General features: G+C 40.9%; 2 protein-coding genes across 3 annotated transcripts; one reads left to right on the top strand and one right to left on the bottom strand.

Moving 5' to 3' along the window:
* Positions 1 to 41,569: 41,569 nt before the first annotated feature.
* On the bottom strand, positions 41,570 to 143,684 carry LOC126187658 (peptidyl-prolyl cis-trans isomerase-like 1). Its single transcript, XM_049928874.1, has 5 exons — positions 143,529 to 143,684; positions 103,801 to 103,934; positions 81,898 to 81,987; positions 81,690 to 81,797; positions 41,570 to 41,747 (listed from the first exon to the last, which is right to left on the bottom strand). Exons 1-5 carry the CDS (start codon positions 143,591 to 143,593, stop codon positions 41,632 to 41,634), a joined length of 513 nt encoding a protein of 170 aa, XP_049784831.1. The 5' UTR covers positions 143,594 to 143,684; the 3' UTR covers positions 41,570 to 41,631.
* A 441-nt stretch (positions 143,685 to 144,125) lies between these two features.
* On the top strand, positions 144,126 to 268,562 carry LOC126187497 (endoplasmic reticulum mannosyl-oligosaccharide 1,2-alpha-mannosidase). Of its 2 annotated transcripts, XM_049928612.1 has the most exons (12): positions 147,434 to 147,619; positions 147,815 to 148,077; positions 149,112 to 149,288; positions 167,673 to 167,829; positions 179,568 to 179,753; positions 197,269 to 197,417; positions 223,420 to 223,608; positions 247,915 to 248,102; positions 257,937 to 258,063; positions 262,815 to 262,979; positions 264,620 to 264,760; positions 265,389 to 268,562. In XM_049928612.1, exons 3-12 carry the CDS (start codon positions 149,193 to 149,195, stop codon positions 265,623 to 265,625), a joined length of 1,635 nt encoding a protein of 544 aa, XP_049784569.1. In that variant the 5' UTR covers positions 147,434 to 147,619; positions 147,815 to 148,077; positions 149,112 to 149,192; the 3' UTR covers positions 265,626 to 268,562. The 2 variants fall into 2 exon arrangements, with proteins under 2 accessions (XP_049784568.1, XP_049784569.1); XM_049928611.1 differs by lacking the exons at positions 147,434 to 147,619; positions 147,815 to 148,077 and adding an exon at positions 144,126 to 144,467.
* The last annotated feature ends 1,347 nt before the right edge of the window (positions 268,563 to 269,909 follow it).

Raw genomic sequence — 269,909 nt, 5'->3', positions numbered from 1 at the left:
CGTACTGGCAAACGTAAGAAACCAGCTTTAACATGCTCTGGGAGTCTCGGGCAATTGAACGTGAGAATAAACGAGTCGGATTTGACTAGGTGACCATCGACTCGTTTCATAATATGCTGCACGTCGACAATACCTTCGTCAGCCCACTCAGATTTCAACTCGTCCCTGGGGATATCCACCAAGTCCCTTCATGTCACAACACCCTTACTATAGTTCAAAGTGGAGTGGAGCTCGGTCTCGATAGCGTACTCTCCAAGACAGGTTGCTTTCCTAAGAGAAGTGACTTGACGGAAACTAGAAGTTTCAACTAACAGAGTCCCATTGCGCAGACGCTTCACAGATTTCAGTGTTCCTGTAATTCCCTCAAGACCCTTGTGGATGTAAAAGGGAGAAACTCTCTCAAAGCTACCTTCCTCCCGTTTGACAATCAAAAACACATTCTGATTATCAGCATGTGCTCTCTTACGACAGTCTGATAAATCTCTAGTAACACCAGGCGCTGGAGGACTCCCAGCACGAAGTCGCTTTTTTGATTGGGTGTGTTTTCCTACCAGTGGCCCACCCAATCCACTGGTAGGGGGAAACGTAGAGGTCAAAGGGTCCATTGTGGTCCCATGAGCAGCTAGGGAACTAAAGGTCCGCTCAGACAGAGCCCCGCGTGCCTGAGTAAGCCTTATACAACTGGGGTGCAGCAGGTGCCCCAGAGGTTGCCCGCTTGCGACTGTTCCACCCCAACAGCCATGCATCTTATAGGCGTGCAGCACACTGTAAGAATGAGGGGTTTTTATAGAGGTTTACCTTCCTCGCAATCCAGGCGGTCAAGCCAAGATTACCATTCCCCGCAGCACACAACATTCCACCGCCGCGCCATGCGGTGGTCGCTGAAGTATGTCCGGGTTTTACGGTGACAGGAGACTGGCGGCGCTGACCAATCCCCAGCTCAGGACGCCGGGGTCGCCAAGCCCATACTCAGCAAATGAATGCTGAGCCCCTAGCAGATCAGTGACTAACACAACTTCTTTACCAAGAGAGACGTGGTAACAGCTTTTCTTCCAACTTTTGGGGACACTTATGCACTATGATCGGTTCCAGCATTCTTTCAGACATACTGCTGTTATAGTTTGGCAACAACAGATAACTCCAGAGGTGCATTTAACTTTAATTGCACATGTGAGTTGCTGCAAGTGGTCCATATAGCGCACAGACTGCTCTTTTAAAAAGCTGGCATGCCTATTGTCACAACCACTGTTGCTGATGAAGGGTACAAAGCATTTCCGAACCCAGCCGATGCAGCGCCATCAAGCTGTGGGGCCATGACCGACTGAGGACCATAGAGAGTCACTGAGAACCTCCAATCTATTCACGACGACTTCTAGAAGTTGGCTAAACAACTGCAGAGGATCTAATTCCAGAACACACAGGCAGACGGTTCAGTTGCACAAACTAAATACACGCCATAACTTGGATGTCATGAACATAAATGGATAGAATTTTGCTCATTCCACTGGCATTTCGGTTTTCAAACTACAAAGTTGAAATCACCGTGCTGTCACCCTCATAATCTGTTTTAGGTGCAACAGATTGTGGCCTACCTCCACAGGCCAGTGTTGAGAGGCATGAGCCACATATAACTGTGGCTCAAGTTACAACATATAAGTCGACTTCCCCAGCAGTGGTCAGCTATGCAGCTTCACAAAGACTATTAATTTCTGATTGCCCTGCAAGGTTGATGATTTTAGTCAATACTGGGTCGAATGTCAGCACACTGCCAGTTAGTGCCTTCCCTGTTGTCAAATGCACCTATGCAGCTCCCTTGAAAGCAGTCAACGACTCTGCCATAAGAACATTTGGATTAAAAACAATTATGCTGGACATTGTCTCTCTACCAAGTGCCATGGATCTTTGTCCTTGAGGACACCGACCAGGTGCCAATTTCCATACAAAGTACATGTCGATCGTGGTGTTGCAAAACGCACACCTCGTTCATACATCCTATTACCACTTTGCTCCAGGAGTCAAAGGACAACTGTCATTTTGCATCTATCACAAGATGGACAACCTCAACACACTTAACCTGGAGGATGACAGTAACTGGCGGAACCACTATCACAGCAACCTGGGATCAATTACTCAAAACTCGGAGGAGAAGATTGGGAGGAGAAGATTGGAGCAAATAAATGTATCTCAAACAAATTATGCAGAGAGAACAAAGTCCTTGAGGCTGCTGGTATGGAGGCAAGGCCCAATCTTCAAGCTGCTTGAAAAATGACAGAATGGCTCACAGCACAACAACAAGGAATCATACAATGTAAGCTTTCACAGCTGGTATTGTCTTCACTTAAAACGTCCAGGCTGATAGGCCGTGGTCGAAGTATAAAACTGTCTCCTGACGTTTCGTCTCCGTTCGTCGGAGACGAAACGTCAGGAGACAGTTTTATACTTCGACCATGGCCTATCAGCCCGGAAGTTTTAAGTGAAAACAAGGAATCGTTTCTTCTTCTCTGCTACAACCTCCAAATCACTGCAACCCACAACCAACAGAGATGTGGTCAAACACAAAAAGTTGTATCACGTCTGGACAACACTTTCGTCATACATTTGCCAAATAGAGCCTCATCATCTACACAAGATCATCATCATCTTAAATGAAATGTTATAAGAAGGAGACACACGTTCATCCGACAGCCCATGGTCCTCTTTTGTGTATTGCGTGCATAAGAAAAATGGGTCATGGGATCCATGTAGTACTATCAGACACTTGATGCCAGAACCATTCCAGACAGATACCCTCTGCCATGCATCCAGAATGTGAGAACTGCACTGTCTAGGACCGAAGTTTTCAGTGTGTTAGATTTTTGTAAAGCTTACAATCAAATACCTGTGGTAATGGCCAGACATACCAAAGACTACAGTGACTAACCTATTCAGGTATTTGTATGTTTGTTTATACTCTTTGGCCTTGAAAATGCTGCCGAGCAAGAGAAACATTTGAATAAAATGTGAAGCAGGCTAAGTACCCATGGAGTCGTGGTGAAAACAGATAAGTGCATGTATGGAGAATCAGTGATAGCTTATCTCGGCTAGAGAGTGTCAGCCCAAGGCACATTATCTCTACCGGAAAAGTTGGAGATGTTGTGTTCTCTTCCTCAACCAAAGAACTACAAATGCTCAGGAGGTTTCTCAGAATGGTATATTTTCATCGCCATCACCTTCCCAGAAATGCTGCTATTCAGACACCTCTAACCAACATTTTAGATGGACACAACGAAAGTCGCAAATGCCCTATTCCATAGAAGCCAGAGATGAATTCTGCCTTTAAGAACCCACAAAATAGTCTAGACTATACAGTGGTCCTCGCACACCTCATCTCTGCACAATGTCCGGCCTTAGTAGTGGATGCCAGCCAATTCGCAATTGCTGTAGCACTCCATGAAAAAGTGAGCAGGCACTGGCACCATTGATTTTATTCTCGGAGAAATTACAGCCTGCCAAAACTCGTTGGAGTGCTTGTAATAGGGAACTTCGACAATGTATGAGAGCATCAAACACTTCTGTCCCTTCAGAGAGACTAGACCTATCACTATTTTCATCAACTGTAAACCCATCATGGTGGCTTTCCAGAAAGTCAATGACTAGTGGTACCCTCGTCCGTTTCGCCATATTGAGTGCATATTCCACTTTACTATGGATGTGCACGCATCATGTAGCTGACAGTATCATGTCAGACTACTTTTCAGGCATTAGCGGACTAACCCCAGTGTTGAACTTTACAGAACTTGCCAGTGGCCAGGTTTCTGATCCGCAGCTGCAGAGGCTGTTAACTGACTCATCCACCAGTCTGTGTTTATGGCTATTGGAAACCCTGCATGACACAGCTAAAATATGGTCTGATGTCTCTACTACTAGACCTCAACCTTACATTAACTGTTGTTTCGGCAAGTGGTTTTTGACTGCACCCACAACCTGTCACACCCATGAACCAACACCACAGTGAAACTACTGGCAGATCATTTTGAGTGGGTTTTGATCAAGAAAGATACATGGGTTTCTGACCGCACTTAGACCCAGTGCCAACATAGCAAATTGGGACACCTTGTACGTGCTCAAGGAGGTCTACTTCGACATCTACAGCGCGACTTCACCATGTCAACATTGATTTTACGGGCCCCTTTCCCCCTCCTAAAGCTATAGGTACTTATTTCCGATGGTGGTCAGTTTCAGTCCATGAGCAGAAGCCATCCTGAACAAAGACATTTCCACAGAGATAACGGCAGGGGCGTTCATTCAAACTTCGGTTGCACAGTTTGGGTGCCTCATTTTCATTACAACCAACCAGGGATGCCAGTTTGAATCATGTCTTTTCCAGGAACTGTCGAGATTATGTGGCTTTCGGTGCAGTTGAACCACAAGCTACCACCTGTCAAACAACAGCGTAGTGGGAAGATGGCACTGCACCTTATAGGCCACGCTGATGTGCCAAGATGATTCCTGGATACATGTCTTGCCACTGGTGCTGTTAGTTCTACCTTACATGCTGCAGACTCACATTGGTTGCTCATTAGCAGAGTAGACATAAGGAGAACAACTATAGGACTCGAGGAATTTCTAGCACCTATTCCATTTCCTGACAAGGTGCAGTTACCCAACCTGGTGCGATAGCTCTGGAAACACTTTACAAAGTTTCGTGCTACTTGTTAATGGTACAATGTTAATGTTATCTTCATATTTTTCTTTGATTTGTGTTATATTCCATTCTTTGGATACTTTCGCGTTAGCTGTTTATTTTGTGTGTGTATCGAGTAAACCCCTCACAACCTAGTGCAACCATATTCACTCTGTCTCTGTAGACTGTCAGAAACCCGTGGGGGTTACTCAAATGCATATTTCGCGTGTTTCGTTGTCTGACCACCTGTAGCGCTAATTGACACTTCTACCCTCTTCGCGTTGCGCAAATGTTTATGGTTTAAATAATGGAACAGTGCACCGTGTGCATTTCTTTTTTCTTTTCTATTTTTTTTTTTTTTTACTTAGCACTATGCGTTTCGAGAAGTTATTCTCATTGTCAAGTGAAAATATTTACATAGGTATCATATATGCTGTTTGTATGTAAGTTGTGCCTCTCTCCCACTGTATTGTGTCATCCATTTGAGGTTTAAGGTACCATAATATACCTTCTACAATGTGCAGGTAAAAAAAACCCACTGGGAAGTCACACAGATAGTATGAGTGATGGTGTGCGTGTGTCTTATTTTCTGCATAATAGGGATAGCAAAGTATCTTATAACAACAAAAAGATGCCTACAATGTAAGACAAGCGGCAGAAAACGCAAACACTAATTTAAATATTTTCTAATGACGACGAGAAAATTTTCGAAATGCGTCCGCGAAGCATGAAAAAATACGTAAGCGGTGCAGTGTTTCATTAACGTATTTACAGAATGAATAACAGTTGACGGATTTCCAAAAACATCGATTATGAATTATGAAACTGAATTAAACGTTCCTTTTTCTCATTTGTAGTTGGCACTTCTTGGAGGACCAGTGATGCAAAACGCTAACACAAGACGTTCTTAATTATCCCTGAGACCATTTTCCTCGTCAACGTCCACTTTTTTTTACATATTTTGATTATGAAAATGTTTGATCAGCTTGTGCATCGATTCTGGACTGTAACACAAATTTTGTTGCTGATTGACAATACATTGCAGATGAGCAGTACCAGAGTTCATAAACAACAAGATAGTAAATGCCCAAACATTAAAAATGCCAGAAATTATCTAATTTGAAGAAAAATTTTCGCTACCACTGGTTAAGACTATGGTATGCAGCTTAATATCATTAATGTATGTATAACAGCGTAGCATGTTTGTTTCTACGTATGCCGCCTCACATCTAAAGTGAACCAACTTGGTGTGCCCTCATCATTTGTAGCAATGCTCTTGTGATTATCGGCTCTTGTGCTTGGATCCTTCTATGGAAGAGAATAATTTATTAATTTAAAAGTGAGGTTAAAAGGATAGTGAGATCATTTTGCTTTTGATACCCCAGGCTTTAAACGTGCAACACATTTCTAGAAAAAAAATCCTTTGAGGGAATAAAATTACACTAGGATATATTAGATGTTCACAAGTTTGAGATATACAATTACTTTACAAGACTAGCAGGAACCTAGAACTTCTTGTTTTCAACGAGAATGTTACGAAACTGAACACTGATCTCGTTGGGGCAGACTTATTAAACGCTTTGGAGCCAGTCAGAAGAATTTCCTTTAATCAGTCGAAAGTCGAAACTGGTTGCAATCGTCCATTGTTCGCAACTCGAACAGTTGGCACCCCGTCACAAACTACGGGAACCGAGAGAATGCCTGCGTCGAACGCATGTGTGTGGTTGCAACAGTATCTCGAACGAACCTGTTGTCTGCCAGTAGTTGTAAGCTGTCACACAGTGCAATAAACTCTGCACAAACAGGCTTATTTTCATGCTTTATTTACTTCGCCTGATCACATGTTATGGACGCAGGTGCATAAGTCTGTTTTCAGTGTATTGGCGGAGATTTATTTGGTGGTTTCGTGCATAACAGCAGAATTTGACGTTACGGGTTTAGTGTTGACGTGACGCAATGGAACAATCTAAGCAACAATTTCATTGTTTGAAGTTGTCTGGAGGGGACAATTGGGCGGTGTAGAAATTCCAAGTGGAAGTGATATTCAGAGTAAAAGGCCTTTTAGATATTATCGATGGCATTGTTATTAAGCCACCACGGGAGAAAGATTGTGACTGTGATTTTTTATTGGTCCTGTAAATTACCTTTTGTGCAGATATGTACTTGTAACATAGGACAGGTCATTAGGCTTACAATCTAAATGATATGAAATATAAAATAGCTTACACATTAAATATACATAGGAGCTTTTACAGTATATATATAATATTACATCGTATACAATGACTTATGATGTGGTATATTCATAATACAGGGTAATTCAAAAAGAATACCACAACTTTAAAAATGTGTATTTAATGAGAGAAACATAATATAACCTTCTGTTATGCATCATTACAAAGAGTATTTAAAAAGGTTTTTTTTCACTCAAAAACAAGTTCAGAGATGTTCAATATGGCCACCTCCAGACACTTGAGCAATATCAACCCGATACTCCAACTCGTTCCACACTCTCTGTAGCATATCAGGCGTAACAGTTTGGATAGCTGCTGTTATTTCTCGTTTCAAATCATCAATGGTGGCTGGGAGAGGTGGCCGAAACACCATATCCTTAACATACCCACATAAGAAAAAATCGCAGGGGGTAAGATCAGGGCTTCTTGGAGGCCAGTGATGAAGCGCTCTGTCACGGGCTGCCTGGCGGCTGATCCATCGCCTCGGGTAGTTGACGTTCAGGTAGTTACGGACAGATAAGTGCCAATGTGGTGGCGCTCCATCCTGCTGAAATATGAATTGTTGTGCTTCTTGTTCGAGCTGAGGGAACAGCCAATTCTCTAACATCTTCAGATACTGTAGTCCAGTTACAGTAGCACCTTCGAAAAAAAAGGGACCGAAAACTTTATTGGCCAAAATGGCACAGAAAACGTCCACCTTAGGCGAGTCACGTTCATACTGAGTTGTTTCCCGCGGATTCTCAGTGCCCCATATACAGACATTGTGACGGTTGACTGTCGTCGTTTCACTTCTGCCCTACTCAATAACACACAAAGCTTTCTGTTGAGTGGTCGCCATCTTAGCATCAACTGACACTGACGCCTAGTCAACAGCGCCTCAAGCGAACAAATGTACAACTAAATGAAACTTTATAGCTCTCTTAATTCGCTGACAGATAGTGCTTAGCTCTGCCTTTTGTCGTTGCAGAGTTTTAAATTCCTAAAGTTGTGGTATTCTTTTTGAATCACCCTGTATTATGCAGTACAAAATCACTTATGATACATACAAAAAATAATAATTAGTGAGATATAATTAGCTTATATTATACTTAAGTGGTTCCTAATTACAGTTAATTTTTTTACCACTGATTTCTGTTGCTAGGTCTTTTTATGATACGTGAGATTTATCACTCACAGGATGAACTTTTGATCACTGTTTGGTAATGTAGTCAGCTACACTATAAAATTCTCCTCGTATCAGAAACTTTTTTAGAGCTGTGGGGAACGTTTTCTCGTTTTTGAGGTCTTATAATTCCCTTGGCATTGCTTGTATTAACTTGATGGCAGAGTATATGGGTCATTTTTCAAAAATCTTAAGTCTTTGTGGAATGCACTGCAGTTGTTTTCTGTTCCTCTTGTTGTGTGTATGAACAGTCTTATTACTCTCCAGTTTTGTTTGATCATGTAATGCACTCACAATGGTCTTGAATATATACAATGATGTAAAGGTTAGAATGTTTAGTTCTTTGAAACAACTTTTACATGATTCTTTTTGCTTCTTTTTCAATATATTTCGAATGGACTGCTTCTGTAATGTGAAATTTCTCATCACTCTTGTGATAGTTGAGTTCCCCCATACTGTGATTCCATATCACAGGTATGTTTCAAAAAGTCCATGATACACAGTGCACAAGAGGTCTCAGTGAGTATACTGAGCCAGTTGTTTCACTATAAATATCACTTATCTTAGCTGACTGGAAACATTATTTATCTGCTGTTTCCAATTTAGCTCACTGTATATTGTAATGCCCAAAAACTTAACTGAAGCTACTTCTTCCAGTCCTTTTTCATCTAAGAAAACATCCATATGTTCTTCTTTTTGTTTATTTTTTAAGACCATGTATACAGCTTTTTTCAGATTAATAATTAATTCATTTTCAGAGAGCCATTGTGTTGTACTACTGACTGATATGAATGTATTTTGCTCAAGTACCTGCAAATTGTTGGAAACATTTAGCACAGTCATATCATCTGCAGAAAGTATTTTGATTTCATTTTCACATGTTTGTATATTATTCACAAATAAATTGAAGAGAACAGGTCCCATTACAAATCCTTAAGGTACACCATACTTCATGCTTATAACTTCTGATATGTATAAGTTATTAATGGCTACGTATTGCCTCCTGTTACTCAGATATGATGTTATCCAGTTTGCTGCATGTCCACGAATACCAGTATTCTCTAGTTTCTTTACAAAGACTGTATGATCAACTGTGTAAAACGCCTTGGATAGAACAAGAAAAACTCCAGACACTACCATCTTGTTGTCCTAGGCCTGTACAATTGATTCTGTTAATGATTCAATTGCTGTTTCTGTTGATTTCCCTTTCTGATATCCGTTCTGTGCTGGAGTTATTACATTATGTTTTTCCAAATAACCAGTTAGTCTGTTTAGCATGAGAATTTCTAATATTTTGGAAACGCCTGATACTAAAATACTGGCCTTTATTTGTTAGGGTCATTGTGCTTGTGGTGACTTTCTAGTACGCCCGAACTATAGAATAATACACAGTTGTTCAGAATAACTTTTATTACTTTTATACTCGAAAACACAACGATAAGCATAAACAACTCTTAAGTCACTATGCCAACAGCGGCAAAGATTATGCTCTAATACATCAGCGATACGATCACACTAACCTCATGTGGCAAAGAATGTCAAAGTATTGCCACATCAGCCCCCCCTTTTTTAAAAAACCTTGTGCACCCAGTATGTCAGGGGATTTACAGTTCACTTGTCTACCTGCTCTTGTGACCACTGTTGGAACCCGATTCTGTTCTTCCTGTTCCTCTGCGTGTGTTTCTGGGTTTTCGTCCATGTTCTCTGGCATCACCAACATGGATTCCTCGTTGGGTGAACTTGATACCATGGGTTGAGTGCTGGGATTGTCCGCGTGGATGTACGCGGGTTTGAGGCGCTCAATGGACACTGTTTCTTGATTGCAGTTCTTGTCGACTCTGGACCAGTGCTCACCTCTCTCTAATACTCGGTAGGGACCACAGTATGGAGAAACGAGTGGTGGGTCGTACTGCATCGTCTCTGAGCCACACATGAGATGCTTGTGTCAAGTCTTTATGCACAAACACCTTTCGTTCCCCATGCCTGACAGGGTTGATAGGCTGGAGTTTTCGCATTCTGCTGCTAAGTTGTTGTGCAAACTGCGTGTAAAGCTCTGAAGTGGCCAATCGAGAGGATTGTGGCGGGATTAATTCTCCTGGGACTCTCAACTCTTAGCCATAAACTCATTGCGTGGGCGAGCACTGTAAATCTTCTTTCACGATTGTTCGTAATCCGAGGAGGACCAGAGGCAGTGCTTCGGACCAGTCAGACGTACTAAACCTTAGAGCAGTTTTGAGAGTGCGGTGAAACCGCTCCACCATCTCGTTGCTAGCTGGATGATAACTAGTTGTACCAAAATGGTTGCATCTGCATAATCGCAAAAGTTCCTTCAAAAGTTGGTCCTCGAACTGTCTGCCCCGATCAGTGGTAATGTTGTGTGGTACACCGAATCGAGAGAATCAGGAGCATATCAATGCTTTTGCTACTGACTCGGCTGAGATGTCTCTTATGATGACCGTAAGTAAATACTGGTGGCCTCCAGAATCTGGAAGTGGTCCCACAACGTCGACATGAATGTGCATATAGCTTGCTGACGGTATTGGAAATTGAGCTACTGGTGCAAAAACATGCCTGCCGATTTTATTGCGCTGACACGTTAGGCATAAGCGTGCCCAGTCGCAGCAGTCTTTCTGTATCCCTGGCCACACTACTTTTGCGGATACTAGTCTTGCTGTTGCTCGGATTCCAGGGTGAGAAAGATCGTGTAAGGCCTTGAAGATCTCTCGGCGGTATTCTTCTGGTATGTAAGGTCTTTGTCTTCCTTTCTTCACATGACACCAAATTCCTTCTGGCGCATTCAGAATCGAAATGCGTTTAAGCTGTAATGCCGTTGACTGGCCCTGTAGGAGACGGCACAGGAAAGGATCATGTAGTTGTGTTGTTGCTATATCTGACCACTGTATGGCGGTCAAACTAGCACAGTTGCGTGATAAGCAGTCTGTTACCAAGTTGTTCTTCCCCGCTATGTGACGTATATACGATGTGAACTGCGTGATGTATTCTATCTGTCTACATTGCCATGGTGAAGCAGGGTCTGTGTCACGCTCGAAGATGGCCACTAGCGGCTTATAGTCTGTGAAAATTGTGAAATTTTGCCCCCCTATCGATGAATGGAAGAGCTTGACTGCAAGGTACATGGCTAACAGTTCGCGGTCGATAGCGCTCCACTTTTGCTGCCTTTGGTCCAAGGTTTTTTTTTTTTAAAAAAAAAAGGCGAGTGGCTGCCATTCACCAGTAAGTTCCTGATGCAGTACAGCTCCTACTGCTGTCTGGCTTGCATCGACCATAATTGCCAAGGACGAATGTACTCTTGGGTGAGCCAGCAAGGTCGATTGTCACAAATGTTCCTTTAAACTATGGAACTCTGATTCAGCCTCTGACGTCCATCGTATTGCACGGTTTCCTGTAGTATTTTTTCCTATGAGTGGAGCCGTGAGTGGTTCTTGGGCTGTCGCTAGGTGAGGTAAATGGCGGCGGTAGTAGTTGAGGATGCCGAGGAATCGGCGAAATCCTTTGTATGTTATTGGGAGGGGCATCCGTTGAACTGCTTCCACAAGTTCAGGCAGCGGTGACAGACCTGCTGCCGAGACCACATATCCGAGAAATTTGACTGCATGTTTGCCCAATGCACACTTTGCCTCGTTAACTAAGACACCATAGCGTCCAAAACGCTGTAAAAGCAGTTGCAGGTGTTCTTTGTGTTCTTTCGTCAATGAGGAGAAAACTAAAACATCGTCCATGTAGCAAAAAACGAATGGCAGCGCTCGTAGCACTTCATGCATAAACCGCTGCCAAGTTTGGACCGCGTTTCTAAGACCAAATGGTTTAAAGTTGTATTTAAACAGTATTTTTGAACATCTGCCAGTACCACTGGAATTTGTAAGTACGCTATCGCACAGTCCTTCGCACTGAAGATGGTAGCATTGCCGATATTATAATTGAAATCCATCACATTGGGAACAGGATACCGATCCGTAATTGTCCGAGAATTGAGTGCCCTATAATCACCACATATCCTCCAAGAATTGTCTTTTTTGCGAATCATGTTGATGGGTGAAGCCCACGCCCTGTCTGACCTAGTTACTATACCTGTCGCCAAAAGTCGATCAAACTCCGCTGGCGCCGCAAGTAATGTATCTGGAGACAGACGTCTTGGACGGAATGCAACTGGTTGGCTGGGCTTCTTGTGGATGTGATTGCTGTGTCTTGTGAAAGCACTTCCTGGTGGCGTTCGCCACGCGAGTGATTGCTGAAAAGCGTTGAAGTATGCTGCGAAAAGATGCGTCCTCCTTTGATGTCATATTGCCTACACCAAACGAATCGTTGCATTTGCGAAACTTCTTCTTGCGTGGCTCACACATGTGCGTCCCGCATTGTTGTAAGCACGAATTCGTAACGATGCGTTCTGGCATGGAAGAAGTGTTATAACGACCGGGCACTTCGCACTTCATTTGCCCTGATACAGAAGTCAGGGGAGGCAGTACCTTTTCCTTGCGTATCGGAACCAATCGTCGATTGACAAGGTTTGGCATGAGGTGATTTTTGCACAAGAAAACTGCACCAATAATAGGGTGCTATTATGAAAGTTCATACCAGTTTCAAGTCAGATTCGAGATGTAACGCCAATCGTTCCTCACCGTAAGTGGGGATTGCAGAGTTATTGGCGGCAGTGAGCACGTGATGTGACGTAGTTCTTTGGATGTCACTATTTCTTCTAGGATACACACTAGCCTCTGAACCTGTATCAATCAGAAACTTATCTCCGGATGTAAGGCATTGAATGAATAGTCTGTCCGATTTGCTAACCATAAATATCGTTTTCTTAGCACCCTTTCGTTTTCCCCCTGTCTCCGGGCACCTAAAAGATTGATGACGAACATTCGCACCCATTAATGTCCGTCTCTGAAGTTTGGGAACCTGCAGGGTTGAGTATATTGACGAGCAGAATCGCGGAAGCGTTTGTGATACCAGCACCAATGTTCTGACTGGCTCTGAGGAATGTATTTCTGCGTCTTTTCCAGCGTCGGCTGCCACTTGTGCTACCAACTGTTCCATGGCGGATTCTTGCGAAGTGTGCTGGTGATGAGAGGAAGTAATTACTGAAGCGGAATCCACAGTGTCTGACTCTATGTTGCTGTATACTACCGTGCTTCTATTGCGGTTTGTATTAACGGTTGCACAAGCAGAAGATTCTCGTAAATTATACTCTATGGTGTCTGCCCTCTTTGCTAATGTCGTTAACGGTACATCTGTTTGTACGGCGAAGATGGCTCGGGTGTTGGCTGGCAGTTTATGTAGCCACAGTACCCGTAAAGATTGTTCTGGCAGCAAATCTGGGCCCGCCAATGTGCGTAATGACCTGATGACTTGCGACGGAAGCTTGTGTTCCACATCCTGTTCAGTTAGGATTTTTTGAAGACGTAGTTCTGTCGGTAAAGTGTAGCGTTGTATTAGAGCCTCTTTTAACGGTGCGTAACTGCGTTGTGACAAGGTATCTTCCACTTCTTCTATCACTTCCAAGTCTAGGCATGAAACCAGAAAGTTGAACTTATCAGTATCACAGGCTACCTTGCGTTGTTGAAATATACATTCCGCCTGTGTGAACCACAGCTGTGGCCTCGTTGTCCAGAAAGCAGGGAATTTGACATTTCCTTGGCCTATAGGGGTACTTTTATGTTCTCCTGTGGAAGAGCTCGCAGCAGGCGACGTACTTTGTTCCTCTTCGAAACTGTTTTCCGCTACTGATGTCGGTGTAGTCATTATTCCGATTTGGTGTGTGTGCTGTTGCATTTTCTTCACAGGGTCACCACTGTGGCGACTTTCTAGTATGCCCGAACTATAGAATAATAAGCAGTTGTTCAGAATAACTTTTATTACTTTCACACTCGAAAACACAACTATAAACATAAACAACACTAAGTCACTATGCCGACAGCGGCAAAGATCATGCTCTAATACGTCAGCGATACGATCGCGATAAACTGTCGTGACAAAGAATGTCGAAGTGTTGCCACATGCTTTCCCTTTTTGTATACAGGTACTACTTTAACTAATTTGAGTTTATCTGGAAATACTTCTTCTTTGAAAGAGCAGTTGGCAATATCCAGTAGTGGCGTAATTATTTCTGCTTCCACCTGCTTGATTAGGTAGTTTGACACTTCATCATGTCCAGCAGACTTTTTTGCTTTTAGCTTTTTCATAAGATTTGTCAGTTCCAGTTTGGTGAGTTCCTTGGCTATTATATCCATGCTTTAGTTTTTCTGTTGCATCTGTGTAGTTATTATTCAGGATATTGGCAATTTTTGTTTTATCTGTGATGATTCTATTTAATTTGTTTTCCGTGAGTATTTTTTCTTGCCCTCTCAGAGCTAATTATATTCCAAGCTGCTCTCATTTAATTTTTTTGATTTTGAAATAGTCTCATTAATTGATTTTTCTTTTTCTTGTCTTATCAACTGCCTGTATTTCTTCTGGTGCTGCCTGTAGGTTTCAATATTTTCTCTCTGTTTCATTTCTCTTAAGGTATCTCTCTGTTCTATTATTTCTTTCGTGATCCACTTCTGGAAAAGGACGCAAAAGCACAGAAACTTATTGTGACCACTCACTCATCTTGTCGGGAATGACAGAAAATAGAGTTAAAACTCAAGTGAGATGTAGGAAGGAAATTCTTGTTACCAGCGAGGTGGACATGACCGGACGTAGCTTATGTGTAATGCTGACCTTGTGCAATGGCGTACGGCCTGTTCGTCACGTAGGCCTCACGTGCTACCATGTGACACACGCGCAATGTTCGAGAGTACTGGAAACTTCTAGAACAAGTGGTGCCGGGTGCATTATCGCTATAAAAAGGCTAGCCGCCATATTGTTGGGACAGTGATGGAAGTGACGGCAGTGATGGAGCAGCAGGTCGGGCGGTAAGATATGGTTTAGCTGGAGTTCTGATGATGTGAGATCGCAGTGCAGTGTTGCGTAACTACGAGGACACTTAGACTTATTTCCATGTAGTCAACACTTAGTCTGGCCCGCCAGCCTTTGCTATATTGGGACTTAAACTCGGGAACTATGAGAAGCTACACTACTAAGAAGGCATTGTACATAGAATTGTATATAAAACGGATGTTTTATATGTATATATGTAAAACGGATGTTTTATATGTATATATCATCATGCACTGATTTATGATTGCATCCAGTGTACCCTGATATCCCAGCCGAGTTCCGTATTCTAGCTCTTCCTACAGCCCTCTTTTCGGTGGAGCAGGTGCACAGAAGGCAGCCCACGACTACGAGACCTCCTGTCAAGTAAGTTCTTTGACGCGCATTCTTGCAGTCCTTCTACTCCCTCTCAGGACTCGTCAGTGGGACACAACAATCTACTTTCGTATACGTCAGCCGGCATGTGGACGAAACTGAAGACTATGTATGAAAAAGAGTCTGCAGTGAGTCTTCACGTACTTCAGCAAAAGTCTCTCTTGCTCCAGTTTGGTGACGACTTGGTAGTTACAGTATCTCGAAAATAGAAGAAATTAATACAAAACTGGAGCAACTGGGTGAACCACATTCAGATAAAATGATAATAACATTAGTGTTAATATCATTGCCAGAGCGATAGAAACATTTCCGTTCAGCGTGGGAGTTTGTCCCCTTTGAGAAGCAAACGCTTAATGAGTTAACTTCAAGGTTGTTCGTTGAGCAAGAGAGAAATAATCAGTCCGATCAGCTGGAGGTAGCTTTGACCATTGTAAGCACGCAGAAAAAAATTACCTGTCATGCTTGTGGTAGAAAGGGCCGTTATGCAAAGGACTGTAAAAGTAAAGCGAAGAGAGAAACGAGAAGCTGAAGTTATTGTAAGAAAACAGGCCATTTGAAGTCTGATTGCAGGCTGTTGAAATCGAAGGAAGGCAAAAAGGCCCAGGATGTATATGCCTCTATGTGTATGAACCAAGTAGTTGACCTGGAAGATTATTGGATCATGGATACAGGTTCGGGCAAGAATATGTGCAATAAGAGAGAACTGTTTACGAAACTGGACTGTGTGCAAAGCTCAATGAAAGTTACTGTTGGAGACGGTAAACGTCTTGATGTGAATGGGAGTGATAAGACTAACAGTGGAACTGTATGCATGACGGAGTTCAATTTATCAGAACAGTACATAGTGGAGTGCTTTTTGTGCCTCAACTGAAATTCAATCTGTTTTTTGTAGGAACTGTGTTAGACAAAGCAGCCCCTGATCTCCCGCACCAGAGCAAAAACTCGATAGTGGTGCCCTCCCCCCTGAGAGCTTGAAATACGACATCAAAAATTTAAAAATCGATTTATCAAAAATATGTTCATTTTGTAGCACCTGTATTTCTGAAGTGCTTGGTATATAAAACACATATGTTCGAGAAAATGTAAGACATGTTGTTTTGTCTTAAGTGTGCCAGAATGCACACAGGATTTCCCATCGCAGAGCACTGTATTTTGCTTTGTGGAATTGAAACGTGTATGTTTTGCAATGGAAGCCATCAAACCTATATTCAGAACAGTGGAAAATAAAATGGTCTAAGGTGCTTCTGCTGCTCCAGGTTTGAAATCCTGCCCCCATTTAAAAAACTTCGCATTTAGTACTGGGTGGGATTATTTGTGACTGGGAGAATAACAACTCTTCGAGTGGTTTGCACTCTTTATTGTCTATTAGCAAATAACTTTCTCTTTTGTGCAACATGAAATTAAATATAGGCAACATAAAACCAGTAAGGACAAGAGACAAGCAAGACAGTACACATTTCTTCAATTCTTAGGTCCCAGCATTTTTTCTCTCTAATCTCGCTACAGCTTTATACAGTGTGCTTTCATTTCTGTGAAGGATTCTGTTACCTCATCAAAGTTCGTCAAACGTTTTGCTACCTGAACAATCAAAATGTCATTATACAGGGTGATTCAAAAAGAATACCACAACTTTAAAAATGTGTATTTAATGAAAGAAACATAATATAACCTTCTTAAAAACAAAGATGATGTGACTTACCAAATGAAAGTGCTGGCAGGTCGACAGACACACAAACGAACACAAACATACACACAAAATTCAAGCTTTCGCAACAAACTGTTGCCTCATCAGGAAAGAGGGAAGGAGAGGGAAAGACGGAAGGATGTGGGTTTTAAGGGAGAGGGTAAGGAGTCATTCCAGTCCCGGGAGCGGAAAGACTTACCTTAGGGGGAAAAAAGGACGGGTATACACTCGCACACACACACACATATCCATCCACACATATTGTGGATGGATATGTGTGTGTGTGTGCGAGTGTATACCCGTCCTTTTTTCCCCCTAAGGTAAGTCTTTCCGCTCCCGGGACTGGAATGACTCCACACATATTGTGGATGGATATGTGTGTGTGTGTGCGAGTGTATACCCGTCCTTTTTTCCCCCTAAGGTAAGTCTTTCCGCTCCCGGGACTGGAATGACTCCTTACCCTCTCCCTTAAAACCCACATCCTTCCGTCTTTCCCTCTCCTTCCCTCTTTCCTGATGAGGCAACAGTTTGTTGCGAAAGCTTGAATTTTGTGTGTATGTTTGTGTTCGTTTGTGTGTCTGTCGACCTGCCAGCACTTTCATTTGGTAAGTCACATTATCTTTGTTTTTAGGTATATTTTTCCTTCGTGGAATGTTTCCTTCTATTATAACCATATCATTAATATAACCTTCTGTTATACATCATTACAAAGAGTATTTAAAAAAGTTTTTTTTCACTCAAAAACAAGTTAAGAGATGTTCAATATGGCCCCCTCCAGACACTCGAGCAATATCAACCCGATACTCCAACTCGTTCCACACTCTCTGTAGCATATCAGGCGTAACAGTTTGGATAGCTGCTGTTATTTCTCGTTTCAAATCATCAATGGTGGCTGGGAGAGGTGGCCAAAACACCATATCCTTAACATACCCCCATAAGAAAAAATCGCAGGGAGTAAGAACAGGGCTTCTTGGAGGCCAGTGATGAAGTGCTCTGTCACGGGCTGCCTGGCGGCCGATCCATTGCCTCGGGTAGTTGACGTTCAGGTAGTTACGGACAGATAAGTGCCAATGTGGTGGCGCTCCATCCTGCTGAAATATGAATTGTTGTGCTTCTTGTTCGAGCTGAAGGAACAGCCAATTCTCTAACATCTCCAGATACTGTAGTCCAGTTACAGTAGCACCTTCAAAGAAAAAGGGACCAAAAACTTTATTGGCTGAAATGGCACAGAAAACGCTCACCTTAGGCGAGTCACGTTCATACTGAGTTGTTTCCCGCGGATTCTCGTCGATTCACTTCTGCCGTACTCAATAACACAAAAAGCTTTCTGTTGAGTGGTCGCCATCTTAGCATCAACTGACGCTGACGCCTAGTCAACAGCGCCTCAAGCGAACAAATGTACAACTAAATGAAACTTTATAGCTCCCTTAATTCGCCGACAGATAGTGCTTAGCTCTGCCTTTTGTCGTTGCGGAGTTTTAAATTCCTAAAGTTGTGGTATTCTTTTTGAATCACCCTGTATAATGCTGAAAAAGCTGTTAATACGAATAGTACCGAAGACTGGTGTCATTTCTCGGTCTGATTACATCTATTTTGTCACTGTCTGCTAGATAAAACAAAATAATCCTTTCTAATATTTCAGCAATTGTAACACACGCCAAATAAGCAAGAGTATCTTGACACAAATCATCATTTTTATCTACCTCCACAAGTGCCAAGGGCCTGAGGGGATCTGAGCCCCCTCAAAAAATTCGTTTGGGGGGGGGGGGCATAATTTAAGACAATTATTTGTTATATTATGCTTTGTAAAATCACAAAATTATGTTGGAATTTTTTATTTTCCTTCTTTGACGATAGTCACCTTTTAAAATACATTCAGTATTCAGTAATGAGTTAAAACAAATAATTATTACGGTAGTAGGCAGGTTAACTCAAAACGTGTGGTGTGAATCATGATAGTGTTATGGTACTGCGGGCACACGTAGAACTTGTCCCGATGCGCGAACCTTCAGGTAAAGTCTGTCGGCGGCGGGACAGCGCTGCGGCCGCGACATCAAAAGGACTGGAGCAGAAGTGCATGGAACCCTCCGTCTCGCGTCGCTTTGACGCTTCGAGACATTACGACACTGCGGCTATATAAAGCCTACCCTGCTGTTGCAGTCATTCAGTGTGGATACTTTCGTTCAGTGCATGCTGCAGACGTGTTTAAGGTTCTGACTTTAGTGTCCAGTGGACTATTTTATGTATTTTAATCGTTTACTTTAGTCTCTTAGTGTATTGTGAATTAAGTTTGCAATGGATAAATTTGTTACCAAAAAGGCGCGCTTGGAAGTTGATACTGCAAGTCAACCTCCAACAATTATTGTGTTGTCAATTGCTTCGTTGTCTTAAGGCGAGAACCGTTCACACTCGAAACCTGGACAATCCGGTTAAGGAAGATCATTTCAGAAAGTCTTGGTTGATCGAATATACATGGCTAGAATATGAAGCATGTACAGAAAAAGTTTTTTGCAAAACTTGCAAAGAGGCAGACACTTTTCTTCTGGAAAACGACTTTGGACAAATTCCGTCTTCATGAAAATACGTATACGCATAAAGAAAGTGTTCTGGCACTAAATTCTATCACTAACTGAAGTGTGGCCTCCTAATTGAATGATTAGTTCAAAATGTTCAAATGTGTGTGAAATCCTATGGGACTTAACTGCTAAGGTCATCAGTCCCTAAGCTTAAACACTACTTAACCTAAATTATCCTAAGGACAAACACACACACCCATGCCCGAGGGAGGAATCGAACCTCCGCTGGGACCAGCCGCACAGTCCTTGACTGCAGTGCCTTAGACTGCTCGGCTAATCCCGCGCGGCAAATGAACAGTTAGATAGTGATATGAAGAAAGGCCATTTAGCTCTTGAGACAATTTTTACTACTATGCCAACAAGGACTAGCAATTAGAGGGCATGAAGATGTAAACTCAATTTTTTTTCAATTATTGGAACTCCGAAAGAATGACATACCTGAGTTTAAAGATTGGTTAAGGCATTCGGTGTTTAAGTGGATATCCCACCATATTCAAAACGAGATCATTGATCTACTAGGAAAGTCTGTGTTGAGAAAGGTATTGGCTTCAATCAAGAAGACTGAACATTTTTCTATTATGGTTGACGAAACAAGTGATTCTTCGATTCACAAACAATTGTCATTTTGTATTCGTACTGTCCATGATTCCTTAATCATCAACTATGACTTTACTGGCTTATACAAGAACCCCAACACTGATTCACAAACTCTGTCTAGTATTTTAAATGACGTTTTTGCTCGTCTTGTGTTGTCAATGGATAACTTAAGAGAACAGTGCTATGATGGTGCCTCGAATATGAGAGGTAAGTTCAAAGGACTAAAAAAGTTAGTTTTGGATATACAACCAAAGCACGTAATGTGCACTGCACTTCTCACAGTTTAGACTTGGCAGTTGCAGACAGTCTCCGCCATCTTACGTTTGTGAGGGATATTATGGCTTTAGCCAAGGACTTAATAAACAACGTAAGGGAATCCAACAAAAGGATGGGACTTTTCAGAAGCATACACTGTGAGACTGCCAACGACCAAGCTGGTCTAGGACTCCTTTGCCTGAATCCACGGACTATGTGAGCTTCTAATACCTTGAGAATATTGAAAAACTTTGAAGAATTTTTGGAGTTTTTTGAAACATTTTCTGCAGAGGACAAAACAGACGCAGGTCACATATGTGCAGGCTACCTTGAGTCAATGCTACAATTCAAGACTTATTTCTTTTTACGTCTTTATTGCCATGCAATGAACCCAGTAGAGGATTTCAAAGAAAAAATTCAACGTCCTCATCTAAGTGTTGCTGATGTGGGAAAAATAATGAATGGAAGGCGTGATAGTTTTGAATACTTTCGGGAATTGTGTTTAAAAGAAAAACCTTTATAAGTTGATGATCCTTCACGTCCTCTGAATCAAAGTATACTAAAGAAGTATGAAAACAACAACGCCAGCTCACCGCATACTTTCAAAATCACAAAGGAACACTGCAAAGCTATTTACATTGAAGTTTGTGAAATGGTGCAATCTTGCATTACTAGGCAGTTTTCTTCAACTGGACTCACTTGAATATGTTAGCCAATATCGCTAATAAAAAACAACTAATCTTAAAAAACATGCGTCATGTAAGAAAGTACATTACACAAGAGCCTGTAGTTGGAGAAATGTTATGTGAAGTATTGAAATGCATTAAGCTTCTCCAAGTGGTTCCAATCATGACAGCAAAAGCAGAACAGTCATTTAGCACCCTTAGACATCTGAAGTCATATCTCCGATTAACAATGGGACAGAAGTGATTGAACCACTTGGCTGTTCTTCATGCCCACCGAGATGTTTTGGATGAATTGGATATCCGACCAGTCATCAACAACTTCATATTCAATAATCCAGTCAGACGGTCGACATTTGCACTTTTCTAAAGAAACTCTAGCCATAATAATGGCATTTAGAGCAATATTAAAAATCTTTATAAAATACATACATAATGTTAAATTTTCAGTTTCGAAATATTAGTACTAGTTTAGTACTGTATTACTATATTACTATAGTAATGTATTAGTTATTTTCAAATACTTAAATATTGTTAGGGTGTAAGACCCAATTAAAACCTGCTATTTACATACTTTTTGACTGAAAGTATTAGGCATACTGTATTAACTTTATTAACTGTATTAAAGCATTAACTTTGAGATACTATTTTTATTTAATGAACCCTGAACCTTTTTCAAAGTAAACTTAAATTAGCTATTTCACTTATTAATCAAAGTGCTATAACTGTGTGACAGCTATATTTTATGTTTTGTTCTTTTAATGATAGTTTAGGGTTTATTTAAATATAATTTCAGTGTTTTCAGAGCTATATATTCACTGCTCTGTAATAATCTATAAGCATGATTATTACTGTAAATTAAATTAGCTTATTACAAAAATACCGTGCGTGTTTATGTTTTGTTTCTTTTTTCAAAGCCAAAAAATGTGTCAGGCTTGTTGAGTTTCCCAGAGTGTCGAGTTATCAAGAGTGCAGTTTTCAGGGTTCTAATGTGGATCATATGACTCTAAAATGCTTAAAAAACTTTGAGACTCACTATTTTTCATCTAAAATTTAGAAAATTTCCCGGGGAAAGACCCCCAGTATGCCTCCCTCCCTAAGATTTTTTATAAGTCAGTGCCCCTGTCTACATCATTTACATAAATAACACGACAGTATATGATTCACGAAATATCAATATCATGAGATCAAAAAGTAGTAGCAGTAGCAATAGTAGAAATGAAATTTTTATATAGATTTGGAAACTTCATATTGTTCCATACAATTTGTGTGATGTCCCTGTTTCTTCTACTTCCTCGTTCTAGCAAACAATCTCGCCATAATTAATTCTGTAACTATTCCTGCCATTGTCAAAATTTATTCTCCAGTTAGCTTCACTAATACTGCCAGAATCACCGGTTCAGTTATCTCACATATATATTCTCCAGTTACACGTTATTATGCGTTCATAAAAAGTGTTTTCCGCGATATCTGGAGAATAGAACTTGAGCACCAGCCAACCAGGCACTGTACAACTGTGGCAAAAATTTCTGGCAAAAATCTGGCAAAAATTTTCTGTCGAAATTTCGTTTTCTTGGATACATCAAGAAGATAACGTGTAATCTTTCTTACCTGTTATTTCTGTTAGTTGTTTATTTTCACAATGGTTATCTGAATCTAATGATTTTGCTAATGATTATAATAATGCTGATCAATTGCCCACCTAAACCATCACATAAACAAATACTGATTGACATTCACCAGTTTGGGTTTATTTGGTTCAGTTTGTATAGCTCTTCCCCTTTTTGTCTATGGGAAAGTTTTTTGTTTCTAGAGGTGACATAGATTCCCCCAGCCGAGACATAACGTACATTATGCATGCATTCAACAATCAGTTTATAATTTGTTCAGACATCAACTTAAAATGTGTTAAAAAATGATCAAATACTAATGGGGATGCGTTTCAAAATCATATGAATAATCGATAGATTAACATGCACTGGACGCTATGCACTTTGTGAAACAAAGTTTTTTCTTCGAGAATACGAATTTTGGCACCCTCCTGAAATTACCGTCCGGGGCAGATACCCCAGTTTTCCTCCCCCCTTCCCCTAGATCTGAGCCTGAGACAAAGATGTGTGTTTAGTGTGAAACAGGGCACAATGTGAATTCTTTAACAGTAAAATTGAAGTTCATGCATTATCCAAATGCGTCAATAAGAGGTATCATATGTTGTTTTCTCTAAATGTAACACAATCAGGACTGTCAATGATTGCTTTGACACGTGTGGACAAAACACACTCTGTGGTTGACAGTAATGACACTACTGAACTTTCGTCAGTCAATACATCACGGACTCTTCAATCTGTCTAAATGTGTTGAAATCATGAGTGTCTGGCATAAAAAATTGTGTGATCCAAGCGCTACACTTGTGAAAGAGTTTTTGTCATGTTAAGGAGTGAGCTTCAATGACAACTTTGTCACTTGCGAAGCACATTTGTCAGGTAAACAGCATCACTTGCCTTTCCCTGTCAGTTTGTAAAGAGCTAATGCCCCACTTGAAATGGTTCATGCAGACATCTGTGGACTTATGGATATGCATTCTCTTGGAGGAACAAGATAATTTTTGCATTTGAATGATGACTACTCTCATTATTGCAAAGTATTCTTTATAAAACAGAAGAATGAAATTAAAGGCTTTATTAGGAATTTCATTGCAAAAGCTTAGAGAGAAACCGATCTGAAAATTAAAATTCTAAGGAGTGAAAATGGACTGGAGTTTATGAATACTGACTTAGGTGCCTTTTTGAGTGATAATGGCATAATTCATCAAAGAAGTGTTGTGTACACACCACAGCAAAATGGGAGAGCTGAAAGGGAAATACACATCTTGGTTGAAGTTGCTTGTTCAGTGACTTCCGGAATGCCCAAACATTTCTGTGCTGATCAGTTAACACAGCAGCTTATGTACTAAATCAAACTGGTGCAAGTGCTGTAAAAGATAAAAACTCATTTCGAAGCTTTTTATGGCAGAGAATTATTCTTAGCAGATTTGAAAATACTTGGAACTCATGTGTCTGTCCTTGTACCCAAAGAAAAGAGATCGAAACTATACCCCAAAAACAAGATAGGTCTATTTATGGGTTATGATATAGATGTGAAGGAGAACAGAATATTTATATCTTCTAGCAAGAGAATTGATGTGCGTTGAGACGTAATTTTCTTGCCAACAGCAGAACCTGAAAGGGAGAAGAAAACTGATGTACATGTAAAAGCATCAGATACTATTTGTTGTGATGAAAAGAACAGAGATAAAGCTTCAGATTTAGAGGAACAGAAAGAAAAAAATGAGAACTGGCATTGTGGAAGAAAATAAAAGTTAGCCAAGAGAAGAACAACAAATCAGTGAAGACAGTGAAAACAGACATTTCTTTTCAGGATGCAGAGGAAGATGTAGTTTTTGATGACAAGAAGACATACAATCTTAGACCCAGGAGGAAAATTCAACACCCGCATTATTTGGAGAATTATGAGTAGGGCACCTATGCTGAAGCAATGTCATATGTATGGTTTAAAGAAATCATCCACAAATTGGAATGTTAAATTTCGCCCAGTAATAACTGGCTTAGGATTTGTAAGAAGTGATTTTGAATATTGCTTGTATGTAAAGACAGAAAATAGCCAAAAAGCATACATACTTGTTCACATTGATGATCTGCTGATAGCTTCAAGTTCCCAGAGTATTGACAATTTAAAGCTGTTACTGAGTGATAACTTTAAAATGAAAGATTTTGGTATGATTAGGAACTATTTGGGAATGAATATTGTTCAAAATTTAAAGGAGGGTAGTATTACTCTTTGCCAAAGTACCTATCTTGAAAAGGTGTTGGAAGTTTTTAATATGTTTGAATGTAATTCTGTTTCAACTACCAGGGAGGAAAAGTTTGATTATAGTATGTTAAAAAGAGAGAAATCTGAAAATAAAGACATTGAGAAAAGGTATAGAAAATTAATAGGGTTTCTGATGTATTCCATGTAAGGTTCCAGACCACATATTTGCACAGCTATAAGTATTCTAAGCAGGTATCAATCATGTACAAGCCTGGATGTATGGAAGGTTTTTGTGTTACATTAAGGGCTGAGCATGTTATATACTAGGGATGAAAAGTGTACTGATCCTGTAATTGATTATGTGGACTCTGATCGGTCTGGTGACAGAGTATACAGAAAGTCCGCAAGTGGCTATCTTTTCAAAGTTTTGAGTTGTTGTGTTTCATGGGCCTCTAAGAAGCAACCCATAGTGTCTCTGTCATGAACAGAATCTGAATTTGTAGCCTAAACCATGGCAACTAGTGAAGCTTGTTGGCCCAGTAATTTGGATCATAGTCTTTGTGGCAATCAAAGAGCTGTTGTACTTTATGAAGACAATGTGCCAGTAATAAGGCTTTGCAAGAACGCACAGTTCAATCATAAACTAAAGCACATAGATGTGAAAATTTTATTTGTGAGAGAGAAAATTTTTACCAAGTAAGTTATGTTAAAGCACATAACCAGAATGGCCAAGAAGCTGATGTTCCAGTAGGTAAAATAAAATTTGAAAAATTTAGAGTCTTGTTAGGACTTACTTAGAGCTTGTAATTTGTTTTTGTGAGACTAATAGTTAACTCTGAGGGAGGGTGTTAATGGTCCAATGTTAATGTTATCTTAAAGCAGCAACACAGATTTTCTTTGATTTGTGTTATCTTCCATTCTTTAGATGCTTTGGCTTTTGCTGTTTATTCTGTGTGTGTATTGTTCCCCGCCATTCGTTGTAAGCTGTTACACATTGCAATAAACTCTGCACAAACAGGCTTATTTTCATGCTTCATTTACTGAACCTGATCACACAACTCAAGTTTCACAACATGAAACTGTCCTAGTTTTCGTGCACAGGTCTGTGAGACACTGTTCCCATATCATGCTCTGCGCAGACCTTGTACCCTCTCCTTTACACCCTCCATAAGCCAGCCAGCCCATAACACACTTCATGATATGACACACCCACAAACACACACACACACACACACACACACACACACACACACACACACAAATGGAAACCAATCAAGGGGTCAAACCCACTTTGGTTCTTCTGGCATCTTTAAACACTTCCCTGATGCTCTCACATGCTCCTGTAATGGTAACAGCAACTCCCAAATCTCTGGTCAGCTGTGCCATGCCTGAACTTCGCATCACAGAACCACAGGCGTTATTGAAGATATTCACCAGCTCATCCCACCCAGCTGTTCACATTCACGCAGGCTGTGAGGTCAACTTTAAGTACCCTGCCATCCCTGGTGCTCCACGCTTTAGTGGGCGGAGATTACTATATGGGAGTGACATAACCAATAATCAATAGTGCACAAAGTGTAATGTATCTTGCAGTGTACCTGTGTATATTACATTTTTGATTCTTATTTCCATTGGTATTCATTGATGATTCACAAGTGCTTTTGTCTCAGTTGTGCCAGTAAAGTCAATTTTTTAATATACAGTATCTATGTAAGTGTTGTTTATGTAGTATGAGTGCTCCTACACAATCACATGCAAATTTATGCATTGTATCTTTGCCTCTGCAAACACTTAACAATTTCATCCAGTAGTTCACTAATTTGATGCAGCATAGGAACCATGCTCTGTAGGAGTTACTTATTACTTACCGTTTATGCACATTGTGCTGGACGACAGCAGGTAGCATAAATTATGTCAGAGTTTTGGCTGATACTCTGTTGATATCTGTCTGTCTGTCTGACATCTGGAGGTTTGTGTGTTAGCTAAACCTGCCTGATGGTAACGATTTACTTCTGTCATTTGACCATCATGATAAAAAAATCATTTATTATGGGTCTCACAGCTGCTTTAATGAAAGACTTTGAAATTAAGAAATAAATTATTTATTGTTGTCAAACTATGGCCCGCTACTCTTATTGGGAAGGTGACCAAGAGGAAAAAAGCTGGACATCAGTCACTCTGAGTGTCTTTGATCAGTACCATACAAGATGCAATCAATATTGAAATCATCAGATTCTATGTCTTCCCAACTATTTCTACAAAGCCTTACTAACAATACCTGTAATTGCCTACTAAAGTTTAAAACATTTCATCTTGGGGGCATGACACTGACTGGAACTGCTGTCTTGTATGTTTTCCAAGTCTGTTGCTGAAGAACAGCGCTGAAAACGTTGTTCCCAGCAATACTCATTAAGGATGTGGCCTGTAATTTTATTCCACTTGTTGTATGTGTACCCACTCCCCCTTTAGTTGTATTGTACCTACAATAATGTGGTACTAAATAGTATCTGCCTATGTGTATCATTTCAGTTTCTATGACTTCCTTATGATGTTTTGTTAAACGTAGCGCGTAAACAAGACCTAGCAGAAATCCTTGGGTAACACGGGAGATATAAATTTAGTTGAGAAGTATTAAAAATTAAGTTACTTCTTCGTATTGCAGCGCATTAATGTAATCTGATAGGTGGTGGAAAAATTAAAAATGATGTACCCTCAGATTTGTTACAACACCTCTCTTGTTGTAATGCTTCTGTTCTTGTCCCCCATGGTGTACAGACATATATTTGTCCTCTATGAGTCTAACAACTAAAAAGTGGATAGCTCACGAAAGAAAAGTATTTTATTTCTACAAGCTTCAAGTACACCTGTTCCCATGCAACAAAATCTTCAGATGCATGAGAATAATCTTCAAGAAGACAACTACCACAATGTCACCGATATTGTTGTACAAGAGAAGAAGTAATTATCATTAATGGGAAGAGAACTTCCAGGACTAATCATTTCGAGCTCATGTTGCAGAGACAATACCTATCATCATGTCCTGCATGCTATTTGTGTAAAAGAAAAGAAAAGAAAAAATAACTTTACCAATTGACAGGTGCTGCTGAGTATGACACTATCGTCATACTTTTCTCTCTCACCAAATTAACTGTATTTTTATACAATGATGACCACTCATTGGACAGAGCCAAAGAGAGAAAAGATCAGGTCTTTGTTTAAATGTTACATGATTGTATAGTTTGTAATCTTTCATTATATTAATTGCCATTCTATTTTTTTGTTTTGTGGTTGGAGTATTGTTGCCATCATAATGGGAGAGAGGCAAATACATGGCATGCATAAACATGAGAGGATTAACTGGCTGATTAATACTGAGAAGACCAAAAAAATGACATGCGGGTAGGAAAATTTAGCACACACTGCTTGCATGACTGCACTTAGTAGCGCCTCTTCCAGGAGTAGTCACAGCACCTTTTCCAACTTTATCCCAATTTGAAGCATTATTTTCAAAAAGATAGATATTAATGTTAACAAATTACTTTGATGTTGAGAAGTGTGTGCATCCAGTTATGTCACACTAACAATGAGTTGCAGTATATGCCAGTGATGCACTACACATTAGGTGGTGAAGTGGTATCATCACAATTACAAGGATTTTTTTCCCACAATTTTCAGTTGTTTAATTATTTTATTGAAAGTAGCAGAAATGAGTGCATCAGATACGCCCGCTGCTGGTTGTCCATCAGTGAATAAGGAGACACAAGATGTTGCTGATGCACACTTAACAACAAATGACAGTGAAGTTGAAAATGTCAGTTGCTGCAACGATGGCCAACTATACCCTTTTAATGTCGTGGACACAGACAACAGCAATGTTCTAATCTGGGATGCTACCATGATTACAGTAGATGAAACAGCTTCTCAATTTTCACCAGGAGGCATTTTCTCCCATAGTGAGAACAAAAGACACGATAGCACAAATTTGTTAAATTATACTTTTCCTGTGACACAGGCACCTAATGGGAATATAACTGAATGAAACAGGGTGAGTACAGCCAGTACCCCAAACATGACACAATTAATGCAAGAGATAATGAGATACGCTGATGTGAAATTCAGCACGCAAGCACAATTCAATGACTTAAAACATGATTTTACAAAGGAACAAAAGCAAACGTTTAGCAAATTTGCTGAAAAACAAACACAAAACTTTAACAATCTTAAATATGAACAAAACAGGCGTTTGGCAGTCTTAAAGTTAATTTAACACAACAGTTCAATGATCTTACTCAGAAATTATGCACTGACCTGTCCAATGAATTAACGGGTAAACTCATAAAAACTGGAAATGAATTAAAAGCAGTGTTTCTCACTGACTTACCCCAGGGTATGGACAACTTGAAACGAAGAGTGTCATTTGTATGTATGACAGAAGGACAATTGGCAGGTGAGTTAAAAGGTGTAAGTGATATACAAACTAAAATGAACAGGCACAATCACAAATATGTAAGAATTTGGACACCCTGATGGGTGCTGTAAACAAGTTGCAGTCAGTATGTAAAGCTTTACCAGAAGAGGTACAGGAAATATCATTTGAACTAGCTGTTCTAAATCTAAACACTCAGTTTGTGCAAAAGAAGCAGGTAAAAACTGACAAAGATGTAAAAGAATTAAAGAATGGGTCTGAAGCAGGTATGCTAGACCAAGGCAGTACCCCTGCACAAAAGGTAGTTCAGGAACATGGCAGAACAATGCTACACTTATGAACAGTTCGAGAGAGCATTTATGGATAAATTTTGGTCCGCATCGGTAGAGGAAAGGTTGCGCTGTGAAGTTTTTAATCCATTACCATTCAGCAGTGAACATGGGGAGGGGGGAATTTGTGCACTGGCAAAGTTAGCAGAAGTTAAAAAACCAAGAAGTAGTGTACATATACACAAGATGACACAGTTTGTTTGAACATGTTATCATAATTTTATGCTTAGTATCAAGGAAAGATTTTCATATATTTAATATTTGTTAATTGAATAGAATGTAAGTTTTAGTTATTTAAGATTTCAATTAAATGTCCATGAGCCATAAAAAGCTTTGAAAATACTTCCAATGCTGAGTGAAAGATTTATTTTAATAATCTGTGCACTCTCTAAATGCACTGTAGCAATACGTCTGAGACATAAAAGATATGCTGTACTGAAGAGAGAGGGAGACACTACGCAGGCACAGTGGGGCTAGCTTACAAGTCAACAGCCTTGTGCAAGCGCACAGCACAGTATAGTCTGACACACTGTGTAACTGGGAGACTGAAGCAGCTTAGCAAATGAATGCTAATCAAACTTTATTTTAGAAACTTTACAACATAAGTTAACTGCTACAGAAATGAAGAGTCTCCACTAAAAAGCAAAAACTAAAAGGAGAGAAGAATTCATCTCACAATTATTGAAAGTGTACAAAATTTAAAAAAACTATATTTGAAAAAATATCTACATTGACTATATAGTCTACCAGCTACACTAAACACCGTAACAGGATACCTATGTACAATGAAGGAATGAATAAATGTAAAGTTTTGAATATGCTACAAAAGGTAATGAGACTGTGCCTGCCTATGATAACACTTTTATTTTCAGGTGCAAAAGGTAAATCAAAACAACAGCTGCATTACATTTGCGATCTTATAACATGAGATGATTGATGAATACAGCTGCATACTAATGGGAAATGAATATGTGTATTTTGAAAAAGTTACGCACTGGTAGCCATCAAGCAACTACGCGCCTAGTTTTAAGTTTCCTGCCAGCAAATGTTGCATGGACACGTCCTGGGATACGTAAGGAAAACAATGATTAGGTGTTAGGCACCAAAGCAAAAGGGCCACACCATAATATAAATAATTATAAGCATAAAAATGTGTGTGTGAATGTGATAGTGTGAATGAGTGCATATGAAAAGGCTACAGTACATCAGACATTCTAAAAGTTAAATTGAGTTCTTGAGTTCTCATACTACCAAACCACAACGGGTCATACCAGATACTATGAGTTATTGACGAGAACATCAAGCACATGTGTTCTTGGTGCTTTTGCACATGATAATGAGCTACACAAGCATTGTCTTATAGCTATTCACTGACGCAATCTTCATAGTGATATATTTATACACATCATAATACTCAAGAGTGATATCTTGTAGAGAAAAAGGTATAAGTCACAAACAATGAAGGACAATCATTGCAGGTGAAGCAGTTGATGTTGATGGCTTGTATAACATGGTATTGTACTGTCAGAATTTGCCATTAGGTATGAAACATTAAATAAGTGTGTTAAAATAAAAATGAGTAAATGTTCATGAAGAATGTACTCAACAGTTCTCTCATAGATAAATGGAGGTCTGTAATAACAGAGTAAAATGAATGCTTCTTTATTTCCATATAACTATTCCTGTAGACTGGTAAACTACTTCTAGTAGACTTACAAGAGGTGTAGCGAAGTGTAACTATGTTGGCTTATCGCAATTTACATGCCATGGAGTTTTCTTCTCTTCAAAATCTGGAATGACAGACACTCACATCATATAGGATGTATCAACAGAGATTTATGCACATCATGTGAAACTTACGTGCACATGTTGGTCTGTTAATATTGAAAGATGAAATTTAAATTGGGTTAATTAATATCTTATGTAAAACAAAACTGCGTGAATACAAAACTTAAAAATATCAATTTCACATAATGAACATTTAAAATATAAGATATCAACCTTGAGCAAAAGATTTGAAACGTTATGAAACTTTAAAATAGTGCTGAAAATGTAAATGGGATGAAGAGGCTATAAAAGAATGTATGCGGCAGTAATAGTTTTACTGATGCTTCTATGGCAAGACATGTAACTGACACCTGAAGAAAAATATGTGAGTAAACCTGGCATGTCAGTGATTCTATGAACGTAAATCCATAGATACCTAGTTTAAGATAATAATGATGCATTGTAAAACTCATTTGTATGTATTCCATTACAGTCTATGTTGAAAGATCACTTTTCGAAACAGAACTGTGAAGTTATATGAACAATTAACAAATGCAGCAAACTAGTGTACTGATGTGCTGAAGTGAAAAACAACTGCAAGTGCTTACCATAAGCAAAACATTTCGACCCTTTGCAACAGGGAAGGTTTGGAATAAAGTAAACACTGCATTTTACCTTGACCTTGATCAAGTGCCAATGTGGAGCTGAACATACAAGTTGGGTTCAATCGCTGAAATATGTGAATTACTACGGTGAACAACTGCCCTGGGCCATAAATGATGAGGCTATTTGTCACAGCATCAATAATGTAAGTATGCACACGCCACAGTACGCCACTTTGAAGCAACGTGATGAACACTTTCCCTGTAAATCTCACGATAAAAAGAGAAATTGTATCACAGACTTGGAAAGTCTATCTGTAGCTGGGGTACCAACGAACTCACAAAGTTTATGCACAGCATACACCATTTTGCATGCGTGTCCTTCATGTGGTTAACCATGCTAATAGCTGGCAACGGTTATACTCCAATCAAGGGAGCAAAAACTTTGACTTTCAAATACACTTTTTGTAAATTATCTGAAAATATAAATGTAGATATTAAAATGCTGCCACATCCTGGGAAAAGAAAAAATTAAAATAAAGGTCTTTCGTACCCGTACAGGCCAAAAACAGTAATCTAAAATGTTTAAAGGTAGAAAATAGAAGATGTTGGATTGCACCACTACTGTAAACCGTCGTCCAGTGATAGTGGGCCATGTCAGTATACAGTAGGGCAGCAGTTGTGTAGGTACCTATAAGGTTTACCTGCATAGACAAATGAAATGTATTAATTCATACAGGTGGCAGTTGAATGAGCGAAAGATATATTAATTTGTATTATGCCACATTAATGCAATCTGAGGGGGCAGCAGAAAAATTAAAAATGACGTACTTTCAGATTTTTTACACCACCTCTCTTGTTTTAATGCTTGTAGCATAGCTCTTCTGTTCTCGTCTGCCATGGTGTACAATGTATATTTGTTCCCTATGTGCCTAACAACTAAAAAGTGGATAGCTCATAAAAAAACTATTTTATTTCTATGAGCTTCAAGTACCCCTGTTCTCCTCTATGTGATTCATCAACCACTGCAGCAAATCTTCGAATGCATGGGAATAATTCTCAAGAAGATGATCACTGCATCGTCATCAACATTATCATACTACGAGAGAAAAAAGGTAATTATCATTAATAGGAAGAGAACTTTCCAAACTAATCATTTCAAGTTCGTGTTGCAGAAGATTAAAGCAGTACCTGTTGTCATGTCCTGCATGGAGTTTGTGAGAAAGAAAAAAAAAAAAAGCTTTACAAATTGATAGGTGCTGCTGAGTACGTTACTATCATCATACCTTTCTCCCATGCCAAATTAACTGTATTTTTATACAACTCTTATCGCCAACAGGGGTGAACCTATAAGAACTGAGGAATCGGACAAGAGATACTTCTAGTGGCACATCCAAAATGTATTTTTTCATCTGATTCTTAAATGTTCATATTATAATTGTACTTCCCCCTTTGATTGAGGGTGCAAAGGAGGAGTCGTGACATGGTGAAAACCACTTTTTTTTTTATAATAATCTGCAAATTCTTGAGATATGAACTTGGGGGTGGGGGGTGCTTGTCTGTAACTAATGTACACAGAAGAGTCTTTGAGAAAGCAGAAATTGTTACCATCGCAGATGTAGGCAGAGAACACCACATATGGAAACTTAGAATAAGTATCAATCACAAGCTAGTAGAAATTTTTTAAAAAAAAAAAAGGTCCTACAAAATCTACACAAATTTGTTTCCAAGGCTGCTGTGCATCCCACCACAGAGATAAAAAAGAATGTGGATACCTGGCCACAGAACGCATCTGCATGCTAATGCTTTTGTATGTGACACACCCTGGTGATCCACATGTAATAAACACACAAACTCACACCAAAGAGCGGACAGGACTACAACCTGTGGAACAGTGCCCTCTGCAGCAGCATGCTATCCCATACAAAAAGCTGATTTTGTAATGCAAAATAATTTCTAAAAGGATCAGAAGCATGACCCGGAGTTTTGTCCAGCCAGCTATTTTGCACAAAAGAAACAACTTCTCTTAAAACAGGATCCATGGTCACTGCAGCTGCAGTTTTAGCACTGGTAATAGGACAACCATCAATAACATTTTGAGCCTGGATCTGGATGAATTGGCAAGTGCAATAAGGTGTCAGCATTTCCAGGTCACATGGTATGTCAAAAATGTATCTCATAATTGTATCATGACAGAGTCTACCGCTGTAAGTGATGTGTGGCTTTGACCAGCAAGGACGCCAAAGACTTAAAAACACACACCTGTGGTTTGTGGTCTATGATCAGGTGAAACTTAGATATATATAGAAAAATGTGCAATTTTTTAGAGTATATACGATCACTAAACCCTCTTTTTGTACCTGTGGATAACAGTGTTGCACTGAATTTAAGGATTTAGAAACATACGCAATAGGTTATTCAGAACCTTACACTTGCTTATGAGCAACGATGGCACTAAGGCCAAACTAGGACGCGTGTGTCACTAATGCAAAGTGCTGGCCCATCTGAAAAGTGACCAAACAAGGGGTCAACTGCAGCTTAGATTTCAACAACTTGAATGCCCAGTCACCAGCCAGGGACCAATGGAAAGGAATATCTTTATGTAATAATTCACGGAGTGATTGTGCCACAGTAGCAGCATCTGGTATGAATTTGTTGTAGTATGCAGTTTTGCCTAAAAATGCCTGTAATTCTTTCATGGACATGGGGTGTGTCAACATGGCAATAGCATCACTACGCTGGCACAATGGTTTAATGCAGCATGCGACACTTCAGAAATCAAATAAATAATGGATGGTTGGAAAAACGGTGTCTTGTCCAAATTGCACTTTAATCCTGCAGACAGCAAAACAGAAAATAGAGCACAAAGGTTCTGCAAATGTCCATCTGTAGGGGCACCAGACACTACTATGTCATCTAAATAGTTGATGCAGCTTGGAACTAATGCAGTAAGTTGCTCTAAAAAGCGTTGAAAAACAGCTGGTGCAGTGGCCACGCCAAAAGGCAAAAGCTGGTACTGATAAAGCCCAAATGGGGTGCTTATAACTAGAAAGTATTTAGATTCGTCATCAAGTGGCAGCTGTAAATGTGCCTCTGCCAAGTCAGTCTTTGAAAAATAATGGTCCCTCGGCAATTTTTCAAACAGATCACCAGAGCACGGTGATGGATAGGAATCAGTGACTGACTGTGTTGTGTGTTGACAGATTTTTTAAAATCTTCACAGATGTATAATTCACTTGTAGCTTTTTTGACTATCACCAGTGGTGCTGACCACTCAATGGAAGAAATAGGTCAAATAACATCAGAAGATTTAAGAAGGTCTAATTTGCTCTTACTTGATCCCATTAAGTTTCTGGTACCTGACGGGCCTGGAACGAATGGAGCTGTGCAAACTGTTCCATCATAATATCAGCCTGGATTTCTGTTGCACAACCCAGTCCTAAGTCATGGGTGCAGAAAACTGCTACAGAATGGGAATCTGTTGTTTGTTACAACTCACCAGCCTACATGACACTGGAGTCAGAGAGGAGAACCCAAATCCACATAAGTCTGAGTATTCACCAACACTGCCGCCGCACCAGTGTCAACCTGCACTTTCAATTATTTGCTAAACAACCATACTTCAATAACCTGCTTTGAGACACCATCACTGCTGACACACTGTTCACATCCATGTTCATTTCATCCTCGCTCAGGTTTGGGAAGGAGTTACGTACAGAAGCGACGTGTCCTTACTTATGGCACTTATTATACTTTGCCCAGTGCTTGGAACAGGTGGGTGGTCCGCTCACGTTGAATGAAGCAGTATGGGCACAAAGGCAGTGGAGCACAGGTGATCACTGTTGTAACGCAGACTATTGTTGTTGCAACTGCCGACTACCTATACTACACTGAGATGTCTGATGGATTGCTGCAAAAGCTTTTATGTCCTCTTGCGAACTGAGTGAAGGCAGGGAGCGGTTAGAGGAACTGATTTCTGAAACTTCAGATCAGGCTTCCATCTGACTACCTGCAGTCCGTGAAACTTCAAATGACTGAGCTACATTCAGTACTTCTCTAAGTGTAGGATTTCACACTATAGAGCTCGCTCTCAAACTTCTCTGCCAGGAGCAAAACATATGATTGCAACTGAACCATTTGATCAGCATAGCCTTCCTTATGGAAATTTGTCACAAAATTATGATGCCCATGCCCTTTATGACTGTCCTGGCCACTTTCTGCAGCAGTAAAACTCCATATGAGTGACAGTAATTTGAGTATGTTTACAGCGATACGTGGAAAGTAACTCACACGTCTAACTGAAAGAAGGATTTGAAGGCTCTTGTAAGGCAGTGAACTGACACAACTGATACCTGTGATGCGAAATCTACTACAAAAATGGGCCTTGCATAATTTTATATCTGTTACCCCAAATGCCCGGAAATGTTCTGCAGGCATTTTTCATAAGCATGCCATTCTTCCGATGCATTGTTGTCCACAGGGAATGGCAGTGGATGTGTTGTCGGCAGGGCACAGGTTGTGCCAATGTAGTCAATAGACTGGAAACTGCTGTTGCTCGAGAAGAGATTTAAGCAACACCTCCATGAAAATTAAACTCAAAGGACCAATGACTGAAGCGGAACACATGGAGTTGCATATCGTACTCATTGCGAAAATGTGTTCTAACCCAAGAACACTATAATTTATTGCTTGAACAGTATGCACAATTGGAAGACACGGTACAATACAATAAGGAAATTAGCAGTACACAAGTGGCCAATGGAGCCTTTTGCTCTGGCCTATATATTCATTAGTTCCAACAAGGGATGCAGCCAGTAAGCTGTGCACACAACTGCTGTCATATTAGCACACCGTGTGGCCTCTAATGGCCAAATCAGGAACAAACTTCAAGCATGAATTATAAAGTGGTGCACACACAAAATTGGTAGTTATAGCATCCAGTATCTTCAATAATCACTACATGACCTTTTTTCCCTAAAATATTTCTCCTGCAAATAACATTGCTAAGCTCTGAATTTGCCTTAAAAATAGCCATTACCCAATATCGATACTGGTTCCTCTCACTTAATTATAAATACGTCTGCAGCTCATGGTCTAGTGGCTATGTTGCTACCTTTGGATCACGGGGTCCCGGGTTCAATTCCTGGCCTAGTTGGGGATTTTCTCTGCCCATGGACTGGGTGTTTGTGTTATCCTCATCATTTCATCATCATCATCATCATCATTATCATCATCATCCATGGCAGTGGCTAGATTGGATTGTGTAAAAACTGGAACTTTGTATGGGTGCTGATGACTGTGCAGTTGAGTGCCCAACAAACCAAACATGATCATCATCCCTTGATTATTCCCTATCAGAAGGACCTTCTTGGCTTTTCTGTCTCTGTGACTATTATTAGCCTTTGTACTTTTTCCCTGTCTTGTTACACTGTTCCTAAAATGCAAAGAAGCTTTTGGAGAAATCTAGATTACTAACAGACTTATAGCAATGCCTACACATCTTTCTTGATCTGGAAGTTGTGACCACAGTCCAGATCTACACTGTTCATAATATCGTTTCTGCCAACTGCTAATCGCAGCTGTTCTAATTCTATCTGTGCTGCTGCCAGAGCAGCTTGGAGTTTTTGGACTAACTGCTTTTTCTCAAACACAAGTACTTCAGTGCCAAAGACCACCCACACCTCCTTCCAAGCACGTTGCTTTGCAGAAACCTACATGGAAAACTGGTGTAAGCAGTTTTCACACTGTCATCTATTTCACACTACTCTCTGGCACTCTGCATACTTGTACAATTGCAAAATATTTATTTAGCCTAGACAGATTATTTAATTTTAGCCCCTCAATGAAAAATAACAGTGCAAACTATTTCTTTTTTATTTAATTAAAAATGATTTTCTTATGATACTTACTTTACACTAGAAACATTTACATGTAAGTTATAAACAAGATTTACTCAATTACATGTTCGATTTTTAAAGACTTTTTCAATGAAAGATACTGTTCTCCACGTGTGATTTAACTGGTTCTACAGCAAAAATCGGGATTAGATTACACCGTATCCAATATGCATGAACAAAGAAGCTATTCTCATATGCTTAAAAATTCATTAAGACACTTTCTAAAATATTACTAAATAATACTAAAGTATTTAGCTTTGTTTGTTTGGCAATGACTAATGAAACACATTGTCATTATCTGATACTTCACTACTACATACATGTGTGCTATAACACATATACAGTTGCAAAAGCACTAGAATTAAACTTCTAATTAACTGTTACTCGACATCACCTTTTCATCACTAAAATAATCAAATTTAGTAATGCTTCAAAATCTCACCAACTTTACACAACCAATATTGGCAGATTGTCTACAGTGTGTCCCAGACCAATCATTTCTGTCAGTTTTCTTTATGCATTTTTGAAAAATCTTTAAGAAGACAGACATAGTCTTGAACCAGCTATAAACAGGAAGAAAATTCCCTCTGTTGTATATCAATGTGGTGTAAAAATAGTATGACTGACTATAACTCTAAAAACTGACTAGATTTTTAGTACAGTGCAATGTGCTATACTTATGAGAGCCCTAATATGGTAAAGTTTGGGAGCATTACCTAAATTTCTTTCCTGCTGGTGACATTTTTCAAGCCTAACCAGAGGCATTATAATAGTAAAGATACTGGAAAGGTTTTCAAAAATGTTCTCGTTATTTGTACAGTAATGCATATAATGCTGTCCAGTCACATTAATGTGACCGTCTGTCAAAAGCTCGAATAACCACCTTTTGAAGCAGGGACTGCTGCAAGACATGCACGAAGAGAGTCAGTGAGGTTCTGGAAGGTACCAACAGGGATGCAGAGCCACATTGACTCCAGTGTGGTAGACAGCTGTGCTAGGTTTCTCGGTTGAGGATCCGTGGTGCAGATGGCCTGATCAAGGTGATCCCATAGTTTCTCAATTGTGTTTGAACCCAAGAAGTTAGGTGGCCAGGGGAGTACAGTAAACTCACCCTGGCACTCTTTAAACCACACCCACACATTGTGAGCTGTGTGACACTTAGCACTATCCTGCTCATAGATGCCATTGTGCCGAGGAAAAACAAACTGCGTTAGGGATGGACTTGGTCCTTAAGGATAGATGCATACTTGTGCCAGGGAATACCATGAAAACATTCCCCAGACTGTAATGCTCCCTGCTCCAGCCTGGACCTTGGTGACAATTGTTACAGGGTGTTTGTTTTCAGTTCAAAGAAGCAGAAAACATGATTCATTTGAAAAGGCCACCTGTTGCCACTCAGTGAATGCCCAGTTGTGGTACTGGTGTGCAAATTCCAGCCTTCATTGATGATGAACAGCAAGTCAGCATGAGTGCATGGACCAGATGCGTGCTGCAAAGGCCCATACACAGCAACATTCACTAGACGCTTGTTGAGGAGACACTGTTAGTAGCCCCTTGGTTCATTGGGGTGGTTAGTCATTCAACAGTTTCATGTTTGCCTGTACACATCTCCACAGCAGTCATTCAGCCCTGTCATCTATGGCCCACGGTGCACCACAGATGTCTCGACACTGGTTTCAGATAGTGCCATTCTGCCATGCATGATATACTTTAACAACAGCAGCACATGAACAGTTTATAAATTTAGCCATTTTGTAAATGCTTCCACAGTTGGCCCGAAAGCTAATAATCATGCCCTTTTGGACATCAGTCGCTCCATGTCCACGTTAGAACAACAATTGCACCATTTTCTGTGTCTACCTTTATACATCCTCCACTGTTAGTGCTGCCACCTGCCATCTGTGAGTGGTTACTGCTGTTGATGTTAGACATAGATGGTGGTCACATTAATGTGACTGGACTGTGTATAACAAAGAGGCATTAATTATCCTTATGATGTTCACAGAATGTTGCCAGAATTATGCACTAGAAGAGAGGTCAATGCCAAAGTCTACCTAATGGTCCACATGTGTTACAAGTTTTCCTACAATTAAAAGGAAGGAATTCAGAAATCCCTTCAGTTATGAGAGTGACAGTATGAAGTAAAATTATTGTGTATCTGAAAGAATTTAGTATTGGAAAACTGCATTTTGTCACAACACTACAAGAACATCAGTCAAACGGTCACCAATGGAGATGCTGCAAAGAATATGTCAAACTAGACCTACCTAAAGATAATGGTTTAAACCTACAAACATGCAGTACAGTACTGAAAGATCAACTATGACTGATTAAAACTGCCAATCTGTTTTTCATTCTTTTTGTTTACACGGTCATGGTAAGACTTCCTGAAAAATGCCTGATTGTAACATACTGTAACTGAGGTTACTGTGTTGTACCTACTCATGCTACATACCTGTTCTTATTCATGATTTGAACTGAAAAAAGTAATACTGATTTCAACTTGAATGTTGGTTTCAACTTTGCAGTGCTTTACTATGTAAGGTCCTACTGGCCATGGTGTATTCTTGCCTTCGTCCGGCAACTGATCTGAATCAATCAACTAGTTATTAGGGGACTTTTGGTTCAACTTGCATTGCAACAAGGATTGAACCCCAGACCTCTGCAGTTTTAGTCTGACATACAGCCTCCAATAAGTTTTACACAACTTTATTTTTTGAGTGGGTGCAATAATATTATGACAATTGTTATAAATTGCTTTAGGACTGACAGTTTCGAAGAAGGTAGTGGAGTTTCAGTCACAAGAGAAACATGTCAAACTTTCAGGCAAAGTCTTAAGACTTCCAAGCCATAGGAACTACCCACCAACGACACCTTCAACTCCCAATACTATATTATTTATGACTTACACTATGCTTCAGTTCAAGCAGCTCTCTGTCCAGTGTAGTTGTTCACCACATCTTGTAATTTATGTTCTTCTGATTTAATATCACTATGGCAGATTACTATATTATTTACAGGTACTAATGATTGTCCTGCATTCTGTGAAATTAAATAATTTAAGAAGCAAGCTCATTCCAAGTAAATAAAATGATCTTTTATTAGATGTCTGCTGAATTCTGGTTTGGAATGATTGAAATTATTGTTTATTCTTATGATTTTGAACACACAATATATTTACCTAAATTTAGTAACACACACTACACACAGGTCAAAAATTTGGTACCACTTACAAAAATTATCCATCTGTGTTCATTTAATAATGCTCAAGTCTGACTGATTTAAATGAAGTGTAAGATTATGAATGTGTTCTATGATAAATGTGGCAAGCTTGCTCTGCAACTCTGGGTGCTCTTGAGCAGCAGTAATTTGCTTTGTATCACTTATGATGTTGCAGTATACTTGTTATCAAGTATGAAATATATTTCACTAGGTAATGAAATGGATCTCCATATGCACTGCACTTCCAGTGAAACCTATTTATCCTTTCTCCGCTAAAAGCACATAATTTCTTCATTATTCATGTAACTACTTGTATATTTATTATAACAGTAAATTATCATAGTTCAAAGATTGAGTTTCATAAAACATTTATTTTACAAAATAGGGTGATACAATCACTCAGTTAAGCAAGATCAATGTGATCTTACAACACCTCTGGTTATTTTTACATCATCCACTGGCCTGTCATTTTTATCTGTCTCTACAAGTCCTATCCTCTTCACTACACTCATTCCCGAATGTATACGACCTGCAAATAAAGAGAAGGAGGACGCTGTTAAAGCCACTTCATACACATTTACATGTATACTCTTGGCATATATACATATAACTACAAAGCAAAAATTTTTCCTTCCTCCAACAACTCACGTTTAATACAAGTTAGAAAACAGTAAAAGTGATAACTAGTAAGCAAGTATCATAGTTCAGGTATAGTAAGTACTCTTAATCACTGTCTTAAATTTTATTCATAAAATCTTTTCAAGAAAGAGTGACTGATTATAAAAAAAAGCTTTTATTAAAACAACCCAAATCACTACAATAACATAATACCCATATTTCACTTTCTTTTGCATTTACATATTTAAGAATAGTAAAAAAATAAATATTCTTGAATCGAGCCAAGAATTATTTCACACTTAATGTAAATTGGTTCACTTACAACCAAACTTCTAACAAATGGCATTTTTAAACTTGTCTATCAATAGAAGAAAATAAGGGGTATTTATAAATCTTGACAATCTTCTGAAACAATTTTTTACAGATCACGAATAATGATAATCATCATTCACTCATTTTTTCACACACTGTGTTCTATGAACTAAATAGAAAAGACTTAAGAAGCCATGCAAAAAAACGTGGGTTAGTGATGGGAAATGGAAAATGTAAATGCAAATGCTAACAAGAACAAGTGAAGATCCTGATTTATGTGCATACTACAAAAACTAAACCATCTTCTTAAAAAAAGTTATTAAAAAATCTAGAAGTATGCACATTACGCGCACATTTAATCATTCTGATAATGGAATTAAATCTGTATGAAATGGTAAAAAAGAACAGAAGAATAGCTCACAGCACAAGATAAAATCTCTGTTGATTTGAATGGAAAGCTTATTAATTAATGTTCACAGATAGTAGGTATTATTAATTGCTACTTCTTAAATTATATAGAGACAATAAGGCCAAGAAGCTCAGAAGAAAAATCATGGCAGTATGTTGAGAACGCACTCTCAGCCACATCTCCACGCGAAAAAAAAGTAAAAAACGTTCTCAAAAATACAAAACTGATACAGTGTTTGTGGCATTTCCAATAAAATTTCAAAGAGTTGTCATTTAATAACTACTAGCCTCTTTGAAATATGTCATGTGTCACCAAATCAAATCAATTTTTTCAGAAAGATTAAAATATGCAACTGTTATGCCCATTTATAAGAAAGATGACAGGAATGATGTTAATAATGACTGAGCCGTTTCACTGCTGACATCACTTTCAATTTTTTTGAAGGGGTGATGTACCCTAAAATAGTGTTCCATCTTCATAATAATAATAATAAACTTAGCATATCACAATTTGGAGGTCATAGGGGTTGCTCCACTCAGATCTTATCTTTACATTCACTCACAGGATTTTATAAGGATTAAATAAAAACACAGCACTAAGACTTCTTTCTGTGATTTATCCAAGGCATCTGACAATGTAAATTCCAACATTTTGTTGTAAAATTGGACTTTTATGGAATTAACAGTATAGGAAAGATGCCTCATTCTATACTCAATAAAAAGAATTCAGAAAGGTGTACTTCATACTTCATCAACGGTAGACATGAGTAAGTACCAGATTCCGTACTTTACCAGTCAATACACCCCGATAGTGAAGCATTTGATGTCCGAATGTGAGTGTGCTAATGTTTTACAATTATGGTTAATGTTTAGTCATTTGTTACTTAATGTTGTATGAACGTACAGTTGCTACCAAACTTAAGAGTATAATTATTTCATTGTTGCACCAGTTAATTCTGTTTTATAGTATATCTCATAATGAAATAAGAAACTTGTGAAACTAAACTTTAAAACTCTTCCATGAGATCTAGTGACAATAATGTAGTTGAAATTATTTTGTAATTAGTACAAAATTTAATGTTATTTGGACATAATTGTTTAAAAATGACATTGTTTACAATTTGTACAGAAAGCTAACTTTCTGCAAAATTTTGCTTGCATCAGATATTTGTTGTCCTTTTGCAAAACTTAATATTGTACTCAAAGTTTTGAAAATTCACAATTTTTATTATTTTAGGCTTAATTTTGTATACATTACAACAATAGTTTGTTGTTGTTGTCTTCAGTCCAGAGACTGGTTTGATGCAGCTCTCCACACTACTCTATCCTGTGCAAGCTTCTTCACCCCTGAGTTACTACTGCAAACTACATCCTTCTGAATCTGCTTAGTGTATTCAGCTCTTGGTCTCCCTCTAAGATTTTTACCCTCCATGCTTCCTTCCAATATTAAACTGGTGATCCCTTGATACCTCAGAACGTGTCATACCAACCGATCACTTCTTCTAGTCAAGTAGTGCCACAAATTTCTCTTCTCAATTCTATTCAGTACCTCCTCATTAGTTGTGTGATCTACCCACCTAATCTTCAGCATTCTTCTGTAGCACCACATTTCAAAAACTTCTATTCTCTTTTTTGTCTAAACTATTTATCGTCCATGTTCACTTCCACACATGGCTACAATCCATACAAATACTTTCAGAAACGACTTCCTGACACTTAAATCTTTACTCGATGTTAACAAATTCCTCTTCTTCTTCTTCAATGCTTTCCTTGCCATAGCCAGTCTACATTTTATATCCTCTCTACTTTGTCCACCATCAGTTATTTTGCTCCCTAAACAGCAAAACTCCTTTACTACTTTAAGTGTCTCATTTCCTAATCCAATTCGCTCAGCATCACCTGATTTAGTTTGACTACTTTCCATTAGCCTCATTTTGCTTTTGTTGATGTTCATCTTATATCCTCCTTTCAAGAAACTGTCCATTCCGTTCAAGTGCTCTTCCAGGCCCTTTGCTTTCTCTGACAGAACTAAAATGTCATTGGGAAACCTCAAAGTTTTTATTTCTTCTCCATGGATTTTAATTCCTACTCCAAATTTTTCTTTTGTTTCCTTTACTGCTTGCTCAATATTCAGATTGAATAGTATCACAGTTTGGCTACAACCGTGTCTCACTCCTTTCTCAATCACTGCCTCCCTTTCATGCCCCTCAGTTCTCGTAACTGCCATCCAGCTTCTGTACAAATTGTAAATAGCTTTTCACTCCCTGAGAATTTGAAAGAGAGTATTCCAGTCAACATTGTCAAAAGCTTTCTCTAAGTGAAATGTAGGTTCGCCTTCCCTTAACCTATCTTCTAAGGTAAGTCACAAGGTCAGTATTGCCTCCCATGTTCCTACATTTCTACAGAATCCAAACTGATGTTCCCTGAGGTCAGCTTCTATCTGTTTTTCCATTTGTCTGTAAAGATTTCGTGTTAGTATTTTGCAGCCGTGACCAATTAAACTGACAGTTTGGTAATTTTCACACCTGTCAACACCTGCTTTCTTTGGAACTGAAATTATTATATTCTTCTTAAAGTCTCATGGTATTTCGCCTGTCTCATACATTTTGCTCACCAGATGGTAGAAATTTGTCATGGATGACTCTCCCAAGGCTATCAGTAGTTCTAATCAAATGTTGTATATACCCAGGGCCTTGTTTTGACTTAGGTCTTTCAGTTCTCTGTCATATTCTTCATGCAGTATCATATCTCCCATTTCATCTTCATCTACAACCTCTTTCATTTCCATTATATTGTCCTCAAGTACATCGTCCATGTATAGACCCTCAATATACTCCTTCCATCTTTCTGCATTCCCTTCTTTGCTTAGAACACGTTTTCCATCTGAGCTCTTGATATTCTTTAATTTTCCTGCAGGCAGTATCTATGTCACCCCTGTGATATATACCTCTATACATCCTTACATTTGTCCTCTAGCCATACCTGATTAGCCATTTTCCACTTCCTGTCGACCTCATTTTTGAGACGTTTGTATTCCTTTTCACCTGCTTTACTTACTGTATTGTTATATTTTCTCCTTTCATCAATTAAATTCAATATATCTTCTGTTACCCAAGGATCTCTACTAGCTCTCATCTTTTTACCTACTTGATCCTCTGCTGCCTTTGCTATTTCATCTCTCAAAGCTATCCACTCTTCTTCTACTGCATTTCTTTCTCTCGTTCTTGTCAGTTGTTCCATCTCTCGTTCTTGTCAGTTGTTCCGTAATACTCTCTCTGAAACTCATGACAACCTCTGGTTCTTTCAGTATATCTAGGTCCCATCTCCTTAAATTCCTGCCTTTTTGCAGTTTCTTCAGTTTTAATCTACATTTCATAACCAATAAATTGTGGCCTTGAAATGTCTTCAGTTTAAAACCTGGTTCCTGAGTCTCTGTCTTACCATTATATAATCCATCTGAAACCTTCCAGTGTCTCCAAGCCTCTTACACATATACAACCTTCTTTCATGATTCTTAAACCAAGGGTTAGCTCTGATTAAATTATGCTCTGCGCAAAATTCAACCAGGCGGCTTCCTCTTTCACTTCTTTCCCCCAGTCCATATTCACCTACTAGTTTTCCTTCTCTTCCTTTTCCTACTATCAAATTCCAGTCCCCCACAACTATTAAATCTTCATCTCCCTTCCCTATCGGAATAATTTCTTTTATCGCATCATACATTTCTTCAATCTCTTCATCCTCTGCAGAGCTACTTGGCATACAATCTTGTAATACTGTGGTAGGCATGGGCTTTGTGTCTATCTTGGCTACAATAATGCTGTTCGTAGTAGCTTACCTGTGCTCCTATTTTTTTTTTATTCATTATTAAACCTACTCCAGCATTACCCCTATTTGATTTTGTGTTTATAACCCTGTCGTCACCTAGCCAGAAATCTTGTTCCTCCTGCCACCAAACTTCACTAATTTCCACTAAATCTAACTTTAACCTATCCATTCCCCTTTTTAAATTTTCTAACCTACCTGCTCAATTAAGGGACCTGATGTTCCATGCTCCAATCCATAGAATGCCAGTTTTCTTTCTCTGGATAATGACTTCCTCACGAGTGGTCCCTGCCTGGAGATTCAAATGGGGGACTATTTTATCTCCAGAATATTTCACTCAAGAGGATGCCATCATCATTTAATCATACAATAAAGCAGCATGCCCCTGGGAAAATTTATGGCTGTAGTTTCCCCTTGCTTTCAGCTGTTCTCAGTTCCAGCACAGCAAGGCCATTTTGGTTAATGTTACAAGGCCAGATCAGCCAATCATCCAGACTGTTGTCCCTGCAACTATTGAAAAGGCTGCTGTCCCTCCTTTGAGAGAGTGTGTGTGTGTATGTATGTGGGGGGGGGGGGGGCAATAGTTTATACAACTGTAATTGTTATGATTCCACTTATAGCATGGCAGAAGAGCTCGGCAAGTAAAGTCCTTTTTAACTGAAGTTTTGAATGACATGTACCACAATCAATCCCAATACAGAAAATTGTAAATAACGTGTATAAAATAACTATTAATTGCTCTTCTACAAATGACCCCCTCTCTCTCTTAATTTTAAGAAAACAGTATATTCAATTCTGCACATCAAGGGCACAACAGCTGTGACAAATTTGACATATGATTTGAGGTAGGTAAAGAAGGCAGGATTTAAAAAGATTTAGGTGTACATACTGATGAAATTTACGGTTCAAAAATCACCAAAGTAAAATACAAATTTACTGAATTTTAATTTATATTCTGCTACCATTTGCAGTGGACCGTTACGTAGCAGATATTTCTCTGATTGGGAGAAATCATCAATGTGGCCTTCTCGTACATATTATAGATCTTTCATTTAACACACATGAAATAATTTAGTTCTTTTTTGAATGACTTGTACCATAATCAATCCCAATACAGAAAATTGTAAATAATGTGTATAAAATAACTATTAATTGCTCTTCTACAAATGACCCCTCTCTCTCTCTTCTTTTAAGAAAACAGTATATTCAATTCTGCACATCAAGGGCACAACAGCTGTGACAAATTTGACATATGATTTGAGGTAGGTAAAGAAGGCAGGATTTAAAAAGATTTAGGTGTACATACTGATGAAATTATAAATCGAAAGGGGGGGGGGGGAGGGGGAAGAAAAAAAAGATTACTATCAGCTGCCAATATAATGACAAAGTAACACCTTTCAAACACAAACATTTATGTTAAATAGAAATTACAACCATGAGCCCAAATATTCTGGTGCATTATAAAAGTAGAGGCTATTTGGAAACATACAAGACGACAGTTCTGACAATCTACAGGTCCTCAACGTAGAGAGACTACTAAAAAGCTAGCAGAAACAACTGAGATGTGAGTGTATGAGGAGATTTCACTACTAATTTCATTTCTAATAATTCTGATCAAGGGCACCGAGGGACCCTCAACAGGGACAAAAATAGTGCAACAGTGATTGATAATTTGTTTATAAATTAATAGTTTATTTCTAAATTAATAGTTTATCTGATCATGATGGACAAATAGAAGCATTTACAATGAGTCAGAGACATTTACAGCTGTCCAACATCTACATACGTAATGTATCTAATAGATATTTGCCCATCCACTCATTACTCACACCAACTAAGGTGACGATTTCCGTATGAGTTCGGGCAACCTGTGCGCATTCACACAGATGAAGATCAATGGCCAGGTAGCCTTTAACTATATATGAAGATAGTAACTGTTCTTGAAAGAACAGATACCTTTGATGATGAGTGGATGGGCAAATATCTATTAGGTACATTATGTATGTAGATTGTGGACAGTTGGGACTGTGGTTCTCACGGGGAGTGTGCATGGGATAAGTCCCTGCAGTCACGCTATTCATCTGTGTCCTCAGTGGCGCAGATGGATAGAGCATCTGCCATGTAAGCAGGAGATCCTGGGTTTGCGTCCCGTTCAGGGCTCACATTTTCAGCTGTCCCCATCGAGGTACTTCAACAACACCAGTCGGCAGCTGAGGGTTTCAATTAATTATCATTTATTCTAGAGAAGCTGCACGGTCATCAATGGTATCTGTTCTTTCGAGAACAGTTACAATTTTTTTATATTTTCATAATATAATCATTATCCCGTTCCAGATTTTCCATTGTTTAAATATAAGACAAGGTTCTTTCCAAATTTGTCATTAAAAAATATACAGGGTCATCTTACATTTGAGAATTAAATTGCTGTTGCTGCACTCGATGTTTTTACATTGTGTAATAGCTTATTGTAGGGACTGACTTACATTTGCAGATAAAGCTTTGGCAAATGAGGTCACACACAGATTTAACTTTAAGAATTCAGAAGGGTGAGAGTGGGAAGTGTGTCACCTACTTGGCTGGACACTAGGACATATGTGTGGAGGGGAATCACAAGCAGGAAGCAAATTTCATCATGTTGGCACCAGTGGGAATGTATCCAGTGTACTTTGCTTTTTATGAGCATCTACCACACTTAAACTGTACTTTGCCGGCACCGAATTGTAATCGAAATTGAACTGATTCTGCAAATGATAGTATTCATTTCTACATGAGGCAAATTAATGATAACAGAAATATGTTCACACAGAACACTTGAATTAAGGCACAACAAATGAAAAACAAGCTTAAAAATGGTGCTAATGTTTCTACTCCTCTACAGCAATGTTGATTTTCAAGGTTACCAACAAAAAGTGAAGTTCACTGTTAACCCAACATGGTATGATTTCTGATGATTCTGTTGCAGGGAGGCAAGAGGACAAAGTGTTCTGCCACTGTTTGCTTTTATTATCAGAATTGTGCAAAATGTAAATTGTAGCAACTGATAAGGGATGCAAATTACAGCCATGACTCTCTTGAGAAATCTGTATATACAATTTCATGGTTCACAATCAGTTCACGCACACAATACAATGCTAATTTTAAGCAGAAGCCACAAGCAACTGTGGAGCAAGAAGAAAATGTCTTTTCATAGAAGCAAATATTTGTAGGGGCATCAAATGAAGAATAAATAAAAGAATGCTGCTTCTACACACTAAATTTTGAGAGAGCTTCTAACAACCCTACCACAACAAAGGTCAAAATTTTAATAACGATTGTGGTGTTGCTCACGCTGCTAAATACTGCATTTTCGGGCAACAACAGTCATATTATGTGGCAGGTGTCATTAGAGCACAGTTAATAGTCATTTCATATAATAATGAAGAAACTAGGCACTCATCTTTTTGTGTTTCCCACGCTGGTCTCGTATTATCATGGCTCAATCGTTGAAAATCTAGGTGATTATGATTCCAAGCTCGGATGCAAATAGGCCTAGGTTTTATTCTGCTATATTCATAAGTTACGTAGATGCGCTTCACAAACCATCCTTGGAGATTACACTTTTGCTGGACAATGGTGATGTAAAAAAATAATCAGCACTCCAAAATTAAGTTACACTTCGTTTTAATTGCTTTTATTGCAATATCACGCGACACACTAGACATCGCTTCACAATACAAAACATACTTGGTAACATCTTCCTCACAGTCACTGTTAAAGTTCACATTTTATAAGCTGACTACGTTGAGCGTCTTTCCAACATGACGTCCAAGACTTGAAGTTTTCAAGGTCCGAATCTCTAACAAGTTAACAACTAACTAACTATCGCTTACGCGCCCAAAAATCAGAGTTACAAGTACGTCAAAGATCATAGCGACAAAAGAAAGAATACACATAAGAATAATATCATTGCAATATAAACATATTGATGTATCACAAATGAAATCAAATCTGACTGTTGTCTCAGAAATACGTTAAGTAGTTAACAGAAAAACAGTAGAATATTACTGGTATCGAGAGGTTCAGGTGAGGTGCCGTAATGGTTACGTAATTCAGTACCATTACAAGCTCAAACAGGGAAGGTTTCACTAATTGAAGCAGCAGGTTGTTCAACACGGTGTGACAGAAATGCAATGGTTTCCTGATTACTTGAAAAGCACTGGGTATAAAGAGGAATTTTTCTACTGCATGTACTGCAGAGTTAAAAGAAAGTACTGGTTTGTGCATGAGGATGACAAAGAGGGCTTGACTTACATTACAACACAGCACAACGCAATATCACTGACTTACTGCAGCATTTGGCAAAATAATAATTGGATCAGCGTCATATAATCAAATTAAGAAGCAGAAATATTTACTAGACCATATGGGCCATACCCACAGGATGCCTGTTTATTTTGATATGCCGGTAAAGGTTGCTATCAACGTGAAAGGCATTAAAAGTGTCCCTACATGCAGTTGAGGGATTCTTACACTTATTCGTACCTATGCACATTCTCTGTAATGGTATTTGTGGTTAACAACAATAATTAATTTCGCATGAACTCTGCAATTCATAAGTGCAGTAACAGAAATAAAAATAACATCCATGCAGATTATAAATCATTCTCTCTGGTACAAAATTCTATAATAGGTTGCCACTGAACATCAGGCAGGAAACTGAATATTAAAAAACAAAAAGAAAGAATACTTCATTAGCCACTCCTCTAACATTTTATCAAAACATTCAGATTCAGGGAAGTAAATTCTGTTAATACATTAATACTAGTCATAACTTCTTGTTAGTATACTCTACAAAAGTACCAGCAGTAGCTCTTATCCTGTGAGAGCCATTTCATCCCTGTTTAAGTACTGCAACCTACATTCATTTGAACTTGCTAACAGTATTCAAGTCTTTGTCTTCCTCTACAATTTTTAACCCCGACACATTTCCCTCCATTACTGAATTGACTATTCCTTGATGCTTCAAGCTTCTTGTTTAACTTATCCAAGGACTACAGCCACCTTAATCATGATATATCCTGTCAACCAGTCCTTCCTTTTAGTAAAGTTGTGACACACCTCTCTTTTCTCTTTAAATTGATGCAGCACTTCTTCATTAGTTATCCAACTTATCAAACAAATCTTCAGAATTCTTGTGGAACATGACACTTCAAAACTTTCTATTCTAGTTTTGTCTATAGGCTTACTGCCTATCAAGCACATCTCACTTCCCTGCACAGCAAATCCACACAAATACGTTCAGAAAAAGACTTTCTAACACCTAAATAGATATTCAGTGTTAACATATTTCTCTTTTCTTGAAAGCTTTCCTTTTTACTGCCAATCTTCATTTTATATCCCTTCTAATTCTACAGCACTCAGTCTACTAATTTCAGTATCTTGTTTCCTGATCTACTGTACACACAATATAACCTGGCACTTTATGCAGGGGATGTTGGAAGCGTACGCATGCCATCACCCACTGCCACCTGGCTGCAGCAGAGAGAGGAAAGGTATGGGTGCGGAATATGCCCCGCAACCTCCTTGCAGGGAAAGTCAAGCCTCAAAGTTTGCATTTTTTTCTTCCTGAACTTTGATTCACTTTCCAAATTTCTCCTTGGTTTCCTTTACTGCTTGTTCAATAGACAACCTGAATAACTACTCCACTCTCTTCTGTGCATTTTGACTCTTATAACTGCACTTTGGTTTCTGTACAAGTTGTAAATATCAATTTGCTCTCAGTATTTTACATGCATGATTACAGAATTTCTAAGAGTGCATCTCAGTCAACACATTGAAATTCTAGTGTTGGTGTAGGCCCATGTTCTCATACATTTATTTGGGACCCAAACTGATCTTTCCTCATATCTGTATTCATGTCTGTATTTTGCAATGATGAATTATTAGAATTATTGTTTAGTAATATTCATGCCTACTGAGTTTTCTTCTAGAGAATTTGAATTATAACATTGTGCTTGAAGTCTGACGTTATTTCACCTGTCTCATACATCTTGCATACAAGGTGAAATAGTTTTTTTGTGCTTTGTTTTCCGAAGGCTCTTAGTAATTCTGAAGGAATGTTGTCTACACCAGGTGCACTCTTTCAAATTTTCTCCAAAGGTTGCTTATTTTTCCTATATGTGGAATATATCTTTCCCACAGTCATACATGGTTCTACAGTTTTTCATTTCTTCTGTTAGCCATTTCTGATTTGCCATTTTCCAATTCCTGCCAATCGCATTTTTACAAGTCTGCCTTCTCTTAGCCAGCTTAATTTTCTCCTGTCAGCAAAACTTCAATATCTCATGTATTACCCAATGCTTTATTGTCGATGCCGATCCTCTGCTGCCTTCATTATTTCATTTGCCAAGTTACCCCTCCATCTCCTTTTGTATTCCTTTCCCCTGTTTCAGTCAATAGGTGCTTACTGCTTCCTATGAAACTCTCAACAATCTCTTGTTCTTTCAGTTTATCTAGTTTCCATCTTCTTAATTTCTTTTTTTTCAGTTTTAATCTGCATATCATAACCAATAAATTATGATCAGAATCTACTTTTTTCAGTTTTAACCTGTGGTTCATTACCAATAAATTATGGTCAGAATCTATATCCGCTCTTGCAAATATTTTGCAGATTAAAATCTGATTTCAAAATCTCTGCCTTATCATTACATAATTAATTAGAAACCTTTCAGTGTCTCCAGCAACCAGAGCCAAATTTCCACACACTGAATGAAGTGATCTGCACTGACTGTCAAATACTTTTATTCATAGTCACAATCAGTTTCATGTCAATTGAAGATGCATCCTCCGGTGATCTGTACAAAAATTAATAAATAATTTTTTTTACACACAATGGTCTGAAGAATAAAGGGATACTGAAAAATAGTATTGTATAGCAATACCTGAAAAGTGCTCACAGAGATTCTATTTAACAACTCATAGCCAAAATGTAACTGACTTAGGGACAGTCCCCACCATTCATGTCAAGTTATAAAAAATAGTGTGCTAAAGGCAGTAGGCCATATTTAAAATGAAGGGGATAGCGTAGAACTTATGGAACAAACAAAGCTGTAGACTAGTAACTCACCTAGACAATTTCAAGGTATGAACCCAATAAAAAGGAACAGCCTTACCAGGCCACAAATAGGAAGGGGGTTGGGTGGCAGCAGGCAAGGCAGTATTGACAGCTCTGTAATGCAGAAGATGTTTACAGGTGGCATCAGAGGCGACAGAAACAAAAATGTCGTTATAGAAGGTGAGAAGGGTGGGGGGTGGCTGAACAAGTGCTACACTACTTAGAAAATACGTAACACAGTGTAGAAAAGAATGAGCCCCATTTATAAAAGAAATGAAAGTGGACGATTAAAATGTAAACTATTAATAAAGCCCACATGGTAATACAAATATTCTTCTTCACTAATACAATACAATATTAGTGGAAAAATGCAAAAGGCTAATTTGAGAAGCTATAAACCTTACTTAAAGTAATTTTTGTATTGCAGTCTCCCTACAGAAGAAAATGAGAGACAGCAATATGAGATAACTTTAAGTAATAATGGATATACAGGATCATTTGTGAGATTATAATGCTAAATATATAGATCAGACAGGAGGAGCACATAAATGATTCTAGTTCAAATGCAGCACTAAGCGCGCATTTGTGCAAAACTGGTCACATTTGAAAGAGTATGCACGTACTACATTTCAAAAGTAAAGGTAATACCCTTGATGTTTTAGAAGAGATTGAAATTTACCATGGTTTAAAAAGATTTCCTGATTCCATCCTAAATGTGTGCACAAATTTGCAACATGAGGGTCTTTTAGCTACTTTTAACTGTCTAAGCAGGTAGAAATTCCTCCTATAGTCCACTTTGTTAATATCACAGGTTTTTAGCTTCCCAGATTAGCCTTATGTGATTTTCCACTAATACTCTATTATATTTATTTGCAAAGCAGACACACACATGGAATTTTAATTGGACTCAATCTTATCTTTTCTAAACCATCTTACATACTTTTTAAGTAGTTTAACATATATTCAGCTGCCCCATGTCCCCACCCTTTACGCCTTCTACAGCGACGGTTTTATTTTTGTTGCCTCTGATGCCACCTGTCAACATTTTCCACATTCTAGAGTGGTCAATACTGTCTTGCCTGCTGTCACCCAACCATCTTCCTGCTTATGGCACGGTAAGACTCTTCTCATTTGTTGGGTTCATGACTGGAATTGTCTAGGTGCATTACTAGTTTACAACTCTGTTCCACATGGCCTTTATTCAGGTTTTATTTCTATGCGTTCTACGCTATCCCCTTCATCGTAAATACAGATTACCGCCTTTCACATGCTACATGTTTATAATAGGTACGAATGATGGGGAGTGGTTCTAAGGCAGTTACCTTCCTGCAATGAGTTGTTAAACTGAACCTCTGTGAGTGCTTTTCAAGTATTTCTGTATGATAATACTTTTCAGTATCTTTTTATATTGTCAGACCATTGTCATGAATTCTTTGTAAAAATTTCTTTTCTTTATTAATTTTTCTACAGATCACCAGCGGATGCATCTTCAGTTGACATGAAACCAGTTGTAAATTTGAATAAAAGTATTTTACACACAATGCATATCATTTCTTTACCATGTATACAACCTTCTTTCATGATCCTTAAACCAAAGGTCTGCAATGATTAAACTGAGTTCTGTACAAAATTCTATGAGCTGGCATCTCCTTTCATTCCTTTTCCCTAGTGCAGGTTCCCCTGTTATTTTTATTTCTCTTCCTTTCCAGCTATTGAATTTCAGTCCCCCATCATAATGAAATTTTCATCATGCTCTAGAAGATTAAGCCATAGGACAGTGTTGAGTGAATAAATGCTAGCAATTCCATTTGTAGGATAACAAAGTAAGGGATACTTCTAAATGCTAAACAGGCAGAACAGAACTTTGTGATTAATTTATCCAAGTGCTAGTGCTACACCTCATAGTTTCTGTGTAATTCATTATACTATGTTTAGTATCTGAGTTTGCATGACTATGCCACTACACAATACTTCTGGTACAAGGTAATGTGTTGGCTGGCAGTGGTTTGACAAGAAGCTGACAAACAAAACTCAGCAAGAGGAAATGAAAAACCACCATGTGGGTCAATGTATGGAGAAGCAGAGAGTTCACAACCACAGGTATAAACACAACACATGGCAGGCATAGGTGAGTGATGACTGAGCATAATGCTGTGGCGCATAGCAACCACTACAGTGGACAGCTGTTAATGGTCGTTTCTTTGGCACTTTCAATCAGTCCTAAAGCTGCAAATGCACTAAGTTCACTGTAGTGGGCACTCCCTACTGGTGTTATGTCCTGCATGCATTTTCAGCCTCTTGACTGATTGAAAATGCCACATAATTTGCCATTAAAAGTTGTCCACTGCAGTGAAATTCATGCAAGACAGGGATAAGGGAACAGCAATAGGCACAAGTCACAAGGCACAAGCTCAGATCTGCAGTGGTGCATTAGATCTGCGAACCACTGCTTACTGTCACCCAAAGGTAAACACTTCCATCAGCAGGTCTGCCCATACTATTCTGCCGCGAGAAACAGCTCATGACAACTCATCTCTCTCTACCGTGATATCCGATGATGAGGATACTACATCCCTTCTCCTTGAAAAGACCATACAGGACCAAAAATGGACAAGCTTAGGCCATGACCTCCAGTATGGAACCAGAGAGAGTGCCAGAGACCCTGGCAGCAGACTGGACAAGAAAGGAGACAATGCCAGCTCTGCTAAAGGGGTGGAAGGGTGCGGAGGCAAAGGCAATAGTCAGCCCATTGGCAGCGGCAGAGGCGAGACCATATCCACCTGAGAGGAGGAGGAGGAGGAGGAGTCAAAGTCCATAAGCTCCACATCAGGATGCACAGGAGTGAGCCTTGCTGGGGTCTGAGGCTGCAGGCAAAAGCAGAATGGCACAGAGAACAAAAGGGGTGGCAACAAAGAAGCACACCACTGCAAGGGGGAGCCCACACCTGGAACAGCGTCATGGCCAACCCTGCCACCTGGAAGACCACAGAGGTGATGATCCAACAGGGTGTAGGCACAACTGATTTACATGGCATCTCAGCTGCTTATGACCAACATCTGCCACAAATGCTGCCGACCTGTTCTGCCCACCACAACAAACAATAGCCAATCCTACTGCTGGCCGAAAGACCAGGACCAAACGGCTGCCCCATGGGGAAAATGTGGCAGGTTACAGTGGTCTGGGGCATGTGACTCAGAATGCAACAAATATAGGGGATCCTCCTAGGGGATCCTGTAGCTGGTGCCCACGCAAATGTTGTGCCAGACTGCACCAACTCATCAGCATCACCTGCTACGTACCCAGAAAGCACGACATAGTATTGTCATGAGAAGAAGCAGGCATGGACTTCTTCATTTGTGTCTTGAATGTATGCACAAAGTGCTCCATATCCAATTTAGAAGATGGGTGAAATATGGCAGTAGTCAGACGCTGAATCCAATACAAATGCAAAAGTCTTCAAACTCCAGTGACACAAATTGCTGACCGTTATTGGACACGAAGGTCCTGGAGAATCCTTCAGTGGCAAAACTGACTAGACAGTGCGGGAAGAGTGACAGCTGATGATGTGGAGAACAGCTTGACTATGTAAGGGGAAATAATTTGACAAAGCATCGACCACTAACAAACCCGAGCTGACCAGAAATGGACCAGTAACATCAATGTGTACCACGTCACAATGGTGCTTTAGGACCAGCCAACAGGAAAATTAGCACAACAGTGCATGCTCACATTAAATGTTTGATGTTGTGATTGAATGCCAACCAGTAGACACGATGTCACACTAAGGTCGTACACCGATGCAATGCATGCAGCAACTGGAGTATGGAAGGACGCAATGCTAAGGGGACAATCACTGCTCTTCTGTGGCCAGCATGAGGACACCCAATGGAAAATGTAGAATTGATCACATAGGAGACAAAACGTATCCCATGTTGGATCTGCACCCAAAGAGATGCAGTCCAGCCAACCCCCTTGGACAGCTAAACCAGTTTTCTGGAAAAGCGGGTCAGCGGCTGTGGCGGTTGGAACTTCTTGGACTGTCAAAGGAAAATCTGACAAGGCTTGCTGCAAGGTAGCATCCAATGTAACACAAGAGCCCCCTGTCGATTGAAATCTGGATCGGGCTCCACAATGAAAGCTCATCAGCAGTAACGAATATCACATCAGTGATTACTGGGAAAGAAGGCCTACATCAGCAGTTGGTGTAAAGGCCTACCTCTGCAGTTGGTTTACAGGCCTATCTGGAAGCTTGGTATGAGGGCCACATAAGGAAACCAACGGCTTGTGGTCAGTGATGAAGAGGAACCTTGCTCCACAAAAGAAAACATGAAACATTTTAATTCTGAAACAATAGCCAGTGCTTCCTTTGCGCCTGTGAATAATCATGATGCACCATGGAAAGTATCTTGGATGCATTAGTAATGGGCTGCTTAGTGGCATCCAGGTTCTGGTGGGACAGAACTGCACCAATGCCATACTGCGAAGTTTCACAGTCCATGGTTAAAGCATTACCAGGCTTAAAAGAAGAAAGACGGGGCCTGTTGACAATACACAGACCAAACAAACTCAATGCCTTTTCACCAAAGCTGCTTAGGAGGGTGGCCTGGGGAACGAACTTAGCATAACACAAAATCTTGCCCAAAAAGGACTGGAGCTCTTTCATGTTCTTGGACACTGGCAAGTTGACAATGCTTTGTTGTGATCATCCGCAGGGACAAGAACATCTCCACTCTGCACATGTCCCTAAAATGCACCTCTGGGAAGAAAAGACTGCACATTTCCAGCTTGCAATGAAGGCCATTCCCAAGAAGGTGTTGGAAAACCATCTGTAGGTTTCGTAAATGCTCCTCGCAGGTAGAGCCCATAACCCAGATGTCATCAATGTAAATTACGCAACAAGGAATGCCTTGAATCAACTGCTCCAAATATAATTTATAAATTCCCGGTGCAGATGCAATTCCAAAAGGCAAGCAATTAACTGATATAGCCCAAAGGGGAGTACCAAAAAAAACCTTAGAAGCTGTATCCAATGGCAACTGGAGATGTGCAAAAAATTCTGAAACCTGACAACTTCATCAACAACTCCTCCACCCATTGAATTGGGTACAAATCCACGACACTTGGTGCACTTTTTGTCTGCTTAAAATCACAGTATAGGTGTACCGTGCTGCAGGGCTTCTGAATCACCAAAATAGGAGAAACGAGAGTCTGATTCTGCCAACACTGCAACTCGACCTTTACCTTGTTGTGTATGGAGAAGGGAATGGGTGGAGGCAACAACATTTAGATACTACTGATGATGCGAGGGAAATGAGTGCCTTGAAATTTTCTGCCTGGCTCAAGGAATTTTAAATCAACCCTGAAAAGTGACAGACTGAGGCACTGAATGGTCTTCAAGAACTATCAAAAAGCCAACTGCAGAAAAAGCTTCTAACACAAAAATATTTTACACCAATGGGGAATTTATCACTAAGAATGTAAGTAGCCATTTTACATTCTTATTATGTGCAGGAATGGACAATTGCTCCTGCTAAGGAATAACACTGTTTACAATAAGACACAACTTGACGTAGCAGCCGTTGCAGCACTGGGCAGCCCCAGAGCTTGTACGTGTCAAGGAGAGGTCCACAGCACTGGAATGGGCTTTTTGAAACCATCTATACGGTAACGTAGGTTAGGGCCCCAGGTATCTCACACTGCAACCATTCACCCTGGTAGGCCCTCCTTTGCAAATAATCAATGAAAAAAATGTTGTTATATTGCATGATGTGCAAGAGCCTTAAATTTGACAATGATACAACTACTGATATTGTAGCACAGAGGTTAGTCTATGAGATCGACATGAGGAAGGCTGGGGGTTCAAATCAAATCAGATGCCCCAATTTATATTAATTTTAAATAGTTTTTTGAGATGACTTTGGTGATTATTTTTATTCATTTAATTGGTTTAAATGTAATTTTTTAAAATTTCTAATCCTATGTCATCACATTTTAATGATGACAAAAGTTTTTTTCATTTTCTCTTATTTTTTCTTCCTATCATTCTGTTTTGATTTGGAATCTTTGTGCATGTAATTTTAACAATTTTTTGTATTAATTTTGTCTTAATTTGTTCCATTTAATTACCTTATATTTTTGTGTATGTTATTGCATTCATTATTGCTATTCCTAATTTTGTGCATTTATTTATAGTATCTTCTTTCGTTTAGGCCTTCATCTCCTTCATCTGCTTCATTTGTCCATAGTGCAAAATGAATTTGTGTATCAAATGTTTCTGTGCTGATTGCCATCCAAACTATGTACATTTTGTATGTAATGAAAAGTACATTTTGGACACCATTTAACAGCCGATACATATAGATTATTTTGTCTTTTGTTTTTTAACCAACAGATAAGCATTTTCAAATGTCTAAATATTCCGATAGATAAATAAAACTAATTAAAATTGCAAGCACAAAGCTTGCAAATGAAAATAGAATGACAGGAAGAAAAAATAAGATTAAATGAAAAAGTTAATAAGATGATTAAAATGATGGAACAAAGGATTAGAATTTTTTAAAATTTATACTTAAAATAATCAACCAAATAAAAATAATGATCAAAGGCACTTCAGTAACTATTTAAAAATGAAAAAATTAAAGTAGCTGACAATACTTGAACCCTTAACCTTTTGCACATCAGTCTTGTATGCTAGCCACTACGCTAAGGTACCATTCAACATCAGTATTACTGTCAGTACTAAGAGTGTAGAACATAATGAAAAATTACAAATTTTTTTGTCAGTCACTTTGAAATGGGGCTCCCCAGGGTGCATGGCTGCAGGATGAGAATTGGATCCTAACCTACACCACAATATTGATAGTTTCAAAAAGTCTATCCCACCCCTGGGGACCTCTCCTTGTACATTAATGGGGCTGACTGTCACTGCTGTGTATTCAAAATTCAACCAGATGCCTACCCACATCCAACATCAGTAAAATGTGCTGGGGCGATCCATGTGGGGTGCTAGCAATAGCTCCAGAGTCCAGTGAAAACAAAGGGGCATCCAAGGACCAACCCACAGCTTGCTAACTGTTACAAACAGTTGCTAAATGACCCTCCTGATGGCATACCCCACACACGGCCTCCATATGCAGGCAATCATGTCAAATATGTATGAAGAGACAACAGGAGCAGGATTGCTGGTTCACCCTTTTAGTGGAAGGAGAGTAAGCTGAAGACCCAAAAGATGCCACAGGCGGGGATTACGATGCCAAGAGCTATGCAGATACGCAGAGCTCAACACAGGTGACGAATAGCATTGCAATGTCACTGTGCCAGAATCATCAATGGTGTCAAAACATGGTGACCTGAAGTATGGGAGGGTGCCTGAGTAGCCCCACGGTGCACCGGGGGCTGTTTACCACGTACATCTAATTGCACCATCTACCAATTGTCAGAAAGGATGTCCCTTGCCACCACTGTACACTCATGCAATTCTACGATTGAGCAACGTCGGCCACAGAAGGATCAGACTAGGTCAACACCCTAGTTTGGACCTATGAGGTAGCACATATGGGATACTCAAAACCACACTTGCATGAGAGAACCTGCATCAGCGTTCCAAGCCGCATACGACTGACAGGGTGCTTGGCTCCTCGTGAAACAGCAACCGTGCCATCATCACATGGGTTTGATGTCCAAACTACAACATAAGCATCTGACAAAGTTCATCGAAGGGAGTTACTCAGACTCAGTGGACTGCTTCAAATTTTGCGCAATTTCTTACAATCTCACACTGCTGGACATAAACAAGATACATTTGTCAACTGGATCAACAATACACCTTGCCTGGCAGTGCAGCAAGAATTGACGTAGGTAATTTTCCCACATTTCTGTAGACTCATTGAAACCAGCATATGGCATCCACTTTCTGGTTTAGCAACCCCTGCAGTCTTCTCATGATGATGATGCTGCTGAAGCTCTTTCTGTAGGTGCAACTGTTCCTGCCAGCACTGCAGAAATGCTGAGTCCATAGTGGCCCAGAATTAGCACTTTGAAAGGGGGCAAAAAATAGAAGCATCACTCATGTAATATGTTCTTTGTCGCCACTTTAGCATCTGCACAGACGTGACAACACTGCTAAAAACACTGTCAACACAAGGTACTCCATGGGCCAAAGGTTCCTTGATAACAAGCCAGAGGACAGAACTCCACAAGAAAAAATGCAAACTTGACATGTGGGTCCACTATGGGGAACCAGAAAGTCTGAAACGCATAGAGATGTGCATGGGGATAAACACAATACATGGCAGGCACAGGTGGTTTATGACTGAGCACACGGAAACAGCACATGGTCGCAGTGATCAATGACAGAACCCCCCTTTGACGGCTTACTGTCACCCACAGATAAACAATACAGTCAGTGGTTCTGTCACACCACACATTGTAAGCACCCCCTCATGGCTTTTTTTTGCACTATTCCACCACAATAACCACAACCAGCTCATCTACCTTCGTAGCCATGTCCACTGGTGGGGACACTAAACTATGTATTACATAAAATTGATAAATGGCGTGTTTGAATCCTGTTATAATCCCACAATATTTATTTTTTTTAATTTTTATTTTTCTACAGTTATTTGCTTCAAATGTAAGGGTTTTAAATTTTCTAATTCTTTTGCTAAGTCAGTTTAACTATTGTATTTACTTCCTTATTTGTTCTTATATTGTCTTCCTGCCATACTTTTTTGATATGGATTCTTTGTCCATGTGGTTTTAATTCTATTTATATATAATATATAACGCAATATGTAATCATTTAAAAGTACCGATCAAGCGACAAACAACAACCACAACAACAACAAAATAGTTACTAGTATTCATATTGATTGTGCAACAGCCACAAAAATCTATTTTTTATTGTGAGATGTACAGTTTTTTGGATGGAAATCATCATACAAACATCTGAAACACAAATTGTTCTTACCCAATGGATGAACCATAAAAGCTACCTTTCTATACTCACACAAATTCATCATCAAATTCCTCCATTCTTTTGTCATAACATTGCTGGTTGTTGAATTTGCATTGTCGTAAATTTTAAATGCCGCACACTCACAAAACTAATGCAATAGGAAAATGCAAAAAATAAACCAAAAACTGATCTAGGATTGGTAATTTCAAATCCACTAATGATTTTGCACCCAATGGGGAAATAAGATATGTTACGGTGGCAGTTGCAGATATTGTGCTAATTTAATGCTCTAGAGGGAGAGTGATACCTGGGTTCTTAACCTACACCACCACATACGTGGTTGCAAAAAGTCGATTGTATCACTGGGGCCTCTCCTTATGAAATACTGTAATAACTGGAAGAGTCATCACTTTTCAGTGAGCTAATATTTTTTTATGTTCTCTCCAACAACTGATTTCCAGCATAAAGACTAAAAATAATGACATCTTAAGTTTCAGAAACAGATTTTCTTTCATGGGGGGAAGGAAGAAAAAGAAAGAAATACAGGTGTCTGAAGATGCTACAGCAATACAAATCATCTGTAAAGTGGCAATGTAATATAAAACATGTCTCTTCTTGAGAAATCTGTCTTAACCTGTATATTAGTGTCTCACAGCTTAGCCAAGTTTCTTCTTTGCACTTTACTGCAACTTCTATACCCTCCTCTCCCCCTTTTGTCACCTGCTACAAAACAACTAACTTTTCATTCACAGCTGCTCCCTGAAAATTACTGTTATGTCTGTGATAAATTGTGATTATTATGCATGTCAAGTGAAGTTTCATTCACAGATGATTCGGAGAAGAATGACAGCTTATATATTTCTATGAACGTTGTTACCACTTTTATTTTATATAAGCTCACTATCCGGCGTTACCCAGGTATGCATTAATTTCAATTCTATTAGTCAATCTCCTCTTCTCCCTCTCTCTGTAATGTACAATGATATAATTTCGTAGGTACCTTGAGTGGCATATGTTGATATTGTGTGCTATATGCATTGCTAATGAGTTACTATCAAAGAAGTAATAAATTCAAATGCCATACCATGATGCAGCAGTTTTTCGCACATCTCAGTATTTATTACATCATATCTCGTGAACTATGTGCCGTCTGGTGATACAATTTTGCACATATATTCAGTCCTATATGTGAACACTGCCTGTAAAATGTGTCACGAATATAGCTAGTAGTAATGAATTAAAACATAATGCCTGATGTGACAGTTTTACTGCACACACAGTGAAACCGTAGTAAGCGATACACTTTTTTCCTTTCATCATTCTGCAGGGGTTTTAAGTGATAAAAAATTTTGTACAGGTTTGAAATTATGTGTTAAGTTTGGTGCAAGTCACTAAGTGCTCTTATTTTCAAGTACTGGATAGTGCACGTAGTAGCTATATATTATGCAACAAGTACATTATGCAACAAATAGTGTGGGAGTATAGATTAAACACAATGAAGATTGTAGATGCATTGTATTCCTTGCTTTGAATTGTATCACATAGCACACATCTAATCAGAAAAGCATTTTCACACTTATGATGAAATTCAAAACTCAAAGAGTTAATATCTTTTTCAAAGTAAATATTTTCCCTACTTCACATATTATTCTTCAAATCAGTATCTTGTACTACACAATTTTTAAAGTAGCCTATGTTCTTCCTCATGGTTCAAGCTATCCCCTTACCAAATTTCACCAAAAATGGTTCAGCAAGTTAGTAATAATAAACCTAAATGTCATGCATGATGTGGCAATTTTTCATGCCTCTCACTGTTTATGACATAATATATCCTGCCTATCACTGTTTATGACATAAGATATCCCGTGCTATGTGTCATAGAATATCATAATTTTGCACATACATTCAGTGGTATACGTGAACACTACCTTCAAAATGTGTTGCATATATAGTTAGTAGTAAAGAAGTAATAAATGAAAACATCATGCCTGATGCGAAAATGGCCAGCAATAATGTAGTACGTAATAAACTTTTTTTCTTTTTACCATAATGTGGGGGGATGCCAATAAAAGTTTCATACAGGTATAAAATTATGTGTAAAGTTTGATGCAAATCACTAAGAGGTCTTATTCTCAAATAATGGGTGAACGATATATGGGTATCACACATGATGGCCTGTTGTTGTTGTTGTTGTTGTTGTGGTCTTGAGTCCAGAGACTGGTTTCATGGCCTCTTGTTGTTGTTGTTGTTGTTGTTGTTGTTGTTGTCTTCAGTCCCGAGGCTGGTTTGACGCAGCTCTCTATGCTACTCTATCCTGTGCAAGCTTCTTCATCTCTGAGTAACTACTGCAACCTACATCCTTCTGAATGTGCTCAGTGTGTTCATCTCTTGGTCTCTTCATAAGTCATCATGCTCATTGCTGAGTGTCATGACCCCATGAACCAAGTGTCTCCATCCTGGATGGTTGCCAGCTTCTCTTCGTGCCTGCTGAAGAGGTAGACCGGAGATCTTGATTTGATCTATTCATCTGCTCACTGCTCTTCCTTGTGGTCTTGTGCCTTTGATTTTTCCTTGCAAGATTATTTTCTCCGTCTCTTCTCACAATATGGCCAAATAACTGGAGAATTTTTTCAGTGACTGGAGAAGAAAGGCATATGGAGATATCGAGATGTTCAATAATGGACAGATTTGTTCTCCTTTTGGTACATTTTATTCGTAGCATCCTATGTCAGCACCAAAGCTCAAATGCATCAATGCACTGTTTGTCTCTGGCCTTGGTTGTCCATGTTTTGCAACCATAAAAGCTGGATCTCTGTGCTATTTGTTATTGCTCTGCTCTGCAAGACCTTGGTGAGCCTCTTCATAGCCACATGCCCTAGCATGATCTGTCTTCTTATCTCATCTTCACAACTTCCTGTGCTGCAGATGGTTGACCCAAGGTAGATGAAAGAATGCATGACTTCCAGTTCCTTTAATCGATCTGTGAGCTGGATCTCTTCTTCTCAATCAATTATCACGAGTTTGGACTTGCTGAAGTTGATCTCTAATCCATATGCTAGACTAATGTCATTTATTCTTGTTAGCAGCTCAGCAAGCTCTTCTTCGCTGTTGGCTAAAAGCACAGTGTCATCAGCAAACCGGAGGTTGTTGATAGTTCTCCCATCAATTGAGATGCCTATGCTTCAACCATCAAGAGCTTTCCTAATGCAATGTTCTGCATAGATGTTGTACAGTTGTTGGGATAGGACACAACACTGTCTCACACCTTTGGATACTCTAAAGAATCAGACCTGCCAGCACTTGTCTTTATAACTGTGAAGTGATTATTGTATAGACTTTTGATTAATGCTATCAAGTGGGATCAGGCACCGAACTCTGCAAGCACCTGCCACAACTTTTCCCAGACAACACAGTCAAAGGCTTTCCTATAGTCAAGGAAGCACATGAAAAGAGGAACACAGAACTCTCATGATTTTTCTATAATTTGTCTTATTTTGAGGATCTGTTCACGAGTTCCTTTCCCTACAACAAAAACTGCTTGTTCTGTGGATATGTGAGGCTGAATGTATGGCTTCAAACGTTGGTTCAAGATGTAGAGCAAAATTTTACATCAGTGAGATATGAGGGCAATAGTACAGTAGTTGGAGCAGTTCCTGATAGACCCTTTCTTGTGTAAGGGGATGAAGAGAGACTCTGAACAGTCATCCAGTCACTTCCCAGTTTCCCATATTCTTTTATACAATGAATGCAGCACATTAATACTTTCCTGTACAATTTCTTTGATCATTTCTACAGATATACTATCTACACCAGGGGCTTCAGATGTTGAATCACATTTTCTATTTCACTGCAGAAAATTGTAGGTTCCAAAGTATGTTGCTCAACTGCTTGATTTTCCATACTTTTGTTAATTCCAGAGTACAACTTTTTACAGCACTGCTTCCACTTTGCAATAACATCTTTCTTATCTCTGATAGGGCTACCCTTCTCAACATCTACCACTCACGTACGACGATTAAATTCACCGGTGACGCTGCTGATTTTCTTGAAGAGATTACATACCTGATTGCTATTATGATGCTGTTCTATTTCATTACAGATACCATTAATGAAATGTGCTTTGTCCTTTCTTCAATTCCGCTGTATTACTCTGCACAGGTTCTTGTATATGTCTCGATCCTGGGTAGTGTAGATACCAGTTTTCTTCGGATGGCTTCTCTCTTCGTTTAACTGTAGTGTGGACTGCGATATCCACGGATGTTTTGCATTCTGCGAATGTTCTGAAGTCGGAAGTGACAAGGAAACAACATTCTTCATTCTGTCCCATATTTGTGATGCTGGTGCTTCCTTTTCAAAACTGATCTTGTAAAGTTTTGGTATTACAAGTTCATCAAAATTGCAAATAGATTCCTTGTTTCTGAGTCCCAGCTGTCTTTCTTCACTCTTCTTGGTAGATTTAAGCTTAATGTGCATTTTCATGGATAGAAGAATGTGATCACTACCACAGTCAGCTCTGGGAAAGGTTTTACAACCTAAGACTGAAGTCTTCCAATGTCTTCACACTAGGATGAAGTCAATCTGGTTTCTAAATTTATCACCAGGTGATATCCAATTGTACAGTCATCTTGGGTGGTGTTGGAACATTGAGTTATAGATGGACATGTCGTTAGTCACACAGGAATCCAGGAAGTTCCTGCCTCGTTCCTTTCTCTCACCAAGACCATAAAGTCCAACGATGGATTGTAAGTGCAAGTCTTGGGTAGTATCTCCAACTTTAGCATTGAAGTCACCTTGGATTATTGTCTGTTCTTTGGCAGGGATCTTACTAAGGACTTGCTCCAGTTGGTCATAGAACTTCTCCATCTCCTCATCTGATGCTGTAGCTGTAGGAGCATAGATCTGAATTATGTTGAGTCTGCACGGGGAAGCATTCAGTTTGATAGCGATGATCCTTTCATTAAAGGATTTGTAACCTACAACACAGTTGGTCAGATTTCTAAGAACAACTATCGTGACACCGTTCTTACTTTGGTCACTATTCCCTGACAAGTACACAGTGTTTTTTCCTTGAGTCACGGAAAGTCACTTCCTCTCCAGTGAGTTTCACTAAGCCCAAAAATATCCAGGCCATCCATTTCTCTTTCTACTACGGCAAGTTTTCCTGTCTGAATTAGCTCATGCACACTCCCAGTTGTAATCTTTCTTACAGTGCGCAGGGATAGTTTGGCCTTGTCAATTCTCTCAATCCTGCCCCCCCCCCCCCCCCCTCCTGGAGATCCAACTGGGGGATTTGAAGCTCCAGATAATTTAGAACTGAGCAAATCCAGGGGTTCTCATGGGAAAAGTAGTATCAGTGGTGGTTTCCTGTTGCCTTCCACTGATCTCCAATACCTGTCTGCTCACCGACTCAGTTTCCCACTGGGGTTGGTTACCCAACCTTACTCCAAATTGCTCGGCTTAACAGGGGCACCATGTGTAGGTAGAAAGTTGGAGAACTGAGGTGACAGAGGCTAAGGGAACTCTCTTGCTGAGTTCTTGGAATTGCGTATCATCCCCATTGTTCTGCCAGAGTCTCAAGGCGTTCGCAGAGACTCCCCCAGGTCATCTCCTGGCCCTCTCTAGGTCTACCTCTACTATTTTTACCCTCCACATTATCCTCCAATACTAAACTGGTGATCCCTTGATGCCTCAGAATGTGTCCTACCAACTGGTCCCTTATTTTAGTCAGGTTGTGCCATTATATCCTCTGCTCCCCAATTCTATTCCATACCTCCTCATTACTTATGTGATATACCCATCTAATCTTCAGCATTCTTCTGTAGCACTACACTTCGAAAGATTCTATTCTCTTCTTGTCTAAACTATTTATCATCCATGTTTCACTTCCACACATGGCTACACTCCATACAAATACTTTCAGAAAAGACTTCCCGACACTTAAATCTATTGTCAATGTTAACAAATTTCTTTTCTTCAGAAATGCTTTCCTTCCCATAGCCAGTGTAACATTTTATATCCTCTCTACTTCAAGCATCATCAGTTATTTTGCTCCCCAATTAGCAAAACTCATTTACACTTTAAGTGTCTCATTTCCTAATCTAATCCCCTCAGCATCAGCTGATTTCATTACCCTCATTCTGCTTTTGTTGATGTTCATCTCATATCCTCCTTTCAAGACTCTGTCCATTCCGTCCATCTGCTCTTCCAAGTCCTTTGCTGTCTATGACAGAATTACAATGTCATCATCAGCAAACCTCAAAGTTTTAATTTCTTCTCCATGGATTTTATTTCCTGCTCCAAATTTTTCTCGTTACCTTTACTGCTTGCTCAATATACAGATTGAATAACATCAGAGATAGGCTACAGCCCTGTCTCACTCCCTTTCATGCCCTTCTACTCTTATAACTGCCATCTGGTTCCTGTATAAATTGTAAATAGCCTTTCACTCCCTATATTTAACCCCTGCCACCTTCAGAATTTGATAGAGAGTATTCCAGTCAACATTGTCAAAAGCTTCTCCAAGTCTACACGTGCTAGAAATGTAGGTTTGCCTTTCCTTAATCTAACTTCTAAGATAAGTTGTAGGACCAGTATTGTCTCACGTGTTCCAACATTTCTACATAATCCAAACTCATCTTCCCTTCTACCAGTTTTTCCATTTGTCTGTAAAGAATTCGCGTTAGTATTTCGCAGCTATGACTTATTAAACTGATAATTTTGTCGACACCTGCTTTCTTTGGGATTGAAATAATTATATTCTCCTTAAAGTCTCAGGGTATTTCGCCTGTCTCATACATCTTGCTCACCAGATAGTAGAGTTTTGTCATGGCTGGCCCTCAGGCTATCAGTAGCTCTAATGTAATGCTGTCTATTCCTGGGGCCTTTTTTTGGCTTAGGTCTTTCAGTGCTCTGTCAAATTCTTCACGCAGTATCATATCTCCTATTTCATCTTCATCTACATCCTCTTCCATTTCCATAATATTGTCCTCAAGAACATTGCCCTTGTGTAGACCCTCTATATACTCCTTCCATCCATCTGCTTTCCCGTCTTTTCTTAGGATTGGTTTACCATCTGAGCTCTTGATATTCATATAGGTAGTTCTCTTTTCTCCAAAGGTCTCTTTAATTTTCCTATAGACAGTATCTATCTTACCCCTAGTGATATATGCCTGCACCTACTTACATTTGTCCTCTAGCCATCCTTGCTTAGCCACTTTGCACTTCCTGTCAATCTTATTTTTAAGATGTTTTTATTCCTTTTTGCCTGCTTCATTTACTGCATTTTTATATTTTCTCCTTTCATCTATTAAATTCAGTATCTCTTCTGTTACCCAAGGAGTCCTACAAGTCCTCGTCTTTATACCTACTTGATCCTCTGCGGCCTTCACTGTTTCATCTCTCAAAGCTACCCATTCTTCTTCTACTGTATTTCTTTCCCCTGTATTTGTCAGTCGTTCCCTAATACTCTCTCTGACACTCTCTACAACCTCTGGTTCTTTCAGTTTATCCAGATCCCATCGGCCTACACTCCTTTTTTACTCCTACCCTTATGCCTTTGATAGGTAAATGGTTCTTAATCACATAGCAATTCTTACATACTTAAATACATATATATATCTAAAAACAAAGATGATGTGACTTACCAAATGAAAGTGCTGGCAGATCGATAGACACACAAACAAACACAAACATACACACAAAATTCAAGCTTTCGCAACCAACCGTTGCTTCGTCAGGAAAGAGGGAAGGAGAGGGCAAGACGAAAGGATGTGGGTTTTAAGGGAGAGGGTAAGGAGTCATTCCAATCCTGGGAGCGGAAAGACTTACCTTAGGGGAAAAAAAGGACAGGTATACACTCGCGCACGAGTGCCCGCACACACACACACACACACACACACACACACACACACACACACACACACACACACACACACACACACACACATATTAATGTCTGCTTGTGTCTGTGCGGATGGATATGTGCGTGTGTGTGCGAGTGTATACCTGTCCTTTTTTCCCCCTAAGGTAAGTCTTTCCGCTCCCGGGATTGGAATGACTCCTTACCCTCTCCCTTAAAACCCACATCCTTTCGTCTTTCCCTCTCCTTCCCTCTTTCCTGACGAAGCAACGGTTGGTTGCGAAAGCTTGAATTTTGTGTGTATGTTTGTGTTTGTTTGTGTGTCTATCGACCTGCCAGCACTTTCGTTTGGTAAGTCACATCATCTTTGTTTTTAGATATATTTTTCCCACGTGGAATGTTTCCCTCTATTATATAAATACATATATACATTTTTATAATGTGTATGAATAACTTTTTTTGCATGATCCAATTTTGATGAAATACAGCATTACGATTTGCCTAGCTATGCTGAAGTTACCAGTGAAAACCCCATAAAAATCCATAATAAGTTTTTGAGATTAGGGTTTTCAGACATACACACATACAGACAAACAGACAGATAGACAAGAAAGTTTTAGTAAAACTGATTACAATATTTTTTTTCTTTTTTTCATGCTCCAGTTTTGATTAAGTAAGTGACCCAAACTATGCTCAAGTTACCTGCGAAAACCTCACGATAATTTGTCTAGTTGTTTTGGCGATTAGCGTATTCAAAGACGAACAGACAGACACAACAGTTTTACAGATTTATGTTTTGTATACATATATGGACATTGCCATTGGTGGGGAGGCTTGTGTGTGTCAGCAATACAGAGAGCTGTACTGTGGGCACAAGCACAACGGAGGGGTATCTGCTGAGAGGCCAGACAAATGTGTGGTTCCTGAAGAGTGGCAGCAGACTCCTCAGTAGTTGCAGGGGCAACAATCTGGATGATTGACTGATCTGGCCTTGTAACATTAACCAAATCAGCCTTGCTGCGCTGGTACAGCGAACAGCTGAAAGCAAGGGGAAGCTACAGCCATAATTTTTCCCGAGGGCATGCAGCTTTACTGCAGGGTAAATAAGGTCTGAATCAAAGGCTCAGACGGTTCTGCGACCGTGTAGGCTGCCGATTCCTTGACTTGTGCCAAAGGGTGGTTGAGTTTCAGGTTCCTCTGAATAGGTCAGGTGTCCACTATACGCAGGAGGCGGCTACACAGGGGCTGTGTGGCATGGACTGGGGGCTTTTTAGGTTACAGGGTCTCGGGAAAATACAAAAAGGACTGCGATCACAAAGAGTGCAGGCTGAACACAGGAAGAATGTAGATACAGGAGCCATTGGTATAACAGTTGTAAAATGTCGTAGCTGTGTTGGGAAAGTACCAGAGCTCCAAGTGCTAATAGAAAGCACTGATGCTCAAATCGTTATAGGCACTGAAAGCTGGCTAAAGCCAGATATACGCTCAGCCGAAATTTTTGCGAAGAACCTAACGGTGTTCCAAAATGATAGGCTAAACACCGTTGGCGGAGGCATGTTTGTTGCTGTTAGAAGTAATTTAACTTGTTGCAAAATTGAAGTAGATAGTTCCTGTGAGTTAGAATGGGCAGAGGTAATTGTTGGCAAACGGAATAAAATAATAACTGAACCCTTTTACCAACCTCCCAATTCAGATGATACAGTTGCTGAAAGGTTCAAAGAAAACTTGAGTTTCATTTCAAACACATACCCATCTCATACAATAATAATTGGTGGTGACTTTAATTTACCCTCGATATGTTGGCAAAAATACATGTTTAATTCTGGAGGTATGCATAAAATATCGTCCGAAATTCTGCTAAACGCATTCTCTGAAAATTGTTTCGAGCAGTTTGTTCATGAGCCCACGCAAATAGTAAACGGTTGTGAAAACACACTTGACCTCTTAGCAACATATAATCCTGAGTTAATAACGAGCATCAAAACCGATTCAGAGATTAGTGAACACAGGGTTGTTGTAGCGAGATTGAATACTGTAATCCCCAAATCCTTGAAAAATAAGCGAAAAATATACCTATTCAAAAAAGCAGATAAAAATTCACTTGATGCCTTCCTGAGAGACAATCTCCACTCATTCCAAATTAATAATATAAGTGTAGACCAGATGTGGTTTGAATTCAAAGAAATAGTATCAGCAGCAATTGAGAGATGTATACCAAATAAATTAACAAAGGACGGAGCTGATCCTCCTTGGTACACAAAATGGGTTAGAACACTGTTGCAGAAACAACAAAACAAACATGCCAAATTTAAACTGACACAAAATCTCCAAGATTGGCAATCTTTAACAGAAGCTCAAAATTTAGCGCAGGCTTCAATGCGAGATGCTTATAACAGTTTCTACAATGAAACCTTGTCCCAAAACCTGGCAGAAAATCCAAACAGATTCTGGTCGTATATGAAGTATGTTAGCGGCAAGAAACAATCAATGCCTTCTCTGTGCAATAGCAATGGAGGTACTATCAAAGACAGTGCTGCCAAAGCAGAGTTACTAAACACAGCCTTCCAAAATGCCTTCAGAAAAGAAGACGAAGTAAACATTCCAGAATTCGAATCGAGAACAGCTGCCAACATGAGTAATGTAGAAGCAAATATCCTCAGAGTAGTGAAGCAATTTAAATCACTTAATAAAAGCAAGTTTCTGGTCCAGACTGTATACAAATTAGGTTCCTTTCGGAGTATGCTGATGCATTAGCTCCATACTTAACAATCATATACTACCGTTCGCTCGATGGAAGATCGGTACCCAAAGACTGAAAGTTGCACAGGTCACACCAATATTCAAGAAAGATAGTAGGAGTAATCCACTACATTACAGACCCATATCGTTTACGTAGATTTGCAGCAGGATTTTGGAACATATATTGTGTTTGAACATAATGAATTACCTTGAAGGAAATGGCCTATTGACACACAGTCAACATGGGTTTAGAAAACATCGTTCCTGTGAAACACAACTAGCTCTTTATTCACATGAAGTGTTGAGTGCTATTGACAAGGGATTTCAGATCGATTCCGTATTTCTGGATTTCCGGAAGGCTTTTGACACTGTACCACACAAACAGCTCGTAATGAAATTGCATGCTTATGGAATATTGTCTTAGTTATGTGACTGGATTTGTGATTTCCTGTCAGAGAGGTCACAGTTTGTAGTAATTGACGGAAAGTCATCGAGTAAAACAGAAGTAATTTCTGTCATTTCCCAAGGTAGTGTTATAGGCCCTTTGCTGTTCCTTATCTACATAAACAATTTGGGAGACAATCTGAGCAGCCGTCTTCGGTTGTTTGCAAGTAACATTGCCATTTATTGACTAATAAAGTCATCAGAAGTTCAAGACAAACTGCAAAACGATTTAGAAAAAATATCTGAATGGTGTGAAAAGTGGCAGTTGACCCTAAATAACTAAAAGTGTGAGGTCATCCACACTCGTTAAACTTCAGTTCCACAATAAATCAGTCTAATCTAAAAGCCATAAATTCAACTAAATACCTAGGTATTACAATTACGAACAAATTAAATTGGAAGGAACACATAGAAAATTTTGTGGGGAAGGCTAACCAAAGACTGTGTTTTATTGGCAGGACACTTAGAAAATGTAACAGACCTACTAAGGAGACTGCCTACACTATGCTCTTTTAGAATACTGCTGCTTGGTGTGGGAACCTTACCAATTAGGACTGAAGGAGTACATTGAAAAAGTTCAAAGAAAGGCAGCATGTTTTGTATTATCATGAAATATGGGAGAGAGCGTCACAGAAATGATACAGGATTTGGGCTGGACATCATTAAAAGAAAGGCGTTTTTCGTTGCAACGGAATCTTCTCACGAAATTCCAACCACCAACTTTCTCCTCGGAATGCGAAAATATTTTGTTGACACTAAACTACACTGAGAGAAACGATCACCACGATAAAATAAGGGAAATCAGAGCTTGTACGGAAAGATATATGTGTTCATTCTTTCTGCACACTATACGAGATTGAAATAATAGAGAATTCTGAAGGTGGTTCGATGAAATCTCTGCCAGGCATTTAAATGTGATTCGCAGAGTATCCATGTAGATGTAGATGATGATGGAATCCTGTTGGGTAAAATATTCTGGATGTAAAATAGTTCCCTATTTGAATCTCCAGGCGGGGACTACTCATGAGGACATCGTTATCAGGAGTTGATGAAGTTGTTTCTGAAAGTATTTGTATGGAGTGTAGCCGCATATGGAAGTGAAACATGGACAATAAATAGTTTAGACAAGAAGAAAATAGAAGCTTTCAAAATGTAATTTGCGGCACAACTTGACTAGAAGAAGGGATTGGTTGGTAGCACGTTCTGAGGCATCAAGGGATCACCAATTTAGCATTGGAGGGCAGCGTGGAGAGTAAAAATCGTAGAGGGAGACCAAGAGATTGAGGATTTAGGGTGTAGTAGTTACATGGAGATGAAGAAGCTTGCACAGGATAGAGTAGCATGGAGAGCTGCATCAAACCAGTCTCTGGTCTGAAGACCACAACAACATGAGTAAACTGTCTTTAAGGAAATAAGATGTAGGGGTCAGAGAATGTTTGCAAATTTTGCCCTGGAACCAAGTTCTTAGAACTTTCTAAAGCAGAGTTCAGAGTTACATGAAGCAAATTTTTTCAACTGTGAGGCAGCTCAGATGTTGCAGTACTTCTGGTACTCTCTCTCATGAAGCAAGAAAGCTTGTGGACATATGTCATTTCCTTGTGTGCTTGATGTCATTTATTAGTTCAACTTAATATGGATTCCACACATCTGCAAAGTGTTTAAGTAAACATTGTGCAACTATTCTGTAAGTAATTGCTCAATAAACAATGTAGAGTTTCCCAATATCCAATCAATGAATTGAAGACTGTCATTTGTTTTCGTGCAGGTAACCCCACATGGTAAGTCCACTTTGCATTCTTTCGTGTTGTTGTTCCTAAGTGTTAATATGAAAAGACTGGTTCAAACTGTTGCTATAGTTTTGTGCAGTAAGCCTCTACAACATTTTTTTTTTTTTGTTAAGTACAGATTCACAATTTCTACATCAGAGAGCTAGTTGTCAATCTGTGCATTGTTGTCTTGTGAATTGCAGAAAAAAGTTTCCAGAAATCCACAGTGGAGAAGGCAACACATGTACTTAAGATGATTCCTGATTCAGTTAATGGTAAGCCTCATGCCACAGCTGTGATTAATTACTGGGAGCAATTGCCTCAACCTCATAATATCCCAGACATTATTGGCAATGATTTTCACATCGTTTTGTAGATCATAGGGAAGCAGTGGTTGAGAAGGGAGTATGGCAGAGTTGTAACCTATCCCCAATGTTATTCAATCTGCAAACAGTAAACAAAATTTTGGGAGGAAATTAAAGTTCAGCAGGAAGAATTAAAACCTTCTGGTTTGTCAATGACATTGTAACTCTGTCAGAGACAGCAACACACTTGGAAGAGTGGCTGAATGGAATAGATGGTATCTTGAAAAAGAGGTTATAAGATGAGCAACAATAGTAAAACAAAGGTAATGACACATAAACTAAAGCAGGTGATGCCAAGGGAACTAGATTACAAACAGATACACTAAAAGTACTAGATTAGTTTTGGTACATGGTCTGGAAAATAAATGATGATGGTCAAAATAGAGCGGACATAAAATGCTGACTGGCTATAACAAGAAATGCATTTTTGAAATAAGGACTCTGATACTAACAAATACAAATTTAAGTAAGGAAGTCTTTTCTGAAGATCTTTGTTTAGAATGTAGGCTTGTAAAGAAGTGAGATGTAAATGATTAGCATTTCAGATAGAAAAAGAACAGAAACTGTTGATATTTCATGTTGTAGAAGAATTCTGAAGATTAGATGGGTAGTTCGACTAACTAATGAGGAGGTACTGAACAGAACTGAGGAAAAAATAAAATTTATGACAGAATTTGACAATAAAAAGGGATCAGTTGATGAGTCACATTGTGAGGCTTGATGGAATCATCAGTTTGGCAATGGTTAAATGAGACGGATAAAAATTGTAGAGAGAGACCAAAGGATGAACACAGTGTGCAGATTCAAATGGATGTAGGTTGTAGAAGTTACTCAGAGATGAAAAGGCTCACACAAGATGGAGTAGCAAGTAGATCCGCATCCAGCCAGTCTTCAGGCTGAAGACTGCAGTATCTACACTCTTTGTTTGTCTACCACTACATCCACAGAAATTACACTGACTGATAACTGGAAGCCCAATAATGACTAGGTTAGAGAAACATTAACACAACTATTAACTGTCCAAGTACAGAGTCCTAGCACTGACAACTGTATGCACACTGGCACAGACTGAATGGTGGAGAAGATGCAAGTGGTTCAGGTGCTGCTGGCAGCAGCCCAATGAGCTCATATTTGCCGGCCAGGGCGCTGGCTGTGGGCGATGGTAGTGCTCTTGCTTCACCCGAGCTACGCTGGTGCCAAATACAAATGCTGTGGTGGTGGATTGCACTGGTGTGCTGCTACATCTCTCACCTCTTCCATGGGCCAGTGCCACAGGCACTGGTGAGTGAAAAAGGAGGATGGATCACTGCTGGTGGAAGGGGGAGGAAGCCACCAGATCTGCCCAGGTGACCTGATGATGATGATGATGATGATGATGATGATGATGATGACAGCCATGATGGCAATGGCACAACAGCAGCTGCACAGTGAAGGCATTGGCTTCCATCAGCTCTTCAGCATCTGAAGAGGTGTCTTCCTCACAGGGATTGATCATCACCTGTCTCTGGCCTAGTTAGAAGTGGCCTCGACTGTGGTGCACAGGTTGCAGTGGCAACCTCCCATGTGCGATCTCTGTAGACCATGTGGCAGCAATAGATGGAGGCAGTGACAATAGGGGAAAGTCTGCCAGGTGAAAGAGGTTGGTGTCTGGGCACTCATCACCAGACATCAGTGGAGCATCCAGGGTGGGCAACGGCTCCCCATATTGTCAACACCCAGTAGCACATCCAGGAAGGAGCCTCCATGATACCTGGCCCCTATGAGGGGGCGGCACCTGCAGGAAGGGCATCTGATGGCACCTTCTGCAGGTGTGGCGAGTTGCTGGCCCACCAAGGGTATAGTTGATTTAAATGGCAATTGTGTGGTGCCCCACAAGTGTCCACAGTGCTCATTCACCAGCCACGTGTCTCCCGAACTGTGGCCAGCGTCCATCCTGGCAGTTAACTGAAGATGTACACCCAGACTGGATAACCCAAACGATATTGTGGAGGGTGTGGCCATGTCACAGGCCATGGTGCAGGACAAAGCAGGTGTAACAGCATCTGGGGTTGTTGGCCATGTGGAACCTCTGCTGAGCTGGTAATGCTGTATTGGCATATAAGTCTGCCAAGAACTTTTCCAACTGTGTCTAAAAAATACGCATCATATGTTCCACCTCACTATTCAACAGGGTGTGAAATGGTGTGGACATGATGTGAGTAATAATGTCTTGGATGCAAAAATCGTGGAACACCACTGAGGCCAATTGTGGTCCATTACTGGAGATGATTATCAGTGGCAATCTTTGGATCACAAAAATCTACGTTAGAGCCTGCACAGTAGTTTCTGCTGAAATGGAACACATGCACATGACATATGGGTAATTTAATAGAGCATCCACAGCTACTAACCACAAGGAATGACAGAAAGTAGTGTCAACTTGACCCCACAGCTGATGAGAAGTGGGCCACAAAGAAAAAGTTCATTGGAGGGCTGTCTGATGCTCAGCACAATGTCTGGAGCCACAGGCAAGCTTCTCAATAACTGAATCTATGCTGGGCCAGTAGACAAAATGCGTCCCTAGTATTTTCATGTGGGTTATGCCACAATGATCATGGAGGAGAAGTGAAAGAATTCAGAACTGCAGGACTGGTGGAATGACAATGCTCACTTCATCCGAATCTGTATTAAGGAGGAATGTTCCATCAACCACCACCACCACCAATCATGTAGAAGGAAAAAACTGCAGAGTGGGCTGATTCCTTAGTGGGCAGTTATTCAAGCCAATCTTTCGACACAAAATGGGTCATCTGATGGAGCAATGGATCTTGCCAAGTGGCTTTCACTATACACCTTCCTGTGACTGAGAGCTTATCCAATGCCTGCTGCACATGATCATCAATTTGGAAACACACAACTTCCATTTTGTTAAATTCTGGGACAGGACCAATAGATAAGCGTGACAGCGCATCTACATTGACATGATGAGCAGAGGGATGATAATGAATCTCGCACTGGTGCACACTCAAAAATAAAACCCACCACTGAAGTCTTCATGCAGTCCTGTCAGGAAGCTGAAAAAGCGGGCCAAAACTTGCCATGTGTAGTTTATGGTTTGTGATAAGGTGGAATTTCTTTCCATGAAGGAAGACATGGAACTTGCAGGCCATGCAGATGATTGGCAAATGATTCCTTTAGTATTTAGGAATAATTGCATGGAGCTGCAGTCAATATCCTTGAGGCATATGCCAGCGGTTTTTCAGATCCATCATTAGCTTCCCTGTGAGACGAAACTGCCCGAAGTCCTTATTGGGAAGCATCCGAGGCAAAAAAAGCTGTTTATCCCGTCTAAAGGTACCGAGACATAGGGACAACATTAGCAGTGATTTGATGTGGTTGAACGCCTCATCGCAGTCCACCAAACAAACAAAAGGAACACCTTTGTTCTGCAAATTGTTCAAGGGTTGGGAGACATCTGCTTCATAGGGGAAAAATTTTGAATAGTAACTAACTTTTCCCAAAAATGCTTGGTGTTCCTTCAGGTTTCACAGCTTAGGAAGGTTGGCAATAGCTGCTAGATGATGCTGCAGAGCACAGATGCCATCCTTTGAAAGAAGATGGCCTACATATTCTACTTCTGCCTGAAAACTCTGACTTCCACAGACTGCACTTAAGGTCTGACTCATGCAGTTTAGTGAAAAAGAGTCTGAATGTTGTCGACATGTCCCTGCCGGGAGCACACTGTGATGATGATGTCATGTACATAGTTTGCACAATAGGGGATGTCGTGGATTCACTGTTCTAAGAAATACTGAAAAATAACAGGGCACTCGCAAAGCCAAAAGGAAAGTGTGTGTAACAGTGTGCTGACGATCGTAAGTGTTGGGGAATGACATCCAGATGAAGCTGTAGACAAAACTCTACCAATCAGTTTCTGAAAAACATTCATCATCTGCCAGTTTGGTGAGGAGTTCGTCGCTCCCTGGAATTGAACAAGAATCCACTACCGATTGAGCATTATTGTTGCATTTGAAATCTCCATAGAAATGAAGCACCCTTGGTCTGCAAATGACAACCAACAGCTAAAGGAACCAGTTCAATGATACCCAAGCTCTGCAACCTTTCAAGTTCTTCCTTGACTGCTGATCTCAGTGTGAAGGAGAGGGGCCGAGAATGACAAAATTTAGATATGGCCATCAGTTTGAGGGTGATGCATGCCTCAAAATCCTATGCTGCCATCAAACCTGGCAAAACAAGGGACCAAATTCATAGCAGACGTTGTCCACTTCCTGGAATAGAACAGCACCAGAAACAAGATAGACCTCACCTTGAATTTGGAACCCAAAACCATGAATGGATTAAGACCAATAATGTTCTCTGATGTTGCACTGTCTACTGTCATAAATGTGATCACCATCATGAGGAGTTGATACTCAATGTCGATCATGAACTGTCCTCAAACAGGAATGGGCTGGTTTCCATAACTGATTAAATGACAATTTGTGGAGGGCAGAGCAGGTTGATCCAGATGATGATATATTTCCAGGTTCAAGAGGGACATAGAGAGGACCCAGTGTTGACCTGGAAATGGAATGGTTTTTGCTGAGTCAACAGTGTAATGTAAATCTACCTGGGGCTATCAAGCTCATGGTCACAAACTAGTGTAACACTATGCACCTTTGTGAACACCACATCTGCATCCTAGGCTAGGCTGTGTGGAAAGCTATGAGAGACCACGACCACATGGCATTGTTTATGGTAAGCGGCATACACAGTGTGCCCATGTGAGCAGCAGCACCTGGAGTGTACATGGAAACAATCAGGAGACAATGGGAAACCACAACAGAAAAACAGTAACATCTGACTGCAATCCCACTGTATTACAGGAACCAATCAAGGGTGTCAGGAAATTTCATCAATGTTGTGCCAATGAGTGATACAACGTCTGTGCCACCCTTGAACTGTTCAGATGCAGCTTTTGATGCTTTGGAAGCCTTATCTATAACCAAAACCTCCTCAATTGTTGGATCTTCTAAACTCAACACCTCCTAATGGACCTATCTCTCCAGGGCAGAATGAACAATGAGGTCATGAATCTGAGATCAGCATAGGAGTGTTGGCCATGAGAGCACACAAACTTACACGTTCTTCTTAGCCCATGGAGGTCAGCCATTCAAGTTTGATAGGAGTGGCCTAGTTTATTTTGCTATTGGTGGAACTCTACATGGGGAACCATCACGTGGGTTTGCTTAAGATAATAATCACCAGGCAAGTCACACATTTCAGAAAATAACAACGCTGTTGTGTCTTTCAACGTGGCAAGTTTTCGAAGCAAATGAAACATTTCAGGCACAATCCAACAAGAAAAAGCTTTCTGCTGCTGTTGTTGCTGCTCAAGCTGTTGTTGCTGTTCTTGTAGCAATTGACCCAATGCCAGGAAAGAGATGTTTCCAAAACTGCTGTATCCACACTCTTTATTGACTAGCACTACAGGCAGATAACTGCATGCCAAATAATGACTAGGTTGGAGAAACAGTAACACAAATAATGACTCTCCAAGTACAGAGTCTTAGCACTAACAACTGAATCTACAGTGGCACAGAGCTCGTCCAGCATGAGAACACTTATGTATGCCAGAGAAGATGTAAGAAGATGAGGCCCTGCTGGCAGTACTCCGATGTTTTTGTATCTGTCCGGTGAGGCACTGGCTGCAGGCAACAGTGGCATGCTTGCTTCGCATACGTACAACTGGCACCGAATGCAAACGCGGCAGTGGTGGATTTCCTGGGCATGCTGCCACGAAGACCACAACGACAACATTATTCCTTGCTGGATGGTACTTCCACTATTATAACGAACTGTAAGAAAGTGAACAGTCGCCAGATGGTTATCACCACAGAAGGCAAATACTCATTAAAAGTGTTTATAAAAGGAGTCTGAATACATCTGTTGTCCTATTAATATACACACTCCATTTATAGAAAAGTAGACTACAGTCCGATGTCCTACAATCTTAACAATTTTACCACTATAATTACTAATTATAGGATGTAAAAGTTGGAAAGTAATTACATAATTGTTTGCAAGAACTACACAAACTAAAAATTTTACCAAATATGGTATGTTTCCCATCAAGCCACTGTGTTGGAGCCAAAGTTATGAAAAACTGGGATCCATTGGTATTTGGACCTGAGTTTGCCATTGATATAATTCCAGCACCTAAAATCAAAGAGAGAATCTCATATTGTTATTTTTAAACTAGTTAGCTTTCTTATTTTAGATGGAGAGAATAATTACAATATACTTTTCAGATCAGTACCTGTATGTTTCAACTCCTCGTGGATTTCATCTTCAAATGCTCTTCCATAAATAGAAATACCACCCTTTCCTGTTCCTGTAGGGTCACCACCTGTAAAACAATAGTGTGAACTAATGAGCTAGAGTTACAATACATTTGGCTCTGGGAACATGTTGAGGAATGGGCAATAAAAAGTTTGAGAGCAGCAGTTTCCATCCATTAAATGTCATCTGAGCTGATGAAAAAAGAAGACTGTAACATAATTAGTTCATAACAGTTAGTTTGTGGAGTAAATACAGAACAGGAACACAGAAGTGAGTGTATGAAAGAGAGGGAAGGGGAGAGAACAACAAGAGAAAATTATTTAATGTAATGGAAGAAAGGAATACAATTAAGGGTAAAAGAATGTTTCCAGCACAGAAAGGAGAAGATAAAACTAGAATTTGAGACAACATGAGACATTCAAAGAAATGGAAAACACATCTGTTTCACATTTTTATTTTTTCTTTGTTTATTTCTTCATTTTTTCTCATCAAATGCCACCATGTCCTCTGTCCAGCATATCATCATTTTCCCATAATTGAATGACACCATTTACATTCCTTTCCTCCTCAATAGCATCATCCCATCCCAAATGGACCTAAACTCCATCTACCTACATCAGTATCCCTATCCTTAACTAAAACCCAGATCTGTACGCAGTTATAAATGCCATGTAAGCAATAGAACCTTCCCCCGCCACCCAATGGCTTCACCATAAAAATTCTCCATTCTGGATGCCACTCCTCCTTTCACAATGATCTTCAAGTCGAAGTTCACACTTTGTGGTTCATGGTGCATGAACCCAGTTGCAGGTTGCTTATCAAAAGTTTCTTGGGAGAACAAAAATTTAATTTTCAATACTTCATATGAGTACTGACTTAATTTAAAAACACAAAATGCTGTCATAAACTACTCTTTATGCAGTGTAACCTTATGCTAAAGCTTTAACAGATACGAAGGAGCACCTTCCTCATTACCCATTACAAATACAGACTAGAGCAACTGAACATATCCTTCTCCAGGGCTTCAACCATTGTGCCCAAAAATGAGGAACAAGCTACCCACAATCCTTCTCACCCTCGTAAAGTGGTATTCCACCACACACTCAACCTATGTAACATCTTGGTCCATCCTTATGCCACGCTTACCACCAAACCCTTGAAACATGGATCTTATCCCTGTGGAAGTCCAGGTGCAAGACCTGTCCGTTACACAGAGCCAGTACATCGTAGTGCAGTCCCAGCACAGGCTTATCCTACTACATCAGTGGCAGGGCCACCTGTGAAAGCAGTCATGTCATATACCAGCTCTGCTGCAAGTTCTGCGCAGCATTTTATGTATCTCATTTGCTGGCATATAAGATGACTTTTTATCCTTGAAAAGTAGGTACAAGACTGGATGCGTCTTACACACTGGTAACAAGATAAGGTACATACCTGTAAGCTCCACTTCTTCAAAATTTGTGTGTTTCACCCTGAAGCAATTCACTGTTAGCGTCCTTTCGAATTTTGAGAATTCTTGTTGCATAGAGTTCAGTGGATGCACATATGCTGTCATTAACAGTTTTTATATTAATAATTCAAGCTTTGGTTACTTTTGTGTTTTGTGTGGAGATCTACTTGTGTCATACCTATACTATGGTTTTATTTGCAAACTATGGCCGAACATAATCTGAGAAGTAGAACTGTTAAATGGTCAAAATTAGAAGCAGAACTTAATACTTGGGTTTTAGAGAACAGACACGATGGAATTCCAATTTCTACAAAAAGTATCATTCGTCAAGCGAAAGCAATATCCTCTAACAAAGGCATCACCAACATTACTGAATCAACACTATGTTCAAGATTTATGAAGAAGTATTGGCTCTGAATGTGCACCAAGACAAAAATATCACAGAAGATGCCAGACGAGTATGAACAGAAAATTGTTGAATTTCATTAATCTGTCATTAATGCAAGGAAAAGTTTGAATTTTCACAAACTGGACACATGCGTGAGACTCCACTAACCTTCGATGTGCCTTCTAAGAAAACTGCGAATCCGGTACAAAAAACATTATTGTTAAAACTTTGGGGTGGGAAAAGGCTCATTACACAGTTGTTTTATCCTGCTCTACTGATGGGACAAAATTACCACCACTTTTGGTTTTTAAAAGAAAGGTGCTTCCTAAGGAACAATTGCTGAAAGGAGTATTTGTCTATGTACACAATAAAGGATGGATGGATGGATGGATGGAGGAGGAGCGAGGTTGTGGAAGATAAAGTTTTGTCTAGGCAACCTGGAAGTCTACTGAAGAAGCCTGCCCTATGTAACAGATGTTAAAAAAAGACTGAATGAATTGAAGACTTAGTTTGCCATCATTCCAGGAGTTTACTTGAACCAATACACATATATATCAATAGACCATCTAAGGAACTTACGAAGAAGGAGTGTAAAAGAGGGATGTAATTTACAGATTTTGAAACTACAGTGTCAGGAAGGAGGAAGAGACCTAGCATTTCTCAAGTTTGTGAATGGGTCAAAGCTTCACGGGACTCTATAAAAACTAAACCAGTGATAAAATAACTTAAGAGGTATGGAATCAGTAATGCACTGACTGCCAAAGAGGATAATTTATTGTATAAGGTTTCACATTCCGACAAAGCTTCAAGTATATCTTCCTTCAGCTCTGAGAATGAATTTTGCAGATTTGGTGACAAAAATTAAAAGGTGAGCCCTTTTTCCTACTTATATTACCTACATAGTTGATGTGTGTGAACACACAGGTTATAATTCCAGAATGAGATTTTCACTCTGCAGCGGAGTGTGTGCTGATATGAAACTTCCTGGCCGATTAAAACTGTGTGCCGGACCAAGACTCAAACTCGGGACCTTTGCCTTTCGCGGGCAAGTGCTCTACCAACTGAGCTACCCAAGCACGACTCATGACCCGTCTTCATAGCTTTACTTCTGCCAGTACCTTGTCTCCTACCTTCCAAACTTTACAGAAGCTCTCCTGCGAACCTTGCAGAACTAGCACTCCTGAAAGAAAGGATATTGCAGAGACATGGCTTAGTTTCATATCAGTGCACTCTCCACTGCAGAGTGAAAATCTCATTCTGGAAACATCCCCCACGCTGTGGCTAAGCCATGTCTCTGCAATATCCTTTCTTTCATGAGTGCTAGTTCTGCAAGGTTCGCAGGAGAGCTTCTGTAAAGTTTGGAAGGTAGGAGATGAGGTACTGGCAGAAGTAAAGCTGTGAGGACGGGGCGTGAGTTGTGCTTGGATAGCTCAGTTGGTAGAGCACTTGCCCGCGAAAGGCAAAGGTCCCGCGTTCGATTCTCGGTCCAGCACACAGTTTTAATCTGCCAAGAAGTTACAGGTTATAACTGTTTTGCAATAGATGTATTAAGTGAGCAACTTTTTACCTAAAAAAAGGTCTTAAAAAGTGGGGTGCATCTTTTATCTTGGTGCATCTTATATGACAGCAAACGCAATATATATGCCAACTTGTCAGCTGTCTAACCAAATGGATGGCGATAATCAAGATGTGGCCAAGAACAGAGCTAAGCACAATGTGCACTATTTCAACCTGTAGCATTTGGATTGTTTTTGTTGTGGTCTTCAGTCCTGAGACTGGTTTGATGCAGCCCTCCATGCTACTCTATCCTGTGCAAGCTTCTTCATCTCCCAGTACCTACTGCAACCTACAGCCTTCTGAACCTGCTTCATGGATTCATCTCTTGATCTCCCTCTATGATTTTTACCCTCCACGCTGCCCTCCAATACTAAATTGGTGATCCCTTGATGCCTCAGAACATGTCCTACCAACCGATCCCTTCTTCTAGTAAAGTTGTGCCACAAACTCCTCTTCTATCCAATTCTATTCAATACCTCCTCATTAGTTATGTGATCTATCCATCTAATCTTCACCATTCTTCTGTAGCACCGCATTTTGAAAGCTTCTATTTTCTTCTTGTCTAAACTATTTATCATCCATTTTTCACTTCCATACATGGCGACAATCGATACAAATACTTTCATAAATGACTTCCTGACACTTAAATCTATACTTTATGTTAACAAATTTCTCTTCTTCAGAAATGCTTTCCTTGCCATTGCCAGTCTACATTTTATATCCTCCCTACTTCGACCATCATTCAGTTATTTTGCTCCCCAAATAGCAAAACTCCTTTACTACTTTAAGTGTCTCATTTCCTAATCTAATTCCCTCAGCATCACCCAACTTAATTCGACTACATTCCATTATCCTCGTTTTGCTTTTGTTGATGTTCATCTTATGTCCTCCTTTCAAGACACTGTCCATTCCGTTCAACTGCTCTTCCAAGTCCTTTGTTGCTCTGACAGAATTACTATGTCATCGGCAAACCTCTAAGTTTTTATTTCTTCTCCATGGATTTTAATAGCTACTCTGAATTTTTCTTTTGATCCTTTACTGCTTGCTCATTTGATTAGGGATATTCAAAGCAACATCTCACCGAGATACTCATGTACTATAGTGTCTAGTGAATTACAGAATCAAATAAAAAAGGGTCTTCTTGAACATTTCGGTAAACAGAATTACATACATGGTATGAAAACTTGTTTTACAGCTCAAATTATATTATAGAAAAAGCTTAAGTTCTTCAGAAGTGTAAAACATAGAAATAAATAAAAAACAAATAGGGTAAAAGGGGGGAGGGTGGTGCAGATATTCAGTCCATGATGTCATTAAGATGTTATATATCATAGTTATTCCAAGAGTAATCCTTTAGTGTACCACAGAGTCAATTAAATATTATGCTTGCATTTTAATAGTGCTTCTCGGTGTATGAAACTGCAGAAAGTGCCTGAAAATTAAATTTATAAAAATAAGCATCTCAGTTTAAATTCAACAATAATAAGTAAATGATGATTGTTACTAACTGTAAAGGCGGCCTGTTAAGTTACAGCCACAACGAAAAGACTGGTATACATTACAGCTTTTGACCAAAGCCTTCTTCAGCAAAGAAAACACACACACATTCACAAAAGCAAGCACACCTCATGCACACATGACCGCTAACACTGCCAGCTCCGAACTGGAATACGGTCGTCAGAGCTGTCGGTGATAGTGATCATATATGTGTGACGTGTGCTTGTTTGTGTGAATGTTGTGGCTGAAAGCTATAATGTGTAACAATGTTTTCCTTGTGCTTGTCTGCACCTCTGTGGGACATCCTTGTGGTGAGTAGCAATCTATCCTTTTCCTAATATTGTTGATATCCCAACCTGGAGTTTTCATTCTTTAGTTTAAATTCAAAGCATTACAAAAAGCAAACCCAAGGGGTTGGATTCAACACCACAGAACTTTACTATACATGGTTCTATTGAACACGATATGATGCTTACCCGGTTAATTATAGGGAGGTGTACAGTTTAAAGTGAACTCCGAACAATGCAATTTTCACATTAACAAATCATTGCCAGATGTGAGACAAGAAGTAAGTGTCACAAAAAATCCTGGAACTGGCTGTGTGAACCTTTGGATTTGTGGTATGACAGTTACCCATTGAGTGACTGGTACCTGGTATTTAAATGTACCTGTGATTTGTAAGACAGTATTCTTTTAGAAGTCTAAAAGATGTTAATTAAAATAGCCTAATGGAAGGAATGTTGTAATTCAACATTGCTTCCATATCTTTTGAGGCAGATTAATTGTTAAGCGGGAAGTGATTTAAGAAAACCACAGTGTCTTAACCACTGTAGCCTTTCACTCGGTATAAAGACCAACAGGCATAGAGTGTAATGTAAAAGCTGTTAATATTACTTCGATATCTTTGCAAAAGTAGTGAAAAAAATCTAGTTTAATTAAAATAAGCTTACATTACAGGGGAATATGAAATTACTTGAAGGCTGAAATATTTTGTGGACGGACCTTCAGGTAGTCTTTCAAAATCAGTTAAGTAACATGTGGGACAGCCACCAATATAATTCTGAGAACTGCAACACTCTGGCACAGCTGTGTGCGACATAGCATTCTGCCATCAGTGGCTGATGGCATTGCCACATGGTGTAGGACAATAGTGCATTTCCACAGCCAAGTATGTGACAGGAACCTACCACACTTCATAACAACACAACACCATGCTGGAGGGAGAAAAAATGCTCCCAGATCAGCCAGTAGCCCCATTCCTTCTTCAGAGTGCATTAGACCACTGCAGTCTTGTACCAGTGATTGGTCGAATGTACCAGACAGGCAAAGTCACTCACCTGTGACCGGTCAGCCAGCACTGATGATTCTGGGCTTGAAACTTAAGATGCCAAGGCAACGCTGCCCAGTGTGGGCCATTGCCTGACACTCCAGCCAATCTCTGTGGGTCCTGGGTTTGATGTGTAGCCTGCATACTGTTGTCAGCATTTGTACATCACTGGCAGTACCCAACTAGTATGCAATAATGGAGAACCCAAACCACAGCTCCCCAACATGCAAACCTACTGCCAAAACTGGTCAGCACATAATGTTGGTGTTAGAAGAGCCAGTATATATGAGTGAGATCACAGAGTGACAGTCTGTGGCTTCATCTCAGTGCAGTATGTGGAAATGAGCTATTTTGCATATGGTAGTGTTGGGCACACAATGTCTAATCCAGATTGTAGGGCTGGATAGAAAGTTCAAGCACTGAAAGGGGGCTCAGTCAGTAATATAAATGGTTTCAGATACGAACATATAGTAGTTTGCAACTGGTTAGGTGTATGCAGTGTAACTTGTTGGGGCACAGTGCTCCTTGCACCTGGTCATCCTCTGTAATTTGTTTAAGTGCAGGAAGCCTGGACATTAAGCCAAAGAACGTAGTAAATGATTGTGATTGGCACTCGGGCGTAAGAATAAAATCTACTCAGTGACCAGGAAATACCACTCTGATGTTGGCCTCTTTCTTACAGAAATTTTCTTTTTTACTTTGAGCACAGGCTTTGCAATGAACGAAAGAGATGTTGAGAAGGTTACCACAGCAGAGCCTGTGCAAGCAACTGGATGCCCTCAGGGATGGTACTTCTTCTTTCAAAAGGCTAACAGTGTCCTGGGTTCAGGAGAAAAATGGAATTTTCAGTCTGGGAGATAAATGTAAAAGATGTGGATGAGTGGTCCACACACACAGCAAGAATGTCATGAATTGCTATGTACGAAATGCAGGTGTATGGGGCATCTGGAATGGGATTGCAGACAAAAGTCTACCAGTGGGTCTGATAGGTAGACAGAAGGTGGGAACACTAATCCACTATTAAATGACAATGTGGACTACAGAGCCATCATGGGGTCCTCCGAGTAAACACAAGCATAGCAAAAAGATATGCAGTGGTGGAGTTTTGCTTTTATAGCTTTTGGATGGAAGGAAGTATAAGACTTCATTGGACATCAGTTTGCACATGTCCGTGGAATGTTTAGACCTCTTTGGCAATAGGAGTTCCGATCCATCATGATGCAGGTTAAATGGAGTGGGTGGAAACAACATGCACTCTCTGGGTTCAGAAGTGTCCAGATTTCAGTAGCAGGCAAAAACTTTTTGGGCCTGTATTGAAGTTTTGCCACTTACGAGCAATGGTTAGTGTGAAATCTTAGGATTAGATTTCATGATTGAGCATCATGTTAGAATTGTCCCTGATCGATGGTAGTAGAACTTGACAGTGGACTAAACATTCCACGGACATTTGGAGGAAATTGTCAAGAGTGCACACTATCACAATTTTTGTTGATCCATTCTAAATACAGGACTGCAGCCAGTCAGATATTTACCAAAGAAAAATCACCAAACAGCTGTATGTTTTCAGAAGTTGTTATTAAAAGAGAGATAGATAGATAGAGAGAGAGAGAGAGAGAGAGAGAGAGAGAGAGAGAGAGAGAGACCAGTTTCAGCATCTCATTAATGCAATCTTCAGGCCCCTTTGCAATCCTGCTATCCACCCATCAGCATTTCTATGTGCCTTGCCATGTCAATGATTCACTTCAAAATAAAATTCACTGGGTGTTACCAACCAGTGCATTAAAATTCAAGGTCCTATTGCCAAAGAGGTCTAAACATTCCATGGACATGGGAAAACTCACATCCAATGAAGTCTTATAATTCCTTCTATACAAAAGCTATAAAAGCAAAATTCCACCACTGCGTACTTTTCGCTATGCTTGTGTTTACTAGGAGCACCCCATGATGACTCTGTAGTCCACACTGTCATTTAATAGCAGATTGCTGGTCATCACACTACAAACTCAGAGATCAGTACATTTCCTCACTTATGTCACTGAAAAGATTCAGCTGGATTTTATCTCATATACATGTAAATGGTAGTGCCCTTATGTCATAAAAAGGAAATAAATGTTACGACAAATTGTATAAAATCTGACCATTAATAAATCAATTACTGACAAGGTTCAAAGAATGTTATGCTCCAACTAAGGAGCAATCTGTTGACGAATGCATGGTGAAGTTCAAAGGGTGAATATCATTCAAACAGTATATGCCTCAAAAGCCCATTAAGAGGGGGTACAAAATATGGGTCAGAGCTGACAAAATGTGATATATCTGCAATTTTGAGGTATATACTAGGAAATCAGATGGTGCAGTGGAAAAATGTTTGAGAGAGAGGATTGTAAGAGATATGTGTAAAGGCTTAGAAGGCAAAGTATATCACATATATTTTGACAATTTTTTTTACTAGTGTTCCACTTTTGCAGACATTAAAACTTGACAGAAAAGGACTTCCTCCTCTGAAACCGGACAAAGAGTTGCAAAGAGGAGAAAGTGACTGGTCAGTTCGTTTTGATGGGATTGCATGCATGAAATGGAAAGATGAACGTGTTCTCACATTACTATAAACAACTGACTCACCTGCAACTTTGAAAGAAGTCTGTAGGAAAGAAAAGGCTGGCACAATTACAAAAATACCTTGCCCACAGTAGTGAAATCTCATAATATGAACATGGGATGTGTAGATAAAGCGGACATGATGAATGGTTTCTATGCAATTCACAGAAAATCTAGACGCTGGTGGCTCACACTGTTTTGGTATATGATAGATATTTCTATTGGAAATGCATTTATATTGTTCCAACTAAGCAAGCCGAATGAAAAGAAAAAGCTAAAGGAATTTTGGCGGTCCATTGTAGCTGGCCTTGTAGGATGCAGTGTTTTCAAAGACAGTCCTGGTCGCCCAAGCACATCATCTGAACCCTGCGCTAAAAAGTGTAAAGAGAGAGGGGGGAAAGAGAGAGGGGGGAAAGAGAGAGGGGGGAAAGAGAGAGGGGGGAAAGAGAGAGGGGGAAAGAGAGAGGGGGGAAAGAGAGAGGGGGGAGAGAGAGAGGGGGGAAAGAGAGAGGGGGGAAAGAGAGGGGGGGAAAGAGAGGGGGGAAAGAGAGACGGGATAAAAAGAGAGACGGGGGAAAGAGAGAGGGGGGAAGAGAGAGGGGGAGGGAGGTGAATGATTAAGTTGACCTAGAGATGTGAGCTCGGAGGGGGTAATAGGACAGAGGAAATGGCAATTGTTGGATGGAGGGAGTGGGAACAGTGGGTTAATGGAGACTGAAGCCTGGAGAGTGAGGGGAGTGAAAGATGTGTTGCAAGAATAACTTCCACCTGTGTAGTTCAGAAGAGCTGGTGGTGGAGGAAAGGATGTGGATAGTCCACATTGTGAAGCAACCACTGCGCTCAGGTGAATGTTGTGTCACTGGGTGATCAACTTTGTTTTTGGCCACAGTCTGGCAGTGGCTTTCCTTTCTGGTGGACAGCTGGTTGGTTTTTAAGTAATGGTGAGAAGGATCTTGGGTAGGATGTCCTACGTTTCTGGGCAAGGCGAAGGATATGGTTAAATTTTTCCACTCCAAGTTGATACTGAACATTGAGGACGACAGTTAGAGGATTAGGGGTTTGTTAGGGTCTGGCATGGGAAAAATGTTTGTGCACTAGTTTTGCAGGCAATGTCTCTTCTCATGAGACCTTCAGCGCACTGAGCAAGGTTGTTCTCATCACTACAGATATGCCTCTCACAAGTAGATGATGCTGTATGGGACAAGTTTTATGGTGTGGAAGGGACAGCAGTTGTCAAAATTCAGGTACTGTCGGTGGTTAGTGGGGTTAATATGGACATGGGTGTGGGTGGAGCCATCACAGAGGTGGAGGTCAACTTCTACGAAGGTGGCACATTGGATTGAAGAGGACTACGTGAAGCAGATGGGAGAGAAGGTATGGAGGACAAGGAGGAATGATGATTGGGTGTCTTGGCCCTGGCTCCAGATCTTGAAGATATCATAAATGATCCTAAACCATACATAGGGTTTGGGGTTTTGATAGGCTAGGAAGGTTTCCTCTAGATGGCATAGAAGGATGCCATATGGCTGCCCATGGCTGTGCTGCAGATTTTTTTATATATATCTTCCTCTCAAAGGAGAAGTAGCTGTATGTTAGGGTACAGTTGGTAATGTGTATGAGGAATTAGGTAGTGGATTTGAGTCTAAAGGACACTGGGAGAGAGAGATTTTGAGAGCGGCAATACCTTGCGTGTGAGGGACATTAGTGTACAGTGTGGTGACATTAGCAATGATGAGTAGTGATCAGGAGGTAAATGAAGTTTTGGAAGGTACTGTTACTATAAAATTCTTACTACATACACCATACCACCTAAATTACAACCCTTGCACTCAAGCACCTGCAAAAGCATTCCCTACACTGACTCCATAAATTGTCCAACCAGTTCACATTCTACTCCGATGTTGAGGCACCACTATCCATCAACACCTATCTTTCCGTCAGTAATCAACCTCATCAACCCCTCATTGCACCCAGGCCCTGCCTAGACGATTTTTTCAATTTACCATATCCTCCAAGACTCCCTCCCATTGCTCCAGAAAATCCACATCTGAAGATACAGTAGCTAATTTTTCCACCAAAAACTTTAGTCCGACAAGAATTTCAGTCCCATCCAAAGGCCTCACTTTCAGCCCCACTTCCAAGTTTAACCATGTTGGACTTGTCAAACATTTACTCTCATTCTCCCAATCCTTACAGTGGAAACACTTCTTTGCCACCAGTCTCTCCAACCACAGCCAACCTAATTCCAACATAGAACCCTGCCTCTTCCAGTTCATATCACTAGCCAACCATCACCCTTCTTCCATCCAACCTAATCACCCCCTAGTCACCTTCCTGGAATTCCTTATCTCCAAATTGGCCTCACCATCCTTCCCCAGGTTCCTTCCTAAGAACACCAACCTTTCAGGAAAATAAAGGACAAACATACACGACCTTCAAAAACAGATCCCAACTTAATCACTCTCCCTGCACATGAAGGCTCCACCATTGTCATGACGAGTCACAGTGACTACCTGGTAGAAAGACTGTCAACTGTCTCACTACTACACCTATGAGCTTTGCCTATTGATCCCATTCCAGATGTCCAAAATATCCTCCAGGGCACTGTAGGGACTGGCAAAAGGAGAGTAGGTTTTTGACAACATGATTAAACTTGGGTATGGGGCTGAAATTGTAGCATTTGGATAGGACTGAAATTTGTCTAGGATTGAGGTTTCTGGTGGAAAACACTTCTTTGCCACCAATCCCTCCAAAAAAAGTGAACCTAGTTCCAATCTCTGTCAACCCAATGTCCCCACACCAACCAGCCTAAAGTTTCCCTTCCTCTATCCAATTGCTCCCTCCTAATTCATTTCCGACATTACTTTTATCATGTGACATTCCCCACCAGCTTCAGCACCTATGCAGCACATGCCCAACTCATACACCTGCCACCCCTCCCCCTGCATTTCTAGCCTGCAAAGCAGCTGCCTCCCTCTGAGTCACTAACCACTACCCTCAACCCCTCTTTTATTGCCTGCCTCTCTGTCTCCTTCTTCCCACTCCACCCGACACAACCTCCACTCCACCCCCCCCCCCCCCCCCCATTTCATCTGGCATACACTGAGTACGGGCATAATAGATAGTGTGTGTTGGGGGTGGGGGGGAGGGGGAAGGACACCCCCCATTTGTGCCTTTCGATGACTCAATGCTTCTGTTATTTGGTGATGGTCTGCTTTACTCCTGAAAACCATTGTTAGGCATAACTAACATGTGTCGCATAAAAAAATAATATCCAGATAAAAAGGGGTCAAAGATGTAAAATGAAATACAAAACTAAGAAATGATGTCATAATGCAACAACATGCTACATTCATCATCTGCAGTTTCTCATCTCTGGTTCACGCCAATGGTCTGTTGCCCAGATTTGAGGAATATATGGCAGCCTTGAATGCCAATGCTCCATTTAATTTGGTTTTCGCGGCTGGAAAGGCAACAGGCTCATATAATCAAATTTATCATTATTTATAAAGATAAGATCAGTACCAAATCTAACTATAAGTCAATGCAGGGTGGCAACAGAGAGTTAAGTGTACACAACAGGCGATACAGTTAAATAACATTAGTGAAGAGATGGAATGGAGTGGGCTTCACAAGGCTTAGATAGGAAACTTGTCCAGAAACATAGGACAGAGGAAACAGATCAGTACAAGAGGAGAAGCCACAGGTCACAGGGAGTAGACCAAACATGTCTGCTTTCCGTTTCACAAGACATCTTGACAATGGCTGCACAGCTTATGGCTCAGCACAACCATCTGCTGTTCACCATGAGGGGATTCAGTTGATGACAGGATGAGTACAATCCCTAGCCTCTGTGTTGAGGCTGGGAACCACCACTTGCCATCCAGTGAAAGGTCCTCATGATGCATCATGTGTGCAGGCTACTCTCCATGCCACAGTCACTGGCACTTCAGACTGTTGCTCACCCTCAACTGGGCCAGCTTTTTAGAAATAGAGCACAAGCAATGAAACCACTCAAAATTCACATTCAGCAGGACTTAGTGGCTCTTGGTGAAGATGCTATTTCCATGCTTCATTGCGATTAGAGTTGTTTGCTGCCCTGGTCAATACATCGACCAAGATTTTTACTACGGCTTCTGTTTTTAAACTGATGTTTTACAGAACTTTAGCCGAGCACTGTAACTGTGTGGTCATTTACACTGATGGATCTGAGCAGGATAATTACATTGGCTGTGCTGCATTATTTCCAGGCTGTCATCAAGATTCACTTACCTGGTACATTCACAGTAGATTAAATTTGATCATATTTGATCTTGAGGGCACTGATTCTAAGTACCCTTCAGGCTATCGTTCACATGTAGCCATCTGAACACTACCTTCAGTTGATTCACAATGCCCTTTTCCACTTACAGAGGCAGGGAAAGGATGTATCATGCTGCTGCGTACCAGGGCACATGGGCATTCAAGGTAATGCAGCAGCTAAGGATGCCTGTTTAGAAGTTACAATTACTGAATTTGCTGCCCCTGTCTATTATTTATCATATTCGATCTTGAGGGCACTGGAGAAGATACGGCACCTTCCTGCCACCAATTCTAAGTACCCTTCAGGCTATTGTTCACATGCAGCCATCTGAACACTACCTTCAGTTGATTCACAATGCCCTTTTCCATTTACAGAGGCAGGGAAAGGATGTATCATGCTGCTGCGTACCAGGGCACATGGGCATTCAAGGTAATGCAGCAGCTAAGGATGCGTTTAGAAGTTACAATTACTGAATTTCCTGCCCCTGTCTATGCAGTTACCTCCATGTTGAGAGAAAACACCATGCATGTGTGGGAGGAGGAGTGGTTAGGGTTGGAGAACACGAGCTGAGGCCCATGAAACCAATGCTACAGTCACAGTGTTCCTCCTCCTGGCCACTGCAGTGGGAGCAAGCACATTTAACGCACCTCCAGATTGGATACTGTCCTTTGATGCATGGCTTCCTCTTTCAACAGGAAGACATACCGGTATGCAGTGCTTGTGGTGTACCGGTTCCTATACACAACATTTTAACTGAATGCATTTTATACCAAGTCATGAGGGCTGCAACACACTTACCAGTTGACTTACCCTCTATTTTAGGTAGTCATGAATCGAATGTGGTTCATGTTTTAAGATTCTGTGTGCTGTCTGGTCTTCTTAATAGTGTCTAAAGATAGAAGGCTTTAATGTGTTTCTGAGGTGATTGCTTCATCTTTTATTTTCCAATTGATCGTGTAGGCTTATTTTCTTGCTCCACTATTTTAGATGTTTTGTAGTTATAGTCTATGTTTTCTACACACACAGTGCCTTGAAGCATACCGTATTTCACGGACTATAAGACACACTTTTTTCTTCATAAATTTTCCTCCAAATTCAGGTGCATCTTATACTCAAAATTAATATAAATAATGTTCTGTGTTTGATTTAAAATTCCTGCCAGTCTTAAAAAGGCCATATATTTGGTGCCGCAGGAAATATGTCTATCTGGCAACAATGGAGATTCAACTACAGCAGTGCACTGATGCGACGAATACGAGTTGTGGAGATTCACAAGCTTGTTAACACTGTTTCCCTCCCATCCAAGTGTCATAAACCCAGAACACTGTCTAGCCTACGTTGCATCATTGCAGTCTAAGGTGCCAGTGAACTTGAACTGAAAACAATTTTCATAATCAGTAATATGCAATATGTTGTGCTGACAATACTAAACTTAATCAAATCATCAATTTCAAGAGCAAAACAACAGCAAAACCTTCTGAAATACCAACAGGTGTTGTCATTTGCGCACATACAAGGGTTGGATGGATGAGGCTGATATGAAATTATGGATTAACACAGTGTGGGAGAGAAGGAAAGTGTCTTTATTGAATTCTCTTCTTGTGCTAGATCAGTTTCGTAGTCATTTGAAAAATTCTGTGAAAGAGAAATTGAGAAAAAACAGAGCTCGCTGTTGATCCATGAGGACTTACTTCCACACCTCTCGACGTCTCGATAAATAAATCCAATGTGAATTCGCACCAAAGGGAGCTTTAAAACAACCTACAATCAAACAAGTGTGTCAGTGGACAAAAAGTCACGGTATAGAGAGAGGTAAGACATCATTGTTAAAACTTTCAAGGAGTGCGGCATAAGTAACGCTCTAGATGGCATTAAAGACCATCTTATATATGAAGAGGAAGAAGAAGAAGAAGAAGAAGAGGAAGAAGAAGAAGACGAAGAAAGTTCAAACAACGATTTTCAGGGATTTTAAAGGTCAGTTTGGTTTTTATAAACTATGCATTTTTTTTAGTCTGGATTTGCATTCTAATAATAAAAATAGTAAAAATGTTATTTTAAATAAATGCTTAAAAATTAAGGAGCTTCTTATAGTCCATAGCACCTTATAGTCTGTAAAATATCGTACATCTTTTGCCATTTTGTGTGACAGTGTGAGTGACTGAGCCGTAGGGTGGCTGCAGATTATATTTTCTAATTTACATTTTGTTGCATGCTTCTCATCACTCATAACCACACTTGTATTCTGTTTTTTTTTTTTTTTTTTTTTAACACGATAAAAGACAGACTGACAGGCACAGGATTAAAAAACAGCATCATCAAATGTCCTTAGCGAGGTTTGTCAAATTGATAAAACGAAGAACACGAGCAGCTGCTCGTGGGTCATCCGCTAAAATGGCATCGAAAGTATTTGGCAGGTTAAGATCTAAGCGCAGTGTGTTAAGATCTGGACAGGACATTAAAATGTATCTAACCGTCAGCAAGTGCCCACATGGGCAGAACGGCGCCGGTGCAGCCGTCAGCAGATGGCGATGGCTGAACCGGCAGTGTCCAATTCTTAACCAGGCTAAAACGACCTCCTCCCGCCGAGAAGGGCGTGAGGAGGACGTCCAAGCCACGGGAAGAGGTTTTAAGGCCCGAAGCTTGTTGTCGGCAAGTGCAGCCCAATCGGCATGCCACAGCGATAAAATGCGCCGACAAATGACCCTGCTAAAATCGGACGAAGGGACACAACAAGAAGCTGCCCGAGGCTGGAGGACCGCAGCCTTGGCTGCGGCATCTGCAGCTTCGTTCCCAGGGATACCGACATGGCCAGGAACCCACATAAAGCTAACCGGAGAACCGACGTCCACCAGCTGCTGAAGAGAGCGTTGGATCCGGTGTACGAAAGGGTGAACCGGGTACGGATCACTGAGGCTCTGGATGGCGCTCAGGGAATCTGAGCAGATGACATAAGCAGAATGTCGGTGGCGGCAGATGTAAAGAACAGCCTGGTAGAGGGCAAAGAGCTCAGCTGTGAAGACCGAACAATGGCCATGGAGCCGGTATTTGAAACTTTGCGCCCCGACAATAAAGGAACACCCGACCCCGTCATTGGTCTTAGAGCCATCTGTATAAATGAAAGTCATGTTGATGAACTTCAAACGAAGTTCCAAAAAACGGGAGTGGTAGACTGAACCGGGGGTGACCTCTTTTGGGAGCGAGCTGAGGTCAAGGTGAACGCGGACCTGAGCCTGGAGCCAAGGTGGCGTGTGGCTCTCGCCCACTCGAAAGGTTGCAGGGAGTGAAAAATTAAGGTGTTGAAGGAGGCGACGAAAGCGAACTCCAGGGGGTAGCAGGGCAGAGACATACAACCCGTATTGACGGTCAAGAGAGTCGTCAAAAAAGGAACGATAAGACGGATGGTCGGGCATTGACAGTAGCCGACAGGCATACCGACAAAGCAGTATATCGCGCCGGTAGGTGAGTGGCAATTCGCCAGCGTCAGCATGAAGACTCTCTACGGGACTAGTATAAAATGCTCCGATCGCAAGTCGTAAACCCCGATGTTGTATGGAGTTGAGGCGGCGTAAGATGGATGGCCATGCAGAGGAGTATACGAAGCTCCCATAATCCAGCTTGGAGCGGACGATCGACCGATAGAGACGAAGTAGGACAGTTCGATCCGCTCCCCACGACATACCACTGAGAACACGAAGGACATTTAAAGAACGGGTACAACGGGCGGCCAAATATGACGCATGTGGAGACCAGCTAAGTTTCCTGTCAAATGTAAGGCCTAAAAATTTGGTTGTCTCCACGATTGGGAGAGCAACGGGACCGAGTCGTAAGGACGGTGGGAGAAACTCTTTGTAGCGCCAGAAGTTAATACAGACCGTCTTCTCGGCAGAAAAACGGAAGCCATTGGCGACACTCCAGAAGTAAAGACGGTCAAGAGAACGCTGAAGACAGCGCTCCAGGACACGTGTACACTGTGCGCTGCAATAGATGGTAAAATCGTCCACGAAAAGGGAGCCTGATACATCAGCTGGGAGGCAATCCATTATTGGATTGATCGCGATGGCGAAGAGAGCGACGCTCAAAACTGAGCCCTGTGGCACCCCATTCTCCTGGCGAAAGGTGTCGGACAGGACAGAACCCACACGTACCCTGAACTGTCGATCCATTAAAAAGGAACGAATAAAAAGAGGGAGGCGACCGCGAAGGCCCCATGTATGCATGGTGCGGAGAATGCCCGCCCTCCAACAGGTGTCGTAAGCCTTCTCCAAATCAAAGAACACAGCCGCGGTCGGGCGCTTCCGCAAGAAGTTATTCATAATGAAGGTCGACAAGGTAACCAGATGGTCAACAGCAGAGCGGCGCCTACGAAATCCACATTGTACATTGGTAAGTAGGCGTCGAGACTCGAGCAGCCAAACCAATCGAGAGTTAACCATTCGCTCCATCACTTTACAGACACAGCTGGTAAGCGAGATAGGTCGATAACTGGAAGGCAAGTGCTTGTCCTTCCCCGGCTTAGAAATCGGGACAACAATAGACTCGCGCCAGCATGCGGGAACATGTCCCTCAATCCAGATGCGATTGTATGTACGAAGAAGAAAACCTTTACCCGCAGGAGAAAGGTTCTTCAGCATCTGAATATGAATAGAATCTGGCCCTGGAGCGGATGACCGTGATCGGCCAAGTGCGTTTTCGAGTTCCCGCATGGTGAATGGGGCATTATAACTTTCACAATTCGAGGAGCGGAAGTTAGATGGCCTAGCCTCCTCTGCCTGTTTGCGGGGGAGGAAGGCAGGGTGGTAATGAGCGGAGCTCGAAACCTCTGCGAAAAAACGGCCGAAGGCATTGGAGACAGCCTCAGGGGCCACAAGGACGTCATTCGCGACCTTCAAGCCAGAAACTGGTGAGTGGACCTTAGTGCCAGATAGCCGGCGCAGGCTACCCCAGACAACAGAAGAAGGAGTAAAACTGTTGAAGGTGCTTGTGAAAGCAGCCCAGCTGGCTTTCTTGCTTTCTTTGATAATACGACGACACTGAGCACGTAATCGTTTATAATTGATACAATTCGCCACTGTAGGGTGGCGTTTAAATGTGCGTAAAGCACGTCGACGAGCACGTAAAGCGTCTCTACATGCTGCGGTCCACCAGGGGACCGGTACGCGACGTGGAGAAGAAGTAGGGTGAGGGATGGAATATTCAGCAGCAGCGAGAAAGACGTCCGTGAGGTGTGCGACCTGACGATCGCAGCTTGTGAAGGTTTGATCCTGAAAGGTCGCCCTGGAAGAGAAGAGCCCCCAGTCTGCCTTGGAGATGGTCCAATTAGAGGAGCACGGAGAGGGGGTATGCTGCAGGAGATGGATAACACACGGGAAGTGGTCGCTCGAATATGTATCAGAAAGTGCATACCACTCAAACCGGCGTGCCAGTTGGGGAGTACAGACAGAGAGGTCTAAATGGGAATAGGTGTGAGATGTGTCCGAAAGAAAAGTAGGGGCGCCAGTATTGAGGCAGACAAGATTGAGCTGGTTGAAAAGGTCTGCTAACAAGGAGCCCCTCGGGCAGGATGCTGGAGAGCCCCAAAGGGGATGGTGGGCATTGAAGTCTCCAGTTAACAAAAATGGTGCAGGTAGCTGAGCAATAAGTTGCATCATGTCTGCCCTGGTAACGGCAGGTGACGATGGAGTGTAAACGGTACAAAAGGAAAACATAAAAGTGGGGAGAGTAATGTGGATGGCAACTGCCTGCAGGCCGGTGTGCAACGTGATGGGATCGTAGTAAATATCATCCCGGACCAGCAACATAACCCCTCCATGAGCTGGGATACCTACCACAGGGGGTAGGTCACCTCGAAGGCCGCTTAGGGCCTGGCTTCGAGCGAGCACTGCTGCCGCTATCAGTAGGCGGACAGTCATCGTCCATTGGGTCTATAGGTTCATCGGCCATCTCGGGAGGATGGCCGGGAGGGGGAGCGTCCTCCGCCGGTGAACGGCCAGATGTACGGCTACCAGCGGTGCGGCCAGGCGAAACGGATGACGGCCTGGGGCGGCAACCGCTGGGTGGCGCAGGAGAAGAAATGCGCCGTGGCGGAGAAGGAGAACTGTGCTTCCTATGAGCCTTTTTGGAAGGACGTTTGGTGGAAGTACCGGTCGAAGGCTGGGAGGTCGAGGTATGTAGGAAGTCTGCACGGGATGGTTCCTTCTTGAAGGCCCGTGCATCTGACTTCGGGGTCTTCGTCTTAGCAGAAGCTGATGAAGGGGCTGGTGTCTGTGGGGTGATGGGAGGAAGAGGAGACGTCGACCGTGCGATCTTAGCACTGGCCGAACGGACGACCGTGGTGCTGAAGGTCAGATCGCATGTCTGGGTTGCTACCTCCCTGGTAGTCCGAGGAGAGGCGAGGACAGTACTGTATTTCCCTGCTGGGAGCAGCGTGGGCTTCCTACTAGCCAATAGCTTGCGAGCAGCCGAGGTGGACACTTTCTCTTTAACCCGAATTTCTTGGATACAGCGTTCTTCCTTATAGACAGGACAGTCGCGGGAGGATGCGGCATGGTCACCTTGACAGTTCACACAACGAGGAGACGGAGGTGGACAGTCACCCTCATGGGCATCCCTGCCACAAGTGACACATTTAGCCGCATTGGAACAAGACTGTCGAGTGTGATTGAAACGCTGACACTGGTAGCAGCGCGTAGGTGTCGGGACATAGGGGCGAACAGAAATAACCTCGTAGCCCGCCTTGATGCGCGATGGCAGCTTAACACTATCGAAGGTCAAGAAATGTGTCCGGGTCGGTACAAGGTCATTGTTGACCTTTTTCATGACCCTATGGACAGCCGTCACGCCCTGCTCAGCGAGGAAAGATTGAAGCTCCTTGTCAGTCAATCCGTCGAGGGAGCTAGTATAGACTACACCACGAGACGAATTCAAAGTTCGGTGGGCCTCCACCCGGACAGGGAACGTGTACAGGAGTGTGGCCCGAAGCAGTTTTTGTGCCTGAAAGGCACTCTCAGTTTCTAGTAATAAGGTACCGTTACGCAACCTGGTACAAGATTTGACAGATCCGGCTATGGCATCTACGCCCTTCTGAATAACGAAAGGGTTGACAGAGGAAAAATCCTTTCCGTCCTCAGATCGAGAAACGACGAGGAACTGTGGGGCAGGCGGTAGTACTTTTGTCACTGTTGGCTGGTCACGTTTCCGTTTTTGGGCAGAAGTCGAGAGAGATGGAGTAGAATCCATTGCGGAGGAATCCCCCATGATTGCCAGCGTCTCCGATGGCGCGCTCCTTCCTTGTGGGGACCCTCTCAGAGGGCACTCCCGCCTTAGGTGAATGTTTACACCTCAGGTCACACCTCCCGAGAAACAGACGGAGGGACCAGTCGGCATGGTCAGAAGGTATCAGCTCAGGCAATCACCCCTCCCCAGGCCTGGCCTTCACCAGGGGGTACGCGCGTGCCTTACATGTCTCCCCAGGGCGGGGACTTACGCGTTACCCCGTCACCGGCTACGCGTGCGAACGCGTGGGTCGGCCTTCAGGCACGCACAGGGAGGAAGGAAGAAGAGGAAAAAGAAGAGAGAGGGAGAAAGAGGACAGACTGTCTCAAACGCCGAGGCGGAGACCAGAGAAGGCAAGGAGAAGAAGGCAATGAGAAGGCAAGGAGAAGAAGGCAATGAGAAGGCAAGGAGAAGAAGGCAATGAGAAGGCAAGGAGAAGAAGGCAATGAGAAGTCAAGGGAAAGAGTAAGGAAGACAGTGAGGTGGAGAAGAGCAAAGAGAGGAACCAACAAAAGGAAGGAAGAAACGAGAAGTGAAAAACCAAAAAGACCACAATAATAGGTCAAGGAACCGTCCGTCTCCGGACGCAGGCGCTAACTACCCCCGTGAGGGGGATGGACTCCTTTTAGTCGCCTCTTACGACAGGCAGGAATACCTCGGGCCTATTCTAATCCCCGGACCCGCAGGGGGGGTTGTATTCTGTTAGTTGAGTAAGAGCACTGTGGAACTCACTGTTGAGTGCCCTCTACATACCAGCACCACCACCACTGGCACCAGCACCACCACCACCACCACCACCACCACCACCACTACTGTGAGATGACACAGAGCAGTACAGGAGGAGAGGTCAGTTATCAATGATATGCCAACAAGAGGTAGTATCTGACAAATTGAAACATGGTAAATAGCACACTTGAAATGTCAGAGACAAACTAAAACACTGTGGTTATTTTCTTTTTTATTTACTTGTTATGACTGAGCAGATAAGTATCTGACTACAAATCTGATCTGTCTTGGGATTTTTCCCATCATTTATTACTAAATTCATCTCTAGTAATAATTTGCATATCCGAAAAATGCCATCTTTTATTGTGTTCTGGAACTCACCTAAAAATTCAATGTGCCACATTAACTGGCTGGGTAAGTTGATTCACAGGTTAGAAAATGTATAACTTGGCCAATAGACCCATGGTTGGTGACACACTGTGGTGTTCAAGTGGGAGATAACTTGTTCTTTGGTTGCAGCTGAAAATTTACTACCTCATTGTCGATATGAGAAATAAAAGATAAAGATTAATTGAAAGGAGGGGAAAGGGGAGGGGGGGGGGGGGGAGCGTGTGTAGAGTGTGTGTGTGTGTGTGTGTGTGTGTGTGTGTGTGTGTGTGAGAGAGAGAGAGAGAGAGAGAGAGAGAGTGTCTGAATAATGATTCTGGTATAATCTTCTATACAACATTATAATTAGAAAATGATGGGCTGCAACTCCCTTACCCTGTATCATAAAGTCCCTAATTATTCGATGAAATTTAGTGCCATTGTAATATCCTCTTCTAACAAGTTCTGCAAAATTTCTGCATGTGGCTGGTGCATGTTTCCAATACAGCTCTATTACTATTTCTCCCATTCTGAAAAACAAAAGAATATGTAACATTGCTCATAAAACATTATTCATCACACAGTGTAAACTGACAGTTTTTGGCGTGGTAAAACACAAAATCCAATGACTGCAGCCAGTCAATTTCAGTAATATAGATTTTCATCAGTGACAATGGTATTACCTTAAAAACTGTACATGAAAGTGAAATAAATTAAAAATTTAAATATTATTTATCACTCTAATGCAGCACACAGCTCTGTCACATTCCAACTAGTCTCTCACATGGTTGATAAAACACCTCAAAACCTAAAAAGTAATTACATTTACAAAAAACAACAGTCCATTGTCTGCAAAGGCACTACTGCAGGAACAGTGTATATTTTCATCAGTATATAACATCTTTCCAAACAATGTATCTTATTAGCTTATTGCTAAACTTATGTAAAAGGAGGGCTAGGTAATAATAGTGAAGAGAAAGACATTTAAAACACATAGTTGACGGCCAATATTGATCCACAGGTAGTGTGGTGCTTCACATTATCACATTGTGTGGTGACAGCCTTACATTATAATACATAACACACTGATTGCATTCCAGGCTACAGATGTGTATGAGAAGTAACACTAAGAGGCAGCATTTACTCTTCTATATTCAACATTTGGTAACAACAGTTTATAAACTTTGAGATTGAGCTACTATAACCAAAGTTGTCTGTACTGCCCATAAACTGACTATTTAATTTGGTAGAGTCTTATTTCTTATATCGATTTGGGTTGCTTCGGTGTGCATCACTTAATTGTTTTCAGGTACAACACAGCTGTAAAGATCAGTATTTAGATACCAGATACCTTTTTTTGTATATCCAAAATTAAACAGTGTAACATCATACAGTAAGTAGGTAAAAATTAAATACAGTGACCTATAAGTTCAGAACTTGGTCTACTCCTATTCTTAATGCACATAAGTGATCTACCAAAGACACTGATGCACTCTTCAAAAGCAATGACAAAAGTTCAGTTCTATTTGCTTTGCACTAACAAATCACTCATTGTTTTGGCCCACAGATATGATTGATAGTACGTTTCCCTCAATACTGTTTTATGGCCCAACCTCATAGGACAATGAAGTCAAGGAAACAAAAACTAAAAATTTACTCGAGCTTGCAGTAATAATATAAAGTAAATGTGATAACCAAACATCATCTCTCTTCACTGGCCTTGGTTTTAATACACTCAAATGCTCACACATTTACTCCCTAATGGCATTTGTAATTAATAAGAATAGACATTCAAGATTAATGATGAAATTCACAACCACAATATTAAAAGTAATTTTAATATAGATTATGTATCCATGTCTAGGGTTCAGATAGGAGTTTTGTATTCTGGTGCAATACTCTATAGTAGGTTGATGGCATATACCAGGCAGGAAATTGTAAATCATAACATATTCTAAATCAAATTAAAACACTAATGCTCATATCACACACATTTCAATTTTTCCAGAATAAAGAAACCAGAAGTCTGGTTCAAGTTCATTGATGATATCTTCACAATCGGACTCAGGGCCAAGTCATTCTGTCTACATTCCTTTACAACACAATCCCTCCCAACAGCTATACCTGTTCCTTCTCTAGCCAATGTGCCATCTTCCTGGGTATTGACCTAAACCTATCTGATGGCATCATCTACACCTGTGTCCACATTAAACCTATTAACCATCAGTAGTACCTGCATTTTGACAACTTTCATCCCTTCCACACCAAAAAATCCCTTCCATACACCCGAGCAGTCACCCATGGAAACCGTACTGGCAGTGGCGAGCCGTCCATCCCCCAGTATGCTGAAGGCCTCGCAAAGGCCCTTGCAGCACAGGCAATAACCCCAAAACTAAATCCACAAACAGATTTCCCATACCATATCCTTGCACATCCCCAATTCTCCCACCACTCCAAGAATCAGATGTAAAGGAGCACCCCTGTCATTGCCCAATATCTCCCTGGACTTGAACAACTGCCACAGGCTTATCCCATCCCATCAGAAGCTTGGCTATCTGTGAGTGCAGCCACGTTATACTCCAACCATACAGCAAACACGGCAGATATTTTTATGTTGGAATGACTACCAACCGGCTGCCAGCAGGATGAATGACCACTGCCAAGCTGTTATCCAGAACAATTGACCACCTGGTGGCACAACATGCAGCTGAGCACAACATGTTCATTTTCAATGGCTGCTTCACAACCTGAACGAACTGCATCTGTCCCTACACAACCAGCTTCACTAAATTACGCAGAAGGGAGTTACTCTTACAACACATCCTTTGCTTCTGTAACCATCCAGGCCCCAATCTCAGGTAACCCACAGTCCCTGCACCCTCCACCAACAGTTCCCTTTACTCTGTCCTGTCACCTCCTTCCAATCCACTTCCCCATATCGCCTTCAGCATGTGCCGCTTCCCACCGGGTGCTACAATCATGTCACCTCATACACCTGACACCCCTCTCTCCCACATTCCTAGCAGTCAAACTGGCCACCTCCCTCAGAGCTGCTAGCCACCCACTGTCTTTGGCAACTGTAACAAACATCCTATTTAGACCACAGTTGCACTTTATTTCGAAACATCTTCATGCAATGTTCTAAAAATTGAGCACCTACACGTGGAAGAACATCAGGAATGAAGTAGAACAAAAAAATCATGAGAAATAATTGTAATTTAATAATGTAAAACATGAGAACTTGATCTTGACAGAGATATTTGTAAGAAAACCAAACTGTTACAGTGAGCACTGGTGATGCTTTGAAATAAAGTGAAATGCATACGGTCTAAATAAGGCTTTTATTACAGTCTCAAAAGTCAATATATTAACTTATATTACTCATAGTTTTATTACTTTCCAAGTTGTTGAGAAAAGTATGATTTTCGATGATAAAACAATAGTAGTGTACCTGTAATATCTATAAACAGTGTAAGTGGCTATTATTCAACAAAAGTTTTACTTTATATTAGCAGTAGTGTTACAAGCAGAGGGATAGTATTTTACTGTAGATATATAATCCCTCTGCTTGTACCACTACTGCTAACATAAAGCAAAACTTTTGTTGAATAATAGTCACTTACATTGTTTATAGATGTTATAGGTACAGTCATAAAATTTGTTACAAATTTAGTAACTCTTTAGTTGAAAATGATTCTACAATTTCTAAATTGTATTTAAATTTTAATGGTTAGTTAATCTACTATGGTTTTATCATAGAAAATCATACTTTTCTCAACTTCTTGGAAAGTAATAAAAATATGAGTAATATAAGTTGTATACCGCCTTTTGAGACTGTAACAAAAGCCTCATTTAGACCGATATAGTCTAAATAAGGCTTTCATTAAAGTCTCAAAAGGCAGTATACAACTTGTATTACTCATGTTTTCATTACTTTCCAAGTTGTTGAGAAAAGTATGATTTTCTATGATAAAACCATAGTAGATTAACTATAATCATTAAATTTTGAATACAATTTAGAGATTGTAGAATCATTTTCAATTAAAGAGTTACTAAATTTGCACCAAATTTTATGACTGTACCTGTTGTTGTTGTGGTCTTCAGTCCAGAGACTGGTTTGATGCAGCTCTACATGCTATTCTATCCTGAACAAGCTTCTTCGTCTCCCAGTACCAACTGCAACCTACATCCTTCTGCATCTGTTTAGTGTATTCATCTCTTGGTCTCCCTCTATGATTTTTACCCTCCATGCTGCCCTCCAATACTAAATTGGTGATCCCTCGATGCCTCAGAATATGCCCTACCAATCGACCCCTTCTTCTAATCAAGTTGTGCCACAAGTTTCTCTTCTTCCCAAGTTTTGCTAAGAGTTGGGTTCGTTCTCCTTCAGAGAAGCGTACTGTGTGATGTCCACACACAGACACATCTACAGATTGCTGCGATGTCATGACTGTCTCCAGTTGCAGTCCTCATTACAAGTGCCGCTATACAGTCACAACAGTCAAGCTGTGAGAGAAGCCTATGTACTTTGGATAACCATAGTAGCTAAGTGTCATATCATTAAGGGACTTGTAAAAAAGAAAAAAGGGCCTAATACTATTACAGAAGTGTAGAACAATTTCAGTTAATTGTGTCACAGAGAAACTTAGTGTGTTTTATAGTGTGTTACCTATGTGATATACTGTGTGGCAGGTGGAATTTTACCAGGATCAATATCCATTTTATGACAAGTAAACTTACATGAAACATACCTGCCAATAGCTTTGATCTGTTGTGTTGAACCAAGGGAGTGTCACAGCCTTTCAGTTCCAGCAGGTACAAGATGTTGTTAGCTCAATTTTTAAAGGCCTTGTCTGCATGTGGAATGTTTTTAATTTAGCAACATTTATTAATCCATGATGGAGTTCTCGTAACACATTTCAACAGAAGAGTGTAAGCTACATAACACAGCTGTTACCTCTATTTCTCTTTAAGTTCCTGAAACTACCATAAAATACTTACATGTAACTATGCAGCAGTGAATTGGAATGACCAAATAAAACAAATTGCAAGAAAAGTAGGTGCTCAGCTAAGAGTCACTGGAAGAATCTTCTGGAAATGTAATTCACACACAAAAGAAGTGGTTTAAAAAACACCTGTTTAACTGAGTGTCGAGTACTGCTGGGTCATTACCAGGCTGAACTGGCAGACGAGAGAGTGAGAGAAGGAAGCTGCCAACTGGAAGACATTCTTTCGTCTATAACTGTCTTTGTCCTTCATAGGGTTGGTGGGGCTTGGATACAGGATGAGCCTTGAGAGACACCTCTTCTGCTCTGACCTACATACCACCCCGAACCATACACTTCTGTGTAAATTATTTTTCAGCACTGCCTTCAGTGCTTCAATTTACCAACAATCATTCTTCCCATGCACCATTCGTGAATGGAACAGGGAAGGGGGCAAAGACAATGGTACCAGAAATACCCTCCACCACAAACTGTAGTGTGGTTTGCAAATTACAGAAGTAGTGGTAGATACGGGCAGTAGATTGTAGGTAACCAGTTTTTTAATATTTTCCTGTTACCCACTTAAATGTTATTGATGGGCCTTATTGAATGAGTGGCAAAACACGCAAGTGTGTGTAACTCCTATGTCCCAAAGTACCATTAGGCTTTCTGTAAACCACTACATCCAAAAATTGAAGCTTCCCATTACTTTTAACCTCCATGGTATATTTGATGCTGGGATAAAGACAGCTGAAGTGATCCAAAAATCTGTCATGAGCATTCATGGGTCCAGACAAAAAAGGCGTCATTACGTATTTCCAGAAGCAGATTTGTTGCAAAGCTGAAGTCTTCAGTGACCTATCCTTGAAGTCATCCATGAATAAATTTGCAACCATTTTAAGTGATAAAGGGCTACATCTACATCTACATCTTCATCCATACTCCGCAAGCCACCTGACGGTGTGTGGTGGAGGGTACCTTGAGTACCTCTATCGGTTCTCCCTTCTATTCCAGTCTCGTATTGTTCGTGGAAAGAAGGATTGTCGGTATGCTTCTGTGTGGGCTCTAATCTCTCTGATTTTATCCTCATGGTCTCTTCGCGAGATATACGTAGGAGGGAGCAATATACTGCTTGACTCTTCGGTGAAGGTATGTTCTCGAAACTTTGACAAAAGCCCGTACCGAGCTACTGAGCGTCTCTCCTGCAGAGTCTTCCACTGGAGTTTATCTATCATCTCCGTAACGCTTTTGCGATTACTAAATGATCCTGTAACGAAGCGCACTGCTCTCTGTTGGATCTTCTCTATATCTTCTATCAACCCTATCTGGTACGGATCCCACACTGCTGTGCAGTACTCAAGCAGTGGGCGAACAAGCGTACTGTAACCTACTTCCTTTGTTTTCGGATTGCATTTCCTTAGGTTTCTTCCAATGAATCTCAGTCTGGCATCTGCTTTACCGACGATCAACATTATATGATCATTCCATTTTAAATCACTCCTAATGCGTACTCCCAGATAATTTATGGTATTAACTGCTTCCAGTTGCTGACCTTCTATTTTGTAGCTTAACGATAAAGGATCTATCTTTCTGTGTATTCGCAGCACATTACACTTGTCTACATTGAGATTCAATTGCCATTCCCTGCACCAAGCGTCAATTCGCTGCAGATCCTCCTGCATTTCAGTACAATTTTCCATTGTTACAACCTCTCGATACACCACAGCATCATCTGCAAAAAGCCTCAGTGAACTTCCGATGTCATCCACCAGGTCATTTATGTATATTGTGAATAGCAACAGTCCTATGACACTCCCCTGCGGCACACCTGAAATCACTCTTACTTCGGAAGACTTCTCTCCATTGAGAATGACATGCTGCGTCCTGTTATCTAGGAACTCGTCAATCCAATCACACAATTGGTCTGATAGTCCATATGCTCTTACTTTGTTCATTAAACGACTGTGGGGAACTGTATCGAACGCCTTGCGGAAGTCAAGAAACACGGCATCTACCTGGGAACCCGTGTCTATGGCCCTCTGAGTCTCGTGGACGAATAGCGCGAGCTGGGTTTCACATGATCGTCTTTTTCGAAACCCATGCTGATTCCTACAGAGTAGATTTCTAGTCTCCAGAAAAGTCATTATACTCGAACACAATACGTGTTCCAAAATTCTACAACTGATCGACGTTAGAGATATAGGTCTATAGTTCTGCACATCTGTTTGACGTCCCTTCTTGAAAACGGGGATGATCTGTGCCCTTTTCCAATTCTTTGAAACGCTACACTCTTCTAGAGACCTACGGTACACCGCTGCAAGAAGGGGGGCAAGTTCCTTCGCGTACTCTGTGTAAAATTGAACTGGTATCCCATCAGGTCCAGAGGCCTTTCCTCTTTTGAGCGATTTTAATTGTTTCTCTATCCCTCTGTCGTCTATTTCGATATCTACCATTTTGTCATCTGTGCGACAATCTAGAGAAGGAACTACAGTGCAAATCTTCCTCTGTGAAACAACTTTGGAAAAAGACATTTAGTATTTCGGCCTTTAGTCTGTCATCCTCTGTTTCAGTACCATTTTGGTCACAGAGTGTCTGGACATTTTGTTTTGATCCACCTACCGCTCTGACATAAGACCAAAATTTCTTAGGATTTTCTGCCAAGTCAGTACATAGAACTTTACTTTCGAATTCACTGAACGCCTCTCGCATAGCCCTCCTCACACTACATTTCGCTTTGCGTAATTTTTGTTTGTCTGCAAGGCTTTGGCTATGTTTATGTTTGCTGTGAAGTTCCCTTTGCTTCCGCAGCAGTTTTCTAACTCGGTTGTTGTACCACGGTGGCTCTTTTCCATCTCTTATGCTCTTGCTTGGCACATACTCATCTAACGCATTATGTACAACGGTTTTGAACTTTGTCCACTGATCCTCAACACTATCTGTACTTGAGACAAAACTTTTGTGTTGAGCCAACAGGTACTCTGAAATCTGCTTTTTGTCACTTTTTCTAAACAGAAAAATCTTCCTACCCTTTTTAATATTCCTATTTACGGCTGAAATCATCGATGCCGTAACCGCTTTATGATCGCTGATTCCCTGTTCTGCGTTAACTTTTTCAAATAGTTAGGGTCTGTTTGTCACCAGAAGGTCTAATATGTTATCGCCACGAGTCGGTTCTCTGTTAAACTGCTCAAGGTAGTTTTCAGATAAAGCACTTAAAAAAATTTCACTGGATTCTTTGTCCCTGCCACCCATTATGAACGTCTGAGTCTCCCAGTCTATATCCGGCAAATTAAAATCTCCACCCAGAACTATAACATGGTGGGGAAATCTACTCGAAATATTTTCCAAATTATCCTTCAGGTTCTCAGATACAACAGCTGCTGAGCCAGGGGGCCTATAGATACATCCAATTACCATGTCAGAGCCTGCTTTAACCGTGACCTTCACCCAAATTATTTCACATTTTGGATCTCCGTCAATTTCCTTAGATACTATTGCACTTCTTATTGCTATAAACACGCCTCCCCCTTCACTGTCCAGCCTGTCTCTGTGGTATACATTCCAATCTGAGTTTAGGATTTCATTACTGTTTACGTCTGGTTTCAGCCAACTTTCTGTCCCTAGTACTATATGGGCATTGTGACCGTTTATTAATGAGAGCAGTTCTGGGACCTTTCTGTAGACGCTCCTGCAGTTTACTATTAGCACATTAATATTGTTATTCCCTGTTGCATTTTGCCTACTCCTACCTTGCCACGTCTCAGGAGGCGTCTTGTCAGGCCTGGCTACCTGCTGGATGAAGCTTTGCTGTCACCTATTGACATCCATGTATTATTTGTTAATGGCAATATCTTTTTAAGAGAATAATGGAGTGGCTATGGGTATCTGTTTATGGCCCATAGTTGCCAATTTATTCATGGAGGACTTTAAGGATAGGGCACTGCAACCAACATGTTTCTTGACACACGCTGGTGATACCTTTTTTGTCTGGCTCCATGGACATGATATTCTTGACCTAATTTTTGACCCCTTCAACTGTCTCCAGCCCAGCATTAAATTTATTGTAGAGGTTGAAGGTGATGGAAGCTTTCATTTTTAGGCACAATGGTTTGCAGAAAAATGTGATGGTATTTGAGATATAATGTTCACTGAAAACTGACACATACCGATCAACACCTGCAGGCAAAGCGTTGCCACCCAGTGTAGCAATGCGACTGTATCCTAAGAACTCTGGTATGGAGAGATCATTCTATTTCTGATACAGATAGTCTGACACAAGAAATTGAGCACTGGGCAGCTGGTTTAACCCTAGTAGCACCAAGGTATTTTATGTTGCACTGAGCAACCAATGGCAAATTTTTCCCGTGTTACAATAATCTGTAACTCCTGTAGTATGTATTTATTTTAAGCAAGCATGTTTTCAATGTGAAATTAGTTTAACAGGATATATTGATAACATAACTATAAATGTCATTTTTTTATCACATAGGGTGAATATAACAAGCAACTGTGGTCAATTCTTCAACAATGAAAGTTTGTATAAACTAGAAACATAAAAGCTGTACTTAAGTACACAGGCTGTCCAAAGTTTCTATGCATTCTTTGCTCTAATAACTGAGTAATACAGTTTTCTCCTTGAGGGAAAGTTTCCAAACAGAAATAAAAACACTTGAACAAATATAGGTTATGGTACATTGAAAACTTTCAAAAATAATTCTTCACTTGGAGAAAATACTGTCATTCACAGATGACATTTACCTCCTGCACACACACACACACACACACACACACACACACACACACACACACACACACACACACACAATGTTACTCTTACACAGATGGAGACCACAGCTTCCACATGTTAAATTGATTTTCATGATGTTGTCCCAGGTTACTGGCATTCTTCAAGCATATGTGGCATCTCACTTTCCTAGTTAGTTCCTCATTTGCAGCAATTTTGGTTACCTCTATTCCTACAAAGGATCTCCTGCATTGCACAAACAATAGGCAACTGAAGTCCTTTCAAGTCCTTGGATCACTCTCTACATATGGTTTCAAAAGTTCAAGGCCTAATTTGTGAAGATACAGTCTTCTGGTGTTTGATTTCCCTTTGTTCCACTTAAGTAGATTCATCTTGAACAGTTTGTATGAGTTTACTGCAGCTTTATCAAGTAGGCTGTAGAACACTGACGGTGGCCAACTTCTCGTACCCCTTTTTTTCGAGTATGTCCTAGCCATTTGAACTATGGCACCCACTCCTCCCTTAGTGGAATTATAGTATAAGTTTCTACAGATTTTCTTTTTCGGTGTATCTACTTCTACTCCTGCACCGTGATGTTGTGTTGACAACATCAACAGAATTTTTTTTTTTTTTTTTTTGTTTTTCCTTTGTGGTGTAAGAGACAATTGTTACTGGAAGCTTCTTAGTAGATGGATCTGTGAATGCGAATTTGGAGGAATACAGCTCTCTGCCTCGAGTCATCTTCAGTTCTTTCTGTATATGTTTTCTGTTGGATTTGAGTGTCTCAACCAAGGTAATTTTGTAATCTTCATACAGAATGTCCGCCAATTCCGCAGACATGTAGAAATGGTCAGTTGTGATATTGCAGCCCGTATTCTTTATTGACTCCACCAGTCTCTTTAATTTCAAGAGGGCCTCATTCACAGGCAGGTCTATTGTCTTTTCCAGCATACACTTCCATCAACTACATCATGAGGGCCACTTCTGAAGTACCTCAGGAATATTCCACTCAATTCTTCAAATACTTCGTGCAGCGGCACAAATTTGTCACCGACTTGTCTTTCTGCGCTGGTGGCTTTATCATCAAAGTGAAGAATTTTCAATAGCTGACATGCTCTTGTCTTACTCATAGTTCCTCTACATACGGCTCTTCCCAGTAAACTTGACCATAAAAGAGGTAACGAAATAGTGGTGTCCTGGTAAATTCGCATAAGAATCAAAGCATATGTTTAAGAAATGCTAGCAGGAGATATGTTTTTTCTTTCAGCTTTTTCATTTGTACGATCAACAATTTTCTGTACTATTTCAGGAGTAAAAAATTTCTTGAATGATTCACATATACTTGTTACTTTCCCAGCGGTATTTATTCCCCAATGTTCATGGACTATGTTGGCAAAATCCCTTTCACAATACCTTGGAGCTTCTGCAAGATACACTCTACTAGAACTTTTAACGTATTTGTTTGGAGCATTACTTGCATGGTTTTGCACGGTAATTCGTCATCTCCTAAAAGTTTAGCAAGAATTTCTGCATCATTCAAGCCTCTACAACTCATTTTACTTTACAAAAAAGGCATTTGCTCTACTGTAACAAACTGCTAATAATAGTGGTTAGTAATCAACAATGAAAATGAAACTCAACAACTGGACTCTCCACAAGACCCTGTAAAACTCACAATCGAGGTTGCCAAATGAAATTTAATAACAGAAAAATGTATGGGCAATTTTTGTCTGTGCTTGACAGTTGTAGGGAAGACAACAAAATTATGGTCACATGTAGTACCACAAGACAGGGCATAAAATTTATATTTTTTATTTTCAATTTTTAAAATTTTAACAACAGAAACATACAGTATAGGACTTTATAAGGTGAAAGACGAATAGAAAAAGGCCCATAAACACAAATGGACATTTGTTATGATTTTTTTTAATATAAGAAAAATGTACAGACAATTTTTGCCCATGTTAGGTGATCGTAGGGCTAAGAAAAATGGATACTCCAAAAAGCACATTCATCAGGTTATGGAATTTGAACCATCCTCAGAGGTGCATAAAGATAAGCATAGATCTTTGGCATTTATTTCTTATGCTGTGGTTATATCAGTTAAGACTAGAAGAATTTTAAGGCGATCTGATATCAAGAGCGTGTTCAATTCACTTGCCAAAATTGGGGCACTACTTAGCTCTGTCAAAGATGATTTGGGACTTAAGAAACCTGGTATATAAAAAACTGCATATAAATGCTTACATCAGCCAGTTGATTTGCGTGGTTCAGGACAGGTGAGTGGTACATCGCTGTCACATGAGGTGACAACAGGCTGAAAAATTGGTGGTAGTGGAACGTTGTTTACAAGAGAGACATGGGAATTCCGTACATCCAGTTTTGGGAAAGTGTTTATAAGGAGGCAACTGAAATTAGGTTGGCAGACAATCTTATTAACAGAGACAATGGTTTTCTTATTACAATGCGCAACCCTGTACTGACAAACGAACGAAAATGCATGATGGAATAATGACAATATTATGAAAAGGATAGATTGCTACTCACCATATAGTGGAAATGCTGACCTGCAGACAGGTACAACAAAAAGACTGCTAAACAAGTAGCTTTCGGACAAATTAGAAAAAACACACACACACACACACACACACACGCACACACACACACACAAAATTGACAATTCACACACATGACTGCTGTCTCTTGTAGCCAAAGCTTAGGCAGCCAGAGACAGTAGTCATGTGAGAGTGAGATACATGAATTTGTGGCCGAAAGCTTACTTGTTTAGCAGTCTTTGTGTTCTACCTGTCTGCAACTCAGCATCTCCGCTATATGGTGAGTAGTAATCTATCCTTTTCACAATATTGTCATTATTCAACCATGTACTATCTCACATTCTTCAGTGTGGCTGGCCCAACTGTTTGAGATATTCTTTGAGTGTGATACATCATTGAGACTGTTGTCCTTATATGGGCAGTGTCACCAACCCAGTTTTTGGGACAGCAACTTTGGTGGGTGACGCATACACCATGTATGGTACAAGTGGCCTACATAGTGTAAAAGGACACTCTCCTCAAGCATTACTCTTCCTCAACAGAAGGAGGCGATACCAAAAAAAAACTTGCAAACTTTTACACAGGTTAATACTATCTCCACTGTTTTTCTAAAAGAATTTCATATGATTTTGCTCATGACTTATTATATTTCAGGCTAAAATGTATAAAAAGAAATTATTTTCGTTGTTACGATCAATATGTACTAACTCCGTATGTACAGTTAAAATTACTCTTTTTTTAAAAAAACATTTGAAATAACGAAATATCTGGCACACTTAAAATTCCTATTAATAATTGCGCAATCTGATGAAATTTATTAATTTTTTTCCTAGAGTCATTTATAAAATAATGAAATAATTGGTGGAAATTCATTTGTCAAGAAAATTTGTAAACTCTTTGGAATATCGTTACTACCACAGAAGGGATTAGTAGTGGACATGTCTCTGATGTGATCGGACATGTTTTTTAGGTTCAGCAATAAAAGTGTAATTTTCAATTTTGAAGTGGAAATTGTGAAGACCGTGATATAGAAAAATGTGAAAGAATAAAAATTACAGAAAAAGAAATTACTTCTCAGGCAATTCTTTCAGAAGTTATCACATCAATTGAAACCATGAGAACTTATAATATAAAAAAAAAATTCAGCTTCAAGAATCGACCCCAATATGTGAAGAACTGGAGCCAACTACGAAAAAGAAGATAAGTAAAAAGTTTATTGTAAACCTTACTCCTCTCAAAGCTTATTAAAAGATTTAATTATGATGTGAGTGACCATCAACAAATGATGTGAGGGAGTCAGCAACAGCATCTCTCCTAAAGATGAAGATGGTGCACAGGTGGATCATTAAAAACATCGAGTCGTGTTGATTTTACAACCCAGCAGAAAACATAAGGAGCTACCAAGTAATCTAAGTACTCTACATTCTCTCAGACCAACATCTGAGAGTATATCTGGTTCTACACTCCTGGAAATGGAAAAAAGAACACATTGACACCGGTGTGTCAGACCCACCATACTTGATCCGGACACTGCGAGAGGGCTGTACAAGCAATGATCACACGCACGGCACAGCGGACACACCAGGAACCGCGGTGTTGGCCGTCGAATGGCGCTAGCTGCGCAGCATTTGTGCACCGCCGCCGTCAGTGTCAGCCAGTTTGCCGTGGCATACGGAGCTCCATCGCAGTCTTTAACACTGGTAGCATGCCGCGACAGCGTGGACGTGAACCGTATGTGCAGTTGACGGACTTTGAGCGAGGGCGTATAGTGGGCATGCGGGAGGCCGGGTGGATGTACCGCCGAATTGCTCAACACGTGGGGCGTGAGGTCTCCACAGTACATCGATGTTGCCGCCAGTGGTCGGCGGAAGGTGCACGTGCCCGTCGACCTGGGACCGGACCGCAGCGACGCACGGATGCACGCCAAGACCGTAGGATCCTACGCAGTGTCGTAGGGGACCGCACCGCCACTTCCCAGCAAATTAGGGACACTGTTGCTCCTGGGATATCGGCGAGGACCATTCGCAACCGTCTCCATGAAGCTGGGCTACGGTCCCGCACACCGTTAGGCCGTCTTCCGCTCACGCCCCAACATCGTGCAGCCCGCCTCCAGTGGTGTCGCGACAGGCGTGAATGGAGGTACGAATGGAGACGTGTCTTCTTCAGCGATGAGAGTCGCTTCTGCCTTGGTGCCAATGATGGTCGTATGCGTGTTTAGTGCCGTGCAGGTGAGCGCCACAATCAGGACTGCATACGACCGAGGCACACAGGGCCAACACCCGGCATCATGGTGTTCGTCGAGGGGACACTGAATAGTGCACGGTACATCCAAACCATCATCGAACCCATCGTTCTACCATTCCTAGACCGGCAAGGGAACTTGCTGTTCCAACAGGACAATGCACGTCCGCATCTATCCCGTGCCACTCAACGTGCTCTAGAAGGTGTAAGTCAACTACCCTGGCCAGCAAGATCTCCGGATCTGTCCCCCATTGAGCATGTTTGGGATTGGATGAAGCGTCGTCTCACGCCGTCTGCACGTCCAGCACGAACGCTGGTCCAACTGAGGCGCCAGGTGGAAATGACATGGCAAGCCGTTCCACAGGACTACATCCAGCATCTCTACGATCGTCTCCATGGGAGAATAGTAGCCCGCATTGCTGCGAAAGGTGGATATACACTGTACTAGTGCCGACATTGTGCATGCTCAGTTGCCTGTGTCTATGTGCCTGTGGTTCTGTCAGTGTGATCATGTGATGTATCTGACCCCAGGAATGTGTCAATAAAGTTTCCCTTTCCTGGGACAATGAATTCACGGTGTTCTTATTTCAATTTCCAGGAGTGTATATTTAGACTTCACAACAACAAAATATCAAAAAGACCTCTCATGTTAACTTTCACTTACTATTATGGAGAAATTTAAAAGGGAAACATACATATTTAATCGAAGTGGAAGTTAGTTAATTATGAATTGTTCACCAACACAGTAATGCACCTTAAGGCTATACATAAAATAGAGCTTTCTTTCTCAAATGAAAATGAAATCAGTTTACTAAATGTATGTTAATAGAATAAAACAGAAAACAAAGCACAAGAAAGATTTGCTATCCTAAAATAATACTTCTAGTCAAAGGACCACAAAGTTTTACTCATTATTGCCACATGTTATGGCACATAATCAAAATTGAAATTATATACGAGGGTGAACAGTATGACGTAAGTATATTCATATGGAGTGATAAGTGTTCATGTTTATTATATAGTGCGACATAAAGAAAAAAATAAAAGCTTATTTTCATGAAGTGATGTAAAACAGACAGAAAAATATGGTATTTATAGTTGGTAAACATTTTGAAATAATTAGTATGAGCTGTGACCTGTCTGCTTAAGGAAAATGCTGCACTAACACATGCACAATTGGCATTTTTCTTTGTCACACAATGCTTTAAACCACATGCACACATGGTGACAGGTGTGTGTAATAACTAATTTTGACATTTGTTATTGGATGAGATTCCTTGGGCTAGTGAGGTGGTGTGGACACTCCACTGAGACATGGAAAGCAACCTCCCTACCTGGTGTTATTTTGGCATCAGCTGTACAGGTTATGTCAATGAGTTCCCAACTGCCTGAAAGAATGTGGAAAGTGAAACAAGGGTGACTGTGTAGCCTTTCTGTGCTCTGGCCCATTGACCTCCCACCAGATGAGTGTGTTACTGCCTAGTTTCAACTTCACAGTCTCAGCCATTTATGGCTGCAAACATGGCAAGGTGGAAGGGGAACCGTGTCATGACAACATCCCCTCTCTCCTGCTGCCACACCAACTCAGCAGACATGTAAACAACAGAGTGGCTCAGTTTATATCTGCACAATAAAAATAAGCACAGCATGGTACAATTCTTACACTCTTGATTGCTGCCCCTGGTAGCGTCACAATGCCAAATTCCAAAAGAAGGAAAAAACTGCCACTGTTCACAAAAATAACAGTCTACTTTGCTACTAGCACTACACATACAATACACTAACACTAATTGTAAAAATAATACATAAATAATAATATTTATTCATAAAATACATAGATCCTTTTTTTGTGGGCAGTGTTCAGTCTTCTTCCTGGCCTACATCATGCTCAACTGCATCCTTGTTTGCCACATGTTTTGTTCCATAAATTTCTCCAGTTCATATATTTTCCAATTCCAGGGGATTTTAATGCCTAATTTCAGACCTTTATAAACATGATGGAATTCTGCAATTGTGTGTTCAGTTTGCTTGGACTAACTGTGTGTCCCGATCAAAACAAGGTCTTCCTTCCCATACACAACAGGGTGCACTAGCTTTTCACGCTGCATGTTCCTTGCATCAACCTTCTTCACTAACATTTTTTTCCGTCTTACTCCCACTTCTCTTCTTCATCAGATAAGTTACTTAGGATTTCTCTGATCAGACTTCCTGTGAAACACTATCTCTAATTGTGTGTAAGCTGTGAAATCATGTGACACATTATTGTTTACATCCTCAAAATGGCCTATTAACAGGACTCGTTTTCTTTGCCTGCTACTGTCGTACGCCATAAAAACATGATTTAACTCTTCTGTAACATGCTATGGAGGGTTTGAAGCAGGTCTATAAGTATGAAATAAACACAGGGGCTACATCATATGTTCTTAAAGTCTCAGCCCATTTACTACATGCAAACTTCGGAATCTTCCATCCATGGTCACATGCTATTTTTCTAGGGTAGGCTGTGCAATGATACATTTTTTTTAGCATTTGATTGTCTGTGAAACAGCAACAGAAGCAGCAAAACGCCATAAAATTTTCTAAGTTACTTCCTGCAACTAGGTGACAGGAAACTACATTCAGCTCCCGTTTTTCCTTATATAATTTCTTAGCTACCAGCATAATTATGTGCCCTGTGATTTTTATGTCTTTCTTAAGTTCAGTTTAGATTATGTGGTTTCAAATTACTGAAAGATTTCCTCTAAACTTCCAAATCATCTCTCTACATACTGCTTGTGATAAAAAATGTCATCTACATCTACACCTACATTATACTCTGCAAACCATTGTGATGTGCGTGTCAGAGTGTATGTCCCATTGTATCTGTTACTAGTGCTTTTTTCCCCACTCCTTTCACATATGGAATGAGGGGAAGAGTGATTGTTTAAATGACTCTGTGGGCAGTGTAATTAGTCTACTTTTGTGTGCACAATCCCCCTGGGAGTCATATAAAGGAGTTGCAATATATTCCTAGATTCGTCACTTAAAGTTGGTTCTAGAAACTCCCTAAGTAGGTTTTCACAGGATAGTTCTTGTCTGTCTTCAAGTATGTGCATGTTCAGTTCTTTCAATATATTTGTGACTCTCCCATGGATAAAAAAAAACCTGTGATCATTCATGCTGCTCTTCACTCTATTCATTCAACATCCCCTATTAGTCCTACTTGGTATGGATCCCACACACTTGAGCAGTATTCTAGGATGGGTTGCACAAAGTTTTTTTATGCAGTCTCCTTTGTAGGCTGATTACATTTTACTAGTACTCTACCAATGAACCAGTCTGACACTTGCTTTATCTAGGACTGAACCCACAAGATTGTTCCATTTCACATCTCTACAAAGGGTATTCATATGAGTTGACCAATTCCAACTATGACTCACTGATATTATGATCATAGGATATTAAGGTTTTTTTTGTGAAGTGCACAGAGTTACATTTATGAACATTTAAACCAATTTACTAATCCTTACAACACTTTGAAATCTTATCAATATTTGATTAAATATTTGCGCAGCTTCTTTCTGACAATACTTCGTTATTGATAACTAGAAGCTGTGCCCAAATGAAAAGGAGACCACACTTATATGTAAATTTTAATAACAATATTATAATTACCGTTCATGTGGAACAGTATAAATTATACATAATGTTGCTTTGAAAGAATAATAGCACAGATATTTTACTTAGTTTGTTGAGCTTTTTGCAAGTAACACGCTTCCTAACAATGCCTAGACCCAACCATGCTTTTATTAACAGTTAAATGTGTTCCACTTTCACAATGAAGTTTATCACTGCTGTATTGCTTTTCTGAATCAATCACTCACATTATAATTGCCCATGATAGCCTGCTATGGCTGTTGACAGGCACTGTGTGAGATGCAGTCTGTTAAACTATAAATTAGCCATATGGCAAGCACAATGACAGCAATCAGCTTTCATTAAAGTGCAAACTACATCCATCATGGTGGCAGCACAAACGCTTCATTCTGGTGTATACTTTGGAGTTAGTTTTCACTTTTATGCAAGCTGATAGCTGTTATTGTGCTTGCCATATGATTCATGCTCACATGGTGTATGGAACAACGAGTATATTTTCACCCACCACCATGGTGGCTAAATGAGTGCTTCTTTTCAGTGTTTATTGTGATCGCAGTTTTTAATTTTATGCAAATTTATTGCTGTTATTGTGCTTGCCATATGACTCACAGTCACATGGTGTGTGGAATAGCAGGTATACTTATACCACTCTATGCATTTAGTTTCAGACTGCTGGGAACTATGCATCACATATCACAACGTAACACTGTAGAGTGGGCTCTAACATTCCACAATAGTTAACGAGGACAATATGTTGAGACTATAATCACAATAAATATTTCATTCAAGCATTACTCATTATCACCCTACAAACCAACATAATACTTCTAAACTCATAATTCATCACTGTAGCAAGCTGTTCAAACAATTTTAGAGCAATACACATGAATAATGACTCCCAACTCACATTATGGCAGAGACCTGTTTGGGCATTGTTAAACATAAGTGTAGTAGCTCGAACAGTCTACGGGTATACTGCCGGTTCATAGTGTCCAACGGGAACAATATTTCGGCGACCAGACATGTCGCCATCGTCAGATGTGCTGGCGAACTGAGCTCCTGAGGGCGGGCGGCTAATGTCAATCCCCCCCCCCGTGAGCCACTCTCTTTGCTATCCGCGCCGGCGGTCGCGAAGACGTGGGCGTCGGAATCTGTCGTAGCGTCAATGTGCTAGCTACGTCCGCTCTGGTTGCCAGTTTGTATTTCTTGATGAAAGTCTTCTTAATTACATTCAATGCCGGGTCCCAAGCCTTGTTGAGATTGTAGCCACAATCTAGGTTGATAAGATCTTCCCTGGTGCGAATTTCGAGAGCCTCCCTTATAACGCTGTCCCAATATTTAGAGGTCTGAGCGAGGATCTTGGTACGCTCATAGTCCATCTCGTGTTTCTCGGACAAACAGTGCTCTGCTACCGCCGACTTATTTGGATATTTCAGTCGAGTGTGTCTTTGATGTTCTCGGCAATGATCTTCGATGGTGCGTACAGTGTGTCCGGTATAAGTCTTCCCACACTCACAGAGAATTTGGTATATGCTGGCCTTCCTCAAACTGAGGTCATCTTTCACACTTACCAGTAATGCCTGAGTTATACTGGGCGGGCAAAAGATGGTTTTAACTCAGTGTTTCTTTAATATATGGCCGATTTTCCCCGATAGTGCGCCATTGTACGGAATAAAGGCAGTAGCTACCTCTTCTTCCGTGACTTCATCCGTATCCACAGGTTGTGCTGTGGTGGTGGGACGGAGAGTGCGTCTAATGCGCTATTCCAAGTACCCTTTTTTTTGGAACACTGTTTTGAGGTGTTCTAATTCCTGGGGCAGATTCTCTGTGTTTGAGATGCTGCACACCCTGTGTACTAGTATTTTTCGTACTCCATTCCTCTGACATGGGTGGTGGCAGCCGTCTGCATGCAGGTACAGGTCATTGTGTGTGTTCTTCCTGTACACACCGTGGCTCAGGGTACCATCAACTCTTCTCTTGACCACGACGTCCAGGAATGGTAATCTTCCTTCTGCTTCAGTCTCCACTGTGAATTTGATGTTTGGATGTATGGAGTTTAGGTGTGCAAGGAAATTCAGGAGCTCGTCCCTACCATGGGGCCAGATGACGAACGTGTCATTGACATAATGGAAGAAACAAGTAGGTTTCCAATTGGATGACACCAAGGCTTCCTCCTCGAAGTACTCCATGTACAAATTCACGACCACTGGCGAGAGTGGGCTGCCCATTGCAACTCTATCCGTTTGCTCATAGTATTCCCCACTAAACAGAAAATACGTTGAGGTCAAGACATGCTAAAGAGTTCGGTAGTCTTCTCGTCAAATTTCTGCCCAATGAGCTCGACTGACTCTAGTAGAGGCACGCTGGTGAATAGTGAAACCACGTCGAAGCTCACTAGGATATCAGTGTCTTTCAGTCTGAAGTTTTCGAGTTCGAGACGTTTCACGAAATCCACGGAATTACGGATGTGGTGAGGGCATTTACCTACATAGGGGCTAAGTAATTCAGCCAGATATTTTGCCAGCAAGTAAGTAAGTAGGTGCCCTAATGTTGCTGACAATCGGGTGCATAGGTACCCCCTCTTTGTGGACCTTAGGGAGTCCATAAAGTCTTGGTGGTATAGGTCCTTGAGGTGACAATTTCTTGGCATCCCCCTCTGGTAGATCCGCGTCCTTGAGTAGAGGCCTGGTCTTGTTCTCCACCTCCTTCGTGGGGTCAGCGTTGATCTTCATATAGGAATCATCATCTACAGGCGCTGCATCTTCTCAATGTAGTCCTTATGAGAAAGAACAACAGTGGCTTTGCCTTTGTCAGCAGGTAAGATAACAATCTCACAGCACTCTCTTAGGTCCCGAATGGCCACTCTCTCTCTACTGGTAATGTTAGTCTTCATAGGTCTAGTTCTGGTCAGAGCCCGGTAGGTTTCCCGAAGCGCTTCTTCTGCTGCTTCAGGTGGTAATCGCGCTGCAACCTGTTCTACTGCACTGACGATGTCCACGACCGGCATGAATCTAGAGGCGGGAGCAAAGTTGAGTCCCTTCTCCCGAACTGAAACTGCCTCACGAGACAGCTCCATGTCAGTGAGATTGATGATCGTCTTGCATGGTGCCTCCAGCGACGGTTTATACGAGAGACGTGAGAATTTTGAAATTTGACGTCCAGTGGTCTTTTTATGTGCAGAATTGGCTGTCATCCAGGTAACACCATCCACCCAGTCCCAGGCCCACGAATTACACTGATTAAGAAGACTCTCAGCAAGAAGTATGAACTGGCGACCAGGGTGGACGTAGCAAGCACATCGACGCTATGACAGATTCTGAAGCCCACGTCTTCGCGACTGCTGGCATGCAGGTGCGGACGGCGAAGAGAGCGGACTGTGGGGGGAGGCCATTTAAATCAGCCGCTCGCCCTCAGGGGCTCGTTCATCAGCGCACCTGATGATGTCGACATGTCTGATCGCCGAAATATTGTACTTGTTGGACACTATGAACCGGCAGTATACCCGGGGACTGTTCGAGCAACAAATACGCCGGGAGAACTGAAGAATCACATAAGTGTTGTACTTCCACACACATTAGAACAAGCATAAAATTCGAAATATTTTAATATGAACACAGGTCTGATAGTCTATACAAGTCCAGAATACAAAACCAGGCTGAGTCAAAGATACAAAAACAATTTGTCCCAAGAGCAGAGTTCAAATTACTATTAGCAAATACAATAGCAAAATGAGAGGTAGTCCGCTCTGCTTCAGAGTTATAAGAAGTTAGTTTGTTGCTCAGTGCCTCAAGGTGGCAATAGCTGTCAGTGGTGCTTGCTGACCCTGAGGTGGTGTTGTCTTCTGATGTGTGATCGTGCTACTGCCTGTTGCCAGCAGAATTGTGATGGCTCATGTGTGCACCTCGTGAAATGTTGTGGTAGCCATGGTGGTGAGACCAGTACAAATTGAGTGGTAACATGGTGGGTTACCACAGTAACAGCAAGACAATACCTCTGCTGAAAAAGGACACACTCAGCTCCAAAAGTTACAGAGAACCACCGGTGCATAAAAGGTACAACTTAGAATGTCATACTACCATTGACAGTAATAGTTCAACCCTTTTGGTATACAATTTACTATTTAGAAAGTCAGACAGGGATTTGACTTCTGTGTGTACATCCAGAGAGAATTGACTGATGTTCACAAACAGCTATAAAGTGTCAGATCACGGTCAACAGGTTTTATGCAGCTACTCTGAATGTGGAAGACACGGAATGCTTGGGTTGACAGCAGTGGCACCACCCTCATTTGCCACAGAGAGGTATGACCCATAACAGTGATCACAATCTTTTTTCAATTTTTTTTTTTGTTTTTTTTTTTTTGTTTTTTAAATTGGCCTACAATAGAAACGGATCTACTTTTCTTAGAAGAACCTTGTTAATGCTCTCAGTTTTGCTTCATTATATGATACTCTACAAACAAAGCAATATACGATCTTACACATGGAATCCTTATAGAAGCAAACAAGAAAATATATTTTGGTAGCTAATTTTGTGACCTTAGATTATGTGAGTGTTAAAACAAACGTCTCAAAAATGAGATCGACAGGAAGTGCAAAATGGCTAAGCAGGGATGGCTAGAGGACAAATGTAAGGATGTAGAGGCTTATCTCACTAGGGGTAAGATAGATACTGCCTACAGGAAAATTAAAGAGACCTTTGGAGATAAGAGAACCACTTGTATGAACATCAAGAGCTCAGATGGAAACCCAGTTCTAAGCAAAGAAGGGAAAGCAGAAAGGTGGAAGGAGTATATAGAGGGTCTATACAAGGGCGATGTACTTGAGGACAATATTATGGAAATGGAAGAGGATGTAGATGAAGATGAAATGGGAGATACGATACTGCGTGAAGAGTTTGACAGAGCACTGAAAGACCTGAGTCGAAACAAGGCCCCTGGAGTAGACAACATTCCATTGGAACTACTGACGGCCTTGGGAGAGCCAGTCCTGACAAAACTCTACCATCTGGTGAGCAAGATGTATGAAACAGGCGAAATACCCTCAGACTTCAAGAAGAATATAATAATTCCAATCCCAAAGAAAGCAGGTGTTGACAGATGTGAGAATTACCGAACAATCAGTTTAATAAGCCACAGCTGCAAAATACTAACACGAATTCTTTACAGACGAATAGAAAAACTGGTAGAAGCCGACCTCGGGGAAGATCAGTTTGGATTCCGTAGAAATACTGGAACATGTGAGGCAATACTGACCTTACGACTTATCTTAGAAGAAAGATTAAGGAAAGGCAAACCTACGTTTCTAGACTTAGACGTTTGTAGACTTAGAGAAAGCTTTTGACAATGTTGACTGGAATACTCTCTTTCAAATTCTAAAGGTGGCAGGGGTAAAATACAGGGAGCGAAAGGCTAATTACAATTTGTACAGAAAGCAGATGGCAGTTATAAGAGTCGAGGGACAAGAAAGGGAAGCAGTGGTTGGGAAGGGAGTAAGACAGGGTTGTAGCCTCTCCCCGATGTTATTCAATCTGTATATTGGGCAAGCAGTAAAGGAAACAAAAGAAAAATTTGGAGTAGGTATTAAAATCCATGGAGAAGAAATAAAAACTTTGAGGTTCGCCGATGACATTCTAATTCTGTCAGAGACAGCAAAGGACTTGGAAGAGCAGATGAACGGAATGGATGGTGTCTTGAAGGGAGGATATAAGATGAACATCAACAAAAGCAAAACGAGGATAATGGAATGTAGTCGAATTAAGTCGGGTGATGTTGAGGGTATTAGATTAGGAAATGAGACACTTAAAGTAGTAAAGGAGTTTTGCTATTTGGGGAGCAAAATAACTGATGATGGTCGAAGTAGAGAGGATATAAAATGTAGACTGGCAATGGCAAGGAAAGCGTTTCTGAAGAAGAGAAATTTGTTAACATCGAGTATAGATTTAAGTGTCAGGAAGTCGTTTCTGGAAGTATTTGTATGGAGTGTAGCCATGTATGGAAGTGAAACATGGACGATAAATAGTTTGGACAAGAAGAGAATAGAAGCTTTCAAAGTGTGGTGCTACAGAAGAATGCTGAAGATTAGATGGGTAGATCACGTAACTAATGAGGAGGTACTGAATAGGATTGGGGAGAAGAGGAGTTTGTGGCACAACTTGACCAGAAGAAGGGATCGTTTGGTAGGACATGTTCTGAGGCATCAAGGGATCACCAATTTAGTATTGGAGGGCAGCGTGGAGGGTAAAAATCGTAGGGGGAGACCAAGAGATGAATACACTAAGCAGATTCAGAAGGATGTAGGTTGCAGTAGGTACTAGGAGATGAAGAAGCTTGCACAGGATAGAGTAGCATGGAGAGCTGCATCAAACCAGTCTCAGGACTGAAGACCACAACAACAACAACAAAACAAATTTGATACAACAAAAAGTAATGATGTCAATAACATGCTTATAGCTCAGACACAGTAATTCTTTCGTAACAGAATGCTGAAAGCAGATGGTCATGTCATATACACCACAGTAGTAATACTAAATTTAGCTTTCGGGCACATAAAATGCACAGTTTGACAAGTACCAGACTGAATCTATTTCTTGCCCTATATAAATTCCTTTCAATGGCTAAAAGGCTGAAATGCTTGCTGATGACAGAATTATATTAACCAAGGACTGAAACTCAACATTACCAGACAAACCCAAGATGATTTATGAAGAGGCAAATAATCAGTTCACGGCAAATAATGAAGTTTCTAATCTCATGAAAACTCATATTATATAATTTCAAAAACATAAAAGTAACCCTCTCATGCCAAATAATAGACCCTAAAAGTCATGCACTAAATGAAACATTAGGCTACATATTACTTGGTGCCCATATGAATAACAAACAAAATTGATGATGACGATGAATGTGATATCTAAGAGACTTAGAAGCATGTTATTCTCATAATTAATGTGCCCACAGCATTTTGCAAGTGTCTGTGTAGCTGGCACAAAAACTGTCTTATGAAGAACAGTGAACGGTGTATTGTTAAAAGTTTATGTCAGGCATGCACAAGTGAAGGCTGAGCAGAAGAAGGAAATGTGTGAGTAATGGTTCTTTCATAACAAGAGCTGTGGCAGATGTACCTCCACAATTCCCACTCCCCATCCCGGAACTGCAGGAAAAGATACCAAAAAGAAGAAAAACTCAGAGTATTATATATGACAATGACAAACAGTGCACAGAAGAATTTCAGTCACTAGGTGGTAATATTCAGCATTTTTGTAGTGGCAGGGCTGGAGATACTCTTGGGGCAAAAGCAGCAACACGAGGCACCCCTTGCCTAAAATGGGTGTTTAAAATCATGTGTGTGAGAGAGAGAAAAGGGGGGGGGGACTACGTGTATGGCCAATAAGGACGCAATTAAGATTACAGCCTCTCTTCATGAAGGTCAAAGTGGTGTTTTCCTCTTGTTGGTAAGCACTTCTATCATTCAGAGTTGGTTGGCTCAGATGTTGATCATACAGCTTTTTTCTTGCTTTTGTAAGATATAGTGGAGATGCTGAGTTGCACATAGGCACAACAAAAAGACTGTTACAAATAAGCTTTTGGCCTTTTTGTCAAAAATAGCTGACACACACACACACACACACACACACACACACACACACACACGAGACTGCAGTCTCTGGCAGCTAAAGCAACAGCAGCAGTGCACGATAGGAGTGGCAACTGGGTGTGGGTAAGGAGGAGGCTGCAGCTAGGAGAGGGAGGGATCATAGGTTAGGTGGGGGGGGGGGGGGGCAGAGTACTGATGGGGAGCACACAGGGACGTGGTGGAGAGAGGGTAGGGCAGCTAGGTGTAGTCAGGAGATTAAACGGAGAGCAGGGGAGAGGTGAGGGGGTTTAGTGGAAAAGGAGAGAAGTAAACAGACTGGGTGCATTGGTGGAATGAGAGCTGCGTTGTGCTGGAATGGAAACAGGGAAGAGGCTGGATGGGTGATGACAATGACTAACGAAGATTATGGGAACATAGGATATTTTGCAGGGAGAGTTCCCACATGCACAATTCAGAAAAGCTGGGGTAGTGGGAAGGATCCATATGGTACACGTTGTGAAGCAGTCATTGAATTGAAGGATGTCATGTCGAGCAGCATGCTCTGCAACTAGGTGGTCCACTTGTTTCTTGGGCACGCTTTGTTGGTGGCCATTCATGTGGACAGACAGCTTGTTGATTGTCATGCCAACATAGAACGATGCACAGTGGTTGCAGCTTAGCTTGTAGATCACATGACTGGTTTCATAGGCAGCCCTGCCTTTGATGGGGTAGGTGATGTTTGTGACTGGAGTATGTAGATGGTGGTGGGAGGATGTATGGGACAGGTCTTCCATCTAGGTCTATTACAGGGATATGAGCCATGAGGTAAGGGGTTTGGAGCAAGGGGTTGTGTAGGGATGGACAAGTATATTGTGTAGGTTCGGTGGATGGTGGAGTACCACTGTGGGAGAGAAGGAAAGGATAGTGGGCAGGACATTTCTCATTTCAGGGCATGAAGACAGGTAGTTGACTCAGCACTTCCACTATATGGTGAGTAGCAACTTTCCTTTTCACAATATTGTTACATTCCATCCTGGTTTTCCATTGTTTAATTTTTGTAAGATACGGTATCTGAGATATGCTGGTAAGTCAGCTGCTGAGATCTGCATTGGCAGCTGGTCCATTGTGGTGGCTTCACTGCCTGTGATGCCTATGTGGTTCAGGGTCCAGAGGGGGGATCATTCCATGCCAAGTTGTCTAATTTCAAAAGAAGTTTCTGCATGACCATCAAGAATTTGGCTAATTTTTTTTGTGAATATTCACACATGTTCCCATTCAACACTGGTAAATTTTTACTTTTGGCAGTATAATGCTTGCAGAGATATAGTTATTTCTTCGACCCCACAGTGCAGCTATCAAAAGTGCACTCCTGAGTTTTCATCAATTTTGAGACATAACATCTTCTGTAATATTTTCTTGAAGGAAATAAAACTAGGTCAGCTTGTATAACTTTTTGCACTTTCTTAAGTGAAATAATAAAAAATGATTTCATGATCAATTTACATATGCATAATTTGAAGCAAAGGTGGCTGAAAAAATTTATGATTAAAAAAATGAGAAGTTTAGCTTTTTATATCTGCAGAAGTAATTGTGGGATAAACTTGAAACTATGCATGTAACAACTCACCAATACAAGGCCTTAGAATATGAAATTTCATTCTTCTATTGCTTTCCAGGACTTTACAAATTATGGGCAAACTTGACGATTTTTGTAAAAATGCCACAAATAGGTATTTTTAGCCCATTTTTGCACAGAGAGTTTCTTGCAGACTCTTTTAAATGATTTTCATCAGAAAGACCGTGGTCTAAACAACTTGAAAAACTACAATTGACTTTGCAAAGTGAGCCCTGAAAAATGATGACAATGGGGAGGTGAAATGAAAATATGACCACATTCCACTTGTACTCAAATTAAATCTGGCATCTTTTATTTTTTTTTAATGTTTTTTTGAGTTTTTCTGACTCAATCTCAGTTCCTAGACATCAGAACTTTTCACATTACTTTCCTCATAGATACTAACCCCTAATAAAAAAAAGTCAAGTAAGTGTGAAGGCCTCTCTGATATCAGATTCCAGCCCTAAAATAAATGCCACACTAGTCCAGTTTTCTCCAAGTACTTCATCAGATTGGAGTGTGGAAGCTAATACCTGAATCCATGTTAGTAATAGTAGAAGGGTTTTGTGGGCGCACGACAGCAAGGTCTTCAGCGCCCGTTCAGTATCATAGTGAGACGGGTGCCAAGGAAAAAAAAACTCAGAACATTTACATCAAACGGAACATAAAACACAGGGAACAATCATAAAAAATATGTGCTCACCCACACCGAAGCGTGGGATGAGGCAGGGCGTCAGCAGTAAAACATGGACAACACAGGAGGAAAAAGGTAGAGGGAGCTAAAACAATGGAGCAGATGGAAGTGGCTGGCTGACCGCAAGGAAAAAAGGGAGGAGTCAGCCACTCTGCAATACACTAAAACCGCCAGCCTAAAAGTTTAGGCCAGAGTCCAGGCACATCACAAAACTTAAAAACCCTAGACACACACGTCTCATCGTTAGCTAAAACACAGGGCAGATCCCCATCAACTTGTGCTTCTGCCCTTGCATCACGGTATAAAACACAGTCTGTTAAAATGTGCCGGACAGAGATGTGCACACCACAAGCATCACAAAACGGAGGATCCTCCCGCCGTAATAAATAGCTATGTGTCAGAGGACAGTGCCCGATCCGAAGACGTGTGAGCGCCACCTCTTCCTGCCTGAGCAGCCGGCAGGAGGAACGCCACGGCCGAGTGGTTGACTTTACCGACCGCAGTTTATTGGCCGTCACCGCCAGCCATTCGTCCTCCCACAACTCCATGCACTTCCTGTGGAGTGCAGCGATGACTGACTGCAAGGGGATAGGACACTGGACCACATCCTGCTCTCTGCAGGCCTCCATGGCAGTCCGATCAGCCTGTTCATTGCCCCATATGCCGACATGACCAGGCACCCAGCAGAAGGATACCTCTTTACCCCACCGTTGGAGCAAGTACAGTTGGTCATGTATCAGCTGGACCATCTCTTCAGTCGGGTATAGGTTCTGCAGTGAGTGTAAGGCACTAAGAGAATCGGAGCAGAGAAGAAATCGATCACCCCGAACACAATGCATCTGCTCCAGTGCCATCAGGATCACGTGGAGCTCCGCTGCGAAAACGGTATATTCAGCAGGGAGGCGAATCCGGGTAACATGATCAGGGAACACCACAGAACAGCCAAGAAAAGTCTCCTGTTTCAAGCCATCAGTATAAACGACAGTGAAACCGTGATGCACATCTAAAATGTTAGAAAACAGAGATTGGAACGTAAAATCTGGTGTGCCAGCTTTCGTAAAATTAGTCAAATCTAAAATAAGTTTGGGTCTCCGGAGGAGCCAAGGTGGAGATCTGCTCCAACCGCGACGTAAAAAACAAAGACCAGCCATAGACATCGCACCGAGGCAATCCTGTGTGCGAATCCCATAGGGCTGCGTCGCACGTTGCCGGTTATGAAACAATCGTGCCAGAGGAGGCTGAGCAACGGTAGGGTATGCAGGGGTGTAGGGTGTGGACAAAGTTTTATACGCCTGGCGCACTGTAAGTAGCCGTTGCCGCATATGAAGTGGGGCTAGTTCGGAATGCCCCAGTGGCCAACCGAAGCCCTTCATGGTGCACAACGTCCAACATTTTTAAGTAAGAAGGCCTCGCAGACCCATACACGTTGCACCCATAATCGAGCCGAGACCGCACAAACGCCCTGTAAAACTGGAGCAGACAAGTCCTGTCAGCTCCCCATGTGCTGTGGCTACGACATTTTAAAATACTTAAAGCCTGAAGCGACCGCCGTTTCAGGTCTTTAAGATGAGGTAACCACGTGAGCCTCGAGTAAAAAATGAGCCCCAGAAATCTCACCGTGTCTTTAAAAGTAAGAATAGTGTCCCTCAAGTGCAACTCAGGAAAGGTTAAAATCGAACGAGAACGGTTAAACAGAACACATACAGACTTCTCGGTGGAGAACTGAAAACCACTCTTCTTCGCCCAGTCTTCCAAACGCCTAATCGTAAGTTGCAACTGATGGGTTGTCGTTGCAAGGCTTGAAGAAGAGCAGAACAAAGAGAAATCATCCACAAACAAAGAACACTGGACAGGACTTTTCACTATGGACGTAATGCTATTAATAGCGATGGCAAACAGAGTCACACTTAAAACGCTACCCTGAGGGACACCATTCTCCTGCTCAAAGCGATCAGACAGGACGTCACCAATTCGGTATCTAAAATATCGTGGCGAGAGGAAAGACTGAATAAAAAGAGGAAGACAACCACGAAAACCCCATTTGTGAAGCTGCTCCAGGATGAGACGCCTCCAAGTAGTATCGTAGGCCTTCTTGATGTCGAAAAATACACCTAGAAGGTGATGACGGCGTAGGAAAGCCTGTTGGATAGCCGCCTCCAGGAGGGCAAGGTTATCGAAGGTGGAACGAAACCTCCTGAACCCACACTGAAAGCGACTAAGGAGTTGCCGGGATTCTAACATCCAGACAAGGCGGCGGTTGACCATCCGCTCCAAGGTCTTCCCTATGCAACTAGTGAGGGCAATACTACAGTAGCTACTTGGGCTCGTGCGGTCTTTCCCAGGTTTTAAAAAAGGGATTAAAACAGCCTCACGCCACGCTTCAGGAAAGGGACCCGACGCCCAAATGGCATTAAAAAGTGCGAGGAGGATTTCTCTGTTGCGCATTGTGAGGTGCCATAGCATACTGTAATGGATCCTGTCGTGGCCAGGGGATGTGTCACGAGCGCCAGACAATGCAGAATCCAGCTCCCACATATAAAAGAATCCATATTAAAGCTTTTGTGTGGGATAATAAGGAAGGGATATCAATGAGCTTGGTACGAGCTTGGAGTGCTTGAGACTATGTTTCAGTTTCTGGTTCAATTAATAGGGTCATTGGCATTTTTCAACAGAGGCTATTTTGTCAGATTTATTTTTTATATTCTCCACAAAAACATAGGTTTCATAGTAGTGATGGAAACACTGTTTGTCCTAGTACAAACTAGGGTAAATTGTTTGATTTCTTGTTTCCAAGTCTGTCCCTTGTCTCTTAGCATATAGCTATTTTCATTACACCCACAAACATGTCATAACCCTCCTAGGAGGATGGGATATCTGTGTCATAAATAGGAGTGCCACTCTTCACTGAAGAATGCAGTTAAGCTCCGTATGTACTTGATATGTGCTGAATAAGCCCATTTACAGTGCTATGTATTATTTCTTGCTGAAGACCCTGCCCCATAAGTTGTACTTGATTTTGGTTTATTCATGAAACTATAATGTGCAATAAAAGATACATTGCCACACAGAGTATAAATGTAGCTCTACTCAGCAAACCACTGTGATGCATATGGCATAGGTTACTCGCCACTGTATACTTGTTAGGGCTTCTACCTATTCTGTTTGTATCCGAAACAAAGGAAGAATGACTGTTTACATCCCTTTGTCTATAATTAGTCTAATCTTATCTTCACTGTCCCTACAGAATCTATCTTTAAAAACCTGATTTGCACAGGTAGATGAAAACAACAATGATCTTAGCCCACTGTTGCCTGGACCAAAACTGACTTTATTCTGCAGCTTTGCTCCCTGTTATTGTAGTAAAGCCAAACAGAATCCTCAAAGAGTAGTAGGAGATCCTTTACTAGTTTGTTACTGAACACAATTTCTTCACGACTTAATGACCTGAGTATTCTACATCTTTTGACCTTCAATGCCTCATACTGGAAGATTAGGTGTGGAGCAGTTTCCATCTTCCTTGCCACATAGTCGACATTTAGGAATTTTTTTCTCCATCATTTCTAGGTGTTTCTTAAAGCTCCCTTTATCCTACCATGAGTTTCATCTGTCTCCAGTTCAAGTCTAGGATTACAGAACTTCTCTTGAAACATGGCTCTGGCATCATTAGCTTGTCATGTTTTTGTTTTTGGATCACAGTCCAATATTCAACATGCTGCCTCCTGATCCAACTATGTAGTTTTGATTTTATCATCACCTTGCTGATGGTTAGGACACATTTTGGCCCAATAAATGGAATCATCACACCTCTCCTGGACAGCCTATCTGCTTGGTCATTGCCATTAATCTCTGAATGACCAGGGATACACAACAGGTTTACCCTGCTGTTTTTCAATAATAGCACAAGGGCTTTGTAGCATTCTGCTACAATCTTGCAGGGGCTGATTGAGTTTTCAGGGCTGCTTTTGTGTCTGAATAAATATAGATGTTAAGATTCTATACTTGTAGCATGTATGCAAATTATTCTGCATGCACACTCTGATAGCAGCTTTTGCACCTGAAATACCGTGACCAGCTTCCCCCAGATATCTCGGGCCTAGGCTGTAACCCATGTACCTTGGCCCCACCCCCTCCCTGTATCTTCTGGACCCATACATAAATAACCAAACTATGTCTCTCAAATGGTGTTGAGGTTCATTCTTACCCTGCTCTCTTCTTCCACTGTTACACTGAAAGGTATATTGAAGCAGCTGGAAGTTATTGTATGGTCAGCCAGCATTTCCCAACCACTTCTATATTTGTCAAACTCACTATACTGGTGAGAGATTTTGGGTATCCTAAAAGTATCCAGTCACTTCCAGTTTTTAACCTGTATGTCCCTGCTGCTTCCTCCATTGTAACCCAAAGGCATAATGTGGGGCATGCCCAGCATGGTCTCCATCCCAGAAAAGGGAGTGCTGCTAATTCTGCCTGTTGCAGCTAAACAAGCCAATCTCTCCACCTTGCCAAGCTCCTTAGCAGCCATCTTCTATTCTACTTTATCCCACCCCGCTGCAGCGATAGAAATTATCAAATGGTTCAAATGGCTCTGAGCACTATAGGACTCAACTGCTGTGGTCATAAGTCCCCTAGAACTTAGAACTACTTAAACCTAACTAACCTAAGGACAGCACACAACACCCAGCCATCACGAGGCAGAGAAAATCCCTGACCCCACCGGGAATCGAACCCGGGAACCCGGGCATGGGAAGCGAGAACGCTACCGCACAACCACGAGATGCGGGCTTAGAAATTATCACAAGTCTCATTACAGTGGTATCTATCCAGTACATACTCCTGGAGTTTGGACACCAGTTTTTACTACAGGTCCTTCTAGTGCTCATAAGAGTACCTTGTGCCTTCAAATATATATTCTTAATGTGAGGGGTCTGTGACAGTTTTGCATCCAGGGTTACCTCTAGAGACACCACCACCACCTCTAATAGGCATCATCCATATCACTTTGGGCATGGGGGTTACCGTCATAGTCTCGGATGTTATTGAACTTAGCATATGTTAAAATTCAGGAGTAAGTAAGAAGCACGTACTTTTTTGTTTTCTACGGAAAAATTTCTGCCCCAAAGATGACACTGCAAACACCATTTTGAAGATGCAAATTTCAGAAAAATCTTTAAAATGCTGTATCTCTGTAACAGTTCTAGATATTTTGTTAGAGTTTTTTATTTGAAAGATAATTGTTTTATGATCACGATGGTATCTTCTGTTAGGACATACCTGTCAAAGTTCTTTTACTGCCTCCTTTTGAATTTTTTTTTTTTAATTTACAGAAAATATAATTTTTTTTCAAAAACTGCCAGTCCAGAAAAGTTAGATTTTTTCTGTTATTCTCTGTAAAGGAGAGTTTCCAGTTTTAAGTTGGACAGGTATTATTAAAAAAAAAATCATTTTTTTAACTTTCAAGGGTAACTTCACTGAGGTTGTTTCTTACTAATTTCTTTGTAACAATGTTTATTTCTACTGTCTTTGTAGCAGTTATTTCTTCTCACTTTCTTTGTTGCATTTATTTCTTATCACTTTCTTTGTTGCAGTTATTTCTTTTCACTTTCATTGTGCAGATATTTGTTACACTTTGTTGTAGTTTCTTGTTAGTTTCTTTGTCGTTGTTGTTCATAGCAGGTTTCTGTATTGTCGTTGTTCAGTGTTAATTTGTTTACTGAAGAGGCTTCTAAGACTTCTGAGAACATCCCATGAGTTCCATGTTTTCGTGAGGAATTTGCCAGTTGACATAGTTGCAGTGTGTTTTATGTGAAAAGTACTGTTTGAAATGTCTTCTGACTGGGGCCAGACGAAAGTGAAGTGTGATGACTATTTGCATACCCATAAATGATATATATGATAAACAAACAAACAGATTTTGTTCAGTTTGGGAATAAGTGTTCTCAATTGAAGACTCTGTTTCAAATTGAAGATGTTTCCAGTGATGACTTTTTGTGTTGTAAATGTTTTCACAGAATAACAACAGTGATAGTATCTGAACAAGGTGAAGACTTCCATAGCGGAAATGATGCAAATTTTGTATCCATAGAGGAAGAATTAAATACCCTGAATGAGTCAACTACAGAGGTAGGTGTTAGTCCTGTTAAGAAACCGTGGTCAGTGAAGTTGAGTCATAAGGTCTATGTCCGCCCCTGGTAGCTGAGTGGTCAGCGTGACAGACTGTCAATCCTAAGGGCCCGGGTTCGATTCTTGGCTGGGTCGGAGATTTTCTCCACTCAGGGGCTGGGTGTTGTGTTGTCCTAATCATCATCATTTCATCCCCATCGACACACAGGTCGCCGAAGTGGCGTCAAATCGAAAGACCTGCACCAGGCGAACGGTCTACCCGACGGGAGGCCCTAGCCACACGACATTTCAAAAGCTCTATGCATCAAGAAAGCACATAGAAATTACTAAAGCTTTGGATGAATACACTAGAGCAAAACTGACCACACTCTTCAAAGTAGAAATTCCATCCTCAGAAGAAAATGAACCAAAGCACTCTTGCACCTCTTGCTAGGAATTTTTCACAAATATCAATTTGGCTGTTGAATATTATGCATCCTACAGTGAAAATGTGCAAGTTTTAACTATTATTCCAGAGATGTTTTCAAAGAAAATAATTTTGAACTATGTTCCATCAGTACCAAAGTACATGATAAACAAATCAATAAATGTGAAGTCTGTGTTGTGACTTGCCAATCTTTCAAAGTGCCGCCTCGCAGTTACGCGCGTCCTCTATATGTGGCGCTGCCTAGCAGCCGCAGCAGCCGTGCCACCTAAGCGGCCAAGCAGCCAGTGGCCACCAGACTTGGACTCAGTGCTGATTTGTATGTTACCGTGTTCACATGTCTTGCTTTGTCAACTTGCTCTGTAACTTAGATGTGTTGTGTCGTTTTGAAATATATGTGTTCAACTTGACGTTATAACAGTCTGTAAACGGAGTCTTTGGAAGACCAAATCCCTATTATGGTCATCCTGAAGAAGCAGTTCAACTTCAAATAGTGCAGTCATTTTATCTGGAAGATATATGGGACTGTTCTAGTCAGGGTGCCAACAAAAAGGACCATATATCTGTAACAGTTAAAGGTCAAAAAGTTGTGAAAGTGAAGAGGTACATGACTCGCAGTATTAATGAAACTTTTGCAGTTTATGAGAGCAACTATACAACTTTACATATTGGAACACCAAAATTTTATGCACTACAACCTACGTGGATAATTTCACACCCACACCTAGAGATGTCTGTTTATGTGTGTACTGCACCAATTTTGAGCTTTGTGTGGTAACTTTGAAGAACCTTCTGGAGCACACAATATACGACGCCTTGGTTGGGCGTGTGACGTCATTAGTAGTCCGTAATGTAGCGAGAGACTTGTTTGTTTCAAGAATGTGGTGACTGCCCTGGAAAGAGAGGACTGTCTTTACAGACACTTGGCCTGGAAGGCATAGCAGATAACTCTGCAGACATTACATATACAACACGGGAGGAAAATAAACTAATTAAGAAAACTGTTACTTTGACAGTTTCATTGAAGAAATTGGTAACTGGTCAGTGAAAGCAGTAACACACTAGCATCTGAAGAAATTGCAACAACAACAACAACATATTGCAGAAGTGAAAGGGTGTGTACAGGCTGAAGAACTATGTTTAGTGTTTCAATGTGATTTTGCTGAGGAATTGTTTGTAACTCCCCCATAAGAAGTACAAGGATATCAGTGGAGTAATGATCAGGTTTCAATTTTTACAGGGGTGACATTTTCAAAGCAAGACCACAAGTGTTGCAGCTATAAATGATGACACAGGACATGACTCAGCAAATGATTTGCTAGCATTGTGCAAAATTCTTCAAATGCAAACAGGGGCCAAGAAGATCATCATTATTTCTGATGGTGCTCCCAGTTATTTAAAATTTTTTTTACAAGCTGTTTGAATTGATTAAGTCGCTTGTGCCAACTGACTGGGTATACAGTGCTACTGGTCACAGGAAGGGCCTTGTGATGGTGTAGGAGGCTTGCTGAAGCACCATGCTACAAAACATAATTTTTCCAGACCAAAAATACAATTGAAATTCAGAGTGCTCAGGATTTTACAAGAGTCGTGAAATGTTACACATCCACAGCCCTCATTCTTTTGTCCAAAGAGGAAATCAAAGAATTCTGTGAGCAGAAAAAAGAAGAATGGTCCAAACAAACTACTCCTGTGAAAGGAATTCAGAAGACACATTCTTGGACAAAGCGATGGACGAACTCATAATGCACGCAAGTTGAAGAGCAAGAAAGAAGAAATTTCATTCGTTTGGCCAATACCTCAGAAACAGCAGGATAATATTCAGATTCCCAACCTGAGAAGGGGGATGTTTGTGGCATGTGTGTATGACTCTGACTAGTGGATTGCAGAGATTACTGACACCAGTTATGAGTTAAATGGAACTGTAGTGAACTTTATGTTACCACATGGACCAGCTGCTCAATATAGGTTTCCAGCTGAAGGACAGCAACAATGCCATCAGTGCTCACACTGTTTTGGAGACTGTAAGTGCTCCAGTCCCTATTGTTTCAACAGGAAGGCATCACTGTATATCAAAGGAAGATACTGAAGCAGTGGAACACATTTTTAGTTCATTGACTGGCAACCCCAGCAGAAATAATGTTCATCATAAAATCTTTAAAATCAAAAACATCTAGTGGGTATGATGAAACACCAACAAAGTTAATTAAAGAATGTGATTCTGAGTTAAGTAGCACATTAAGCTATTTGTGTAACCAGTCGTTTATCAGTGGAATATTTCCTGAATGGTTGAAATATGCTAAACTTAAGCCACTGTTTAAGAAGGGAGATAAAGAAATAGCATCAAATTACCATCCAATTTCACTTTTGCCAGCATTCTCAAAAATTTTAAAAATGGTAATGTACATTTGGCTTTATAACCATCTTATCACAAATAACATACTGCCGAAGTCACAATTTGGATTTCTAAAGGGTTCTGATATGGAGACGGCTATCTACACTTGCAGTGAAAATTTACTTAGGTCTAATTCATTAGACAAAAAATTGCAGGCAACTGGTATATTTTGTGATCTGTCAAAGGAATTTCGCTGTGTAAATCACAATATCCTTTTAATTAAATCAGAATATTATGGTGTAACAGGAAATGCTGCAAAATGGTTCAAATCTTATATCTCTGGCAGGAAACAAAGGGTGTTATTAGGAAAGAGACATGCATTAGGCTATCAGGCATCATCCAACTGGGAACTAATTACATGTGGGGTCCCACAAAATTCCATCTTAGGGCCCTTACTTTTTTTTGTGTATATCAATGACCTTTCATCAGTAACATTACCAGATGCCAAGCTTGTTTTGTTTGCCAATGATACATTGCAATAAATAGCAAATCAGTGTAGTATTAGAAAGATTGGCTAATAAAATATTTGTGGACGTTAATCACTGGCTCCTAGCCAATTCTTTGTCACTAAATTTTGAAAAAACACACTACATGCAGTTCAGAACTTCTAAGAGATGTCCCACGATATATGTCTAACATACGATGACAAGATAGAAGAGGTGGACAGTGCTAAATTCTTGGGATTACAGCTTGATAATAAATTCAGCTGGGAGGAGCACACCACAGAACTGCTGAAGGGTCTTAACAAATCTCTATTAGCAATGCAAATTGTGTCAGACATAGGGGATATAAAAATGAAAAAGCTGGCATAGTATGCTTACTTTCATTCCATAATGTCATATGGGATTATTTTTTGGGGTAATTCATCAAGCCAAGCTAAAGTTATAGGCTATGTGTTGGGAGCTCAAGAACATCCTGCAGAAGCCTGTTTAGGGAACTAGGGATACTAACTACTGCTCCCCAATATATTTATTCCTTAATGAAATTTGTCATTAAAAATATATCACTTTTTCAAACCAACAGCTCAATTCATGGAATCGATACTAGAAATAAGAATAATCTTCACAAGGATTTACAGTGACTTACTCTTGTACAAAAAGGTGTGCATTATTCAGGAACACACATTTTCAATAACTTGCCAGCAGCCATAAAAAGCTTAACAACGAATGAAATTCAGTTTAAGAGAAGCCCAAAGGATTTATTGGTAGCCAACTCCTACTTCATTGATGAATTTCTCAGTAGAACCAACTGATTTGTGTGTATACAGATTTATATATATATATATAAGTACAATCTAACTTCTGCACCATTTCAGTGCAGTACTGTGTTCACTGCAAATAAGTATTGTAGTAGTTCTATTATATGTTTATTACCTTATAAATGAAAAAAAATTTTTTTAATTTTAAATTCAGTGCATTAATTCAATCTTAGTAAATGAGTGTTTGTAAAATAATTCTTTGATATAGTGTTCATTAAAAAAAATGATGATCATTCCACTGATTACCTGTGGAAGGTACATTAGCTTATTTGTTTCAGTTGTAAGTATTTGTCATGTATTATTGTTTTTCTGACATGCTCTACACTGCAGAGGACCTCCTCACTATGGATCAATTGGAATGTAAGTGAATCTAATCTAATCTAACCATTGTTACTGTAGTAATACGAAAGGAGATTTTTGCATTTTGTGAAGCACAAAATTTTAGATTTCTGAAAATGTAAATAAAGTTGTCAATTGTGCTGTGTGGATAAGAAAGAAGTCCACCTTTTTCCACTGAAAGTTTTATTTTTCATGTTTCACCTGTTCATGCTGTACATCATCGGAGGTATTCATTTTTTGTGCTCTTTTCATGTATCCATGTGTTGTTCTGTACATAATAGGTCACATTTAAACATTTCGCTGCATGCAAGTTATCCTGTAGCACACTGGATGTGTTCCTGTTCACATGCAGTAGGGCTGACGTTTATGTAACGGGCTAGGGTTTGAGGGTAGTGACCCTTATGCGCCCAAATGCTACTTCAGTAAATTTATTTCAATACAGAGCAGGTATATGCTTTGTCTGCTAACAACAGCAATATTTAAATACAGAAAAAAACATAAAGGGAAAAGTGCACTTACAGTGCCAGTGGCTTCACTTTCTGAGTGCTGCAGTAGGTAACTACTCGCACAGTGGATGCTGATAAGATGGTAGAACCAATGAAAAAGTAGTGTTCGATAAAAGTAGTCAAGATGTGGAGTGTGTGAAATTACATGGCAACATAATGGAATAGATTACACAGAATGTTGTCATATAAAACAGAACATTCTGCAAAATTTAAACTGCACTCTTATGGTCCTACATAATCCCAACCTCGGAAATAGGGACATTTTGAAAATACTACACAAAGTTTTCAAAACAATCACTAGGCTGCACTAGAGATTAGCCCCCAGCACAGCCAGTTTTCCCCCCAAACACATTCAATGGCTTTATCAACTCACAAACAAATCACAACCTTGGAATATGAAGCAATATCCCAAGAAATCGTGTCACATTCCAAGAGACATACAATACAAGAAATATGTGTGTTACCAACTTTATAGTCCATAATTGCCAGATCAATAATTTTCAATCTTGCACTATCCATGTCGAAAACAAGAGTCAGTCTCTTTTTATGTGAATGTTGGCATCATCTCCCCAAATTGGTGGACAATATGTCAAGAATGGGTATATGAGACCATAGTGCATACTTAGTACATTAATATGCCTCATTTACTGAGCTACACATCTTCCTCATCAGGAATACATTTGAGTTAATTGTTGGACATATATTATCTATGTGATTTTTCCAAGGTAAGTACTTGTCTACTATCACACCCAAGACCTTGAAAGTGTTTGTCTGGCATACCGGTAAGTTTGTGTTCCCAAGGCTGATATTTTCAGGCGAACATGTCTGCTGAAATGAACCTGCATGAACACTGTTTTTGATCCATTTACGAGCAAAATTTTTAATGTTTAAATAATAGTTTACATTTTCTATATTAAGAGCAAGCCTTTTTCTCTTGTTCACTCTCGGTGCTATCACTAGATATTTGAAATGTCTCATCAGCATACATGATGACATTTGCATCCTCGGTTTCGGCGAGCATTTAGTAATTAAACTTACGTTGTTTCGAGGACGGCGTACGGAGGCTGCCATAATTTATCCGGTATACCTGATGATGAAGTCATACTAGACTCAAGACTGACTGAGACAACCACAATCCCTTGCAGGCACTTCAAACACAGTTTGTTGCTTTGTTCATTGTTGACAAACAAATCTCATCGAACAAGTGATATCGAATGATCGATAGTAGAATGTTCAGAGTCGTTTCTAGTTTAAACCCGGGAAACAAAGTTTGTTAAAAACATATACAGCATCGTTAATACTGCTCATTAGAAGAAAACTTGGAACTCAAAGTGCTATATAAGTGCGAAACCGACTTGCAATTATCAGAAGAATTCCAGGGAACGGAAAGAATGAAGTTACAATTATGTACCCTAGTTGGTCTATATTACAGAAGTTAGTTAAGTTTCTTGTCTTGTTAACTACTAGAATTAATTAAATTTAGTGACACAAAATGTTCTGTGGCTATCTAGTGTCAGTACCACGGAGACTGTGGCCAGTACTATAACTTAGAATTTCAATTGGCTCAGATATAAATGAGTAGAAGCAGTGCCACCTCGGGGCCTAAGTACAAGGGTGAAGGGAACTGTGGAGGTTTTTATTGTGTGCAGTTGGTACTCTGTGATGCGAAAATGTCGGTGTTGACGTGTGTAATGTGGGACGTAGGGGGAAGGTGATGTCCACGAAATGTTTGTAAATGTATTTACTTTTAGAGAGCAGGGATGACGTGAGAGTTGGAGTCTGCAGAAGCCTTGCGTGTTAGCTACCGCATGGCTCTGTTACAATCAGTATTTACCGAATGCGAAGTCGTGTCAAAGTGTATGTCAACATTTTATTATGCTAGGTAACAGAAGGAAAGACTTCATATCACTGAATTTGCCTAGCGACACAAGAGAATTTGTGAAAAATAAGGAATGGCAGAGGCGGAGTCTGTGGAGGGTTAGTACAAAGCTATTATTAAATGCGTTGCATGTAGGCCTACAATCATATTTGGTTTTAAGAAAATGAATTAATAGGCGTTTGTACTCGAAAGCTTTGCAACACAAAAAGTAATTACGTAAATGATCTTCGTAAAGAGTACAACTCTCCTAAATGAACAGTCGTTTTTTTTCCTGTGTGACGCCAAGCAAGTGTTACAAACAGTAAAACTAGCTTCATTAGGAAATGTTACAATCCGTAAAACTAGCTTCGCTAGGAAAAGAGAAAATAAAGTAATGTTATTCCGGCGATTCCGAAGGAAAATTACCATTGGTGTCACGATGTGGCACAGTGTTGGCTCTGACCCAAGGCAAACTACTGTTTCGCTTTTCAGGGTACACAAATGATGAGAATGGAAGTACCGGTGCCGTATGGCGACATCAGATCTGTCAGAATATGTCATTGACACCAACAACCTTATAGCACCTAAATCATAGAAAGATTGGAAACACATTTATACTTCAGTTATCAGCCAGTTGGAGTATCTTTAAGAAGTATATGACAGAGACAAGTCAGAGCTTTTTTTTATTTTTATTTTTTTATTTTTTTTATTTTTTATTTTTTTACTATGACTTTTAGTTCCATGTGTCATCTCTCTTATATTATTTCGAATACTTAACTTGTAAATGTAGCATGTGTCTTGTAGAACTGAATAACTTTTGAGAGTTACAGGAAATGAAAAGTGAAGCAGGGGAAGAAATTCTTTGATTGTAATAAAGGACCTAAAGCTCACATGATTTGTGTTTTCTTTGAGGAAAAATAAATCATCATTAGAGAAAATACAGCAAGAAAATTGTCACTTCAATGTGTATAACTTTGGAAAAGACTGAGCTTTGATTAGTGAATGCTGAAAAAGTGACCTTTTGTTTTCGACATTACTCAACCACAAATTAATTTAAATGTTCAGTTGTGATTAGTAGACTGTTGTGCAGCATTTGCCTTCAGGAAGCAAAGTTTAAAAATCTCATTAGACAACTTACTTTAAGGGTGAAAATTCATATAAATTTGGACTGCCCATTTGTGTGCAGCTGTGTTATGTTAATTTGTAAACACAGATTCTGTTGAAGGTAGTGATGTAAAACAGTGGCTTCATGTGAACATAGAAATGAAGTATGTAGCTAAGGCAAATATAAAACCAGCAGCAAATATTATTGCATTGTCCATTCAAAACCATTAGTGTGTGCATAGTGGGTAAAATAAAACATTTTTAGCATAAAATCATAGCTGCATGCAATTTCTGCCAACCTTGTACTTTGGATTTGTCAGTAGAAGGAAAATATTGAAGATTTCATAAAGTGCAGCACAAAGAAACATACTCTTGTGCCATAACTATGACAAAACCTACTGTTTGGATGCTTGATTGAGAGGTGATCCACTTTCACATACTCTATAAAACTTGCACATTGTAAATCAAAAGTGTTTTGTTCTTTATTGAAGAATCTTCAAAGGAAAGACATCTTATCACTGATCAATTTATGGGTGCTGTTAATTACAACTAAGACTTTTATCATGGGGAAAAGAGGCCTTACATCTTTTGATTGAATCTCTCATTTTTACCCATTAGCTGACCATGGATCCTGAGAACATACATTTGATGTGAGTATATTAATACCCATAATGTTTGGACAGTATTTCAAATGGTTAGTACTGTACGTAACATATTTCCAAACAGAAACTGTTCAATGAATGAATGAATGAATGAAATTTTATTGTCGTTTAGCTTTTACAGCAATTGACAAAGTCAAGTTACATATATACAAGTTATACAGCATATATACATGGGTTAAAGATCAATATGTGACATAGGTTTTACATAAAATACAATATTTAAAATGAAATAATATGAAAACATTGCATCATAACTGATTCAGTTAAAGAAATTATGCTGCACTCTCCAAATCGGTACCACTATGATATTTTACAGTCGTAAAATTCCTGAAGTGAGTAGTATGGATTTGTAGCTAACCAACTGAACAATTTGTCTTTAAATACATCAAATGGAGCTTCTACCCATTCTAGTGGCAAATTATTAAACATCTTCATACCCACCACTTCGTAGCTGTTCAATGACTTGGATAATCTGTAGTAAGGTATATCAAGATTGCTACTATTCCTGGTTCCATGAAAGTGTACATCTCTTCTACGCTGGTATTCTGATAAGTTGCTCTTTTTATGCAGTAGGGCAGTGTAAATATACATGTTTATCACAGTTAATATTTTTAAGTTGATAAACAGTGGTTTGCAGTGGGCCAGTTTATCACTGTTTGTGATAATTCGAATTACTTTCTTCTGAAGTACCAAAATGTCCTGAAGGTGTGAGCTATTGCCCCATATTAAAAGCCCATAAGATATAATACTTCGAAAAAAAGCAAAGTAGGCTGATCTTACATAGGCCGCAGGTACATGGTTTATTAAATTCTTTAACAAATACACCACTCTAGACAGCCTTGCACTCATTCATTATTTCTTTCATCTTTTCACATTTATTGTAATCAGCACTTCTTTCATAAATATTTATTTTTCTGTTTGCTGTGTTAGGCTTGAAGGGGATTCATAGTCATACATGCCTGGGGTCAAATCGTGTAAGTTAATGTAAATAACTGCAGTTCTTTGGTCTTTGTCTGGTTGTTGCACTGATTTGATATTTGAGAGGACATAGCATAAAATCTCCATCTCACCCCCCAAATATAGATTTTATGAAATTTCCATAATCGTTTTAGGCATATGGCAGAATGTTTGCTTTGAGAAGAACATGACAGATTATCATTTCTATCATTGTTCTGTCCCAGCAAGTAATTTATCTCTAATGACATCATCCAGGGAGCATTAAACCTTAATCTTTATTATTTATTTATTAACTCATTCATTCAAGGATCATATCTCAATGATATAGGATTTATGAAGTTACTACAGTGCCAATTATTGGGCCAAACTATAACCTACAACGTACATAACATGCTTTAAGAGTTTAGGACTGGCAGCCTAATGGGAAAGGACAGGTGGTCGATTAAGGAACCATCCTGGCATTTGCCTTAGTGATCTGATCTGGGGAAACCTCCGAAAACTCAAATCAAGATGGCCAGATAGAGCATCTCCATCATCCCCAATATGAGGTCAGTATCCTAACACTTACACTGTCCCATTCAGTAATTCTGTAATGCATAATGTTCCTTTATTTACACACAAATTGTTTCATGTAACTTGCAGTATAAACCACAGTTTTATTATGTAACTCTTCAGGCTATCCCAGAAAAATGTTGACACATTGAATAATCGGATCTTTGTATCATTCTCGCGCGATATTTCAGGGAGTATCCGAAGTAGACAGTGAGTCACACCTTCAAAATACTTTGTGAGAACAATGTGAACAATCAGTAGAAGACCAGGTTATTCAGCCTATCACAGTTTTCTTCTTCACTGCCCACAAACTGAGGACATCTGCTGAAGACTCCGGAGCTATTTCTGGTCACTTGCTACTTAAATCTGTTCTGCTCTTCACTGCCACTTGCACTAAGACACCCACCGATGACTCCTGGACTGAGACGATGGTGATGCTGCTACTCTTTACAATGTATGTGACTACAATTTCCAGTTATATTCTTATTACCCTTTTGTGCAGTTTAAGAACCATGCCCATGTTTTGTGCCTTTGATCCTCGGAAAAGAACCCGATAGCTAAGAATTGAGTGTATCTGTAAAAACTTTTTGTTTGCTATGCAATCTGTATATTTATCATCTAAGCTTAAAGTGACAAAGTTGCTTTATCTTCAGTGTTAATTTATTACATACATGTTTTATCAGTGACTATGATGTTGCTATCATCAGCAAAGAGGTTTCTTTCTCCATATCTTATACTGTATGTGGAAAGTCATTGAGAGATATATATGTTAAGAACACATTTAAAACCAATACACCACCCTGAGACACACCTTCCACATCTTATGGTGAAAATTGTGTAGACACTTAAAGGCATTATCGACATAATGACAGGCCTATTAAAAATATCTATCAGAACACTAGTGATAACATTTCTAAACCTTACCATTGCTAAAAGTTATGTATATTCCTCTAAATTCCCGTAGGATATGATGTGGTTTTTATCATGGTGCACTAATTTGGTTGCCTGGCATGAAGAAACAAATTGTCCAAGGCTGATTGAAGAAATTATCCTAGAATTTTGCTAATTACAGAAATCATGAACGATTTGAGCATCAGTTTACGTCTTTCATGGAAAAATCTTGCATTTGATCTTCAGTGTGCAATGCAAGTATTGATACGCACTTCATAAGTATGTGGTAACACATGTGAGAAAGTAAAACCATTACAAGTGAAAAAAATACTGACCTGATTGTCACGGTGTGCAACACTTCAGTTGTGTAAGAGGAAGCAAGACAATGGGTGCTCTGAAACATTTGTGATGTAATGCCATTTTTAAAACTTTTCAAAACTTCGATACTGAGGTTTCAGGTGTAGTGCTTTCTTATGAATCATAAGAGGGTAACTCATTTTAATCATTTTAATTTTGAGAAGCTTAGAGCATATGTACAGGTATGTATATGTAACATATAGACCATAATCTATCATTGTGCCCTTGTAATGTTTACAGGCATGGAACCAGCTGTCAAGATTCCAGAGAAGCCTTCTTTATGTTCTAGTATTTGCTGCAGTATTAGCAATAATTTACATAATGCTTGACTCATATAAAGAAAACAAACTACCTGTGAGACCAGGAAACAAAAAAGAAGTACCACTCTCATCATCACACCATATTGTAACATCTGTAGTAAGTACCAAAGTTGTGATTCCAAATTTAGAGAATATAAAACTTTTGATTTAATTTGTATTACACAAGTATATCCTTGCTAGAACATTTTTGTTTTATAACCAAAATATGGGCCAGGAAAATATTTTTTCACATAGTATCATAATTTTATTTCTGTTAAATGCAGTTAGAAGAGATTATATAATGCCCATACTGAGCAATATGGTGCAGTGGTTAAGACAGCAGACTTGTATTTGGCTGGAGTAGGGCTCAGATCACTTGACTGGTTACACAGATTTAGCTTTTCCACTTCTTTTTTAAGTCACTTAAAGCAAATTATTTAATGGGTTCCTTGAAAAGGACAGAACTAACTGAAGTCCTTATACACCCCTTCCCACTCTCCAATCTGAGGTTTTGTTCAGGCGAGAAGCCTTGTAACTTGTAGAGAGGGACAAAAAGTCTGAAATGGAGTCAACAATTTTCATATACTGACTGTTGCCAAAGAATTAATGTTCTTAAAGAGACTTTTTAGAGATTTTTAAGGATGAAACAGAGAAATTAAGTAAATCAACTGATATTCAACTCCATGATGGCAGTAGCTGCAAGACAAACTATTGGCCACTAAATTCAGTAAACAGTTCCTAACACTAGATCAAAACATGAGAACTATTGAAAGGATATCCATTAGGTATCCTTTCGCAGGCACTGCAAACATCAGTTTCGTCAGTTCAAATTTTAAATCCCTTTGAGTTGCACTTCCAAAAGTCAGTGAGTCAAGGTGTATTTCCTGAAGTGGTCCGGGTGTAAAACTACTCATGCACGGAATTGGGCCATGGCGGTATAGCGAGGCCATGGCTGCAGGCCTTTGGTGGCTAAGAGAACATCAAAAGTTAAAACATTTCATTAGCACTACCCTGGTAGTGTCTTAGTGGAAGTGACAGCCATGCCCCCATGCAGCACAAGGTGAGGACAGGAAAGAACAGCAGCAAGCTGACAGCTACCTTACTGTGACATTGGTGGACGAGAATACTGTCTCCAGAAGCATACATGCCAACTTCTGATGGTGGAACTTGCCCCAGCAAGTGATGGCACATGATGCCTAGGCACCCACCCAGCATGGAGGGATGGGTGGCTGTACTGACCGGGTCTCATTCTACTATCCTCCAGGATAAGATTCTGGCCGCTGTTAGAGTGGGCCAGGAGGCAGCCCACTAGTGGAGAAGTACCAAGTATGGGAGGGAGGACTTGACATTTGCAGAAGGTGCGGCAGTGGATGCCCAAACTAGTAGCAACCGTGTGCTGTCCTGTATCGCCCTGTTCTCCAGATTGACACTGCATCCCTGTTGGTGCTACTAACGGTTCCCTACCTATGCTAAAATTAATGGTTATTTGTACTCATTCACAGCCCACATGTTAAGCTGGCGTACTGTTTCCAGTTACGTCCAGAACAACGAACCTGTGGCCTGATGGTGTGAAAACCGTTTAGCTCATGCGACAAGAGCTGTGCTTTCCAGCTGTATTGCATGATAGTGGTGCTTGACCTAGTTTGCCTCATGCTGTCTAAACAGCCCTGATGCTGCAACTGGCATGCCGGCATTGTAGTGCCCACTGGCTAAACTACTAGTTTCTGTGGTAATGGCTAAAAAATAATGGCAGCATTACATTATCTCCTCTGTCTGAAGACCTGACCCTCAGGTCTCTAACCTGGACCGGTGTGCAACACGATTCGGAATACGTGGATACAGTATATAATTTGTTACCACTTTTCTCTTAGTTGCTAGGTGGCTTGAACTACCAAGTTCAGAGACTGTGAATTTATTCTGTAGGTTTAGCACTTTGGCTCCACAATTATCATGTCTTTCTGTACAACTATTAGTTTACATGTTTTACATTTGCTGTCTCAGGCATGCAGTTTCTTATGCAATTTTTGCTAAATAACTTACAATACTATTGTCTCAATCTTAATTGTGTCATCATGACATCACTCCTCATGTTGCATAATCACAGCCTCTGAGCCCAGAGCAGTAGTGCTTTGCGACATCTTAAATACTAGGGAATACATTTCTTAACACTATTCATATTATAATATTCACAAACACAACAATATTCACTCTCTCTGTTTCCCTTTCTTGTCACTTGTACATGGTTGGTGATTCAGTCCACTGGGAACTGAATACCTGGGAGGAGGTGCTCTAGGTGGGGTGGTTCTCCACCTCGTGTGGATGCAGGCTGCACAAAATAAGAGTCAGAGCTGCTATGGTGCCACATATTGTGTCATTCAAGTTCACCACAACACAGTGTTTCTTCCAGTACTGCCCAATATGCTGTAGCATCAGGTCTGCCCAGGATATGCCGTATTCAGGCTTCTGTGAGCTGGCTCAGGTAGAGTATTAGGTTGGGTTTCAAGGTGTTAATGATAACACTCCCAAGAGTTTCAGTGGCCAGCCCAGCTTTGGCTGTGTTATGTTCAGTCTAGTGAGTCCTGTAATAGAAGCTGATAGGTAGAATATCAGTCCCATAATGTCACTAGCTGTTCTGTTAATTAATAACCCGCTACTGTGCAGTTCCAGTCTCTTCGTCACTGTGAACCTTTCATGCTCACAGCAGTTCATTACCCCACAGTGGTGTCATACATGGAATAGATATAGGTTAACCCCACTTGGAAGTAGTGTTGAGGCTCCAGAATGTCATGCAGCAAACCTGACCACGCGTTTTGCCTAAGTACAATGGAATTTCACATGTGCCTATGCCAGTCTGGATCACTCGGGTCAGGAAGATTGTAATGTTTTACCTCTGACAGTGTGGAAGTTCCTGCACTGCCACGACCACTGTAACAAAGTTCCTGAATTTATTGTCCTCCAGGAAAGTTCTCACACTCAAATTATTCTTGATACCAATAGCTGACTCGAACCAGAAGTGAAAAGCTGTGAGGTATGTAGCGAGTCGTGGAAATATATATTGGAAAGACAAATTAGGGGCCGTAGGAGAGGGAGTGTTCATTGCAGTTGACAGAAATATTGTTTCTGTTGAGGTGCAAGTTGAGTGTGACAGTGAAGCTATCTGGTCGCTAATAACAGGTCTAGGTGAAACCAAGTTAATTAATGGATGCTTTTACTGGCCACCCAATTCTGCTGTGACAGGTCTAGAGTCATTCAAAAAATGTCTATCATCAGTCGCAAGTACGTACCCAGATCGTGGGTTACTAGTTGGAAGCGACTTTAACATGCCAAGTGTTGACTGGGATGTCTATGGATTCATTTCAGGGGGTACGGATAAATGGTCATGCAAAGTACTTTTGAAGACAGTTTTTTGAAAACTGTCATGAGCAGCTAGTGAAACAGCCCACACTCATTGGTAATATCTTAGATCTTGTTGCTACAAATAGGCTAGACCTTATTGACAATGTTGGTATAGAAACAGGGATTAGTGATATTATGTCTTTATGGCAGCTACCATTAAGAAAGTTAATAAATCAGCTAAGAAGGCTAGGAAAGTGTTCTGCTAGAAAGAGCAGATAAGCACTTGTTAGCATCTCAATTAGACAGTGAATTGACATCACTTAGTTCCAGTAAGATGGATGTAGAGGAATTATGGGCAAAGTTTAACTAGATTGTAAATTGTGGTCAGGAGAATTATGTGCCTAGTAAGTGGATTAAGGGTGGAAAAGATCTATCAGCTTTTAATGGAGAGATTCGGAAACTGCTGAAGTTCCTGCACTGCCACGACCACTGTAACAAAGTTCCTGAATTTATTGTCCTCCAGGAAAGTTCTCACACTCAAATTATTCTTGATACCAATAGCTGACTCGAACCAGAAGTGAAAAGCTGTGAGGTATGTAGCGAGTCGTGGAAATATATATTGGAAAGACAAATTAGGGGCCGTAGGAGAGGGAGTGTTCATTGCAGTTGACAGAAATATTGTTTCTGTTGAGGTGCAAGTTGAGTGTGACAGTGAAGCTATCTGGTCGCTAATAACAGGTCTAGGTGAAACCAAGTTAATTAATGGATGCTTTTACTGGCCACCCAATTCTGCTGTGACAGGTCTAGAGTCATTCAAAAAATGTCTATCATCAGTCGCAAGTACGTACCCAGATCGTGGGTTACTAGTTGGAAGCGACTTTAACATGCCAAGTGTTGACTGGGATGTCTATGGATTCATTTCAGGGGGTACGGATAAATGGTCATGCAAAGTACTTTTGAAGACAGTTTTTTGAAAACTGTCATGAGCAGCTAGTGAAACAGCCCACACTCATTGGTAATATCTTAGATCTTGTTGCTACAAATAGGCTAGACCTTATTGACAATGTTGGTATAGAAACAGGGATTAGTGATATTATGTCTTTATGGCAGCTACCATTAAGAAAGTTAATAAATCAGCTAAGAAGGCTAGGAAAGTGTTCTGCTAGAAAGAGCAGATAAGCACTTGTTAGCATCTCAATTAGACAGTGAATTGACATCACTTAGTTCCAGTAAGATGGATGTAGAGGAATTATGGGCAAAGTTTAACTAGATTGTAAATTGTGGTCAGGAGAATTATGTGCCTAGTAAGTGGATTAAGGGTGGAAAAGATCTATCAGCTTTTAATGGAGAGATTCGGAAACTGCTGAAGAAGCAGAGGCTGTTGCACTCTCGATTCAAAAGAGAATGCGCAAATGACAAGTAGCAAAGATTAGTAGGCATTTGCACATCTGTGAAAAGGTCTATGTATGAAGCATACAACTATCACCACCGTCGCACCCTTGCAAAAGATCTGGCTGAGAACCCGAGAAAATTCTGGCCCTATGTAAAATAGGTAAGTGGGTCTGAGGCTTCCATCCAGTCTCTTGTTGACCAGTCTGGTGTGGCAGTTGAAGATAGCAAAGCAAAAACCAAAATTTTTAAATTTCACATTCAAGAAATTGTTCACACAAGAGACTTGTACAAAATTTAGTTGTTTGACTTTGAAACAGACTCCCGCATGGGTGACATAGTTATAGGCATCCCAGGCATAGAGCAACAATTGAAGGAGTCGAAAACAAATAAGTCACCAAGTCTGGATTGAATCCCAGTTTGCTTTTTCAAGGAGAACTCTACAGCATTGGTCCCTTACTCAGCTGCCATTTATCATTAATCTCTCACCCAGCACAAAGATGCAAGCAACTGGAACAAAGCACAGGTGACTCCTGTGTATAAGAAGGGCAAAAGGACAGACCTGCCAAATTATGGGCCAATAGCTCTAACATCAGTTTGTTGCAGAAGCCTTGAACATGTTCTTGGTTCGAATGTTATAAATTTTCTTGAGAACAAGAAGCTTATGTCCACAAATTGGCATGATTTTAGAAAGCATCACTCGTGCGAAACTCAGCTTGCTCTGTGAACTATAGATGAAGGGCCACAGGTAGAGTCCATATTTCTAGATTTATGGGAAGTATTGGAAACAGTGCCCCATTGTGAGCAGATGGAATGGGTTTAGTGATATGTGAATGGCTCAAAGACTTCTTAAGTTATAGAACCCAGTATGTTGTCCTCAACAGCAAGTGTTCATCAGAGACAAGGCTTTCATCAGGAGTGCCACAGGGAAGTATGATAGGTTCACTGTTATTCTCTGTGTACATAAATGATTTGTCAGACAGGGTGGGCAGTGACCTGCACTTGTTTGCTGATGATATTGTGATGTACGGTAAGGTGTCAAAGTTGAGTGACTGCAGGAGGGTACAAGATGACTTAAACAAAATTTCTAGTTGGTGTGATGAATGGCAGCTAGCTCTAAATGTAGAAAAATGTAAGTTAATGTGGATGAGTAGGTAAAATGACCCATAATGATCAGATACTGGATTGGTAGTGTCTTGCTTGACACAGTCACGCCGTTTAAATATTCGTGTGTAACATTGCAAAGCATTGTGAAGCAGAATGAGCATGTGAATATTGTGGTAGGAAAGACAAATGGCCGACTTCAATTTATTAGGAGAAAGTGTGGATCATCTGTATAGGAGACCACATATAGGACACTAGACTGACCTATTCTGGAGTACCGCTAGAATGTTGAGAATCTGTACCAGGTCGGATTAAAGGAAGACATTGAAGCAATTCAGAGGTAGGCTGCTACATTTGTTACTGGTAGGTTCGAACAACATGTAAGTGTTACGGACGTGCTTTGGGAACTCAAATGGGAAGACAACATTTTTTAGGGGGGAATGCCATTGAGAAAGTTTAGGAAACTGGTATTTGAAGCCGACTGCAGAAGGATTCTGTTGCCTCTAACATACATTATGCGTATGGACCATGAAGATAAGATACAAGAAATCAGGGCTCATATAGAGGCATATAGACTGTCATTTCCTCCTCATTCTATTTGCGAGTGGAACAGGAGAGGAAATTACTAGTGGTGGTAGAGGGTACCCTTCGCCACACACCGTAAGGTGAACTGTGGAGTATCAGTGTAGATGTAGTGGCAGATGTGGATGCCGATACTTATCCCTGCCCTCCGATATTAGCAAGATTTCTCTTGCCCTGATCTGTACAAACTTCACAGGTTTCACTCTGATGTCCTCCAGGGCAGGTGTTGGGCCACTGCTAGACTGGGCTGGGAGTCCACTGGTGGAAAAGTATCAAGTACAAAAGGGGAGGACGCAGCACTAGCAGAAGGTGCAGCAGTGGAAGCCCAGAATTTGCAGTGGCTGCATGCTGTTCCATATCGTCCAGCGTGGATCTCCCATCTTCACAGCGCTGTTGGATTGCTCGTCGCCATGCTAAAATTAATGGTTATTTATAATTGTTCACAGTCTCCATGTTATGCCAACATGCTGTTTCCATCCATATTCAGAGCAACAAATCTGTATCCTGGTGGCATGGAAATAGGTTGGTTCATCCCTCAACAGCTCAGTTTTCCCTCTGTTTTGCGTTATTGTGGTGCTTGGCCTAGTTCACCTCACGGTTTCTAACAATGGCTCAGTTTTCCCTCTGTGTTGCATTATTGTGGTGCTTGGCCTAGTCCACTTCATGGTTTCCAGACAGCCCAGTGCTGCACCTGGTATGCAGGGATGTTGGTGCCCACCGGCTGCATTTCATTGCTAGGGCCGATACCCATTTAGAAAAATGGAGATAAGGAACTGACCTCCATAGAGATCTGTCCCTATCATGTTCTCAATAATTTTTTAGAATTTTCCTTATATACTCAAAACTGAAATAAAATATTTTTTTGGTTGACATATTTTGGTGGTATGGGGCAGTGTGGAATAGCAAAATATGAAACTACTGCCGTGACAGTCTTCTCACAACAGTTTTGATTTGTGTTAAGACTTGCTTACACAGAAAGCAATACACGATTTTTACAAACTCAGTTCTGGTAGAACTAAACAAGAAAAATTACCCTGTTAGCATTCTTTGACCTTCTCAAGGCCTTAGATTGTGTACTAACAATCTGCTAAGTAAACAGAAAATATTATAGCATTAAAGACATTCTTCATGCCTGGATGGAATCAACTTAACAATAGAAAGTAGGGATTCAAATAAACAAATTATATCAAAGACATAAGATTAAATTCCAAATTGAAGAACATCAAATATGAAGTCGCACTGAGATTAATACATGATCCACAGCTATTTTCATCCTACATAAATGATTTTCTCAGAACATTGGAGGACTCTTGAAAAACTGACAAATGCCGCAACGCGAATCAATACCAGACTCAGTCAGTGGCATAATGGAGCAGGCTTGCAGCTAATTACGAGAAAACACCTTAACCCTCAGTCTTACAAGGACTTATATCAAGCAGTTTCAAATGAATAAATATGACTTGATGTCTGAGAAGTAGATATCAGTGAAGACATTATTGAATGAAATTCCATGTGTGAAGTTCTTAGACAACCTGATGGATTATAAACTGTGGTAATTATAAACTGTGATAACATCACCATATGGATAAGCTAACCAAATAGCACAGCTTCATGCTTAGAAATATTTCTGGTTGGCCTGCAGATGGGTTGCTAGCTTTGTATCTTAATTTGGGCACTGTAGCTATGGCTACAAAATTAAGTAGTTATAGAAGTGAGCACTACATAAAATCATTACCTGAACATTTTGCAGGAACGCGTCCAGGGACCTTGGCATCCTTTTACTTGCACGCTAATATGTATACTCCCTAATGGTATTTGCTGTTAATAAAAGTGGCTTTAGAACTGAGATGTGCTGGTATGCAATGGCCTAATGGAATGATAGGAGAGAGGGAACACCAGTTGAAGTTGTCCAAAGTTGAATCTTGTTATCCTGAAAGCTGATGAAGTTGATGCCAAGTACTCAATATCCCTTCACCAACTTATAACTAAACTGTCATTTTCCAACATATCAGGGCTCTGGGCTACACTACCAATCTGTCACCATAGCATAAATTTACATGACTGATATAAATGCAAAAGAAATAGTTTCAGTAATCTGATCTCTCTTTGTTTGTGCACATATGACAGGACGCAACACATCATCATTTCATTATGAGACATTTAGTATCAATAGGTTCTGTTGACCCCAAAACACCACACTAAGCTAAAGCTGAAGCTGAATGCAAGAAAAATGGGGTGTTGGTGATTCATTCAAATGCAGTCTTGAAGAAATGATTACTTGACATGATGCCAGTTTCATGTTCGCCAGCCTGTACTATAGGCAGTAATTGCAAGAGGAAAGCAGGGATGCAAGTGTAACTTGACTAGCATCATTTGAGGATGTTTATATTAGGTTATAGCAGTGCTTAATTTCTAAAATTTTAGGTGCCGAAATGCACCTCTTCATTCATACTGTAAATCCCTGAGGTTGCTGGCAGTCATAAACAAAAGACAGATGACACAGAGAGACAAAGTACTGGTATACCAATAATAAGGTAGGAAGCTCAACGTTTATGGTTACATTGTGATTTAATACATTTGTACGCCCCCCCCCCCCATGAACCATGGACCTTGCCGTTGGTGGGGAGGCTTGCGTGCCCAGCGATACAGATAGCCGTACCGTAGGTACAACCACAACGGAGGGGTATCTGTTGAGAGGCCAGACAAACGTGTGGTTCCTGAAGAGGGGCAGCAGCCTTTTCAGTAGTTGCAAGGGCAACAGTCTGGATGATTGACTGATCTGGCCTTGTAACAATAACCAAAACGGCCTTGCTGTGCTGGTACTGCGAACGGCTGAAAGCAAGGGGAAACTACGGCCGTAATTTTTCCCAAGGGCATGCAGCTTTACTGTATGATTAAATGATGATGGCGTCCTCTTGGGTAAAATATTCCGGAGGTAAAATAGTCCCCCATTCGGATCTCCGGGCGGGGACTACTCAAGAGGATGTCGTTATCAGGAGAAAGAAAACTGGCGTTCTACGGTTCGGAGCGTGGAATGTCAGATCACTTAATCGGGCAGGTAGGTTAGAAAATTTAAAAAGGGAAATGGATAGGTTAAAGTTAGATATAGTGGGAATTAGTGAAGTTCGGTGGCAGGAGGAACAAGACTTCTGGTCAGGTGACTACAGGGTTATAAACACAAAGTCAAATAGGGGTAATGCAGGAGTAGCTTTAATAATGAATAGGAAAATAGGAGTGTGGGTAAGCTACTACAAACAGCATAGTGAACGCATTATTGTGGCCAAGATAGATACGAAGCCCACACCTACTACAGTAGTACAAGTTTATATGCCAACTAGCTCTGCAGATGACGAAGAAATTGAAGAAATGTATGATGAAATAAAAGAAATTATTCAGCTAGTGAAGGGAGATGAAAATTTAATAGTCATGGGTGACTGGAATTCGAGTGTAGGAAAAGGGAGAGAAGTAAACGTAGTAGGTGAATATGGATTGGGGCTAAGAAATGAAAGAGGGAGCCGCCTGGTAGAATTTTGCACAGAGCACAACTTAATCATAGTTAACACTTGGTTTAAGAATCATGATAGAAGGTTGTATACATGGAAGAACCCTGGAGATACTAAAAGGTATCAGATAGATTATATAATGGTAAGACAGAGATTTAGGAACCAGGTTTTAAATTGTAAGACATTTCCAGGGGCGGATGTGGACTCTGACCACAATCTGTTGGTTATGACCTGTAGATTAAAACTGAAGAAACTGCAAAAAGGTGGGAATTTAAGGAGATGGGACCTGGATAAACTGAAAGAACCAGAGGTTGTACAGAGTTTCAGGGAGAGCATAAGGGAACAATTGACAGGAATGGGGAAAGAAATACAGTAGAAGAAGAATGGGTAGCTTTGAGGGATGAAGTAGTGAAGGCAGCAGAGGATCAAGTAGGTAAAAAGACGAGGGCTAGTAGAAATCCTTGGGTAACAGAAGAAATATTGAATTTAATTGATGAAAGGAGAAAATATAAAAATGCAGTAAGTGAAGCCGGCAAAAAGGAATACAAACGTCTCAAAAATGAGATCGACAGGAAGTGCAAAATGGCTAAGCAGGGATGGCTAGAGGACAAATGTAAGGATGTAGAGGCTTATCTCACTAGGGGTAAGATAGATACTGCCTACAGGAAAATTAAAGAGATCTTTGGAGATAAGAGAACCACTTGTATGAACATCAAGAGCTCAGATGGAAACCCAGTTCTAAGCAAAGAAGGGAAAGCAGAAAGGTGGAAGGAGTATATAGAGGGTCTATACAAGGGCGATGAACTTGAGGACAATATTATGGAAATGGAAGAGGATGTAGATGAAGACGAAATGGGAGATACGATACTACGTGAAGAGTTTGACAGAGCACTGAAAGACCTGAGTCGAAACAAGGCCCCCGGAGTAGACAACATTCCATTGGAACTACTGACAGCCTTGGGAGAGCCAGTCCTGACAAAACTCTACCATCTGGTGAGCAAGATGTATGAAACAGGCGAAATACCCTCAGACTTCAAGAAGAATATAATAATTCCAATCCCAAAGAAAGCAGGTGTTGACAGATGTGAGAATTACCGAACAATCAGTTTAATAAGCCACAGCTGCAAAATACTAACACGAATTCTTTACAGACGAATGGAAAAACTGGTAGAAGCCGACCTCGGGGAAGATCAGTTTGGATTCCGTAGAAATGTTGGAACACGTGAGGCAATACTGACCTTACGACTTATCTTAGAAGAGAGATTAAGGAAAGGCAAACCTACGTTTCTAGCATTTGTAGACTTAGAGAAAGCTTTTGACAATGTTGACTGGAATACTCTCTTTCAAATTCTAAAGGTGGCAGGGGGAGCGAAAGGCTATTTACAATTTGTACAGAAACCAGATGGCAGTTATAAGAGTCGAGGAACATGAAAGGGAAGCAGTGGTTAAGAAGGGAGTAAGACAGGGTTGTAGCCTCTCCCCGATGTTATTCAATCTGTATATTGGGCAAGCAGTAAAGGAAACAAAAGAAAAATTTGGAGTAGGTATTAAAATCCATGGAGAAGAAATAAAAACTTTGAGGTTCGCCGATGACATTGTAATTCTGTCAGAGACAGCAAAGGACTTGGAAGAGCAGATGAACGGAATGGATGGTGTCTTGAAGGGAGGATATAAGATGAACATCAACAAAAGCAAAACGAGGATAATGGAATGTAGTCGAATTAAGTCGGGTGATGTTGAGGGTATTAGATTAGGAAATGAGACACTTAAAGTAGTAAAGGAGTTTTGCTATTTGGGGAGCAAAATAACTGATGATGGTCGAAGTAGAGAGGACATAAAATGTAGACTGGCAATGGCAAGGAAAGCGTTTCTGAAGAAGAGAAATTTGTTAACATTGAGTATAGATTTAAGTGTCAGGAAGTCATTTCTGAAAGTATTTGTATGGAGTGTAGCCATGTATGGAAGTGAAACATGGACGGTAAATAGTTTGGACAAGAAGAGAATAGAAGCTTTCGAAATGTGGTGCTACAGAAAAATGCTGAAGATTAGATGGGTAGATCACATAACTAATGAGGAAGTATTGAATAGGATTGGGGAGAAGAGAAGTTTGTGGCACAACTTGACCAGAAGAAGGGATTGGTTGGTAGGACATGTTCTGAGGCATCAAGGGATCACCAATTTAGTATTGGAGGGCAGCGTGGAGGGTAAAAATCGTAGGGGGAGACCAAGAGATGAATACACTAAGCAGATTCAGAAGGATGTAGGTTGCAGTAGGTACTGGGAGATGAAGAAGCTTGCACAGGATAGAGTAGCATGGAGAGCTGCATCAAACCAGTCTCAGGACTGAAGACCATAACAACAACACATTTGTACTATGTTAAATCTGTGGTGCTGACTTGCCCCAGTGAGTTCAAAAAATAATTCCCTGGGAGGTGTTGGAATACCATTCTGGCATTTTCTGGCCAAAATTAAGCTCTGTGTTAAAGTACATATCAATTGGGTCCTTGATTGGTGAAGTTAGTACTTTCTATAAGGTGCCATATTACAGAAAAGTTTCTCAACATAAATTGCTAAAGCCTTGTCATGACACCAGTTACAGTGTTGGGTGTCAGTTCTAACCTACAACTAAACGTAACAGGTGTCCATTAACAGAAAAGCAAGTGTAGAGACTGTCTGTTCTGGCTTAGATGGTGCTGTATAAGCCAAATCTATTGAGCATGGATTGTAGCTGCATTGGTGTCCTTTAAATATATATATAAAAAAACTATTATCACATGATACTCTGCTTTATGAGTGGGCTGCGCCATGCGACATTATACAGCATTGTGGCATTTAGGTTTCATTTACAAGAACTGCAGATATGTACCTGTAAACAAACAAAATCATCAGTGAGGACTAGTAGTAGTGCAAAATCCTAACATGTTGGGTTTCTAAGAAACCTACCACCTGTTAAAGAGTGGGAAACATCAGAGTTGTCATGTGAAAATTTTAAAGGCCATAGCACAGATAAAGTAATTCATCCCAGTCGGACCTTTGCTCCTGGCATTTCTGCCTCTGGTGTCATATTTGTAATGTACTTCATGCAGAGTATTAGAGAAAGTCCTCACCTCATATCTAGGTACATGAAAAAATTGCTTTATTTCAAGGCCAAAGTAGGTGTTATTTTCTGTCAAATTTGGTGGTGTTTTCATCATCACATCAAAGTTTGTTACATTTGAAACAAGCAGTTATTTTAAGATTATACATGAACCTCAGGCCTGAGGAGATTAGAAGACAAAATGCAGTTTTGATATTCAGTAGATATCAGTTACAGGTATTAGTAAACCCCAGTCCTTAGAATTATAACATTTTTATGTGACAAAATTATAAATTTCACAACTCATAAAAATTGCCGATTTTCCATTATTTTTCTGGAAACCATAATTTCACATTATCGTTTCATGAAATTTTCCTGTCCATATTAAAAACATGCAGAAACTTGAAACAAGTCGTCCATAATCACTTTCAGAAGAACTGTTCACATTTCCCTTATCAGAGTGTAGGATATAAGCCAACATGAGATAGTAAAGTCTGGGAATTTAGACTTAGACTTAATACACTTAATGACGGATATACCTCTCACCATTCAGTTACAGTAAAGAGACCTTCTGCTTCATGGTCAGCTGCGGAACCATGCCATATGACACATAAATAGGCAATTCATATAGAAGAGTCAGTTGAAGTCCAGAACTTGAATTTTAGGAAGTGTACAAAAAAACTTTCAAACAGTGAGATACAAAGTGAGCACAATGGCAGATAAATATATCTGTTCTGTTATACGCAGCATGTTGAACCGTGCAGCACTGTGGAAAAAGCTGCTGTTTCATTATGGTAAAGGCAATGTCTGAAGCTATCTTTCAAGCCTCTGCAGACAAATTAAATGGCTGATTCCTAAAAGTCTGTGCTTTTGCCAAGGTAATGTTGTCATTTTTCTTTCCACAATATATTGACAATGGCTCCAGTTATCTGTATCACACATCGAGCACAGGTTTAGTCCCTCTCTTGCATACATGAAAGTCAAAAATGTAGAAAAATATTTTTATCTTAAATAAAACAGAAAGTAGTCCAGTTCTTAATCTGCCAAATATATAGTTCAATACAGAGTGAACAGCAAACCTCAAGATGACTTGAACGAGCAGTGAAATTGGGTTTCCTTTTATTGTCAGTCCTTCCCGTGGTCATTTAGGGTGTTCGTGATGAAGGGGTCAGTGTAATGTCCTCAATAGCTCTCCTCATACCTTACATTGCTATCATAATTGCGCAACTGCAGTAAAAGGTCCGTTATGTCCTGCATCTGGGCTGTACCTATGCATAACACTAAATCTTTGCCCTTCTTTATTTCAGCCATACTGCTAAGTAACAAACGTGCCCATATCTTGGGTATGTTCCAAAACCACACTGCTTTTGGTAGAAGGATAAAACTTTGTCATCCACACAGCTCCCTTCTTAGCATTTCCCTGCTGGCTTCCTGAAGTCCAACAGCAAAATTGTATTTCCATGTCATTGTCGAAATTACCCCGCTTTCTACATCCATACTTATTTCTTGTGTGTGCGCGCATGCGTGTGTGCGCATACGTGCGTGACAGAGAGGGAGAGAGAGAGAGAGAGAGAGAGAGAGAGAGAGAGAGAGAGAGAGACTGGTAATAGGAATGAGTAGGCATTAGATGGTTAGAAGGTTTCTAGTACATCACTTGGTTAATGCATTGAGGGTGTAATCTTTTGATTAGCATGTTTGGGGCCAGGGTTAATGTGGAAATTGATTAGGATAGGTTGTAGGCAGAGTATTATTTTTGTGGAAATGATTGGGAACACAGTAACAGGGACTTAAGTCTTGTCAAACAAAGTGGTTTGATGATTTGAGTACATCATCACATTAGAGTGTACCATGCATATTTCTGAAATTTAGCTGCATCAGTTCAAGAACAGTTACTACTACTCATTGGGAGAAATGTGTTCTGTGAAAAATAAGTGATGGGTGAGTGTACCTGCTTCTAGTGACGATTTTGAGTGATTTTATAAAAACTTTGTAGTTACTCTGCTGTTATTTAATTGTAGAGCCTATTCATATTTCATATATTTATAGTACATACGTGTCACTTGAGTGTGAAGGTAATCACTACAGATATTACAAATAATATAATAATAATCACAATGGTAACAGGGGCACAAATTACCCATACTGTACTTGTCCAATGTTTGAAAGTGAGAACACTTAGTGACCTTCTAAACTTTTTCTAACTTACACACTTAATGTCAAATATGTAATGCATTAATTCATTTGTAAAATGCTCTGTTATTTGAAGCTGTTTTATACATGGGTGGGGGTTTAGTGGTTAACTCTAAACCACAAAGAGTATCACTAATAACATTAAAAAATAAGCATAAGTAATGCACATGAATGAATGTCTCTGGACCTGTGTACCAGGATAGTGAACAAAAGCCAGAGAAGGTACAAAAATTCTGGAAGGAACTGATAAAAACTGTAGGTAATTTCCTGCTGAGAAACTTGTTAGAATTCTGTTATATTACTTAAAGTTCCTTACGGGAGAAATTGACTGTTAAAAGCTACAATGAAATTCACAACACATGCCAGAACTAACATAAGTGACAAGAGATTAGTACAAATACGTAAAGTTTGAACTGAATATCATGACAGCGAAGTTCCAGAAGAAGCCCACAAAGTATGCAGTGTGGAATTCGCTGAAAACATTGCTCTGAGTTCCAAATAAACTGTATCACTGTTGGCTATGATAATCAAAGGGAGATTCAAGAATTACAGGTAATGAGCAAAGTCAGCTTTAATTCTGATCTTTATCTGATCAGAATGAAGATTAAGTTAATACCAGAAAGAAGACTGAAGAGTTTCGAAGCAAGGATACTGCAACACAGATTAAAACATGTAAAACTTAGTCAATAAAAGAGTCATGTGTAAAGAACAACAAGAAAACATTCCTTGGTGGAATGAAATATATGTAAAAGTGTTAGGGGCATAGTCACACTTTATAAGCAATGGAATCCACTAAAAAGTCAGTAGATTGGGAACAGACCAGAGTCCAAAGGAAGGAAACATCCAATTGAAAAAGATGAATGAAAAATATGATTCGTAATTACAGAGACAGAAAGACGAATTCTCTAATAATAACACAGGCAGTTTTTGTCAAATACCACTAAATTGACAAGATACAACTCATACATTCTTCTTTTTGAGGTTTCAAATAAAAATATTCTCACTAGCACTGAGTGTAATTGCTAACTTTTGGCAGACTATTTTCAAAGGCTTCGGAACTGTAAAGATCTGAACAACTTATAACTTAAGGAACCAAGAGTAAGCTACCAGACAGCAAACGGCCTAATGAAGAAGAAATAAAGGAGATTTTAAAACAACTGAAAAACAATGTGTACAATAAATATTTGATAGCCATGCAAATACTTATAAATGCTTGGGAACACTAAGTAAGTGCTGTTTAAGGCATTCTGGAAGGCAGAGAGTATTTCAGATCAATGGGAAACAACAGTGATTCACCCACTGCACAAAAATGGTGAGACTAATGTTCACAAATACAGTTCAGTCTCATTGCTACCATTTTCATTAAAGGTTCTACTAAGCCATTTCAAAACAGAATTGAAAATCTGAAAGAAAATGAGTGAGGCAATTACCAGATTAGATTCAAGGAAGAAAGATCAGGCAGGAAACACAATTCATTTTATTCTCTAGCCTACAAAGTCATAATATTAGTAGATTTCCGGAGGCATGTGATTCATTTGGTAGACCAGCCTTCATCAATACAGTAGAAGAAGTTGGGATTTCTGAAAAAAATCAAGAGTTTAATCAGAGAAACTATAACTGGCAGGTAGCTTCAAGTGAATTTCATGGGCATACTGTTACACCTATTTCTAATTGAAACTGGTGTTGCACAAGCAGATGGGATATTGCCACTGAGATGACGCTAGACAGATTCAAACCAAAAACCAACTGTCTGGTTTTTACAGATGATATAGTAATACTGGCAGATGACTTTTAATGAACGGGATTATAAGTATGTAATGAAAAGATGGAAATAATTGACAAAACAAAACAGACACGACACAGGGGGAGGGGATAGAAATAGCATACCACTTACACCAAAATACCTATATAGTAAAAAATCTCAATTGACAGTAAACTCAGGCCCCATAATTCTGTAATAAATTCTGAAAGTGTGTATTGATTATACATCACTGAACAGCAAATATTTTGCCGATACTTGGATCTAAGAAAGACAGTGAAGAGTACAAATTATGACCAGATAAGGAACTCTTGAATGAATCTCTCACACTGTAATGGAATGTGTGCTGTTTTGAAATTTCCTGGGAGATTAAAATGGTATCTTGAATTGGGATACGAACTTGCAACCTTATCTTTCACTGTACTGGTCTTGGCACGCAAACTATGCAGAACAGTTTTAATGTGTCAGGATATTTCAAGTAATGAATTGTATGAAAAAAACGAAAAAAGAAACTACATCCTTTAAGAAGAAAGACATCTGCGAATGTGTCAAAAAATGGCACCAGAGAGAGTGGCTGAAATAATTATGGACTACATGGAAAGCAGCAAAACCCAAATTAACAGGATGAAAGACATAAAGGAGGACGGGTCAGAAATGAACATACACCAATCTCAGTAACAACAAATTAGATGATGATGATGATGATGATGATGATATATACAAAATAAAGGCATTCAAAGATCACACACACCCGAAGTTACTAGAACATGAGGAAACCTAATGAGAAAAATAAGGACCAAGTTCTGGGCTAGGTACAAGAAGACACTAGAAAGGACTGCTATGTAGTCCATAATCAAAAATAGTAAAAAATTATAGTAAATACTGACAAACATTGTATTTTGTGTACACATTATATATTTTGTGTATACATTATAACAGTTAAGTTGTGAACTACAGTGATGATCCAGTGAATGGTTGGATTCATTTCAATTTACAACTTCTTGAAACAGTGGCTCTAACAAAGCTGTTGCTTTAAAATCTGTTGTGAGTGTCATATTGGCATTTCAAGAATTGTAATCCACATCAATATTGTAATGAAATATAGATTGATTACAATGTTGGATATAAGAATTTGTTCAAGTTGAGCATGTTTGTCCAAATGAAATGCAAGAAATGAATTGAACCAAATGAACATTTCTTGTTGAACAGTAAAAGAAAGTTTGCAATACGATCTCAAACAGTAAATAGGGAGAATAATAGGCATTATAACAAGCATAGCAACGGGAGCATCATTGACTAGGTACATAAAGGCTAACAAATGTGGCAGACTAATCAAAATTCGAAGAAAACCTAAGCATTGAATTTCTTTTGTGTATTGTTTACTTATATTTAACTGATGTTTTTTTTGGGCTAAGACCTCTGTAAATCTATTTCCTACTATTAGCTTACTCTACTTCTTGCCAATGGCTACACATGACAGTTATTTGCATTTAATTTTCTTCTTTTTTAAAAAAACTATTTAAAATTGCTTGTTATGTTTGATGTTTTTTGTTGTCGTTACAGCAGTCAACACATGCCAGAGTAGCTGAAGCTCCATCATCCGATAAAAAACCTGTTGCTGGACAGTTGGTGTCACCAGAAGAATATAAAAATATTTTGAAGGATGAAACAGCTTTTAACCAGATTAATTCACCACCATTGGAAAGTGTCATTTTCCCAGGTCAGTATTAATTATTTAGGGTGCAAGTCAAATATAGGAAGAATGTAGATGTGTAACAGTTGTACATTGCCTTAGCTGTGCTGGGGAAGTACCAGAACTCAAAGTGTTAATAGAAAGCACAGATGGTCAAATTGTTACAGGCACTGAAAGCTAGCTAAAACTGGAGATAAGTTCAGATGAAGTTTTTGTGAAGAACCTAACAGTGTTCCAAAAGGACAAGCTAAACACAGTTGGTGGTGGCATATTTGTTGCTGTTAGAAGTAGTTTATCTTGTAGCAAAATTGAAGCAGATAGTTCCTGTCAGTTAGTATTGGCAGAGGTCATCCTTGGCAGTGGAATAAAATCCTTTTACTGACTTCCCAACTCAGATGCTACAATTGAAGAAAGGTTCGAAGAAAACTTGAGTATAATTTCAAACACGATCCGACTCATACAATTATAGTTGGTGGTAACTTTAGTTTAACTTCGACATGTTGGTGAGAATACATGTTTAAATCTAGAGGTATGCATAAATCATCATCTGAAATTGTGCTAAATGTATTCTCTGAAAATTATTTCAAGCAGTTAGTTCATGAGCTCACACAAATAGTAAACGGTTGTGAAAACACACTTGACCCCTTAGCAACAAATAATCCTGAGCTAATAACAAGCATCAAAATGGATGCAGGGATTAGTGAACACAGGGTTGTCTTGGCAAGATTGGATATTGTAACCATCAAATTCTCCAGAAATTAATGAAAAATATATGTATTCAAACATTCAGATAAAGATTCACTGGACACCTTTCTTAGAGACAATGTCCACTTCTTCCAAATTAACAATGTAAGTGTAGGCCAGATGTGGCTTGAATTCAAATAAATAGTATTGGCAGTAGTTGAGAGATTAACACCAAATAAATTAACAAATGATGGAGCTCATACTAAAATGGGTCAGAACACTGTTGCAGAAACAACGAGAAAACATGTCAAATTTAAATGGACACTAAATATTCAGGATTGGCGATCTTTTACAGAAGCTCGAAATTTAGTGCAGACTTCAATGCAAGATGCTTATAATAGCTTCCACAATGAAACTTTTTTTGAAACCTGGCAGAAAATCCAAAAAGATTCTAGTCATTTGAAGTATGCTACCGGCAAGAAACAGTCAATGCCTTCTCTGCATGGTAGTAATGGAAATACTATCAACAACAGTACTGCCAAAGTAGAGTTACTAAACACAGCCTTCTGAAACTTTCACCAAAGAATACAAAGTAAATATTCCAGAATTCAAATCAAGAACAGTTGCCAACATGAGTAACTTAAAAGTAGATATCCTCAGAGTAGTGAAGCAACTTAAATCACTTAATAAAAGCAAGTCTTCTGATCCAGACCGTATGCCAATTAGATTCCTCTCAGGGTATGCTGATCCAATAGCTCCATACTTAACAATCATATATAACAGCTCACACTACGAAAGATCCGTACCCAAAAACTGGAAATCTGCACAGGTCACATCAATATTCAATCCCCCTGCGGGTCCGGGGATTAGAATAGGCCCGAGGTACTCCTGCCTGTCGTAAGAGGCGACTAAAAGGAGTCCATCCCCCTCACGGGGGTAGTTGGCGCCTGCGTCTGGAGACGGACGGTTTCACGACCTATAATCGTGGTCCTTTTGGTTTTTCACTTCTCGTTTCTTCCTTCCTTTTGTTGGTTCCTTTCTTTGCTCTTCTCCACCTCACTGTCTTCGTTACTCTTTCCCTTGACTTCTCCTTGCCTTCTCATTGCCTTTTTCTCCTTGCCTTTTTCTCCTTGCCTTCTCATTACCTTCTTCTCCTTGCCTTCTCATTGCCTTCTTCTCCTTGCTTCCTCAGTGCCTTCTTCTCCTTGCCTTCTCTGGTCTCCGCCTCGGCGTTTGAGACAGTCTGTCCTCTTTCTCCCTCTCTCTCTTCTTTTTCCTCTTCTTCCTTCCTCCCTGTGCGTGTCTGAAGGCCGACCCACGCGTTCGCACGCGTAGCCGGTGACGGGGTAACGCGTAAGTCCCCGCCCTGGGTAGACATGTAAGGCACGCGCGTACCCCCTGGTAAAGGCCAGGCCCGGGGAGGGGTGATTGCCTGAGCTGATACCTTCTGACCATGCCGATTGGTCCCTCCGTCTGTTTCTCGGGAGGTGTGACCTGAGGTGTAAACATTCACCTAAGGCGGGAGTGCCCTCTGAGAGGGTCCCCACAAGGAAGGAGCGCGCCATCGGAGACGCTGGCAATCATGGGGGATTCCTCCGCAATGGATTCTACTCCATCGCTTTCGACTTCGACCCAAAAATGGAAACGTGACCAGCCAACAGTGACAAAAGTACTACCGCCTGCCCCACAGTTCCTCGTAGTTTCTCGATCTGAGGACGGAAAGGATTTTTCCTCTGTCAACCCTTTCGTTATTCAGAAGGGCGTAGATGCCATAGCCGGATCTGTCAAATCTTGTACCAGGTTGCGTAACGGTACCTTATTACTAGAAACTGAGAATGCCTTTCAGGCACAAAAACTGCTTCGGGCCACACTCTTGTACACGTTCCCTGTCCGGGTGGAGGCCCACCGAACTTTGAATTCGTCTCGTGGTGTAGTCTATAGTAGCTCCCTCGACGGATTGACTGACGAGGAGCTTCAATCTTTCCTCGCTGAGCAGGGCGTGACGGCTGTCCATAGGGTCATGAAAAAGTTTAACAACAACCTTGTACCGACCCGGACACTTTTCTTGACCTTCGATAGTGTTAAGCTGCCATCGCGCATCAAGGCGGGCTACGAGGTTATTTCTGTTCGCCCCTATGTCCCGACACCTACGCGCTGCTACCAGTGTCAGCGTTTCAATCACACTCGACAGTCTTGTTCCAATGCGGCTAAATGTGTCACTTGTGGCAGGGATGCCCATGAGGGTGACTGTCCACCTCCGTCTCCTCGTTGTGTGAACTGTCAGGGTGACCATGCCGCATCCTCCCGCGACTGTCCTGTCTATAAGGAAGAACGCTGTATCCAAGAAATTCGGGTCAAAGAGAAAGTGTCCACCTCGGCTGCTCGCAAGCTATTGGCTAGTAGGAAGCCCACGCTGCTCCCAGCGGGGAAATACAGCACTGTCCTCGCCTCTCCTCGGACTACCCGGGAGGTAGCAACCCAGACATGCGATCTGACCTTCAGCACCACGGTCGTCCGTTCGGCCAGTGCTAAGATCGCGCGGTCGACGTCTCCTCTTCCTCCCATCTCCCCACAGACACCAGCCACTTCCTCAGCTTCTGCTAAGTCGAAGACCCCGAAGTCAGATGCACGGGCCTTCAAGAAGGAACCATCCCGTGCAGACTTCCTCCGTCCCTCGACCTCCCAGCCTTCGACCGGTACTTCCACCAAACGTCCTTCTAAAAAGGCGCATAGGAAGCACAGTTCTCCTTCTCCGCCACGGCGCCTTTCTTCTCCTGCGCCACCCAGCGGTTGCCGCCCCAGGCCGTCATCCGTTTCGCCTGGCCGCACCGCTGGTAGCCGAACATCTGGCCATTCACCGGCGGAGGAAGCTCCCCCTCCCGGCCATCCTCCCGAGATGGCCGATGACCCTATAGACCCCATGGACGATGACTGTCCGCCTACTGATAGCGGCGGCAGTGCTCGCTCGAAGCCAGGCCCTAAGCGGCCTTCGAGGTGACCCCTTCTCTCATCTTCCTTTTCTTACGATGGCACTTATTAACTGGAATATTCGCAGCATTCGCTCCAACCGAGAGGACTTGAAGTTGCTGCTCCGCTTGCATCGTCCGCTCGTCGTAGCCCTCCAGGAAACGAAGCTACGCCCATGCGATCAAATTGCCTTGGCACACTACAACTCTGTGCCTTTTGACCTACCCCCTGTGGTAGGTATCCCAGCTCATGGAGGGGTTATGTTGCTGGTCCGGGATGATATTTACTACGATCCCATCACGTTGCACACCGGCCTGCAGGCAGTTGCCATCCGCATTACTCTCCCCACCTTTACGTTTTCCTTTTGTACCGTTTACACTCCATCGTCATCTGCCGTTACCAGGGCAGACATGATGCAACTTATTGCTCAGCTACCTGCACCATTTTTGTTAACTGGAGACTTCAATGCCCACCATCCCCTTTGGGGCTCTCCAGCATCCTGCCCGAGGGGCTCCTTGTTAGCAGACCTTTTCAACCAGTTCAACCTTGTCTGCCTCAATACTGGCGCCCCTACTTTTCTTTCGGACACATCTCATACCTATTCCCATTTAGACCTCTCTATCTGTACTCCCCAACTTGCACGCCGGTTTGAGTGGTATGCACTTGCTGATACATATTCGAGCGACCACTTCCCGTGTGTTATCCATCTCCTGCAGCATACTCCCTCTCCGTGCTCCTCTAGTTGGACCATCTCCAAGGCAGACTGGGGGCTCTTCTCTTCCAGGGCGACCTTTCAGGATCAAACCTTCACAAGCTGCGATCGTCAGGTCGCACACCTCACGGAAGTCATTCTCGCTGCTGCTGAATATTCCATCCCTCACCCTACTTCTTCTCCACGTCGCGTACCGGTCCCCTGGTGGACCGCAGCATGTAGAGACGCTTTACGTGCTCGGCGACGTACTTTACGCACCTTTAAACGCCACCCTACAGTGGCGAATTGTATTAATTATAAACGATTACGTGCTCAGTGTCGTCGTATTATTAAAGAAAGCAAGAAAGCGAGCTGGGCTGCTTTCACAAGCACCTTCAACAGTTTTACTCCTTCTTCTGTTGTCTGGGGTAGCCTGCGCCGGCTATCTGGCACTAAGGTCCACTCCCCAGTTTCTGGCTTGAAGGTCGCGAATGAAGTCCTTGTGGCCCCTGAGGCTGTCTCCAATGCCTTCGGCCGCTTTTTCGCCGAGGTTTCGAGCTCCGCTCATTACCACCCTGCCTTCCTCCCCCGCAAACAGGCAGAGGAGGCTAGGCCACCTGACTTCCGCTCCTCGAATTGTGAAAGTTATAATGCACCATTCACCATGCGGGAACTCGAAACCGCACTTGGCCGATCACGGTCCTCCGCTCCAGGGCCTGATTCTATTCATATTCAGATGTTGAAGAACCTTTCTCCTGCGGGTAAAGGTTTTCTTCCTCGTACATACAATCGCATCTGGATTGAGGGACATGTTCCCGCATGCTGGCGCGAGTCTATTGTTGTCCCGATTCCTAAGCCGGGGAAGGACAAGCACTTGCCTTCCAGTTATCGACCTATCTCGCTTACCAGCTGTGTCTGTAAAGTGATGGAGCGAATGGTTAACTCTCGATTGGTTTGGCTGCTCGAGTCTCGACGCCTACTTACCAATGTACAATGTGGATTTCGAAGGCGCCGCTCTGCTGTTGACCATCTGGTTACCTTGTCGACCTTCATTATGAATAACTTCTTGCGGAAGCGCCCGACCGCGGCTGTGTTCTTTGATTTGGAGAAGGCTTACGACACCTGTTGGAGGGCGGGCATTCTCCGCACCATGCATACATGGGGCTTTCGCGGTCGCCTCCCTCTTTTTATTTGTTCCTTTTTATTGGATCGACAGTTCAGGGTACGTGTGGGTTCTGTCCTGTCCGACACCTTTCGCCAGGAGAATGGGGTGCCACAGGGCTCAGTTTTGAGCGTCGCTCTCTTCGCCATCGCGATCAATCCAATAATGGATTGCCTCCCAGCTGATGTATCAGGCTCCCTTTTCGTGGACGATTTTACCATCTATTGCAGCGCGCAGTGTACACGTGTCCTGGAGCGCTGTCTTCAGCGTTCTCTTGACCGTCTTTACTCCTGGAGAGTCGCCAATGGCTTCCGTTTTTCTGCCGAGAAGACGGTCTGTATTAACTTCTGGCGCTACAAAGAGTTTCTCCCACCGTCCTTACGACTCGGTCCCGTTGCTCTCCCAATCGTGGAGACAACCAAATTTTTAGGCCTTACATTTGACAGGAAACTTAGCTGGTCTCCACATGCGTCATATTTGGCCGCCCGTTGTACCCGTTCTTTAAATGTCCTCCGTGTTCTCAGTGGTATGTCGTGGGGAGCGGATCGAACCGTCCTACTTCGTCTATATCGGTCGATCGTCCGCTCCAAGCTGGATTATGGGAGCTTCGTATACTCCTCTGCACGGCCATCCATCTTACGCCGCCTCAACTCCATACAACATCGGGGTTTACGACTTGCGATCGGAGCATTTTATACCAGTCCCGTAGAGAGTCTTCATGCTGACGCTGGCGAATTGCCACTCACCTACCGGCGCGATATACTGCTTTGTCGGTATGCCTGTCGGCTACTGTCAATGCCCGACCATCCGTCTTATCGTTCCTTTTTTGACGACTCTCTTGACCTTCAATACGGGTTGTATGTCTCTGCCTTGCTACCCCCTGGAGTTCGCTTTCGTCGCCTCCTTCAACACCTTAATTTTTCACTCCCTGCAACCTTTCGAGTGGGCGAGAGCCGCACGCCACCTTGGCTCCAGGCTCAGGTCCGCGTTCACCTCGACCTCAGCTCGCTCCCAAAAGAGGTCACCCCCGGTTCGGTCTACCACTCCCGTTTTTTGGAACTTCGTTCGAAGTTCATCAACATGACTTTCATTTATACAGATGGCTCTAAGACCAATGACGGGGTCGGGTGTTCCTTTATTGTCGGGGCGCAAAGTTTCCAATACCGGCTCCATGGCCATTGTTCGGTCTTCACAGCTGAGCTCTTTGCCCTCTACCAGGCTGTTCTTTACATCTGCCGCCACCGACATTCTGCTTATGTCATATGCTCAGATTCCCTGAGCGCCATCCAGAGCCTCAGTGATCCGTACCCGGTTCACCCTTTCGTACACCGGATCCAACGCTCTCTCCAGCAGCTGGTGGACGTCGGTACGCCGGTTAGCTTTATGTGGGTTCCTGGCCATGTCGGTATCCCTGGGAACGAAGCTGCAGATGCCGCGGCCAAGGCTGCGGTCCTCCAGCCTCGGACAGCTTCTTGTTGTGTCCCTTTGTCCGATTTTAGCAGGGTCATTTGTCGGCGCGTCGTGTCGCTGTGGCATGCCGATTGGGCTGCACTTACCGACAACAAGCTTCGGGCCTTAAAACCTCTTCCCGTGGCTTGGACGTCCTCCTCACGCCCTTCTCGGCGGGAGGAGCTCGTTTTAGCAAGGTTAAGAATTGGACACTGCCGGTTCAGCCATCGCTATCTGCTGACGGCTGCGCCGGCGCCGTTCTGCCCATGTGGGCACTTGCTGACGGTTAGGCACATTTTAATGTCCTGTCCAGATCTTACCACACTGCGCCTCGATCTTAACCTGCCTAATACTTTCGATGCCATTTTAGCGGATGACCCACGAGCAGCTGCTCGTGTTCTTTGTTTTATCAATTTGACAAACCTCGCTAAGGACATTTGATGATGTTTTTTAATCCTCTGCCTGTCCGTCTGTCTTTTATTGTGTTTTCCCTTTTAGTTGTTGTTGTCAACTTGTGCCTCGCGGTGCATTTTTAGAGTAGTCAGGGCGCTAATGACCATTGAAGTTGAGCGCCCTAAAACCACAAAAAAAAAAAAAAAAAAAAATCAATATTCAAGAAAGGTAGTAGGACTAATCCACTAAATTACAGGCCCATATCATTAATGTCGATATGCAGCAGGATTTTAGAAACATATATTGTGTTTGAAAATTATGAATTACCTTTCAGAGAGTGGTCTATTGACACACAGTCAACAGGGATATATAAAACATTGTTCTTGTGAAACACAACTAGCTCTTTACACATCGAAGTGTTGAGTGCTATTGACAAGAGAGTTCAAATTGATTCTGTATTTTTAGATTTCCAATTGCATGCTTATGCAATATCATCTCAGTTATGTGACTGGATTTGTGATTTCCTGTCAGAGGGGACACATTTTGTACTACTTGATCGAAAGTCATCAAGTAAAACAGAAGCGATTACTGGTGTTCCCCAAAGTGTTATAGGCTCTCTGCTGTTCTTTATCTATATAAACAATTTAGGAGACAATCTGAGCAGCCGTCTTAGGTTGTTTGCAGATGATACTGTTGTTTATCATCTACTAAATTCATCAGAGGATCAAAACAATTTAGAAAAGAAGTCTGAATGATGCGAAATTGTCAGTTGACCCTAAATAATGAAAAGTGTGAGGCCATTCATATGAGTGCTAAAAGGAAGCCATTAAACTTCAGTTACATGATAAATCAGTCTAATCTAAAGGTCGTAATTCAACTAAATATCTAGAAATTACAATTATGAACAATTTAAATTTGAAAGAACACAAATGCGAGAGATGTACTAACGAGACGGTCTATAGTGCGCTTGTTTGTCCTCTTTTGTAGTACTGCTGCACGGTCTGGGATCCTTACCAGATAGAATTAACAGAGTACATAGAGATTTGTTTTGTATTATCGTGAAGTAGGGGGGTGGGGGGGGGGGGGGAGTGTCATGGATATGATACAGGATTTGGGATGGACACCATTAAAAGGAAGGAATTTTTCATTGTGCCGGAATCTTCTCACGAAATTTCAGTCACCAACTTTCTCCTCCAAAAGTGAAAATATTTTGTTGACATTGATCTACATAGGGAGAAATGATGATCATAGTACAATAAGGGAAATGAGAGCTCGCATGGAAAGTTATAGGTGTTGGTTTTCTTCACATGCAATTAGAGATAGCACTAATAGAGAATTATTGTGAAAGTGCTTCGATGAAGCCTCTGCCGGGCACATAAGTGTTACTTGCAGATTATCCGTGTATATGTGCTGTAATCTTGAATGGGATCTGAATCCACATCTGTTACCAAGGCACACAATGCAAAGAGCTAACCAAAGTGAACTAAATAATCAAGAGACAGAATGGCTGGGGGAGGAAAAAGGGGAGGAGGATTTTTGGCATATGCAGAGAAGATGTATAATGAAAATACTCTTTCTTTCTGTAAAAGAACAATGTATTACCAAATTTCTAGTGAAGCTAGTAAACAAAGTGAAAGTTTGTGAAGGTTTCCTTTATACAGAGTTCAAAAATCTTTACATGAACGACCCAAAGTTATGTTTTTGATAATACTACCTTCCCCGATCCTCCTCCACCTCCCCCCCCCCCCCCCCCCCCCCCACCCAAGAGTAGCCTTGTTATCAAATTTGGAGGAGTGTTGGAGATGGAACTTGTCGACTGCAGACAGTCCATGAACCAATTTGTGTAATTCACTGTTACTAGTACCAATGACCTTTAGGTTCTGCTTCAACATTCACATAAACAACAAAAAATAGTTTTGATGAAAATGTAAAATGATTACTGGAAATACATTTTGTCCTTATACTGTGTGGAGTTCCAGCTCTTCAGTATGTTCCCCACACTGTGAACATTTTTGTTGCTTTATGTTAGTGTGTGCCACACAGGACTACAAATATGCTGCACAAACAACACAGTACAGAAAAATCTCCATACTAACGTCTCCATAGACAATTTTAACAAAACTGGCATCTATAAGTTTACTTGTAGTTCACTCCATTCCGCTGACATATGCCAAACATGCAGGAATTTTAAAACTAAGTAATCTGAGTACCTCAGAGTCCTAGTGATAATATGCTCTTAACTTTAGCACATCATCATGTTTTGATGAGCATGTCAGAATAAGTTTTGCCCAAATCTTGTGTTTGTATATGAAAATCAATGATGTGATACGAGAGGAAAGCGAAAAAGTTGTAAAAAGCGGTGTATGTAACTTTAAAACTGAGCAGTACAACAGAAAACAAAAGTACTAAAAGTGTACCACTGCTACTGATACTCAAAAGAAATAACCCTTTAAGCAAATTCTTGGACTACTTTCCTAATGACATGCTGTCAAGCCATACAAAGGCGTAAAAGCAAGCCAGTGTGTAGAGATCCACCTTAACAATTGATGTATTTTCATATAACCAGTCAAAATAAAATAAATATGCATGTTACAGTTTTTAGGCCCAGAGCAGAAAAAAAAACCATGAATTTTGTATATTTTTATAGAAATAAATTGAGGCACATCGAAGGTGGCACATACATATCGAAACATGTTTGGGTAAGTACAAGAAGTATTACACAGTGTTTTGCAGGAGCAAAGTTTTTATAAGCCCCAATTAAAGCAGTATTGAACAGTTCTCTCCTAACCATTTTATGTTAAAAATTTGGAAATACGTGTTTCTGTGTCCACTATGAGTGTGCACCTTTTCATAAAGTAAAGCATTCGATTTGGCAGTTTTGGAACAATAAGTTACTGTGGCCACTGTAAATTCTGGGGATATATTAGGTACACCCTGAAAGGAATGGTCAGCAGGGGGTAGCTGATATGGCAGACTACAGTAGTCAGTTTGTGCAGCAGCAAGTAAAGAGCCTCTGTACATAAATAACCGAAGTTTCTTGTTCTGATGTGAGTATATCTTTGACAGCAATTTGAAATTGCTACAAAAATGAACATATCTGAACATTGTGAGTTATTATCAGTGATCACAACGCAGTGGAGTTTTCCGTTGTCCTTCAGCCACAAGTACAGAAAAAAGTGAGGCAACAGTGCAGTGAATTGAGGTAGGGTGTTATGAGTATCCATAATGAGAGGCAGGTCTAGTGTTGAGGCAAAAGACTTTGATGATTGTGTTAGTGAAAAACTGCCAGAAATCATTGCTCCACAGCTGATATTAGCAATGGTTTTTTTCCAGCAGCATTGAATAGTTAGTTTTTGGAAATATTTTGACTGTTACAGAAGAAATAAAGAGAAACTTTGCTCTCACATCATGGCTTCCTAGCACAGTTATGGGGTTCAAACAGAAATCCATTTAGTGTTCTCCTTGAAATTCACCAAAACCAGAAGTTAAAATATATTTTGCACGGAAAATATGGCAAGGGGTGGACCCTATGCAGAGGACATTTTAATACATTGTTCCACAGTATCAGAAGTGTATCAAAAATAATTGACTCAGTATAGAAAGAGTGAAACTGCATGTTGCTCTGGTAGTAAAGTTGTAAACTGCTTCTTTTATAGTCTTTTATTCCTAACTGGCTATTGATTTTGAAACACGCCTCACATAACATACAACTTCCCATTTTGACAGTGTGATACGCTTCTATCTTATGATCCTAACAGTATATGCCAGATAAGCTAGACAGTACAGTGGAGAAGTAGTTTACAATGTAGCTACACAAAACTGATACCATATTTACTGACGACTGCGCCCTTTCTTCATGATAGAAGACACATCCTTCCATATTATTTAAAAATTTCCCAACTTTTTGTTTGTGTGCTCTAGTTATAGGCTGCTCTAATTCTTTCTTCAGAGGATACAAACATTTTAAATAAATATTTTCTGCACACTGTTGATTTATTATGTATAATTTCAGTTGTTGTAAATGAATGAATTGACATTTCACTCGGCCTAAAGGTATCATTTCAGCAATTTTTCATCTTTTTACTGTTTAACTTAGTGGTGGTTGTTGTCTGTAGTGTAAAGACTTAGTTTGATGCAGCTCTCCATGTTAGTCTATCCTGTGCAAGCTTCTTCACCTCTGCATTACAAGTGTGACCTACATCCTCTCGAACCTGCTTACAATAATCGTGCCTTTGCCTCCCTTTACGAATCTTAACCCCATCTATTCCCTGCATAACCAAATTGACTATTCATTGATATCTCTGGATGTGGTGTCAGTATAACTCCTAAAATAGTGCTGTAGTATGCATTCACCCATTCCAACAAATGAAAGAATTTGTATAGTACTGTCAGATTTTTAACACCACTCCATTTTTACAGAGCCATCAAATGAGAGACAGTTGGCTGTAATAGCAGCATTTAAACATGCTTGGAATGGCTACAAAAGATTTGCATGGGGTCATGATCATCTCAGACCAATAACAGGAGCATTCCATGATTGGTTTTATTTGGGTCTGACCATTGTTGATGGGCTGGACACAATGTATATCATGGGTCTGAAAGAAGGTAATTGCACAGATTTACTGAAAATAAATTTTTCCAACACACAATTTGTAGTTTATTGAGTTACCAAGCGTGTATGTGTGTGTGCGTGTTGAGTTGCAGACAGGCACAATGAAAAGACACTTGCACATTAGCTGTCAGCAAAAGGCTTCTTCAGAAAAGGAAACGTATTCATTCACACAAGCAAGCACATCTCACATTCACGACAGCCATCTCCAGCAACTCGGACCAGCATTTCATTCTGAGCTCCCGGAGGTAACTGTCTTGTGTGTGAGGTTTACTTGCTTGTGTGTGTGTGTGTGTGTGTGTGTGTGTGTGTGTGTGTGTGTGTGTGTGTGTGTGTGTGTGTGTTTCCTTTTCTGCAGAAGGCTTTGGCCAAAAGCTAATATCTAAGTGTCTTTCATTGTGCCTATCTGCAGTCTGCAACTCAATGTGTTATCTCTACGATGAATAGCAATCTACCTTTCTGCATCTGACATCTAAAAATGCTACCAGTCACTAGGACTTAAATGGAGGAACAGTCAGTAGAGCCTCAGGTATTGTAAGATTTTATACAAACTTATTATTTTGCTGTAGTATTTACTACTTTAATTAAAGTAGCTGTGACAGCAAAAAAGTGTTTCAATTAATTCCAAAAATAATTGCCTTCACTCACAAAACATTGGTAACATGTCTTCAAACTTCAGACAACTATACCGTCAGCAGCCTTGATGGGGACAGAATTCTTCCAGTGACATTTGGCTGCTTCAGTGTATGATAGTCATTCAAGAAGAATGCTAAATATTTTGGGCCCTAACCACCTCCATTTAATTTTCATTACATTCCTTTATGATGTGCGCTTTGGTCTATATCATAATCTTCTTGTTTGTTTTCCTGTCTCTTCACAGTGCCCATCTTGAATATCTTCATTGCTCATTGAATTGCCTTCAGTTTTTGAATGTTTCTTATTCATGTAATTACCAAATATGCAGCAACCAGTCGCAAAATCATGTTTTATTTATTCAGTTTTGCAAATTGATTTCAATTGATTAGCAGCCATCATCGATGCTTTCAACCAATATGTGCCCTGAGTAGTAATACTTTATGTTTGACCTCTGTTTAAGACAGTATTACTACTCAGTGCACATATTGGTTGAAAGCACTGATAATGGCTGTTAATCAGTTGAAATCGGTTAGCAAAAGTGAATAAATAAAACAAGATTTTGTGACTGGTTGCTGCATATTTGGTAATTTTATGGTTTACGGTCGCTGCACGACTTGGGAACCACATGGAGCCCACCATTTATCTTATTCACGTATTGCCGTTATCAGTCAAAGCCAATAATAAACACTAACTGCATAGTTCTTGTTGCAGATATACTGGAATATTCATTTAAAAACACTGTTTGCATTATCAAGAGCTCTCCAGGCCTGTTTTTTTTCCTGCCCATCCAGTCATTGATTTCACGGTTTATTTGTATTATTTTTTTTAACTGTGTGTTTATTACATTTTATTTCAGTATTATTACAAGTGATTTTCCAGCCTGTTTTCAAATACTCTCTATGGAATAGTTCCATACATTGTTCAGATTTATCTGCTTCGGAGACAAACAGTAAGATGTTACCATTGAAATAAAGTGGTTGGCACAAGTTCCGTGTACATGTTTTTTCATATTCCCAGCTTAAGGATTTGAAAACTTCTTCCAGTACTGCTGAGAATAGTTTTAATGGTATGGAACTTATTTGCCTAACTCATTCTCCAACTCTGAATCTCTGCTATTGTGTTGAGATATAATGGAAGCTGTAGCACTTACATATATATTCTCCAGTGTACAAATATGGATTGAATTGGTGCCTCATTTATCGATGGCTCTTGGCACAGATTTTGCTCAAACTGAGCCAAAGCTTTCTCAAAATCTGTGAATTACATCTTTAAAATTTTTTTTGTGCTATACACCACATATTAATCCTGTTTTTTTTCCCCCATTGCTTGAGTAAAAACTAATGAATCTATAGTTTCGTTCTTTCTATCTCCTTTCTTGTTAAGTAGTAGAAGTACAGTGTTGTTCCAAATGTTCTTAAACAATTTTCCAGATTCCTTTTGTGTTATTCCCCTCCCCCACTCCCACCTCTGCTGCTTTAACCAACTTTATAGGATCTTCTTCTTCTTTTTTTAAACCCTTGGCAGGCTTTATCCGCCTTAAGAAGTCGCCTTTTAAGTTTTACTCACAACCACTTTTGAGATAAGATGTTACTATTGTTTTAAAATATGTGAATTTGTCATTTGTTGTTGTTGTTAAAACAGTGGCAGCTCAGAAATTGACTGATTAGTTTGTTTACAGTGAGTGGTAAAAGGGGTCGACAGAAGCGTCCGATCCCACACGTCGGCTTTGACCCATGACGTAAGGGCGTTGTCATGTGTGACGTCATGACGGCGCGGAGTTTGGTTTGTGAGTGTGGCGTGTTTGTAGATGTCGTCGTGTTGTGGTTTGTTGTGCTCTCTGGTGTTATGTTCAGGGTTTTCGTTTGTGTGGTGTAATGGGCTCAGTTTGCTTTTGCTGATTATCTAGAATTGTTCGAGTGTCGGCTGTGTTTGTAGTGGAATTCGTTTCAGTGAGTTAATGGTTTTATGTGAAGGTTAATTTAGTGCTGTTCACTGTACATCGTGTGGTAATTTTAGTAAAATTAATTGGTTGTTGTTTTTGTTCAAGAATGGATATGACGGATAAAATTAACAGTGCGCAGGTCAAGGGAAGTGTTCGATCCCATTGTGTGGCTGTGTATGTTGATATTGGTATCGGGAGATGTTTTTGAGCTATATAGGCCAAGGGAAGTGTTTGATCATAATTTATGGGATCGGGAGCTGCTGTTGAGCTATATAGGTCAAGGGAAGTGTCTGATTCCAGATGATATTGTGTTTAGTGGTATTTGGGGAGTTTTGTGTGGTTTTGTATGGGGGTGAGTGTCTAAATTTGTTTATATTTAATTTGCCCCCACCCAAAAACACCCCATTTCCCGCACTTGTCCCGTTGGTGTCATTAGGCTTTTTGTGGAAAGTGTGTGTTTGTTTTTCGATGTATTTTCGTCCTCATAATGTGTGCGTACTGACTTTATATGCGCCATATTGGAATCGTTGTTTATGGTCGTTTCTGCCATATTTGTGATGTCATGGGTCAAAGCAGACGGGCGGGATCGGACGCTTCCGTATTTCCGGTAAAAAAGAAAAGTTTTTAAAAATATAGAAATTTCACTTGCAGTTTTCGTTGGATAATTTTTATTTTAACAAAAATACCGTGGATTGATTTGTCCAACTGTTTTTAACCAGTCACCTTCATAAAAGACTGTTCACTATTGGTTTGCAGATGTTGTTGTGGTTGTACTTCCATCAGTGATGACTTTCTTCATAGTCAATCAGACGTGGTTGTTAAGTCCCCTCCCCCACCACACACACACACACACACACACACACACACTTGAACTTCAGTGCTGTGTTTAAATTGGATGAAGAGGATCAGCTTGTGATTTATCATAAGATAGAGGCATTATTAGGAATGTTGAATCATTAAATTTTGCATTTAATATAGCTCAAAAAAGATCTGTTCCTGATGGCTCCCGCACGAGTTGTATCTCCAAATACCTCTCGTGTCAATTTGTGTAAGGAAATGCTTTAAAAAATTTGATTGACATCATTATGGGAGATGGAGAGCTCGGATATATTTGTGCGAGCCAGAAACTGAGCAGAAATCAACTAATTGGATGTTAAAGATTAATTAAAACTAACAAAATCAAACAATGGAAAATCCAGGTAGGATTATCAACAATGTAGGAAAAGGTAGGAATATCAACAATGTAGGAAAAGATAGATTCCTACTTACCAGAAAGGAGACATGTTAAGTTGCAGTCAGGCACAATTAAAAGACACTTACGTAAATCTTTCAGCCACAGTATTCATCAGCAAAAGAGAAACTCGTATCAACCATACATACAAGCACATGCACCTCATGCACACACAACTACCAACTGCAGAATTTCAGGGCCAGAATGCAGTTATCACGTGGGATGCAAGCAGCAATCTGAAGGGGAAGGGGAAGGAATAGTACTGTGTGGGTGGGTAGAGAGACAAATGCTGTCTGGTGGAGTGTGCAGGAACTAGAATGCCAACAAGCACAGCATCAGAAGGTTATGGGGCAGAGAGCTGGGGGGGAAAGGAGAAGACTGGGGAAAGATGGGCGAGTGCATTGGCAGAGGACAGCAAATAAACAGGGTGGGAAATGAGAAGAGGGAGGAGATAATAGGACAAAGGGGTTGAAATTATTGGTTGGAGGGTGTGGGGGCAGTAATGTATCGTAGGTTGAGGCTGGGATAATTACGGAATACGAGAATGTGTTGTTAGAATAACGCCCATCTGCGCAGTGCAGAAAATCTGATGGCGGAGGAAAGAATCCAGATACATCAGGTAGTGAAGCAGCCATTGAAATAAAGTATTTTATGTTCAGGTGCATGTTGTGCCAGTGAGTGGTCTGTTTTCTTCTTGACCACAGTTTGGCGGTAGCTGTTCATCCTGGTGTACAGCTGGTTGGTTGTCATACCAATATAAAAAGCTGTGAAATGGTTGTAGCAGAGCTGGTAAATGACATGGCTGCTTTCACAAGTGGCCCGGTCCCTGATGGGGTATGATAAACCTGTGGCACAACTGGAATAGGAAATGCTGGGTGGGTGGATTGAGCAGGCCTTGCACTTGGGTCTTTTACAGGGATACAATCCTTGTGGCCAGGAGTTGGGCTTGAGAGTGGCATAGGGATGGACTAGGATGTTGTGGAGGTTGGGTAGGCAACGGAACACTGCTTTAGGAGGGGTGAGAAGTATCTCAGGTAGGATGTCCCTCTTTTCAGAGCATGATAGGTAATCAAAGCCCTGGCGAAGGATGTGGTTCAGTTGTTCCAGTGGTACTATGTGATGAAGGGGACACTCCTTTGTGGCTGGTCCCTAGAGGTGGCAGATGGATTGGAGATGTGAAGGGAAATGGCATAGGAGATCTGTTTACAGACTATGTCTGGGGGACAATGCTTGTCTGTGAAGGCCTTGGTGAGACCCTCAGCATATTGAGCAAGGGTGTCCTTGTCACTGTAGATATACCATCCCTGGATGGCCAGACTGTATGAGAGGGATTTTTTGGTGTAAAAGGGATGACGGGTGTCAAAATGCAGGTACTGTTGGTGGTTGGTGGGTTTAATGTGGACAGAGGTGTGGTTGGTGCCAACAGAGAGCAGGAGGTCAACATGTAGGAAGGTGACATGCTGGATTGAGGAGGACTATGTGAAGTGGATTAGAGAAAAAGTGTTGAGGTTGTGAAGGAATGAAGATTGGGTGTGTTGGCCCTCAGTCCAGATCATGAAGATACCATCACTGAACCTGAACCAGACTAGGGGTTTGGTATTTCAGTAGGCAAAGGAGGTCTCTAGATGGCCCATGAAAAGGTTGGCACAGGAGGATGCCATGCAGTGCCCACGGTTGTGCCAGGGATTTTTTTTACATACCTTCCCTACAAAGGAGAAGTATTTGTGGGTTAGGATAAAGCAGGTAAGGTGTATGAGGAAAGAGGTAGTGGTTTTGGAGTCTGAAGGATGTTGGGGAAAGCAGTAAGACCCTGAGCATGAGGGATGTTGGTGTAGGGAGGTAGCATCAACAGTGACAAGTAGGGATCCAGGAGGTAGAGGAGTGGGGGAAGGTGGATTGTTGGTGGAGGAAGTGGTTGGTGTCTTTGATGTGGGAGGCTGCATTATGGGCAATTGATTTGAGATGTTGGTCAATGAGGGCCAAAATTCTTTCATTGGGTGCACAGTAACCAGCCACAATGGGGTGTCCAGGATTGTTGGGTTTGTGAATTTTGGGGAGCATATAGAAGGTGGGTGTGCAGGGTGTTGTAGAGGTGAAGAGGGAAATGGATTCAGTCAAGAGGTTCTGGGAAGGGCCTAAGTCTTTAAGCAGGGATTGGTGGTTGTTTTGGACTTTTGGAATGGCCCGACCCATCCTGTTTCTCAGATGCTACCTAAACCATGGAATTCCCCCAAACAGCCTAACCATAAAGATTCCGATCTCTGGATCCCACCCCTCCTTTTACAATGACTTACATCTTTTCAGATTCCACTAATCTGTGGCCCTCACAAACCAGGTACTGCAAAGAAACATCTCAATGGCACAGACATCCCAGAACCACCTCTGCTCCCTCTGCAAGATACTACTACTGGGCAATCCTTACTCAGTGCATCACATCTGTGAAACTGAATCTCTTGTGCTCCAATACCTTGAGGACCATTTCAGACACAACCTCCATAAGTTATGAACCTGCTGACATTCTGCTTTCACCTCAGGGCACCATTATCAAACCCCAATTGTACCCAAAGTGTTCCTCCTCCTCCACCCCTCATAGCAGATAAACCTTCCCTTGCTGATCTTTTCAACTTGCCACATTCCCTCAAACTCCATACCGACTCCGCACAAAATCCAGAACCAAAACATTTCCGTAATGCTGTTGTTAACCCTCAGACCCATAGAAGTTTCAGTTTTATCCAAAGGCCTCACCTTTAGCTTTACACCTAGATTTAACTATGCTAGAATTGTCAAAGACTTACTCTTTTTCTCCTGATGCCTGCAATGGAAGCACTTCTGTCACCAATCCCTCCAACCAAAATCACCCTAATTCCAACATTGAAAAAGCCTCTTCCAGTTCATCCCACCATCCAGTTATGATCCTCCTTCCCACTCCCACCTAATCACCTGCTAGTCACCTTCCAGGAATTCCGTATCACCAACTTAGCCTCACTATCCTTCCTCAAGGACCTTCCTCAGAAAACCAACATTTCGTAGAAAAGAGAATAGCCACACATTACCTCAAAACAAATCCTGAATCGTACTACCTGCAGGCAAAGGTTGCACCACTGTTGTTATGTATCACAGTGACTACCTGGGAGAAGGCCTGTGCCAGTTATCTGACTCCTCCATCTATAAACTCTGCCGGAGTATCCCATCCCAGAAATCCAACACAATCTCCAATCCCTGCTTAAAGCCTTAGCCCCTCCCCAGAACCTCTTCCCTGAATCCATTTCCCTGCTCACCCGTATGACACCCTGCAGGCAAGTCATTTACCAGCTCTGCTGCAACCATTTCACACCTTTTTATAGTGGTATGACTACCAACCAGCTGTACACCAGGATGAAATTCCACCACCATATTGTCACCAAGATCAAAGTAGACCACCCCATGGCATGGCCATCTGGATCCTTCCCTCCACCACCAGCTTTCCTGAACTGCACATATGGGAGTTATCCGTAAAACACATTCTCCACTCCCTTTATTGTCCCAGCCTTAGCCTACAGTAACATACCTCCCCACACCCTCCATCCAACAGTTTCTACCCCATATCATCTCTTCCCCATTCTTGTTCCCACCCTGTTTATTTGCAGTCCTCTGCCAATGAATCCGCCCATCTTTCCCCACTACTCTCCTTTTTCCCCACCTCCCTGCCCCTCGACCTCCTGACGCTGCACCTGTTAGCAGTCTAGTCCTTGCACACTTCACCAGACAGCGTTCATCTCTTTCTTCACCTTATACTACTCTCCCTTCCCCTTCTGTGCCCTTGAAGATTGCTGCTTGCGTCACACGTGATAGTTGTGTTCTGTCCCGAGATGCTGGAGTTGGCGGTCATGTATGCATGAGGTGTGCTTGCTTGTGTGTATGAATGGTGAGAGTTTCTCTTTCGCTGATGAAGGCTGTGGTCGAAAGCTTTATTAACTGTCTTTTAATTGTGCCTGTCTGCAGCTTAACATGTCATCTTTATGGTAAGTAGCAATCTGTCTTGTCCTACATTGTTAAAACTAACAAAATTTATTCATTTGTGAAGAACTTTAAAGAAAGATGAACTAATAGTTCCAAGTTTCATTATCAATAGTGTACACTGTAACTACAACATACGATCTGAAGATAAGGGACACTACCTGTAACAGGTCACTTTGTAATTTTAAAAAATAATAGTAACCCACAGACAGAAAATAACCATATTTTGTACTGATTATTTGACTGAGAAAAATTGAATTAATCTCTCATTGCACTTGATTTATCACTAAAATACAAATTCTTGCTCCTGTGCATTAAAAAATGCATGGGGAGTGATTTTCATTGCCCCTAAAAACTGTTGGATCCTTTGAAAACCATGTTTTTGAGTTACCAACATCAGAGTAGAAAAACTGTTTCCTGAATTGGTTGACATATTCAAAAGTGCAGAAATTTTAAAGTGAAAATAGTTTGAGAAACAATAAAACAATTTGTACCAATAATCTCCCCCCCCCCCCCCCCCCCAACACACCTCCCAATACTTATGTAAAAATATCAAACACAGTCCTCATACTTTTTGTATGTCATTACTTTTATTATTAAATATCTGTTCACATGTCCTGTTAACCATTAGCCATGCGCATTAGTGCTGCCTCCAGAATGGGAAGGTGTGCTGGCTCAGATTGAATCCACCTGCTGGATTAAAAATGAATGCTGGTTTGTCAACCAGCCTCGATGTGGTTTCTCGGCGGTTTTCCACATCCCACTGGGTAAATGTCGGTCAGGTACCCAAGTTCTACCTCAGTTCAATGATTCGCAAACATTTAGAATACTTTGGTCACTTTCATACAAGTAACAGACCGTGCAAACTGTTGAGGTACACGTATTCTGTCCTAGGGGTTAAAGGAGTGGTGATAGGAAGGGCATCTGGCCACCCTTTAATTTAACCAGGCCAAATCTGTAACAGCCACATTGACCCTAAGCTGATGCAGGACAAAGGCACAAGGAAAAGAAGGAAGAACTATCTATATTTATGATTAATAGCTTGAAATTGTTGTTTTTCATGGTAACATTCATGAGTAAATACTTTGTATAGTTCTTGCTGTGTCAGATTTGTGAATCTCGAACTTTCAACAACTTCGTCCATCATCATCCAGAGATTATATTTCAGTACGCCACTAGGTACTCTAGTTGGGTAAATTGTATCATGGAGATGTCACGGAACTTCCATATGCTACCAGAAATTATCACTGTCCGTGACTGAAGAACTTCGGTAGCAATGCTGATTTTGTTAGATGGATGACTCAGTTGATTTCTCTGTCGCCCTTCAGCATCAAGCACCCATTTCTATGCACCACTAAGGATGTAGCCACTGTCTCAATTAAAATTGTTGTTACACATTCTGATCTCAGTGGGTTGTTGGATAAGCAATCCCTTTTGGTATATGTACGAGATAATGTTCTTATTTTATGAGACATAATAGTATGTTTGTTCATGAGGGTGTATTCAGCAATGGCAGATTTGTAGAAATTTTAATATTTAATATCGTATTGGTACTCTGTGCAGCATTCTGAAATTGTTCATATTGACCAACCAAATTATAAATTCCAAGAATACTGAAATCAAGGCTGTCTTTTACTGGGTGCAGCATCTCTCTAATTTTCTTGAGTGGTTGGAAAATGGGGTGAGTACTGTGTCTGTTTAGGACTTTGCCCATTTTATTGATCATAGCTCTAAAGAAAAGAAGGAATGCTACTGGCTGATAATCTTCTGGAGGAGTATCTCTGTGTGTTTCTAGCTTAATGTGTCAATCACAATAACAGTTTTTGTAGAATACCTTTCTTAAATATGTAATTTCAGAATTGGAAGTGTTCCTTGTCACACTTTTAGCTCTGTGCGTCAATGTATTGAAAACTGCTTTCTTGTGGGCTGGATGATGAGAGCTTTGTGCACAGAAATATAGGTCAGTGTGTGTTGGCTTTCAGTAAACAGAGTGCCCTAGCTGCCCATCTGATATTTTTTCAAATAGAACATCTAAAAATGTTAATTATAATTCTCGCTCCATCTCAGCAGTGGACTTGATATTAGAGCACATACTATTCATATGGTCAATGAACAGGTAAAGAGCTAAGATTCCATGTGGCGAAATGAGCAAAGTGGGTGGCTAAGGCACTCTGTTTATCAGAAGGTAACATGTTTCGCCAGTATATCGCTTCATAAATCTTTCATCATCCACTCCATAAGAAAGAAGTTTTCAGGACACTTATACGCAGAGCTAAGAACTATCTGTGACAAGGAACACCTGGATTCCAAGATAAAATATCTGATGATGTTGTCTTCAGTCTTGAAGACTGGTTTGATACAGCTCTCCTCACTACTGTACCCTGTGCGATTCTCTTCATCTCCAAATAACCACTGCAACCTAAATCCTTGTGAATCTGATTACGGTATTCGTCTCTTGGTCTCCCTCTACAATTTTTACCTGCCACACTCCCCTCCAGTACCAAATTGGTGATCCCTTGATGTCTTGGAATGTGTCCTATCAACCGATCACTTCTTTTAGTCAAGTTGTACCACAAATTTCTTGTCTTCCCAATTCTATTAAGTATCTCCTTATTAGTTACATCATCTATCCACCTAATCTGCAACATTATTCTGTACCACCACATTTCAAAAGCTTCTGTTCTCTTCTTGTCTGAACTATTTACCACCCATATCCCACATCCATGCATGGCTACACCCATGACAAATATCTTCAGAAAAGACTTCCTAACATTTAAGTCATGTTAACAAATTTCTCTTCTTCAGAAATGCTTTTCTTGCCATCGCCAGTCTACATTCTACATCCCCTCTACTTCGACCATCATCATTTATTTTGTTGCCCAAATAGCAAACTTTTCTACTACTTTATGTGTGTCATTTGCTAATCTAATTCCCTCAGCAGTCACCTGATTTTAATGTGACTACATTCCATTATCCTTTTTTTATGTTCATTTTATATTTTCCTTTTAAGAGACTGTCAATTCCATTCAAATGCTCTTCCAAGTCATTTGTTGTCTCTGACAGAATTACGGTGTCTTCAGCAAACCTCAAACTTTTTATTTCTTCTCCCTTGATTTTAATTCCTACTCCAAATTTTTCTTTGGTTTCCTTTACTTCTTGGCCAGTGTACAGATAGGGGATAGGCTACAGCCATGTCTCACACTCCCTTCTCAACCACTACTTCCCTTTCATGCCCCATGACTTTTACAACTGCTGACAGGAGTCTGCACAAGTTATAAATGGGCTTTTGGTCCCTGTATTTTACCCCTGCTACCTTCAGAATTTCAAAAACAGTGTTCCATTCAACATTGGCAAAAGCTTTCTCAAAGTCTACAAATGCTATAAAAACATTGGTTTGCCTTTTCTTAACCTGTCTTCTAAGAAAGTCGTAGGGTCAGTATTGCCTCGCGTGTATCTACATTTCTCTGAAATCCAAACTGATCTTCCCTAAGGTTGTCTTCTATAAGTTTTTCAATCATTCTGTAAAGAGTTTGTGTTAGTATTTTGCAACCATGACTTATTGAACTGATAGTTTGGTAATATTCACACCTGCCAGCACCTTCCCTCTTTGGAATTGGAATTTTTATATTCTTCTTGAAGTCTGAGGGTATTTCGCCTGTCTCATACATCTTGCATGCCAGATGGAGAGTTTCATCAGGGCTAGCTCTCCCAAGGCTATCAATAGTTCTGGCAGAATGTGATCTACTACTGGGACCATGTTTCAACTTAGGTCTTTCAGTGAATTGTCAAATTCTTCTCGCGGTATCAATTCTCCCATCTCATCTTCATATATGTCCTCTTCCACTTCTATACAATTTCCTTCAAGTCCATCTCCCATGTAAAGACCCTTTGTTCCCTTTTGCCTGCTTTATTTGCAGCATTTTTATATTTTATTCTTTCAACAATTAAATTCAATACCTTTTGTGTTACCCAAGGGTCTCTATTAGGCCTTGTATTTTTACCTATTTGATCCTCTGCTGCTGTAATTATTTCGTATCTTAAAGCTACCCATTTGGCTTCTACTGTTCTCATTTCCCCTGTTCTACTCAACTGTTGGCTAGTGCTCCCTGTGAAACTCTCAACAACTTCTGGTTCTTTCAGCATATTCAAGTTCCTACCTTTTTGCAATTTCTTTGGTTTTAATCTACAGTTCATAACCAATAAATTGTGGTCAGACTCCACATATGCCACTGGAAATGTCTTACAATTTAAAATCTGGTTCTGAAATCTCTGTCTTACCATTATATAATCACACTAAAACTTTCTAGTGTCTGGGTCTCTGCCACATATACAACCTTGTTTCATGGTTCTTAAACCATGTGATAGCAATGGTGAAATTATGCTCTGGCAAAATTCTACCAGGCGGCTTCCTCTTTCATTCTTTTCCCCCAGTCCATAATCACCTATTATTTTTGCTTCTCTTCCTTTTCTGTCTGTCAAATTCCTGTCCCCCATCACAGATTTTCGTCTCTCTTAACTATCTAAATAATTTCTTGTGTGTCATCTTACATTCCTTAGATTTCTTTATCATGTGTAGAATTAGCTGGTATATAAGCTTTTAATTCTAAAGGTGGCAGGGGTAAAATACAGGGAGCGAAAGGCTATTTACAATTTGTATAGAAACCAGATGGCAGTTATAAGAGTTGAGGGGCATGAAAGGGAAGCAGTGGTTGGGAAGGGAGTAAGACAGGGTTGTAGCCTCTCCCCAATGTTATTCAATCGGTATATTGAGCAAGCAGTGAAGGAAACAAAAGAAAAATTTGGAGTAAGTATTAAAATCCATGGAGAAGAAATAAAAACTTTGAGGTTTGCCGATGACATTGTAATTCTGTCAGAGACAGCAAAGGACTTGGAAGAGCAGTTGAACGGAATGGATGGTGTCTTGAAGGGAGGATATAAGATGAACATCAACAAAAGCAAAACGAGGATAATGGAATGTAATCGAATTAAGTCGGGTGATGTTGAGGGTATTAGATTAGGAAATGAGACACTTAAAGTAGTAAAGGAGTTTTGCTATTTGGGGAGCAAAATAACTGATGATGGTCGAAGTAGAGAGGATATAAAATGTAGACTGGCAATGGCAAGGAAAGCGTTTCTGAAGAAGAGAAATTTGTTAACATCGAGTATAGATTTAAGTGTCAGGAAGTCATTTCTGAAAGTATTTGTATGGAGTGTAGCCATGTATGGAAGTGAAACATGGACGGTAAATAGTTTGGACAAGAAGAGAATAGAAGCTTTCGAAATGTGGTGCTACAGAAGAATGCTGAAGATTAGATGGGTAGATCACATAACTAATGAGGAAGTATTGAATAGGATTGGGGAGAAGAGAAGTTTGTGGCACAACTTGACCAGAAGAAGGGATCGGTTGGTAGGACATGTTCTGAGGCATCAAGGGATCACCAATTTAGTATTGGAGGGCAGCGTGGAGGGTAAAAATCGTAGGGGGAGACAAAGAGATGAATACACTAAGCAGATTCAGAAGGATGTAGGTTGCAGTAGGTACTGGGAGATGAAGAAGCTTGCACAGGATAGAGTAGCATGGAGAGCTGCATCAAACCAGTCTCAGGACTGAAGACCACAACAACAACATAAGCTTTTACTACTGCGGTCTATCTTAGCTACAATAGTGTGTTCGCTATGCTGTTCATAGTAGCTTACATTGATTCCTTTTTCTTATTCATTATTAAACCCACTCCTGCATTACCCGTGATTTTGTTTTTATAACCCAGTATACACTTGACCTGAAGTCCTGTTCCTGCTGCCACCGAACTTCACTGATTCCCACCATATGTAAATTCAACTTACGTCTCTCACTTATTAAATTTGCTAACATACATGCCTGATTAAGGGATTGAACATTCCATGATCCGATCTGTAGAATGCCAGTTTTGTTTCTCCTGATAATGACATCTTCCTGAGTAGTCCCCACCTGGAGATCCAAATGAGGGGCTATTTTATCTCTGGGATTTTTTGCCCAAGAGGATGCCACCATTTAACCACACAGTAAAGGTGCATGCCCTCAGGAAAAATTACGGCTGTAGTTTCCCCTCGCTGTCAGCTGTTCGCAGTACCAGCACAGCAAGGCCGTTTAGGTTAATGTTACAAGACCAGATCAGTCAATCATCTAGACTTTTACCACAGCAGCTACTGAAAAGGCTGCTGTGCCCCTCTTCAGGAACCTTAAATTTGTGTGGCTTCTCTACGGATACCCTCCATTGTGGTTACACCTACAGTACAGGTTTCTGTATCACCAAGGTATGCAAGCTACCCCACCAATAGCAATGCCCATGGTTCATGGGGGGCAATATCTGATAAGAAACATGTCCCAAAAGAATGGCTAAAATGGTTGAGATATTAAGTTAGCCATATCTAAGAAAGAAAAACACTGAGATACTCAATGATCAGAAGATGAGCAGCTCATAGAATTCCTCCTTGTCATTAGAGCTATGAGAAATAAAATAGGCAAAATGTTGGATGGACATAGTATTCATTCCATTTTCCAACCGCTGAAGAAAATTAGAGAGATGTGGTGCCTAATAAAAGACAGACTTGATCTCAGTGTTCCTGGAATTTTAAAACACCTTGTGAATGGGATAGCAGTTACATTTCTCAGTCAGTACGAATGATTTCAGAATGTCACACAAAAGCAAACACCATTTAAATATTGTGATATTGATGAATATGCTGTTGCTGAACACAGTCTTGTGAACAAACAATTGTCTTTTACAAAACAGGAATATTATCCCATGTGTATACTTACTGAGATTTGATTATCAAAGAAACCACTGAGATCACAATGTGTGACAGTGGCTACACGCTTAGTGGTGCTTGGAGACAAGTGCTTGATGCTGAAAAGCAACAGAGAAATGAGTTGTGTCATCCATTGACTAAAAAAATGAGCAATGCTCTTCAGTCATGGACAACAACATAATCTCCCGTAGCATACGTAAATTCTGTGACTTCATGACGTCTCCATGACAAACTGTAATTTGGCCAACTAATGTACCTAATGGTATACTGAAATGTAATCTCCTGTCAGTGACGAAGGAGGAAGCCACTGAAAGTTTAAGATTCACTAATATGATGTGCAAGAACCCCCTTGAAGCATTTATTCAATATCTTGAACTATTCAAACATTTAAATAAATCTTCAAACGTTCACACAAATTTTATCTTCTTCTCTGCAGTTGTTAGTCACAAAAATATTCTGTGTATGTTATCTCACTGCCTGAAAGAAATTTACAAATATCTGTGGGGATGAAAGATACAGTTTTTCACACTGCTTTGAAACAATAATTTATTTTTCATTGCTAATTTTAGACCTAAGCTGATCATCAAATGGCAGTGAGGACATCTTGTACAAATTATTGCATTTTTATCCTATAATATGGAAGAGTATTAGTGATTATGTAGTTTACAAAAACTTATATGCAGATTCTAAGGTCTACTCATTCTGCATACTTCAGGAACAGAAGTTTTTTATATGTTGCATCTTAGGAACCTCCTTACTCTATGCCTACCTTGGCTCGTGGTTGAGCATATCAGACATCAAAATCAATTTTGTGAATCACATAACTTCAAAATAGTTTTTATCTTGTACTTAGTACGTATTTTATAACACATTAAATTTTTAAATTCTTTTTTGAGAAACTATGCTATACAACAAAATAAAAGTAAAAGAGGGTTCACATCTTTGATCATGTACATTACGTCACAAATTTATGTTGAAAAAATTCATGTAAATATTACTGTTGTATTTGGAACAATTATCCTCAGTTGTAAAATCTTTCCATTTATAAGACACGAAACAGTTTCATCTTAATAAACATGGATACAGTTGTACCTTGTATCACAAATAGACAGTATCATGTAACTATAATTGCAGTAGTGTTATCGGCATTTGTTGAAATGTACTTACTTTTCCCCATACTTTCATTTTTTAATCGCCATGGATGCTCCCCTTGACCTATATAATTGGACATATGACATCTGCTCAAAAAATTACGGAATGTTGACCACAAAATTTTTCTTTTACTTATTGTGCATAGTCTCTTTCGAAATACTCTCCTCCATAATTGATACACCACTCCCAACGCCGTTTCCACTTCCAGAAGCAGTCTTGGTATGCCTCTTGCTGGGTTGCGCAAAATGCCATCTGCGAATTTTCTTTTATCTCATATATCAATGCAAATCTTCATCCTTTCAATGGGGTATTCAACATTGGAATTAAAAAGAAGTCCGCAATGGCCAGGTCTGGAGAGCTTGGAGAATGAGGCAGTATGGTGATTTACTTTCTTGTGCAGCACTCGCACATCAACAGGGATGAATGTATGGGTGCGTTATCATGATGCAAGAACCATGAATTGTCTCGCAGTGTTTCAGGCCATTTCCTTCTCACATTTTCTCACAGGCACCGTAACACATCCTGATAGTACCATCGATTAACAGTTTGTCCCCGTGGCATGAATTCATGATTAACGAATCCTTCAAAGTCAAAGAAAACTATCAGCGTGGCTTTGACATTTAATCTGACCTGACAAGTTGTCTTTGGTCTTGGAGAACTTTCCCTGACCCACTGTGAAGAGTGAACCATGGTCTCAACATCGTAATCATAGACCCACGTCTCATCACCAGTAATGATTCTCTTGAGGAACATCTCATTCTCATTTGCGTGACCTAAAAGCTCATCACAGGTTGCGAGGCGAAGGTCTTTCTGGTCTTGACTCGTGAGCTGTGTGACTAACTTGGCAGCTACACAAAGCATCCAGGATGCTGTGTCAGGATTCCATGACATAATCCAGCTGAAATGTTACATTCTTCTGCAATCTCTTGGACAGTCTGTCTTCGATTGACACACACAATTTCATTAATGTTCCTGACATGAGCACTGTCACTAGATGTAGAAAGGCGTCCTGAACAAGGATCTTTAACTTCTGTCCAGCCATTTTTAAACTGTGTGTGTCATTTGTAACACCTAGCACGGTTTAAGCACTCGTCACTGAATGCTCCCTGTATCATTTGTTGCATCTTGATAAAGATTTTCTTAAGTTTCACACAAAATTTAATGCAGATGCGCTGCATTCTCAAGCTGTGCAGCACATTGTTCTTCTTGGTACAGCACTGAACAATAACTAACAGATATACAACAGTGAAACTTCTGCAGCTACACAAATACAGGTGTGTGCAAGGATGCCAATTGCATTTCACTCCAGCACACCATTGACACAAAATTACAAATGTTCTGGAATTTTTTTGAACAGACCTCGTATTGGAGCGTTACAGTATGCTCTGAATTTCACAATTTAAAAAAAAAAAAAAAATCGCATCTAGTACTAACAAGGTATAGTTGGCTGAAAGGAGTGGAGAAGAATATTTGGAGGAAAAGAAAAGATTGTGTAACTGTATTGGCAGAGTGCTGGCGGGAGAATAAAGGAAAATGTGTAAAACAGATCCAGCCATTGGCTGGAAGTTGTCTCTGGTAATGAAGTTTGTGTAATATTTATTCGGATAGTAGGAAATTTTGATTAGTATTTTTATTACATGGAGACTCATGAGACTCATAATTAAGTATTTCAACATGAAAGTACACTGGCAGTAGTAAAATGTAAAATAAAGCAGTTTATTTTAACCATTTTCGTAGTTATGTACTTGTTTTTCTTTTTCTACAGAGTTCGCAGAAGCTAGGAACTGGGTGGCTGAAAATCTCCATTTTGATATAAACAGAGATGTGAATCTCTTTGAAGTCACAATAAGAGTCTTGGGAAGCCTCCTCAGTACTTACCACCTCTCTGGAGACAAAATGTTTCTAGACAAAGCTGTAAGTTAGTACGCAAATGCTATAAATTTTCCAGTCTGTATGATTTGAATTGTGTCTCCTTGGTATATAGTGATGAAAAGCTCTTGGGTTTCCAGTCAGATATCAGTGTTAAAATATCACAACATTTCAAAGTGTGCCATACACATCATCTTGAATAAACAGTAGAGTTGCAGCTGTATGGTGAAGCACATGTGCCAGCAGCAGCAGTTTCTGTTACCACACAGCATTTAGTCTAGTCTTTGTTCTCATGTGTGTCTGTGAATAAATGAATAGTAATCTGAGTTTAAGTGTATGACTAGTGTAGATTAATTTATTCTAAGTATTTGTGTGTTTTAACAAGAGGAAAAAGATAGATTACTACTCACCACAGAGAAATGGTGTTGAGTGGCAAACAGGCACATAGAAAGAAGAAGATATCATTAGCTATTGTACTCAGCCTTTCATCTCTCTCTCTCTCTCTCTCTCTCTCTCTCTCTCTCTCTGATTTTGTGTGTGTGTGTGTGGGGGGGGGGGGGGGGTTGCTGTATCTCTGTATCTGTGCCTGATTGAAGGACCTAGCCTGACAATAGCTAATAATCTCTAGCAGTCCTTTTTTCAGTGTGCTTTTCTGCCACTCAGTGCCTCCTCTGTGTAGTAAGTAGCACCATATATTTCAGAAAAAAGGTTAGTGTCACATGAGCTGATTTTGTAATGTAGTGATAACCTAAAACAGCATAACAGCCATAATTATATTGCATCTAGTAGCTGCTTGTTTTATTATTATATTCCTTGTATAGATGAATATAGATTGCAGATGGATTGTGTTCAGAAATAAGGGGTATTGGTCATTTTCTGCAAACAGATGGGAGCTGTGTTGACCGTGCTCATTAGGCTCCAGACTGTTACTCAAGGCTGCAATGGGATTGGGGCACCTGAGAAGAATCTTTTGCCTCCTTTGATGCTTATGGTGTTACCTGGGGCCCCCGATATCACAATGACATCCCGTTCACTCGTCATGGAATGATACCCACCTAAAATTGAATGGCAAACATTAGTTGGGTTGTGAATCTTTGGGTGGAAGTGAAAGTGACTGCTGACCATGTGGTTAGACCCCTTGCCCTTAACACAGTTGTGTTATTGCCTGTTAGGGAAATAGTTGGCAGGGCAGGAATGAAGGCCAGTGTTCCCTCTGTTGGCTTGCTTGAGGGGTCTCATCCAAGATGTAGAGGTGGCTCTGTCTGTAACTACTGAATATGTCGTGTGCTCTCAGCTCCATATTGTGGCTAATGTCAGCATGAATGGCACCTGCAGCCTGGGTTCCTATGGACAATTTGCTGTTTTGCTGAAGACTGCTAGCCTCTCACATCCTGTGGCAGTAGAGCTAGCAGTTTGCAACATCATTCTTTGAATTACTTGCAGTCCTCTGGTTTGTAGCCGAGTGGAAGAATTAAGCTAATGGTTCAGAAAATCCTGTGACAATCGTGGCTGCAGATTTTCCATGCTTCACTAGTGGCTGTAGAACTGTAGGACACCTTTGAAGGACCAGATGTGCATTATATGCAAGAAGTGGCTACTTGGGCAACGGAGCACATCAGGCATGCACATATGAGTTTTTTATGGTAGAGAAATTCCTCCATATGTCTAATAAGACACCTTCTGATTTCAGTATTGATGTGTTGGCAAATGTGCCAACACCTTGTAGATAGAGGAGGCTGAAATGCACGCTAACTAACGCAGATGGGCGTGAAGTCTGGAACAGGATAAGTTGTGAAAGCTATAGAGAAAAGTATGCAGCTTAGGTTATACTTAACTTTTAATTCCATCATTGTGGTACATCGCTCTTGACTATACAAATGAGACTTTAATTACAATCACTGTAAGGCTAATGGCACCTTGCTAGGTTGTAGTCATGGACTTAGCTGAAGGCTATTCTAACTGTCTCTCGGCAAATGCGAGAAAGGCTTCGTCAGTGTAGTTGCTAGCAAAGTCGTCGTACAACTGGGGCGAGTGCTAGTCCGCCTCTCTAGACCTGCCATGTGGTGGCGCTAGGTCTGCAAGTACTGACAGTGGCGACACGCGGGTCCGACATGTACTAATGGACCGCGGCCGATTTAAAGCTACCACCTAGCAAGTGTGGTGTCTGGCGGTGACACCACAAGTACGGAAAAAAATATCAACTTGATTAATTAAAGGGAGTAGCATTATATCATGTTAGATCAGAGGAAGAAAACGTTAATATATTGATGGTTAATTGCAGTAGTGTTCATGGAAAGGTATCAGAACTAGTCTCTTTTATAACATGTAATAATGCCCACAGAGAGCTGGCTGAACTAGATGTTAACAGTGGTGAAATTCTAAATACTGATTGGAATGTGTATCGTAAACCTAGGTTGAATGCTGGTATAGATAACGATAAATAATATGATAGTACCGTACCTAGTGAGTTCAGGACAGATTACAAATCCAAAATTTTTTGAGTAGTGATAAGTTTTAAAGTTGGTTGATATACAGTTATCAGATCCTTTTGTAGATCGTCTACCACTGCAGTAGCGACAGAGTATTTGAAGAAAAGCTGTGAGAAGGTTGCATGTTAAGTTCCTGGTCATTAGAGGTAGATTTCAACTTAACAGCTGTAGACTAGAAGCCTAAAGCAATTAGGGCACATAGTTGGGACAATAATTTGTGTGAAATTGTTCTGAAGCCTTATCTGAGAATTATCTTGAGCAGTTGTTCAGCAAACTGACTTGTGAAGGTAACATCTTAGATCTCCTTGTTACAAACAGACCCGAGCATATCTACATCTATATCTATATGGTTACTCTTCAAATCACATTTAAATGCCTAACAGAGGGTTCATCGAACTACCTTAACAATAACACTCTATTATTCCAATCTCATACACCACGTGGAAAAAACGAACACCTATATCTTTCCTTGCGAGCTCTGATTTCCCTTATTTTGTTATGATCATCATTTCTTTCTGCAATTTGTTTTAATGATGTCCACCCCAAATCCTGTATCATTTCAGTGACACACACACTCCCCTATTTCTGATAATACAAAACGTGCTACCCTTCTTTGAACTTTCTCGATGTACTCCATCAGTCCTATCTGTTAAGGATCATGCAGTGCACAGCAGTATTGTAAAAGAGCACAGACAAGTGTAGTGTAGGCAGCCCCTTTAGTAGATCTGTTACATTTTCTAAGTATCTTTCCAATGAAACACAGTCTTTGGTAGGCCTTCCCCACAACATTTTCTGTGTGTTGCTTCCAATTTAAGTTGTTCGTAATTGTAATTCCTAGGTATTTAATTGAATTTATGGCCTTTAGACTTTACAGATTTATCGTGTAATCAAAGTTTAACAAATTCCTTTTAGCACTCATGTGGATGACCCCATAGTTTTCGTTATTTATAGTCAGTTGCAATTTTTGCACCACACAGTTTTTTTTTTCTAAATCATTTTGCTATTTGTTTTGATCTGATGATGACTTTACTAGTTGATAAACAACAGCATTATCTGCAAACAGTCTGACGGCTGCTCAGATTGTCTCCTAAATTGTTTATATAGATAAGGAACAGCAAAGGGCCTATAACACTATCTTGAGGAACGCTAGAAATCACTTCTGTTTTACTTGATGAATTTCGATAAATTACTGCAAACTGTGACCCCTCTGATTGGAAATCATGAATTCATTCACATAACTGAGACGATATTCCATAAGCCTGCAAATTCACTACAAGCCTCTTGCGTAGTACAAAGTCAAAAGCCTTCTGGAAATCTATAAATATGGAATGAATTTGAAATCTCTTGTCAGTAGCATTCAACACTTTGTGTGATGCGAGCAGAGAGCTAGTTGCGTTTCACAAGAATGATGTTTTCTAAATCCCTGTTGACTGTGTGTCAATAGACCATTATCTTCAAGGTAATGCATAATGTTCGAATACAATATATGTTCTAAAATCCTTCTGCATGTCATCGTTAATGCGATGGGCCTGTAATTTAGTATATTACTCCTACTGCCTTTCTTGAATATTGGTGTGACCTGTGCAAATTTCCAGTCTTTGGGTACGGATCTTTCATCCACCAAACGATTGTATATGATTGTTAAGAATGGAGCTATTGTATCAACAAACTCTGAAAGAAACCTAACTGGTATACAGTCCGGACCGGAAGACTTGCTTTTGCTAAGTGATCTAAGTTGCTTCACTACTCCAAAGATATTTATTTCTACATTACTCATGTTTGAAGTTGTTCTTTATTCAAATTCTGGAATATTTACTTCATCTTCTTTGGTGAAGGAATTTCGGAAGCCTATGTTTAGTAACTCTGCTTCGGCAGTACTGTCATCGATAGTATTTCGATTGCTATCGTGCAGAGAAGGCATTGTTGTGTCTTCTCGCTAGCATACTTCATATACGACCTGAATCTTTTTGAATTTTCTGCCAGATTTCATTGTGGAAACTATTATAAGCATCTCGCATTGAAGTCAGCACTAAATTTCGAGGTTCTGTAAAAAATTGCCAATCTTGCAGATTCAGCATCCGTTTAAATTTGGCAGTTTTTTCATTGTTACCGCAACAGTGTTCTGACCCATAAGGAGTGGAGATAGTCTCTCAAGAAGGTATCAAGTTAACTTTTATCTGATTTTTTGAACAGGTTAATTTTTCATTTATTTTTTGAGGATTTGGGGTCAATCACACTATGATAACCCTGTGTTCATTAATCCCTGTATCCATTTTGATGCTCATTATTAGCTCACGATTATTTGTTACTGAGAGGTAATGTGTGTTTTCACAAGCATTTACTATTCATAAATGAACTAACTACTCGAAATAATTTTTAGAGAATGCATTTAGCACAATTTCAGATGACGATTTATCCGTACCTCTGAATTTAAACAAGTATTTACGCCAACATATCAAGGGTAAGTTAAAGTCGCCACTAACTATAATTGTATGAGCAGAGTACAAGTTTGTGATAAAACTCATGTTTTCTTTGAACCTTTCATCAGTTGTATCATCTTGTATCATCTGAGTTGGGAGGTTGATTATAGGATCCAATTATTATTTTCTTCTGGTTCATGTAATGCAGGGGATCATTTATCATAATGCTGTTATTGGATCATTGAATATGGCTGATAATAGAAATGTAAAGAAGTATCTTCCTGTACATTTTTGCTTAGCAAATGCAACAAGAAACAGAACATGTCTGCGGGTCCGGGGGTTAGTATAGTCCCGAGGTTTTCCTGCATGTCGTAAGAGGAGACTAAAAGGATTCTCACATGTTTTGACCTTTATGTGATGGTCCCCTGTCAGGTTTGACCTCCATCTTTTCAAATTTTCCCGAAGAGCGAGCCGATTGGGGATGGATGCCTTACATGGTGCATTGTGTCCATCATGCATTGAGAACTTTAGCCCACTTTCTCATCGTCGCATTGCAGTCCTGCCCATTCTCCATCTCTTGGGCAAGGACACCTTTCTGGGTGTGTTTTCCACCATACACTATGCAGTGTCTCTTTCTGCATTGACGATGACCATGGACTTCTTAGCACCTCATATCCAGCACAGTAACCAATCTCTTGTGGTGGGGCCACCCTGTACCCTGTTGGTTGTAGCCTCCTGATAACACAGGGATCGCTCCACTGATGCCAGCGCCATTAACTCCCCACATGTACCATGGAGTAGATGCCCATCTCCCTGGGGCATCTGGACTCTCGGCAATAGCCATCCTTCCAGGTGGCTCTTGCTGAGGCTGGGTGGCGCCCATGGGGAGGGCCCCTGGCAGGAGTGGGTGGCATCAGAGTGAATGACATACCATGAAGCATAGTACATCATTTCTTGCTGGTGGTCTGCCACCAGCCATCTCTAAGCGGGCAAAGTCTAACTTCAATGCTAAGAAATGACCCCAAATTGTTCCCCTCCCTGGACATACCATATGAGGAACGCCAGGCTAAGGATGGCAGTGAAGCTTATTCACCCTGGTACCTCGTATGTACGAGAGTTAAATGGGGGATATTTTATGTCCATGAAGCCTCAGTTTTTTGTGGAGCATTTGGAGGACAAGTTTGGGAAGGTGGAGGGCTTGTCAAAAATGCACTCTGGGTCAGTCTTGATAAAAACAGCATCCTCTGCCCAGTCACGGGCATTACTCGCTTGTGAAAAGTTGGGGAATGTTTTTGTTACCATCATGCCTCATAAGAGCTTAAATATGGTCCAGGGCATTATATTCCACCAGGACCTTCTTTTGCAGTCTGACAACAAGCTGCTCACCAATTTAGAGTGGCGAGGTGTTCATTTCGTCCGGCGCGTCCATCGGGGTCCGAGGGATAATCAGGTTGCCACCGTTGCTTTCATTTGGCCTTTGAGGGTGACACATTGCCCACGAAGGTCAAGGTGATGGTGCACTGCTGTGATGTCAAGCCATATATCCCTCCCCCGATGAGGTGATTTAAGTGCTGGAGGTTTGGCCATATGTCTTCCCACTGTACTTCCAGCGTTACATGTCGAGATTGTAGACATCCATCATGTCCCAATACTCCATGTGCCCCGCCTCCCATCTGTGTCAAGTGCAGAGAGCATCATTCACCTTGCTCGCCAGACTGCAGGATTTTAGAGAAAGAGAGGAAAATCATGAAATATAAGACCTTTGACAGACTACCTACATTGAGGCTAAGAGGAAATTTGAGAGCCTACATCCTGTGTCTATGATCTCCTCTCACTCCACCACTACGAGAACAGCTGTCACCCCATCAGTTCCTTGCATTCCTGTCTCCTCTCAGAACCAGAAGGCTACACCTGCCCACTTGATGGTGGGGGGGCACTTCCCTCCCTGTTGCTCCCGCACCACCTTCTTTGGGAGCAACACCCCCCCCCCCCCCCCCCCCCACCATCCAGTGGGGATATCAGTCCCCACTTCTGAGCCGGAGAAGTGTAAGTCTTCTTCAGCTCCTCTCGCTAGGAAGGGTTCCCTTGGGTCACTCCCTTCCCAGGTTTCTGCTAGTGGGATATATGACACCCACCAATGGCTGATAAGCCAAAAAGTAGCTTGTGGTAGGACTTCATACTCATCCTCAGTCCCGGAGACTGAATCAGTGAAGTCCTTCCAGCCAGGGAAACTCAGGGAGCAGCAAGATAAATCCAAAAAGAATGTCCCCAAGACCAAGGGACTTGCGGTGGCACCCATACCACCACTACCTACAAGCTCTGTCTCTGTGGATGAGGTGGAGATTCTGGCATCCGCTGAGGACCTAGATCTCACCGGTCCTTCGAACACAATGGATATAGACTGCTTAGGCAAAAAGTTGGTGGCAGCAAGTGACCCTGAGCCATAACCTACTTTATTGAATGTTCCATGCCTTCCCAGTCTCAAGATGATGTCATCCTCCAATGGAATAGTGGCGGTTTTTTCCACCGCCTGGCCGAGCTACAGCAACTGTTAAGCTATACATCTTTCTGCATTGCCCTCCAGAAACCTGGTTCCTGGGAATGCGGACCCCTGTCCTCCGTGGCTATAAGGGATACTACAGGAATGGTAGTGACTATAATCGAGTGTCAGGTGGACTTTGCGTTTATGTCCTAAACTCAGTCTGTAGTGAAACTGCCCCTTTGAACCCCTCTTGAAGCTGTGGCTGTCAGAATATGGACGATGTAGGAAATAACTGTCTGCAGTGTATACTTCCTTCTTATGGTGTAGTATCCCTGAATGTATTAACTGCACTGATTGATCAACTCCCTAAACCTTTCCTACTTTTGGGAGATTTTAATGCTCATAACCCCCTGTGGGGTGGCACTGTGCTTACTGGCTGAGGCAGAGATGTCGAAACTTGACTGTCTCAGTTTGACCTCTGTCTCTTAAATACTGGGGCCGCCACACATTTCAGTGTGGCTCATGGTAGTTACTTGGCCATTGATTTATCAATTTGCCACCCAGGACTTCTCCCATGTATCCACTGGAGAACACATGATAACCTGTGTGGTAGTGACCACTTCCCCATCTTCCTGTCACTGCCCCGGCATCAGGCCCACGGATGACTGCCCAGATGGGCTTTTAACAAGGCAGACTGGGAAACTTTCACATCCGCTGTGTCCGTTGAATCTCCTTTAAACAGATCTGTGCTCGTGTTCACCAACTTATCAAACGACGGAAGGAGGAGTGTTGGGAGAGAAATATCACGACCATTGAGTGCCATACATCACCTTCCCAAGTCTGGGCAAAGATCAGATGTGTTTTCAGGTGCCAGGCCCCAACAGGTGTTACCGGTGTTAACATAAATGGTGTGTTATCTACCGACGCAAACGCGATTGCCGAGCACTTTGCTGAGCACTGTGCTTGAGCATCTGTGTTGGAGAATTACCCCCCAGCCTTTCGCACTCTCAAATGGAGGCTGGAAGGGAAGGTCCTCGCATTCACTACACGCCATAGTGTATCCTTAAACGCCCCATTTACAGAGTGGAAGCTCCTCAGTGCCCTTGCACATTGCCGCGACACTGCTCCTGGGCCAGGTCGGATCCACAGTCAGATGATTAAATATCTCTTATCTGACTACAAGTGACATCTCCTCGTTATCGTCAACCGGATCTGGTGCGATGGCATCTTTCCATCACAGCGGTGGGAGAGCAACATCATTTCAGTGCTCAAACCTGGTAAAAACCCGCTTGATGTGGATAGCTATTGGCCCATCAGCCTCACCAATGTTCTTTGTAAGTTGGTGGAACGTATGGTGTGTCAGCGGTTGGGTTGGGTCCTGGAGTCATGTGGCCTACTGGCCCCATGTCAGGGTGGCTTCCATCAGGGTCGCTCTACTACTGATAATCTACAAGCTATCCACCAGTGCTACCGTCGTCATCCTTTTGTAGCGACCATCCAGGAGCCCATCTATGCCCTGGAACGGTCCAGTGATGTTTGTGTGGACCCCAAGTCACATTGGAATCCCAGGCAACGAACTTGCCAACAGGCTGGCCAAATTGGCTACACAAAAACTGCTGATGGAGATCGGCTTCTCTGCGACTGACATGTGGTCTGTACTATGCCGCAAGGTTTTGTGGCTTTGGGAGATGAAATGGCATAACCTCAACACGCACAACAAACTGTGTGCCATTAAGGAGACTACGAATGTGTGGCAGTCCTCCATACATGCCTCTCGCAGGGACTCTGTGTTTCTCTGCCAGTTCCACATTGGCCACACTTGGATGACACACGGCTACCTCCTGCACTGTGATGACCCACCTCAGTGTCGGTGCGATGCCCGGGTGACTGTGGCCCATGTCTTGGTGAGCTGTCCTTTGGCTGCCCTGCGACAGACTCTTCAGTTACCAGACTCGTTGCCGTTAATTTTAACTGACAATGCCTCATCGGCTAATTTAGTTTTACGTTTTATACGTGACGGTGGATTTTATCATTCTATATAAGTTTTCGTACATGTCCTTTGTCCCTTTGTGTTCTCCACTCTAATGCTTTTAGGCTAGATGTTTTAATGTGTTGCAGAGTGGCTGCAGGGTGTATACTACCCGGGACAACTGGGAGATCCAGGAAAAACCCGGGAATTTTTTCTTCCGGGAGAAAACCAGAAAAAAACCGGAAGTTCTTCAGAATTCCGGGAATTTTTATTTCTTTTAGTTTTCAGTTAAAAATTTTGTAATTTTGAGTGGTAAGAACTGATACTCTAACAAAGAATTTTACTTTAGCCCACTACTGCAGAATAATACTGCAGCAATAAAACATAAACAAGGGAAAGAAAACCAAAATAAACTTAAGTTGCAAAGGAAATGCACCGTTTCCAACAACAAACGACAGTGCAAACACAAGTGCCTGCCAACACCACAATGTGTCAAAGGCTTTAGGATAAAGACTATGCAATACTTCATAACAACAAACTGCTTCTGATGACAGTGAGGTCACAATGGTTTGCATTAGGTTAGTTTGAGCAGTTGCCAGCAGACTCATGCGCATGCGCAGTTGATTAGCGTATTAGCAGAACCTGCTCCCTCTTATGGCTATTTGAAGTACAGCTGTTAGCAGTATCAGCTGTAGCAACAAGCAGTCAAACACAGCTGGAAAAATTCTTCTGTGAGTCCAAGCTGCCAAATTCATGCAGATCAGTCTAAGTAGCTGTGGAGAGGACGGTAGTCTCCACGTGACCCGTGTTTAGGTTTAGTGATTTTGCTGTTTCTTCTTCATTTACAACTCTCACGTCGAATGAAAACTAAATGAATTTCTGTGGCCGAGAGCTAGCAAGTGAATTAAAATTGTCATATAATTACTAAAGACTGAAATGTTGTTAGTTTTAGTTTCCTGATTTTATTTTAATTCCAAGTTTTTGGCAGTCGAGCATTAATTGCCTTTCAGAATACTGAAGTTGTTTTTGTCGATTTGCTAAAGAAATTTGGCTTTTATTAGTTTTTTCCGCAGAGGCAGTCTGTTTACTTGAAATGAAACGTTTTATTCCACAGTACTAGCTAGTGTCAATTGTTTGCTCAATTACAAGTGCCCATTTTATCCCTTGGCATGTATGGCGTTATGCCAAAATAAAAAACCAAATATTACATACTGGTACCCCAAGAAAATTTGCAGCCCAAAAACCACACTGAAAAGCTTAACATATAGTTGGGGCCTATTTCTTTGTGAATCTGACCATACAAATGTGAACTTTCTGCCGAATAATGCATTTTAGTCTGGTTTACGAAAATCCTATGCTTTTGGAGTACCCTATGATGATCTGTTTCGTTTACGATGTAATGTAAGATCTCTTAATGCTATATAGGTATGAACATGTGGTATTCCTACATCAACGCAGCTGTACGTGCACAGTAACACCGTTTTCTGGTGCTCTCTGACAACTGTTGAAACAATTCTAACAGGCCACAGGAAAATACTGCGAATGGTGATTGAAAAGCGTTACTTTCAAAGTAAATTTCATTTTACGCAAGATGAATTATGTTAAAAGTGTGTATGTGCTTTGAATTCCTTAAATCACAGAGCATTTGATTCTCATTTGAAGCTTAACACGGTGATGGCCAACCACTTAGCAGAATTTCGTGTCTAGACGTTTATGTATTATTTCAAAATTTACTTGCACATTTGTGTGATGTATATTAAAGTGTAACACGTGCAAAAAAGACAAACATTATATGTGAAAGCTTTTCTTTTAGCTACACCATGTGTATTAATGTAAACTATTACATCTACATCTACATGGATACTCTGCAAATTACATTTGAGTACCTGGCAGGGGGTTCATTGAACTTTTCATATATTTATGTGTTCGCACTGGTGAACAGTGGTGCTATTGGCTGACTAATTCACACTTCATATGCTCTGAAGATCTGCTATTGTTGGCTGGTGAGATCACGTGACATCTGCTACGACTGGCTTACTAAAGCGCATCGCAGTCTCGATTTCAGTGCTTCGGAAACTAACGTGCTGTGTTTGGTGGAATTCAAATATACTCTTTCGTAATACGAAAATATGCAGCGTACATGCTGCTGCACATGAAACATCTTTCCAAAATGGGTCTTGGGGGGGAGGGGGGGTGTTAAGTGTTAGTTCTCTGAAGCACCGAGTTCTATGCTGGTGTATAAAACCTTAACCATTCAAAGCGATGCTAAGTTTTATGGTTCCAAGAGAAAGTATTCTGTCACCTAACACGGAAAAAGTGTATTTTCACGCAGGAAAAAGTGTATTTTTAACCGGGACATCTGGGATTTTTTTTGCCCCCCTTGTCCACGTATACACCCTGGGCTGGATTTTCCTATTCTCGTGGTCGGCCAGCCACAGTCATGTACTCTCTTGTTTTTACCTCTTCTACCTGTTTGTTTCGGCTCTGTGGTTTTCTTCTCCTGTTTTGTCCTTAGTAGTGTTGGTTGTCCTTCTGTCATTCTTCTGGTTCTTCCTTTTTCCTGTTATTGTGCTGTACATCTCCTTTCTGTTCTTCGTTCCCTTGTGTAATTATTTAACTGGGAACAAGGGACTGATGACCTCGCATTTTGGTCCCCCCCCAACCCCCCCCCCCCAACCCCCCCCCCCCCCCCCTCCCTCTCTTTAAATCAACCAACCAAGAAATAGATTTCAGGTTACCTGAGAAGCCAATATGAAACATTCATCTTCAGGACTGAAAAAGTTGTCCATAAATGGACAAAGCTCTGTATTAACAGGGACAATAAAACACAAAGAACAACCTAGAACTCCTGTAGCATGGGCCAGGGCAGTGCTGTCACTGCTGGAGTACTAGTTATTCTTTATGTTTTATTGTTCCTGTTAACACATGTTAATAAAATGAATATTGCACTAGACTAATTTCAGACTCCTCTGTGGGATGAGCACACAAAATTCCCATTGATACACCATTATCTCTGTAACGGGAAACAAAATGATGCTTTCCATCAAGACTGGGTGTTGCATGAAAGACATGACGAGCGGTATTTTTTTGGGCTGACACGAGCCACACAAAAAATAAAACTGCAAATATCTACTGAAATATACCAGAGAAAATGAACCTCGACTCTTAGGTAAGACACGCTGTATAAGGATGTAGATTTTGGGTTACTGTGGTAGGCATTGTATGGTCAGTGCCTACAGAGTTAGGATGCTGACAACTCGTTCAACTGAGTTTCAAGTTTCAAGGGATGAATGCATGTTAGTGATTTTAGTAGTTTGCTCGTAAGTGCAGGTGCTAAGTGAATGATGTGCAGGAAAGTGTCTGAACTCTGTGAATACTAGTAATAATGCCAGAACAGGAATTTAACTAGGGCGATGTGTGGTTGCTGTTGGTTATACATAAGTAACTCCTTGGGTTCATAATCACTAATGGAGTGAAGCCAGCTGACAGCATAAGAGTGTGTACCAAAATGCATGATCGGTGGTCCTGATTGAGGGCAAACTAAGAGGAATCTGCCTTCATACATGTGTAAGTTTTACGTGGTTTTGTGGTCAAATAGCATTTAGCATATTTGTAAAGAAAGTTTGTATCAGGGATATCTACAGTTGTTGGTTTGTGTTTGAAAAACATAATAGTTGAGTTAATATATACTTTTGTAGTGGAGGTTACATAAGATTGGTTAAATAAGAGGACCTCCACATTACCTCTTACTTGGAATGAGAATGAACATCAAATAAGAGGTGTTAATAGCTGATGATGTCCTCAATTGAAACAGAAATGTATTTACAAGTTTCTAATAACAAAGATAGGTTATGTATTCTCATAAAAATGGTGGTATGTAATATGAACTGAAAAAAGAACTCTAAATAACCCAAGCTAGTGGTGCTGAGCATATAAACAGAATGAAACACTGGAGATTATACAAATGAGTGAATTAACTAATACATAGTAACCCTGTTACGTGTAATGGATTAGCTGTGAATTTTCTAACAAGATCTGTCCATGTAATTGTTATGTAGTTTTGTAGATTTTATACCTGATATGATGACATTTGTCTGAGGTGGGGCATCTGTATAGTGTAACAAGTCACTTTGTTAAAGTGATGTGTTGTACAATGTTTTTAGGATTGATGAATGATGATCATTGACTGCTGAAGAAAATTTATTTAATATAGTTTGGAAAGTGGGATATCCATGTTAAGCATGGGGCTTCTCTGTAAGTGCATGTCCACTGATGACCTCACCATTGAGTGCCCGTAGGCACCTCTGCCTGTATGTGCATGTCAATTGAATGGCAATAGAGACAGCGTTGCTACTGGGTAGGGTGACATTGCAGCAGCTCGTGTTTGGCCACACTTGCCGTTCTTAACCCTTAGTTCGTAACATCCATCTCATAGGAAAATACAAACTTTCTCAATGCATTGTTGGCACACATACATTGTCAGTTTGATCCAATATTTTGACTATGCTTCAGTCATGAGTTGAACTACTTATTGTGTAGGCGTCATTGTTTCATTTCCACTATAGTATTGTTTTACTTGTGCACATGTCAGCAAAATTCTCTCACAGACAGATATTACTGTAAAGGTAAGAATTTCACTCTGACCAGTGGACAGATATTACTTTAAATGAGTATTTTTTGTGTTATATTCCTTACTTCCCAAATATCTCTCTATTTATAGTTGGCTTCTACTGGAGGGATACCTGGTGTATCACAAAGAACCAAAAGAATGGTGCAGATGGCTTTAGGGCAGTTTGAGGAGAGCTTTAATGATTATCATTTGGATAATTCTTGTGTTCCTGAAGATCAGCTATCAGATTCAGACCATGGCAGTAATTCTGAGATAGATGTGAGTGATGTTCTTAACTTGTCTAAGGATGAAGGTAGTTTTGATTCTGTTCAGAATAGAGGAAATGATTGCACCACATCTGACATAGCTTACCATGGCAAGATGAACTGTTTCGTTTGGAGTTTCAAAACACCCATTTGCTGCACTAAGACACCCCACAAAAATATAATAAAAATTAGATTGTTGTCATGGTTAAGCCCTGCCAATCAGTTAAGTAATGATCCAGACTTAGAAGAAATATGACATTTGTTTTTCAACACTGAGATTTTGGATGAGATTCTAGTACATACCAACTCAAAACTGCGAGTCATAAGTAATAAATTAAAGAATCATTCCTCCTCCAGTTATAAAGATACAGACAAAACTGAAATTGAGACATTGATTGGTTTGGTGGTTTTATGTTCCATATTCAAAGCTGGACATGAAAAACTGGCATAACTTTTTGCAAATGACTGTACCGAATGTCCCATTTTTTATGCAACCATGTCTCTAAAATTACATGAAGTTTTACTGATGGCACTCAGATTTGATGATGCATCTAATCGTGAACAAAGAAAAAGATATGATCTTGCTGCAGCTGTGTCCAAGATTTTCAACATCTTTATTTCTAACTGTCAGAAGACATACTCGATTGGAGCTCATGCTTGTGTCGTTGAGGGACTAATACCATTTAGCGGCAGATGCCGATTCAGAACACACACACACAAGAAACCTGCTAAACGTGGCATAAAAGTCGCGTGTCACAGAGCTGCACACTCATCATATTTATATAATGCTTATATTTATGTGGAGAATGATAATGATGGAGCAACATTATCAGAATAAGAGAAAAATTTCTAAAAGCTGACTCAGTCCGTGATTCTTCTTTCCAAATGTATGTGAACAAACAGGAATATCTCAGCAGACAGTTGGTTTTCCTCCATTTAATTGTGTAAGAAGCTGCTAAAAAACAAGTTGACATATGATGGAACTCAAAATCCAACAAAAGAGAAGTTCCAAAAGAGTTTGTTTCTTCCTGACCTGAAGAAAGAAGTGGGCTCCAGTTTTTATGGTTTCAGCAAAGATATTACACAATTATCTTTTGTTCCAAAAAAAATCTGGGGCAGTTGTAATGCTTTTTTCAATGCACCACTCTGCATATACCCATAAAAAAGTAACAGACCATCAATTATTAATTTCTATAATGCCCCGAAATCTGGCATAGACACTCTATACATGATCTGCAGCACCTTCTCAGATTACTAGTGAATGAGGAGAAGGCCATTGGCAATATCTTACTTTCTAAGATCAGTGAGTTGCACAAATGCCTTATTAACATAAGAGTACAATTTCAAGATTTGAGTTCATGAAGAACATAGGGATGAGCTTAATCAGAAGACATTACAAAGAAGGATTGTAACAGGACATCCTCCTCTAGCATTACTTTCCCTCAACAGTATAGTGCTGTATTGTATCGTATTGTATTGTATTGTATTGTATTGTACTATACTGTATTAAACTGGTAACCTAGAAACAACGGAGAGGCTTTGTCCCACTGTAGACCTCAGTGGTTCACAACCCCACAACAGGGCACAGCAGTCCACCCCACCACCCCACACCGAACTTAGGGTTATTGTGCGGTTCGGCCCCCAGTGGACCCCCACCCAGGAACGTCTCATACCAGACGATTGTAACCCCAAATGTGTGCGTGGTAGAGTAATTATTGTGTACACGTATATGGAAACTGTTTGCACAGCAATCACCAACACACTGTAACTGAGGCAGAATAGGGGAACCACCCGGCATTCGCTGAGGCAGATGGAAAATCTCCTTAAAAACCATCCATAGGCTGGTCAGAACACCAGAACTTGACACTAATACGCCAGGTGGAGTTTGGATTTGCGCCGGGAACTGGCATGCCTTCGCACTCAGGATCCTCAATAGTAGCTGTCTGTACAAGTAAATTTTCAAATTTTGGACATGTCAGTATTATCTCAGTTGCTTTTCTGAAAACTTTCATATAATTTTATATACAGTATGTTATATTTCAGGCTGAAAGTTATGAAAAGGAATCGCTTTCTGAAATATTTTAATTTCGATGATATAATCAAAAAGTACTAGTTCTGAATGTACAGCTAAAATTATTTTTTCAGAAACATTTGAAATTATGAATTACTTGCACGCTTAAAATTTCTATTATTAATTACGCAATCCTGTACTGTTTACTATGTTTATTTCTTCATTTATCTACATCTACATCCATACTCCGCAATCCACCTGACGGTGTGTGGCGGAGGGTACCCTGAGCACCTCTATCAGTTCTCCCTTCTGCTCCAGTCTCGTACTGTTCGTGGGAAGAAGGATTGTCGGTATGCTTCTGTGTGGGCTCTAATCTCTCTGATTTTATCCTCATGGTCTCTTTGGGAGATGTACGTAGGAGGGAGCAATATACTGCTTGACTCTTCGGTGAAGGTATGTTCCCGAAACTTTAACAAAAGCCCATTCCGAGCTACTGAGCGTCTCTCCTGCAGAGTCTTCCACTGGAGTTTATCTATCATCTCGATAACGCTTTCGCAATTAGTAAATGATCCTGTAACGAAGCGCGCTGCTCTCCGTTGGATCTCTCTCTCTTCTATCAACCCTGTCTGGTACGGATCCCACACTGCTGAGCAGTATTCAAGCAGTGGGCGAACAAGCGTACTGTAACCTACTTCCTTTGTTTTCGGATAGCATTTCCTTAGGATTCTTCCAATGAATCTGTCTGGCATCTGCTTTACCGACGATCAACTTTATATGATCATTCCATTTTAAATCACTCCTAATGCGTACTCCCAGATAATTTATGGAATTAACTGCTTCCAGTTGCTGACCTGCTATTTTGTAGCTAAATGATAAGGGATCTACCTTTCTATGTATTCGCAGCACATTACACTTGTTGGTCCCTTTAATCCTTAAACCAACCAACCAACCATTCCACTTGTCTACATTGAGATTCAATTGCCATTCCCTGCACCATGCGTCAATTCGCTGCAGATCCTCCTGCATTTCAGTACAATTTTCCATTGTTACAACCTTTCGATACACCACAGCATCATCTGCAAAAAGCCTCAGTGAACTTCCGATGTCATCCACAAGGTCATTTACCGTATTTACTCGAATCTAAGACGCACTCGAATCTAAGCCGCACCCGAAAAATGAGACTCGAAATTCAAGGGGAGAGAAAAGTTTTAGGCCGCACCTCCAAATCAAAACAAAGTTGGTCCATTGTAATACGAGACACAATTCAGGTCGAATGAATGACGATACAGCTACAGGAGTTTGGTTCGAGTCGTAAGCTTAACAGTTAAGTTTTACCAGGTAGCCATTGCTATACGTCAGGCGCTCCGTCCGTATTTATACGGGTACCCTTCCTTTTCACGTGCTTCGTCTGGTTTGAATCGATTGCTTATTTTGCTTTGATCTGATAAGTGCAGTTTTCTTTGTTATAGGTGTTAACGTCACTCTGAGCTGAAAATGCATTACTGTACTGTGTCATGCATTGTTTGTCTCATTCTGATAGTGCGTGTTTACGGCCTGTCGCCGCGCGCGGCATGGCTTGCTTTTGTGCGCGCTACCGCCGCTTACAATTAAAAAAAAAAGAAAAGAGAGGAATCGTCTCACTAGCGAAACAATGGCAAGAGACTGCTGTTTGTTGTTACTTACACTGCTTTCTTTGATAATGATCAACAAGAACCAAATAATAGACTGCATATGATAGAATATGTTCTGAACGAGAGTTAGGCGAAAATTTTTCTCCGTTTGAATATCTTTGCGGCCGCTTCTCTAGTACGTCAAATTCTGCACAGGAATTAGTCATCTTAGATTTAAAAATCTAATCAGTTGCCGTGCTTAATTTCTGACTGTATCACTATTAGGCATAAGAAAAATACGAATGTAAACATGACACGATACGTATATTCTTCCGCGTTTGCTGTTGTCTCACTCTAGTTTCGTAGTTTATTAGGCAGATAGGATTTAAATGAAATAGCAGCAAACACGAAAGAATACATGGCATAATGTTTACATTCATATTATTCTTATGGTGAAGAGAATACTGCATGTGATTCACATTTCGTCAGGTTCCTATTAGCAACCACCTCTTCTCACAGGTAGTAAAAAATTCAAAACGTAGAGTTGGCCATATTGACAAACATCTCAAACAGTTTTGCCAGTCGGATTTTCGTAGTACATTGAAAGTCTGCTACATTCGAAGATGAACAATACGGAGTTTGTATTTACTTCGTTGGATAATGTACGAAAATGCAGTGGTCGAAACTCGGGGCGGAGAAAAAGCTCGTCTTCCACCTTTTTTTTTTTTTTTTTTAATTTATTTACTGACGCAGAGATTTTGGCGCCAGTATTTATCTCTGTGCCTACAAAGCATCTCCTTGTAGCGCTACATATATTCGACGGCAGAAGTTAGTTGTGGCGGCACCTACCAACATTTTTCAGAACTTCCGCTTGCTTTGCACTCGATTCTAAGCCGCAGGCGGTTTTTTGGATTACAAAAACCGGAAAAAAAGTGCGGCTTAGATTCGAGTAAATACGGTATGTATATTGTGAATAGCAACGGTCCAATGACACTCCCCTGCGGCACACCTGAAATCACTCTTACTTCGGAAGACTTCTCTCCATTGAGAATGACATACTGCGTTCTTATTTATGAAATAATAATCGAAATTAATAATGAAACAAAAACTAGAAGGAATTCATTTGTTAAGAAAAATTGTAAACCCTTTGGAATATTGTTATTTCTGCAGTGTGTGGAAATACTGAGCCTGCATCTGACGTGATTAGACATATTTTTGTATAATAGGTGCGACCAATGTAATCTCAGCTTTGTTAATGTGAAATATCAGAATACTGTATGATATACTGAAATGTGAGAAAATCAGTGGAAAATATATTTACATAAAAATTAAGCAACGATAGTCTTCCAATTTATTTAGTTCAAACCAACCATGAGGACCAGATGTTAGATTTTCAGCTTTAATATCAAACCCATAGACAATATGATCTGGCGCCATCTCAACATCACAAGCTAAGTAAACTTGGAAGTTTATTGTAATCTATGTTCCTCCCAAATCTTCATAAAAGACTTTGCTTATTAATTACTTGGTCTGGGCATTGTTTATTATGGACAATAAATGGAAGGAAGGAAGGATGGGGGTGTTACAGGCTCCAGATTACAAACTTACCATATGAACGTAGGAAAACTGTTTCAAATTTTTTGGGTGAAGAGTAGCGAGATGGTGAGCCACAAAAAAGAGAGTGACAAGCTAGAAAAGAGAAAACACTGTCATTACTGGCCCTACATTTGGAACAGAATGACAGCATACAAGTGCGTGAAATGTGATAAACCCCCTTGCTTAAAGTCTGCCATGAAAATACGTAAAGTATGTGCACAAACTTCTAATTTTTTTTCTTTATTTCCACATTTATTGAAATACCTGAGAAAACATGTCACAAACTATTTAATTGGAAATGGTAATATTTAATTTTTTGGATTTTGCAAAAGAATAAAGAAGTTTATAAACTATTTCATGAAGAAAAGACACGTAATTTTTGCATATTGTAATGCAATTTATGATGTAAACACAATATAAATATTAGTATTAATATTTCATCACTTTTAAATTGCTATTTATTTTCAATATTTACTAAAGTAGGCATAAATTGCAAAATTTGGTAATCTCAGTCTCCCAGACAGACGTTAGCATTAGCGCATATTTTTTACATGTTGCCAATTAAGGGTTAAGTTTTCTTCGTGCAGCGGATCACCGCCTCAGAGTTGTGCTGGCCTCCCTAGAAGAAGACCGCCATGAAAATGCATAACAAAAGTCACGAAACAAAAGAAGTTGGAGAGTGGAGTCTGTAATTGTAACTCTGTTCACTGTGAATGTATTTGAAATATATTTGTCAAGCAGACTGGAAATTGTTTGAAGTTGTTTCCTGATTTAAAAAGTTGTTATAATATATGTGGTTTATGAAAGAAGGAAATTCTCTCATTTAGTAATGTGCAGAAACTAGTCTGTCGTCAAGTTTTCAGCACTCAGAAGCAGCCCAGAAAGGAAAAGTAAATGGTATGAGGCATATATAAAATATAGCCAGATGCCAATTTGGAGGAAGGGAATGAGAGAGAGAGAGAGAGAGAGAGAGAGAGAGAGAGAGAGAGAGAGATATTTTAAAGTCAAGCTGTAGGTAACAAGAAAAGAGCATTTTGACATTAACAGCTAACATATTGCATTACTCAGCAAAAACTGTCACAGATGTAACCAGGAAACATTTCAGGGTTATGAACAGAAAAGTAAATATTGTGGACAAAAGGAAAAGACTGAATTTGGAGTAGAAGCAACAAATTTTAAATTGTAGTTTTGTAAGTGTATTAATAAAGTTTCATTTAATACACCTATTGGAGCCATGGATATATGATAGTAAAGTGAATGCCTGAAGGAAGTTTCGATGCTTTTTCAGTCACAAAGTTCCTGGAGAGACAGCTTTGTTCTATTTATTGATTTAACATAAGACCAAAATTTCTAAAGACCTTCTTTCAGATCAGTAGGCAGAACTTCAATTTTGAACTAATTGAGTGTTTCACACATGGCTCAAAAAATTGAAAGGAAAGGAAACCCCGCAATCAGACCCTGAAGCCCATGTGATAGTCGACCAACCGCCATTTGATCCTTAGTCATTCATCATTGGATGAAGTACCAAGGGGCATGGGGTCAGCATACCACACTCCTGGCCGTTGACATTTTGATCTTGGCTCACATTACACTAATTTGCTTTCACTCAGTTTGTTTGTTTTGAGACTTTGGCTACATGTAAATCTGCAGTGGAGCTCTCATTGCTTTCGTAGCAGCTTTCTAACAAAGCTGTCTTAGCACATTGAATCTTTATCGTCTCTTCCAACTTTGCTCAGCACAAACCTGTCGAAGGAGTATTGTACAATATAAGAGTTCCCACCTTTGTGATTTAGAAGGAATTGCACAGATGGGAACTCTCTCTGCCATATATCCTACATTTTTGTAACCCTCTTCGACTCAATCTTCGGTAGTCACTGTCCTTCACCTAACTATCCCCTTCCCTGTTCCCACTCCAGCACTACACAGTCTTCTGTCCACCAGTGTACCCACAGTCCTTTTACTTCTCTGCTTTCCCACTCCACTCACTCACTCACTCCCCCCCCCCCCCCCCCCCTTTCCTTCTAACCTCACAAATGCACCAAGCTTTCCTACCCTGTCCCCACTGTGTTCCAATATGCTCTCACAAGCAGCACTTTACCGTCTCACACCCCTACCGTGGTATACTTTCCACTCCCCACCTCAGCCTCCTTACCCTCACCAGAAAGACTGCTTCTCCCATCATCCACTGTTGTTCCCAAGATTATATATACAAATAATAGAGGGAAACATTCCACGTGGGAAAAATATATCTAAAAACAAAGATTCTGTAACTTACCAAACAAAAGCGTTGGTACGTTGATAGAGACAATAACAAACACACACACACACACACACACACACACATTTCAAGCTTTCGCAACCCACGGTTGCTTCATCAGGAAAGAGGGAAGAAGAGGGAAAGACGAAAGGATGTGGGTTTTAAGGGAGAGGGTAAGGAGTCATTCCAATCCCAGGAGCGGAAAGACTTACCTTAGGGGAAAAAGGGACAGGTATACACTCGTGTGCGCGCGCGCGCGCACACACACACACACACACACACACACACACACACACACACACACACATCCATCCGCACATATGTGGTACTGCGAACAGCTGAAAGCAAGGGGAAACTACAGCCGTAATTTTTCCCGAGGAAATGCAGCTCTACTGTATGATTAAATGATGATGGCATCCTCTTGGGTAAAATATTCTGGAGGTAAAATAGTCCCCCATTCGGATCTCCGGGCAGGGACTAATCAAGAGGATGTCGTTATGGAGGAGAAAGAAAACTGGCATTCTACGGGTCAGAGCGTGGAATGTCAGATCGCTTAATCGGGAAGGTAGGTTAGAAAATTTATAAAGGGAAATGGATAGGTTAAAGTTAGATATAGTGAGAATTAGTGAAGTTTGGAGGCAGGAGGAACAAGACTTTTGGTCAGGTGAATACAGGGTTATAAATACAAAATCAAATAGGGTAATGCAGGAGTAGGTTCAATAATGAATAAAAAAAAATAGGAGTGCGGGTAAGCTACTACAAACAGCATAGTGAACGCATTATTGTGGCCAAGATAGACACGAAGCCCAAACCTACTATAGTAGTACAAGTTTATATGCCAACTAGCTCTGCAAATGATGAAGAAATTGATTAAATATATGATGAGATAAAAGAAATTATTCAGGTAGTGAAGGGAGACAAAAATTTAATAGTCATGGGTGACTGGAATTCGACACTAGGAAAAGGAGGAGAAGGAAACATAGTAGGTGAATATGGATTGGGGCTAAGCAATGAAAGAGGAAGCCGCCTGGTAGAATGTTGCACAGTGCATAACTTAACCATAGCTAACACTTGGTTCAAGAATCATGAAAGAAGGTTGTATACATGGAAGAACCCTGGAGATACTAGAAGGTTTCAGATAGATAATATAATGGTAAGACAGAGATTTAGGAACCAGGTTTTAAATTGTAAGACATTTCCAGGGGCAGATGTGAATTCTGACCACAATCTATTGGTTATGAACTGTAGATTAAAACTGAAGAAACTGCAAAAAGATGGGAATTTAAGGAGATGAAACCCGGATAAACTGAAAGAACCAGAGGTTGGACAGAGTTTCAGGGAGAGCACAAGGGAACAATTGACAGGAATAGGGGAAAGAAAATACAGTAGAAGAAGAATGGGTAGCTTTGAGGGATGAAGTAGTGAAGGCAGCAGAGGATCAAGTAGGTAAAAAGACGAGGGCTAGTAGAAATCCTTGAGTAACAGAAGAGATACTGAATTTAATTGATGAAAGGAGAAAATACAAAAATGCAGTAAATCAGTAAATGAAGCAGGTAAAAAGAAATACAAACGTCTCAAAAATGAGATCCACAGGAAGTGCAAAATGGCTAAGCAGGGGTGGCTAGAGGAGAAATGTAAGGATGTAGAGGCTTATCTCACGAGGGGTAAGATAGATACTGCCTACAGGAAAATTAAAGAGATCTTTGGAGAAAAGAGAACCACTTGCATGAATATCAAGAGCTTAGATGGAAACCCAGTTCTAAGCAAAGAAGGGAAAGCAGAAAGATGAAAGAAGTATATAGAGGGTCTATACAGGGGCGATGTTCTTCAGGACAATATTATGGATATGGAAGAGGATGTAGATGATGATGAAATGGGAGATATGACACTGCGTGAAAAGTTTGACAGAGCACTGAAAGACCTAAGTTGAAACAAGGCCCCGGGAGTAGACAACATTCCATTAGAACTACTGACAGCCTTGGGAGAGCCAGTCCTGACAAAACTCTACCATCTGGTGAGCAAGATGTATGAGACAGGCGAAATTCCCTCAGACTTCAAGAAGAATATAATAATTCCAAAGAAAGCACGTGTTGACAGATGTGAAAATTACCGAACTAGCAGTTAAATAAGTCACAGCTGCAAAATACTAATGCGAATTCTTTACAGATGAATGGGAAAACTGGTACAAGCCGACCTCGGGGAAGATCGGTTTGGACTCTGTAAAAGTGTTGGAACACGTGAGGCAATAATGACCCTACGACTTATCTTAGAAGCTAGATTAAGGAAAGGCAAACCTACATTTCTAGCATTTGTAGACTTGGAGAAAGCTTTTGACAATGTTGACTGGAATACTCTCTTTCAAACTCTGAAGGTGGCTGGGGTAAAATACAGGAACGAAAGGCTATTTACAGTTTGTACAGAAATCAGATGGCAGTTATAAGAGTCGAGGGACATGAAAGGGAAGCAGTGGTTGGGAAGGAAGTGAGACAGGGTTGTAGCCTCTCCCCGATGCTATTCAATCTGTATATTGAGCAAGCAGTAAAGAAAACAAAAGAAAAGTTCGGAGTAGGTATTAAAATCCATGGAGAAGAAATAAAAACTTTGAGGTTCGCCGATAACACTGTAATTCTGTCAGAGACAGCAAAGGACTTGGAAGAGCAATTGAACGGATTGGACAGTGCCTTGAAAGAACGGTATAAGATGAACATCAACAAAAGCAAAACGAGGATAATGGAATGTAGTTGAATTAAGTTGGTTGGTGCTGAGGGTATTAGATTAGGAAATGAGACACTTAAAGTAGTAAAGGAGTTTTGCTATTTGGGGCGCAAAATAACTGATGATGGTCGAAGTAGAGAGGACATAAAATGTAGACTGGCAATGGCAAGGAAAGCGTTTCTGAAGAAGAGAAATTTGTTAACATCGAGTATAGATTTAAGTCTCAGGAAGTCATTTCTGGAAGTATTTGTATGGAGTGTAGCCATGTATGGAAGTGAAACATGGATGATAAATAGTTTAGACAAGAAGAGAATTGAAGCTTTTGAAATGTGGTGCTTCAGAAGAATGCTGAAGATTAGTTGGGTAGATCACGTAACTAATGAGGAGGTATTGAATAGAATTGGGGAGAAGAGGAGTTTATGGCACAACTTGACTAAAAGAAGGGATCAGTTGGTAGGAAATGTTCTGAGGCATCAAGGGATCACCAATTTAGTATTGGAGGGCAGCGTGGAGGGTAAAAATCATAGAGGGGACCAAGAGATGAATACACTAAGCAGATTCAGAAGGATGTAGGTTGCAGTAGGTACTGGGAGATGAACCACCTTGCACAGGATAGAGTAGCATGGAGAGCTGCATCAAACCAGTCTCAGGACTGAAAACCACAACTACAACATCTGTGTGTATACCTATGGAACGATTGAAAGTGTAACAACAGCATAAAAATAATCATAGGGAATGCCAGACTGACATTCATTGGAAGACTCCTCTGGCAGCATAGTCAGCCCAGTGAGGAAGTATCTCACAGAACTCTCATTTAATCAGTACTTGAAATATTGCTCATACTAGATAGGATTCATAGAGGAAACAGAAAAGATTCAAAGAAGAGAAGGTAAGTTTGTTACAGGTTCATTTAGTAAGCATGAATGTTTCGCAGAGATGTTCATTCAGCTCCAGTGGCAGATGCTACAAGAGAGATGCTCATCAAGGTGTGGTTTACTGTTTAAGTTCTTTCTTAGAAGAGTCACTAGGATAATGCTTATTTCTACATAGATCTCGCAGAAAGAACATGAAGGTGAAGTTACAGAAATTTGAGCTCATATGGACAGTGGTACACACCCTGTGCCACGCACCATAAGATGGCTTCCAAAATATGGATGTTAAATGTAGTTTTTAGTTTTTCATGTTCACCATTGTGGAACTTTTATTTTTATTTATGTTATTAACTGTCTTGAAAGCCACCTGAAATTTGTGTATCACAAACTTAATGGACAGTGACTTACAATGATGTGCATGATCAGTGTCTGTTCACTTGTACAGTATGTTTAAAATATGCTGTAAAAATTCCTAACTGAAGGAGTTGGTGGATTGGACTGTATGCTGGAGGAACAAAAGGAAATATCACCTTAAGAAAGACTATATGTAATAAATGTATTGTGATGTATGTATATACCACTGAATTAAGTTGTTGTGATACCTTTCAGACTGTTAGCCGATTTCTTTGTTTACTTTGACACTTGTGCCTTGGACATCTTCATATAATCATGACTTTGTTATGCAGGTAGTAACCTCCTTAAACAGATGTTGATCACATGTAGAGAGTATTAATTCACATTAATCTTTCAGGTAGACTTGGGGACAAGACTATTACCATGTTTCTCAACTGAATCTGGAGTACCATATTCTGATGTCAATTTAGCTACCCATAAGGCACATTCACCCAAATGGAGTCCTGACAGCAGCACATCAGAAGTTACAACTATACAATTAGAATTCAGAGATCTCAGTAGAAGTACAGGTGATACAAGGTTTGAGGTATGGCAAATATCCTTGTTTTTCTGAAAATTCTTTGACTGTTAATAACCTTGTTAGCATTCAGTGCTTGTGAATTATGTTCAGCTGTATATGAAGTGCAAACATTTGCGTGAAAAGTAAAATTAACTCAAGAAAATTGTAATATTACTAGAATACAAAATGGCTGATAACTACTTACCTTCACAATGTGAAATTACAAATACTGCTTATATTTCAGAAGTACAGGAGACAACTCACCAAAAAGCAAAACTATCAAGTTCTCGACAAGGGACACACGAGAGAGAGAGAGAGAGAGAGAGAGAGAGAGAGAGAGAACACGAACTTGCTACCTTTGGACTAAATCCTTTCTCGAGCTGGAGCATTCATGTGCATGTGCCCCCCCCCCCCCCCCCCCCACTCACACACACACACACACACACACACACACACACACACACACAGGTGCACTGAGTAGTGTAGCCTCAAAAAAGCTAACAAGTATTGCTGTATTGTGTGTCACTGTCAGTGACTCAAACTTGTGGTTTTCAGTGGTGAGTGGTCTCCTTATTATTAAGTGTTCACATTCTGCTAGAAATTTCTACTATAAAAACTACTGATAGATACATTTAAAAGTAAATAAATCCTATTACTTATCTGGTATAGGGCGGAAGTTGTATGCTTGCCGAAGCAAACAAGCAAATCCACCTCGATGGATGATAGAGGGTAGTGTTGTCAAAGAACTGCACTCACCTAGTGAGTGCACCACCATATTGCCACATGAATACAATGACCAGTAGTATCCCTTGTGGCTGGCATAAATACCGTTAAACTTCGACTGATCAGTTAGTCATGTACTTCATCTGATAACATTCGTTACTATCTCCACAGTACTACTCACTTCTCTTTGATGACTTCACTTTGGTATTGGTTTTCCTCTTTGATATCAATTTGGATTGTGGCTTGTACTTGACCTGTTTACAGGTTTGTGTCGAAAGTTCGTTGCACTTCGTTGTTACTTAGGCTGCTGTTGACGTTCTGTTATTGTGTTGGCTCCACCATTCAGTCAGTTCTTTTGCTAGACTCTAGCGTGGGTTTGAGTACCATCACAGATTACAGATTTTACAATAAGCTATTTTATATGTAACTGGCTTTTGTATGGAAAAGTCTGAAACATTCAGGCATCAAGAGAAGTATGTTGCAATTAGGGCAATATCAACTTGTTTCTTTCTAGCTTGCTTTGCCAGTAGATTGTTTTAATCTTCTCTGAACACATCTTGCAAACCATTGTTCGGCAATACTTCATTTCAACAGCAGGAATTTTGTCAGAAAAGTGTACTCCTACAAGCTTATTGCACTAGGAACAGATTCTTGAACCACAGTTATGCCTTTCTAGATGGGCCCTTCACCAGTTTCTGCTGACTTTTCTCACTCAGGTATTTCTCCCTACAATCCAATTCTTAATCTGGAGTTTCCAAACTTTGTTACTCACTCACTCATATGTCACATCTTTGTAGCAGAATTACAGAAAACATCAAAACCTAATGAGTATATATACGAATCTCATGGCAAAACATCAAAACCTAATTAGTATATATACGAATCTCATGGCAACGCAGCCTCAGTCAGTTGCAACAGCAGCTCTTATGCTTGCTACTGCATCTATTGAAGTAATTTTGTAAACTGATGATAGAGGGCAGCACCTTTCAGCAGGTAGTGAGGCATCCATATGTTGTTCTCAAACAAAACTGATCCCATTTTCAAGTGATAGGTGGCTCACCCATCTTGAAACATTGCAGCCTGAGATATACTTGGGTGTGGTCCTTTAAACAGTTGGTCCAGGGGCCCACACATGATGGAAATATATTAGATCTAATGGCAACAAATAGACCCAACTTTTTTGGAGATGTCCATATTGAAATTGGTATCAGTGACCACGAGGCAATTGTAGCAACAATAATTTCTAAAGTGCAAAGGACAGCTATAACAAGTAGGCAGACTTGCATATTTAATAAAAATATTTAGTAACTTAGATAAAGAGGCAGTCATGTCACATCTCAAAGAGGATTTCAAAACATTTACTTATGCGAAGGAGAACTGTGACAAGTATAACAGACCATACAGTCAATAAATACATTCCAGGTAGAACAGTTCATATGAGAGGTACACTGTGGTATACAGTCACTGCAAAGAAACGTCTAAAGAAACAGATTTCTGCATAATACATCTAAAATAAACCAAAGGACCATAGATAGAGACATGTTGAGTGAAACACATTTGGACATCAAAAGGGCAATGCGCAAAGACTTCAGTGACTACTATGGCAGACTCGTGTAACAAGATCTCTCACAAAATCCAAGTTATTCTAATCATACAAAATCTAATCGTGGCACCAAAGTTGAAATCCTGACACTCATGGACAAGATAAGACAAAACGAAACAGAAATCGGAGCTAGCAGAAGCAGAAATTCTGAGTTCCATTTTCAAATCTTCCTATGCTTAGATGTACTGTCCCAATTTGTTTCTCACACCACTGCAAATATGAGTAACACAGTTATTAGTGTCAGTGGTGTTGATAAACAGCTAAAATTGGACAAGGCTCCAGGGCCAGATGGGGTCCATGTCAGATTCTATATACAATTTGCCACTGAGTTTGCTCCCATATTAATCATTTAACACTATAGGTTTCTTGCATAAAGAACTGTGTTCATTGGTGGGTCGTAAGTCACAACTGTCTACAAGAGGGGTAACAGAAGTGATCCACAAAACTACTGTCCAGTTTCATTGATGTCCATGTATTGCAGAATTCTAGAACATGTTCTGAGCTCAAATGTGTGGCTATCTGAAACAGAGTGATGTCCTTCATGCCAACCAGCATCGATTCTGAAAAGATTTGGTGCTTATCTCAGTTGGTATCATGAAAGCTGTGCATCCAGGAAATCAAGTGAATGGAGTACGTCTTAACTTTCAAAAAGCTCGCAGCTCAGTACCACACCAATATTTATTAACAAAAGTACGATCATATTTTTAAAAAAATTTATGACAGGATTGAGGATTTCTTTGGTGGGCAGTGTGGAGCATGGAAGAGTCATTGATAGAAGTAGGAGTAACTTCAGGTTTCCCCCAGAGAAGCATTTCAGTAACCTGGTTTTTCAAGTTTAATATTAATGTCTTGGCTGACAATATTAATGGCAACCTCAGACTTTCCACAGACGATGCTGTTACATATGATGTACTGTCTGAAAATAACTGCAGAAATACTCACTGAAATTTGCAAAGATTGCCCACTTGCTTTTAACATACAGAAGTGTAAAATTATGCACTTCTCAAAAAAAATTATTATTATTATTATCCTGTGACTGTGTTTCAGGTCAATCTATCTTCTGGATTCTGTATGGTTGTGGGAGGGAGTTTTTGAGGGTTTGGTAAATGTAGTAGGTCTGCAAGGGGGATTGTAGGGAAAATATGGAGTCTGTTGTAGAGGTGGTGAATATGGTAGTCCAAGATGTGAGTGGGAAGTGAACAGGTGGGAGAGTATTTTGAGGTGGTGGTGCAGATGCTGTTGTATTGCCTGGAGAGCAAGAGTTTCGATGTGAGAGAAGGGATCCAAGCATTTGGGCTTGCAGAGCAGGAGAATATTGTGGATGAATGGGAGGCATTGCAAGGAGGTTTGGGCATGATTTAATTTACATTGTCCTGCAGGACTGGGTTGGTGAAGGGTGTTGACTGGCAGAATTTGAACAGCTGGAGGTCATTGGGGAAGGTAGGGTTGCAGCCAGAGATGGGTAATTTGATAGCAAGGCCATTCGGGGGTATTCCATGAGCTTAGCAACAATGCGGGATCAATATGTGGGATTGGGTTTTGGCAAGGGATAAGGGAACTTCTCTGTATTGCCACAAATGGAAGGAGCTAAGATCTATGGTGGAGAATAAAACATAAATTACGTAAAAATATGTTGAAAAAGACTTGTAGAAATACACATTGCAACAAAAGTTTGGAATGTCGTAGAGTTTACTATAATGACTTCTTATAATACACTCGCTGAGATTTGTACAATACTTCATTAACAAAATAAACATAGTTCCTTCTGAAAACAAGAATGATTTTGGTTAGTTAAGAACAGGCTCTCTCCTAAATGTACATCTTGCAAACCAAATGAGTGAAAATCTTTTTATTATCAGTCTTTTGTATGACCCACCTCCACATGGATGAGTTCTTCCACTCTGTGAGACGTGCTCTGTATGAGACCATCAAGTTTATCATGGGGTATGAGGTCCCACTCCTCAATGGCAACTTTAGTGAGGTGTCCTGAAGACTGTCAAGTGGATTCAGACACTGTGCAATGGCCACCTTCAACAAGTCTCATGCACGCTTAATTGCATTCATGTCTGTACTGGCCCATGCATTTGGTTGATGTTATATCTTTGAAGATACCGAGACACTGCTAGAGTACGGTGCGGTCTTGCATTGTCATTGACTAGGATGAAGTTGTCACCGACTTCACGTCTGTAGGCCCTTACAATCATTTGTAGGACCTTTTGGAGGTGTCAGGAACCAGTCAAATAGCCATAGAAGGGAGTTAGAATGATTAGCTGTCCCATCATTATTGCCGCCCAGAACATTACACTCAAAACTGAAAATGGATGGACCTCCTGAACATATCGGCATTCCTGGTGTCTTCTAGCATGTATCCAAACCCTAACACGTTTAGTGTCCAATCACAAACTAATCCTGGTCTATGAGCAAACGTGACATTACTCCCTTCTTCTGTGGCCCAGTGATGATATACAAGAGCCCAGGTCCTTCGATTGCGTTGGCTCCATTGGTTGAGTGCAAAACTTCTCATTGGTCTTCTGGAATGAAGACCACCCTGATGCAATATTCTACGCACTGTTTGGTTTGAGATACAAATTCCTGTTGCTCAAGAGAAGTTATTTCCAATATTTCTGGCAGTTGATGTTGGGCACCTGCAAGCCGACAGTTGCAGGAAACAATCCTGCATTGGTATTGCCATATGAGGATGACCACTGCGAGGTCTATCATTCAAATTTCGCATCTCTCTCTGCTTTCTCCACACCTTGGACGCACCACTTTGAGTGACATGTAACCCAACATCTTGCTGTGTATGACCTGCTGAAGGTAAAGCCACAATCCTAATTGTATACTTCTACGTGGCATGTTACTGCACTGCTGGACACAAACTGAATAAAGCTGTTGTTGATACTGGACTGCTCGCAGAGTACTGCTGTGGGGGTGGTGTGTTTACATGGCTAGGAAACGGAAGCAAAACATGCCAAGTGTAAACACTGTCCAGTATATGGGTTCTAACTGGATAATGCATGAAGTGCCTTGGTCAGCGAAACCTCTACTGTCATAGAATACATTTTACAATAGTATTCCAAACTTTTGTTGAGCAATGTACATAAAATACATGGTAAAAATTCACCAAAAAGACAGAACAGATGAGTGCGAGAAAGGTGAAGTCAGTAGTGAAAGGTGAAAACAAACTAAAAACTGCATGAAAACACAAAGTTCAAAGAGAAAAATAAAAGGATGATAATGTGGGATGCAAGTCAGTGGACGGCTGTCATGAAGAGAATTATCAGCCCTTTCAGAGGCCTTGCTTTTTGCCCCTCTCTCAAATTCAGTCATTCTGCATTTTTCAAAGGCCTTCTCTCCTTTTCCCAGTTCCTACAGTGGAAACACTTTTTTCACCACCGGCCCTACCAGTCAGCCTCAACTCGAAGCCAATGTCATACTCTGCCCCTGATCCACCCCAATTGCCTCCAAATCACCACCTGTGAAGGGGAGATGGAAGGAAATTTTTACCCCTGTTCTGCCAATACTACAAATTTGGTACACTTTGCAAAAGAACCGTGTTGAAATTGAAATTTTTATGGAATGTATATAACATATATGCCTGTGTTTACAAGTAAAATGAACAGAGTACCTCTAATGGATTTGAAGAAAAAAATTTTTTTATTCTTTCAGTAATAAAATTTCACATTTTTTAGTACTTTAATTATTATAAACAGTTTCTGTTGGGTTGGTGGTTCTCAAGTTACTTGTAAAACTCATTACCATCCTGAGTACAAATTGACCAAATTTCATATTTCCAACCCAATTAGTTTAGAAAATAATGATACCTGAAAGTCAAAAAATGTAGTTTTCAGAAAAACCTGTTTAAAGTTTAATATTGTAGTTTTAGTATAGTTATTGATGAGAAGTGCTTACTACTAATACACTCCTGGAAATTGAAATAAGAACACCGTGAATTCATTGTCCCAGGAAGGGGAAACTTTATTGACACATTCCTGGGGTCAGATACATCACATGATCACACTGACAGAACCACAGGCACATAGACACAGGCAACAGAGCATGCACAATGTCAGCACTAGTACAGTGTATATCCACCTTTCGCAGCAATGCAGGCTGCTATTCTCCCATGGAGATGATCGTAGAGATGCTGGATGTAGTCCTGTGGAACGGCTTGCCATGCCATTTCCACCTGGCGCCTCAGTTGGACCAGCGTTCGTGCTGGACGTGCAGACCGCGTGAGACGACGCTTCATCCAGTACCAAACATGCTCAATGGGGGACAGATCCGGAGATCTTGCTGGCCAGGGTAGTTGACTTACACCTTCTAGAGCACGTTGGGTGGCACGGGATACATGCGGACGTGCATTGTCCTGTTGGAACAGAAAGTTCTCTTGCCGGTCTAGGAATGGTAGAACGATGGGTTCGATGACGGTTTGGATGTACCGTGCACTATTCAGTGTCCCCTCGACGAACACCATGATGCCGGGTGTTGGCCCTGTGTGCCTCGGTCGTATGCAGTCCTGATTGTGGCGCTCACCTGCACGGCGCTAAACACGCATACGACCATCATTGGCACCAAGGCAGAAGCGACTCTCATCGCTGAAGACGACACGTCTCCATTCGTCCCTCCATTCACGCCTGTCGCGACACCACTGGAGGCGGGCTGCACGATGTTGGGGCGTGAGCGGAAGACGGCCTAACGGTGTGCGGGACCGTAGCCCAGCTTCATGGAGACGGTTGCGAATGGTCCTCGCCGATACCCCAGGAGCAACAGTGTCCCTAATTTGCTGGGAAGTGGCAGTGCGGTCCCCTACGACACTGCGTAGGATCCTACGGTCTTGGCGTGCATCCGTGCGTCGCTGCGGTCCGGTCCCAGGTCGACGGGCACGTGCACCTTCCGCCGACCACTGGCGGCAACATCGATGTACTGTGGAGACCTCACGCCCCACGTGTTGAGCAATTCGGCGGTACATCCACCCGGCCTCCCGCATGCCCACTATACGCCCTCGCTCAAAGTCCGTCAACTGCACATACGGTTCACGTCCACGCTGTCGCGGCATGCTACCAGTGTTAAAGACTGTGATGGAGCTCCGTATGCCACGGCAAACTGGCTGACACTGACGGCGGCGGTGCACAAATGCTGCGCAGCTAGCGCCATTCGATGGCCAACACCGCGGTTCCTGGTGTGTCCGCTGTGCCGTGCGTGTGATCATTGCTTGTACAGCCCTCTCGCAGTGTCTGGAGCAAGTATGGTGGGTCTGACACACCGTTGTCAAGGTGTTCTTTTTTCCATTTCCAGGAGTGTATTATTGTGCTGAGCATCATCTGAATCATACTGATCTTCTTTTCTCTTGGTGTCTCTTCTTTCCTGCCTAGCTTCTTTTGTGCATTATAAAAGAAAGCAGTCTATGCTTTGAGTTTCTCTCTTTTGACATTTGCACCAAGAATTTTGCAGTATTTTCACTAGATTTTATGCCCAGTACTTCCAAAACATCCAGTTTTCCTGTTACACCATCATTAAAGCATACAGTAGCTTCATAAACACCAAATTTGAGGGTTGTAATCTGTACAAATACAGTTTTTGGTTACCGGGTCCAGATGACAGAATTCACACATTCATTTAAATTTTGCAGTTCTCCATGAACACATTTCTTCAACAAAGTACCTTTGCAAAGAGCTCTAAATATAGATTTCATTTCATTCATTACTGCTGCAGGTAAAGAATGTTTGTGGTCATAAGTTGCACTTCTCCTGTACTTGTACCAAGTGTCAAGATTATTTGTGCATAGATAGTGCTGGGGGTTTTCATTTGTGGAAAACTTATAGAGAAACATAGCTCATACTGCTTTTTTCATGTTTTCTAAATTCCCAACATTTCTGCTTCTGGCCAAGCCATAATAATTCTGTAACCTATCTATTTTAACATTTGTCAGGCTACCTTTGCCTCCTATCTTCTTACCCTCTTCCAGTACTATTTTTGGCTTATCTTTTAATAATCTTCTCAACCTGAATTTGATTCTCTTCTTGACATGCCCAATGCATTCTAATTTAGAAATAGAAGCAGGAAATAATATACAAGGAATAAAAGAAATCTGTGCATTATCATTTTGGTGCAAAAAAGGTGTGGCATTTAAATTCCAGATCGCACAGAGCGTCATGAAAACCATCGTAACTCATGAAATAATTGTCGTATTTATATGAAACAAAAACTGTTTTTTGCAGGAAATAGAGGGCATGTAAAAATCTAAAAAAAATTATTATTATTTTATTTTATTTGAGAACCTCAAACCTTGCCTCACCTCATTCCCCAAATCCTTCAACATGGAAACCAATGTTACATCTGCAGAAAGAACTGCAACCCACTGTCTAAAAACTGAACCCAACCTGCTGACAAAGGCTCCACGGCTGCGAGTTTTGAACCACATGGAATAGGGGGGGGGGGGGGGGGGTCTCAGCCACCTGTCAGATTCGTCTATCTACAAACCCTGCCACAGTGACCCCATTCCAAAATCCAATAAGATCTCCAGTCTCTCCTCAAATCCGGCCCATCCCAGAACCTCTCACCTGAGTCTGTTTCTCTCCTCACACCTACTGTTCCCTGCATTCTTACCTTCAACACGCTTTTTAAAAATAGAGCCACCTATGATGCTCCATTGTGGCCCAGTTGCTGTGCCCCCATTGAGATAACCTCTGCTCTTGTGGACTAAACCTTCAACCTAATCTACCCTCCTATATAAAACATACCAACAGTTTCCTCCACCGACTCCACATTTCCTGTTCCTATACTACATGATCCCCTGTGCATAACTATTTATGCCACATTTCTCTGCACTAACATCCCAATGTCCATGACATTGCCACTATTCAACACTACCTTTCCCAACACCCAACTGACTTCAGACCTACAACTTCCTTCCTGGTCACCATGACCAGTTATATCCTCACCCACAATTACTTCACCTTTGAAGCATCCACCTGCAAACAAGTCCTTGTTACAGTGATGGGCACCTGCATGCCACCATCCTATGCCAACCTATTCATGGGCCATCTAGAGCAGGGGTTCCCAAACATTTCCTATGACAGAAAACTTTGAGACTCATGCTACTCTAATGGAACACCTTGTTTATTTTGAAGTTTGATAAAATTCTAAACCCCCCTGTAGGTTCAGGGGTTAGAATAGGCCCGTGGTATTCCTGCCTGTTGTACGAGGCGACTAAAAGGAGTCTCAAACGTTTCGGCCTTATGTGATGATCCCCTGTCGGGTTTGACCTACATATCTCCAAATTTTTCCAAAGAGCGAACCGATTGGGGAAGAGAGCCTTACTTGGTGCACTGTCCATCTTGCATTGAGAACTTTCGTCAGCTTATTCATCGTTACATTGCAGTCCTGCCCGCTCTCCATCTCTTGGGCATGGATCTGTTCCCGCGTGCACTTTCCACCATGCAATGTTCAGTGCCACTTTCTGCACTGATGGCGACCATGGACTACATGTCACCTAAAATCCAGCATGGTAGCCAGTCCGTTGTGGTGTACCCTGTTGGTTGTAGCCCCCTGACAACACAGGGATCGCTCTACTGATGCCTGCGCCATTAACTCCCCATGTATGCCAAGGAGTAGATGCCCATCTCCCTGGGGCATCAGGACTCCCGGCAATGGTCATCCTGCCAAGTGGCCTTTGCTGTGGCTGGGTGGCACCCGTGGGGAGGGCCCTTGGTCGGAGTATGTGGCATCAGGGTGGATGACACACAATGAAGTGTGGCACATCTTCTCTTGCTGGTGGCCAGCCACCAGCTGTCTCTAAGCATTCAAAAGCATTCCGTGGGAGGAATGAAAGGCTATGAATGACAGCGAAAGGTATTTGCCCCGGTATCTCGTCTGTACCAGAGCTGATGGGGAATCCTTTGTGTCCGTGAAGCCTCAGTTCTTTGTAGAACATTTAGAGGACAAGTACGGGGAGGTGGAGGGCTTGTCCAAAATGCGGTCAGGGTCAGTCTTAATAAAAACAGCATCCTCTGCCTTGCTCGCTTGTCCCCCCTGCGGGTTCGGGGGTAAGAATAGGCCTGAGGTATTCCTGCCTATCGTAAGAGGTGACTAAAATGAGTTTCAACCGTTTCGGCCTTCCATGTGATGGTCCCCCTTGGGGTTTGACCTCCTTTTTTCAAAATTCTATAGAAGTACGAGCCTTTTGGGGAAGGATGCCTTACGTGGTGTATCACTGGTCCTCAGTGCACTAAGACCTTGGCATTCAGCATTGTAACGGCGTTGTAACCACACCCATTATTCCTCAAATTGAGCCTAAACGCCTGATGGGTTGCATAAGTTACGCCCATAGTGCGTCCCCATCTGCACCTACGATCATGATGGACTTTCCATGGCACCCGAAATCCAGCACGGTAGCCAGCCCGTTGTGGTGGGGTCGTCATGCACCCTCTAGGTTGTAGCCCCCTGACAACATAGGGATCGTACTGCCGATACCTGAGCTGCACCCTCCCCACGTCGGCCAAGGAGTAGATGCCCGTCTCCTTGGGGCATCGGGACTCCCAGCAACAGTCATCCTGCCAGGTGGCCCTTGCTGAGGCTGGATGGCGCCTGTGGGGAGAGCCCCTGGTCGGAGTGGGTGGTATCGGGGCGGACGTTTCGCAGATGAAACGTCAACATGTATCAGGTCGCTCTGCGGCCGAGTCTTTTAAAAAGAAAGGTACTGTCTCTGGTTCTGGTTCTCCTGCCCTTTCCCCCTTGGCCACTCCCTGGGAGGAAGGACAGGCCCGCCGGCTTGGGGCGAAGTACTTCCCCCGCTATTTAGTCTGTTCTCGGACCGATGGGGGGACGTTCGCCACCTCCAAGCCCATGTTCTTTGTCCAGCACATCGAGGACATCTTCGGGGAAATCGAGGCTCTCAGTAAAATGCGTTCTGGGTCCGTTCTTATAAAGACCGCCTCCGCCACACAGTCGGCAGCACTCCAGGCATGTGACCGACTATGGGACATCCCAGTGTCTATTGTCCCGCATCAGGCACTGAATAGGACGCAGGGGGTTATTTTTCATCGGGACCTCCTGCTGCAACCTGATGAGGAGCTCAGGGCCAACCTGGAGCGCCGAGGGGTGCATTTCGTCCGGCGAGTTCAGCGCGGCCCCAAAGACAATCGCATCGACATCGGAGCCTTTATCCTCGCCTTCGAGGGGGACGTTCTCCCGGAGAAGGTAAAGGTGATGTGCTACCGGTGTGACGTGTGACCTTACGTCCCGCCTCCTATGTGCTGCTTTCGGTGTTTGTGCTTTGGGCACATGTCGTCACGGTGTGAGGCTGAGCCCCTTTGTGGCGATTGCGGACGTCCTCTTCGTGAGGAACATACATGCACCCCACCACCTCGGTGCGTCAATTGTCCTGGCATCCACTCGCCTAGATCTTTAGACTGCCCCGTGTATCAGAAGGAGAAGATTCAAGAATTAAAAACTTTGGATCATCTCTCTTATTCTGTGGCCGGGAAGAAGTATGACCGCCTCCATCCCGTGACATTGACAACATCGTTTGCCTCAGTCGTGTCCACTCCTTCCACAGTATCCTCACCTCTATCCTGTCCCCCCTCCACCTCCTCACCCCATCCGGGGTCTATGCCTCAGCGTTCCAAAATGGACCCCGCGCATGAGGACCTTCTTCGGGTCCAGCCCACCATCCCCGTGCCTCATCGGCCTTCCAAGAAGGCCTCCAAGAAGAAATCTTTATCCCCCTCTCCACCCCGGTGCGTTTCGTCTGACGCTCCATCCGTGAGTCGCTGCTCCCGGCCGTCCTCAGTTTCGCTGGGACGCTCTGCTGCCAGGCGCTCAGCTGGCCTCTCGTCGGCGAATGATGCTGCCCCTCCTACGCAACCCGGGAAAGCGGCCGCCGCTGGCGACGTCTCGATGGAACAAGATCCGCCTCCCGCCGGTTGTAGCGTTGTTCCCTCGACACCTGGCCCTCTGCGGCCGTCGAGGTGACCAGCGCTTCACCCGTTTCGTTCCCCCTCTTTTCTGACTAGCGATGGCTTTGTTACATTGGAACATAAGAAGTATTCGATCTAATCAGGAGGAATTACAACTGCTCCTCCGCCTACACTGTCCGCTCGTCCTTGGTCTCCAGGAAACCAAGTTGCGCCCAACTGACCGTATTGCTTTTACCCACTATACCTCGGAGCGGTCTGACCTCCCCCTGTGGACGGTATTCCAGCTCATGGTGGGGTCATGTTGCTCTTTCGGGACGATGTCTATTACCATCCCCTCCCATTGACCACCCCACTCCAAGCAATAGCTGTCCATATTACTCTTTCTGCCTTTACTTTTTCTGTTTGTACCGTCTACACTCCATCGTCATCCGCAGTTAGTCTGCCTGACATGATGCACCTGATTGTTCAGATTCCTCCGCCGTTTTTATTGTTTGGCGACTTCAATGCCCATCATCCCCTTTGAGGCTCTCCTGCATCCTCTCAGAGAGGCTCCTTCTTGGTGGATGTCTTCAACCATCTCAATCTTGTCTGCCTCAATACTGGCGCCCTGACTTTCCTCTCGGACTCTACTCATACCTACTCCCACTTGGACCTCTCGATCTGTTCTACCACTCTTGCCCGTCGGTTCGAGTGGTATGTCCTTTCTGACACCTATTCAAGCGACCACTTCCCCTGTGTCGTTCGTCTCCTGCACCACACCCCATCCCCACGTCCTTCGAGCTTGAACATACCGAAAGCTGACTGGGGACTTTACTCCTCCCTGGCAACCTTTCCGGACCACGATTTTCTCAGTTCTGACAGTCAGGTCGAATACCTCACGGCTGTTATCATCAATGCTGCCGAACGTTCCATTCCTCATACTACCTCTACTTCCCGTCGCGTTTCCGTCCCCTGGTGGAATGAGGCTTGTCGAGACGCTATCCGTGCTCGACGACGTGCTTTACGCACCTTTCGCCGCCATCCTACATTGGCGAATTGTATTGGATACAAACGACTCCGAGCGCAGTGCCGTAGAGTCATCAAAGACAGCAAAAAAGCTTGTTGGTCCTCTTTCACCAGCTCCTTTAACAGTTTTACTCCCTCTTCTGTCGTCTGGGGTGGCCTGCGCCGGCAGTCGGGCATTAAGGCCCACTCCTCGGTACCTGGCCTGACTTCAGGTGATGAGGTCCTTGTTGATCCTGTGGATATCTCCAACGCCTTCGGCCGCTTTTTCGCGGAGGTTTCAAGCTCCGCCCATTACCACCCTGCCTTCCTTCCCAGGAAAGAAGCAGAAGAGACTCGGCAACCTTCCTTCCACTCGCTGAATCTGGAAAATTATAATGCCCCCTTTACTATGCGGGAACTCGAACGTGCACTTGCACTGTCCCGGTCCTCTGCTCCGGGGCCAGATGCCATTCACGTTCAGATGCTGGCACACCTTTCTCCAGCAGGCAAAAGCTTCCTTCTTCGTACCTACAATCTCGTCTGGATCGAAGGTCAAGTCCCCATGCGTTGGCGTGACGCCGTCGTTGTTCCTATACCCAAACCCGGGAAGGATAGACACCTTCCTTCTAGTTACTGCCCCATTTGTCTTACAGGCTGTGTCTGTAAGGTGATGGAGCGCATGTTTAATGCTCGGTCAGTTTGGATTCTTGAATCTCGACGGCTACTAACTAATGTTCAATGCGGCTTTCGTCGCCGCCGCTCCGCTGTTGACCACCTTGTGACCTTGTCGACATTCATCATGAACAACTTTTTGCGAAAGCGCCAAACGGTCGCCGTGTTCTTAGATTTGGAGAAGGCTTATGATACCTGTTGGAGAGGAGGTATCCTCCGCACTATGCACAGGTGGGGTCTACGCGGTCGCTTGCCCCTTTTTATTGATTCCTTTTTAACAGATCGAAAGTTTAGGGTACGTGTGGGCTCCGTATTGTCCGACGTCTTCCTCCAGGAGAACGGAGTGCCTCAGGGCTCCGTCTTGAGCGTAGCCCTTTTTGCCATAGCGATCAATCCAATTATGGATTGCATTCCACCTAATGTCTCAGGCTCCCTTTTTGTCGATGACTTCGCCATCTACTGCAGTGCCCAGCGAACATGCCTCCTGGAGCGCTGCCTTCAGCGTTGTCTCGACAGCCTATACTCATGGAGTGTGGCAAATGGCTTCCGGTTCTCTGAAGAGAAGACGGTTTGCATCAACTTTTGGCGATATAAAGCGTTCCTTCCGCCATCCTTACATCTCGGTCCCGTTGTTCTCCCATTCGTGGAAACAACTAAGTTTCTAGGGCTCACACTGGACAGGAAACTTTGTTGGTCTCTGCACATCTCTTATTTGGCTGCTCGTACACGTTCCCTTAATGTCCTCAGAGTTCTTAGTGGTTTATCTTGGGGAGCGGATCGCACTGTCCTGCTTCGCTTGTATCGGTCCATAGTCCGATCAAAGCTGGATTATGGGAGCCTCGTCTATTCGTCTGCTCAGCCATCCCTCTTACACCGTCTCAACTCTATCCACCATAGGGGTTACGTCTTGCGTCCGGAGCTTTCTACACTAGTCCTGTCGAGAGTCTTTATGCTGAAGCTGCCGAATTACCATTGACCTACCAGCGCGACGTACTGCTTTGTCGGTATGCCTGCCGGCTGTCCTTCTTCGCCGATTCTCTCGACCGTCAGTAGGGGTTGTATGTGTCTGCCCTGCTGCCCCCTGGAGTCCGCTTTCGTCGCCTGCTTCGACAGTTGGATTTTGCCCTCCCTACCACCTTCAGAGAGGGTGAGAGCCCGACACCACCTTGGCTCCAGGCTCCGGTTCATGTTTATCTCGACCTCAGCTCGCTCCCGAAGGAGGGTACTCCGGCTGCAGTGTATTGCTCACGGTTTGTCGAACTTCGTGCGTGACTTGCCAGTCGCACCTTTATTTACACTGATGGCTCCAAAACTGACGATGGTGTCGGCTGTGCCTTTGTCGTCGGGGCCGTCACCTTTCAATACCGGCTCCTCGACCAATGTTCCAACTTTACGGTCGAGCTTTTTGCTCTCCATCAGGCCGTTCAGTATGCCCGCCGCCACTGCCATTCATCGTATGTACTCTGTACTCTGCTCTGATTCACTCAGTGCTCTTCAGAGCCTTGGAGCTCCATATCCGGTCCATCCCTTGGTGCAACGGATCCAGCAGTCCCTCCATTCTTTCGCTGAGGGTGGCTCTCCTGTCAGCTTTCTGTGGGTTCCCGGCCGTGTAGGAGTGCCTGGGAATGAGGCTGCTGATGCTGCAGCCAAGGCTGCAGTCCTCCTGCCTCGGCCAGCCTCCCATTGTGTCCCGTCATCTGACGTTAGTGGGGTTGTTTGTAAGAGGCTTGTGTCCTTGTGGTGGGATACTTGGTCCTCACTTCAAGGCAACAAGCTCCGGGCAGTAAAAACGTTCCCAGCTGCTTGGACAACCTCCTCCCGACCATCTTGGCGAGAAGAGGTCCTTCTGACCAGGTTGCGGAATGGGCATTGCCGGTTTAGCCACCGCTACCTGCTCTCCGGTGACCCAGCCCTGCAGTGCCCTTGTGGTCATGCATTAACAGTGCACCATGTTTTATTGTCGTGTCCCCGTTTTAGTCAATCTCGTGTTGTCCTGTCTCTGCCATCTACTTTACAGGATATTTTAGCGGATGATTCTCGAGCAGCTGCTCGTGTTCTTCATTTCATTACTTTGACTGGATTGTCCACAGACATCTAACTCTTTCACTTATTTTATCTGCCTCTTTGTAAGAACTTTCTGGTGCCCCCCCCCCTCCCCCTCCCCTTGAGTTTTACTAGATTCTATGTGCTCTACCAGTTGTGACTGGGCGCTAATGACCTCAGTAGTTGAGCGCCCTTAAACACCCGCCCCCCCAACCCTCCCCCCCCCAAAAAAAAAAAGAAAATTCTCGCTTGTATGAAGCTGGGGGATGTTTCTGTTACTATCACCCCGCATAAAAGCTTAAATATGGTCCAGGGCATTATTTTCCATAGAGATCTTCTTTTACAGTCCGATGACAAGCTGCGCGCCAACTTAGAGCGACGAGGTGTCCATTTTGTCCAGCGTATCCCCCGGGGTCCGAGGGATCACCAAGTTGCCACTGGTGCCTTCATCTTGGCCTTAGAGGGTGACACATTACCTGAGAAGCTCAAGGTGATGGTGTACCGTTGTGATGTCAAGCCATATCTCCCTCCCCCGATGCGGTGCTTCAAGTGCTGGAAGTTCGGCCATATGTCTTCCCGCTGTGCTTCCAGCCTCATATTTCGCGATTTTGGTCGACCATCCCATCCTGATACTCCATGTGCCCCGCCTCCCATCTGTGTCAACTGCGGAGAGCACCATCCCTCTTGCTCGCCGGACTGTAAGATTCTACAAAAAGAACAGAAAATAATGAAATACAAGACCCTGGATCGACTGACCTACACTGAGGCTAAGCAGAAATTTTAACGACTTCATCCAGTGCGCATGACGTCCTCTTTTGCCGCCACTGTCACTCCTGCTACAGTTCCCATAGCTGCACCACACACCGTCAGCTCTCAGAGCCAGAGGACCACACCTGCCCCCTTGATGGTGGGGACACTTCACTCCCTGTTGCTCCAGCTCCATCTACTTCAGGAGCAACACCCTCCCAACCATCGGGGACATCAGTTTCCCCTTATCAGCCGGAGAAGCGTAAGACTTCTTCGGCTCTTCTCGGCAGGAAGGGGTCCCTTGGGGACCTCCCTTCCCATGTTCCGACCGGCAGAAAAGCGGACACCCGCAAGTGGCTGAAACAAACACTGGTCACTGGTCTTAGGGCCTCAAGGTCATCGTCCATCCCTGAGACTGACCCAGTGAAGCCCTCCCAGCCTGAACCACCAAAGGCACAGCGAGAGAAGCAGAAACAGAAAAAGGTTCCCAAGAATCCCGACATTGCGGTGGCACCCGTCCCACGGTTTCCTACAAGCTCAGCGTCTGAGAATGAGGTCGAGATTCTGGCGTCTGCTGAAGACTTGGATCTCGCCGGTCTCTCAGACGCCATGGATGTCACTCGTGCGGGTACTGAATCGGTGGCAGTGAGTGAACAAGCTGCGTAAACTGCCTTCCCAGTCCCTTCACGCCTTTCTCAGCCATGGACAACACCATCCTCCAGTGGAACTGCAGCGGTTTCATCCACCATCTAGCTGAGCTCCGACAACTTCTCAGCCTTCACCCTTCACCCTTTCCTCTGTATTGCTCTACAAGAAACTTGGTTTCCAGCAATGCGAACCCCCACCCCCCCGTGGCTATCGGGGTTATTATAAGAACCGGGCAGCTTATGAAAGGGTGTCTGGTCGCATCTGCATCTATGTCCTTCACTCTCTTCACAGCGAGTCTGTCCCTCTACGAACACCTTTAGAGGCTGTCGCTGTTCAAGTGTGGACACCACAGGCTGTTACTGTCTGCAGTCTCTATCTTCCACCGGATGATGATGTCCCGCAGCATGTCCTGGCGGCGCTGATAGCCCAATTGCTGCCACCTTTCCTGTTACTGGGCGACTTCAACGTCCATAACCCTCTGTGGGGTGGGTCAGTTGCAACAGGTCGAGGCACCACTGTAGAGAACGTATTGGCACAGCTCGACCTCTCCCTTTTAAACGATGGTGCCTTCACACATTTCAGTGTGGCACATGGCACGTACTCCGCCATTGACCTTTCGATCTGCAGCCCTAGCCTCTTACCGTATGTTCAATGGAGTGAGCATGACGACCTATGTAGTAGTGACCACTTTCCGATCTTTCTGTCCCTGCCACAGCGTCAGTCTTCTGGGCGCCCTTGCAGGTGGGCTATGAATAAGGCTGACTGGGACTTGTTCTCCTCCACTGCCACTATTGAACCTGTTTCTCATGAAGCCATTGGTGCGGTGGTTCACTCAGTCACCACCGGCATCGTTACTGCTGCAGAATCTGCCATTCCCAGTTCTTCTGGGTCCCCTCAGCGGAGGACTTTGCCTTGGTGGTCGACAGCAATCGCCGAGGTGATTAAAGATCGCAGGTGGGCACTCCAACGTCACAAGTGGCATTCCTCTTTCGAAAACCTCGTCACCTTTAAACGGCTCCGTGCGCAGACCCGCCGCATCATTCGCCAACACAAGCTGGAGTGCTGGGAACGGTATGTTTCCACCATTGACCCCCATGTCTCTCCATCGCAGGACTGGGAAAAGACTTGATGTCTCTATGGCTATCGGACCCCTGTCAGCTTCCCTGCGCTCTCACTGAATGGAGCAATTTGTACTGACTCCGACATAATTGCCAACCGCTTAGCAGACCATTTTGCTCTCAGTTCCGCATCTGTGAATTACCCATTGGCTTTCCGCTCCATTAAAGAGCGGTTGGAACATCGGAGCCTTTCATTTCACACGCGCCATCCTGAATCCTACAATGTCCCATTCACTGAGTGGGAATTCCACAGTGCCCTAGCCGATTGCCCTGATACAGCTCCGGGGCTGGATCGCATACACTGTCAGATGCTGAAACACCTCTCATTGGACTGCCAGCAACGCCTCCTCGACCTTTACAACCGTATTTGTGTCGAGGGGGAGTTTCCGTCGCAATGGCGGGAAAGTATTGTTATCCCCGTTTTGAAACCTGGGAAGAACCCATTGGAGGTGGACAGCTACTGCCCCATTAGCCTCACCAACGTTCTGTGCAAGTTGCTCGAACGCATGGTGAGCCGGCGGTTGAGTTGATTACTCGAGACTTGGGGCCTTCTAGCTCCGTCTCAGGGTGGGTTCCGTAAAGGCCTCTCTGCTGCCGAAAATCTGGTGAGCCTGGAGTCAGCCATCCGTGCGGCCTTTGCCCACCATCAGCACCTCGTCGCTATCTTTTACGACATGCAGAAAGCGTAAGATACGACATGGCGTCATCACATCCTCTCTACGCTTCATGGTTGGGGTCTTCGGGGTCCACTGCCAATTTTCATCTGAAATTTTCTGTCGCATCGAACCTTCCGCGTGCCAGTCGCGGCCTCCCATAGTTCCTCCCGAGTTCAGGAGAACGGGGTGCCACAGGGATCTGTTTTAAGTGTTTGCCTGTTTTTAATTGCAATTAACGGGCTCGCTGCGGTGGTGGGAATGTCTGTCTCAGTGTCCTTGTATGCTGACGACTTCTGCCTCTACTATAGCTCCATTGGCATTGCAGCTGCTGAACGTCAGCTACAGGGCGCTATCCGTAAGGCGCAGTCTTGGGCTGTCGCGCATGGCTTCCAGTTTTCGTCTGCCAAGACCTGCGTTATGCATTTCTGCCAGCGACGAACAGTTCACCCTGAGCCGTGGCTTTATCTTGCTGGCGAACTTCTTGCTGTGGTGGAGACACATCGCTTTTTGGGTGTGGTTTTTGATGCCCGGTTGACTTGGCTCCCACATATTCGGCAGCTTAAGCAGATGTGTTGGCGGCATCTTAATGCTCTGCGATACTTGAGCCACACCAGGTGAGGCGCCGACCACTCTACCCTCTTACAGCTCTACCAGGCGTTAATCCAGTCCCGTCTGGATTATGGGAGCCTGGCTTATGTTTCAGCATCCCCATCTGCGTTGCGGGTACTGGACGCAATTCTTCACAGCGGGATCCGACTTGCCACTGGAGCTTTCTGGACCAGCCCTGTGAACAGCATAATTGTGGAGGCAGGTGTCCCTCCACTGCAGTTTCGGTGCCAACGTATACTGGCCGCTTATGCTACGCATGTTTGTAGCTTGCCCGGGCATCCGAACTATTGTCTTCTGTTCCAACAGTCGGTCGTCCATCTCCCAGAACGTCTGCTCTGGTCGGGGCTTCTCTCCAGGCTTGGGGTTTTCCCTCTTCCACCTCCCTTCCGGGCCCCTCTGCGTACACCCCCGTGGTGTGTGCCCCGCCCTTGCCTTCGGCTCGAATTGGCACAGTGCCGGAGGCTTTCTGCTGCCGCTTTTATTCCATCCTAGCCACGTATCAGGGCTCTGGTGTGTTTTACACTGACGGTTTGATGGTTGCTGGTCGTGTCGGTTATGCTCTAACTCTAGGGGACCATTACGAACAACGATCGTTGCCAGCTGGCTGCAGCGTTTTCACTGCTGAAGCTGGTTGCCGTCTTTTGTGCCCTAGAGTATAGCCGCTCCTGCTCAGGTGAGTCCTTCATTATCTATAGCGACTCCCTGAGCAGTTTACGAGCTATCAACCAGTGTTTCCCTCTCTCTCATCCTGTGATGGCTGTCCAGGAGTCCCTCCATGCTCTTGCCCATTGCGGCCGCTCTGTGGTCTTTGTGTGGACCCCAGGTCATGTTGGGATACTCGGCAATGAACATGTAGACTGCCTGGCGAAAGAGGCCACCAGTACACCATCTCTGGAAATTGGCCTTCTGGAGGCTGATTTGCGAGCAGTCATCCTCTGCAAAGTTTTTGCGCATTGGGATGCTGAATGGCGCATTCTGACCACTCCCAATAAACTTCGTGCTATCAAGGAGATGACGACTGTGTGGTGTTCCTCCATGCGAGCCACTCGCAGCGACTCAGTTGTCCTTTGTCGGCTCCGTATTGGCCACACCCGGCTGACACACAGTTATTTACTGCGTTGTGAGGACCCGCCTCTATGTCGCTGCGGGGCGGCCTTGACGGTGGTCCACATTTTGTTGGCCTGTCCCCTTTTAGGTGTGCTCAGGCAGACATTTGCACTGCCTGATACGCTCCCTGCCCTTTTAACAGATGACTGCCATGGCAGGCTTAGTTTTGCGTTTTATTCGGGCAGGGGGTTTTTATCATTTAATCTGAGTGTTTATGTTTTTTTGTATTGATTCTGGCCTTTGGCCTACAATTTTAGACTGAGTTTTTAATGTGTGTCTCGGTGGTTGGTTTTTCCTTTTTTGTTTCTATGGTCGGCCAACCACTGTCACACACTGTGTGATTTTAATTCCTTTTTTCTGGTCTTGTCTGTCTTTCTTGTGATGTGTCGTCTGTTGTTGTCTAAATTATTCGTTTTTATTCTGTGTGGGTGTTTTCAAGTTTTGGAAAAAGGGACCGATGACCGTAGCAGTCTGGTCCCTTTAATCCCACAACCAACCAACCAACCAACCAAAATTCTAAAAAATCAGAAAAATTTTGTTGTAGTCATGTATTTCTTCAATTTTAAACTGTAATTAGAAACACAGAAATCGTAATAAAATTTTAAAAAATCAGTATCCTCAAAAAAGATAGAAAACCATGTTATTAATAGTGTTTTGCAGAGCACTTATTCACTTCCCACTGAATGACTTTGTTCCACAGAACACTGTTTTGGAATTCCTGATCTAGAGCAATCATCCCCCCCCCCCTCCCCCCCCCCCCCCCCCTCCGAAATCCCAAACCCCACAATTAGTTCAGATTCATTTATGACATCTTCGTGACCTGGACTGATGGGAAGGACGCACTGTCCCCATTCCTCCATAACGTCAATGCCTTCTCCCCCATTTGCTTCACATGGTCCTCCTCAACCCAAAAAGTCACCTTCCTTGATGTTGACCTCTATTTCAAAGACTGCTACATCATTACCTTCATCCCTGTCAAACCTACCTACCAATGTGCCTTTGTGCAACTCAACATCTCCTCTATAAGCTGAGTAGCAACCTATCCTTTTCATGATATTGCCATTATCCCATCCTGGATTTTCCAGTGTTTCATCACAATATAGAATGTCACCAACAGCTTCATTTTGGTGTAATTATGGATTGTGCATCTTAAAATGAAGTAGTAGGTATACACTGAGGAGCCAAAGAAACTTGTACACCTGCCTAATATTGTGTAGGGCCCCCATGAGCATGCAGAAGTGCCACAACGCAACGTGGCATGGACTCGACTGATGTCTGAAGTAGTGCTGGAGGGAGTTCACACCACGAATCCTGAAGAGCTGTCCATAAATCCTGAATCACCGAGCGAGGTGGCGCAGTGGCTATCACACTGGACTCGCATTTGGGAGGACAATGGTTCATTCCCGCATCCGGCCATTCTGATTTAGGTTTTCCATGATTTCCCTAAATCGCTTCAGGCAAATGCTGGGTTGGTTCCTCTCAAAGAGCACGGCTGACTTCCTTCCCCGTCCTTCCCTAATCCAATGAGACTGATGCACTCACTGTCTGCTCTCCTTCCCCAATCCCAACCCGCAAACAACCCAATCCCAACCCAAATCCTGAATCTTGCAGGGCTGTCCATAAATCCGTAAGAATATGAGGGGGTGGAGATCTGTTCTGGGCAGCATGTTGCAAGGCATACCAGATATGCCCAGTAATGTTCATGTGTGGGGAGTTTGGTGGCCAGCGGAAGTGTTTAAAATCAGAAGAATGTTCCTGGAGCCACTGTGTAACAATTCTGGGCCCAAGTCCGGCTGAACACACAATGGGCATGAATGGCTGCATGTGTTCAGACAGGATGCTTACATAAGTGTCACCTGTCGGAGTCATATCTAGACGTATGAGGGATCTCATATCACTCCCACCTGCACACACCTGACACCATTACAGAGCCTCCACCAGTTTGAACAGTCCACTGCTGACATGTAAGGTCCATGGATTCATGAGGTTGTCTCCACACCCATACATGTCTGTCCACTTGATACAATTTGAAATGAGACTTGTCCAACCAGGCAACACGTTTACAGTCATCAACAGTCCAATGTTGGTGTTGACATGCCCAGGTGAGGCGTAAACCTTTGTGTCATGCAGTCATCAAGGGTACACGAGTTGGCCTTCGGCCCCTCAAGCCCATATTGATGATGTTTCGTTGAGTGGTTTGCATGCTGACGCCTGTTGATAGCCCAACATAGAAATATGCAGCAGTTTGCAGAAGAGTTGCACTTCTGTCGCTTTGAATGATTCTCTTCAGTTACTGTTGGCCCCATTCTTGCAAGATCTTTTTCCGGCCGCAGTGATGTCAGAGTATTGCTGTTTTACCAGATTCCTGACAGTACACTCATGAAATGGTTGTAAGGGGGAAATCCCCACCACTACGTCATAGATGTTGTGTCCCATCACTCATGTGCCGACTATAACACTACGTTCAAACTCACTTAAATCTTGATAACCTGCCATTGTAGCAGCAGTAACTGATCTAACAATTGCACCAAACATCTGTTTTGTCAACCACAGTGCTGTATTCTGCCTGATTACATATCTCTGTATTTGAATACACATGCCTGTATCAGTTTCTTTGGCACTTCAGTGTAAAAAGGTACTTGTCATTGGCCATCTTCTGTAGAATGCTTGTTTTTGGGGAAGCAAATCACTACCATTGATATAAATTGGGAAAATGTGCACCTTCAGGAAACAGTACTTAATACTCAGAACATGCTCTGACAAATTAATAAACGCTTAGGTGTTATGTCACTGGCATTCCAAACAACTCTGTTCATGGAAATTTTCACTATGGCAGGTACCTACCTTTTACTACCTGTCTCCTCCCAGCACATGGAAATAATTTACATTGCTTCTTTAGATGTTCCTCTGTTCTCTGATTCCTTCCATAATTCCATTTTATCTATCCAGCTCTGTCTTGTTGTCACATTTCTCCTCCTCTCTTTGCTTTGCCACCCACACTCTCCTACTGCTTCCACTCATGTTTTTGTCTTTTTGTCAACATTTTCTTCCTCACTCAGCCACTCCTTATCCAACTTCTCCAGTATTTTTGCTGCATTAATACTTCCTCTTCATTTACAGTATTTCTATCCCCCTCTATTATCTCATCTCCATACTATTGCTACTGCCTTTCCTTTCTGTTGTCAAACTCAGATTGCTTTTCTCATAAGGTGCAATGTTTATTTGCATGGCATTAAAATTATTCCTTGCCCTTTGTTTCTGTTTTTGCTCTATTCCTCTATAATAAGACTCTTTTATTCTTTAATCTACAATTAAATCATTTCCAATTTTCTTTGAGTCAATCCTTGCTTTCCTTTCCTTCTTCAGTAATCCTCAAAAAAGTAAACTTATGACAGTGATTCTCAGGACACCAAATTTACTTTGAAAGACCTACAGTAGTCCAGATTTTTACAAGTTATCATTTTTTGCATCCCTTCATTCATAGATGAAATGTCTGTTTCTAGGTTTTGGCATCAAAAGTGTCGCAGCATGTTCATGGACTGTCAAAAACGGAAGGGTTGGTTCCAATCTTTATAAATGCCAATACAGGGCATTTCAGGGTATATGCCCCAATTACTTTAGGTGCTCGAGGGGACAGTTATTATGAATATCTTCTTAAGCAGTGGTTACAGACTGGACGATCTATTGACTAGTAAGTATTCTGTGATTGGAGAAATGTTTACTGTGTATTATTCATTTTTATTGGCAGTTTTTCAGGATTAAATTTGTTTTATATTAATTATTTCCACAAAATTTTGTTTCATCATTTGTGATTTAAAAAAATAGTTTTGTACTCTCACCCATTTCTATGTAAAATGTGTTTTTGTGCATGGTAATAAGAGGAATGCCATCTATCTAACTTGAGTGCAAACAAAGTAGTCAGCAGAAGCATTGGTTAACTTGGAATATTTAGTTATGGTGCATTTTGAGATTTTATTGTTCATAATTTTACACACACACACACACACACACACACAGTATACAGTGATAAAAATTATATAATACCTATTTTATTTATTTATTTATTTATTGTTCCATGGGACCACATTAAGGAGAAGTCTCCATGGTCTTGGAACGAGTCAATACATGAAATTATAACACGATAGTGGAAACAGATAAAATAAAATATAAGAAACATACTCAGGAGACAATTCGTAAGTTTAAATAAAGAAAATCAACAATGTAACACTGGAATTTGCTTAATTTTTCAGCTCTTAGAGGAGCTCCTCGGCAGAATAGGAGTGAGCCATGAGGAAACTCTTCAGTTTGGACTTAAAAGTGTTCGGGCTACTGCTAAGATTTTTAAGTTCTTGTGGTAGCTTATTGAAAATGGATGCAGCAGAATACTGCACCTGGACAAGAGTCAAGGAAGTGCATTCCACATGCAGATTTGATTTCTGCCTAGTATTAACTGAGTGAAAGCTGCTAACTCTTGGGAATAAGCTAATATTGCTAACAACAAACGACATTAAAGAAAATATATACTGTGAGGGCAATGTCAGAATTCCCAGACTATTGAATAGGGGTCGACAAGAGTTTCTCGAACTTACACCACACATAGCTCGAACAGCCCGTTTTTGAGCCAAAAATACCCTTTTTGAATCAGAATAATTACCCCAAAAAATAATACCATATGACATAAGCGTATGAAAATACGTGAAATAGACTACTTTTTGTGTTGAACTGTCACTTATTTCAGATACTGTTCTAATGGTAAATAAAGCAGCATTTAATTTCTGAACAAGATCCTGAACATGGGCTTTCCACAACAGCTTACTATCTACCTGAACGCCTAGGAACTTGAACTGATCCGTCTCGCTTATAATATGCCCATTCTGTCAGATCAAAATATCGGTTGTTGTTGAATTGTGAGGTAGAAACTGTAAAAACTGAGTCTTACTGTGATTTAGCATCAAATTATTTTCCACAAGCCACGAACTTATTTCATGAACTACATTATTTGATACTGTTTCAATATTACACACAAGATCCTTCACTACCAAGCTGGTGTCATCAGCAAACAGAAATATTTTTGAATCACCTGTAATACTAGAAGGCATATCATTTATATAAATAAGAAACAGCAGTGGCCCCAGCACCGACCCTTGGGGAACGCCTATCAGTGCCCCATTGGGACTGAACATCACTACCACTCTCAATATTGCGGAGAATTATCTTCTGCTTTCTGTTCTTAAAGTAAGAGGCAAACTAGTTGGAAGCTACTCCCCTTACTCCATAATGGTCCAACTTCTGCAGTAATATTTTGTGGTCAACACAGTCAAAAGCCTTTGTTAAATCAAAGAAAACACCTAACATTCGCAGCCTTTTATTTAATCTTTTCAAAACCTTACAGAGAAAAGAGAATATAGCATTTTCAGTTGTTAACCCATTTCTAAAACCAAACTGTACATTTGACAGCAAATTATGTGAATTTAAATGCTCCAGTAACCTTGTATATACAACCCTCTCGATAACGTTAGCAAACACCGATGGCATAGAAATAGGTCTATAATTTTCAACATTATCCCTGTCTCCCTTTTTATAAAGTGGCTTCACTACCGAGTACTTTAGTCAGTCAGGAAACTGACCACTCCTAATGGAAAAGTTACAGATATGGCTAAGTACTGGGCTAACGTACATAGAACACTACTTCAGTGTTCTGCTAGATACCCCATCATATCCATGAGAGTTTTTGGTCTTAAGTGATTTAATTATTAACTCAATCTCCCTCTTGTCAGTATCATGGAGGAACATTTCAGGTAACAGTCTCGGAACACTTTTTTCTACGAGCGCTATATGATTCTCTGTTGGGACTAGGTTTCTATTTAGTTCACCTGCTATATTCAGAAAGTGATTATTAAATACTGTACATATATGCGACTTATCAGTAACACAGACATTCCCACTATGCACTGATTCTATATCCTCGACCTCTCTCTGCAGACCAGCCACTTCCTTTATGACTGACCATATGGTTTTAATTTTATCCTGAGACTTAGCTATTCTATCTGCATACCACATACTTTTTGCCTTCCTAATAACTTTTTTAAACACCTTACAATACTGTTTGTAATGGGCTGCCGCATTTAGATTGTGACTGTTTCTAATGTTTTGATATAATTGCCACTTTGTTCTACAACATATTCTTATCCCTTTAGTCAGCCACCCAGGCTGCCTGTTTGTGCTAGCACCCTGTTTTGAACGTTCTAACGGAAAGCAACTTTCAAAGAGCACGAGAAAAGTCTTGAGGAAAGCATTATATTTATCGTCTACTGTATCAGCACTATAAACATCTTGCCACTCTTGTTCCTTGATAAGGTTTACAAAGGTCTCTACAGCAACTGGACTAGCTTTCCTAAAAAGTTGATAACTATATTTAACATGTGTTGCAGCACAAAAATCTTTTAGAGTTAAAATTTGTGCATCATGATCTGAAAGGCCATTCACCTTTATGTTAACAGAATGCCCTTCTAGTAATGAGGAATGAACAAAAATACTGTCTATGGTTGTTCTACTGTTGGAAAGAATACGGTTTGCATAAGATTATATGAATTAAGGAGGTCTACCAGCATCCCTTTCCTTGCACAATCACTTATGCAATTAATCAATTAATATTGAAGTCACCACATATAACTAACTTTTTGTATTTCCTATAAAGTTAACCAAGAACTTCCTCTAGCTTTAGCCCGCATCTCGTGGTCGTGCGGTAGCGTTCTCGCTTCCCACGCCCGGGTTCCCGGGTTCGATTCCCGGCGGGGTCAGGGATTTTCTCTGCCTCGTGATGGCTGGGTGCTGTGTGCTGTCCTTAGGTTAGTTAGGTTTAAGTAGCTCTAAGTTCTAGGGGACTTATGACCACAGCAGTTGAGTCCCATAGTGCTCAGAGCCTCTAGCTTTAGCAAAAATGTTGTGAAATCGGAGTCTGGGGATCTATAAATAACAGCAGTAAGAAGTTTAGCTCCACTAAATTTAACCACACCTGCACAACATTCAAACACCTTTTCAGTGCAGTACTTTGAAACATCAATTGATTCAAAAGGGATACCATTTTTCACATACATGGCTACTCCTCCACACCGCAAAGAGCTCCTAGAAAAGCTGCCAACCAACCTGTATCCTGGTAAAGGAAGCCTCTGAATTATCTCCTTATTTAAGAAGTGTTCAGATATACCAATAATTTCAGAGTCAACATATATAAGCAGTTCACTAACTTTATCTCTAATACCTTGTATATTTTGATGAAATATACTAATTCCCTCATTAATCGGATACCTAAGCTTTGTCGAAAGTGGTTTCTTTGTTAGAGAGACTTCCCTTAAGCAGGAATACCTATCAGCTGACTTCAATCTAAAAAAGGTACAGCTCTAACACCCACAACTACTGGAATTTTCCCATGAGTGATCCCACCACCCCCACCTATGCTGTCACCTATAAGCTTTGCCAACCTCCCCTTTCCATACCTGTTGAGGTGCAGGCCATGTCTAGTGAAACTCGTCCTGCTGATAGACTCCACCGACACCACGGAAATGTGACTCATGCCTTCTGTCATCAGCGCACCCCCAAGTCTCATATTATTATGCCTGATGGCTGTATTAAGATAAGTGAGTACACTAGAAAAGAAATCAGAATAAAATTAATTAGAAGAAATAAAAGTTTAGAAAGGCAAGAAGAAAAGAATGAGATTGGATTTCATAGTAGAATGGTTTCTGAAATAAATAAATGATCTATGTTTAGTTCAAATTGTGACAAGTATATACTTGTCATGAACATTGTTGTTTGTAACATCCTAATGACTACTTATTTATGACAACGCTAGAAATAGTACTTTTCTCCATAAGGAGAAATGTGTGCTGGCTCCAAAAGGTATCATGTGCCCTTGAAACTCAAGCAGGAAAGTGTTTGGCAGTTGTAATTTATGCTGATGATATAGGCTTTAAAACACTAAGCAACTTCCAGATAGTCCTTGATAGCGTTAACATTGATGGTGGAAACATTATCATTGATTCACTGCACATGATGCCCTTCTCGTATTTTCTATTGGGCAATTCCTTCTTATATTTCAAGAGCTGATTATTTTTAAAAGATTTTTCATATCTCACTGTTTTGTGGAAGAACTTATTCAAAGCTATAATCATTTTTGTGTATGTTATAAGTTGTATTATGCTGTGGATTCACATGTGAGAGACTGTTTTCATTGTAATTAGTTTTTTAAAATCGAAGATACATACTTATTGCAAATACATAACAATTCAGAGATTTATCATACAGTATTTATTTGCAATCCTCAACATCATTCCCACCATTGCCAATCTTGACAGTACTATCCAGCTGCACAGACAGACTGATATTAGTCCTTCCAGGTGATTAAATAATTAAGTTGCACACTATCATGTCTCTTCCTAGTTTTGTTTTAGTGATGTGAGCTCTCTTTCACATTTGCCTTAGCTGTGTCTCATCCTGGAAAAGAACAATGTCTCCTAGTCAGGATGTGTCGTATTTCTATCAGGGCACAGCACTTCGTGATGCCCCAGGGAAGTGTGCTGGAATCATTGCTGTTCATGTTGTATAATAATGACCTTGCAGATAATATTAATAGTAACCTCAGACATTCTGCAGATGATGAGATTATGTGTAAGAAGCTGAAAAAACAGTCAGTCAGATCTTGATAAGATTTCAAAGAGATGCAAAAATTGGCAACTTGCTGTAAATCTTCAGAAAACTAGGATTGTGCTCTTTACAAAACAAAAAACATAATATCAATGAGTCACTGTTAGACGAGACCAGCTAATGCAAATACCTGGGTGTAACACTTTGTAGAGATATGAGTTGGAATGATTACATAGGCTTAGTCATGGGTAAAGGAAGGGTAGACTTCAGTTTATTGGTAGAATACTGGGAAGTCCAATTAGTCCACAAAGAAGATTGCTTACAAATTCCTTGTGAGCAACCAGTTCTAGAATATTGTTCAACTCTTTGGGACCTGTATCAAATAGGACTAACAGAGGATATTGAACGTATACAGAGAATGGCATTATGAATGGTCACAGGTTTGTTTGCTCCATGGGGGACTGTCAGAGACACTGAAGGGACAGAACTGTAATAATCTTGAAGGTAGATGTAAACTATCCCGAGAAAGTCTACTAACATAGTTTCAAAAACTGGCTTTACATGAGGACTCTAGGACTATATTACAATCCCCTACGTATCACTTACATAGGAATTGTGAGGGTAAGATTAGAATAATTACTGCATGCACAGAAGTATTCAAACAATCGTTCTGCCCATGCTCCATATGTGAATGGAGCAGAAGGAAACCCTAATAACTAGTACATGAGATGTACCCTATGCCATGCACCTCACAGTGGTTTGTAGAGTGTAGATGTAGATGTAGCAGATACTTTCAAAAGAGTATTCTTTCTTCCATCTTATTGTGAAATCACCTTGCAACTTTTCTCTCTTTCTTGCTTGTCTTTGATGATTCTTCATAATACTGGAATGTGGGTGAGCGGCTAGTATAGTCAATCATTCACCAATTAACAAGTGGTGTGGTGTCAGTGTTTCAGAGCCATCCTGCACAGTTATTTAAGAATTGGGGGCAGCTTCTATTAGCGATTTTCCCAAGATGTTCCTCAGGTTCTGTTTCTTTATTCCTACTATACATTCGCATCTGCCACCCCACCAGACCACAAATGGTAAAATGAACTTCCGCAAGATTCCTTGGTGAGTGAAGTGCTGGTTGATCTTGCTATCCTTGAATGAAAGAGGCCTTTCAGCTCTGTATTCATTCCTTGAAATGTCTTTGCATTGTTAAAGTACATTAAATTTGGCTGGTGTCGTCGTACTGAAAACCACCTGAACATCACCAAATATTTTTGTGTGCTCATATCTAACGTAAGGTCAAGTTGAAGACATTTCATAGCACATACAGAAAATAGGCTGTAACAATGGTGTCTCAGTTTTTTTATGTTGGCTGAGAGTGATTCAGTGAATCTGTTTGTTACAGAAAATGCTTTGGTCAATTGAACACAATAAAATGGTAGAGGAATTTCTATATCACATCTGAGGAAGTTCCTGGCAATTTTGTGAGGGAAACTTGTCCGACTGTCTTCCCTTCAAGAACCAAAATCCAATTTGTAATTCTGATAGTATTAGTCAGGCAGCAAGGATGCACTGGAACCTCAGTTTTGTTCCTAAGCAAATGATATTGTGCAGAAAAGGTTTCTTGCTGAATTGTGCCCTGTGATGTGCTGACAGTAATACAGGAGTGGTGAATTTGCAATTCAGTTTTTCTGAGTTCTCTACATGATAGATAAAATGTAGACTCAGTACCCATTTGTGGTTTATTTTCCAGTAATTACTGTATTTTGACATGTTGGGGGGGGGGGGGGGTCCTCTAATGTACTAGCAATCAAAGCTTACTGGAATATCCTGTCAAACAAGGAAAATCCAGGATAAAATGTAATAATATTATGAAAAGGAAAGTTGCTACTCACAATATAGCGGAGATGCTGAGTCACAGATAGGCACAACAAAAGACAGCTTATCCACTACTTCCTCCCTCCCCCACCCCCGTCTCCGTACCTCTGCCCTGCCCTCCATCTAACCTGCAGCACTACACTGTCTTTCAACCCTACCATACTACACCCTCCCCACCCCAGCCTCCTCCTTACCCCCACCCAGTCGCCACTCCCATCGTGCACTGGTGCTGCTGCTCACAGTGTGGTTTCAGTTACCTGAGACTGCAGTCGTGTGTGTGTGTGTGTGTGTGTGTGTGTGTGTGTGTGTGTGTGTGTGTGTGTCATCTATTTTTGATGTAGGCCCTACTGGCCAAAAGGTTTATTTGCACCAGTCTTTTTATTGTGGAATATATTGTGATTTCTGGGAGGAAATTTCTAGAGATTGGATGCTGAGGCCAAGTTCAGTGAGCCATAGAGATCTAACTATCATTACATGGAAAACTGTTGTTTTCTGCTGACATCACACACGATACAAGATAATTTGAAAGCCTCCATGGGACTGTGTTCCTATTAAAATGGAGCGAAGTTCCCTTCAATTTCTGTTATGTGGTTACAGACAAATTTCAGAGATTACCATTGGTTCATAACTAGGCCATTGCTTAGCCCATTCCACAATACTGCATTAGCAATTATCATATCCCAATGATTCTTAAAAATATCTTAAAGTCATGAATCCAGCAAGGAGGTTAACAGCTGGATTAGTTTTGCGTTACACATAGAAAATTAAGGGACCTGATCTGATGCCACTCGACGTGACGTGTGTACCACACCAATGTTTCTGTTTAATAGTGTGATGGTTGGTCTTATTTGTGCCAAAAGTAATTAAAATCATTTTATAGGTTAAGATGTAAGGAATGCTTTTAACAGTCTTATCATTTAGTTTGAAAATTTCAAACCAAAACTTTAAGAGCTATAGCAGTTTTTAGAATGTAGTTTTATATCTACATAGAAGGTAGGTTCCTCTGCGGAGGTAAACAAACAACAGAGCATAAAAGAAGTTGAGAAACTTTAGGATGAAGCCTCAATGTAAACAATGAAGTGGATATTATTATTCTCCCAAAGGTCACCTCAAAAAATTGATAAATGAGGCCTTTTCAACTAATTGTAATAGGTTGTAGGAACATAACATGTAGATACTTTGATATCAGAATTAAGTGTATGTTGGATATTTGTTACAAGGTGTACAACTTTGCTTCTGCCATTTGCCGATAGGTGGCGACAACGGTAAGTAGCAGTCGAAAGAAACAGATCGCAGACGCCAGGCAGTTAGCTTGGACCTCGGTCAACATAACCTCATTCAAACATTAATCGATTTGTCTCTCTGCATCATAAAGTTGTTCTTGATTGAAAATGTCAATTTACATGCTTAATTCTCGTCATTTGCGGGTGGTGTAACTGTTTTGCTTCAATATGAAGAAACCAGCAGCCGAGTCCCATTGAATGCTCTCAAGTACATATGGTAAGGATACTATTAGTGAAAGAACGTGTCATGAGTGGTTTCAGCGCTTCAAGAATGGTGATTATAACATGATAGACCAGCATAGTGGTGGAAGAGAGAATGTTTTTGAAGATGCAGAATTGGAAACATTACTGAGTGAAGACTTGCGTCAAACTCAAGAAGAATTGACACTATTAGTGGGAGTGAAACAGCAAGCCATTTCAAAATATCTCAACGCTATGGGCATGATTCAAAAAGAAGGAATTAGGGTCCCGTGTGAGCTGAAACCAAGAGACATTGAACGGCGTTTGTGTGTTTGTGAACAGTTGTTTCAGAGGCAAAAAGGAAGGGATTTCTGCATCACATTGTGACTCGGGACGAAAAATGGGTTCATTACGATAACCCTAAATGCAAAAAATCATGAGGATATCCCGACCATGCTTCCATGTCGACAGCCAAACCGAATATTCATGGCTCCAAGGTCATGCTCTGCATTTGGTGGGACCAGTTCAGCAACGTGTGCTATGAGGCATTAAAGCCAAGTGAAACAATCACAGGTGCTTGTTATCGAATGCAGTTAATGCGTTTGAGCAGAGCATTAAAAGACAACCAGCTGCAATACAGCGAGAGGCATGATAAAGTGATTTGGCAGCAGACAACACTCGACCCCATGTTGCAAAAGAGGTCAAAACGTACTTGGAAACATTAAAATGGGAAGTCCTACCCCACCCACCGTATTCTCAAGACATTGCTCCCTCTGAACATCACCTGTTTAGATCAATGGTGCATGGCCTAGCTGACCAACACTTCCGATCTCACGAAGAAGTCACAAATGGGATCAATTTGTGGGTTTCTTCAAAAGATGAACAATTTTTTCGATGCCGGATTCACACACTGCCCGAAAGATGGGAGAAAGTAGTGGCCAGCGATGGAAAATACTTTGAATGATGCATGTGTAACCAATTTGTTTCATTAAAGCCTCAAATGTTGGGGAAAAAACAGTGGAAACAAAGTTGTACACCTTGTAGTTTTTCTCATTATATTATGCAGTAGTATTCAGTTATGAGATAGAATTGATGGCTAGTAACTACTTTCAGAATGCAAAATATTTAGTACTGGCTGTCTACCATTATAAAAGTACACAACATTATTCTAGCTTTTGGAACTATTAGTCATTGTGGAGGATGAAAGAATTGATTGTGTAATGTTGAGAGAGAGAGAGAGAGAGAGAGAGAGAGAGAGAGAGAGAGAGAGCGCAGGTCACTCACTCGTCACTCGCTCCCCTGGATGACTGGGAACAATTTTCTGTCCTTGTCACAAATAGGTCTTTCTTATAATGGAGTCTGATTGATCCTTGTCTCCTCCTTAAGGAACAAACTAATAGTTTCAGAAGCTTGGAGATTGTTGTGTACTTTAATATGTCTTTAGGCATCAATAAATATTTCCCTTCTGAGGGTAATACCAGCCAACAATTCTGTCTTATAATTTTATTGCATTCTTAAATTAATTTTCCTAATTTTGTTTTTGTTTTCAGTTTACGGGATGATTATCTTGAAGCTATAGCTGGGGTAAAGAAGCTTCTCACTAGAAGAACTGCTCGTCGAAAATATTTATTTATTGGCGAACTTTTGGCTGGAGGGAAGGACTTCAAACCAAAGATGGTATTTAAGACATGTTCTCTCTTTTCCACTTTTATTTACATAATGTTGCCAGATTAAATAAACACTTTTGAAGAACTACTGAAAATTTTGATTAGTCTATGTAATTTCCAAATGCTTATTTTAATTTTAGCGTTTAAATTGAAGGGGATTACTGATTGTCTGCATCAAACTGGAAGACTAAATTTTATTTCAATGAGTGGTTGTCTTTTGAGGTCAAAATCCACAAAAATAATGCAAATTTCTTATTTTGTTTGGACATACGAAAGGAGCTATCGGATAATCCACATTGCTGTATCTGTAGGAGAGATCTGACCATCCTGTCATTTATGTTCATGAGCTGCACATTTATTTGACATATCTAAAAGACAACAACAGCAAACATGTGAAGTGATGGCAGTTCCCTATGCATTCTAACGTTTTTGCTTCTCCCCTGCTTTTGAAAGTATGTGCTATAAATCTTGTGAAGAAAAGGGAACTTCCAGGAGATGTTCATTGGATTATGAGTGTGATATAAAATTTGTATCCCCAAAAGTGGAGGTTAGGGAGTAAGTAGTTTCCTTTTGGGACAGAAAGAGACCAGGTGGCATTATACGAGGTGCATTCAAGTTCTAAGGCCTCCGATTTTTTTTCTCCAGACTGGAAAGAGATAGAAACATGCGCATTGTTTTAAAATGAGGCCGTGTTCATTGTCAATACGTCCCATAGATGGGAGCACCGTACGGCAGATGGAATTTTACCGCCAGCGTGCAATCATTCGTTTTCTGAATTTGCGTGGTGTGAAACCAATTGAAATTCATCGACAGTTGAAGGAGACGTGGTGATGAAGTTATGGATGTGTCTAAAGTGCGTTTGTGGGTGCGACAGTTTAATGAAGGCAGAACATCATGTGACAACAAACCGAAACAACCTCGGCCTCGCACAAGCCGGTCTGATGATACGATCGAGAAAGTGGAGAGAATTGTTTTGGGGGATCGCCGAATGACTGTTCAACAGATCGCCTCCAGAGTTGGCATATCTGTGGGTTCTGTGCACACAATCCTGCATGACGACCTGAAAATGTGAAAAGTGTCATCCAGGTGGGTGCCACAAATGCTGACAGATGACCACATGGCTGCCCGTGTGGCATGTTTCCAAGCAATGTTGACGCGCAACGACAGCATGAATGGGACTTTCTTTTCGTCGGTTGTGACAATGGATGAGGCATGGATGCCATTTTTCAATCCAGAAACAAAGCGCCAGTCAGCTCAATGGAAGCACACAGATTCACCGCCACCAAAAAAATTTCGGGTAACCGCCAGTGCTGAAAAAACGATGGTGTCCATGTTCTGGGACAGTGAGGGCGTAATCCTTACCCATTGCGTTCCAAAGGGCACTACAGTAACAGGTGCATCCTACGAAAATGTTTTGAAGAACAAATTCCTTCCTGCACTGCAACAAAAACATCCGCGAAGTGATGCGCGTGTGCTGTTTCACTAAGACAACGCACCCGCACATCGAGCTAACATTACGCAACAGTTTCTTCGTGATAACAACTTTGAAGTGATTCCTCATGCTCCCTACTTACCTGACCTGGCTCCTAGTGACTTTTGGCTTTTTCCAACAATGAAAGACACTCTCCGTGGCCGCACATTCACCAGCCGTGCTGCTATTGCCTCAGCGATTTTCCAGTGGTCAAAACAAACTCCTAATGAAGCCTTCGCCGCTGCCATGGAATCATGGCGTCAGCGTTGTGAAAAATGTGTACGTCTGCAGGGCGATTACGTCGAGAAGTAACGCCAGTTTCATCGATTTCGGGTGAGTAGTTAATTAGAAAAAAATCGGAGGCCTTAGAACTTGAATGCACCTCGTAGAACACTTTCAGATGATGAAATGAACCACTGACAGCTGCTGAAAATGATAGAATGATCCAAATTTCACTAGCTTGTAATAAGTATAAAGTGGGCTATGGAGTGGATATGGCTGGAAGTTTTGGGGACACAATGTATTTTCCTATACAGCATGACATTATTACCAAAACAAAATTGAACTATAACTAGTATTCACTTATACATAAGAAATGCCCCAGTAATACAAGAGGCATTGAGTAAGTAGTGCAACATTTTGTTTTCCTCTCTGACAATTTTAGTTGGAAAAATTGGGAATTTTCGTTGAATATCAATGAATATTCACACTTCAGCCCCTGTAGTTTTGTGAAATTCTGATAGGTGGTGGCACTATAAATGGTCTTCAAAATGTCTTCTGTAACAGAGGTGTGTTCCAAGCCGATAGCTTTCATTGAGTTTCTTTTGGCAGAAAACTAGAGCATCACAAATAGTCCTAGGTACTTGCAGATGTCTACGGAGAACTGCCAGTGAAAAAAAGCATGGTGAGTCATTGGACGAGACAACTGCCATCATTGCAACAAGGTCGCACAAACCTATTCAATCTTCTGGATGCTGACTGGCTGTGCACAACTGTAACTCTTGTAGTGTTGGAATTTGGTGACACTCTAATAATTTGAGGTGATCAATGAATCGTATACAAACACCTCACCACTCAACTGGGCATCACTGTTAGTAGTGCTGACAAACTCGTTCACCAGTTGGGGTACTCAAAGGTGTGTGCCCGCTAGGTTCCTCACCACCTAATGGAAGGCTTCCATCTGTTTGGCTCAATGAAGGATTCACGCCATGGGAAGCAGTAGAAAGCAGAAGTAGGGAAGTTATTCATGCAGCAAGTTGTTGGCTCCAACGTTGACCAGTAGAGTGATAACATGTGGTCTTATGGTGACGTAAGGTGTTACATTGGAGGGAGATTATGTTGAAAAGTAGGGTTTTGTGACCAAATGAGTGGAGAATAATATAGTGTACTGGAATCATGAATAAAACCAACCGGCTTTCAGAAAAAAAGTGTTCGGTTACTTGTTGAACACCTCTCATAAAATGAGAATAAAATATTCTGAAAGGTTAGAACTCAGACAATGAAATAATTTAAAAAATGCCTTCAACAGGAAATCTGACCCAAAGGCAGTACAGGATGCATTAAGCACTGCCAGACGGCATATTCAGCTATTTCAATGTAAACTTCAACAAAGCAGAAGACTGTTAACTAAATATGAGTGTTTTACCTGTGGAACCTTAAGTACAGGAGGCACAGCACAAGACACAGCTCCTGCAGTTCAAGCTTGAGAATTTTTGAGCCACTAGGAACAAAACTAACCGAAACACTTCACCTCCATTGGCACCCCTCTTTGCAGTTGGCACAACTATCTCTGTGTTGTCCACCCATCCCAACTGCCACTGCGGTGCCCCATTGCTCAATCGTCCTCTCTAAGCCACCAGCTGTGAAGCATCTTCCTCAAGCCACTGACCAGGTTCCCCACTCTTTCTGCTGCTTCTGGCAAGACTCCACTTTGTGGCTCCAGTTACTACCTCCAGAACACCTGTAATGCTAGCTATGGTCCACTTCGATGTTTCCAATGCCATTTCACCCACAGCGAGAGAACTTGCTGCTGATTTGTCATCACCTGCGGGGGAGGGCAGGACTTTCACTACGTCACAATTATCACTGCACACTTGTATTAGTGATAGACTGATTTTGTAGCACATCAGTGTACAGTGCATCATAAAAGAAAAAAAATTGCTTATTGGGACTAATAGCCTCTGTCGTTAGCAAAAAATCTGCATGCCCAACACAGTTTCCCTCCCTCCCTCCCTCCCTCCCTCCCTCCCACATTGCTAAACTAGAGATCAGGATTACTCGTAATTGGTTTTGACTTTTTTTAAGAAACTTGTCTTCACCAGTGGAATGATAAAGTATAAAATGAGGGCCACTACAATATCCATCTCTGTTTTCAGAAAAAGATAAAGCTGCTGTCTACAAGGGAAAGGCAATTATTTTAAGATTATCAAGCTGCCATGGTTATAGTAGCCCAATTAAAAGGAACCGATGCAATGTGCATGATGCATGATGAAAAGCGAAGTCCTCATTGCTTATCCTAAATACATGTAATTTTATTTTTTCCCAATGTATGAAACCATTTTCTATTTATTTTCCTCTGTATTACTGTATTGTTGTTGTTGTTGTTGTTGTTGTTAGGTACCTTCCCAACATTGTCTTACACTTTATCAATGTCTTCAGTTGCATGCATTTGCTGTTTTCTTTAGAAATATTTTATTAGCTGGAAGTTCTTGTTAACTGATTGTTATGCACCCCGTTTCACTTTGTTTCCATTTTAAAATTAGGGCTGTGTCTAACTGAAAGCTGCCTCCACCCGATAAAAGTATGACATGTTCCTATTGATTTCATTACCATTCTTGTAGCCTGTAGGCTTAGCTAGAGCTAAGATGTTGGCTCCCTCTTATGGCTTTTCCTACTCTAGAAAATTATCAAAAATCTGAAGAAACTAGAACAATTATGCTTCATTCTGAAGTCAGCTGAGGAGTGGAGTTAACCACATATTCCTTCCTTTTTATGTGCCTTCTCTTTGGCTACAGAGATGGAGCATGATGCTCCATGAACTCATATATTCATATTTTGCTTGAATCTTGTGTGTTTTGCTGACAGTCAAGCTGTTCATACTGAGAAATCAGATAAATTCAGCTATTCTACTTGCCAGTTTTAGTAGGTGGCTATTGCTACCCTATTCTTTCTTACCCTACCCTAACCTATCGACTATCCTTTCATGCATACACATGAGAGTGGAAATACTTGCTTTAGTAAGATAGTGTAATTTTCATATTATCATTAATAAGGTGACATCTGTGTTGCAGGACCACTTAACATGCTATTTGCCGGGTACCTTAGCACTTGGAGTACATTATGGCTTGCCTCAGGACCACATGGAACTCGCAGAAGAACTTCTTAACACATGTTACCAAACCTATGCACAACAGCCAACATTTCTAGCACCAGAAATAACATACTTCAATATACAGGTTTGTTTCATTAGAGTCTGTATCTGTATTAAGAACAGTTACTTTCAGAATGAAATTGAAAGCACGAGCTAATAAGAGCAGACAAAGACAGTATTATGTGTAAATGATTAATGGAAAATCTCGTATAAAGATGTGAAACAAATACTAACAAAGAGATAGAGGGGCTGGCCAGTACTTACCTCAGCTCAGTACAGCTGATAGATACACATAAAACAGAATTGTAAATTTACATTCCTAGCTTTCGGAACAAATGTTCCTTCATCAGGGAGGAGAGAGGGGAAAGAAAGGGAAGAAGGGAAAGGAGATTCAGTACTCACAACCCAGGCTATGAAGCAACAGGGAAAGGAAAATAGGGAGGGTAGCAAGGATGGAGGCATGGTTGTCAGAGGGAAGCTTCCCTCCTTTTTTTTTTTTTTTTTTTTTTTTTTTTTTTTTTTTTTTTTTTTTTTCCCCACACACAAGTTCTTCATATGTGAAACGCCATTCAGAATTTTTCACACACATTCATGTAAGATGAATACCACCCCAACAATCTCAAATGAAATGGACTCCTGTCATGACCTTATTTTCAGAAGACATCTGTACCTATCATACTGAACATGTTGTCTTTATATGACAATATTTATATTCATTTGTCCACTAATATTCCAGCTTGAATATTGTTGGAGGGTCCCATAGCCCCATAAAATGTGAGGAGCCAATCATTTAAGAAAGCTGCCAATGAACATGTGGTCCACGTATTTGAAAGGTTGAGTGAAAGTGTTGCAACATACATGGTGTTTAACGAAACTTAAATTAATAAAAATAAATGTGAAATATTCTGCCACACCACAAGGTAATATCACAACAAGAGGAGGAGGCAGTCAAATACAGAAGTATAATTTGCAAAATTAGGTGATTTTTGTTATAAAAATTTATTACAGGCCATAAGTTTAGTAATATTTTCTGGTATTATGTGTTGGTCTGTAATATGGCAAGGTATTTAGATTCCAGGCCACTAAAATTAAGTTTTAAATGTTTGTCCCCCCCAACCCCTCACCCCACCCCCCCATCCCCCTTCCAAAAAAAAAAGCATCTGTTTAACTTGTGGTGTAATGTATGTGATGACGAGGAAGAACAAAAGGTGCTATATTTTGTTTGCACTGCACCTTTTTCTTGGGTCATTCCAAGCAATTGAATCAATATTGACCATGATATAGTCACTTGTTTGACTCCATACACGACTTTGCTCAGAGGGAATGTTAATTCCTGACATCTTTGAGCTGTTATATCTTGGAACAAATTTTGTTGAAAGAAATAAAAATTGGCCTTCTTGTACAACTGTATGTCTTCTTTTAAGAATAATAATGTGAAAAATTTTATGAGACAAATTCAGCCAGAAAATGATAGGCAAAATCATCCACAAAAATTTCAAAGTTTGGCTTCTTTTGACATGGACTTAAGGTATGATGAATGTTAAACTTGGCATGTAGTAATCTAACAACACGAGGTTCTCAAACCTAAAATTTCATTTATATACCACTTTCCAGTACTGAATAAATTAAGTGCAAGTTAAGTGAAGACACACATATAGTGCATGTGTGGAGGTATGGTGATATCCTCAACATCAGTGGGATAACTTTTCTGTGTTTTTGAAACAGGATGCTACTGGAAATGATATGTATGTAAAGACAAATGATGCACATAACCTGCTGAGACCAGAGTTCCTAGAGAGTTTGTGGTACATGTATCAGATTACAGGAAACCACACTTACCAGGATTGGGGCTGGCAGATTTTCCAGGTAATGCAACTCATAGTTTATTTTCATATATTATATGGAGTAAATCAATTCCAGAGTATTAAATATTGTATGTTAGTATGTAGTTCTGTTTAATAAAGATGAGACAGGGATTCTGGAAGGGGAGAACCACTATCCCCCAACCTGCCATTTTATTCTGATGTTTGAGAGAGGCACTGTTAAATTCAAATGCTAGAAATTATAAGCAAGTACTACTAGTTACTGAAACTTCCATTATTTACTTTATTCTTTATACTGTGTTGGCTTTTTGTTTTTAATATATTTTGAAGAAATTAATCTGTCATCTGTGAAGTGGTGTCATTGATAGGTTCTATTTTTTTTTCCTTTGGTCATGTATACTGTCAGAAAATGAATAAATATAAATTCAGTAATCTTACTGAAAACTGTTGCCAAATGGTGGCTAGTTCCAAAACCGAATTTTAGGTTGTAAATTTTTTCTTAATTGATTTCTATGAAATAATAATTTAAGAATTCACCTTTCATTTCATTTGTTTATCTAGTGGCCGAATTTGTAAGTTACAGTGAAATGTTTCTAAGCTACTTGTATGAGAACCGTAATACTATTTAAATAAAAAAATAGAAAATTCTGATTTTTCTTTTATTTTTACAGGCATTTGAGAAACATACAAAAGTAAAAAATGGGTACACTTCCATTGGAGATGTTCGCAATCCACTTAACACACGTCCAAAAGATATGATGGAATCTTTCTTCCTAAGTGAAACCCTTAAATACTTATATCTGCTTTTTAGTGAAGATCGCACTCTTTTAAGTATAGACAGATACGTTCTTAATTCAGAAGCTCATCCTTTACCAATTTATGAGGCAAATTTTAAGAGTGCAAACTGAAGATGTATTTATAATGCATTTGTTATTCTTAATCAGTATTCACATTAACTTGGAAATATGTACAGCAGAAATTATACAGTATTTATTGAAAGCGAATGATAGTGAAATAAGTACCAAGTCATATTTGCGTCCCATGATTGTCATAGTAAAAGTGCACTCTAGTCATATTTTGCAATACAATAATGAAAATGGTAATAAACACAGAGATTATGGAAGCAGGACAGTTTTTAGAAAATGGGCAGTTGTCACTCAGTTTTTAAAATAACAAGGAAATTGAAATGTGATTGACACAGTATTTAATTTGGCTAAGTAGATGTAATTTCTAATTAAATAACATTCTTAAGGTGCTTTCTACCATCTTGCTTTAAATTTATAAGAAAAAAGGACCAGTTAGAAAATTATATGTTATGTAATAGTAATATTACAAGGGCTTGTAATCAAGAATGGGTACATTTCTTAACTATAAATTTTACATTGCACTCATAGGCCTCATGTACATATGATTCAGTGCTAGAAAGACAATAGGCAGCAGGCAGAATTCAGATATCCTATTGTCTCCAAGTTGCCTTTCAGATTTTATACTAATGTTTTAGTAACATTTGCTAATAATTTGCTTACATGGATACTAAGACATTTTAGGAGATTGTCGGCTAATGAAAGCTGATTAAAAATAGTTGCCATTTGTGCCATTGAATGTTAGGAAATGACAACACACAGTGAATAAAAATTGAAAAATTCATCCAGATGATACGACACACATACACAATTTAAAGAGAAATAACTTTTGGCATATTAAAAGCTTTTTCCTTAAATTGCAGACAGTATTAAATTTTTATTTGGATCCAACAGTATTTACATTCATCAGTCATTATTTATTTTAGTGTTTGTGTTTTGGCTCCATTACTGTATTAAGAGATAAGCATTAGATTTTTGTATATTGCAAACATTTCTGTTTCCTATTAGGCCTACAGTCATGCATATAATGAAAGTCAGTGGTTTGAGATACTGTTACTTCAAAGTGTTGTCAGTATAAATATTTACAAATGTTTAAGAACTAATTGCTCAAAGTTGAAATTGTTTTATTGCTGTAACAATTTGTAACTGTCATTCATAAATTTGTACCATGTTGACTTTATCCACTTCTCTTATCATATTTCACCATGGTTAAATACTTGAAGATTTGCTGTTAACACAAATATTGCACCTGATCTACATAGGAATATGAATTTGCACTAAAATACAAATTCCACATTATTATTCATCAGTATTACAGCTGAAATACTTATGCATTGTCAACTGACATTTTCTTTTGTATGTCACTGCTTGTTTATTATTCAAAGTATTTTACCAATGGAATCCTGTTATACAGTAATGTACTGTTTATGTCAGCAATATAAACAAAGGGAGACTTATATAAAATAAGTGGAAAAATCGGTTTGAAATTGTCTTGTTATTGAAGGTAGTTAGAATACTGACAGCTTCAGTACCTGCAATGATTTTTCAGCAAATTAGTTTAAGTAGATCTTGAGAATATTCTGTGAAACATTGTCCTATTTTCTCATTTGGGTACACACCTCCTTCATGCATACAATGTGTTCAGTGACTTTCAGAACGTGGTACTGGGGACTGTAGTTCAATAATTAACACAGAAAATTAGTAATTGTAATAACACTTCTTGCTGTATTTCAGTATTATATTTGTTTTTGAAGTACTGCCAATATGAACAAGTGTTTCAAAATCAATGCATTTATCGAAAGAGATTTGTGTATGGTATGTACTGATATAGAAACAAAAATATGTAAATGGGACGAGTAGATTAACAATTGCTCAATTGCAAAAGAATTTTTGTTATACAAACTGCACTGCAGGTATACTAAAGGAGACACACACAATTCAAAACTGTAGGTGTGGAAATTAACAAATTTGTGTCAGATGCTTCTCATTGATACTGCAGATCTAGACTGCATGTGAAGTCTTCTCGTTCAGTCAGGCATCTATTCTAACTTGCAGAAAACCATGAGACTGTTTGAGTAAACTGTAGTTTTATATCAATGTTCTCTGCTTCAGATGAAAGTTTATCTGTATAAAGTTGGTCTGTAAACTTCTGGCATACATTAATAAATGCCAAAGTATTAAATGTTATCTGTACAAAGTTTTCATACCTGGGCCGTAAATGTTTGGAACTCAGCCAAAACTTTTATTATGTGTGAAGTACACTTCAGAAGTAGTGGAATACTATTAACATGTTAAAGTTGTATCACCAGTCCTTGGATTATTTCAATTGAATCTACATTTCCAAAGCTGCATACATTTATTACCTGTATTTGTTAAAAACAATGAGTGGCATTTTAAACATATCTACTTTATTCTGTGTCATTCATGGAAGAAAAAGGAAGAGGTAATAACATCACATTCCTGTTATGAAAAAGTATTTTAAATTGATGCAGTGTAAGAAAGGTGCCTTGATTAAGTGACATGTACTTGTTGACTGAAATGGTCCAGAAAACAATTACACAGGCAATTTTTATCAGCAGTGTTAAATGAATATTTTAAAATATTGATATTATTGTACTTATTCTGTTAAATACATTTGAATTTTTCTTACATACCGAAAAAGAATAATATATCTACACATTGTTAATCTCAGTTCATTACTGAGTTCGCTGTGGGAAAAACAATTTTTTCCAGTACAATAGAAGAATGTTTGTTTGTGTTATAACATTTGTGCTCTGAGAATTCTGTTACAGTGCTGTCCTTTCTGCATTTTTTTTTCTTTTTTTTCTGCAGAGTGAAAATGTCGTTAGTTTTTATTATTTATGGTTATGGAAAGAAATGTACAAGACTCCTGTAAAAATGTGGAAACACACACATCTGAAAAGATGACAAATATGAAAGGTGTGTTATTGAAAATAAATATAGGACAGAGTTGTTTTTTAACACCTGTTTTATTGTACTTGTGTTGCACTCATTATCTTTGTCACCTTATTGTTGACCATGACTATCAGTTTGTTTCCACTTGGTTTATCAACATTTACAAACAATATTGATCTAGTAAACGTACTAGCAATATGTTTAACAGGTATGTGACAACATATTGCTACTTGCCAAACTGAAAGGTGCTCAACAGAATGTAGGCACATAGAGAAGATGTAAAATGGCCCAGTATTCAACCAAGCTCATTTTCACAGTTAAATCAATCTCTCTCTCTCTCTCTCTCTCTCTCTCTCTCTCTGTGTGTGTGTGTGTGTGTGTGTGTGTGTGTGTGTGCGCACGAGTATCCATTTTACCATTTGTAACAACCTGCTATGTGAAATTTTGAATGAGAGTAGACTAACACATTTTAACAGGAGATGGCACAGTTTTATTACAAGTGACCTTACCAACGTAGAAGTAGTCATCATTTAATCAAAGAAAGTGCACATTGCCAGTAGTTTTGTCAGAGAACTTAGAAAGAGGTTAGGATCTCACAGTAAAAAAAAACTGAACATGCATCAAGTCACAGCAGAGTTTGTTTCTTGCTTGATGATAAAGGAGAGGAGGAACATTTAGTAAATGCCTTCAACAAGATTATTATTATTATTATTATGCAAATATCATCACAGGAAACAAGTGTTGGATTTATATCTATGACATTCAGACAGAGATTCAGTTATCCATGACTGGCAAAGGATAATAATCAGTAATCTAGAGATTTGTAAAGGATTCACAAAAAGAGACCACAGTTATAAGTTTCATTTCATTTCCACCTCCCCTTATGGATGGTTCACAATGTTTGTCGGTCAGTGTATTTTCAAAGTGTGCCAAAACAAAATCTAAAGATTGAGACAGAAGATACCTGTGTCATCCATCCACTCACAAACCTTGCCATACTGTGCCTATGCTCCAGTTGCACTGTTGCTAGAGCAAGCCAAAATGTCAATGTAAGACAAACAATAGTACCTGAACTTCGTGCTTTTGTCCTGGAGATGCTGCAGATGTGCATTAGTACTACCTTCTTCTTAAGGAGATCATTACTAAGATTGATAAAAAAAATATGTGTAGTATTATAAGAATACATACACAAAATAGATTTGAGGCTTAACCTGTCAAAAACTTATCAGCTACTTTTTTTAAATGTCCATTTTATTTAATAACTTATGCTCAGACATAGATCAGTCTTGTTTGCTCCATGTTGGGCCCTCAGTTCTTTTTAGTTTTCAAAAAATAATGCTAACCACTGCAGTTAGTAAGATCTTCAGGAAAATTTCCACATTAAGAAAACAGGAGCCAAAAGAATGATTAACT

This window comes from Schistocerca cancellata, chromosome 5 (assembly GCF_023864275.1).
Source record: "Schistocerca cancellata isolate TAMUIC-IGC-003103 chromosome 5, iqSchCanc2.1, whole genome shotgun sequence".
NCBI classification, from domain to species: Eukaryota; Metazoa; Arthropoda; class Insecta; order Orthoptera; family Acrididae; genus Schistocerca; species Schistocerca cancellata.
Note: the sequence above shows the minus strand (reverse complement) of the source record. Positions and strands in the feature narration are given on the sequence as shown.

Bases quoted from the DNA above. Each gene is read 5' to 3' on its own strand.
- LOC126187658 (XM_049928874.1), bottom strand. From the start codon at position 143,593: ATGACTTCATCATCAGGTATACCGGATAAATTATGGCAGCCTCCGTAC. The intron at 103,935-143,528 runs GTAAGTTTAATT...TTTGTTTTTCAG, and splicing joins TACGCCGTCCTCGAAACAAC to AATGGGAGAAATAGTAATAG. The intron at 41,748-81,689 runs GTAAAATTTTTA...CTTTATTTGCAG, and splicing joins TGGGAAACATACCATATTTG to GTCGTATACATTCGGGAATG.
- LOC126187497 (XM_049928611.1), top strand. From the start codon at position 144,366: ATGCTAGGTAACAGAAGGAAAGACTTCATATCACTGAATTTGCCTAGC. The intron at 144,468-149,111 runs GTTAGTACAAAG...TAATGTTTACAG, and splicing joins AGAGGCGGAGTCTGTGGAGG to GCATGGAACCAGCTGTCAAG. The intron at 262,980-264,619 runs GTTTGTTTCATT...TTTTTGAAACAG, and splicing joins TAACATACTTCAATATACAG to GATGCTACTGGAAATGATAT.